This window comes from Pristis pectinata, chromosome 4 (assembly GCF_009764475.1).
Source record: "Pristis pectinata isolate sPriPec2 chromosome 4, sPriPec2.1.pri, whole genome shotgun sequence".
In the NCBI taxonomy this organism is placed as follows: domain Eukaryota; kingdom Metazoa; phylum Chordata; class Chondrichthyes; order Rhinopristiformes; family Pristidae; genus Pristis; species Pristis pectinata.
Window position 1 is genome coordinate 67,076,535 of NC_067408.1, and position 267,953 is coordinate 67,344,487.

Consider the following 267,953-nt stretch of genomic DNA (forward strand, 5'->3'; position numbering starts at 1 on the left):
CAGATAAGGAGTCCAAAACCGTATTTCAGTACGTTAGGTGTGTTTTCACTAAGGCCCTATTTATTTGCAACAATGACATTTATACTCCTGCACTTAAATCTTCTCATAGTAAACACCAGCATACCATTTGCCTTCCTAATCACTTGCTGCATTTGCATTTGGCTTTCAGTGACGTGTGTACCAGGACAACTGGGTCCTCTTGAACATCAGCATCACCCAATCTCTCACCATTAGAACAAAACTCTTCTCTGTTTTGTGCACCAAAGACAATAACGTCACATTGTTCCACATTATATTGCGTCTGCCATGTTCTTGCCTGTCCATTCAGCTTGCTCATATCCCCTTCCACCCTCCTCACCCTCCACAAGCCCCACCTAGTTGTGTATCTCACACTTCCAGCATTGCTTCTTTCGTTCCCATTTTTATTTTGTCACGAACCAGCAACAAAAGAAACACACTGAGCATGATTTAGTGTTAAAAACTATTTTATTAATCACTACTTATGATAATACGTAAAATAAAAGTAAAAATGTTAGTATGTTAGAATTCAAAATGTTAAACCTCGAACGTTAACCCCAAAACTAAACTTGTCGTGTGTGTGTGTGACAAAGTCCAAAACTCCCAGTTCCGGAGTTTTTAATGGTTCTTAAAGTTCAGTTCCGCAAGCCATAAGGTGAAACGTGAGCAAGGGCTTCTTCAACAACCACCGTTGTCTGAAGATAAGACGTAGACGTAGAGAAACATAGGGAGAGTAAATACGAAATCCAAATGTTCCAGGATGGAACCCAAACGACACTCCAGCATTTACTCGGTAGTGACTTCCTCACCCCGAAAGCATCCGAATCGTGGTTGTCCACACACAAATACCTGTTTCCTTCTACAGGTCAGCAACAAAGTGAACTCCACCGGATTACTTCCAACTTCCATACATGGATTTCAGTAGCAAACACAGTTATTGTTTCTCATCCATCGATAGAGAAAACAAGCAGGCTGGTGTCTCTCTCCCTTCTCTCTCTCTTTCTCTCTCCTTCTTTCTTCTTCTAACTTCTTCAACAACGTCATTATGTCCTTTATCTTCTATTGAACGTAAGCACGCCCCACACACACACACACACACACACACCACACACAACTCTCCATCTTAAAGGGACTTTCACTGAGTCCGTAACACCTCCCACCTAAAAAAAATTTTTCCCAAGAAAAATTTAACCGCGCATTACAGTTAGTAATGTTAATAATTATCATTCTACACAACTACAGACTATCAGATTAGTACAGATACATGTTTCCCATTTAACATCGGGAAAGACAATCAGCAATCACATTATCTTTGCCTTTAATGTGAGTTATCATGAGATCAAACTCTTGCAAAATTAAACTCCAGTTTAACAGCCTTCTGTTCTTGTTTTTGACTCGGCTCAGAAACACCAATGGGTTATGATCTGTATATACAGTCAATGGTTTCTGAGCGGTGCAAACATATACACTGAAATGTTGCAAGGCTAAAACAAGCGACAGTAATTCTTTCTCTATGGTGGAATAATTCTTTTGATGCTCATTAAATTTCTTTGAAAAGTAAGCTACAGGATGGTCAATATCATCAAGGTCACCCTTCTGCAACAACACAGCTCCTGCAGCTTCATCACTGGCATCTACTGCTAATGAAAATGGCTTTTCAAAGTCAGGTGTTTTGAGCACAGGATGGTAGCATAAAATGGCTTTCAGCTTCTCAAATGCTTCTTGACAAGAATCTGTCCAAACAAATTTTACTCCCTTCTTCAGAAGATTACTTAAGGGAAGAGCAATATCATCAAAATTTTTAGAATATTTTCGGTAATATCGAACCATTCCCAACAATCTTCTAACAGTCCTCGTACCTGTGGGAATAGAGAACTCCGATATTGCTTGAACTTTTGCCTGAACAGGAGCTTGCTTGCCTTGACCTACAACATAACCAAGATACGTCACAGTGGCATGGCCAAATTCACTTTTAGCCAAGTTAACTGTAAGGTTAGCCTTGGAAAGTCTTTCAAACAACCTTTCTAACGCAGAGATGTGATCTTCCCATGTATCATTCCCAGTCACTAAGTCGTCAATGTAGGCATCTGTGTGTTTTAACCCATGAATCACCGAATTAATCATTCTTTGAAATGTCGCCGGAGCATTTTTCATTCCAAATGGCAAAACATTGTATCCATACAATCCAGAAGGGGTTACAAAGGCTGAAATCTCCCTTCCTTTATCTGTTAATGGAACACACCAGTACCCTTTTAATAAGTCAATCTTTGTAAGAAATTTTGCCTTTCCCACTCTATCTATGCAATCATCCACCCTAGGAATAGGGTAAGCACCTGACCTTTGTTACAGCATTCACTTACCTGTAATCTGTGCAAAATCTAACAGTTCCATCCGGTTTCGGTACAGTAACACAGGGCGAACTCCAATTTGAAGTAGAATGTCTAATAATATCATTTTCCAACATGTATTTTATTTCCTGATCAACAAGTTTACTTTTTTCCACATTCATTCGATATGGGTGTTGTTTGATTGGTTTTGCATCCCCAACATCAACATCATGGGTAATTATCGATGTTCTATTTGGAACATCTGGGAACAGATTTTTAAATTTTAAAATTAATTCTCTCATCTGTTGTTTTTGTGAAACTTGTAAATGGTCCAACTTCGTTTCAAGGTTCTCCAGGATATTTTGGTTTTTTAGTTTCGATGGAACAATATTTGGTCTAAATTGGCCTTCCTCAACATAAACATCAGGCATTCTAGAAACAACCTTTACATCATCCACCAAGGCCACAACTGAATCCCTCTCATAATGTTTTAGCATGTTTACATGACAGAGTTGTGTTTTCTTGCGTCTATCTGATGTTTTGATTATATATGTTAAATCAGTCACTCGAGATTCAATAACATAGGGTCCAGAAAGACGAGATTGCAAGGGATTATTTTGGCTAGGGAAAAATACCAACACCTTTTGCCCCACTGCAAATGTCCTAGGCTGAGCACGTCTATCAAAATATGTCTTCATTCTTATCTGGCTGGTTTTCAAATTCTCTCTCGCTAGCTGGCAGACTCTCTCCAACCGAGTTTTAAATTTTTGGACATAGTCCCAACAGACTCAAGTGCACTTCCTCATTAACCCATTGCTCACTCAACAACTCCAAAGGTCCTCTCACCCTATGTCCAAATACAAGCTCAAACGGACTAAATCCTATTGACTCCTGGATTGATTCTCTAACGGCAAACAAAAGTAAATGAATACCTTCGTCCCAATCCTTTGTGTTTTAAAAGCAATAAGTCTTCAGCATATTTTTGAGAGTAGAATGAAATCTCTCCAGAGCTCCTTGAGATTCTGCGTGATATGCAGGTGATACAATCTGCTTTGCTCCCAGCTCATAGACTATTTGTTGAAAAAAAATTGACATAATATTACTACCTTGATCAGATTGGATTTCTTTTGGCAAACCAAACAAGGGAAAAATTTTAAAAGAGCCTTTGACACCGTCTTGGCCTTAATATTTCTAAGGGGTATTGCCTCTGGAAATCTAGAAGTGGCACACATGATGGTTAACAAATACTGATTTCCAGTCTTAGACTTTGGTAATGGGCCAACACAGTCCACAATCACCTTCAAAAAGGGCTCACCAAAAGCAGGAATTGGTTTCAACGGAGCCACAGGGGGTTTTTGATTTGGTTTACCTACCATCTGACATGTGTGACAGGTTCGACAAAACATCACCACATCTTTTCTCAAACCAGGCCAATAGAATTGTTTCAAGATCTTCCCTACAGTTTTATTCACACCAAAATGACCACCCAAAGGCATACTATGGGCCAGGTTTAAAATTTCCTCCCTATAAACTTTTGGAACAACAACCTGATGAATAACTTCCCATTCCTCAGTAACAGGGACATGAGGAGGTCTCCATTTCCTCATTAACACTCCATTTTTGACATAGTATCCACTTGGCACTTTCTCAGTCTCCTCACATGAGAGAGCTTTTTCCTTCAATTCTGTCAACTCAGGGTCCTTTGTCTGTTCCACCATAAAATCCTTCCTCGACAAAAACAAATCTTTAAATTCAGGCTCACTATAAGGATGTTGATCCTCCAGTGAAGACAGAAAAGTCTCAGATAAGGCATCATAATTTTCTTCCTGTTTAGGACTGTCACAAGGAACCACATCAGACTGCACCGGACTGTCTGTCTTGGCTAATTCTTTAGCTCTAGCTCGAGTCACTGCACGTGATGGGTAAACATCTGGATCATTCTCAGACTCATCAATCCTTGGTTTGGTCGTTAACCGTACCACAGGAACAATTTCTCCATCTGCAAGGTCATTTCCCAATAACAAAGAAACTCCTTCCACTGGCAACCTAGGTCTTATCCCTATCTCGACTGGTCCTTCTATGAACTTTGACTTTAAAATCACCTTGTGTAAAGGGACAGACATGGTGTCATCTGTAACGCTTCGTACTAGATTTACTTCACCAGTGTCGCTTTCTTCACCAAAATTTAAAACACTGTCCAGCAAGAGAGATTGACTAGCCCCAGTATCTCTAAGAATTTTCACTGGCACCTGGGGTGACTCATCATTCAGTGAAACAAAACCCTCTGATACATAAGAACGGAATTCCTTTCTCACCTCCTCCAACTTTTCCGCTTTTACCTCTTGCAAGGACTGATCTTTAACAGCATCTCCTAAACCTTTTTGATTTTTAATTGCCTGAAAGCAAGCATTGGGCACAGCTTCCTTCCTTTTCTTCAAAAGGGCACAATTAGATATCACATGGCCAGGTTTTCTTACAGTAATAACAAGTACGCTCAACAGGTTCCTCCAGCCCTGGCTTCTTTTCATCTTTTCCTTTTTGATTACCTCCCAATTTAATCTCCGGTTTACCTGGATTGTCTTTGTAACTCTTTTGAAAGGTTTTAGGTTGTCCCCATTTGGATTTATGGGTTAAAGCATAATCATCTGCCAACCAGAGCAGTTTCTTGTAAGTTTCCACTGCCTTTTCATTTAAATATGTTGTTAATTCAGCTGGAACACATTTTTTAAAGTCCTCCACTAATATCAATTCTTTCAATTTATCAAAATCCCCATCTACATTTTTTAGCCATGTACCATCGTTCAAAACATATTCTCTTTCCATTGGCAAATTCCATATAAGTCTGATCTGCAGATTTCCTCAAGTCTCTAAATTTTTGTCTATAAGCTTCAGGTACCAATTCATAGGCCTTCAATATAGCTTGTTTTACCTTGGTATAATCAGCTGCATCGTCAGCAGACAAAGCAGAATAAGCTTTTTGAGCTTTACCTTTAATCACACTCTGTACCATAAGAGCCCATCCTTTCCTTGGCCAGTTTGAACTCACAGCAACCTTTTCAAAATGTTGGAAATACTGATCAACCTGATCTTCCTCAAAAGGAGGGACTAATCGAACCTCCCTGCTGGCTGAAAAACCATCATCAGAATCAGATTCCGAACTCCTACGCTTCATTTGTAACTCATGCTGCCTCTGTTTCTCCTTCTCCTCACTATCCAGCTCCATCCTCTTCAATCCCATCTGCTTCATTGCTAGATCAGCCTCTATCTTCATCTGAGTTATCTTTTGTTCGGCCTCTAATTTCTCTCGTTCAGCCTCTATCTTTAACTGGGTTTGCTCTCGTTCAGCCTCTATCTTTGCCAGCTGCACCTGTGCCTCAGAAATTGCTATTTCACTGCCAGGAAACTGTTTTAACACTTCCTTCTCAAACACCTTCTTTTCTACATAATGGCCAGCTATCAGTCTCTGAATATCTGCCTTTCTCATAGACTGCTTTACTTCTGTAAGGTTTAGCCTTGTAGCAATCTTTATCAGATCATCCTTTTTCGCCACCTCCAATCCCGTTTGGGTTGGTGACTCCAAAAGTGCCTTAATATCCATTGCTGCTGGTTTCCACACACACAAGCCAATTTAAAAAGAATTTATCAGTCCTCCCTCAACAATCTTTGGATTGGATCCCGGACGAATCTCGTTAACCTTGGGAACTATCCCGGACGAGCCCCCAATTTTGTCACGAACCAGCCAACAAAAGAAAACACACTGAGCATGATTTAGTGTTAAAAACTATTTTATTAATCACTACTTATGATAATACGTAAAATAAAAGTAAAAATGTTGGTATGTTAGAATTCAAAAATGTTAAACCTTGAACGTTAACCCCAAAACTAAACTCGTCGTGTGTGTGTGTGACGAAGTCCAAAACTACAAGTTCCGGAATGGTTCTTAAAGTTCAGTTCCGCAAGCCATAAGGTGAAACGTGAGCAAGGGCTTCTTCAACAACCACCGTTGTCTGATGATAAGACGTAGACATAGAGAAACATAGGGAGAGTAAATATGAAATCCAAATGTTCCATGATGGAACCCAAACAACACTCCAGCGTTTACTCGGTAGTGACTTCCTCACCCCGAAAAGCATCCGAATCGTGGTCGTCCACACACAAATACCTGTTTCCTTCTACAGGTCAGCAACAAAGTGAACTCCACCGGATTACTTCCAACTTCCATACATGGATTTTAGTAGCAGACACAGTTATAGTTTCTCATCCATCGAGAGAGAAAACAAGCAGGCTGGTGTCTCTCTCCCTTCTCTCTCTCTCTCTCCTTTCTTCTTCTTCTAACTTCTTCAACAACGTCATTACGTCCTTTATCTTCTATTGACGTAAGCACGCCCCACACACACATACACACACACACTCTATCTTAAAGGGACTTTCACTGAGTCCGTAACACTTCCTTAATTTACATCACCTCCAGACAGACCAGCTATGACCAACAAGCCTTTATGACCTCTCTCAGCTAGCACCATCATTGTTTGTGTCACTTAGTCTCCCTTGGTCCCTACCCTATTACAGACATTCCCTTCGTTCTCTGCACCATTCCCCCATGCTTCCTAACTCCTCCTAGTTTCTGCTGAAAAATCCTTGACTTGAAACATTGCTTTTCCCTCCACAGATGCCAACTAATGTGTCGAGGATTTCCGGCACCTTCTGCTTTTGTCACTGAGACTTCACATTGGACACAGTTGTTGGACCTTTCAATTGGTATCTGAGGCAGCTGGAGAGGCTGCTTTCCCTTGTGGATGGGACATTTCCGTGTGGGGGTGTTGGATGTTCATGTTAGATCCTTGTGTCCCTTTTACAAAATGTTGACTTGTTCAACTGTGATACACTGTACTGATAAATTGAAAGGTAAAATAGGTTCCTTAAGCTTAAGTGTTGAGTTTAATATGGTAGTGTGTACAAAGGGCTGGAGCACTGTTATAAAAATTGCTGGGTTTTTTCAGAGCTGTGGCAGTAACATATGAAGTACCTCTGGCGTTATTGCTGTAGCCCAGAGTTTTTCAGTTTCTGTTCATAATCTAATGCTCTTTCTACACGTTGGTACTGAGGTTCTGTTAAAGGAAAAACATCTGTACTTCATGCAGTGCTCACTCACAGAAAGCAAACCCAGCAACAGGGAGTCACACAAAGATGTGTGAAAGTTGCATGTTGTGATCACACACACTGATTTGCCAAGCACTGATATGTTAATCACTTGAGGTTGAGAAAACACATGGTAAATAGCCTTACAGCTGGAGTCTGCGTTCTTTAAAGTTCCTTGATACACTGTCCAACTACAAGTTAACACCTCTGCTCAAACCTACTTCACTTCCAATATCATTTTCTTTCAAACCCAGAGCATTAACACCCTCTGCAGTTTATGCTTTTGTTATCTAAGTGCTTGCCTTCTGTAACCTTCTCCAAAACTGACTACCTCAACTTTCCCCAATTTACAACCCATACTAAATGCCATAGACTGGACCTTCACCAAAGCAAAGTCCCTTCACCTCCATTTCTTTCCATGATATCATTCCTCCCTTGTCCTCTGCACTGAGTAACTTGAGGAATTAAATTTTGACTTTTTATGCCTCTTCCCCCCTCCCCCCCAATTCACATAAACATTTCCCTCATCTTCACTACCTTTCATGCCCTTTTTCTCATTGTCTTCACCATTCCAGTCATCTTCGACCACTTCTTTGTATCCATCATTACCTACATCTCCCCATCCCTATCCAATGCCTCCTATGTTGCACATTCCTCTGGAAGTAGCTCTCCCCTGCGTCCACCGTAATGGCTCTCCTAGCTGTCTAGCCTGCATTTGTTACAATACCTCCTCAGAGCAGGTTAGAGGCTGGGGATCTTGCACTGAGTAACTCACCTCCTGACCCTCGAAAGTCTTTTCACCATCTACAAGGCACAAGACAGGAGCATGATGGAAAGTTCTTCACAGTGGCTACAGTGTGAACCATCTACAAAATCCACTGCAGTTACTCACCCAGGATATTCCAACAGCATCTCCCAAACCCCCCAACCTCTATCACCAAGAAGGACAAGGGTGGAAGGTGCATGGGAACACCACAGCCTGCAGGTTCCTCACAAAGTTGAACTCTATCTTGATTTGAAAGTATAGCACTGGTCTTTTTTGGTTGCTGGGTTCAAATCCTCCAATACTCTGCCCAATAACAAGTTTTGTGTTCAGTTTTGGTTGCCCTGCTATCGGAAAAGATGTTAGTAAACTGGAGAGAGTGCAGAAAAGATTTACAAGGATGTTGCCAGACTTGAGGGACTGAGTTATAGGGAGAGGTTGGACAGGCAAGGTCTTTATTCCTTGGAGTGTAGGAGACTGAGAGGTGATCTTATCGAGGTGTATAAAATCATGAGGAGTATAGATAGGATGCATGCACTCAGTCTTTAACCCAGAGTTGGGGAATCAAGAACTAGTGGGCAGAGGTTTAAGGTGAGAGGGGAAGGATTTAATAGGAATTTGAGGGGGAACATTTTGACATAAAGGGTGGTATCTATATGAAATGAGCTGCCGGAGGAAGTGGTTGAGGCAGGTACAATAACAACTTAAAAAAGACAGTTGGACAGGTACATGGATTGGAAAGGTTCAGAAGGTTATGGGCCAAACACTGGCAAATGGGACTAGCCTGGATGGGGCATCTTGGTCAGCATGGACCAGCTGGGCCAAAGGGCCTGTTTCTGTGCTGTTTTACTCTATGGCTCTTATAACATGCTGGGATTGCCTTCAACCAGTTCAAGAAGGCAGCTCACCATCACCTTCTCAAGGACAATTAGGGATGGACACTAAATGCCTGGTTAAGCCCAAGGGATGCAGTGGTCTGCCAGAACTGTTCACTATTCCATAGTTCTTCTGAAATTCAGTGGAATTATCCTCAGCTTCTTACCTGCAGTTGCAAACATTTTCTAAAACCCATCTTCCCTGTTCTATCCAGCAACCACTCTAACAGACTTCATCGACACTTAGATCAAGACCAAGCATTCAGTTTGCTTCCCCTTCCCTTCCTTGCCTGGTGTATCAACCCAATGCTGGCACACCTCCCCACCCTCAAAAGGAATGTTTAACCAGCGATGAGGACATGAGAAGCAGATCCAGAGGGAGTCCACTCGACCCTTGTGCCAACTCCACCATTCAGTAAAATTATGACTGAGCTTTTACTTCAACAGCACGTTCCTGCACTCTCATTCCCTTAATATCTAGAAATCTATCAATCTCTTTCTTGAATATAGTCAGTGACTGAGCTGCCACAGTCCTCTTGGGGAGAGAAAGAGAATTCCAAATACTCACTAACTCTGGGTGAAAGGAATGTCTCTGTTCTGAATAGCTATCCCAGATTTTGAGATTGGAATTGGCTTATTATTATCACTTGTACCGGCGTACAGTGAAAACCTTGTCTTGCATACCGTTCATACAGATCAATTCATTACATCGTGCATTGAGGTAGTACAAGGTAAAACAAAACAGAATGCAGAGTAAAGTGTCACAGCTACAGAGAATGTGCAGTGCAGGTAGACAATAAGGTGCAAGGTCCGAACAAGGTAGATTGTGTGGTCAAGATTCCATCTCATCGTAGTAGGGAACTGTTCAATAGTCTTTTAACAGTGGGATAGAAGCTGTCCTTGAGCCTGGTGGTACATGCTTTCAGGCTTTTGTATCTTCTGCTTGATGGGAGAGGAGAGAATGTTTCCAGGTGGGTGGGGTCATTGATTATGCTGGCTGCTCTACTGAGGCAGCGAGAGGTATAAACAAGTGATGTGCTGAGCTGCGTCCACAACTCCCTGCAGATCCTTGCAGTCACAGGCAGAGCAGTTGCCATACCAAGCCGTGATGCATCCAGATAGGATGCTTTCTATGGTGCATCAATAAAAGTTGGTGAGTGTCAAGGGGAACGTGCCAAATTTCTTTAACCTCCTAAGGAAGCAGAGACGCTGGTGTGCTTTCTTGGCCGTGGCATCTACGTGGTTGGACCAGGACAAGCTATTGGTGATGTTCGCTTCTATGAACTTGAAGCTCTCAACCCTCTTGACCTCATCACCGTCAATGTAGAGAGGTGTATGTGCACTGTTTCGCTTCCTGAAGTCAATGACCAGCTCTTTTGTTTTGCTGACATTGGGGGAAAGGTTGTTGTCATGACACCATGTCACTAAGCTCTCTATCTCCTTCCTGTACTCCGACTCACCGTTATTTGAGATACAGCCTACAACAGTGGTATCATTTGCAAACTTGTAGATGGAGTTAGAGCAGAATCTGGCCACGCAGTCATGAGTGTATAGAGAGTAGAGTAGGGGGCTGAGGTCCAGCCTTGTGGGGCACCAATGTTGAGAATAATAGTACTGGAGATGTTGCTGCCTATCCTTACTGATTCCAGTCTGTTGGTCAGGAAGTCAAGGATCCAGTTGCAAAGGGAGGTGTTGAGTCCCAGGTCTCGAAGTTTGGTGATGAGTTTGCTTGGAATTATAGTATTGAAAGCAGAGCTGTAGTCAATAAACAATAGTCTAACGTAGGTGTCTTTACTGTCCAGATGCTCCAGAGCTGAGTGTAGGGCCAGGGAGATGGCATCTGCTGTAGACCTGTTTTGGCGGTAGGTGAATTGCAGTGGGTTGAGGTTGTCTGGGAGGCTGGAGTTGATGTGTGCCATGACCAGCCTCTCAAAGCACTTCGTGATGGTGGATGTCAGAGCCACCGAGCAGTAGTCATTAAGGCATGTTACTACCTTGTTTTCCTTAGGTACTGGGATGATAGTGGTCCACTTAAAGCAGGTGGGAACCTCAGACTGAAGCAAGGAGAGGTTACAAATGTCTGCAAATACCCCTGCCAGCTGATCTGCACAGGATCTGAGGACACGGCCAGGGACACAATCTGGGCCAGATGCTTCCATGGGTTCACTGTCCAGAACACTGATCTTATGTCCTCAACGGTGATCACAGGTTCAGGTGCATTGGGTCCTGTTGGGGTGGATGGTGACACACCAATCCCCTTCTGTTCAAATTGTGCTAGATACCCCAGTGAGGGGAAGCATCAGCTCCACAACTACCCTATCATAGTCTCCCATATTGAAAGTGACCTGTTTATTCCTATGCTCTGTTTTCTGCCTGTTAACCAATCATTAACCCATCCTAGTATGTTACCCCAAAAGGCATCTACTCTAATAATCTCCTATGTGGCAATTTATCAAAGTCCTTCTGGAAGTTCAAATGCACCACATCCTCTAGTTGTCCTCACCTACTTTGCCATGTACAAGATAAAAAAAAATCCAATAGATTTGTCAAAACATTGTTTCCCTCTCATAAGTCCATGAATCAAAACCCATTTTTGACCCATGGATTCAACTTTCTCCTCTTGTCGTCAAATGCCATGGCTCTGGTAGTACTCACTTTGGTGATTCTGTTTTTAAATTTCAACTTAGCTGCCCATATTCCAAAGATTGCCAGTTCAAGTCCCAGTTTGAGTTTGTTAAGTGGCCAGACAAGACTGTACTCGTTGCTTGAAAGAGCAGAGGTGCTCAATCCCCCATCCCAACTTTAGTCTGTAGGCAGGCATGGTAGTGTAGCGGTTAGTGTAACGCTATTACAGCACCAGCGATCCAGGTTCATTCTGGCCACTGTCTGTAAGGAGTTTGTACGTTCTCCCCATGTCTGTGTGGATTTCCTCTGGGTGCTCTGGTTTCCTCCCACATTCTAAAGACGTACGGGTTAGGAAGTCGAGGACATTGGTGCTGGAAGTGTGGCGACACCTTGCGGGCTGCCCCCAGAATACTCTACCCAAAAGATGTATTTCTCTGTGTTTTGATGTACATGTGACTAATAAAGATATATTGTCCTTTAGCAAAGCCTCTTTCTTTGTCCTGTCAAGGTCCTTGGTTCCCACATGTACTTTGACAACTAGATCATTCCCCTCTGACGCCAAGCTTCTCTCAGCTCCTAGGAGTCTTTGCAGCTGTGGAGAACATTCCCCTACCCTACTGTCCCCTACTCGACTACTTTCTTCTTCACTCCCTCAGCTTGAAAGGTCTCCTGTACCACAGTGCTGGGGTCACTGTACTCATCCACTCTGCATCCTCTTCTCTCACCCACACAAGTGCAAGAACTTTGTACCTTGAGGAGATTTCTTCAATGTCGGCATGCCTTGAGGAGAAAGTCCTGATGCAGGGTTTCGACCCGAAATGCCGACAATTCCTTTCCTCCCACAGATGTTGCTCCACCTGCTGAGTTCCTCCAATAGATTGTGTTGTTGCTCCAGAACTTTGTACCTGTTGGCCAAGATTCCTGCAACTCCATCATTATGGCTCGCATCAACTCCAGCCTACCAGACAACCTGGACCCATTGCAATTCGCCTATCAGTGAAACAGGCCTACAGCGGATGCCATCTCCCTGGCCCTAACACTCAGCTCTGGAGCATCTGGACAGTAAAAGACACCTACGTTAGACTATTGTTTATTGACTACAGCTCTGCCTTCAATACAATAATTCCAAGCAAGCTTGTCACCAACTCCGAGACCCAGGACTCAACACCTCCCTCTGTAACTGGATCCTTGACTTTCTAACAAAGACCGCAATCAGGATAGGCATCAATACCTCTGGCACGATATTCTCAACACTGGTGCCCCACAAGGGCTGCGTCCTCAGCCCTCTACTCTACTCCTATACACTCATGACTATGTGGCCAGATTCTGCTCTAACTCAATCTACAAGTTTGCAGATGATACCACTGTTGTAAGCTGTATCTCAAACAGCGATGAGTCGGAGTACAGGAAGGAGATAGAGAGCTTAGTGGAATGGTGTCATGACAACATCCTTTCCCTCAATGTCAGCAAAACAAAAGAGCCGGTCATTGACTTCAGGAAAGGGGGTGGTGTACATGCACCTATCTACATCAGTGGTGCTGAGGTCGAGAGGGTTGAGAGCTTCAAGTTCCTGGGAGTGAACATCACCAACAGCCTGACCCGGTCAAATCACGTAGATGCCACAGCCAAGAAAACTCACCAGCGCCTCTACTTCCTCAGGAGGCTAAAGAAATTGGGTTTGTCCCCTTTGACTCTCACCGACTTTTACCGATGCACCATAGAAAGCATCCTATCTGGATGTATCACGGCTTGGTACGACAACTGCTCTGCCCAGGACCGCAAGAAACTGCAGAGAGTTGTGGACACAGCCCAGCGCATCACAGAAACCAGCCTCCGCTCCTTGGACTTTGTCTTTACCTCTTGTTGTCTTGGTGTAGCAGCCAGCATAATCAAAGACACCCACCCACCCAGGTCATTCTCTCTTCTCTCCTCTTCCATTGGGTAGAAGATAAAGGAGCCTGAGGGCACATACCACCAGACTTAAGGACAGCTTCTACCCCTCTGTGATAAGACTATTGAACGGTTTCTTTATACAATGAGATGGACTATGACCTCATGATCTACCTTGTTGTGACCTTGCACCTTATTGCACTGCACTTTCTCTGTAGATGTGACACTTTACTCTGTACTGTTACTGTTTTTACCTGTACTACATCAATGCACTCTGTACTAACTCAATGTAACTGCTCTGTGTAATGAATTGACCTGTACGATTGGTTTGTATGACAAGCTTTTCACTGTGCCTCAGTACAAGTGACAATAATAAACCAATACCAATACTCTACCTTCTTGGTCGCCATACTTGTCTCACCCTCCTGTCTCTCTTGACTGACCTCAAGCTGCCTCCTGGAAGAATATGTTCAGGTAATGTAACCCCTCTCTGATGCATTGGAATATCCGTCTCAGACTCTAGCTCATCAACTCTGAGCTGAAGTTCCTCATCGTAGGTGTGATCTCCAGCAATCCCAAAGGTTTCCATCAGCTCCCACAGATTACAGCTGCAATAGGTCAGGTGCGTGTCTCAGAATATTTATTTAATTTAAATAATTTATTTAATTCGGCTGCCATTGCTCTTACCACACAAGTCCCTGAGTCACCAAAGTCTGGACACAGGACATCAATCACAGGAGTAAAATTCCAAGGAAGAGTATTGGGCAATGGGCCCTGGACCCATCATGGATGGATTTAAAATCTTTATTGATATTGGTTTATTATTGTCACTTGTACCAAGGTACAGTGAAAAGCTTTTACAGACCAATTGCATTGTACAGGGTAATAACAATAACAGAATACAGAGTAAAGTGTCACAGCTACAGGGAAGTGCAGTGCAGGTAGACAATAAGGTGCAAGGTCATAAGTAGGTTGTGAGGTCAAGAGTCCATCTCATCATATAAGGGAACCGTTCAATAGTCTTATCACAGTGGGATAGAAGCTGTCCTTGAGCCTGGTGGTATGTGCCCTCAGACTCCTGTATCTTCTGCTTGATGGTAGAAGGGAGAAGAGAGAATGACCCAGGTGGATGGGGTCTTTGATTATTCTGGCTGCTTCACCAAGGCAGCAAGAGGTATAGATAGAGTCCATGGAGGGGAGGCTGGTTTCCGTTATGTGTTGGGCTGTGTCCACAACTCTCTGCAGTTTCTTGTGGTCCTGTGCAGAGCAGTTGCCATACCAAGCCGTGATGCATCCAGATAGGATGCTTTCTATGGTGCATCGATAAAAGTTGGTGAGTGTCAAAGGGGACATGCCAAATTTCTTTAGCCTCCTGAGGAAGTAGAGGCACTGGTGAGTTTTCTTGGCTGTGGTGTCTATGTGGTTGGACCAGGGCAGGCTGTTGGTGATTTTCACTCGAAGGAACTTGAAGCTCTCAACCCTCTTGACCTCAGCACCACTGATGTAGACAGGTGCATGTACACCGCCCCCTTTCCTGAAGTCAATGACCGGCTCTTTTGGTTTGCTGACATTGAGGGAAAGGTTGTTGTCATGACACCATTCCACTAAGCTCTCTATCTCTTTCCTGTACTCCAACTCATCGTTGTTTGATATACGGCCTACAACAGTGGTATCATCTGCAAACTTGTAGATGGAGTTAGAGCAGAATCTGGCCACGCAGTCATGAGTAGAGTAGGAGTAGGGTAGGGGGCTGAGGACGCAGCCTTGTGGGACACCAGTGTTGAGAATAATCGTGCTGTAGGTATTGCTGCCTATCCTCACTGATTGTGACCTGTTGGTCAGAAAGTCAAGGATCCAGTTGCAGAGGGAGGTGTTGAGTCCCAGGTCTTGGAGTTTGGTGATGAGTTTGCTTGGAATTATAGTATTGAAGGCGGAGCTGTAGTCAATAAACAATAGTCTAACATTGTGTCTTTACTGTCCAGATGCTCCAGAGATGAGTTAAGGGCCAGGGAGATGGAGTCCACTGTAGACTTGTTTCGGTGGTAGGCGAATTGCCATGGGTCGAGGTTGTCTGGGAGGCTGGAGTTAATGTGTGCCATGACCAGCCTCTCGAAGCACTTCATGATGGTGGATGTCAGAGCCACCGGTCGGTCGTCATTAAGGCATGTTACCTTGTTTTTCTTAGTTATTAGGATAATAGTGGCCTTCTTAAAATAGGTGGGAACCTCAGATTGAAGCAGGGAGAGGTTAAATATGTCTGCAATGTTTACCATTGAAGGTGAAGATTTTAAATCCACCCCTTCTCTGTCCAGCTCTCAACACAGGATTCACAGAGTCTGGGATCCAACATGTTAACTGCTTCTCTCTCCACAGATGCTGCCTGACAGACTGAGGGTTTCCGGCATTTTCTGTTTTTAGATTCAGATCTCAGATTAGTTTACTGTCATATACACCAGGTTGCAATGAATTTCTTTGCTCGGATGAAACTCACAGAGTAAACAGTATACATGATAATGATAAATATAACAAATATAGCAACGAATCGGAGAAAACACAAGAGTCTGTAGATGCTGGAATCTGGAGCAGCAAACAGTCTGCTGGAGGAACTCAGTGGGTCGAGCAGCATCTGTGGAAGGAAAGGAATTGTCAACGTTTCAGGTCGAAACCCTGCATCAGGCCTGAGAGTGGAGAGGGGAGATGGCCGGCATACAGAGGAGAAGGGGAGTGGCAAGAAAAGATTCTGAGGCAATCGGTGGACTGAGGAGGGGTGTAAGAAGACAGCCAGGTGGTGCCAGGTAGGGGAGGTGAGCAGGGGTGGAGTTGGAAGAGAGTGGCAGGTGAATGATTGACGGAGGCAGAAAGAGAGAGGAAAAAGGATGGGGGGGACAGCTGGAGCAAGGTGGCGGGAGGGGAGTGTGAAGATGGGAGACAGCTGCTGGAGGGAGATAAGCAGGAGCACAAAGCGATATCAGTGCTAGATTCTGATAAGTAAAGGAGGTGAGAATGGGAACCACTAGGAGAGAGGTGAACTGCAGTTAACGGCAGAGAAGTGAACGAGCGAAAACAATGGAATGGTGCAAATTAGGCAGTGCAATCTGAAGTAGAGCATAAAAAAACTGTAAAATGACTATAACGGAAGAGGTAGAATTAGGGTTCAAGGATGTGGCAGCACCACTGGGAAGGGGATGTGAAAGAGGTGATTGGTTCGGAAGTCTGATAGCAGTGTGGAAGGAGCTGTTCCTGAGTCTGGTTGTCTGGGCTTTCAAGCTCCTGTATCTTTTCCCAGAAGGTAGAAGAGAGGAAAGGGAATGGCCAGGGTGGCAGCCATCCTTGATGGTAATGTGAGCTTTCCTGATGAAAAACACGATGATGCTGGAGGAACTCAGCAGGCCAGGCAGCATCCGTGGAGAAAAGCAGGCGGTCAATGTTTCAGGTCAAGACCCTTCATCAGGACTGAAGATAGGAAAAGGGGAAGCCCAATATATAGGAGGGAAAAGCAGAGCAGTGATAGGTGGACAAAAAGAGGGGAGGCGGGGTGGGCACAGGGAGGTGATAGGTAGATGCAGGTAAGAGATAGTGATAGGTGTGGGGGAGGAGGGAGAGCAGATCCATCGGGGGATGGGTCAAAGGTAAGGAGGAAAAAAGGGTAGAAAAAAGAGAAAGGCTAGGAAAGGGAAGAAAAGAAGAGGCATGGTTGGGGGGGGGGGGGTGGTTTAGGGGATTACTTGAAGTGGGAGAATTCAATGTTCATGCCATTAGGCTGCAAGGTTCCAAGATAGAAAATGAGGTGCAGTTCCTCCAGTTTGCGCTTGGAATTCTCCTGGCAGTGGAGGAGGCCGAGGACTGACATATCAGTGATAGTGTGGGAGGGGGAGGTGAAGTGACTGGCGACAGGGAGATGCAGATCACAGTTACGGATAGAGTGCACGTGTTCTGTGAAATGGTCACCTAGTCTGCGTGTGGTCTCACCAATGTAGAGGAGGCCACACTTGGAGCACCGAATGCAGTAGATGATATTAAGGGAGGTGCAGGTGAATTTTTGTCTTACCTGAAAGGACTGTTTGGGTCCCTGGATGGAGGTGGTGCAGGTGTTGCACCTCAATGCACTCTGTACTAACTCAATGTAAGTGCACTGTGTAATGAATTGACCTGTACGATCGGTATGCAAGACACGTTTTTCACTGTACCTCGGTACAAGTGACAATAATAAACCAATACCAATAAACCAATACCAATATGGTGGGGGCAGTGGAAAGATCCCGGAGTGGGTGCAGGATGGGTGGGGAGGGAGGTGTGAACTAGGGAGTCTCAGAGAGAGCGGTCCCTGCAAAAGGCAGAAAGGGGTGAGGAGGAGCTGTAATTGTGGTAGCTGTGGGCGTTGGTGAGTTTGTAGAAGATGTCAGTGGATAAGGAGTCTCCTGAGATGGAGATGGAAAGATTGAGGAAGGAGAGAGAGGTGTCAGAGATATTCTAAGTGAATTGGAGAGCAGGGTGAAAATTAGTGGCGAAATTTATGAAACTGTCGAGTTCCACATGGGTTTTATAGATGTCGGTGGATAAGGAATTGCCTGAGATGGACATGGAAAGATCGAGAAAGGATAAGGAATCTCCTGAGATGGAGAAAATGAGATGAGATAGAGCCTACGTATCCAAAATATCATTCTCCGCCACTTCCGCCATCTCCAAAGGGACCCCACCACCAAGCATATCTTCCCCTCCCCATCCCTTTCTGCCTTTTGCAGAGACCACTTTCTCTGCAACTCCCTAGTTCACTCCATCCCTCCACCCCACCCATCCCGCTCCCACCCCGGGAACTTTCCACTGCCCCTGCCATAGGTGTAATACCTGTCCCTACACCACCTCCATCCAGGGACCCAAACAGTCCCTTCAGGTGAGACAGAGATTTACCTGCACCTCCCTTAATATCATCTACTGCATTCGGTGCTCCAAGTGTGGCTTCCTCTACATTGGCGAGACCAAACGCAGACTAGGTGACCATTTCGCAGAACCACCTGCGCTCTGTCTGTAACCGCAATCTGCATCTCCCCATTGCCAGTCACTTCAACTCCCCCTCCCACTCCATCACTGATATGACAGTCCTTCACCTCCTCCACTGTCAGAATTCCAAGCACAAACTGGAGGAACAGCACCTCATTTTCCATCTTGGAACCTTGCAACCTGATGGCATGAACATTGAATTCTCCCACTTGAAGTAATCCCCTCAACCCCACCCCCAACCATGCCTCTCCTTTTCCTCCCTTTCTTAGCCTATCTCTCTTTATTCTACCCTTTTTTTCTCTCCTTACCTTTGACCCATCCCCCAGGGGATCTGCTCTCCCCTCCTTCCCCGCACCTGCCTATCACTATCTCTTAACTGCATCTACCTATCACCTCCCTGTGCCCACCCCGTCTCCCCTCTTTTGTCCACCTATCACTGTTCGGATTTTCCCTCCTATATATTGGGCTTCCCCTTTTCCTATCTTCAGTCCTGAAGGAGGGTCCTGACCTGAAACGTTGACCACCTGTTTTTCTCCACAGATGCTGCCTGGCCTGCTGAGTTCCTCCAGCATCATCGTGTTTTTCATCTGGATTCCAGCATCTGCAGTCCTTTCTTTGCTTTCCTGAAACAACTCACAGTGAAGATAGTCTGGATGGAAGGAAGTGACCCAGCCTGTGATGGACTTCATTTCAAAACTCCAGCACCTGTGGATTGTTTTACTTTCAGAAACAAATAAACAGACTGAGACTGGAAGCTGGGATCATGGGTGAAAAGGCTCAGAAGGGTAGGTGGGGAAGGGGTTGGTAGGTGGAGGGGAGGTGTGGGCTGGGGAGCGGGGTGGTAGGTGGGGGAGGTGTGGGCTGGGGAGTGGGGTGGTAGGTGGGGGGAGGAGTGGGATGGGGAGTGGTGTGGTAGGTGGGGGAGGGGTGGGGAGTGGGGTGGTAGGTGGGGGGAGGGGTGGGGAGTGGAGTGGTAGGTCAGGGGAGGAGTGGGGTGGGGAGTGGGGTGGTAGGTGGGGGGAGGAGTGGGGTGGGGAGGAGTGGGGTGGGGAGGTAGGTGGGGGAGGGGTGGGGAGTGGGGTGGTAGGTGGGGGAGGAGTGGGGTGGTAGTGGGGGGAGGGGTGGGGAGTGGAGTGGTAGGTGGGGGGAGGAGTGGGGTGGGGAGTGGGGTGGTAGGTGGGGGGAGGGGTGGGAGTGGGGTGGTAGGTGGGGGGAGGAGTGGGGTGGTAGGTGGGGGGAGGGGTGGGGAGTGGAGTGGTAGGTGGGGGGAGGAGTGGGGTGGGGAGTGGGGTGGTAGGTGGGGGAGGAGTGGGATGGGGAGTGGTGTGGTAGGTGGGGGGAGGAGTGGGGAGTGGGGTGGTAGGTGGGGGGAGGGGTGGAGTGGGGTGGTAGGTGGGGGGAGGTGTGGGGAGGGGGTGGGAGGTGGGGAGGAGGTGTGGGGAGGGGTGGGAGGTGGGGAGGAGGCGTGGGCTGAGGAGGAGGTGGGGGGGGGGGGAAGGTGTGTGGTGGGTCAATGAGAACTTCTTCCTGTAGGGAAGTGAGTGGAAAGAGAACATGTGGAAACACTCAGCAGGTCGGGCAGCGTCTGTGGAGAGAGAAAGATTCAGATTCAGACGAGTTTGTCGCCAGAAACATTAGTCTGCAATAGAATTCCTCACTTGTGTGAAGCTCGCAGATTAAACAGTGGTGCTGAGGCACGGGTCGAAGTGGAGTCAATGAACTCTGAAGTAACTTGGCTGCGGGCGTAGCACGGAGAGAGGGGCCGAATGGTGGAGGAGGTGAGCGGGCTGCTGTGTGTGGCAGCGCCCAGCAGGGTGAGTGAGGATCCGCGGAGGGGCAGCTCGTCGGGGCGAGATGGGACGCCGCGCCGCAGGTGAAAGGTGCGCCGCCCGGCAAGGGCGGGGACTCGGGCTCGGAGCTCGCACTCAGCGAGGGGAGCGAGCGGCTCCGCCGGGCGAGCAGAGGCGCTCCCCTTCCTCCCCAGCCCACGGCCCCGAATGAGCGAGGGTCCTGCCGGAGCCAGAGCCAGTCCCCATGGCCGGGGAAGGGGTGCGCACAAAGGGAGCGGCGGCAGCCGACGAGCCGGGCGGCACGGAGCCGGGCATGGGCGAGCGGAGGGCGGCCGAGGGCAGCCGCTGGTCGAGGTGGCCCTGAGCGGGGGAGCGCCTTGGGGATTCACCTTGCGGGGAGGCCAGGAGCACCGGGAGCCTCTGCTAGTCACCAAGGTAAACCGGCTGCTCTTCCTTCTCCCCTTCCCCTTCCACCTTCCCTTCCCCCCTCCCCTCCCCCTCCCTTCCCTCTCCCTCCCCTCCCCCTCCCCTCCCCCTCCCCCCTCCCCCTCCCCTCCCCCTCCCCCTCCCCCTCCCCCTCACCCCCCTCCCCCTCCCCCTCCCCCTTCCCCTCCCCCTCCCCCTCCCCCTCCCCCTCCCTCCCCTCCCTTCCCCTTCCCTTCCCCCCCTTCCCCTTCCCCTTCCTCCCCCCTTCCCTTCCCCTTCCTCCCCCCTTCCCCTTCCCCTTCCTCCCCCCTTCCCCTTCCCCTTCCTCCCCCCTTCCCCTTCCCCTTCCTCCCCCCTTCCCCTTCCCCTTCCTCCCCCTTCCTCCTCCCCTTCTCCCTCCTCCCCTTCTCCCCTCCTCCCCTTCCCCTCCCCCCCTTCCCCCTCCCCTTCCCCCTCCTCCTCCCCTTCCCTCCCATTCACACCCCCTACCCTCACCTTGCCAGTGTTTTCTCTTTCAGGGAGTAAGCACTCAAGGAGAAACCTGTGTCCACAGTGGTTTCTTAATTCATTTACTGGATCTGGGTGTCACAGGCCTGGACCAGATCAGTTCCCCATCGCTGACTGAGTTATATGGACAGGCTGGGACTTTTAGAGACTAAGGGGTGTATAAAATCATGGGGGCATAGAATGCAGACAGTCTTTTTTCCCAGGGGTGGGGAATCAAAAAAACCTAAAGGGCACAGATTTAAGATGAGAGGGGAAAGATTTAAAAGGGACTTGAGGGGCAACTTCTTCGCAGAGAGGATGGTATGAAATGAGCTGCCAGAGGAAGTGGTTGAAGCAGGTACAATTATAACACTTAAAAGACACTTGGATACATGGATAGGAAAGGTTTAAAGGGATATGAGCCAAATGCGGGCACGAGACTAGCTCAGTTAGGCAACTTGGTCAGCATGGACCAGTTGGGCCAAAGGGCCTGTTTCTGCACTGTATTACTCTATGACTGCCCCATGAGAAGGTAGCAGTGAGCTGCCCTCTTGACTTGCTGCTCTCTAGAGTTTAGAAGACTGAGAGGCAACTCATTGAAACTTTAAAAATTCTTTGCAGAGTTAATGTGGAGAGATGTTTTCCCCCAGATGGGATGTCTGGAAGCAGGGCTCCCAGTCTCAGAATAAGAGGTCGGCCATTCAGGACAGAGAGGAGGAGATATTCAGAATTCTATGCCAGGATCAAGTCATTGATTTCTGGATATTACAAGAACCAGTGGGGCAGCAGGTAGTGCAGCTGCCTCACAGCTCCAGAGAACCAGGTTCAATTTTAACCTCTGGTGCTGTGTGTGTGGAGTTGGCATGTTCCTCCATGACTGTACAGGTTTTCCCCTGTGTGCCCTGGATAACTGGCTTTGGTAAATTACCCTCAGTGTAGGTGATGGTAGGAGAATCAGGGTGGAGTTAATGGGCATCTGAGAGGGAAATAGGTGGGGGAATGGGATTGTTGGGATTGGTCTGAGAGCCAGCATAGAATTGATGGGCCAAATAGTCTCCTATGCCAACCCAGTTGGGTGATGTTACGGGTGTCTAGGTAGATGTCGTGGATATGTGGTCCAAGCCAGTTTTAGACCCCTGATGCCAGAGTGAAGGATGTAGTTGGTGGCGAGGGAAACAAAACCATGGTTAAAACCATGCAGAGTATGGATTGAATCTTGTGTCTCTGGGGTGAGGATGCTGCCAACTAAATCCGTCTGCTACTGGATACATGTTGATACCCTGGGGAAAAAACTGATAATATTCATGGGCAAACAACAAACACCTCGATGTGATTTTAATAGGTGCATTGTCTTGCGTGTTGCCTTTTTTAAAATTGGTGATAATAATGAGAGAAAAAGAACATATTGAGCTTTTAATGTTTATTTGTAAGTTGCCACAAGTAACAATTATGTGATGTGTGAATTGTGTACGTCGTTGTGAAACAATACTTCCTACATCACTGGTTATGTGCCATCAGTGAGTTTACAGGGCCTTTTTCCACCTACTTGCTCGACATGATACTGTCTCTGAATATATGTGTACAGTGAAACAACTAGTGAAGTCTCTGTGAAGTCTTGAAAAGACTACCTGTTACTGGTAGTCTTCCTTCCTTTGCTACCATTAATAAATTAGAATGACTATCTTTTGCAGAATTTACTCTTTGCTACAGTTGGCCAACAGTGGAAAATCTACACTGTGAGCACATTCTTAACCTAAGATTGAATTCCAAAAATTAACTGATGTGGAGTCATTGTGATGACTACTGTGTCGTCTTCTGTTGGAATATGACTTTTATTACCAGTGTCTGATTCTTGTCTGAGACTAGTTGATGAGGTCATTGAAGGTGCAGAGGCTTTGGATGGACTCTTTGTTGGCTGAGGATCTGGGTGTGCCCACTGTGGGCGGTGTGTTCTGAAGGTGGTGTTTTGGAGGCCACTTTGTATTGTGTCATGTGAAGAACTGCACAAAGGATTCAGTGCTTATTGTCTGGGTTTCAGATCTAAGCCCTGAGTCTAAAACCACAGCCCATCAATGATTAATTATTAAAATGCATCACCTTGATCATGTGCCTGAAGTTGTGCCTTTCTTTGCCCCTTCAATGAGCGCCATTGGTTGGAGTATTGTGTGGGCTTCAGCATTTCAGCAGACGGAATATTGGACACTTGGAATTGTCCACACTGTGTTCATATTGAGCTGCAATTAGGGGATGGGATATTTGCTTCATTTTACAATTCATGTACATCATCGCAGCACAGGGCCAGGTTAAAGGAGGTTGCTTGGAAAGACGGTCCTGATGCAGGTCTCGATCAAAACGTCAACAGTTCTGATGCAGGGTCTCGACCCGAAATATTGATAATTCCTTTCCTCCCACAGATGATACTTGAGTTCCTCCAGCAGGTTGTATTTTGTAAAGGAAGTTGTTTGATAGTTGCCTTGTTCAAAACTGTGCTCCTTTCTGCTAAAAGCTTGTTCAGTGGAAGCCCAAATGTACATATTGGGATATTTTTATGGAGGTAGGAACTGGAATTCATAGTCCCTTTTCACACCATTGGGATCAACCAGGTTTAGTAGAATAGCCTTTTATTAACCCACTAGAAGTCTGGGCAGCTCTACACAAGTAAAAGCAGTTCCAAGGCCTCTTAGTGCAAAATCCTGTTTTAATGATGTTTGTTGACTGTTAAATATTGGCTAAGGGATAACTTTCTTGTTTTCCAAATAATGCTCTGGGGTTGTGGGATTCTAGGCACCACTTTAGAGCACAGGCAGGCCTTTGCTCTCATCTCAGACGGCGACAAGGAGACATACAGGAGTGAGATAGATTGCAACAACAACCTCTCACTCAAGGTCAGCAAGAATTGATTGCAGACTTCAGGAAGGGGAAGTCAGGAGAACCCACACCAGTCCTCATTGAGGGGTCAGTGGTGGAAAGGGTGAGCAGCTTCAAGTTCCTGGGAGTCAACGTCTTGGAGGATCTGCCCTGGTTCCAACACATTGATGCAATCACGAAGGAGGAATGCTAGCGGCTCTACTTCATTAGGAGTTTGAGGAAGAGGTTTGGTATATTACCAAACACTTGCAAATTTCTATAGATGTACAGTGGAGAGCATTCTGACTGGCTGCATCACAGCCTGGTATGGAGCCTCCAATGCACAGGATCGCAAGAGGCTGCAGAGGGTTGCAGACTCAGCCAGCTGCATCATGGGCACAACCCTCCCCACCATCAACGACATCTTCAAGAGATGGTGCTTTAAGAAGGCGACATCCATCACTAAGGACCCTCACCATCTGGAACATGCCCCATTCTTGTTACTACTATCGGGAAAGAGGTACAGGAGCCTGAAGACCAACACTCAACAATTTAGGAACAGCTTGTTCCCTTCTGCTATCAGATTTCTGAACAGTCCATGAACACTACCTCATTATTCCTTTGCTTTGCACTATTTATTTATTTTGTAATTTATAGTAATTTTTATATCTTTGCACTTTATTGCTGCTGCAAAGCAAATTTCACATCATATAAGTCAGTGATACTAAACCTGATTATGGTTTAATATTTCACCTGAAACTACCACTCCCTCTTCACTTCCAATAAGAACATGTCCTGAAGTGAGTTGAGAATTCAGTTATCTCCATGTCTGAGTTTGCAAGGGAGTGGAGATTTGGAAAGCACGAGGTACATTTTGGCTATTTATTTTACTGGGTTTATTTTCGTGATGAACATGTAGCCAAGAAATAAACCTACCTGGACTGAACCATTGGCTCGAAACAGATTTTACCTTTCAGAATTATGATACGTCTTCGAAGCACCTGTTACTTCTCAAAAGTCCCAGTCACAAGTGTGGCCCATTTCCCTAGAACCTGAGGCAGGAAAATGAAGTTGAGGTCAGTCAAGCTCTAATTAAATTGTAGAACTGCTGTTTATAATGTTCTCAGAAAATTTTGGGACCACTAATTTCTTAAACCTCTATCTTTTTCTTTCAAAGATACAATGCGAGAATTTGCCAAGAGTTTAGAGAAAGGTTAACATTTTAAAGATGGAAAATATTTCCTCTGATTTGTGCAAGTCATATTGCTTGTTTTCTCAAAAGTTGCTTTTCTGACCAATTTGCCTCATTTTTTTGATAGTTCAGTTTTCATGTTTGCTTTTTTTTCTTGAAAAAATTTTCAGGAATAAAACTAAAACTCGTGTTCTGCTTTGGTTTCAGTTTAGTTCCTGTGGCTGTCATTAGTTATAGAGAGCCTCAATTATACTGGGGACATTGGTGGTCTCTATCCACACACCCAGGCACTAGGTGCAGTCAGATTGGATGGAATCCTCGCCAGCCTGCTGCCTGGACCTGTGGATGGTCACCATGGTTGGGACAAGGATGTCTATTGGCTTATCCAACCTGCATCGTCACTGGGTGCCCAAAGGTCAGAGGTTGGGGCTGAAGCACAGCCCGAACGTCTGGAGAAGCTCCTTCAAAAAGGGGCTGCAACCTCTCGCATCCTGTGTAAATGGGGCACTTCCTCCTCTAAACCACAGAAAATATAGGTGTCCTATATTTCATCAAATCACTGGAGGATGCTCTCCTTGCAGACCCACCAGAAGGGGATGCTCTGCAGAGATGGGAATCTGTCAGGGACACTATCCACAGCACTGCACTCAAGGCCTTCAGGAAGAAACGGGGCAAAACACAGGACTGGTTCGAAGCGAGCTCAATTAAGCTCACCACTGTCATCGAGGCAAAGCGTGTTGCACTACTAGAACACAAATGCCACCCCAGGCAACAATGCAAGCGCTAAGGACAGCAAGAAGCAGGGCTCAGAAAACAGCCAGACACTGTGCAAATGACTACTGGCTACAATTCTGCGAAAGCATCCGGTTATCATTTGACACAGGCAACATCCGTGAAATGTACGAGGGGATCAAGAAAGCCATCAGTCCAACCCAGAGCAAGTCAGTACCACTGAAAACCAAAACAGGTGAGACCATCAAAGACCAAGGCAAGCAGATGGAGAGATGGGTGGAGCATTACTCCAAACTCTACTCCAGGGAAAACAGCATCTCGGACAGCACGCTAGATGCCGTGGAATGCCTGCCTATCATGGAGGAACTGGATGCATTGCTGAGTAAAGCCCCACCGACAGCCTGCCCACTGGGAAGGCACCTGGATTGGATGGCATTCCACCAGAGGCCATCAAGTGCGCAACAGGTGTCCTACTAAACCACCTGCACGAATTACTCTGCCAGTGCTGGAAAGAGGGAGCAGTGCCACAGGACATGAGAGACTGTAACCTTGTCACCCAATATAAGAACAAAGGGGACAGAAGCGACTGTAACAACTACAGGGGGATCTCTTTGCTGAGCATCGTCAGGAAAGTTTTCGCCTGTGTGGTTCTGAACAGACTGCAGAAAATCACCGAAAGGGTATATCCTGAATCTCAGTGTGGCTTCAGGTCAGAACGCTCTCCAATCGACATGATCTTTTCCCTTTGACAGCTACAAGAGAAATGCAGAGAGCAAAGACAACTGCTCTGCGTTGCTTTCATAGACCTCACGAAGGCCTTCGACCTTGTGAGCAGAGACGGCCTGTTGAGAATCCTCACCAGGATTGGTTGTCCCTCGAGGCTCCTCAGGATAGTTCAGTCATTCCACATAGACATGAAAGGCGTGGTTCAGTTTGACAGCTCTTCTTCAGAGGCCTTCAACATCCTCAGCGGTGTGAAGCAGGGTTGTGTGCTTGCCCCCCACGCTGTTCAGCATCTTCTTCGCAGTCATGCTGAAGCAGGCCTTTGGAACATCAACAGATGGTGTCTACCTCCACACCAGATCGGACAGGAGGCTGTTTAGTCTGTCCCGGCTAGGGGTGAAAACCAAGGTTCGTGAAGTACTCATCAGGGACATGTTGTTTGCAGACGACGCGGCACTGGCAACACACTCTGAAGAGCAACTGCAAAGCCTCATGGACAGCTTCTCAAGAGCCTGCCAGGACTTCAGGTTGACCATCAGCCTGAAGAAGATGAACGTTTTGGGTCAAAGTGTTGAGCACCGCCCCCCCCCCCCCCCCTTCCCCCGCCATTACCATCAACAACTACAGGCTGGAGGTAGTCCACGAGTTCACATACCTTGGTTCCACCATCACGGACAGTATCTCCCTAGACTCCGAGATCAACAGATGGATCGGATGAGCAGCCTCAACGTTTGCCAGGTTGGCAAAGCGAGTCTGGGAGAACAGAAAGCTGACAACACTTACCAAGGTTGCAGTCCACAGGGCCTGCGTCCTCAGCCCGCTGCTTTACGGCAGCGAGACCTGGAGCCTCTACTCCAGACAGGAGCGGCGTCTTAATGCCTTCCACTTTCTTAGCCTGAGACGCATCCTGGACATCAAGTGGACTGACAGAGTCACCAACAACGAGGTCCTGACCCGTGCTCAGATACCCACCCTCTTCACCCTGCTTCAACAATGTCGTCTCCGCTGGCTGGGCCTCATACATCGCATGCCAGACGGGAGGATCTCGAAAGACCTGCTGTACGGGGAGTTGGCCTCCGGCAAGAGAGCACAAGGACGGCCCCATCTTCCCTTCAAAGATGTCTATAAGAGAGATATGAAGTCACTGAACATTAACATCGAGAGGTGGGAAGAAATTGCAAGCAATTGCTCTCGCTGGAGGCTTGAACTACACAGAGGTCTGAAATGAGGAGAAGAGAAGCTGAGGCTAGCTGCTGAAGAAGAGCGCACTCGCTGGAAAAACAGCACCAAAACAACACAGGAGGACAGTGCCTTCAAGTGCAGTCACTGCAGCCGAGGACTGTCACTCCCGTGTAGGCCTCTACAGTCACAACAGACGCTGCTCTACTACTACTGACTGAAGCAAGACTCTCCATGCGCAGATCCATGGTCTTGCGAGACTAACGGATGCCACCACCAATAGGTGTCCTGGAAATGTGTAAAATTTAAAATTTTATTGCAAGGGGCAGGTCTGTGTAATGCTGTCAGCTCAGGTTGCCAAAGTAAAAAGGAAGGACTCCTGTCTAAAGAGCTGTTAAGGGGACACTCTGCACTACCTGATGTCAGAGTGGATTGCTGTGGTGTGTGTGGGTGCCAAGTAGTGCAGAGTGTGCAAGGGAAGGGTGGAATTGTGTGTAGGGGAATCCCAAGGAACCATTCAAATTGTAAATAAGAAAGGGTCCAATGAGTAGATCCACCAAGTGGGCATCGAGTCCTTTTAAGGATCACTTGGACACTTGGGTTCCCTCAGTGCCACGGGGTGATGCATGTCCAGAGGTGTAGGTCATGAGCTTGGATGTCATCCAGGGCTTGCTGCTCCTTCACCTGGGAAGTTGATTTTGTGTGGATTCCTTGGAGGGTGATATCTGCTGAACATAGGACATAACAGCACAGTACAGGCCCTTTGGCCTACAATGTTGTAAGAGGATTTGAGGAAAGTTGCCTTGGAAGGTGCTTGGTGAAGTATAAAGGCAGAATCACCTGTTTTTCTTTTTGTTCTTGAGGGTGGGGGGGGGGAGGTAGGGGAAAGGAGACAGGAGTGGTTATGAATTACTGTTGTTCTAATTGGTCTAAAAGTTTAATGATTGAACATGTTCGGTTTAATGAGCATGCTTTGATCCAAGCAGGAATTAATGGTGGTAACTCTGTGAGAGTTCATCATACTGAGCTATTAAACTGAGGTGTACCAGCGCATGTACAGCGCAGTAAATGGCCCCTTCATTCCACCTGGTCCATCTTGCTCTTGCTCCACATGAGCCTCCTTCGCCTTCCTCCTTTCAACTCATCAGTGGAACCTGGTAGCATTGCCTGCTGCCTTCTCAGTTGCATACGCCTTCATCTTGTGGTAGCCAGTTATGTGAGCAGGAGTAGGCCATTTGCCCCTTGGTCTGCTGCACTATTCAGTAAGATCAGTGCTGGCCTTTTACATGAGAATTACTTTCCTGCACTAACCTTGATTCCCTTAATATCAAAATTACAATTGAACTCCATCTTGAATGATTTGAGCTTGCACGAACCTCTTGTTGCAAATCTTTGCAGTTCTCTACACTCGAGAAACTGCTTCTCCACTCAGTCCTGACTCGCCGCTACCTTATTTTCAGATGGTGACCCCTGGTTCTAAACTCCAGAACCAGGGCACAAATACCATCCCTGCATCTAGCAACGGAGTCCATCTTTAGGGTCAGTGATACATCTAGTGACCCAGGTTCTGTCCCAACCTCTGCAGCTGTCTATTTGGAGTTTGTTTTCCCTGTGATGTGTGGGTTTCCCCTGGGTGCTCTGGTTTCCTCCCACATCTCAAAGATGTGTTAATTGGTGGGTGGGTTAATTAGCCACTTAAATTGCCTCTTGCGTGTAGAATCTGGGGGGAGTTGATGGGAATGTGGGCAGAATAAAATAGGATTCGTTTAGGATTAATGTAGATGGATGCTTGATGGTTGGTGTGGACTCAATGGCCAAAGGACCTATTTCTGTGCTGTATGACTCTAACTCTACTTACCAGTTTCCCATCCTTTAAAAAAAATACTTTTCTGCTTTTCCCACTCTCATTTTCTTCCCATCTTCTTCCATCTTCTTGCCCAAACACTTACCCTGCTTATATGCCTGTTGACAGCAGGAACTGCAGAAATGTAAACTTGACTGTTTTCGAGGTGCATTCTAAATGTGCCAGGTCACACACCCATGGGTGTACACACACTACCCAACAGGCTGAGCGATTGCAGGGATCTTGATCTCCTTGTTGGTACAAACCCTCAGTTAATACTCCTGCAATCAACTTTCCCACCTAGCTTTCTACCTTGAGCAAACTTGGATGAAAAAGCAGAATGTATTATCCAAGTCATTGATAGAGATTGTAACTAGCTGAAGACTACAGGTACCTGTTACACACTAACAGCAATAATCTGGTGCAGACATATGGATGTTTGCTTTGCATTGTAACTAATCCTGTTTCTGTGCTATTCTATTACCCTGACACATGAATGTAGTGAATCACTTCCAACAAGCCCAAAAACCTTGCCATCTTCTTCCACAGCTTTCCATGTGGATAAAACTGCATGATAAAGTATGTGTGTGATAAAGTAAGGTACTTCAAGCTGTCTGACACCAGCATTCAGTTGGTCATCTGCAAACCACCAAACCCACATGTTTCAGATAGCCAAGTGGGCACTAACATGTTCTCTTTGTGCCATAGAGTTGCACAGGAACAGGCCCTTCGGCCCAATGTGTATGCTGACCAAGATGTCCATTTATGTCTTAAATTTGATTAGTTAAGAGTTTTTTTGGAATGTAACACCTTTGTCCTATTATCCAATTGGAGTCACTGGCTGGCCACAGAAATGATCACTCTGCTTTTCATCTTGGCAGCTTACCAACAGGTGATGAAATTCCTGCTGGGACAATGCAGTTTGAGTCTGGGAACCTGTGGGGAGCCACTTACCCCAGGCGATGAAGTATGTCACACGCACTTCCTGATGTCACATCTTTCTGCAGGCTTTTGTTGAAGCAATCAAGTCAGAAAGCTTCCCCCTTGTTTTGTACACGCACCTTTTTAGAACCTGAACAAACCATTCATGTGTAAAGGTCAAAGGGAAGAATATTAGTGCCCTTTTGTCAAGTGCACATTTACTCTAGGGAACCTCGCATATTCCTGATTTAGGTCCTCCTGAACTTATGGCTGTTGTTGGTAGTAAATGACACCTATCTCCCATTACTGTATTGTGTTTATACAGTGACAGACCTGTCCCCACCAGTACTGTATCCCAGTGTTATATAGTGACAGACCAGTCCCCACCAGTACTGCACTCTGGTGTTACACAGTGAGAGACTTGTCCCCACCAATACTGTACATGCCACGACCAAGAAAGCTCACCAGTGCCTCCACTTCCTCAGGGGGCTAAAGAAATTTGCTTTGTCCCCTTTGACTCTCACCAAATTTTACCAATGCACCATAGAAAGCATCCTATCTGGATGTATCACGGCTTGGTACGGCAACTGCTCTGCCCAGGACCGCAAGAAGCTGCAGAGAGTTGTGGACACAGCCCAGTGCATCATGGACACCAGCCTCCCCTCCTTGGACTCTGTCTTTACCCCTCATTGTCTTGGTGAAGCAGCCAGCATAATCAAAGACCCCACCGACCCAGGTCATTCTCTCTTCTCTCCTCTTCCATCGCGTAGAAGATACAGGAGCCTGAGGGCACGTACCACCAGACTTAAGGACAGCTTCTACCCCATTGTGATAAGACTATTGAACGGTTCCCTTATACAATGAGATGGACTATGACCTCATGATCTACCTTGTTGTGACCTTGCACCTTATTGCACTGCATTTTCTCTGTAGCTGTGACACTTTACTCTGTACTGTTATTGTTTTTACCTGTACTACATCAATGCATTCTGTACTAACTCAATGTAACTGCACTGTGTAATGAATTGACCTGTATGATCGGTATGTATGACAAGCTTTTCACTGTACCTCGGTACAAGTGACAATAATAAACCAATAACAATAAACCCTGTTGTTATACAGTGACAGATTCATCCCCACCAGTACTGTATACCAGTGTCATACAGTGATAAATCTGTTCCCACCAGTACTGTACCCCAGGTTATACAGTGACAGACCCATCCCCACCAGTACTGTATCCCAGTGTTACACAATATCTATATCACTGGCACTATAGTATACCTGTCCTGCCCAGTACTGTACCCCTTGTACCATGCCAGACTTGTCCCCATCGGTACTATAAACCCGCACCTAGAGCTGGAAATGGACCTAATCTGGGCTAGAAGATTGGGCTAGGCATGCTGTGGTCCTGGGCCAGGGCCTACTCTGGGCTGGAGCATTTGGTGGTCCTTGGGGAGTGGGGGTGAGGTGGGTCTGGACAGATGGTGAAGGAATACATCAACCTCTAGTCTGCAAACCTTGGAGCTGTTGTTCCTGTGGTTGAGCAGGTAGAGTGGTGAATAGCCAGTGGGGTAGAAGTGGGTTCCCTGCAGACAACTGAACCTTCCCCCACCATCTGTGTAACCAGTTTCCCATTCGCTTTCCCAAGGAAAACATGGAGCGCTCCCCTTCACTGCTGATTCTGATCAGAGTCTGGGATTGGGTCCCTGAGGATGGAAATAGAATCCCACATTCTAGTATTTTTGGCGCATCAGCTGGTTAATGTTGTCTGTGACTCATTGCATTCATAAGTACAAGTGGTCATTTCTTTTCATAACCCTCTCTCTCTCTCTCTCTCTCTCTCTCTCTTTTTCTCTACAGTGAACATTTATATTGACTTTATAAGGCACAGTTGCAGGGCAGTCAATGTTCTTTCCAAGTGAAATTCACGGCATCCCCTTTCTGTACCACATTAACCCCTTCAATACTGAGGCTCTTCCAGCTTTTGAGCTGGAGCTGTGGATGTTTAGTCTGCCTTGCCAGGCCCATCTTTCTGCACATCTGAACATGCGTGGAGCATTTGCCAAGCCTGAGGCTTCAGCTACCCTCTGACAGAAGATTACCTCCATGTCTGCAGTCTCCCTCAGAGCTAAAACCCTTGTGCTGGTCTTGTTATGGGAAGACACCCAAGTTCCCCATAGGCAGTGACAGGAGTAGACCACCTCACAGACTGCACACCCACCCACTCTGTGGGAACCCACCTTGCCTCTAAGTCGCAGGGCTGTGAGTTTCATGATGTCCCAAAGTTCTGTGAGTGGTGACATCCCTCTTGGATGTAGTCACTGTACAGTATAGTCTGTTGTCCAGAGCAGAGTCCCATTCATGACATTGTGTTCACAAGCAGGTTTTAGTGATATTGGCCTCCTGGGGAATATCGGCCAAGGCTGGGCTTCTGAGTTCTTCAGAATAGTGGTGGGAGCATCTTCAGTTCCCACATTGGCCTTGTCAGCCATTTCCGACCCACAGGACCGGAGTGGGAGCAGGTCATCCTCCACCCCAAGGAGAAGTTTGGAATTGTTCTACGAGCCAGGCTTATGTGGAGTTGCTCAATATTCTATCGTGATCTCTTTTGGGTCCCAGGAGCTTGGAACTAACAACAACCATCGCTGGTGCTTGCATCACACGTTTGAATGCATTGTTGCACCACACCACACGTGACATGTTTACATATTTGCAAACAGGTTGTGCAGTTCCAGCAGTCTCTTCCCAGTCTGTCCCTCGCCCACCTGTATATCCAACCTCTCTGGAATGTTCTACAGTGACTCCCACCAGCTGATCACCTCCAACTTTCCAATGTGAGTTGGCTCAGTCCCACTCGATTGAATTTAAAAAGCTTGTAGTTTAAAAAAAAATCCTCTGTGGCTTCTCCTTGTGTTATAGTCAGCCCATTGAATCTGTACAAACCATCAAGCACCTTCCTACACTAATCCCGTTTTTTTTTCATATTTTGATCAATTCCCCCTCCCAAGGTTCAATCACTCACCTACACGCTCAGGACAATATACAGCAGCCAATTAACCATCCAACCCACATGTCATTGGACGTGGGAGGAGACCAGAGCATCTGGAGAAAACCTACATAGTCACAAGAAGAACATCCAAACGGGGACCTCCGCAGGTTAGGATTGAACACTGGTTGCTGGAGCTGTGAGGCAGCAGCTCCACTAGCTTGAACCACTGTGCCGTCACTGCCCTCTTCCACAGCCTCTTCCCCCTATTTTCATGCTCTCAAGCCACCTTCCAACTTCCTAGCACCCAACCTCAAATACTGTTATGGATCTTTCCTTCTCTTTGCACCAACGTTTTGGCAAAAGTTTCAGCTCTTGACTTATTACATTATAGAAGGAGGCCATTTGGCTCTTCAGCTTCTTAGTTGCATCAACAGATCAATCCTATCAGCCCCATTGCCCGTCCTTATTCCTTGGAGCCCTGTAACATAGTCTTTCTTTCCCATGCCAATCAATGTCCTGTTGATTCTTTTGCTATTAACCTACACTGGGGGCAATCATACAACCAGACCCAACACTAACACATGGCAATTACCTGTTGGATTCAGGTCAACCAGCAAGGCTCTGATTTGATTTCAAGCTGATTTGATGCATTAAGGCTCGTCACTTCCTTCCATCCATTCCATCTTCATGGTGCGTTGCTCCAGCAAGGATGGCTACCACCCTGGCCATTCCCTTCTCTCTCTTCTACCTTCTGGGAGAAGATACAGGAACTGAAAGCCTGAACGTCCAGACCTGAGAACAACTTCTTCCCCACTGCTATCAGACTTGTGAATCAATCATCTCTTTCACATCCCCTTCCCAGCGGTGCTTCCATGTTCTTGGACTCTTAATTCCACCTCTCTTGGTTTTCCATTATTACCACTTTAGCATTTCTTTATGCACTACTTCAGATTGCACTATGATCTTTGCACCATTCTGCTGTTTTGCACTCATTATTATATTTATTGTTGTGTTTATTATTACCATGTATATGGACTACTCTGAGCTTCATGCAAGCAAAACATTTCATTGCATCCTGATGTATATGACAATAAATTCATCTGAATTGGGCTAAAATTAAGAAACAAGGTGAATAACAATGATGCACTCCCTTTGTGGGTGGCAGCTTGTTGGCGTGGGTTGGGACATTTCTAGCCCACGTTCTCTTCTAGGTTTCCATGTATTGAATTTCCAGTTCTTCCAGTGGTGACATTAATTCCTAAACTTTTCTGGCAAAATAGCCCAAGAGGGGCGTGTGTGTGTTTATTTTTGTTTCCCTAAATCACACCGGCAGTTGCACATGGTGACAGTGCTGTAAATTATGTTCCAGTCACTGAGAACCCATTGTATTCTGCTTTGCGCAATGTCACACTGTGTGTGGGCTTTGCCTGGGCTGCCCTCTCCTAATATCTACAAACACTTTTCCCCCATATCTTGACGTCCTGGACAATACAGTCAATTTATATTGACTACTGGGATCGAGGTCCATGTTCCATGTACCCCTGTGGTTTGGTCTTCCTGTGGGTTTTGGTCTGTGCACCTTTGATTGAAAGGAGCAGTGCAGATCGTTGCCCCGATTTTCCCTCTTGCCCAGACCCCGGGCTGCTTTCACAAACATCCGGCTTCATTTAGTCCACTGCAGCTGCCCATGTGCAAGGTTTTCTTACTGGCTTTTACATACAAACTCGATCCTACTTTATCGGAAAGGGGGCGATTCAGGAACTATTTGTGAGCTGGTGATCTTTCTCGGAGAATCTGATGTCATCTGGTTTCCCTAGGAAGTAGTTTCCACAAATGCCGATGAAACCACAAGGGTGTCTGAATCGAGGTTGGTTGGGAGGTAACTATTGGCCAGGGCAGCAGTGTAAGAAGAACAGTGCTGCTGTCCTTTACATGCTTGATAAAGAAGTATCCCAATTGACATCTCACCTGAAACACGGTGGTTCCTAAAATGCTGAACTCCATCACTACATGTTTGGTGTGGCATTTGGGATTGTGGGCTCTGCAGGGCACTGAAACCCGGAATGGGCTCACTCACAGCAGGACGTGTTTGGTAGTCTGTGGACATTGCAGAATAATAAACCCAAAGTGTTAGGAATGGGATGGAGGAAAAGAAGTAGGAATGAAAGGGGTAAAAGCAGATAATGCTGGAAATACTCAGCGTGTTAAGCGGCATCTGTGGCGACAGAAGTAAACCTAATGTTCTGATGAAAGGTCCACAACCTGAAATGGAAACTCTGCTTCTTTCTCCTCAGGTGCTCCACTGACCTGCCGAGTGTTTCCAGCATTTCTGTTTTTATTTCATATTTCTAACAACTGCGGTCATTTGCTTTTCAAGGATTGAGTGGGAAATGTGAGCTGTTTTTGGGGAGAACAGGGGAAGTTATTTACCAGGAGAAGGAGCAGCTTAGAAGTAGAGTTTGTGGGTAAAGTTTCACCAGGAACCTGAAACGCAGATTGTTTGAGTTGTGAGTGACATCTGTTCACGTTTGTATACTGTCTTTTGGGCAACAAAGGAATTGTGCAGCTTTCAAAGTTTTATAAACTTGATAGAGTTTTCACTTATTGGAAACTTGCTGGAGCAAGAACTGACCAAGCAAATGCCTGGTACAGTTAACGAGTTCTGTTGTGAAGAATTACTTATTAACCAGGTAAGTAGTTTAGCAGACTCTCAAGTGTTTATTCACAATGCCTGACCTCCACCAACCTTCTCCAGTGACGCCTTAACTGGTTTAAGAACTGGAAGGTGAATCTCAACTACTGTTTTTTCTTTGCCTGCTTAATGTTTGTGGAGACACTACAGTATGGAAGTGAAACAAATATAAAAAAAACAGGCACCCATATCAGGGCTGCCCATACAGTTCCATGCATTCTGGAGATTCTGTTAGCTTCTGGGTTTTTCCCACACTCCCACTTTGAACACAGATATTCTGCGGCCTGGTTAATGCATCGACCTTGGCAGTGACTCCTCCCCCAGGTTCTCCACTACTTCAAGGACGTGGCTGCATTTAATGCTTCTCCTTCATTGCCCATAGAAGGTGATAGGACTTTTCTTGATCAGCTGACATCAAAGGGAGATAGAGCCTGAACCGTCGAGAGTGGGATCATGCAAGGATGACTAGGTTTCTTCTCCCAGGGAAAGAGGCTCGTTGTGTTTGTGCACTGTCTTTCCCAACCTCTGCTCATTCCAATGTTTTGCAGCCAGTGAAGTCATTTTCAAATGTGGTCATTGTTGAGAATTGCGGCAGCCAGTTTATAGATAACAAATCCCAATGTGGGAATAACCAAGTTACTGGTTTTCATGATGTGAGTGTTTTTCTTTCAGCTAACATCTTCATTCCACCCGCTCCCCCCCCAAGCCAAGACCATCCCAGTGCACTCCTGTCTGGCCTCCCTTGTTCAATCTTCCATGAATAAGATGTTCCTGTACCTCAACTTGCATTAGGTCCTACTAGCCCAGAAAACTCATGCTCACTGATCTGCCTCTATCCTCTTTAGCATCTTCATTTAAAAATCCTCATCCTGGTTCTCGTATCTATCCAAAGCCCCACTTTGTGATCTTCTCAAGTCCAGTAAGGGATTAATATTCCTCTAATTCTTGATTTTTGGTCATCCTGGACTTTAAATGCTCTGCCTCTATTGGCATGCCTTCAGTTACCAAAGCCTCTATAAACTCCTCTGCCTCTCTACTGCCTCATTCATGACACTTCTTAAAACTACCTCTGTCTAAGCATTTGGTCATCTGCCTCACTGTCTCCTTGTGTGACTTTGTCATCGATAAGATAAAAGGGCTTGATGTGTTAGATGCCGGGAGGATGTTTCCCTTAACTGAGACCAGGGCACAGTCTCAGAATAAGGAGTAGCCATCATGGGCATATCCCTCCCCACCATCCATAGTATCTGCCTCAAGAAGGCAACATCAATCATCAAAGATTCCCACCATCCGGGCCATGCCATCTTCTCGCAGCTACCATTAGGCAGGGGAAGTACAGAAGTCTGAAGTCCCACACCACCAAGTTCAAGAACAGCTACTTCCCTTCAACCATTTGGTTCTTGAACCAACCTGCACAACCCTAACCACTACCTCAGTATAGAAACACTATGTCCACTTTAACCACTTTGCACTACAATGGACTTTGTTTTTTTTTGTTCTAATTGTGTTCGTTCTTGTAAAAAAATGTGTATAATTTATGTTTTTCCTGTGAATGTTGTGTATGTGATGCTATGTGCCTGCGATGATGCTATGTGCCTGCGATGCTGCTGTAAGTAAGTTTTGCATTGCAGCTGCGCATACATGTACTTGTGCATAGGACAATAAACCTGACTTTGACTGAGGCCATGTAGGACTGAGATGTGGAGAAATTTCTTGACTCAGTGCATGGTGAATCTTTAGAATTCTCTATCCCGGAGGGCTGTGGAGGCTCACAACAATATCTCACCATTTTTTAAAAATTGACTTTCTATGTTTTCCACCAAAGTGGATGACCTCCGTTTTTTTCACATTAGATTCTACATTTCACATCCTTGCCCATTTACTTGGCTTGTCCGTAACCCCTGGAGGCGCTTTGCATCCTCTTCCCACTATGCCCAGCCTTGTAAGTTTGGATATGTTACACTTGGTCCGTGTATTCTAATCATTGAGAGAACAGTGAACAGCTCAGACTCTGGTACCAGTCCCGGTGACCCTGCACTAGTCATAGTCTCCAAACCCAAAAATGACCTGTTTATCTCTGCTCATTAGCCAATCATCAATCTGTGCCGGTAAAGGTCTTTCACTGGTTACGAATGCCTATTTATGCACAGCCTTTACATATAAACAAGAGTTTGGGAGACCAGTGGGGTGGACTTGCCAGCTGCCTTGGCGCTGCAGGCATCTTCTGCCATGTGAGAACTCGGTTCATGGCAATCTCTGAATGGTTGAGTTAAACGCCCTGGTTTAACTACATGTTGCCCTTGGTTGGCCTTTGTTTTTATTTAAATATGTCGTTAGGTGGCTGCATTTCCGATTTCAGGAAAGGAACCCTGTCGTAACCTGGGGAAGGACTTGTATATGGCTCCAAACCCTACATGTGCTAATTTTGTACACTAATCTCTTGTGTAATACCTTTCAAAGGCCTTCTGAATGTCCAAATGCACCTATTCTGCAAGGTGCAACCTCAAAATCTCTCAATAGTTTTGTCAACGAGGATTTCCCTTTCATATATTCAGTTTAACTCTGTGTAATCCTAATTTTTCTTTGTAAATGCCATATTACAAGTTCTTCAGTCATAAATTATGGCACTTCCCTGCAACTAACATCAGACAAATTGGTCTGTAGTTCTTTGGTTTCCCTCCATACTACTTTAAATAGGAGGGATACGTTTGCTATCTTATAAAGTGGAGGAGCCAATTGACAATTTATAGAAATTTTGGATGCTGTCAACCAGTGCATTTGCCATCTCCATAGCCAGCTCTGTCAAAACTTCTGGATGTAGGTCATCAGGTCCTGGGGATTATTGACTTTCAGTCCCATTAATAAGTCCAAAATTTGCTTTTATTTGCTAATGCTGATTTCTTTCAGCTCCTCTGTCATTTTTGATCTGTTGTTCTCCACTATTTCCTTCCATGAAGTGAGACACAAAATATTTGTTTAATTTCTCTGCATTTCCCGTTCCTCAATACAGTTTCTCCTGTCTCAACCTGTAAGGGACCCACACTAGGCAAATTAATGGCACAAATACAGACAAACAAAACAATCTAATCACCATTACAGAGTGTGGTTATGAAGTGAACAAAGTGAATCTTACTCTTTACATATCTATAGAAACTTTTGCAATCTGATTTTATGTTTCTCTCTAATATTCTGCTCTCCCTTTCCTTATCAATGTCTTGGTTCTTTGCTGAATTCTTTTTTTCCCCTAATCTTAAGCCTTGCTGCTTTTTTGGTGACATTATAAGCCCTTTCTTTTGATCTAATACTATATTTAACCTTATTGACTTTTTGATCTAAGTTCCCAATCTACCATTGTCAACCCATACCTTGTACCTCTGTAGTAGGCTTTGCTTAGATTTAAAAGCCTGGTTTCAGATTAAACTAAATCATCTTAAATCTATAAAATTTTATTATATTTTGACCACTTTTACCTGAACATTGCTTAATTACAAGATTATTAACTTTTTTTTCTCATCACACAATGCTGGATCTTGTTGGTTCTACAACATAATGATCCAGAAAACCCACTTTGTACACATGGCAAGAATTTGTCCTTAACTCTACTATTGCTAAGTTTGTTTGCCAAGTCTATTATAGGTTAAAGTCCTCTATGGTTATTGCATTAGCTCGATTACACGTGCCTTTGATTTTCTGACTTGCACTATCTCCAAACATTACCTCTACTGTTTGTGGGCCCGTCAATGTTTTCCACCTGAGTTGTTTCTTAGCTCCATCTATTTCTTCATTTTCCGAGCCAAGATCCTTTCTATCCACTCCTGCATTCTGTCCTATAACTCTCCTTTTCTAGCTTGCTCCATCTCCTCTAAAAATTAAGTTTGCTGAGGTATTTAATTCCCAACCTTGTTCACTTTGTGACGAGATTGTTTTTGTTTATCTGTATTTGTGCTATTAATTTGCCTATCTTGTTGTGACTGTTATTACACGTTCAGATAAAAGGCATACAATATTGTATTTTTAACCATTATTCTCCTGCTCTGACTCTACCTGGAGGTATACTGTCATCTTTGTGTACTCTGTTCTTTCCTCACACACTTGGTTATCACTATCCATTTCACTGCCCTGCACTATAGAGTTGTAGAGCACAGAAACAGGCCCTTCAGCCCACCAAGTCCATGCCAAACATTTTGCCCATCTATACTCATCCCATTTGCCCACATTAGGATGGTATTCTTCTATGCCTTGCCTATTTCTGTCTCAACGCTTCATATGCATAGTAATTGTATATGATTTCACCACCACCTCTAGCAGCACGTTCCAGTTGTCAACCATTGTTTGAGAGGCTCTTAGACACATGAATATGCAGGGAATGGAGGGATATGGATCATGTGCAGGCAGAAGAGATTTAGTTTATCTGGCATCATGTTCAGCACAGACATAGCGGGCTGAAGGATCTGTTCCTGTGCTGTACAGTTTTATGTTTAACTACTCCTCTCAAATCCACTTTAAAACTTCTTCCTCTCACCCTAAACCTATGCTCTCTTGTTTTGCGTATTATCACTTTGTCCTATTAACTTTCTCAATTTCCATTCATCAGACCTTTTTCACCCTCACCCAGTTTCCTTCTATTGAAGTTAAAGCTTTATCTATAGCCCTGGTATTTGATTGCATCAGTCCTGATGCAGGGTTTCAACCCAAAATGTTGACAACTCCTTTCCTCCCACAAATGCAGCTTGACTGACTGAGTTCCTCCAACAGATTGTTTGTTGCCCCATGAATTGTAATCCATTTCTCCCACACCAATCTATGAGCCATGCTTTCAGCTGTCTGATCTGATTGACTCTATGCCAATATGCTTGTGGCAGGAATCCAGAGATTATTACCTCAATAACTAAAGAGCTGTTTTCCATTTTCTATCACCCTGAGCTCAATGGTAACACACCGCTTCTGAATCAGGACACTGTAAGTTCAAGTCTGACTCTAGAGATGAGTAAACAATTTACTCTTGACACTCCCAGCAGTGTAGACTGTTGGCACATTCTCTCTGATGAATGGTAAGCCAAGAACCGTCGTCTTGGCTGTGTATAAAAGGTCCTGTGCCAATCTTTTGTCATCAAACAAATTTTGATATTGAGCCACATATTGGGACAGATAACCAGAGGTTAATCCTAAGGTTTTAAGTGACATTTTAAAGTGGAATGCTCTCCACTTTCCTGGATGAGTACAATGCCAACAACTCTCAAGAAGCTTGATGTTATCCAGGGCAAAGCAGCCCACTTGATCGGCACCCCATCCAACACACTACACATCCCTTCCGCACCGATGCACAATGACTGCAGTGTGTGCCATCTACAAAATGCACTACAGTCTCTCTACCAATAATATCTCCTAAACCTGTGACCTTCATCATCAAGAAAGATAAGAGTCAGCTGGCTTATGGGAGCTCCACTGTCTGAGGGTTCCTCTCCAAGTTACACAGAATCAGAACTTGGAAATATATTGCCACATTGTTGCTGGGTTTAAATCCTGGAATTCCATCCTTGCAGCACTGTGAGGGGACCTTCAAGTCAAGTCGAGTTTATTGTCATGTGCACAAGTGTGGTGAGGTACAGGTATGATGAAACTCTTGCTTGCAGCAGCATCACAGGCACTTGATACAGACAACACAGGATATAAATTATACCAGAATATAAATTCACCAGTAGGACTGCAGAAGTTCAAGAAAGGGTCTCTCCTCATCTTTGAAACTAGGGATGGACAATAAAGGCTGATGCCCAACCCCAAAAATGAACGTAAAAAATTCAGATGGTCAAGAGGCTAAAACTGAACCTGCATGTTTTTGGGGCTGGAGGAGTATATGGAGGGGTGTTAAAATGAATGGGAATTTAAAAATTGAGCTGTGGCTTAAGCCAGAAGTCAGTAAAGGAGACAGAACTTAAAGGAGCAGTTTAAACATTGCCAGCCTGCAAACTGGCTATTAGTGGTGATATGCTAGAGGGATCTCTGTCCCTCATGGAACCTTGATTTAAATCTGCCTGTGACTATTAAAATAGGCACGAAAAAAGCATCAGTCTCCATTCATTTTGCAGTTGTTGTAAGTCCACAGTGTTTTTAAATCCATGAGTGAGCACTGGTTAACTGGATGATTGGAAAGTCTGTGAGGGTTGTTTCTGGGAGTTTGCACTGCTTCAGAGCGACAATTTAGTATTTGTTTTGTGCTGCATTTAAGCATTTGGGAGAAATGGGGATATTCATCCTTTGAAAGAATACATTTATAATGTTGCTTTGGTGTTCAAATAACAAACAGCAGCATTGCATCCTCTTGTCGGGCTAAAGTGGGAAGAATTTTGCACAGGGAGCCCCTGGCTGGGGAGAAAGGAGTTGAAATTCTTGCTTTGATGTGGAAAAATAAATCATTAACTGCCAAAAGCTGTCCTTAAAATGACTGGAATTTATTTTACACAATTCTCTTGAATCTTTGCTCTAATCCCTCCCCCTCAACTCAGCAATTTTTTTTAGGAATACTTGACTTTGCCTTGACCTCAAACCGAGCCCGCAATGCATTGTCCCAGCTATTGCTAGTCTTAGGCACTCTGGAGCCATTTTATGTTCCACATTCTTGGAGTGTGGTTTGTGAGGAGAGGGGAAGGGTCAATGTTTGAAGTGTAATGCATTTTGACATTAAGCCAGAGTATGCCATTAGATTTGACTGATCAGTGATTAGTTCTGACCAAATTGGACTTGGTTTGATCACAAGTTTTCAAAAACAACTGGAAAAGTTGCATCAATTCTTTTTATATTGTGAGCTTGACGATTTGTGACACTGTATTTTGGCAGTTTTCTCTATGTGAGTTTGGAAAGAATAGGAATGGTGTTAAATTTTCACATTGAGATAATCTCTGCCTGAAAGCAACCTGGTCCCCTGTCGTTCCTGCCTAATTGTTATGTAAATTGCCTTTATTCAGCATTGGAAGACCTCTTGACATTCATGCGCATTAAAATATTACCATTCTTGCGTGCTGTACAGGGCACACACTGGCTTCTGAAGGAATGTGTTCGGGTTTGTTAGATGAGAAGGAGGGAGAATTGCTAGCTGAACTAGCCCAGGCTTTTCTGTTGAACTGTGCAGCAGTTGGCTACTGGACAATATCAACCAAGGCTGGAGAGCCAATCGTCAGCTCAGATCCTTGCACAGAGTGTAGCTGGGGCTTATTATTGTCACATGTACCAGCCCTATCTGGATGCATCATGGCTTGGTATGGCAACTGCTCTCCCTGTGACTGCAAGAAACTACAGAGAGTTGTGGACACAGCTCAGCACATCACCAAAACCAGCCTCCTCTCCATGGTCTCTGTCTGTACTTCTCACTGCCTTGGTAAAGCAGTCAGCATAATCAAAGACCCCACCCACCCAGCACATTCTCTCTTATCCCTTCTCCCATCAGGCAGAAGATATAAAAGCCTGAAAGCACGTACCACCAGGCTCAAGGACATCTGTAATGAATTGATCTGTATGAATGGTATGCAAGACAAGTTTTTCTCTGTACCTCGGTATGTGACAATAATAAACCAATTCAATTCAAAACTTTGTTCTGTGTGTCATCCATACAGATCATTCCAAAACATAAGTACATTGAGGTAGTACAAAGGGAAAACAATAACAGAATGCAGAATATAGTGTTAGTTACAGAGGAAGTGCAGTGCAGGTAGACAGTAAGGTTCAAGGGCCACAATGAGGTAGATTGAGAGATCAAGAGTTCATCTTCATCATACAAGAGGTCTGTTCAGGAGTCTTATCACAGCAGGATAGAAAATGTCAGTTAGCCTGGAGGGCCAGTAATGTAAATACGGCACAATTACTGTTGAGAGAATTTGCATTTACATACCTCCTTTCATGACCCCGGGCATTCTAAGTGTTTTTACAGTAAACAATTTTTTTCACCTACATCCCCAAAAAATGGCCTCCTGTAAATTACCCATTGGTCTAGGTTAATGGCAAAAAGATGAGTTCATGGCCATGTGTAGAGAGGATAAATTGCAGGGGTACAGGGAACTAAGGAGAGAGGGAATGGAAATAAGGGGAGCTGGCATGGATCCTTTGGGCTGAATGGTCTCCTTCTGTGCTGTTATAAGATGAACTGCTGGAAACACAGCAGCCAGTTTTGTGCAGAGCAAGTTCCCACTGACAACAAGAACATAAAGGCCAAATGGTTGGTGGTGTTGTTAGAGATACACACAAATGGTGGAGGAATTCAGCAGGTCAGGCAGCAGCTATGGACAGTCGACGTTTTGGGTCGAGACCCTTCATCTGGACTGAAGGGTAGAGGGGAGACAGCCAGTATGAAGGGGTGGAGCAAGTGTTGGCAGGTGATAGGTGGATCCAGGTTGGGGGAGGGGGGTAGGGGAGTAATGGGGGGAGTGGAAATGTGCCAGAAGCTGGCAGCTGATTAGCAGAAATGACTGAGCTGATGGAAGCTGATAGGAAGGCGGAGCATGGAACAAAGGGAGGGCAGGGGGAGGGAACCAGTGTGTGGGTGATGGGCAGATGGAGAGGGTGGAAGTGGGGAAAGAGACGTAGTGATGGGGGCCAGGTAAATCAGGCGGAGAGAGGAAAGGGACAGAGGGAGAGCATAGAGTATAGAACATTACAGCACAGTACAGGCCCTTCGGCCCACAATGCTGTGCCGACATTTTATCCTGCTCTAATAGCTATCTAACCCTTCCCTCCCACATAGACCTCCATTTCTCTATCATTCGTGTGGCTATCTAAGAGTCTCTTAAATGTCCTTAATGTGTCTGCCCCCACAACCTCTGCTGGCAGTGCGTTCCACGCACCCACCACTCTCTGTGTAAAAAGACTTACCTCTGACATCCCCCTTATACCTTCCTCCACTCACTTTAAAATTATGCCCCTCGTGTTAGCCATTTTCACACTGGGAACAAGTCTCTGACTGTCCACTTGATCTATGCCTCTTATCATCTTGTACACCTCTATCATGTCACCTCTCATCCTCCTCTCCAGAGAAAAGCCCTAGCTCACTCAACCTATCCTCATAAGATATGCTCTCCAATCCAGGCAGCATCCTGGTAAATCTCCTCTGCACCCTCTCTAAAGCTTCCATATCCTTCCTCTAATGTGGTGACCAGAACTGAACACAATACTCCAAGCGTGGTCTAACAAGAGTTCTATAGAGCTGCAATATTACCTCATGGCTCTTGAACTCAATACCCTGACTAATGAAGGCCAACACACCATACACCTTCTTAACAACCCTATCGACCTGCGCGGCAACCTTGAGGGATCTATAGATGTGGACCCCAAGATCCCTCTGTTCCTCCACACTGCAGTTATTGGAAATCAGAGAAATCAATGTTCATGCCACCAGGTTATAGGCTGCCCAGGGGGAATATGAGGCGCTGTTCCTCTAGTTTGCGTTTAGCCTCAACTTGGCAGTAGAGGAGACAGAGGACAGACATATTGGTGTGGGAATGGGAAGGAGAATTAAAGTGGTTGGCCACCGGGAGAGCCAGATGGTTGTTAGAGTTATTGCTTGAGGGATTAATGTTGGCCAGGGTGTTGGAGAGAGCACCCTGCTCTTCTCTGAATGGTGACAAACGATCTTTACCCAAGAGGGCAGACTAGACAATTTGGATTGATTTATTGGGATGTGAAAGTGGTGGATTGAACAGGAGAAACTAATCCATCCCCAATTTGCCCAGATGGCTGCAGGTTGTAATGAACCAGCAACAAAAGAAACACACCGAGTCATGTATAAGTGTTAAAAACTACTTTATTATTAACTACTTACGATAATAAGAAAAATAAAAGTAAAAATGTTAGAAGTAAAATGTTAAATCTTAAACATTAACCCCAAAATCTAAACTCGTAGTGTGTGTGTGGCAAACTCCCAGACTCCAAGTCCAGGAATAGTTTTCAAAGTTCAGTTCAGCAAGCCGTAAGGTGAAATGTGAGTAAAGGCTTCTTCAAAACCACTGTTGACTGAAGATTAGATGTAGAGAGAAAATAGAGAGTAATTATGAAATCCAACTGTTCCACGATGGAACCCATACAACACCTCAGTGACTACTCCACCGCATCTTCCTCCCTGAAAGGCTCTCGAATCGTGGCCGTCCACACAAATACCTGTTTCCTTCTACAGGTCAACAACAAAGTGAACTCCACTGCTTTGTTCCGAAGTATCTGCCACCCCGAAAGGCATCCGAGATGTGGCCGTCCACACAAATACCTGTTTCCCTCTACAGGCTAACGACAAAGTGGACTCCACCGGATTACTCCAAACATCCATTCGTGGATTGTAGTGACAGACACAGTTACTGTTATTCATCCATCGATAGAGACTAGCAGGCTGGTCCCTCTCCCCTCTCTCTTCCCCCCCCCCCCCCCCCCTGACTGATTCCGACTGTCTGCTCCAAAAACGTCATTACGTCCCTTCTGTTGTAACCACGCCACACACACACACCACTATGCTCTATCTTAAAGGGACATTCACCAATAGTAACCTAGTCAGTAACAAGGTATAAAGGGAGTGCTAGTTCCCTGAAGCATAGCCACAGCTCAGTCCTCACCAGCGGATGGTGAAACCTGATAGCTTTTCTCACCTGCCTGTGGATCAATACTGTGTTGTAGCTCCCAACACTTTAGTGAAATGCAGAGGACAATTTATTGGAGGGATCTATCTTAAGGTTGGCCTACTCAAATTGGAGTCCTGTTCTCCTGCTGCTTTTCATTGGAAGGCATGGGTTCATTTCAATCCTGGACACTTGTGCTCTAAACCTATGCTGACCGACTTTCAGGTGAGTTGTTAAAGTAGCGATCTTGTCTGACCTCTGTCATGATGTGAAAAGTACCGTGATACAACTCAGAACAGAACATAAAGTTCTCCTGGTGTTCTGGCTAATATTTATCATTCAACCGATATCACTCAAACAATAATCTGATCAGTTCTTCCAGGGTGGTTTATAGTTTTACCTTATACAAATTGGCTGCTCTGATTCCTATACAAGGACAAGATTTTACACAATATTCCACCGGTTGCTAAGTCACGCCCTCAGATTGTGAAGGGCAAAACACAAATGCAAGGATTTTTATGTGTGTGGTGTTACTGGCCAAGCTCACACAGACTTAAGTCTATTTTCTTCAGATTCTGGGGAAATTTGTGCAGGCTTGTAGAAATCAGTCCTTGCCTACAGATGGCTTAGGCACCAATAACCCTGTTGAAAGAATGATTTGCAGTGGGAGAGCTGTGAAAATCTTGGCTGCTGCAACATAATGGAATGTTGCCATGCTGGTTGCTGGTGAGACCGCCTATTCTGGTGTTAGCCTGAATCTTTCATCATCATGCATGCAATTAGGAAGTGAAAAAATTTCTAGATGTGGTTGCAAGAATGTGTCTCTAAACACTTCAGAAATTCTCAATCCCTCCAACTCTGGCCTTGTAAATCAACCACTTCCTTAACCCCAACACTGATGGCAGTCCATACCCCTAGCTCTGGAATTTCTTGCTTAAACTCTGTCTGCTTCCATGCCCTTTTTCAACTCTGTCCTATCATCCATTTTCTCGTGGGGTCACCTCTGGTGTGAAGCTGCACCTTTACCTGAGGCAGAGACATAAGAGACTGCAGATGCTGGAATCTGGAGCAACAAACAATCTGCTGGAAGAACTCAGTGGGTCAGGCAGCAGAGGGAAATGGACAGTTGACGTTTTGAGTTGAGACCCTTCATCTGACTGTTGGTTTTCCATTCCCCTCCCCCACAGATGCTGCCTGACCAGCTGAGTTCCTCCAGCATTTTGTTTTTTGCTGCTATATATAGATCAGCTTGGGATGTTTTGCAACATTGGTAAAAGTGCCAGGTGTTGGATCTTACTTTGAGCAAGAAGTGGATGACTCTGCCCTTGAGCTGTCTTCCACCCCTACCCTGACGGCTCTGTGTGTCCACAGTCCACAGGTTTTATCATCCACAACTGGATGAGTCAGAATTGCTTCCAGCTAACATCGAGAAGTTCAGACCACTGCCTTTGCCCTCCCGGTGTGGCGGGGCACAGTTTCCTGTCTGACAATTTCACGGGTCCCTCCCTGTTTGCTGCTTCAGTGTCCAGTCTCACCCTGACCCTAAGAGTCTTCAAGGCCACAGACAGATCAGTTGAGACCTAGCTGATCAATCAATGTCACTGAAATATGTTATCTGATCATGTTCACACTGGTGACTCACGGAGCTTGCTGACGGCAAAGCAGACTTGCTTTTCGCACAATGCAACAGTGACTCTCCTTAGGCAGTCCCTTGGGATTGAGGATGACTTGCTTTTACTCTGCTTTTGTGGGTTGTGAAGTGACCAAGAGGCCAGTGTTCGAACGGTGGACTCTTGCACCGATGGGGTTGGAGGTGGTTGAGGAAGTGGGCAGGTGCACAGCTTGTAAAATGTTGCATTCCTCCTGCCTGTTACGCAGTGGTACATGGACTTGAGGTTCTCGATGCCCTGCAGAACACTCCTCCCCCACTTAGAGCAGCCGTGAGCCAGGGCTTCTCGGGAGTCAGTGGGGACTTCAAGGAAGCTTTTCAGCATATTCCTATATCTTTCTCTCTGTCCACCAGGTAATCTTTTCCTGTAGCCGAGCTTGGAATAGAGTACCTACTTTGAGAATCTGGCATGTGAACATTGTCCTGTATTTACCACATTTCCTACAATGTAAACGATGCGTAGGAAACTAAGGGGTGACCTTATAGAGGTGCATAAAATCATGAGGGGCATAGAGTGAATGCACAGTCTTTTTCCTAGGGAAGGGGAATCAACAGCTAGAGGGCATAGGTTTAAGTTGGGAGGGAAGGATCCTAAAAGGGACCCGAGGGGCAATTTTTTCATGGAGAGGATGGTGGGCATGTGGAAACGAGCTGCGAGAGGAAGTGTTTGAGGCGGGTACAATTACAACGTTTAAAAGACGTTTGGACAAAGGTTTTGAGGGATATGGGCCAAATGCAGGCAAATGGGACTGGCTTAGATGGGCATCTTGGTTGGCATGTATGAACTGGGATAAAGGGGCCTGTTCTGTATATCTCAGTGTGGGGAAAATAAACAGATTCCCTTTGAAATTCCTTCCTCTCTTAAATCTTAAATCTATGCTCTTTTGTTTTTGGGTACCCCTACCATGTGAAGAAGATTCTGACTATCTACCTATCTATACCTCCTATAATTTCATACACTTCAATCAGGTCCACCCCTCAGCCTCCTTTGCTTCAAGGGAAACAAGCCCAGCCTATCCAATCTCTCCCTGTAATTGAAGCCCTCTGATCCAGGCAACATTCTGGTGAATCCCCCCTGCACTCTTTCCAGCACAGCCACGTCCCTTCCTATAGTGTGGCAACCAGAATTGCGCACAATACTCCCCAAGTGCGGTCTGACCAGTGTTTTGTAAAGTTGCGGCATAATGTCCCACTGAGGGAGGTGGTGGGGGTGTGGCCAATGTATACTGTAAAATTTGGCCCTCCTTTTAATCATTCACTTTGAACCCTCTGCAAAGGCCAATACCCTCATGAATGATCAGTGTGAAATTGAAAGAACTTTCATCTAAATTCTTTTTTTGGCTTAATTCCTCTAGTTCTGGTTAAAGGTAAGTGGCGTTCAACTGGGATGGCCACTTCTAGAGAGTGTTTTGGCAGAGTTTGCAGTGTAATTCCATCTCGTCACTTGTATCCGACTGTACAACTGACTGGCCCTGTCTGTGATGACGAATACTGCACTGCTTCTGCAGCTCTCAACGTGTGAGCTACCGGCTGAAGTCTTGCTGTGGGGCCGACACAGCGATCAGCAGCAAGCTGTAGCAGTGGAATGCAGCTGTTCTCGACAGAAGCTTGCATACATGAAGTGGGCCGGGAGTGGCTGCTGGTGACCTCTGTTTTTGGTTGGGAAGTAGCGGATAGACAGAGACGTTTGACGATGGGAGACTGATATCCCCACCGTCACCGTGATCCTGATGTACCGCCGGTGATCCTGATGTACCGCCGGTGATCCTGATGTACCGCCGGTGAATCCTGATGTACTGCCGGTGATCCCTGATGTAACCGCCGGTGATCCTGATGTACTGCCGGTGATCCTGATGTACTGCCGGTGATCCTGATGTACCGCCGGTGATCCTGATGTACCGCCGGTGATCCTGATGTACCGCCGGTGATCCTGATGTACCGCCGGTGAATCCTGTTCCCTTACCTGTCCTGTTACCAGTCTCTCACCTCCCATTGCCAAGTTGGAGAGCGAGCTCAAGGGTTGGACTCAGACCGAGAAGTGTTGGCTTTTAAGTAAATTTTGCCCCTCCTGTTTGTCATGTAATCTTCCCTGTCTTCCACCCTCTTAATTAAATTAATTTAATTAAATTTTAATTAAATTTTATTTACAGTGTGGTAACAGGCCCTCTCGGCCCAACGAGTCTGCACTGCCCATTTAAAACCCCAAATTAACCTACCCGTACGTCTTTAGAATGTGGGAGGAAACCGGAGCACCCGGAGGAAACCCACGCAGACACGGGAGAACGTACAAACTCCTTACAGACAGCGAGGGGAATCGAACCCCGAGCGCTGGCGCTGTAATAGCGTCGCGCTAACCGCTACGCTACCGTGCCGCCCCTATTGTTCTCTGCTCCCCCTCCATCTCCACTTTCTCTGCCTCTTATTTCAATGCTAGCTTTCCCCCAGTTCTGATGAAAGGTTATCACCGTGAAACCCAATCTCTCCTCCTCTTCTCCCAGATGCTTGCCACAGCTGCCGAGCATTTTGAGCATCCTATGTTTTTATTTATTGTGGGAGCTGCTGCTTCCACCGTGTTGCCTTGAGTTTTCTACGTATAACCCCAGCCTGGTGCTCATTTTATTCCGGGGCACCAGAGTGCAAAAGTTCAAATCCTCTTAAAGCCAACATCTGAGCTCACTCTCCAACCTGTTCATCGGTACAGCAGGTTAGGTGGAAGAATGCCTGTATTGAGCTAAGGTTAGGTTAGCAGACTGCTGGTGTATATTAAGTTACAGATGGGGCATCCAGACTCACCTGCTGCAGGCACCAAGGTAATTCAATGTTCCAGCATCAGTTCTAACTCCCTTTTGCTGGAGAGCTCTTTGTTATGGAAATTAACACACGGAATCTGGCCATTTGGCCCAGTCAGTCCATGCTATCAATTACCCACCAAGTTCAGTATCCCTTCAACCTTTCATCCATCTATTGAATCTAATGCCTCAACATGGGTATCGGTATTGATTTATTATTGTCACGTGTACCAAGATACAGTGGAAAAACTTGTTTGCGTGCCATCCAGACAGATTATGCAATACATAAGTACATTGAAGTAGTAAAAAGAAAACAGAATGTAGTGTTGCAGCTACAGAGAAAGTGCAGTGCAGGTAGACAAGCAAAGGACAAGGGCCACAACGAGGTACATAGGGAGATAAGAGTTCACCTTTAGCATATGAGAGGTCCATTCAACAGTCCTGATAACAGCGGGATGGAAGCTGTCCTTGAGTCTGGTGGTACCTGTTTTCAAGCTTTTGTATCTTGTGCCTGATGGGAGAAGGAAGAATGACCGGGGTTGGAGGGGTCCTTTGTGATGTTGGCTGCTTTCCCGAGGCAGTGGAAGTGTAGATGGAGTCAATGGAGGGGAGAGGGGGTAAGTTCAAAGAGGATGTGCGGGGCAAGTTTTTTTTACACAGAGAGTGGGTGGGTGCCTGGAATGTGTTGCCAGGGTGGTAGTGGAGGCAAATACGATAGAGGCATTTAAGAGGCTCTTAGATGGGCACATGAATGTGCAGAGAAAAGAGAGATATGGACATTGTGTAGGCAGAAGGGACTAGTTTAGTTAGACATTAGTTTACGAGTTTAATTAGTTCAGGCACAACATTGTGGCTGAAGGGCCTGTTCCTGTGCTGTACTGTTCTATGTTCTATCCACCCTGTCTGTCCTTATAATTTTGTATAACCTTATATTTGTCCTTTCACAGTCGAGATTTCACATCTGCATGCCAGTGCCCAAGGTGTTAGTTCTGTTGTTTGGAGATGGCACATTTGACATGAGGTGAAAACAGAGATTACCTCAGCAGACCGGGCAGCATCTGTAGAGAGAGAAACCAAGTCAGTTGTCTCAGGTCAATAACATTTCATTAGAGCTCGGAAAAGTTGGAAACAGGTGTGTTTTAAGTTGCAAGAAGGGGAAGAGATGGAGAGAACAAAGGGAGTGTCTGTGATCAGCTGGAGATCAAGAGACTGAATGACTGAATGGTGGCGGTGCTGGGTGAGAGTGTGTGGTGAAGGCTTGTTGATCACGGTTGATCTGTCTGCAGATAGAAGGGGATGAACCCAAGAAGGCTGCAGGGGCTGAAGAGAGCCCATGTATCTCTCCTGGGTGGGAATAGAGGGCCTAAGTACAGAATTGGCAAGAAATGAAACATGCAATTCAACACCTTGTTGTCTATGGTGGAGGCCAACCATGATGTTGGAGAAAGGGAATACGTCTTGCATGCACTGGTACAGAAGGTGTCATCATTGAGAGTAGATTCAGCGAGGCCAGAGGAACTGGGAGAACAGAATGGAATCTGTACAAGAGGTCGGACGGGAGGAAGTGTCAAGGTAGCAGTGGGAGTCTGAGGGCTTGTAATGGATATAGGCTGCTACTGTATTCCCAGAGATGGAGATAGTGGCTAGAGTATCTGGTCCACGTGCTAACCTTTGCTGGGGAGCTGCTGATGAGAGCGTTTTGGAATAGAAGGGGTCCATCCCTCTGCCAAACAATTCATTCACTTCGTTCATCTCTAACCCAGGTTCTCCAGAGACATTGTGGTCCTTCTGCCAGTTTTTATTAAAAGTGTTTAAAAGAACAGGTTTGAGGGGAGAGATTTAAAGGGACCTGAGGGGCAACTTCTTCATGCAGAGGGAGGAAACAAGCCTACCAGAGGAAGTGGTTGAGGCAGGTACAATAACAGCATTTAAAAGATATGTGGACAGGTGCTTGGATAGGAAAGGTTTAGAGGGATATGGGCTAAACACTGGCAAATAAGACGCATTCAGCTAGGCATTTTGGTCAACATGAACGAGTTGGGCTGCAGGACCTATTTTCTGTGCTGTATTACTCTGTTGCTCTATGAATTAGCTGGAAGAGCCATCTCCATAGGCCACCTCTAAAATGGGCACACTGTGACGACTCCCATGGGTGAATAGGTGCCTTTTTACCAGTACATGACTCGAATTGGACATGAAACGAAAGGTTTGCTTGTGACCAAAGTTCAGCAGCAGGCACCTGTGAGGGGAGGAGGTGCAAAATGGAAAGGAAGCAAAGAATTCCTACTAGAAGAAGTAAAAATAAATTCTGGGCCTGCAGTTTCACAGAGCAAGAATTCAAGGGCATTTTACGCCGGGCTCTTTCTCCTGTTTACTTACTGATGCTGCAATGGCATGTGGAATGCTGGAATCTTTGATTCTGTCGCGGGGGAGGGGGTGAGCAGATTCCCCAGGGAGTTGGAACTGTGGAAATGTTAACAAGCAGCATTTGAGGGGCTGGAGGGGTTAATGCAAAGTGGGTTGAATGTTCCAGGAATGTCCCAGCCCCCCTCTTTAGTGCCTGCCACTGGGTCCCTGTGCAGACCTCCCCTCCTGCTTTCAGGAGCACATTAACCGTTGCAGCAAGCCAGGCAGATAACCGGGTGGCCTTGGGCTGGGAGAGCTGGGTGATTATTAATCGTATTGACATATGTTGAGGGCTGCTTTCACTGGGCGGCCCTGCGTCAGGGGAGCTGGAAATCTGAATAACACAATGTGGTAGATGCTGAAGTGGTAGCTGTGGCCAGACAGGCACTGATACATCCATTGTAAAATGCCTCTTCCCGATGTTACAGTTACATTCCGATGATTTCTGCACACCTGAGACATTGGCAGATTTTCGGGATAGTTGGATGGGGTAGATCCTGAAGAAGTAGCAGTTGTCAGACAGATGAAAAACGCTCTGATGCTGGAGGAACACAGCAGGTCCAGGCAACATCCGCGGAGGAAAGCAGACAGTCAACATTTTGGGGCAAGACCCTTCTTCAGTCCTGAAACGATGGACGCCTGCTTTTCCTCCACGGATGCTGCCTGGCCTGCTGAGTTCCTCCAGCATCACCACGTGTTTCATCTAGATTCCAGCATCTGCAGTCCTTTGTTTCTCTAGTTGTCAGAAAGATGCTGATATACTGTATATGTCCTGGAAAAAGTCTTCCCATTATGCAGTTAAACTCCGATAAGTCAGCGCACTCAAGGCTTTGGCAGATTTTTGGGATAGTTGGATGTTGTTATTATACCCCAGAACTCTTTTATTCACTTCTTTAGATGTTACATGCTATTATAATAAACTTTCCAGTGAACGCAGTAAGTTACAGAACATGGGGTCCTGGTTAATTTAAAGAGAGTGCAGAGCTGTGGTCATGGTGAGTCGGAGGGGAGCATGGGAACTGGGCCCAGGGTGGGTCAGGGGGAACTGGGGCCAGGTGGGTCAGGGAGGAACTGGGCCCAGGGGTGGGTCGGGGGGAACTGGGGCCAGGGTGGGTCGGGGGAACTGGGGGCTAGGGTGGTCAGGGGAAACTGGGGCCAGAATGAGTCAGAGGAGAGATGGCATCAGGAATGGCGGAAGATTTGCATCTGAACCAAAGTACAAATGCGACAGCAGTTCCCTGCTGTGGAGCAGTAGTTCTAAAGCAGAATCTGAAGCCCATGGGTGACCAGCTGTTTACTGATATAGCAAGAAGCCATCTACTGCATGTAAGTCCATTCAAAATGCCGAATGTTTTCACTGCTAGAAAGGAGGGCTCACATCTTCAGTGGACTAGTCTGAGCCGAGAGAGAGTGTGAATCAAAGCAATTCTGGTCACGTGATTTCTTCAGAGGGGAAGTTTTCAAATCAAAAAGCCACAGAGAGGAAGGCCACAGGGTATTGAAGCCAGTGTGAACAATGGAGAAACAGGCTTTTATCACTCTCATACCAACAGTAGCAATGATGGAAAGCAGAATAATTTCTAGACAAATGTATAGTAAAATAACCAGTGCATCAGCAGATCGCTCAGTTATGGGCAAGGATGCATATCTGTTCAGTCAAGCTACAAATGGCCTCCTCTGTCATAAGAGAACACAAAGATGGCCACAAGTACCGAAGAGGAAAATCTTTGAAAAGCTAGAGCAAGCATTCAGATGGCTACACATTCACAGTGGAAAGCTCAAAGTGAGTAGTTGTTTATTGGGCTAAAACTAGATGAAAATGGATTGCGACCAGTCAAAGGAGAGGAATATTCTGGGATGACATGACTTAGTCACATTCATTTCTATTTGAGTGCTTTATGGAGCAAAGCATTATTGATTATGAACACATTTCATAGTATCACCAGTGTTAAATGGTGGAGGGAGGAATCGGTGACAAGTGTCAAAGAAGCAGTGAAGAAATGGGTAGCACAAGGGAGCTCCTGTTTAATAATGAGACATCAATTGGCACAACCTTTTGCTGAACTGCAGGACAGCGCAGGTTAATGCTACTGTGGAGTTGCTCGTGTGCAGGGACACAGAACAACAACAGTTCAGTTCAGCCAAATCAAGGGGCAGTTGAGACAGCAACAAAATCTTGATCCATGGGATTAGTTTTAAGCAACTTGATGGCAGTTCCTTATGTAAATACCACCTTGCAAATCTGATATTTGGAAATGGGGAGAAACAAAGTTTTTCACTGTACTTCAGTACATGCGATAATAATAAACCAACTACCAATCTAGCTTGTTTTCACTCTTTCCTAGTGCCGATGAAAGGTCTTCGATTGAAATGTTAACTCTGTTTCCCTTTCCACAGATGCTGTCTGACCTGCTGAGTGTTTTCAAGCATTTTCTGCTTTTATTTGGAAATGTGGTGTTGGAGTGAAAGTTCAAATATGTGGTCTATAGCAACATCCTGTTAAAATGGGGGATAAAATCAAGGCAGGTCGATAAGATGGTTAAGAGATATATGGGGTATGTGGCCAAGGTGTGGAAGAGCAGAGAGCTCATGCTGGAATTCTATAAAACGCTAGGGCCATACCCAGAGCATGATGTAGAGTCTCGGTCACTACATGACAGGAAGGACGTGAGAGTTCCAGAGAGGGAGCAGAGGAGGTTTCAGGAATGTTGTGAGTGCTGGAGACATGAAGGGACACTGTCTAGCCTGGGAGTTGTCTTTGGGCAACGGAGGCTGTGGAGAGGTTTAATTAAAGTGTGCAAAATAATGAGAAGTCCAGACAGAGCAAACAGCAAGGGACCTCATTCCCTTCACACAGAGGGAGTGAAAACTAGGGGAGATGGATTAATTAATGGGTGGGTGAATGAGGAAGATCTTCGCCCAAAGTGTGGTGGGGGCCTGGAACTTGTTGCCTGAAAGGGTGGTGAGGCAGAAATCCTTGACACCTATAAAAAGTACCTGAATAACGGTGTTAAGAGCTGTAGCCAACAAGGCTGGGACAGAGAGCTGGCAAGTGGAGATACCAAAAAATGGCTTAATTTTGGGTCGTCTGAATGCAGTCCGGCAAATGGCCTCCTTCAAACTCCATCATTGTGTTATTCTGTGGTGTGGACCATAAACATGTGGCTTATAGTCACCGAACCATTAGCATGGGAGTACCCTCACACGTAGACTGAGTGGCTATAGAGCCATGGTCATAGGGTTGTACAGCACAGAAACAGGCCTTCAGCCCAGCACATCCATGCCGACCTTTTGCCTGTCTGCACTAATCACATTTGCCCGCATTAGGACCATATCCTTCTGTGCCTTGCCTATTCAAGTACCTGTTTAAATGCCCCTTAAACATTAGTTCAAGAAGGTGTTATCTTCTGGATTAATTTGTGAAAGGCAGTGAATAGCTGGTCTTGCTAGTGTGTGCTGAGGGTTGGTGGAGGGCCAAGCTGAAGCAGCTGGGTCTCCTGCCAGGCCAGTTAGTTTTGGCTCCTCACAGTGCGAACCTTCTGCATCCGTGAAATGATAAGACAAGATATTTTTATTAGTCACATGTACATCGAAACACACAGTGAAATGCTTCTTTTGCGTAGAGTGTTCTGGGGGCAGCCCGCAAGTGTCGCCACGCTTCCAGCGCCAACATAGCATGCCCACAACTTCCTAACCTGTACGTCTTTTGGATGTGAGAGGAAACCAGAGCATCTGGAGGAAACCCACACAGACACAGGGAGAACGTACAAACTCCTTACAGACAGTGGCCGAATTTGAACCTGGGTGGCTGACGCTGTAATAGCGTTACGCTAACTGCTACACTACCGTGCCTGGTGGGCACAGCAGGTGTAGTTAGAAGTGGGAACTTGTGAAGTGGGAAACTTGGCTCATAACCTTGTGCAGAAGATTGATTGAGGGGCCAGCTTTGGCTCACTATTGGCTCACGATTGGCACTGTGACTTCAGAGTCAGATGGCCATGGGTTCAAGTCCCATTCCAGTGACTTAAGCACAAAATCTAGGCTGACAGGTCATTGCAGTACCGAGGTAGTGCTGGGATGTTGGAGATGCTGGTTTTTTTTGGAAAGATGTTCAACCAAAGCCTTTCTGCACTATCAAACCATCACGTTGCCTTATTTTGAAAGAAAATAACAGGAGTTCTTAAATGTTATCACTCAGTGAGTTCCCCAATTATTTGGCCATTAAAGATTAATGTTCGTAAGAACTTGCCCCGACTCCATTTCTTACTGTACAACAGGGAGGGTCAACAGTACTTAATTGACTCTGAAACACTTTAAAACATCTTCAGATTATGGTGTTATGTAAACACAAAAAGTAGTTAAGATGAGCTGTCTTGAGAAAATAGTTTCCAAGTGGAAATGTGTGAAGATGCACATTTTAAATGGTGGCAAAAAATAGTGTCAGATAAATGCCTGATTATCGTCAAACTGAGGGTAATGTTTCAGTGTGAGCAATATTAGATTCTGACAAAATTGACTTTTCATTGGATTATTTCACACTGAGCTCTGGCTAGTTGCACTGTGTGCCTGAGGGAATAAGGTGGGGTTGTGTGTACGTGTCTGTATGTGAATGGATACAGAGAATTTACTTTTGCCTTGCAAAGCTGTGGATTTAGGTGGAACAGGTGCTGGGATAAATGCCTTTCCTCCAGTAGGTGTGTGGGTACACCTGAGAGGGTAGTAGAAATCTGGAAGTCTTTCCACCAAACGGCTGTAGATGCTGGAATGATCGGAGCTTTCAAAATTTGGGTTGTTGGATGTTTGGAGAGGGGTGGTGGAGAGGAACTGAGGTGCACCTGATCTTGGTTAATACATAAGTCCCTGCAGGGATCATCGCAGTGTGATGCAAGTACTTTGTGTAGTGTGGCCATGTGCAAGCTCCTTCCCTATGGGTACAGAAGGGGTATCATGTCAACTGACCCAAAACCGATTCCTGCCACATATCAGGAGAAAACCTGGCACTGCTGTGCACTGCAATCTGTGGGAAGTACTGATCCTGAGAAAGTCATGGAGTCATACTGCATGGAAACTGGCCCTTCGGCCCACCATGTCTGCACTAACCATCAAGCACCCATCTACGCTAATCCTAATTTTCCTCCCGCATTCCCTTCAACTCTGCCCCCACCCCTCCAGTTCTCCTGCCATCCACCCACCTAGGGCAGTTTTACAGTGGCCAGTTAATTTACCAACCGCGTGGTCTTTGGGATATGGGAGGAAATCAGAGCACTTGGGGGAACCCACGGGGTCTCAGGGAGAGCATGCAAAACTCCACACGGACAGCACCTGAGGTCAGGATCGAACCCAGGTCACCGGAGCTGTGAAGCAGCGGCTCTACAAGCTGCGCCACTGTGGCACACACAGTGAAAAGCGGTCAGTAACATTTGAAGAAGTACGTGGGATTTCTCACCGGTATTGTGGCTATTGCTGTTTGCAGGAGTTTGCCCGGTGCAGAATGTTTGGCTGGGCTACCTTGCAATTAGACTAGAATCTGAATCACTTTGCAGTGCTCTGAGGTTGTGGCAGGTGCTCTGTAAATGCAGTTCCTCCCTGTTCTTTCAGCACACCACACCTGGCAGTGCTTCTAGTTAACCATCAGGAGAGGGAGAAACTTGCACATGGTGTAATTTCTTACCCTGTGCTTCCTTTTCACTGAAGTGTGCCGTTTCTAACCCAGGGTGTCAGGTTCACCATGAGCCAACACTATCGGAGGCTGAGGTGTGGTTGGCTTTAGTTTAACTGACCTTAGCACTGGCTCCTTGCAGCCCAGAACCAAACACTGCAAATAAAAGCAGAAAATGCTGGAGGTACTCAGCAGGTCGTGGCAGCAACTGAGTATTTGCAGCATTTTTGCTTTTATTTTTTGTGTCCCGGTCTTCAGCTGAGGAGGCTTCTGTTGCAGTTTGATCTGCTGCATTGTTTGCTCTGACAGATTGGATTTCTGTATGAGGGAGCCCAACATTGCTGTAATGAGTAGGCGTGATGTGTCATGTACAAAGTGTGGTCACAAGTCACAGTGAGGCTCTGGAACAGGGCTCTGTCTGTCCAACATTAGACGGCTCAGATGGTTACTAAGTCCTTCACGGAGCAATAATTTTTCTCGGCGCTATGTAATTGAGGTGGGTTTAATCCTGAGTAAGTTCATGCTCCCAAAAGTTCACTGACACTGGGAAGTTCCGTGGTGCATCTTTGGCTACGAGACCCCGAAGCAGCTTGAGGATGAACAGGACGATGCCTCTCCTTGCAGAAGGCAGGGATATTCATGTCAGCTGTTCTGGTGGTGCATCGTTGTCAGGTGCTGGGTCTTAATCCACAGCACTCGCCTGGAAGAGCCACTGGTAAATAAAGTACTTGCCTAGCTTGGACGGCACCTTGTTTCCACACACCCCTGCACTGAACAGACTGCCCCAGACCCCATTTCTCCATGCCACCTGATACCTGCTTGCCCACAAATTTTGAGGGGCCTGCTTTGATGTCACTGCCCAGCTTAATGCCAACCCACTCCCCTTGCATGCTCCAACTGCGCCCGACCCTAGACAGGGTCTGTAGCTGACCTCCTGAATCCAACCTCGGAGCCCAGGAGTGGTCTGATGGAGGTGTACAAAGTCAAGAGGGGTATAGATTGGGTGGACAATAGTAAACTTTTCCCCGTGGCAAAAGTATTATAACCAGAGGGCATGGGTGGAAGGTAAGCAGCAAGAGGTTTAGAGGAGATACGACGAAGAAGTCTTCTCACCTAGAAAGTGGTTGGAATGTCGAATGTGCTGCCTGAAAAGATGGTGGAGGCAGAGACTCTCACCAACGTTTAAGAAGTATCTTGGTGAGTCCTTGAATGACCAAGGCATAACAGGCTGATAAGTGGGATTAGTAAAGAAGGATGCTTGATGTTCGGCATGGACACAGTGGGCCAAAAGGCCTGATCTGTGACGTACGACTCTATGACTCTTGGAGTACCAGGCAGCTGGTCTTTGTCTGCGTGACAGCACTGTGGTTACTGGTGATTTTATGTGATAACAGAAGATCCAGGAGTAGGAGTCTAACCTTTCCCTCTGAGCCTGGTCTGCCATTACTCCAGGTCAGGGCTGATCTTCCACCTCGGCTCCATTTCCCTTTGTTCCATTAACATCCAGAAATCTATCAATGTCTGCTGTGGATGAACTTAGTGACTGAGGCCCTTCAGGGTAGAGAATTCCAAAGGTTGGCGGCACTCTGTGTGAAGAACTTTCTCCTCATTTCAATCCTAAATCGCCTCTTCCTTGTGCTGAGATTGTAATCCCTGGTTCTACACTCCTCATTGTCACAGGAAGGAAAGAGGACATTCATCCCCTCAGGCTCGTTCTGTCACTCAACCCACTCCATCATTCGGAGGAGGCGTTGCGAATGACGAAGGGCCATCTCATACATGCAAAAGTCTGAGGAAGCCAACCACAACAAAGGCACCAACGCACAAGTGTAAAAGTTAGAATCCTCGTCCTCCCTTCATTAACCCTGTGGAGCCTTGTAAGAATTAAGAAATGTGTGTGGTTTGGTGAGATTGCCTCTCATTCTCTTGAACTTGAAAGACCAAAGTCCCAAATCTACTCGATCTGTCCTTGTACAGGAAACCCTCTATCCTTGGAACCAGGCTGGTGACTCTTTGTTGCCCTGTGTTGAGGCAGTAACCAAGATATTAAAGCCATTCATGCACACATTTTAGGCTGCATTGGATGTGCTGAGAATGTAGTTCCCAAATCTATCAAGTTCCTAGGTGTAAATATCACCGACAATCTGTCCTGGTCCAGCTACGTGGACACTATGGCCAAAAAAGAACACCCAACACCTCCACTTCCTCAGAAGGCTAAGGAAATTCAGCATGTTCCTGGTGATTCTTACCAATTTTTATTGCTGCACCATAGAAAGCATCATATCCCAATGCATCACAGCTTGGTATGGAAACTGCTGTGCCCAAGACCACAGAGAGTTGTGAACGCAGCCCAGTCTATTATGAAAATCAGCCTCCCCTCCATTGACTCCGTCTACACTTCCTACTGCCTCAGAGAAACAGCTAACGTAATCAAGGACACCTCCCACCCCAGTCATTCTCTCTTCTCCCCTCTCCCGTCGGGCAGAAGATACAAAAGCTTGAGTGCACGAACCACTGGATACGAGGACAGCTTCTATCCCACTGTTATCAGACTCTTGAATGGACTTCTTATGCGCTAAAGGATGAAATTCCAATCCTCCCTTGATAAGAGTTATGGAATTTAATGCGGGCATGTGGGATTAGTATAGATTGGCGTGATGCTCGACGCAGACACTGTGGGCCGAAGGACCTGTTTCAATGCTGAACAATTCTGACTCGATAACTCTTTATCTCCCAATCTACCTCGTTGTAGCCCATGCTTTTTTTTAAAGAGTACCTGCACTGCCCTTTCTCTATAGCACCATATTCTGCATTCTGCTTTCTTTTTTACTACTTCAATGTAATTATATATGGCATGACAAAAAACTTTTCTCTATATCTCAGTACATGTGATGATAATAAACCAATACCAATATCTCATCTGTGTGGGTAAGTCAACCAGAGAGTTCTTGGAACAAATAAATAAATTAAGAACATCTCTCACATTCTTGGGGTGTGCTGAAATGTTTTACAGCTGGGGAAGAATTTGAGAATTTACTGCCTGGGTTCCACGTTCATCCCTGGAATGGGATGTGAACTCTATTGCTTCTCACTTAGGTGTTGGTGCCTTTGCTGAGGCTGGTGTCTGAGACATTCACGTGTACAAAATGGCCCTTAATTTCTGCAACGTTTCCTCCCATTCTTCCCCCTAAATGGTGAAGTAGGTTGAAAGATAGAACAAGCCTGAGGGGATGAATATCCTCTTCCCATTTCGATAACATTGAGACATCAGAACCTTACCTATTTGTTGGCCATGCATGGAGTGCCCAGCAATGGTCATTGAAAGCAGAGAATGCTGGAAAATACTCAGCAGGTCCGTCAGCATCTGGGGGGAGAGAAATGGTTTGAGACCTTTCACCGGAACTGTGAATGGATGGAAATTATGTGAAGTGCAGAGGAGAGGGGAAGACAACAAAAGGGCAGATGTTTGTTATGGCGGAAGCTGGGAGAGGGTTGATGATAAAAGAGGTTGATGGTGCTGCAGCCGAAATGTTCCGCGGGCTGGCTCTGTCACGTGTGTGCCTCCCGCACAGACTCCAAGTAGACGCTCTTGAACTTTGACTTTTTACACATTAGTTAAAACTATGATGAGAAGCACAATGAGCTTTTTGCTAGTCGTGAGTACTTGCAGTTTTTAGTTACCGGTGGTAGATTTTATATATGAAAAATAATTACTTGAGCTGTGTTAGGGGTGCACATTTTACTTAAATTATTGTGGTTAATCTGTGTGTTGCCACAGCAACCTCTGTCAAGTTGTCACTGCTGTTGGGTAATACTGGTGTAATGCTTCTCATGATTTATTATAAGGCTGTTAACTATTATACTGCCAGCCTCATGCAAAGTTGCAACTGTTCTATTCTCCATCAGTATCGTTCTTCTAACATATATGAAGGAATTGATTGTTATGAGAATTGAACTGAGTTGGTTTAAACTAAATATGTTTGGGCTGTTTTTGCATCATTGGATTGAGTTACTGTTATGTATATTTGAATTTCTGTTTATCAATGAGAAAAAAAGTTGTGCTGATTTTACAAACAGCTCAGAAGATGGATGCTACTGGTTAGAATGCAGAGAATGTCCACAGAGAGGGAATAATGAGCACATGACTCCATCCTTTTCCCGTAGCTTTAGGGAATTGTTTTTGACTGCCCTTGGTAGTGGTTTTGGTGTGACTGATGGAAACCTTTTGGGAGTGTTCCCTTGCTTTTGAGGTTGCACAATTGTTTTGGTGTGGAATTTGTCCAATTTATCTATTGCCTTTCAGAAAATGGATACAGTATATATTCCATTAGTTTAATTATGGGTAGTGTTAAGGTGATTATTCAATGAAATGAAACAATTATAGCAAGTGTATGTAGAGCGATACGATATGTGTTACTATAGAAAATGGACGTTTCTAACTTACGGACAGTTCTCAGGAACGGAACCCTTACGTAACTTGGAGACTGCTTGTATAGGTTGTCCCCTGATGGAGCTTACTCCCCAGATTTGCATTTTCTGCATTAGTTGCATTAAGAATTATAGTAAGTGTATGTAGAGTGATAAAATATTGGTAGCGATAGAAAATGGACATATATGACTTATGAGGAAATCAGCTCACAGACAGTTCTCAGGAATAGAACCCTGAACCTAACCTGGGGACTGCTTGTACATCAATCGATCAGCTGCAGCTCAAACCCTTGACCACCTTCCTGGAGCAACTGGGGATGGATACAATGCTGGCTTGTAGTTCAAGAATGTTGTTTATTAATGTAAGCCCAGTATGTTTGTAACTGGATTGAATCCACCATTCCTTCCTCACCATTCCTCCTCTTGTGCTGCCCAGCCAGGTCTAGAGCCAGATCCAATGACTTTGGTGTTCTTATGTGTGATGGAGTCACCTGCTGATGTCCAGTCTGCTGAAACTCCCGAGCTGGCTTTGTCTGCCTGCCTTCTGCTGTCCTGCCTTAGTGTTCTGTGTGGACTGAGTACATACAAAGAAAAACATTTGTGAATTCAAATGTAGTCAGAAGTGGGAGAATTTATAATGGGGAACAAAGAAATGATGGGGCAATTAAACAAATACTTTGGTTCCCATCTTTCTTGGAAGAAGATGCAAATAAATTCCAAGAACTGCTCAGAAACCAAGAACCTCACGAAAAGGAAGAAGGAAACTAGTATTGATTAAAATAAAACGTTGCTGGAGAAATTAATGGGAACTGAAAGCTGATAAATCCCAAGGGCCTGATAATCTGCATCCCAGAGTACTAAAAGGTTACCATGGAAATAGTGGTTGTCATTTTTCTAAGCCTGCCCACCATCTACAAGGTTCAAGTCAGGAGTGTCTGGGTGAGTGCTGCTTTAACAATGCTTAAGAAGCTCGACACCATACAGGACATAGCAGCCCACTTGCTAGGCACCCCATCCACAACCATTCACTCACTCCACCACCGACCCACAGTAGCAGCACCTTCCAAACCCATGACCTCTACCAGCTAGAACGACAAGGGCAGCAAAAAAACCACAGGAACACCACCACCTGGAAGATGCTCTCCAAGCCACATACCATCCTGACTTGGAAAGATGTCGCCGTTGCTTCACCTTCACTGGGTCAAAATCCTGGAAGCCTCTCCCCAACAGCATCGTGTGTATACCCACACTTCAAGGACTGTAGTGGTTCAAGAATGCAGTTCATCACGACCCTCTCAAGAGCAACCAGGGATGGGCAACTAAATGCTGGCTCAGCTTGTGAAGCCTACACCCCTTGAATGAATTAAACAAAATTACATTTTGGAGGGTAGCAAATGAATCTCCAGTCTTGTTAAACCAAGGAGGGAAAGAGAAAAAAGGGAACAACAGCCTAACTTCAGTTGTGGGGAAAATGCTGTTTTTTTATATAAACATTGGGGTAACATGACACTCAGAGAACATCAGTGGGATTAGACAAAGTCAAAGTTTTTTAAGGATGTAACTGGTAGAATAAACAAGTGAGAACAATGGGTGTGGTGTACTTGATACGGACTTTGATAAACTCTCATGTAAGAGGTTAGGGATTGAGGGTAATATACTGGATTGAAAATTAGTTGACACAGAGGAGGAATAAATTAGTCTTTTTCAGATTAGCAGCCAAAGACTAGTGGAGTATCAGAGGGATCAGTGCTGGGCCCAGCTATTCACAATACACATCGGTGATTTGGGTGAAGGAATTGAACATAATATTCCTGAGGTGGCTGATAACATGAAACTGGGTGGAATCTTGAGTTGTGAGGAAAAACAGAAAGTCAGAGAATAACTTAAATGGTGATAGATTGGGAAATGTCCTTGTACAGCAGACCCTGAAAGTAAACATGCAGATGAGTCAAATAGTTAAGAAGGCAGATGGTATGTTGGCCTTCATTCCAGGAAGTTCTGAACACAGGAGCAAGGGTGTCCTTCTGCAGTTATACAGGGCCCTGGTGAGATTACACCTGTGCAGTTATGGACTCCTTACCTAAAGAAGAATATACTTGCCACAGAAGGTATGAAGCAAAGGTTCACCTGATCCCTGGGATAATGGGACTGCTGTATGAGGAGAGGTAGACTCTGCATTCAGGAGAGTGTGAAGAATGAGAGGAGGTCTCAATGAAATGCATAAGTTCTGAGAGGTCCTGATAGGCTGGGTACAGGAAGGTGATTTTCTCTGGCTTGCAGCATTTAGAACCGAGGTCACAGTCTGAGGATACAGGGGAAGACAGTTAGGACTGAGCTGAGGGATTTCATCACTCAGTGGGTGGTGAACTTGTGGAATTCTCCACAGCAGAAGGTTGTCGAGGCCAAATCATTGGGTATTTTTAAATTGGGTATTTTAAGAAGGGTGGCACGGTAGCGTAGCGGTTAGCGCGACGCTATTACAGCGCCAGCGATTGGGGTTTGATTCCCGTTGCTGTCTGTAAGGAGTTTGTACGTTCTCCTGTGTCTGCGTGGGTTTCCGCCAGGTGCTCTGGTTTCCTCCCACTTTCTAAAGACGTACGGGTAGGTTAATTTGGGTTTAAAATGGGCAGCGCGGACTTGTTGGGCCGGAAGGGCCTGTTACCACACTGTAAATAAAATTTTAAAAAATTTTTTAAGAAAGACGTATATTTCTGGACACAAAAGGTATCAGAGGTTTGGGGAAAGTGTGGGAATGTGGTACTGAGATAGAGGATCAGCTTTGATTGTATTGAAGGGTGTTTTACTTGCACTGGATTCCTGATGTGCAGACATCCTCATGCTGCAGACTGTAGAAGTTGGCAGCAGTGGTTAACGTGGACCTTAGTGTGGGGAGATGCAGTGATGAGCTTGTGATGGAGGTCAGAGAGCCCTCCCCCCTTCCCCCTCCTCTCTCCCCCCCTCTCTCCCCCCCCCCCCTCCCTCCCCCCCCATGGGGGGGGAGTTGGGCGGGTCACTGAACTTCCTCGTGGATAAAGAACATATCTGTGAGGGCATGGGAACTGTGCCAGCCTGGCCAGTACATAATCAGTGCAAACAGGATGGGAAAGGAAACATTTTGGGTGGAAAATTTAACCCAACAAACCTAATGCATGTTTATGTATACTTCCTGACTGCCAAAACTTACTGCATGTTAACCTGTTTTGTCATTGCTTGTGCATCACACATTTTCCATTATAACTCCCTGTGTACACATTATACAGTGTCCCAGCTCCCTGCTTTATACTGCATGGAAAAACTTTGAACCACTGGATATATGGCACGGAAAAATCACATTCGTCCCACCCATTACATGCCAACGTTTATCCTCCATTTGAGCCCCCTCCAATTTTCCTCATTTAAGTCTATCAGCATAATGCTCCGTCCCTTTCTCCCTCATGAGTTTGTCCAGCCTCCCCTTGAATTAATCAATTCAGTTCAGTTCTACAAACTGACTACTCTCTGGGTGGAGAAGTTTCTTTTGCATTCCCTCTTGGACTTACAGACATGCAAGCACAAGAACGACTTGTGGACTGCTCATCCTCAAGCTGTCTCAACATTTAATCTAATGGTGGCTGCTCTGATTCTAACCTCAACCGTGCTTTTTTGTCTACCCCTGGTAACCTTTCACCCCCTTGATTATCGAGAATCTATCTACTTCTCAGAAATATTCAACAACTCTGCTGTTACCAGGACTCGAGGGCCTGAGTTATAGGGAGAGGTTGGTCAGGCTAGGACTTTATTCCTTGGAGTGTAGGAGACTGAGGAATAGTTTATAGAGGTGTATAAAATCAGGAGGGGCATAGATAGGGTGAATGTACATGGTCTTTTCCCCATGGAAAAGGAATTAAAAACTAGTGGGTGTTGGTTTAAGGTGAGAAGAGAAAATTTAAAAAGGACCTGAGGGGCAATTTCTTCACAGGAGGTGTTTGTTGGGGTGGGTGGCCGGGTAGTCTGAGAGTTGGTGCGCTCTTGCTGCCACCTTTGCTGGACTTCTGTATCTTCCTGACCCTTACTGTCCAGGGGAAGTTGTGCATCAGGGCCAGGTTAGTAGTGGACCTTTGCTTTGTGGATGTGTAGAAAGCATTGCCCAGCAGATGGGGGATAATGTGAACTGACAACCCATACTGATGGTGGACGCTCTGCTGTGCAGGGCATTGAATGCCAGCATCTCCATCACATTGCCACCAAAGCATTCAACAGCAGATATGATGCCACCCATGGTTGAATATCTTCAGGGTAGTTTGCCCAGAGTGGCATCTCTTATGGGTGTTTACGGACAAGCTACCACAGGAACTGGTGGAGCAAGAGTTGGATTTAAATAAGGTGAGGTTCATCAACTGAAGGAATAGAAGAGCCTTTGCTTAACTCTTCTCTGATATTTTCTTTCATCTGTGGCTCAGTGGTAAGGTTGTTGCCTTTCTGCCAGAAGGATGTGGGTTAAGAATTCAGTTTAGAGCAGGCTTGCTCTTTTCCTTGTAGACCTTTGCAAGTAAAGACTCATCGGAGAGCTGTGGAAAGTCCACATTCAGTCTGCAGTTCCACCTTCTGCAGCACAAATAAACCAGCAATCTTAGCTTTATAGCGGATGTATGATCAAATTTAATGTTTAATTTATTGCAATCCCACCAATATCTGTTAAAAGGCCACCTGCAAGATATCCCGACCTCAGCCCATACTGCTGGTGATTCCCGTGTTTGGATCAAGGGGACCTGAGTAGAATGTAATCCACATGTTGCTGTCATTCTCTAAGTGGAGACATTGTGTGTCACTTTGGTTGGGCCTATGCTTTGGAACCAGGACATTAAAACCACCCAAGCACACGCTGGCACTTGAATTATACCTCAACACTATTAATCATCTGCAGCTTCCTGTGGATGCCCTCCTGAAACAGAAGTCTATCATTCTCAACCTTGAAGGTGCTAATATATCACTGGCTTCTGCAGCTTTATACAAAAGAGGGAAGGGGATTGAGAGCAAGAGAAAAGTGTTCCAGATTTCTCCTGCTCTCGTGTCAGGAAGTGCTTCCTGATTTTTGCACCTGGCTCCTTTTGCTCTGGATTCCATAATCAGAAAGATGAGTTTCTTTGCATTTACACTGTTGAATCTCTTCATTGCATTATTGACAATTTTTGTGGAGTGATTTGCCCTGTACGCTCTGGCCAGAGTTTGACGTTATTGGTTTAATTCTTACCTGACAAACTTTACCACAAAGACCTGGGCTGAGACAAACTTGCAGTGCTGAGGGGATGATGCACTTCTGTAGAGGGCATTAAACCAAGGCCCTATCAGTCCTTGTGAATGCAAAAGATTCCATGAAGAGCAGCAGAGTTATCCCTGCAATATTGTCCTGGGCAATAGTAGTTCCTTGGGGCATATGACTGAATCATTGTCACTTTGTAGCTTGTTGTGCATAGATTGGCTGCCATGTTTGCAGTGTGCTACCACGCGCTTTGGGAAATCTGGTAGTGGGGAAGAAAGGTGCTCTGTAAATGAAGATCTTTGTTGCTAGAGTGATGACTGAATGAATTAGATTGGTGGCAAATTATTAAACCCAACTGTTTGCAGCAAGCTTTGGACTCTTATCTGAGCAAAATGATCAAAAGCAAGTTTACACTGGCGACTGTGAATGTGGATTTACTTTCCCTGGATTTTAACTTTTTCCTGTACTTTGATCCATGCAAGTGGTGATTGTTAACTGGCTGAACAGTTAATTGACAACCCTCATGCAAGCGCCAAAGTATGCAGCAAAGGGAATGATCATTGCTAAGAAGGCGTTTCAGTGACAGCCTCCCGTGGAGCCTGCTGTGCCATGAACAACATCCAACCCTTGATGTATGACTTATTAGTGGTTTTACCTCCAGCTTTCAGTCCTCTTTGGACTCTGTACTCCTCATTGTTTCATTATTTTTCAACGTGACTCTGTCGATAGTTGCCCACTCATGCCTGCTGTGCTGGTCTGGATCACTTGGTTGGACTCTTGCCTCAGTGACGTGCTTTCCAAGTGAAGGTAGGTGTCGCCTGTACTCCGTAAAGCTCAGCTTCTGTGGAGTTGAGGTTCCAGTTGAAAGCTCATGGATCACATAATGGGGGAAGAAGGCTCAAGGTGTCATAGGATTATCATGAGAGTCATACAGTGCAGAAACAGACCCTTTGACCCAGCATGTCCATGTCGACCATCAGTAACCCATCTACAGTAAGCCCATTTACCAGCACTTGATCCATAGCCTTCTGTATCTTGACAATTCAAGTGCTTATCTGGAGACTGAAATATCGTGAGAGTACCTGCCTCTACTTCCCACCCAGGCAATGCGTTCCAGATTCCAGCTACCCAATGGGTGAAGAAATTTCTTTTTCAGATTCCCTCTAAACTTCTTCCCCCATCCCCCACTTACCCCGAACCTATGACTTTAGATTATAGACACCTCTGTGTGGGGAGAGGTTTCCTACACTCTACCCTTGTTGTTATAGACCTGAGAGTCATCAGTGCAGGCTGTCAAGGGGTATAAACCCAGTGCTTGAAACCATCTGTCCACATCTATATTGCGTTCAGAAGGTTTAGTGAATGTATGACACACCGTTGGTCCTGGATAGATGTGGGATGTTGTGGCTGTGGATTGGACTTGTGTCGAGTTTCCTTCTCTTTCTTGGTTTCGTGATGGCGGAGGGGGAGGTGTGGTTGACATTGGTGGTGCTGTCCGAGACTGCTGTGGGTGTATATCCAGGGCTCTCCTGTGAGTTTACACATCGTTTCCTTGTGTGTTAACATTGCTATTTGGGGATGTGGTGAGGTTTCCTCCAGTGTTTCAGTGGGATGGGTGCCTGCCAGAGTTGTTTGCATGCAGGGCTGGTTTGCCAGCACACCCAGTGATGGGCTGAAGGGCCTTGCCTCCCCAGTTCCACTGCCACCTGGTGGCCGCCGTTTGTTGCAGCTCAGGGTGCAGGAGCTGAATTCTCCCTCTACTCCACTAAAGACAGAGAATGGTGGAAACACTCAGCAGGTTGGGTAGCCTCTGTGGAGAGAGAAACAGGGTTAATGATTCTGGTCTGGGACCCTTCTTCGGAAGTGGGAAATAGAGAAAACAAAGTTAGTTTTCAGTAGCAGAGAAGATGAGGGGAAGGATGGGAAGAATAAAGAGATGAGATGAGATCTCTTTATTAGTCACATGTACATCGGAACACACAGTGAAATGCATCTTTTTGTGTAGAGTGTTCTGGGGGCAGCCCACAAGTGTCGCCACGCTTCCGACACCAACCCACAACTTCCTAACCCGTACGTCTTTGGAATGTGGGAGGAAACCAGAGCACCCAGAGGAAACCCATGCAGTCACGGGACAGAACATACAAACTCATTACAGACAGCGGCTGGAATTGAACCCAAGTTGCTGGTGCTGTAATAGCGTTACGCTAACAATACTGTGCCTGCACTACGCTACCGTGTGGTTTACATGGACTTGAGTAAGGCCTTTGACAAGATCCCACATAGGTTTAAAGGGTTGGGGCCCTTGTGATCCAGGACAAGTTGTCAAACTGGATCCAAAATTGGCATGGCAATAGGAGACGGTGATGGTAGAGGGTTGTTTCTGTGATTGGATTGTGACTGGAGGTGTCCCACAAGGGACAGTGCTGGGACCCTTGCTGCTTCTAACGACCATGAATGATTTGAATGTGGATATAGACTGCATGATCAGTAAGTTTGTGGATGTCACAAAGATTGGCAGAGTTGTTGATAGTGTGAAGGGGAGTCCTAGGCTCCAGAGAGATATCAATGTGTTGTTGAAGTGGGCTGAAAAATAGTAGATGGGAGTTTATTCTGGACAAATGTGAGACGATGCATTTGGGAGTACTAATGAAGCTATGACATACACCGTGAATAGTAAGGTCCATGGGAGTATTAGCGAACGGAGGGACATTGATGTACAAGTCCAAAGATCCTTGAAGGTGGCAGTGCAGGTCAATAATGCAATTAAGTCGGCATTTGGGATACTGGCCTTTATTAGTCGGCATTGAATACAAGAGCAGGGAGGTTATGCTCCAACTTTATAAAACATTGGTCAGACCTCAGCTGGAGTTCTGGTCATCGTGCAGAAGGATGTGATGATGCTTGAGAGGGTGCAGAGGAGATTCACCAAGGTGTTGCCTGGGATGGAACAGTTCAGTTATGAGGAGAGACTGGGTCTGTCCTTCCTAGAGCAGAGGAGGTTAAGAGGGGACATGATTGAGGTGTTTAGAATAGCTAGGTGGCACTGATGGTGTCACAGGTTGTGAAAGGTGGTCACATACCTGTGATCTTACTCAGCATTTGCTGTGTGAAGGGAACTTCTGTTGCTTGGTGTGGTGCAAAGTCGAGTTTATTGTCATATGCACAAGTACACATATGCACAGGTGCAATGAAAAATTTACTTGCAGCAGCGTCACAGGCACATAGCATCAGATACACAACATTCATAATAAAACATAAATTAAACATAAATTGAACATAAATTGGACAAAATTATACAAGAAAGAACACAATTAGAACAAAAAAAAGTCCATTGTAGTGCAAAATGGTCATGGTGTTGGTGTACTGAGGTAGTGATTAGGGTTGGTCAGGTATTTTCAAGAACTGCATGGTTGAAGGGAAGTAGCTGTTCTTGAACCTGGCAGTGTGGGAGTTCAGGCTTCTTTACCTCCTGCCCGATGGTACTTGTGAAAAGATGGTGGGGATCTTTGATGATAGATGTTGCCTTCTTGAGGCAGCGCCTCATGTAGATGCTACTGGGGAGGGATGTGCCTGTGATGTATTGGGCCGAGTCCATTACTCTGTTGTCTTGCTCTGAGGGCAGTGAATAGGGTAGGGTGTCGTCTCAGGGTAGTGAGAACGGACATTACCATCCCCAAGATCCCCCATCATCAATCCCCTGGGCATCCTGATTGACCAGAAACTGAACTGGACCAGCCACATCAACAACGTGGCTACAACAGCAGGTCAGAGGCTGTGTATCCTACAGTGCGTGGCTCATCTCCTGACTCCCCAAAGCCTTTCCACCATCTATAAGGCACAAGACATGGAGCATGATGGAACCATCTACAAAATACACCACAGTTACTCACCCAGGCTACTCCCACAGCACCTCCCAAACCCATCACCTCTACCACCAAGAAACACAAGGGTAGCAGGTACATAGAAACACTACCGTCTGCAGGTTCCCCTTAAAGTTACGCAGCTTCCTGACTTGGAAATACATCGCCGGTCCTTTGTTGTCACTAGGGTCTAAAGCCTGGAACTCCCTCCCCAACAGTGGTTCAAGAAGGCATCTCTCAGGGGCAAATGGGGATGGGAAATAAATGCTGGCTTTCCCAATGATGCCAAATCCCAAAAATTAATTTAAAGAAAGAATTCTGTGGACAGTGAGGAGGGGGAGAGTGCCTGATTCAGGAAGAGTGGGGAGATGAGACTGCCTAGCCCGGGGGTGGGGGGGGGGGTGTGGGCAGGAAGGTTCTAGCATTTTAAACGTGAAAGACGTGCATGTGGGTGTGCCCTTTTCTTTGTGAACATGCCTGCCAGTGCATTGACAGCAGATCGATGGATCATTCTGTCAGCTGAAGGGCGGGCCGCAAAGACAAATTGAGATACAGACCAGTGCTGATCCAACTGAATGACCAAACCCCAGCAGTTTTGTTGCACTGTAGAGGTGTCAACCAACCAGTTTTAGAGATCTGAGCTTCCTCACAGGGTGGGAGGGGGACGATGAATGGGTAGGGGTGTCTAGCCAAGCTAGCTGCCACGTACTTCACCGTTCTAACAGTCCTGCAACCTTTTGTATCCAAGCAATTTCATCTGCTTTCAATAAAGACTGATCCTGTAATTGTGGAGAATTTTAATCATGACTGCAGCCAGCCCCTTAATTACAAGCAGTAAAAGGTGCCCACAGAGCCTGTGTTTGAACCCTTGTGTGGGAGGAATGTTTACATTCCGCAGATGCCTTTGGAAATACTTGAGCGGCGGAGATGGAGTGGATGACCCCTGCAGTGGGCCACAGGTTTAGGGGCTCAGGAGTCTGCTCCGCTTTGTGCGGGATCGTCTGCAAGGATCGAGGAACTTCAGAGAGAGGAGGAAGGCTTTGCAGCCCCTCACGGCTGCTCCACCATTCAGCGTGTCCATGGTTCACCCTGTGTCTCCAATCCCCTTCCTGTCTAACTCCCATGGCTTCTGGTTCCCTGCTCCAGGAATTTATCCATCTTCACCTTGGCTACACTCGAGGGCCAAGCATCCACAGCCCTTGTCTTAATTCTAAATGGGCAACCTCCCCTGTTAGAGTGGGCACCCTTCCTCCCCCTGCATAGTGGGCACCCTTCCCTCTCCTCCTTCCCTACACAGTGGGCACCCTCCCCTCCTCACTCCCCCCAGAATTGGCACACCTCATCCTCACCCCCACACAGTGGGCACCCTCCTTCCTCTCTGCCCCCGGTTCAGAGTACTCTGCCCAATCTCTCAGCACTTCTTCCTGTCATTCCCTCTGAGAACCTTGTCTCAATGAGATCACTGCATCTCCTCCTAAACTCCAGCAGTTGTAGGCCCATCTCCCTCAACCTCTTCTCATACTCAATCCCTTCTCATACTCAACCCTTTCTTCCCAGGAATCAGACCAGTGAATCTACACTGCATCGGCTCTGTGCCAAGTAAATCTTCCTTTAGCTTGATGCACCATAATCGAGGTGTGTTCTCTGGACAGCTTACCTGGCAGGGGAGAGACTGAGATCAAAAAAAGGCAGTTCTCCCAGGACGAGGCGATCTCATTGCACTTTGGGTGCTCTGATGCCAAAAGCAGGTCTTCGACTGCAGAATTTGTGGTGGTGCGGGACTGCGTTCACGCTATCTTATGTAAAAGAGTTACTCTCGATCTCTGACCCTCTTGCAATAAAAGCTAGCCCACCACTTGTTGTCAGATTGCTCCTTATATTTTAGTGTTTAACTTTCTTCATTGCATGAGTGTGGACACCAAGTCGTCTCAGCACTGGTTTCTCACCATTTTAGAAGAAACATTCCACCTTCCTCCTATTCCTGTTGAAGTGAGCAATATTTTCCCAGATGACGGAATATCTGCCACCTTCTCAGACATTTCCAGATTCTGTACTTCCTTTGCATAGCTTCCTTTCCCATCTGACTTTGCACCTTGAATAAGTTACACTCGGAACAGAAGGGAGAAATTAAAATTGTTCTGTGACTTGGTCACCCTCTATGAATTATGAGGAGCCCTTACTTTGCACATGGTGCAGTGCTATTGACAATTGTAGGTCTGTATACTGCCTGATAGGGTGTGCACTTCACAGAAGCACTCCGCTGAGATGGAAATGTGACAGGATTTGGTGGTAAATTCGGCACATTTCATGAAACGGTTGTGTGGCAGTTACTGAATTTCAGATGTCAGGTGGTCTTGTGCTACACAAGCAGGTCTCCAGGGGTGTGTGCAACCAGAGGATGCGGGTGGGCTGAGAGGCAGTGGGACTCGCTGAGTGGGATTGGGATATGGGTGGCAGTTTGAATACAATAGTATTTGTGACTGTGGATTGAAAGGATTGAAGTAAATGCCTGATAGAGTCATAGAGTGAGGGCACGTACCACCAGACTTAAGGACAGCTTCTACCCCACAGTGATAAGACTATTGAACAGTTCCCTTATACAATGAGATGGACTATGACCTATGACCTCATGATCTACCTTGTTGTGACTTTGCACCTTATTGTACTGCACTTTCTCTGTACCTGTGACACTTTAGTCTGTACTGTTATTGTTTTTACCTGTACTACATCAATGCACCCTGTACTATCTTAATGTAACTGCACTGTGTAATGAATTGACCTGTACGATCAGTTTGTAAGACAAGTTTTTCACTGTACCTTGGTATGTGACAATAATAAACCAATACCAATAGAGTGATACTGCCCTTTGGCCCAATTCATCCATGCTGACCAAGAAAACCATCTAAGCTAGCCCCATTTGCCCGTGTTTGGCCCATATCCCTGTAAACCTTTCCTATTCATGTACCTTTTCAATGTTGTTATTATACCTGCCTCAATCACTTCCTCTGGCAGTGATGGTGATGAGGAAGGCTATGAACTTGCATCAATATTGGGTCCACTGCATTCTGAGGATGTTGTAGAGTGCTTTCCTATCAATGAGCAGCCTTTGGAGTGTAGTCATTCTGTGTAACATGGGAACAGGTTTGTCCACAAGTAGATGACTAGAGTGACCAGCCAAGCTGTTTCTGCCGGTGAATAAATAAGAAGGAAGCTCTAGTGACATTGACGCTTTGTAAGGGAATGTATGGAATTGATGGTACAATGAATGGAGAGAAGGATATGTCCTGATTATATCCACTGTATATATTATGAATGATGTATACTTCTGGAAAACAAAGTTGACCTGGTCTCTGGAAGTAACTTTGTCAAAATAGTGTCAAGAGATGTGGAGAGAGAAACAGTGAAGGTTTGAGGTTAATGACTTTTAGTGAAACTATTTTGCTTTCCACCGAGCTGCCTCACCTGATTGGGTATTTCCATTATTTTCTGTTTTATACCATGTCCTTCACCACTGGTTTCATCTTTTGACCAAATGATGTGGGTGAAGCCCTCCCCTGAAGCAGTGGATTACTGATAGACAGCTGCACCGCCTTTACATGGGATGTTAAACTGAGGTTCGGCTCGACCCTGAACCTGCACAATTCCGGCAGCTCCTGTTGTAGCCAGACTTGGATGCATGGCATTGATCTGTTCCTCCCTCACTCTCTGGGAGCTTGAAACTTTAGCGCCATTGCAATCTTGGAGCATATGCCTGCAGATTGCAAGTAATGCAGGGAATGCAAATCTGGGGAGAAAACTCCATCAGGAGCAACCTTATACAGGCAGTCCCTGGGTTGTGTATGGGCTCCGTTCCTGAGAACTGTCCATAAGTCGGAAACGTCCATTTTCTAAAGTAACCCATATTATATCGCTCTACGTACACTTGCTAATTCTTTCATTTCATTGAATGTTCACCCTAACATTACTTATAATTAAACTAATGGAATATATACTGTATCCAGTGATGAATACCATGAAACGTTTTATTATCATTTCTAGCTTGAAAAATGCTTAAAAAATTTATGGAAGAATTTGAGTAAATTTGGAAGTCAAGTCATTTGTAACCTGGGGTGTCCCTGTACTAGGGACTGAGCAGTGATTCTTTAAGACTTCCAATGGGATTGCACTCCATACTGAGTGTATGCATGAGGAAAGGGGAGTTGTTTACTTAATCCTCTTGTGTACAGCTCTCTGCATTGGAAGGCTACCTGTTTAGTGTTATTTTAGTTGCTGGCTTTCTTGAATAGAGTGAGACAGAAACTGATCATGTTCCATCGGCTTGGAATGCCTTTGGAGATTTACCACTTGGAATATCTTCTGCATTCTGGATCTTCCTGGCTAATCTTTGGACAACCTTAATAACTTGTATCGCTGGAGGTTTCATCACATGACCTCTCGCCTTGAACCATCATATCCCCACAATACTTCTATGGGCTATCCTACAGGCCCCTCCTCCCTCCCTTCCCCCACCCTAACTCAACCAGTTGGAATAGGAGCAGATTTTTCTGATGCCCGGATTAATTTTGACTCTTGTTGAAACAGCTTTTTATCACTCCTTTATAAGAAATTAAAATTAAAATAGCATGATCCTGCCCAATGGCAGTTTAATTTTCCTCTCAGGTTTGCCTGAAGCACTGTACAGGACGATAATCGAATTCCTGGGGTGGTTGGAACGTCAGTCTGTGATGTTATATTAAAGAAAGCTGCACAATGCTGCCAAGCTGCTTGAAATGCCTGAACATCTCCGGCAAGTATCAACTTACTCCCAGTTTTGCAATAATTTTGCTGCCCCAATGTCTATTCGTTATCTTTACCTTTTTTAATCCTCGTAGTTTTAATTAGGAAGTTGCCGCAGCAAGGAGAGGCACCTTCCTGGAACAGTGCCTTTACCTCTCTGTGACAGGATCACTCAGTAAGATTGTGCTGATCTTTTATCCCAGCTCCATATTCATGCACTAACTCCAGAAAATTTGATCCCTTAATATTCAAAAACTCCCTCCCGTTGAATATTCTCAGTGACTGAACCTCCATAGTCGTCTTAGGTGGAGATTTCCAAAGATTATCTTCCCTCTGGTTTAAGAAATGTCTTCCCGACTCTGGGCTGAATGACCAACCCCTTATTTTGGGACTGTGAGCCCTTGTTCTAGACATTTCAGTCAGGGAAAAGAAGTCAACTCCACTTTGTGCATTGAGCATGTTGTCAATGTGATCGCCTCTAATTCTTTTAAACTCAAGAGAGCACAGGGTCAGGCTGCTTAATCTCTTCTCGTAGGGCAAAACCACCACCTCATTATTATCTACAACCTACATTAAAAGTGCCACACTCACTGATCTTTTTTCTGATGTAATAAGGAGAATCAATCAAAGTAGTCGGGTGCAACCTTTCCTGAACAAATCCACACTGACTCTCCTTCATTCTGCTACTTTCTAAATTACCACACATTTACTGTTCTGTCTCCCTGTGACTGGAAGGAGGTGGTGGTGGGTGTGGGGGTCTGATAGTGTGATTATACTGTCTTTAATTTTTACGTCAAACCATATGGCCCTGTGTATCGATTCCTCTTACACATCTGCCCTCCTTCTTAGTTGTAACCATTTCTGTAATGAATATTGACATCACCCCCACATCCCCATCTCGTCTATAAAGCCTGTCAACAAGAACATTGAGTTGACATCCTGACCACCTTTAATCCATGTGTCAGTAACATGAAGGAAACATCTGTTACCCCTAGAGGAAACAGAACGTGACTTCTTCCGAGGGACTGCAGTCCGATCTGCTGTTGAGTCAGGTCAGGCCCTACCTGAGTCTGCTCTCCAAAGTTCAGTGCTGATGTGAAGTGGTCACATCAGAGTGTGTCGCGGCTCCTGTGGAAAAGCAACATTAAGACTAAATTACACATAAGATTAAGAACAGTGAGCAGTCTGGCAAAGTGAGTACATTGAATCCAACTTCTATAAACTGTCATCAACTCCTGGTTAGTTGCTTTTGAGTTTGGAAAATTCCAAATGGGGTTTTGTTCTTTCAAACTGTCTGACGGCTATATTTCTTTTCGTAATCTTTGCGACTCTGAAGATAATTAGCAGTTGCTTGGCTGTGATGTGTACTTGTGTTTGTTGAAGGTTCAGGTGCAGCTGCTTTTGTTTCCTGTTGAACAGTGGACCTTGTGTTGCTGAGGTCTGAGTGTAGTAAGGGTAGAACAGGCACCATCTTCTGTGTTATAAACCGCAAGGAAATTAAATTCGGGAACATTAGAGCTGCCAAATGGAAAATAAGACATCTTTCAGGCAAGCAGAGTAGTGTAGCGGTTAGCATAACGCTATTACAATGCCAGCGACCAGGGTTCAATTCCAGCCACTGTCTGTAAGGAGTTTCTCCCCGTGTCTGTGTGGGTTTCCTCTGGGTGTTCCGGTTTCCTCCCACATTCCAAAGACGTATGGGTTAGGAAGTTATGGGCATGCTATGTTGGCGCCAGAAGCATGGCGACACTTGCGGGCTGCCCCCAGAACAGACTCTATGCAAAAGATGCATTTCACTGTGTATTTCCATGTGCATTGGACTAATAAAGAACTCCCTGTCTCTCTCTGTCTCTCTCTCCTCTTCCTACATCACTTTTTAAAGAGGGATTTTCCCAGATTTCTGCAGGATGCTTCCAGATTTCATTCCTCAATTCTGCAGCTCTGATTTTATGGTCCTTTGAAGGTGGCTCCCTGTCTTGGAAATAGTTTCCCTCAATCAACAGTAGTCAGAAAGACCCCAAGGATCGACATGTATAGAAGAAAACTGACTGTTGACTTCAAAGCCACTTCCCTCGGTCATTCCTCTAATTACCTCAAACACAAGGACATTTAAAAGACTCTTAGGTAGGCACATGGAAGTAAGTAAAATGGAGGGTTTGGGGCTGTGTAGGAGGGGAGGGTTAGATTGATCAGGGAGCAGGTGTTTATACAGGTCTGCACAACATCATGGGCCGAAGGGCCCGTCCTGTGCTGCATTGTTCTATTATCAGGTCAGTCACATCCTAAGATTCTGTTCCACAGGGAAAATGACCAGTCAATACAAACTCTCCTCGTAACTTAATCCATCCCACTATGGTATCACTCTGGTCCATCTTCCACCCTTCCTTTGGTGTCCTGATTGGGTACAGCGCTCCAAATGGAGTCCAACTTGATATTTTTACATGCCAAACACAGCTTGCACCAACATTTCATTACCCGTTTTATGTCTGTCCACAAGCTTTGAGTTCTCCTAAAGAAAAGATTTTAAATAAATGGATTCCTTTTTACAGTGAAAGCCTTGGTATTTAATGGGTTGGGGAAAGTTTATCTTCCCTCACCCCATCCATTGGCTCCTTCACACTGTGAAGTAACTCCATGTGATTCCCTTTCTTTTCTGGACCCCTGGACTTCAGTGAATTAGTTGTTTAATTTACTCTCCCTGCTTCGCAGCGTGGAGCAGCAGAGATTGGCGACTTACCCATTAAAAGAAAAATTATTGGTATGTGTCCATGTCCTAACTCTCGAGGATCCAAGATTTAAACTTTAGCTTTTCTTTTCAAGAAAGATCCCAAGAATCAATCATATCCAGAGGAAAGCTGACTGTTGACCTCAAAGCCACTTCCTTTGGTCATTGGTTGATTTCACTGAATGCAAGTGCAGTCTAAATCTCCTGAGCCTTTCTAACTTCTTTTCCTGCTCAGCTGAATTAGTTTTCCAGTTCAGACATATGAATGCTTAGACATTTCCTGATGCATCATGCAAATCCCTGTCTCCAAGTGTCCTGTTCCAAGTATCCTGTTTCCATGCTCTCCATTGGTTGTCAGCCATGTCCATCATTAGGATCCTCTGCCTTCCCATGCCTATTGGATAGTTGAACATTCTCTTCATTGCTATTGGCAAATATGTGACTGGCCAAAGAGCCATTTTTCCACCCCCTTGCTTTTTACAGCTAGTAAATAAAACTGTGGAAATGTTTTTTTAATCATGCTTTTAATGCCCCTTTGATTTTTCCCCCTTTGATGTCGCTTCTAGTCTCAGAGATTAGGGTCACATTTTAGGAGATTCCTGGAGTAGTTGGTAACTTTATCCAAGACCACACTGGATACGGCAAGGTCTGTTATGGGTGTTTACACCTCACAGGGTCTCCTCCTGTGAAAATCACAGACACTTGGGTAGAGCAAGCTTTCAACTGTGATAAGATACTGTTGCAAGAAACTAGCTCCTTGCTAACTGCAGTGGAGTGCTGACTTTGACAAAACCTTGTTTGTGTTTGGATGAAGGAACAGCCTTGCCCCTCAGGACTCATATCACTGGCAGAATTAAGAAACCACAGGAATAAACTCAGCTGGGCGGAGCCTTAGGAGTTGGAAAAAAGTCGTTGGGAGTTTCTCTCTTCCCCCCCCCCCCCCCCCACCCCCCCAAACTGACACAAGTGTTCTGATCTTTTAAAAATACAATCGGGTCCTCTTAGGAGAAATTGGAATGCTGCACAAATATGTAGTTATTATTAAAGGTATCTTTTCACCTTGCATGTCACTTTGTTTGTGGTGCATGTCACTTTGTTTATGGTAAATATGATGGCGTGAGAGACGTGAGAAGGAGGAATGAGGAACAGTGAGCAGGAACAACCGTTCTTCTCTGATCGGCTGACTAATGGATCAATGTAACTGTAAGGATCAAAGCTTGGCCCTTGACATTGACTGAAGAATCAACTCAAAGTGACGAGCATTCTTCTCCTGTTGCTGTCTTCTTATGTTACTTGTATTTTGTCTCTCCGTTCTTCCAGTTCTTGCTACTAGTGGCTGTGCATTTGAATGTCTGGGTGCTGAACTACACCATTCCCTCTTGAAATTTCTCTTCCTTTTAAGACCTTTTAAACCCTTTGGCTAGGTCTTTGATTCTTTGCCCAAATATCTCCTTGCATGCTCCATGTCAAAATTTAATGAAGCATCTTTGTTGCTTTGAGTCTGTACGTTGTTGAGCTTGCTTTTGCATTGATTGAAATCATGGCCAAACCAGATCTCGCTGTCATTTACCCGGCTTTAGTTTGTGTTCCTTGACAGGGAAGCCCTGAAACAGTTGGGAGGGTGTGGGATTGATGTCTGTCAGTCACTTGGATGTAATCCCTTTTATCAGACCAATCTGGATTTAGTTGGCAAGCAAATCTGGTTCATGAAGTCACCATGCATGTCATTCTCTGGAGCAGAAAGCAAAAGCTGCATTGGTTTAGATGCCAGCAGCAGTTCCAGGCAGAATGTCTATTTGATTTGCATTAAAAATGTTCCCTGTGAGGCTGATGGGCTGTAGCAGGAGAGTTTGCAGTGTTGTTGTGTGGTTGCGTACACAGAAATGGTGACCTGATGCTTCCTCCCTGTGATCAGTGAGTCAACGTTAAATGTGAGATGATCCTACTTGTGAATTGAGCCTTGTTCAAGGACAGTGTATTCTTTGAATGTTTGTTTATTTGTGCTCATGGAGGAATGAAAGGTGCAAGGCCAGCCAGGAGACCGTTGGGTTAGTTGAGTCAATACAGGAGATTTGGATGAAAATAAGAGTGCTGAGTCTGAACGTGTTAATCGGAAGGGACGATGATCAGAATCCCAGAACTGAAACCTGAAACCAATAGACGGCGTGCTTTAAATAGTGTATTCCCTCCATCTGAAGCCACACTAAGGACAAGTCAGCCTGCTGGGACATGATCGACTGGTCCGTGCATTACAAATGTTGCATTGCATAATTCATGTGATGTAGCTTTTAAATGTAACGTTGATACACACAGCGTTGATCATTAGGTTCAATGGGCGTATGTTACTATATCATCTTGGCCCCAGGGCAGGCCAAGAGCAGTAATGTGATCAGTAAGTCAGGGCATTAGTCATCATGACATCGTTCACAGAGTTTGGTTTTACAGCAATCATGCTCTTGGATTATTAAAGCTGCTTGGCAGTTTTAAATCTGAGAACAACTGCAAAATAAAGAACCCTTCATATTGTTATGGAGTACAAGGACGGGACGTATGTAAACATTACCAGTGCTAGTCACGTCAATGTTCATGTTCCAAATCGCTGCATCAGTTTGTTAGGACTACTAGAATGTATGTTATGAGGAGGAGAGATTGTGGCACTGCTATCAGTACTATCCACATTGCTGGATGTGGAAGAATATGATCCAATCAATTCCGGATTTCTGGACATGGCTAAAGTACATGGGAATGTGACCTTACCAATTGGTTGCTTGTTACTGCACTAAGTTGTTCGGTGGGCAGGTGATGGATTGTTTGCAGTTGTCCTATTGCTAATTCTACTCCATTCTCTGTTACCAGGGTACTCTTGCCCTAATCTTGCTCTGTAACCATATCCATGAAGATAATCTAGATAACACCTGACCCCACAGCTTCTATTTCTCTTTTTGTCCTCTTCTTTTCTCCTTGCACCACTCTTGTTGCCATTTCTTCTTCAGTCTCTGCTCTTGTGGGTGTTCTCCCCAAACCTGCACCTTAAATCCACACACAAAGTGCTGGAGGAACTCGGCAGGTCAGGCAGCATTTATGGAGGGAAATAAGCAATCGATGTTTCGGGTTGAGACCCTTCATCAGGAAGAGGGCAGAAGCCAGAACAAGAAGGTCAGTGGAGGGGGAGGAGCACAGGCTGGCAGGTGACAGGTGAGTCCAGGTGAGGGGGGAAGGTAGGTGGGTCGGGGAGGGGGGATGAAAGGGAGTGGTGTGAGAAGCTGAGAGGTGATAGGTGAAAGAGGCAAAGGGCTGAAGAAGGAGTTGGTAGGAGAGGGCAGTAGACCATGGAATAAAGGGAAGGAAGTGGGGAATAGATGGGCAGGTCATGAGGACAGGGGAGGGGAAAAGGTTGAGGGGACCACAGGAATGAGGGAAAACGGGGGGGAGGGGGAAGAGGGGGATAAAAGAGGGAAGAGGGGAGGGGTTACCGGAAGTCCCCACCTACCTTTCCCCTCTCACTTGGACTCACCTATCACCTGCCAGCCTGTACTCCTCCCCCTCCCCTGACCTCCCCTGGCTTCTGCCCTCTTCCTTTCCAGTCCTGATGAAGGGTCTCGGCCTGCAACATTGACTGTTTATTTTCTTCCCTAGATGCTGCCTGACCTCCTGAGTTCCTCCAGCATTTTGTGTGTGTTGCTCCAGATTCCAGCATCTGCAGAGTCTCTTGTGTCTCCTTAAATCCGCTCCTTCTCTCCTCCTCTGTCATCTCCCTTTGTGCTGCTCGGTATCTTATCTTATTTTACAGCCCTCCTGTGAAGAATCTTGGGACATTTTCTTCTATTAGGATGCTATATAAATGCATGTCTTGGGACTTGAACCCACAAATCTCTTTAGACGAGATACAACCAGACAAGGCACAACTTGCATATGACATGGATTTAAATTTTAAATTTTATTTACAGCGTGGTAACAGGCCCTTCCAGCCCAATGAGTCCGCGCCGCCCATTTTAAACCCAAATTAACCTACCCGTATGTCTTTGCAATGTGGGAGGAAACCGGAGCACCTGGAGGAAACCCACACAGACACGGGAGAACGTACAAATTCCTTACAGACAGCAATGGGAATCGAACCCCGATTGCTGGCGCTGTAATAGCGTCGCGCTAACCGCTACGCTACCGTGCTGCCTCTGAAGTGCATGTCTTCCTGAAGTACTCCCTACATGCCATTCTTGAGCAAAATAAAGAAAATAACTTTTTTTTGAAACTGAATGCTTATTAGAAAACAGTTGGCCAAATGATGGGTGGTGATGAGTGAGATAGAACACCTGGTTGAGAGGTGCTGCAACAACGACCTCTCGCTCAGCATCAACAAAATGAAGGAACTAATTGTTCACTTCAGAAAGGGGAAGTCGGGAGACCACATGCCAGTCTTCATTGGTGGGTTGACAGTGGAGAAAATCAGCAGCTTCAAATTCCTGGGTGTTAACATCTCGGACTACCTGTCCTGGGCCCAGCGCATGGAGGCAATCACGAAGAGGGCTCGCCAGCACCTCTACTTTCTTTGAAGCCCAGGGAGATTTGGCATGTCACCAAATACATTATCAACCTACAACAGATGCACTGTTGAAGTGATTGCATCATGGCCCAGTACAGCAATTCGAACCCACATTCTCCATCTCTGTGTTCAAAAATAAGATGAGTGTGTTTTTATTGTGAGAAGGCCATCAATGCATAGGGAACTACTGCAAGTGAATGGAATTAACGTATGGATTAGCTGTAATCCAATTGAAGGGCAGAAGTTTCTTGAGAGACCAAATGGCCTAGGGTTGTCCCTGTGCTCTGTATGAAGGTTTGGACTCAACCTCTGGACTGCCTACCTTTGTCAACTGCACCTGGAGGTCATGGCACTTCTCAGCATGCTACAAAATTCAGTAACTAATGAAATACTTTTTTTTTACGAAGTGTGGTCCCTGAAGTAATGTGACAAGTGAACAGCATCCACCAAGGTCCTTCAAGCAACAACTGGATGATCTAATTTAGTGATGCCGTCTGAGGGATGAAAGTGGCCGGGAGGCCCGAGAAAACTCCCCTGCTCCACCAAAAGATGTCATGGGATCTTTTACCTCCAGGGGAAAACGGGGCCTCAATTTAACTTGCAGAGCTTTGCCTGACACTAGTTGTATAGTGTAATGTTTCAGGTGCTCTTCAAGCAGACAGTAGATGCAGAATCAGACAGACGGAAGTATAAGAGGTTGCCCAGAATGAAGAGAAATATTGCAGAATTGTAGTGCTCTGCCAGAGGACAGGCTGGTGGGTAGATTGGTAGTGGGTTGTTTCATCATTTTAGGTCTCAATATTTCTTTAAAATTAATGCAATACACTCCAACTTAGAGTTGGAAGTTCACTTTCCTTGACTGATTGTGCCTTCACCCCTATTAGTGAGCATGTTCCTGATTTCTTCTGCTCCTCCTTAATCCTACTTTACCTTCCTGTTTAAATTCCACAACTGTACATTTGTTCAAACACTGTAAACCCCCACCCCACCACTTTCTCTGCCCCCGAGGGGCTGCGATTTGAATTCAGTTCAGGCAACAGTTCAGAGGTCTTGAATCCCAAACAATCCAGGCTTTGACAATACACTATAAACTTACATTTGCTCCCCAAATGAAAGTTATGTTTTCTAGAGCTGTTAGTGCAGTGCAGAACTAGGTAGAAGAAGAGGAGGTTTACAAAGGTGCTGCTGTTGGAGACTTTTGTGGAGCAACATGAATGTAGAAGCTGTAAATAAAGTGCTCCAAAGGCAGATTTACAGGTGCAAATAAGATTAGAATGGAAACAATAACTCTGGAAAAGAAGTGATTGAACTGATATGTTTGCACTGAATTTTTTTCCAGGAATATTAAAACAGGTGCTCTGTATTTCCAGTCGTACATTCTGCAGTCCTGATCCTAATCTTGTGCAATCCTTTCGTTTAGCATCTTGGTTAAGTGGGTTGCAGTGCCAGGCAGCAATGTGATTTCTGATCAGGAAGTATGGAGGTTTTTTTTACAATCCTGCATTTACAATTTGCAAGACAAAATGGCCTTTAACTGTTGTAATGCAAGCACTTGGAACACCTGGTGGTGGATGGCCTGAGAATGGAATCTTTTGCTCTCAGCTCCAGTGGAGATTGCTTTTATTAGCACACTTGCTGCTGTGTTGTATTCTGTGAGCACCCCTGGTGTTGGATCCTAATGTTAATCCAGACAATAGGATTGGAGCTGCTTTTGTATGCTTTTGCATCAGGAAAGAGTTGGGTATAAACTGAGTAACTTGGTGCTCAAATCGCCATCGTCACATTCTCAGGGTAATGGCCAGAGGCAGAGCCGACAGAGGGATATTGGTGGCACAGTGGTGTAGCTAGTTGAGCTGCTGCCTCACAGCTCTGGCATCTGGAGTTCGATCCTGATATCGGGTGTTGTTTGAGTGGAGTTTGCACATTCTCTCTGACTGCATGGGCTTCCTCTGGGTCCCTCCCACATCTCAAATGACATGTGGGTTGGTAGGTTAGTTGGCCGCTGTAAATTGCCCCTAGTGGTAAAACCTGGGGGAAGTTGGATGGGAATGTGGAGAGAATAAAATGGGATTAGTGTAAATGGGTGTTCGATGGTTGGCACAGACTCGGTGGGAACGGGTCTAGGGTTTCCATTAGTTGGTGAGGGCGTTACATTTTTCTGGGAGACTTTGACAACATCCTTGAAGTGTTTTCTCTGTCCTCCTGGAAAGCTTTTGATGTGACAGAGCTGAAGGTTGAGTGTCCATCTCCAGAGTCTGGTGCCTGACGTGATCTGTTCACCAGAGCAGGTTGAGCACAGTTAGAGTCTCGGTGTCGGGGTGATGCCTGGAAAACACACTGATCCTCGCTGCAGTATTTTGGAGGATCTTGTGTTTGCAGCATTAGTGGTTCCTTTCCAGTGCCTCGAGGTGGCTCCTGAGGGAGGTCCAGGTCTCTGAAGCGTACCGAAAGTCAGGGATCCCTGCTGCTCAGTCGACCCTGAGTGTGGTGGAGGGTTTGAGAGCCTGGTCTTTGAATGCTCTGTTCTTCGGTCAGTCAATGGCTGTGCCAGAGCACTGGAGAAGGTGATGGATTCTGTCATTTGATGTGTGCCTTCACTGAGAAGTCTATCATTTAAAACACAAAAGGAGGATCTCTCTTCAGTTCCCTGTGGCCCTGCAACTTATTCTCTCTCTCACACTTCCATCATGTTGCTTTGATTCTTTCACCACTTAACCACACTATGGGTAATTTACAGAAGTACATTAACCAACCAGTATGTCTGTAGGATGTGGGAGGAAACCAGAGCACCCGGAGGAAACCACACAGTCATAAGGAGAATGTGCAAACTCTGCACAGACAACACCGGAGGTCAGGAGCAAACCCAGGTCTCTGGAGCTGTGAGGAAGCGGCTCTTCTAGATGACCACTGTGTGGCCCCCTGCATTCTGGATAGTAATTCTCTTTTCATCAATGCAAACCTGATCTTTGCTGTTTCCCGTTACATAATGTTCAGAGAGGATGGACCCCTCTCCTCCAGAACCAACTGGGAGCAGCCTGGCTGGGGCAACCAACTGATAACAGCCAGAGGATCCATCCTGGGACTTGGTGCTCAAATCACATCGTCACCTTCTCAAGGATGTGGCCAGAGGCAAAACCTACAGAGGGATATTGGTGGCACCCCCTTATTCTGTAAATACTTCAACAGGGAGAGTTGTGTCTCATTTGTTGGAAATCTCCACTTTTAAATAAAAGTGTACTTGAAAAAAAAACTTTTAAGAAACCTCATCTTAATAACACAACAGAGAAGACAAAGAACATGTTGGGGGGAAATAAGGCTTCACTTCAAGATCTGGACTCTGTAATTTAAATTGATTCCACATTTGCATTCCTTTCATATCGATCATGAAACAAGGAGCAACAAATCCCGTCAGGATGCAGAACCATGCTGCTTCCATTCAGTGTAAAGCTGATTTTAGACGATAAATATTGATCTGATTGAGACGATAAATAATGAGACAACCCAATTGTGTAGAGTAAAGGCTCTTCTCCCTGTTCCCAAGTGCCTAATGAAGCACATTGTATTTGTTCTCGCCCTCGTTTTAAACTGCCAGCCTTGACCCAGTTGGGTGCACACTCACCTCCAAGTCAGGAGGTTATAGGTTCAAGGACCATTCCAGAGGTTTGAGCCCGAAACTCCAGGTTGACATTTCAGTGTAATAGTCAGGGCATTCTGCACAGTCATTCCCTGTAAACCTTCTGTACTTTCTCCATTGCCTTTTTACAACAGGATGACTACTTCTTTCATACAACCTTAGGAGGAGAATTTTAATACTGGGTCCTCCAATTGGTGCATTGGCCTGCTGGCAAGCAAATGTATCTCCAAGGTGTGCCCCTAACGACATTTATGCTGGGAGCAGGATGTTATGTGCCCCACAGTGTGATCAGTGTTTCCACAGTTGCACTGGGTGAAGTCTCTCGTGGCATGTGGTGGCCACATCAGCCCTGACCAGTACTCACCGTGTCGAGTTGAAGCCCAGTGGCCGAGTTGTGAGAAGGATACTTGGTGTCTTTTGGGAACAGTGTTGTCTTCTGAAGCTTTCCTTGTGGATTCCTCAACGTTGTGGATTGGGAGGTGCTGGGTTTGAGTCCAAAAGGGGTTTCAAGAGGTCATGTGTTGAGTTGGGAGACATTGAAGGTCACTTTGAATGGGAAAGATCAGATTGCAATTTATACAAGTTGTTCCTCTGTAAGTTGCTGCATCCAGATCTGTCTCAGTGCTCGGTGTGGACTGACAAAGGTTTGGTACAAATTTGGCACAACTTCCTTGCATTTCAATTGTTCTTCTTTTCCTTTTGGCAGGTAGGCATGCCCTCGGGATCAAGGGCGACTTGTTCTGTGGTCCTGAGGGGGCCAATGTGGCAGACCATGACACAGGTGGGGCAGGAGGTGCTGGACGGGGCAGGTGGGTCGTTCAGGAGGCTGTGCCTTCTGCTGCTGGTTTTACTGGGCTGCCGACTGTTCTCAATCCCACCTGAATGCTCCTTCTCCATTTTGAGTGGTTGCAGGCCACAAATTAGTGGCAATGATACCATTTCTGAAAGAGAATATGTTATATAACATATATAATAATATCTAACATATTAATAATATACAATATATTGTATAAAATATAGAAAATATCATTTAATATATTTTAAATTATTTCTTCTGTTCACCTGGTAATCTCTTGCTATGATGGAGCTCAGAGCAGGGTGTCCAGTCAAGTATCAGGATGATGTGGCCTGCCCATCATTGTGGCTGAAGATAACCATTGATGGTGACCTGGGAAAGGCCCTGGTGTTGGTACCCTGCTAGTGGGCATGGGTTTTGCTGAGATGGCAATGGAGGCACCTCTGGGGTGTTTTGAGTTGCCTGCTGTAGGTTGCCCACGTCTCAGAGGTATACAGGCAGGCAGACTTGTCTGAATCAGGTGCAGCATTGTGCCTGTTGTGGACTCATTGGATAAGATCACAGCTTCGATGCCATCAGGTAGCAAACACAAGGGGGAGGTGAATTTCTATGGCACCCAAAATTAAGAAGGGTGCTCCATTATCCCTCGTACAGAATCAAAGGTGGCACAGCTTGTAGGTATGCTGCCGCACCACTCCAGTGACCCAGGTTCAATCCTTGAATGTGGAGTTTGCACCTGTGATCCCATAGGTTTCCTCCTGCATCCCAACGATGTGCAGGTGGGTAGTTTAACTGGCCACTGTAAATTGCCCCTAGTGTATAGGTAAGTGGTAGAATCTGGGGTAGTTGATGAGAAAGTGGAGAGACTAAAGTGGGATTAATGTAGGATGAGTGAAATCAATGGGTTGAAGAGCCTTTTTCCATGCTATATGATTATATGACTTCAGTGAGATTAAAACAGTCCATGCATAACGGTCGAGGCTCAGCCTCAGAATAAAGGGATGTCCCTTTAAAACTGAGATGAGGAGGAATTTCTTCAGCCAGAAGGTGGTGAATCTGTGGAACTCATTGGCACATAGGGCTGTGGAGGCCAAGTCACTGGGTGTATTTAAGGCAGAGATTCATAGGTTCTCGATTGGTAAGGGGTATCAGCTATGATTGAATGGTGGAGCAGGCTTGATGGGCTGAATGGCCTAATTCTGCTCCTATGTCTTACGCCACTCCCTGCATTTCTCATGAAGTTGTCGCTTGGTGAAGATCATGTGCATTGTGGCTGTAGGTGGACAGGATCCACACTGTGATTCAGGCACTGAGGTGGGTGGGGTTGGGGGTGGCGGTGGTTGAGGACAACCCCTGTGCTGGTTTCCTTGTGGCAGACAGCAGGGAGACCCCTCTGCAGATACATTGCCAGATTTGTCTCCCTTTGTTTGGATGGTCAGGGTTCTACCAACTCTGAGGACCCCTGACATATCCTTTTCTTCCCGGAGGTAGGAAGTGAAGTGGTGTACCTGTAACGGAAGTTCTTTTCTGCCAAGTTTTAGATCTGTCTGCTCCTGAGACCTTGTTCTTTCTCAGTTGGCATCTGGTCTTTCCAACCTCTTGGGTTGGTGGTGAGGTGGGCTCTTGGGCTTGACTGTGGTGATGAATCCATGTGTGTCATGGTTGTCAGTGCGATGGTAGACTTTGTACGCTCCTTCCACATATCATCTCTTCTTTGGTTACGTTGCTCCTAGCCTCACCAAGACAGCCTCCGACAGGTCCAGGCAAGAGATTCACTCAGCACAACTCCCTGTTCAATTGTGTAAGGTACAGAAGTCACAGAGTGATCTTTTGTTACAGGTGAAAGTGCCCATAACCAGCAATTACATGGTTCAGATGATAGCAGGTTGACGTCATTCTTGCTCAACCATTAGGAATGCTCTTGTTGTGGAGGGAAGCCATTAGAAATGGGCAGGTTTTTAAAATTAATGGGTATAGGAGCTTCCATTTGTGTTATAAACACTGAAAAGTCTTCTGTAGTTTCTTCATTACAGGTCAGAGGTATAAGCTTAAACCATGGCAATTGTCCCCATGAAGATTCAATCACTAAGTCCAGGGAGGGAGTCCTTTCCTTTAGCCTTTACTCACAGTCAACCCCAGCCTCATTTGTGCTGGTTTAGCTGTTCACCAGGTGAGCCCTCCTCCTCTCAAGTGGCTTTTCATCGACTGTCATCAATCAGTGCTCCCTACTGACACTGGTTGAGGTTACTTATTAGGTTCTTTAGTGACTTGTTGGAGCCCCAGGACTGATCAGCTGAAAACTGGGTAAGTGCCTTGCTTCAGTGTTCTTCCATTTTAATCCAGTGATCAGTGGTGTTAGATCTGGAGATGATGTTGTCTAGAAGGTCCTTTGGAAGTCAAGAATGAAGCACAAATCTTATGGTTTCAGCCATTTTATTAGATGTTCATCATAGTACAGGTCAGACAGGGTCAGCCTGTACCAGCAGGCAAGGCAAGTAAAGAAGTAACAAAGAACCTGACCACATGCTCTCCCTTTATACTGAAAACCGGTCTAAACCAGTTTCGATAAGGAAACGTGTGAACAGGTACTGTCTGATTCACACTTCAGTTTTGCAGATAAAGAAAACTACAGAAGTATAGAACCAAATATCCTACAAGTTACTAAAAGTTTACAGGCAAACAGGTGATTATACAAACATATAAGCAAGCACAAAGAAAAGTAAAACTACAAGGGAAAACGCAACAGAAACAACAATCTGGACCCTAATCCCAACAGTGGTTTTGTATTACAGCAGAAAAAAGTAGAAGCAGGAAGAGGAGGCCATTCAGCCCTTCAGTGAGATCATGGCTGACCTTCTACTTCAATGCAAAAGACCCCATCTTCCTTAAGACCAAAGTCGAGTTTGTTGTCATGTGCACAAGTACTTGTATGCACAGGTGCAATGAGAAGCTTACTTGTAGCAGAATCACAGGCACAAAACATCATAATAGCAGCATTCATGAGAAACACATAAATATAAATTATGCACAATTTTTACAAGAAAGAACACAATTAGAACTAAAAAAACAAGTCCATTTAAGTGCAGACTTAAATATGGACATAAATATAAGTGCAGACTTAAATATGGAGGGATATGGACATTGTGCCGGCAGAAGGGATTAGTTAGCCATTTGATTTGGCACAACGTCGTGGGCTGAAGCTTCTTTCTCTGCTGTACTGTTCCATGTTCAATAAAGGTCATCTTACCAGTTGCCTTCCTAATTACACGTTGTACCTCCCTATTAACGTTCAGTGATATATGTATAAGGACACCCAAGTCCCTCTGGAAACGAAAACCGTGCAGTTTCTGTTGTGTCCAAAAATTACTCTGCATCCAACTATAGATGTAGATAACTGCCTAGAATAATATGAACCCATCAGATGATTCATAAGTTGCTTATCTAAAGCACCAGTGTGGTTTGCTTTGTGCACACTGTGTAGGATCAGAACTCATTCCTTTGCTAAAACATCTGTCGAATATCAAACAGCAAGTGGCAACAAACCTCTCTCTGTGGGAGAGCAGAGTCAGGAAGCTTCAGAGGCAGCATAAAGGAATTTTCAATTGACCTCTGCTGCTCAGTACTCCCGAGTTCTAAACCTGCAAGCCATAGAAGCAGACTGCACTGAATCTGGAACTAGATCTACCCCCGGGCTGCTTTACTGCCCCTTCATTCTGAATTAATGGGATCGAATGTTACTTGGGCTACCAGCTCTAATTGGACATATTCAGTCACATGACCTGCCTTTAACTCTCCTGCCAGTTAACAGCCTCTTTGCCTCATCAGCATTATAATTGATGAACGTATGCGTTCACAGAAATTGAGGGGAAGAGGAACTTCTCACTTAGTCATCCACCCTGAGGATTATTCTCCCAGAATACTTGCAGCATTGTTGAAGAGATTATTTCCAATCCCTCATGGGTTGGGAACTGTATGTGTTAAATCAGAAAACATCTCCCGGGTTCATCAAATTAAAAGGCATAATCCAGAGGGTGGGATGGTTCATCAGGAATGCAGAGGGACAGGCTGCAGTCCTGAGGAATTGGACTGTGGAATCAGACAGCTGCCTTGAGAGGGTGCGTGGTGGACAACAATCAGGAAAGGTTCTCCTGCAATGGGAAAACACAAATTGAATTAAACTGGAGTAATATGAAGCAATTTTACATAGTTATGACATCATTAAAATCTGGTGGAATGTTGAATGAATTTTCCTGCAGCAGTCTTTGTTGAATATACAAGGGTGCAAGTTTATCCAACTCCTAACCTTGCTCAGTTGCTGATTAGTGAGATTGCATGTTGTATCACAGGAATGGAAACCAGCTGGATATTTGACTAACGTTTGCATTATCATCTATTTGAACAGAATTCAGTCTCTGGCAAGTCATCAGTGCAATGTGTATGTCCATCCAGCCTATTGTAGAATGAGACGGGAACCTCGTGTGGGTTGTGGTGATGTGTTGTAGACAGTGCGTCCAGTGTTAACTAGTGATTCTGCCTCTGCTTCGTTACATGGATTGTTTTGTTAGCCCAGTGTTGTCTAATACATTAGGACTAGCTGATCAAATGAGCTCCAGACATGGCTATTTGCAATTCTAATGGTTAAATAAATAATGAATAAAATTTATGTTGTTAATTTATGTCAGATGCTATGTGCCTGCAATGATGCTGCAAGTAAGCTTTTCATTGCACCTGTGCATACATGTACTTGTGCATATGACAATAAACTCGATTTGACTTTCATTTTGTGTTATCATAAGGTCTTAAGATGCATATTCACACATTTTGTGCATATGAACTTCAGCCTTTTCTGTTGGTAAATGGTCAGGTGAAACTCAATGTATTTTAATCATTATGTGCACCTTACGTCCTTGGTAACTCAGTGGTGGAAGATGTTTGCTAAATAATTAAACACTTATGAAGAGTACATTTCTCTGCATTGCATGTGCATTGGTAAATTGGTTTATAATTGTCACATGTACATAGGTACAGTGAATAGCTTTGTTTTGCATGCCATTATTACCGATCGTTTATTACATCAGTGCATTCAGGTAGTACAAGGGAAAACAATAACAGAATGCAGAATAAAGCGTTACCGTTACAGAGGAAGTGCAGTGCAGGTAGACAATAGGGTGCAAGGCCATAATGAGGTAGATTGTGAGGTCAAGAGTCCATCTTATAGTAGGGGACTATTCAATAGTCTTATAACAGTGGGATAGAAGCTGTCCTTGAGCCTGGTGGTACGTGCTTTCAGGCTTTTGTATCTCCTGCCCAACAGGAGAGGGAAGAGAGGATGTTCGGGGTGGGTAGGATCTTTGATTATGTTGGCTGCTTTATCGAGGCAGCAAGAAGTGTAGACAGAATCCATGGAAGGGAGGCTGGTATCCAGGATGTGCTTAGCTGTGTCCACAACTCTCTGCAGTTTCTTGTGGTCTTGGGCAGAGCAGCTGCCACACCAAGCCATAATGCATCTGGATAGGTTGCTTTCTATGGTGCATCGATAATAATTAGTGAGGGTCAAAGGGGACATACCAAATTTCTATAGCCTCCTGAGAAAGTAGAGGTGCTGGTGAGCTTTCTTGACAGTGGCATCTATGTGGTTGGACCAGGACAAGCTATAAGTGATGTTCACTCCTAGGAACTTAAAGCTGTCAACCCTCTCGACCTCAGCACCTTTGATGTAAACAGGAGCGTGTGCACAGCCCCCCCTTCCTGAAGTCAATGACCAGCTCTTTTGTTTTACTGACATTGAGTGAAAGGTTGTTGTCAAGGCACCATGTCACTAAGCTCTCTATCTCCTTCCTGTACTCTGACTCATCATTATTTGAGATTCGGCCCATTACGAAGGCATCATCTGCAAACTTGTGGATGGAGTTAGAACAGAATCTGGCCATGCAGTTGTGAGTGTATAGGGAGTAGAGGAGGGAGATGAGGATGCAGCCTTGTGGGGCACCAGTGTTGAGGATAATTGTGGCAGAGATATTGCTCTAGATCCTTACTGATTGTGGTCTGTTGGTCAGGAAGTCAAGGGTCCAGTTGCAAAGGGAGGTGTTGAGTCCTAGGTCTATGTAAAATGTTTTCTCCTGAAGTTAGAATACATGGTTAAAATGGAGTCATCATATCCATTCCTGTAGGTATTCCGTGTTTAGTTTTGGACAACATTACACCATTGGGAGCCTTGTGTTAGTCTGTGGTTGATGAGGCTGAATATGTTCTAGAGGACAAGAGTGCAAAGGGGCTACAGGTTATATTAAAGGTATGCAAAGCCCCGTCTAGTCCACACCTAGTGAATGAACTACGAACAGATCAGGGCACCAGACCTAGAAAGGAAACATTGACCTAGGGATTGTTGTCTAAAAGTTGGAACCAGATCTTTCAGAAATGAATACTTCTTCATGGAAAGGCTGGTAAAAGTGTGTAACTCTCTTCCTCAAATGGCAAATAACGTTACGTTACTTAGCTTTAAATTGGAATTATAGCAGTTTACTTACCTCAGATACTGAGGAATATGAGACTTCATGAGTGCTGAACAGCAAAAACAACATGCATTAGAGAGCTAAGTGATCTCACAGTCAACAGATCAGCTGACAGCTCCGCAGGTCTGTTCGTGAATGGTGATGGACAACCAAATGGGAGGACGAGGCTCCCTGAACATCCGCCAGCCTCAATGATGGCAAGGTGCTGCCTGTGAGTGCAGAAAAAAATACTGAAGCATTCACAGCCACGTTCAACAATAGGTGTGAAATAAATGACCCATCTCGGTTTCCTCCCGAGATCCCCACCATCACCGGTGCCACTCTTCAGCCGACTTGATTCATGCCATAAGAGTTCAAGGAATGGCTGATGGCACTCAGTGTAGCAAAGGCTATGGGACCATGCACCATCCCAGCTGTCGAACTGGAGATCTGTGCTCCAGAGTTAGCAGTTCCTCCAGCCAAGTTGTTTCAGTATAGTTACAATAGTGGCTTCTACCAGACAACATGGAAAGTTGCCCAGGTATGTCCTGTTTATAACAAGCGAGACAACTCTAATATGGCAAATTACCACCCAGTTTACTTTCAAACATCAGCCAAGTGATGGAAACTGTCATCACTAGTGTCATCAAGCTGCACTTTCTCAGCAATAACCTACTCACTGATGCCAAGGTTGGCTTTCCAGGACCACTTGGCACTAGTTGTCACCATAGTCTTGGTCCAAATGTAGATGAAAAAAAGGGCGGCACAGTTGCACAGCTGGGAGAGCTGCTGCCACATGGCTCCAGCTTGGTCTTTCCTTTATGGTACGATAAGATGCACTCTTGACCTCACAATCTACCTTGTTATGGTCTTGCACCTTATTGTCTACCTGCACTGCACTTTCTCTGTAACTAACTTTATTCTGCACCCTGTTGTTGTTTTCCCTTGCACTACCTCAATGCACCATTGTAATGAAATGATCTTTATGAATGGCATGCAAAACAAGGTTTTTCACTGTACTTCAATACATGTGACAATAATAAACCAATTTACCAAGTTTATTTTACTTTTGCACTTGTGTGCTGGGCCTCACTGGAGAACCAGGTTCAATCCTGACCTCTGGTGCTGTCTGTGTGGAGTTTGCACGTTCTTCCTGTGACCGTGTGAGTTTCCCCAGGAGCTCTGCATCCCAAAAACCTGGGGGTCAGTCGGTTAATTGACCACTGTAAATTGCCCCAAGTGTGTAGATGAGTGCTAGAGTCTGGGGTGGATGATGGTTAAAGTGGGCTCAGTGGAGCAAAGGTGTGTCATGAGTGACTGCCCCTGACATCAAGGCAGCATTTGATGAGAGTGTGTCCTCAAGGCACCAAGGGTGAAGTCAATAGGCATTAAAAGGAAAACACTCCAGTGAAGGAAGACGTACCTTGCACAAAGGAAGATGGCCATGGTTGTCAGAGGTCAATTATCCCAGCCCCAGATCATCACTGCAGGATTTCTTAGGGGCAGTGTCGTAGGCCCAACCATCTCCAGCTGCTTTATCGCAAGGTCAGAAGTGGGCATGTTTTCAATGATTGCACATTGGTCAATTCCATTCACAATTCCTAGGCAAACGAAACAGTCCATACCTGCATACAGCAAGACCCAGACAACAAGCAGGCACGGGCTGATAAGCGGCAAGTAACGTTCTCGCTACAGAAGTGTCAGGTACAGACCAGCTCCAACAGGAGAGTCCAGCTATGTTCAGTGGAATCACCACTGCCATGTCCCCCACAATCAATGCCATCTCAGTTACCACTAAACATAGTCTCAACTGGATCAACAACATAGACACTGTGGCTGCAAGAGCAGGTCAGAAACTGAGTAACCTACTGTGAGTAATGCATTACCAGCCTCTGTGCAATGAGTCTTGGGAAGGTGTTGCAATGTTAGGAGAGGAAGAAACTTGCATTTGTGGACTCTATAGTGGACTCCCTCCTTGATGTTCCTATGCACTACTGTGGGAGTACAGCAGTGTCAGAAAGGGCATCTTTTGAAAGCAGTGCTTCAGACAGTTTTTGAGACAAAGTGGGCTTGTCATAAATTCCACCATCTTCCCCCTCTCTTTCGGTATTCCTTCGTGAGTTCCTGATCCACTCTTCCTTCTCCACCAACCACTCCCCTTCTGAGAAAGCTTTCCCGCACAACCGCAGGAGGTGCAACACTTGCCCTTTCAACCTGTTCCCTTCCCACCATCCAGGGACCCCAAACCATCCTTCCAGCTGACGCAGTGATTCTCTTGAGCCTCAAAGAGGTTTGATTATAAGGTAGGCCTCCACGATTCGGGTTGGACCCCACTTTGTACAGGGAATTAGTTGCTATCCCACAGGAAAAGTTTGTTAGTAATGGAAGTAGCCTTTTGAGGAGACTGGTTATAATTAGTCACAATGAACAGGCTGTGAAACAAAACCATTAGCAGTCAATAGCACTTCTGTTTAAAACTTCATTTCCTCCTTTCAGCTTTTGTGAAACGTGAGGGTAGCTGAAGTTTTTTTCTTCCTCATATCTTAGCTAATTCAATTTGAACATACAATGTTGAATCAAATTCCCCAGATTCCAATTTAACCAAATCTTTCCTGTTTTCTTCTTCTCTGAGCCTGTTAGTAGGCGTCCAATTCATGGATGTGAGGGGCCACTCTGGTTCTTTGCCCATGTCCATTAGGAATGCGGATTCTTCCAATCACCCCACCTCCTCAAAGCCATCTTTCCACTGCTGTCCTCAGATCGGCACATAGCCTCAACCTCGCATGATATATTTTGCTCGTATTTCTCACAACATTGAAGGAGGCCTGGAATAAAAAACAGAAAGTCCTGGAAACACTCTGTGGGTCAGGCAGCATCTATGGAGAGAGAAGGAGTTAATGTTTCAGGTCCGGGACCCTTCATCAGATCCGAGAAACAAGTTAGTTGAGGTAGCAAAGAGAAGCAAGGTGGTCAAGGTCAACGTGAACTAGACTAATTTGTTTTTCTCTTTCAGTTCTGATAAAGGGTCAAAAATAAAAGTGGTGAGGTTAAAATAATTGGTAGAGGATTACAGGGCAGATAAGGAAATCTTTCGTACTGATGGTGGTGGAAGTCTGGAACTGTCGGCCTGAAGGCTGGTATTGGCAGAAACCCTCACCACATTTGAAGGGTGCCTGGATTTCTCCTTGAAGAGCCATGACCTGCACAGCTACTGGCCTAATGCTGAGATTAGGCTCCATCTGTCGTCTATGACTAGCACAGACAAGATGGGCCAAATGGCCTTCCTCTGTTGTAAAATTCCTTTGATTCTATGAACATTATTAACAAGTTGGTTGCTGTGTTTTTCCACAATGTTTAAACGATTCATGGGCCCTAAGGTACTTCGAGATATTTTTCTAAGGTTGCGAAAGGTGCTGTAGAAATCCAGCACTTCCTGTGTCTGTCTCGGACCTTGTGCTTCCAGAGAAACTGAAGAGCTGAAGTAGTTGAAAGGATGAGAGGATGGCCTTTTTAAAACAATTAATTCGGAGAGGGTGGATGTGAGACGCTCCAACTGGTTGGAGTGGCTGGAACTTGGATAAGGGGGCAGTCTTATTCTCTGAAAAAAGAATGTACTTGCCAGAGAAGGTGTACAGCAAAGATTCATAGACTGGTTCCAGGGGTGGTGGTTTGCTGTTTGAGGAAGAACTGAGTACACTAAACTTATATTGAGAGCAGCACAGTAATACAGCTTGTAGAGCTGCTATCTCACAGTTCCAGGCACCCTGTGTGCCATCTTCAGTCATCCTGAAGTCACCCTGTCATCTTCAGTGCTGTCTGTGTGGAGTTTGTATGTTCTCCCTGTGACTGAGTGGGTTTCCTCCAGGTGCTTCAGTTTCCTCCCACAACCCAAAGATGTGCTGGTCGGTGGGTTACTAAGCCACTGTAAATTGACCCTAGTGTAGGTGAGTGGTAGGATTTTATGGGAATGTGGGCAGAACAAGAAAAATGGGATTAATATAGGATTAGTGAAAATAGGGTGGTTGATTGTCGGCATAGACTTGACGGGCCGAATGACCTGTCTTGGTGCTGTATCTCTCAATGACTTTATGATCGGGAAGGTGCAGATCCCACCTGAGCCAAAAGTACTTCCATCTCTCCATTTGCTTCATGATGTTGGACTTGGGAAAATAAAGTAAATCCGGGTATAAACATCCTTTCATACGTCCTGCTTTCTCCTGATGTTTATCACCATATTAACGGAGTGAAATGATAGAGTGTGTGTTTGAATAATCCCCTTTCATGACATGAGGGAGTCACTAAGCACTTTACAGCCAATGAAACATACTTTGAAGAGCTGTCAGTCATGTGGTAAGTGCAGTAACCTTCTGCGCGCTGCAAATCTCTACAGTAGTAATACAACAATGAGCAAACCATCTGTTTTAATAACGTTGGTTTAGAGGCAAATAATGGCTTTCTCTTCACAATAGGACCTTGTGATCTTCCCTGATGTTTCCGTGCAGTAATGAGGAATGCTGTGCTGTGTCACCATTACACCTTCCATCGTATGGCATTTTTCATTGCTGTACTATCTGCTCTCCCATTGAATTATTTCAAAGAAGAGCTGGGGAGTTGTCCTGGTTTCCTGAATGATATCTCACAGCCACCATTGGCAAAAACAGATTATGCGGTTCCGTTTCTCATGGCTGTTTGTGGGAGCTTGCTGTGCTTAAATTATTTGCCATGTTTCCGACATAATGGCTAGACTTTAAATTTACTGCATTAAACCATAAGTGAACTGTAGTGAGAGAGAGATAGACAGACAGACACCACAGCAAGAGACGTTCCCAGTGAGGCAGCCTGCTCATTCAGTAACGGCACCTCAGTAAGGGCACCTGTTGTGCTGCCTTATGGTTTTTATCCAATTCCATTTTGAAAATTGCTTATAAATTGTTTACCAATCCCCTTTCAGGAAATAGATTTCCAGTTCGGGACAAGTAAACTGGTTTGAGGAGAGGTGAAATTCTTTGCTTGCTCATTCTCCCTCTTTAATTTCATCACAGATTGAGGAAGGAAGCAAAGCGGCAGCAGTGGGAAAGCTTCAGATCGGAGATGAGTTGGTTAGCATCAACGACGTGGTCCTGACTGGCTTCAGGCAAGAGGCAATCTGCCTTGTGAAAGGATCGCACAGGTCGCTGAAGATGGTGGTGAGGAGGTGAGGCATGAAACAAAGCCCAGGGGGATGACATGCACACTGGCACTGCTCACTTTAAACAGTCCTTGGTGCAGAGGTGGAAGATAAGTTAAAAGTGGAAACTCCTGGAACCAGTCACCAGGTGGAATGGCAATTTTATGGTTCTAAAACTCCGGGGAATCTTCAAGTTTTCAACTTTAGTTACTGAATTTGGGACTGATGGTTTAAGCTCTGTCACAACTGTAGTAGTTCTAAAACAAACATAATTCCTTTCTGGTGAGAAATGGATATTGTGGAAAATGAAACTTGGAAATCCATTCCACAAAATGGTGTGGAATGTTTGTGGAGGATAGGAGTAGCCTTCCTTAGAACAAGGAAGGAGAGGGGGATTTTTTTAGAGCTGTAATTATCATAAATGTTTTGAATAAGGAGAAACTTCTTCTCAACTACTTATTTTTTGGGTCAGCGACCAAGCAAAAATTTAAGATTGTTGGCTAAAGAACTAGAGGGGAGAGGAAGGGAACGATTTTTTTACGCAACATGTTGCTGAGGCAAAAGGCCTTATGTTTATAATGTATTTTTCATGTCTGTTTCTGGACGTTCCAAGCATCTTACAGCTAATGCAGTACTTTTGAAATATGGAGAGCATTATAATGTGGGAAACACAGTAACCCACTGGTGCCCACTAAGCTCCCACGAACAGAAATGTGTTGGAATCCAGGTAATCTCTTTTAGTAAAGGGGACTGAGAGGTTAACATTGGCTGGGGTATTGACAATGACATCCAGTGCTGCTTCAAAATAGCCTCATGGGATATTTAAGCTCCTCCTGAGAGAGAAGAGATCATTGGTTCAAGTCTGACTCCAGAGACTTGAGGGCATAGTTTAGACTGACAGTTCCTGGACATTTCTGAGGGACTACTGTATTGATAGAGGTGCCACCTTTTAGATGCAGTGTTAGTAATAAACCATCCCGTGACACTATTTTGAAGGAGAGCAGGGTGTTCCCTTTGATTCAAGGGCACAACTTATTTCTTACTCAACATCATTGAATGAATGACCCAGCTATTGCCATGTTGTTTGTGGACTGATCATTACTATTGTTCCAACATCACACCAGTGACTACCCTTAAAGACCCGCATTGGCTGTACATTGCCTAGAGATGTCTGAGGTTGAGGCAGGTGCTACATTAATGCAAGTACATGCCTTAGTTGTGGCTTGATAATGAACCCAGTCTGTGCATATTTAGTGCACAGGCTCACTGAAGGGTTGAGGTGTTGGTTTCGAGTCTTCCTTTCTTTCTGTTGATTACTTTTTGAAAGGCCCTGCTTTGTTTTGGGCCTTCTCGTAAATCATTCATGGACAATGTGCTGAGTCGCTATTATTAACGTGGAATAGATCCTAAGTGAAGTGCTCAATATTGTATTACCTGAAGGAACAGTTCTCAACTTGGGTTTCACATTGTGAACTATGCAGTGAAGCTATTTGGAAACAGCATTGCAGATCTGTAGAAAGTGGGAACATTAGGTTCACTCCCATCCCTTGTTCCAAGATTGTGACTGGATTAGAATGTGATTTCTAGTAGTACTGTGAGAGCATCTTCAATGGACTTCACATATTCGAGAAGACAGCCTACCACCACTGAAGGATAACCAGGCATGGCCAATAAACATCAACCTTACCACCAGTACCTTCGTCCCAAAAGTATACTATTACCAAAAAATATTCTTCCACCCATTGTTCCTTAGGGGTACATTTGATGAATAACAACATTTTGACACAGTCATTTTGAATCTGTTACTTTCCAGGCTATTTAAGTACCCAGTGTTATGATAGCCTCCGGTACAGTAGTTTGCACTGGATTTGTGTGTAATCTTTCGAACTGATCTCTAATCTTTTCTGTGGAGAAAGGACATTTGCCAATAATTCATTGCATTTGACGATGCCTGAAACGTCCACAATCGTTTGTGGACAAATGTGTTTCAAAACACTAGTTGAGGATCAACTAATGATCTCTGAGCGTATAACTCAATGAGCTGTATTCTAGTGAGGGCTGAACATCTTATGGAGAGCAGAGGGAAAAAGAGAGACTTGTACCTTTCACAACCTCACAAGCCCCAAGTATTTGACAGCCAACAATGGACTATTGTAATGTGATCACTGTTGGAATGTAGGAAGTATCTAATTTGCAAACAGGAAACCCCTACCAGTAGCAATTCAATAATGATCGGATAACCTACTTTGGTTGTCACTGGAGGGTTTTAACACAAAAGGCGTTGGAGGAACTTGAAGGAAGAGATCGTTGGATAAGATTGAATTCGAAGGCAGAATACAAGGTTAATGGCAGGACTCTTAGCAGTGTGGAGGAACAGAGGGATCTTGGGATCCACGTCCATAGATCCCTCAAGGTTGCCATGCAGGTCGATAGGGTTGTTAAGAAGGCGTATGTAATGTTGGCCTTCATTAGTCGGGATATTGAGTTCAAGAGCCACGAGGTGATGTTGCAGCTCTATAGAACTCTGGTCAGACCACACTTGGAGTATTGTGTTCAGTTCTGGTCGCCTCATTATAGAAAGGATGTGGAAGCTTTAGAGATGGTGTAGAGGAGAGTTACCAGGATGTTGCCTGGATTGGAGAGCATGTCTTATGAGGATAGGTTGAGCGAGCTAGGGCTTTCCTCTTTGGAGAGAAGGAGGATGAGAGGGGACTTGATGGAGGTGTACAAGATGATAAGAGGCATAGATCGAGTGGATAGTCAGACACTGTTTCCCAGTGCGACAATGGCTAACACGAGGGGGCGTAATTTTAAGGTGATTGGAGGAAGATATAAGAGGGATGTCAGGGGTAAGTTTTTTTACACAGAGAGTGGTGGGTGCATGGAACACACTGCCAGCAGAGGTTGTGGGGGCAGATACATTAGGGACATTTAAGAGACTCATAGATAGACACATGAATGATAGAAAAATAGGGGGCTATGTGGGAGGGAAGGGTTAGATAGATCTTAGAGTAGGATAAAATGTCGGCACGACATCATGGGCTGAAGGGCCTGTACTGTGCTGTAGTGTTCTCTGTTCTATGTAACTCAGCGGGTTAGGCAGCATCTATGGAGGGGAATGGACAGTCGATGTTTCAGGTTGAGACCGTTTATCGGGAGGGTCAAATGTTGTCCAAGAGAGTGCAGTAGGATCTTTTATGTCAAAGAGCTGGCGGGGTTATGATTACAATACCTCACCTGAAAGACAGCACCCCCAGGGGTACAGGAGGCAGATGCTGAAAATTAAGCCAACCTTGCTCTAGGTGAAGTCGGGAAGCAATTTGTTGTAAATAGATCTGTTACTCCCCCACCTCTGGGAGCTGTTGAGACTGGGTTGAGTTGAACATTTCAGTATGGAAATTGATTTCTATGAAAGAGAGGAATTGAGGGACTGTGGGACCAAGGTGAGATTGTCTCGAGGGGCTCCTGTCACTAAACTGGATGGAGATGCTATTGGACAGTACGGTGCTGTCCCCCAGCCAAATTACACTGACCTTCACTGTCAAGAACAACCACTGGAAAGGGTGAGGAACATCCATGGGAAACAGGGAGTTTGAGCCATGTGAAGGTGTTGGGAAATAAATTCACAAAGGCAATATTCTTTTGAAAATAGGTTCTCACTGATTAAAACAGGCATAATGCTACGGCAATATCCCCGTGGCATGTGGTACATTGTGTAAAGTGAAGCAGCAGGGGAGATGGCTGTGCTGGGAGAGCAAGTGTTTGAGTGCGGGCAAAGCTCACGGTTTTCATTCAAGGTCAGGTGCCTGAACTTCACAGTGGGAGCGCTGCACTGAGGCGGTGGTGACCTTGTGGTTCCTGGCCTCCCACTGCTGTCAGTTCAGAAGGAACGCTGGCACTTGGAACACATGGGAGGAGCCTTGAGGGGAGGGGGGAAGGGAGAGTCTTTGGGAGAACTGAGCAGCCCCCCAGAAGTACCAAAGCCCCAACTGATTTGGGAGGGTGGAGGAGTTGTGCCAGTTGAATGACTTGGAGTAGGACGAAAGGTCAGAGACTTGAGTGATTGAACAACAACTGGGCCAACTCATCCAAGAACATTTTTACTAATCTATTAAAGCCAACATTTTATCAGCGTGTGGTGTTTGTTCAAGAAAGTACTTTCCTGAATCAAGGGCCGATCAAGCACAGTAGGGCAGCAGGTGGTGCTGCTGCTGCCTCACAGCACCAGTAACCCGGGTTTGATCCTGACCTCCGGCGCTGTGTGTGTGTGTGTGTGTGTGTGTGGAGTTTGCCTGTTTTCCCTGTGACTGTGTGGGTTTATTCTGGGTGCTCCGGTTTCCTCCCATATCCCAAAGATGTGCTGATAGGTTAATTGGCTGTTGTAAATTACCCTGGGTGAGAGGGAGGTGAATCAGACTGGAGTTAAAAAGAGAGAATGTGTTGAACAGGGACAAATGGGGGAAGGGGACTGATGGGTTCCTCTGAGAGCCAGCATCAACTCAATGGGCTGAATGGTCTTCAGTTCATAAGGAAACATGAGAAACATCCCGTTTTTAAATTGAGGGGATTGTATGTCACAGTTTGCATTTATTTGCATTTTGTTTTAAGCTTCTCAGTGTTACATGCAAAGCCGCACATCTCTGTAAGAACCAGCTCTCAGTCACGACACGTTGTGCAGGGAAGTTGTGTTCTGTGGTGTCCTGGGCAAATGTGTCAGATGTCCAGATGTGAAGGGCCATTATAATGACCTCCCCTGGAGACTGCAGCGTCCAATCCTGTTCCTGTCTCTGAGCTGCTAGCTCTCCCTCCTACTGTGTCCCTGAGCCGTCTGTACCCCCACCCTGTCTCTGAGCCGTCTGCCCCACCCCCTGCCCTGTCTCTGTGCCGTCTGCCTCCCACCCCGTCTCTGTGCCATCTGCCTCCCTGCCTGTCTCTGTACCCCACCCCCTACCCTGTGTCCGTGCCGTCTGCCCCCCCCACCCTTCCTCTGTACTGTCTGCCCCCGCCCTGTCTTTGTACCCTGTACCCCTGCCCCGTCTCCATGCCGTCTGCCCCCTGCCCTGTCTCTGTGCTGTCTGCCCCCCGCCCTGCCCTATCTGAGCCGCCTGCCTCTCATCCAGATCCTGTCCCTGAGCTGCCTGCCTCTCAGCCTGTCCATGGCCCTGAGCAGTGATTTTCCCCCCTCATGCTCTGCAGTGCAGTTATCCCTCAGTGCACCAGATTATCCTGTCACCATCAGATGGCTGTCTGCTGTGCTTTCTAAATGAGCACAGAGACTGCACTGTGAAAAGGTGTTCATTGGCTGTCATTTGTCTCCGGACTTCCTGAAGTCGTGAAGTGGGGGGCTATATAAATTCACATTCTTTTCCCTGGCATGTGTCCTTTGCCCTTCAGGAAGAGGAAGGACTGAGGTAGCTGAGTTCAGCGTTTGTAGATGAATACTTGGCATTCCTTTGCTGCTATTCCTTTTGCACAGAACAAAGCAATGTCAAGTCAAGGATGTAATTAGCCAGGCGTTTTAAGAAGTGGCTGTACTCCGATCTCCAGCAAGGCAGGCAGGCAAGTCAGCATTTTAGGAGACGAAACTGGAAGGGAGTCCGAGACTGGTCCCAAGACACCAACCCTGAACACGGCTTCTGGGTTAGTTCTTTCTGCCCTGTGACGGCAGTGCCCGTTGATAGGTCATCAGCAGATAGTGGAGGTTGCATCATGGTCTGGTACAGCAGTTGGAATGCGCAGCAATGTAAGAAGCTGCAGAGAGTAGTGGACTCTGCCCAGTACATCACGGGCATATTCCTCCCCACTATTAGTAGTATTTACAGGAGTGCTGCCTCAAGGAGGCAACATCTGTCATCAAAGATCCCTACCATCCGGGCCATGCCATCTTCTCGCAGCCACCATCGGGCAGTAGGTACAGAAGCCCCCTGAAGTCCCACACCACCAGGTTCAAGAGCAGCTACTTCCTTCAACCATTCCATTCTTGAACCAACCTGCACAACCCTAATCACTACCTCAGGATATTGGTATTGGTTTATTATTGTCACTTGTACCGAAGTACAGTGGAAAAACTTGTCTTGCATACCGTTCGTACAGATCAATTCATTATACAGTGCATTGAGATAGTACAGGGTAAAAACAATGCTATGGTAGCAATGCTATGATCACTTTGCACTACAATGGACTTTGTTTTTTTGTTCTGTTCTTTCTTGTAAAAATTGTGTGTAATATATGTTAAGTGATGTTTTTCTTGTGAATGCTGCTTATCTGATGCTATGTGCCTGTGACGCTGCTGCAAGTAAGTTTTTCTTTTCTTTCTTTTTCAATCTTTTTATTAGTTTCCAAATTAATACAGATTAATATATAACATCGATGATTGTATATGTACTACAAAGAGATCAAGAGAACAATCATGGCATAGGTAATCATAAAGAATAGTAAAATATAAAAAAAAATCTTTAGATCTCATGATCTCTTAGTAGATGAATATAATATAAAAGAAAGAAAAAGATTTATTGTGTATATAAAAGAAAAGAAAAAAGATCCCCAAATCAATTAAAAATTGTAAATAATATAACAAACCAACTAAAAAGAAAATTTCAAAAAAAAAGACAAAAAAACTGGACTGAAATTTCTCAATAGAAACAGAGCAATATTATGTCGTCAACTCTGTTCCTCTAAATTGAAAAGTTATTGAAAAGGGATCTATATCATTTGAAAGTATGGAATAAATGGACTTCAAATATCTTCAAATTTAAGCGAAGGAGCAACAGTACCACTCCTAATTTTTTCCAAGTTTAAACATGATATAGTTTGAGAGAACCATTGAAAAGTAGTAGGGGTATTGGATCCTTCCATTTAAGCAAAATGGATCATTTGGCCATTAATGTGACAATCATACGGTAAGCGGAAGCAGATAAATGGCCAGACTCTATCTTTGGTAATCTAAAAATTGCAGTGATAGGGTGAGGTTGTAAATCAGTATTCAATACAGTTGAGATAATGTTAGAAATGTCTTTCCAATATTTTTCCAAAAGAGGACAGGACCAAAACATACGTGTCAGAGAAGCCACATTCGATTTACATCTGTCACATATAGGATTTATATGGTGATTAAAAACGGGCTAGCTTATCTTTTGACGTATGGGTCCTGTGAACTACCTTAAACTGTATCAAAAGGTGTCTGGCACACATTGAAGGTGTATTAACTAAATGAAGAATTTTCTTCCATGTCTCTGTGGGTAAAGATGTCTGGAGTTCTCTTTCCCATTCATTCTTAATTTTGTCCAGTGATTCTGGACGTATTTTCATAATTAAATCATCGATTATTGCTATCAAGCCCTTCTGTTAAGGATTAAGACCTAAAATTTTTTCCGTAATTTCAGTTTTATATGGTGTCGGAAGAGAGGATAAGTTTTTCATTGCACCTGTGTATACATGTTCTTGTGCATATGACAATAAACTTGACTTTGACTTTGAGGTGGGGCTTCTCTGCATCATTGTTGCCCCAATCCTGACTTGCATCAAGTCCCATTCACCCTTCCTGCTTCCGGCATACCTCAAGTCTTTAAATTCCCCTCCTACTTACATCTCCCTCTCTACTGCAGAAGGTACAGTGTATCTGGATTGATAAGGAATGACACAAAAATTAAGAGGTGAAAGTAGGGGAGAACAGAGTATTGATCTATAGGAATGAGCATGTTGTTTTCAAGTTTATGAACTATTGTTGGTGAGCTGTCAGTGCTGGTCACTGAACTACGTACAATTTATATTTATTACTTGAATGAAAGGATACTGCATCGATTCCATATCTTTCCCATGTGGCATGGAAGGAAGCCATTTCAGTCCATCGTCTGTGCCAGCTCACAGAGCTTTACCATTCAACCACTAATTTTCCCTGTATCCTATCCTCCCCACATTCCCATTGACTCCTGCCAGATTCTACCACTTCTCTACACACTGGGGCCAATTAACCTACCAACCTGCACGTCATTGGGATGTGGGAGGGAACTGGATCACCCTGGGGAAACCCACAGAGTCACAGGAAGAACGTACAAACTCCACACACAATAGCACCCGAGGTCAGGATTGAACCCGAACCAAACGGCTCTACTTGCTGCACCACTGTGCCGTTCTTGTATCCAGATTAACCAATAGTCACGTAGCTGGGAAAGGCAGGTCTTGTTAGAAGGTGAGAGGTGGCTGATGAAGTAATAATGGGAGGAAAAATTTATATGCTTTGTCATAAAGAGTGGAAAAAAGGCATGTTTCTTTAAATGGTGAGAAACTATTACTTGTTGATATATCAAAGGATCTGGGTATGCTGGATCATGAGAGACAGAATGTAAACATGCAGGTAGACAAGCAAATGGTATGTCGGCCTTTAAGAGATTGCAAGGTGAAAGCAAGAAGATCTTGCAGAGATTGTGCTTAGATTTGAGCTGAGTTAATTATTTGTACTGTGTGCAGATTTAGTCTCTGTACCCAAAGGATATGCTTGCCCAGGGGAGTGTATTTGCTAGATGAGATATTATACAATGAAGGGAGAACATGCTTGGCCTATATTCTTAAGAGTTTAGAAGGAGAGGTGATCTCATTGAGACAGTTAAGCTTCCAAGAGGGATTGATAGAGTAGGACTTTAAGCTAAAATATAAACACAAAATTCTGGAAATACTCAGCAGGTCAGGCTGCATCTGTGGGGAGAAAAACAGAATTATTGTTTCGTTTCTAGTTGACGACCTTCCATTTGAAGTGTTAACTCTGTTTCTCTCTCAGATGCTGCCTGATTTGCTGAGTATATTCAGCATTCTCTGGACTTTATTTCAGATTTCCAACACCTGCAGTATTTTGCTTTTGGATGTTATGAAATAGCATCAGTGTGTTGTGCTCTGCCTCTTAAATTCGATCCACTGGCAGATACATGAACAACATTTAAAAGGTACTTGGACAGGTACATGGATAGGAAAGGTTTAGGGGGCTATGAGCCAATTGCGGGCAAATGGGACTGGCTTAGGTGGGAATCTTGGTCAGCATGGACCAGTTGGGCCGAAGGGCCCGTTTTCAAGCTGTATGATTCTATGACACTGATGTTAATGGAATGAACTTCAGAGTCACAGTACAATGTGCTGACACTGCTATATAGCACGTGTAGTGCTACCAACTGGGATGAAATTACTAGGCATAAAATTCTTGTTCTCATTCATTTGTGTGTCTGCCAAGTTGCTGATATGAACATACTTTGTTCTTCAGGGTAAAATCTTTCAGCCCTACCAAACAAAATTATGTTACTGGACTTGAGTGACCCTTTGTACTGTACAATTTATAGGAACAACTTCTGTGTTGCACAAATAGTTACTATGTAAGAGTATCAGAGTAAAGCGTTGGAAGATCTCTCTGTCAGTTTCAAAGCCAGGGTAAAATTGGAGAAGTTATCTTGGGAGAGATATCTGTTTTATTTCTCTTTGGAAATTAACAACTTTTCCAATAAATGGGAGACCACATGTAGTCACACTGTTGAACTGAGGGTTTTAGCCAGACATAGGGTTTTAGTACGATACCCATTATCTACTACAAGCTTGCAGACTTCCACAGCTACCTCGACTACACCTCCCTCCCGCCTCTGTTCTCCCAGTTTCTATGTATCCATTGTATCTATTCTGATGATGAGCCTTTCCACATCAGTGCCTCTGAGATGACCTCCTTTTCTCCTTACCATGGCTTCTTCTCCAGCATAGTTATTGGCTCTCAGCTGTGTCCCTTCCATTTCCTGTACTTCTGCTCTCAATTCCTATCCTCCCTGGGAGAGCGAGGATATGATACTTCTTGTCCTCACCTTACACTCCCCCCCCCCCCCCACCTGCTTCCACATTCGATGGATCATACTCTGTAATTTCCACCACCTCCGGTATGCTTCCACTACCAGATTAGTATTGAGGTAGATCGGAATTGAAACTTCGATGGCTAAGTCCAGACTTACAAACACTGATCGCCCCCTGTTTTGAAGTTCTGATTGGGTAGGCTTGACCGATGTTTGAGATCGTTCTTGGGACGTGGGTGTTGCTGGTTAGGTTGACGCCCATCCCTAGTTGACCTTGAGGTGGTGATGGGCCTTCCTGAAGCCTGCAGTCAAGGACCCTTGAGAGCCATTTATGAGCAACCGCACGAGGATGAAGGAATGTTGATTTTATTTTGGTTTGCTGGAGGTCGAGTCCCTGTGGACCCACTTCCCCTGCCCTTTGAGGTAATTGATGTTACAGGATTGGAAGGTGCCAGCCATTGGGATAGTTAGTGGCCTTGTTTTCACATCTCTTTAATCATGATTATTTGAGTGAGTGTATGGGAGCGGGTCTACAGAATGGCCATTTCCCAGTCCATGTTTGTTCATGTGTCACAGGCACCACACTGCCATCTGCTGGTCAGGAAGACCGGGTACAAGTAGACAGGAGAAAATATAAATGTGGGTAATTTTGCATTTGTTTCAACCTTTTCCAGAATGGAAAATTAAGAACAACAGCTTAGTCTTCACTGATGGCTCGGCTAGAAAGCAAAGCATGGATTTAAGCTGCTTACAAAAAACTAGGTCAACCTTGAAACCTAGTTGGTGCAGCTGTGGTAATTACCTTGTCAAAGTACCTGTGGTTCTGAGGTACCAGCTGTGTCATTGTACCCACTGAGCTGTGGAACCCACCACACTGTGGCACTTGCTGTGCTGCAGAAACCCCCCATAAGACCATGCCCTTGAGTAATTCTTGAATGGACTTCCTGTACAATACAGACGAAATCTTGATCTTGCAATCTACCTTGTTGTGGCCCTTGCACCATATCGTCCTCCTGCACTGCACTTTCTCTGTAACTGACACTATATTCTGCATTCTGTTATTGCTTTTCCCTTTGTACTACCTCAGTGTACTTGTGTTTTGAAATGATCTGTATGGATGGCATGCAAAACAAAGTTTTTCACTGTATCTTGGTACATGTGACAATAATAAACCAATTCCAATTACTGGTTCCTTGGATAATGATCCAGTCTACCATATGCCAATAATTGGATGGGCAGTTTAGCCATGAGGCTTTGTACTTTTTTTCTCTGGCAAACCAGGAGCTGATCGTGGCAGGACCATAATCCAAGCATTTCAGCATTGGAGCAACAAACAATCTGCTGGAGGAACTCGTAGGTCGAGCAGCATCTGTGGGGGGAAAGGAGTTGTTGACATTTTGGGTTGAAACCCTGTACCATGATGCAGGGGTTCAACCCGAAACGTCGACAATTTCTCCCCCCCCACCCCCCACAGATGCTGCTCGACCTACTGATAGTTCCTCCAGCAGACTGTTTGTTGTTCTAGATTCCAGCATCTGCAGTCTCTTGTGTCTCTATTTCAATGTTGGAGTTAGGTTTCTCCACTTCCTCCCTTGCTCAGAGGTGTATGTCCTTTCCGTCTCTGACATAAAGCATCAGGACTCAACTCTGTCCCTCCCACAGAACACCAATAACCTGCTTCATCAGATAAAAGTGCAACCCCTCATGGCCACACAATGGATGTGATTTTTGCCCTGTGATAAATCCAGGAAAACATAGCGAGCAGTACCTGTACAGGGCCTTTCTAAACCCTTCAAATCCATCAGCTAAGAGGGATAATGGAGAATCCTTCTCACATGTGGCTGACTTCAGTTTTTTTTGCCAGTATTCATCTGCTACACGATGATGTGATCTTAACTAACAGGTCCACTACAGACTTGATCCCAGTTTGGGGTCAAGCAAGGCTGCTTCATTTGCAGCAGCCCTTTTCTCGATCTTCCTCACCACACCGCCCCTTTGACAGCTTCCTCCAGGTTGAAGGGGAAACAGCCTCGATCATTAGTGCGCATTCGGAGTTCATTGTTGACTGCTCCAATACAGCTCCTTCAGGAAGGAATCAGGAGAGGTCAAGACATCCACCGAACTTCTGTGAAACAAAAGTTCCCTCCAACGTGCCCCCAGCACTCCACACTGCCCCTTTCCCCCACCCACCAGACAATAAATGTCCAAGATGAGTCCCTGAAAAATCTGTGTGTATGTTGGGTGGGGGGTGACTTTTCATACCTTAGGAACAATGTCTCATGAAGGCAGGCATAGATGTTGCCTGCCAGTACTCCCCTTCTCCTCTTTATACAGGCCATCTCACCTCTCCATTCTCAGTTCTGATGCAGGGTTTCAACCCAAAACATCGACAGTTCTTTTCCTCCCACAGATGATGCTTGACCCGTTGAGTTCCTCTAGCAGATTGTTTGTTGCTGTACCCTGAGCTCTGTGAGATCACCAGGAGGACAAAAGAAATGATACAAGGATGTTTCTGAGGAAAGGATGTGACATGCTTCCCCACAGGTCTGGCTGGATTGTTAGAAGTATTTGAGGTGGTGTGGGGGGTAGACAAATCTTTGAAAGGTTGGAGAGTAGAGGGATGAAGAGCAGTCAGCACAGAAGTGAAGTGGAGGCCTGGGAGAGATGATCACATTGAAGGGTGGGGCAGGCTTGAGGGGCCGAGTGGCCTAAACTTGCTCCTGTGAGACCACTCAAAATGGCAAAGGCACAGTCGGGAAGGTACTGAGTTCCGAGTCTCTGCGACAGGAACATACGGTGTCCCAGTGCCAACAGCGGACAAGCACGTGTTGTCGGTGGATCATCTGCCAAACTCCTCCGCCACCTCCCAACCCACAGAAACTGGGACGGAGCAAGTCTTCCTCCATCCTCGGGGACAGCCTCGGGAAGAGGTGAATTCAGCCACAATAAAAACAGAAAATGCTGGTCAGGCAGCGTCTGTGGAAAGAGAAACAGAGTTAATGGAAAGAGAAACAGAGATAATGACCAAGGGAGCAACACACAAAGGCTCTGGGGGCACTCAGTGGGTCAGGCAGCATGGATGGAGGGAAATGGATAGTTGACATTTCGGGTTGAGACCCTTGGACAGTCCTGATGAAGGGTCTCGACCCAAAACGTCGACTGTCCATTTACCTCCATAGATGCTGCCTGACCAGCTGAGTTCCTCCGGCTTTTTGTGTCTTGCTCCAGATTCCAGCATCTGCAGTCTTGTGCCCCCTTATTGACTGCGGAACCCAGACCTGAAACATTAACTGTTTTTCTCTCTCTGACCTGTTGAGATTTTTTTCCAAGCAATTCTCTGATATTTATTTCAGATTTCCAGCATCTGCAGTTATCTTTTGATGTTTCAAAAATTCAGCGAGTTCTGATCAGTCTCTGGCACTGCCTCCCGCCAGTGTCCGGAGCAGTGTGAGGGGGAATGAGCCATGCGGATGAACGTCAGCTGCCGGTCAGCAGTGAATCGGCTGCAGCTGAAGAAAGCGGCAATGAAGCCCCAGTAGGTGTCAGTGGGAGTCCCATTGTTACACCGGGGACCTCTGTCCTTCCTCGTATCGTTTAAGTTCTGCTCTTGTTATGTCTGCTGTCTCGTTTCATTTGCAAATCCCAAGGCAAGAACAGCTCACCGGGGTCAGGGATTAACTGGACGGCATCTCGGAAAGGGAGGAGAGCGTAGAGATGGACCGAGTGATGAAGAGGGTGGGGGTGGGAAGTTGAACCCCCCCCCACCTTTTCTTGGTGGTACAGATGTGAGCAGGAGCCAAGATATTGGACTGAGGAGGAGAGAGAGCCGGTGATGGTTGTTTACAGATCAGCATAGTCTGAACCTCATGGCCCAGAGCTCCTGGTTCTCCTTAACCCCTGAGTATTACCTCTAACGGGATCTGTGCCTGTTGCAGAGATGTTTAGCAGCACAAGTGTATCGCTCGCCAGCTTTATGATTGAAACTGCTGCCCGTTAAACAGCTTCAAGCCCTCTGCTAATAACCACCTCATCGATTGGATTGTTCTTTATTTTTGCTGTACCTTTCATTAGCTCTCATGGCTTAGAGAACGCACTTGTATTTTGTTTTATGTGGGTGTTGCTTCTTATCACTTTGTGTCATCCGAAAGCAGTTTTGGTCGTGAAGTTATCCTGGTCTCTGTTGTAATCGGGGCAGCTCCTTCGCACACAACAGCTCCTGTAAATAGCAACAAGCTTGGAAATAGGAACAGAATGTGCTGGAAACACCCATGGAGGGTCTGGGATGCGAAACATTTTAAGTGTTCCACGCATTGGTCAGGCATGTAGCCACAGATGTTGCCTTAACAGCTGAGCATTTACAGCATTTTTATTTCAGATTTCCAGCATCTCAAGTTTTTAAAAAAAATTTCTCGATAAGAAACTTTGGATTAGGGTGCAGGACACAGCCAGAACTGCGCTCATCCTTGGACAGAGTGCCTAATATCAACTTAAGAGATAGAGACATGGAACAGTACAACACAGAAACAGGTCCTTCGGCCCACAATGTCTGCGCTGAACACAATCGAATTAAGCTAAATCCCTTCTGCCTGTGCATGATCCATATCCCTCCATTCTCTGCATACTCATGTGTCCATCTAATAGCCTCTTAAATGCCTGTATGGTATCTGCTTCCACCACTCTCCCTGGGCACCACGTTCCAGGCACCCTCAACTGTGGAGTGAAAATAAACTTGCCCCGCACAGCTTCTTTAAACTTTCCCCCTCTCACCCTAGATGCATGTCCTCTTGTACTTGACACTTCTATCATGGGGAAAAAGAGTCTGAGAGGGTGAAATATGCACCACAGTGCTTCCAAAAGATGACAGTGTGGCATTCTTGCAGTAGTGCAAAGATTATCTTAATATTTTGCCTAGATTTGCCCTATCATGGACCATTATCTAAAATTTTCTCTTTTAAAATGAACAATGACATCTTCTTACCTTAGTCTTCCCTTCCTGAGCATTGCCTATAGTCGTGTATTCCCACCAGGGTTCGGTGCAGTGCTTCCCCAGTGGGAGCAGGTGGTGTTGGGCTCCTGAACAGAAAGACCCAGATCCCCAGCTCACTCCTCCTATTGATGACGTGGGTTTCCATGGCAGTGATGACATCAGCCAGAGTGAGGGGCACCCCCTATTGGGTGTTGCTGCAGTGAAGGGAGGAAGCCAAGGTAAATAGTTTTGGGAACCCACACACACACACACAGTCAGAGATTCCTGTATCTGCAGGCCCAGTGAGATGTATAAAACAAGGGGCGGAGGGAATTAGTGGAGGGATTGGTAATTGGTTTATTATTGTCACATAGAACAGTGCAGCACAGGAACAGGCCCTTTGGCCCATGATGTTGTGCCAAATTAATTGAATGCCTAACTAAACTAATCCCTTCTCCCTACACAATGTCCATTTCCCTCCATTCTCCACACATTCATGTGCTTATCTAAGAGCCTCTTAAATGCTTCTATCGTATCTGCTTACACTACCACCCCCGGCAGCGCATTCCAGGCACCCACCACTCTGTGTAAAAAAAAATACTTTCCCTGCACATCTCCTTTGAACCTACCCCCTCTCACCTTAAATGCACACCCTCTGGTATTTAGACATTTCAACCATGGGAAAAAGATACTGGCTGACTATCTATGCCTCTCATTATTTTATAAACTTCTATCTGGTCTCCCTTCAGCCTCTGCCACTCGAGAGAAAACAACCCAAGTTTGTACCAAGATACAGTGAAATGCTTTTGTTTGCAACCATCCAAACAGATCATGCCATACATGAATACATCGAGGTAGTAAAAAGAAAACAATGCAGAATACAGTGTACGTTTTACAGTTACAGAGAAATTGCAGTGCAGGTAGACAAATAAAGTGCAAGGGCCATGACGAAGTAGACTGAGAGATCAAGAGTTCTGTTCAGATACAAGAGATCCATTCAAGAGTCTTATAACAGCAGGGTTACAACAGCAAGCTGTCCTTGAGCCTGTGGTGCATGTTTTCAAGCTTTTGTATCTTCAGCCCAATGGAAGGAGGGAGAAGAGAGAATGGTTGGGGTGGGAGGGGTCCTTGATTATGTTGGCTGCTTTCCCGAGGCAGTGGGAAGTGTAGACAGAGTCAATGGAGGGGAGGTTGGTTTGCGTGATGGACTGGGCTGTGTTCACAACTCTCTGCAGTTTCTTGCAGTCTTTGGCAGATCAGTTGCCATACCAAGCTGTGATGCATCCGGATAGGACACTTTCTATGGTGCATCTATAAAAATTGGTAAGGGTTGTCGAGGACGTGCTGAATTTCCTTAGTGTTCTGAAGAAGTAGAGGCACTAGTGTGCTTTAGGGAGAGAAGGGGAAAGATTTTTACTCCAAAAGGTGCTTATTGCCCTGGAAGTGTTGGAGCCAGGAACAGTGTAGAAGTAAATCTCGGATAATCCAGCACCCTCAGGACTTTGGTGGTGCTGGACTTTTCAGGCACAACTCAGGTAGATTTTTCAGGCTCTCCAAGTAATACACAAACACACTTCTAATTCACCCTTTTCTTAAGGTGTTACATATTTGTGAAATGCATTTTCCAATGAACCCAGGAGCATTGGAAGCAGGGCTCTGGTGAGTTTAAAAGGAGTGTGGGAAACGAGGCCCCAGTGAGTGAAACATAAGAGCATGGAACAGTACAGCACAGGAACGGGCCCTTCGGCCCATGATGTCTGTGCTGAACACGATGCCAAATTAAACTAAATCTCTTCTGCCTGTGCATGATCCATATCCCCCCCCATTCACTGCATATTCATGTGTCTATCTAAAAGCCTCTTAAATGCCACTAATATATCTGCTTCCACCACTACCCCTGTCAGCCCATTTCATACCCCTACCACTCTCTGTGTAAAACAAAACTTGCCCCACTCCTGTCCTTTAAGCTTTCCCCCCTCACCTCAGGAAACATTGGAAATGGGGTCACGAGACTGCAGATGTTGGAATCTGGAGCAAAAAAAATGAGCTGTTGGAGGAAGTCGGGTCGGGCAGCATCTGTGGAGGGAAATGGACCGTCAACGTTCCTCCAGCTCGATTTTAGCATTGGAAATAGGGCTCTTGTTAGTGTGGGTAACAGATCCAGGTGCATTTAAAGGGAGGGTGTAGGAAACGGGACACCTGTGAGCCAGATATTGAACTGTCAGGATTCCAGAATAATAGGATGGTGGATGATCGGGTTTTATTGCACTTGGAAGGATGTATGAAGAGCCAGGACCTGTAGTGCTGCGAACCATTTGCTGGACGGTGGGATTAGGCTGTTAGCTGTCCTTCAACTGGCATGGTGGGCTGAAGGGCTTCCTTCTCTGTGGTAAGTCTTCTGTGATTCTATAGACTCCAGTTGCAAAGTATGTGTGAAGAATTGCAGGATTATGTCATCAAATTAAAGACACAATCTTGTTCTTCAGATCCAGGTCCCGTGGGCATGGGAGTCAGTCGGCGTCTGAGTGTGTGGCCAGAGTCTTGTGCCAGCTTCATGTGTGGCATTTTACTTCTTATGTTGGGCATGAATGAACTGATTTAGCAGTTCATTGTATATTTGGCAGCTTGCAGCCATAACTCAGTGAGTTTCTTAGTTTAATCCCCATTCCAGAGCTTAAAGCACCTGGACTTTGTGGCAAGTACTGTTGGGGCTCCCATCTTCTCGAGGGAACATACTAGGCCCAAGACAGTTTTTCTCCCTTGGTGGATGGGGAAGGTTCCGTGGCACTCTTTGTTAGAGTCCAACCCAATGGCAATCCTTCATCCAACATCACGAAGTGGGATTGTCTGGTCATTCTCAATTGCTGTTTACAAAGTGACTGCTGTATTTCCAAACAGTGATTACACTTCAAAAGAGTAAAAAAAAATCTGCTTTGGGATGTCTTGAAGTTGTACAAGACAATGGAAGTGCAAGTTCTTCATTTGCAGTGATTTATTTCCTTGAATTCAATAATTCCGGTGTATTGAATTTAATATATAGGTTAAGTTCCACCACCATGCTGGCATTGACAGGGTAAACTAAATGGCTGTTGTTGCTTTTGCTGCATTTAATTCAGTTTTACTGTGTTTTGGGTGGAGTGGGATAGCTATGTTTGTCAAGGTGACCTGAGCGAGTGCACTCTTGGCAGGAGTTGCCTTTGTTTGTGGTGGGAATCAACGTCATGGCAAGGGTGCAGCTCTCCATCGAAGGCTGGCAGAGCTCAAAGACAGAAGTACTGCAGCTGTTAGAGCTGTAGACTCACAGCTCCAGAGACCCAGGTTCAATCCAGACCTCCAATGCTGCCAGTACGGAGTTTGCACGTTCTTACTCCGACTGGTTTCCTCCCACATCCGAAAGACTTGCTGGTAGGTTAATTAGCCAATGTAAATTACCAATTAGTATAGGTTAATGGCAAAAAGAGTCAAAAGGGGGAGTTGGGTGGGCAGGTGAGGAGGATGTGCGGGATGCAAGAGAATAAGGCAAGGGGAATGGGACTGGTGGCTTTGCTCTGCTGGGAACCAGCATGGACTTGATGGGCCAAATAGCCTCCTATGCCATAATAAGTATGTTATTAATTTAATTGGTCACTTTAAGTTACCTCAAGTGTAGGTGGATGGTGGAGCTGATGTGTGTGAAAAAGAATAAGTTACTGGGAAATAAGAGGGGGGATGGGTCCGATGGGGTTGCTGTAGGAGACAGCATAGACTCGGTGGGTTGAATGGCTGCCTTCTATCTCATAAGAAAGTGTATGTGAACTCCAGGAGGAGTGTAGAAAACCCATAAGAAATGGAAGAAGTGGAGGCAGAGAACAATTAAACTGAGCAAAAAGAACCTATCCCAATGAATTTTCTCCTGGGTTCTTTGTAAAATGCATCTCCGTGGCAACATGAGAAGCAGGAGCCGTTCAGCCCCTCATACCTGCTGCACCATCCACCAAGGCCATGGCTGATCTCTTACCTCAGCACCACTCTCCTGCACTATCCTCATATCACTTGAATCCCTTAATGTCGAAAGCTTTCTTCATTTCTGTCTTGAATATACTTAGTGACAGGGGCTCCACGGGTTCTTGGTTAGAGAATTCTAAAGATTCAACACATTCTGGGTGAAGAAACTTCTCGTCTCAGTCCTGGCCTAAGTCAGTGGCAATAATTCTGATTCTGATTCCTTTCCCAGCCGGGGGAACATTCTCCTGTTATCTGTACTGTCAAGAGTTGTCAGAAATTTGAATGTTTTGATTAGATCCCCTCTCATTCTTCTAAAGTCTTGAGAGTATTCGCATGGTCTGCTTAATCTCCCCTCTCTGGAGAAATCTCCCATCCCAGGAATTAATCTGGTGAACGTTCACTGCACTCCCTGAATCAGAAGTATATCCTGCCATAGGTAGTGATCATCAAGGTATTATTGCCAGCCTCTTAACCTCAATGTCAAATAACTACAATTAGTGAACCAATCCAGAAGCTCAATTTCCTTTTGGATTCTCACTGAAAGGCCGTGGTATCAAGTATAAACCCCCAAGGTTTTGCTGCAATTCCTCCCTGGCCTTAGATGAGGTAGAAAGATTAGGAGGGAGGGCTATTCCTTAAATGGCAAGACATTGTAATGTGGTGTTCAGAGGGACCTGGATGTCCATGTACACACATCTCTGAAAGTTAACGTGCAGGTACAAAATCATGGAAGGCAAACAGTACATTGGATTTTTATTGCAAGAGGACTTGAGTACAAGAAACTCATTGCTGAAATTATATTGTTCATGGGATTGAGTTTAGGGGAAGGGTTCAGTTGGAGTGTCTGAAGCACTGATTGGCAAACTCCAGTCACTGGCATGATGCTTAGACAGAGGCTGGTTGGTGATAGGTAGAATCAGATGGGGAGGGGACATCTGGTGCCACCTATCACCTACCAGCCTCTACGCTACACCCCTTTGCATTGCTATATACTGGCAATCGTGTCTGTTCCCTCTCAGTCCTGATGCAGGGTCATGGCCCGAAATGTCAACTTCTACCTTTTGCCTCCATAGATGCCTCTTGACCTGCTGAGTTCTTCTCGCATTCTGTTTATTGTTCTAGATTCCTGCATCTGCAGGCTCTTTTGTCTTTATATTGGTTCACCATGGGCTATGTTAGATCTGGGCCAATCACCATAGAATTTCAAGACATTGACATGGCCAAGCTTGGAGAATTAAGATCGTTAGTAACCGCAGAGATCTGGCACTGGAAATCTGGAACTGCAAATCCACATCCACACTGAGTTTGTAACTTGTTTTCAATCAATAGGCCGCTTGAACTTTTCCACATAGCAATCCAGTGGTCCCAAGCTCTGGCTGATTCCCGTAGTGCAGGAGGAAACCCCGAGAACATGCACCTGGCATATATTCTCACACCCCTCACCCCCTGCATTTCTCCACTCCCTGCTCACCATTGAATTTGATCATCATTATTCCCACAAGATACGAGGGCTCTAAAAACCAAACAGTAGCAAGTATCTCCCTGAAAGACAAACATTTTTCCTGCAGCCCCATGAACATTCGCTCCATCCCCAGCTTGTGATGATCTTTACTTTCAATGAACACTGCCAAATCCGTAGGTTTCTCAGAAAATTTGCTGTCTATGAACAGCTGGTGTTTGTGCTCCCATCTGAGCCAAGCCTCATCTCCTCAGCACCACCCCTCTCCTTGTGTGTATATAGTTACTTATCTTTAAATACATTAATGCTAAAGCTTCTCAACTACTTCATTGCACATTCTGTGGTAACAACTTTCTCCTGGATTCCACATTGGCTCAGATATCTCAAACAGTGGGATGGACTGGTTCGACCCAGTGGCCTCTTGTGTGCTCTATATCTCGGGGATTCTTTACAATTTATTAGTGACAATCTTATCTGCATGGCCTTTAATTCTCCTCTCCCTCCCAATCAAGTAGAATAATTTCTGCATCCGCCATTTCAAAGCCTTCCACAGTTTTAAAAAGTTTATTTTATTTACCCTTTGATCCTCCCCAGCTGGAGAACTGTTCAGTGGTTCTCCAAGTGGGAGAAGCCTGGTGGGATTCTGGTTCCATCTTGCCGCCTTGTTCACTGTCCAAGGTCAAGGGGACAACAAAAACCCATCACTTAATTGCTCATAGATCTATGGGTGTCTTTAGGCACTTTTTCTCTCTTTAACTGGAGCACACGGTGTTCATGTTGTATGTTCAGGCTGAACGGCACTTGATGATGGTCACTGCAGGGGATGGAGCCTCAATCAATGCTGAGGTTTACTCCTTGTGATTGTGTCATCAGTGCCCTGTAACTTTCTGTTGAATGTTCAATGCCTGGCCTGAACCACACTCTTGAGATTGTGATTTTGTTACAACGCTCAAAGCTTCTGCATTCAAGTCCCATCCCTGACATTGAACATTCAACATACGTGGGGCATCCTTTGCAGTGCTGTGAGAGTGCTGCACTATCAGAAGTGACATTTTTTTCACAAGTTGTTAAATCAAGCTCCTGCTTACTTTCTCAGATGTAAATGGTCAAATGCACAAATTCTGTGAAGAGCAAGGAAATATCCTTGGTGTATTGGTCAATGTTTATTCTTCACTCAGGGGCAGCTCTAAACCATCAACTGGTCAACAATCTTATTGTTGTTTCTGGATGCTTCTACTTGGCTGCTGTTTTTCCTACATTATACTGGTGATTGAAAGAATTGAATTGACTGTGAAATATTCTGGGATGTGTTGAAGTTGTGAAAGCTGCTGTGTAAATTCAGGGTATCCTTGATATACAAATTTTCAGCATTGACTGGGTGTATGTCTTCAAATTACAAAGCTAATTTTTGCTGTAACAAATAGCGCACCAGTCTCTTGTGGTGATTGTGCAGAACCAAATGTATTCCACCCCAACCTTTTCATTGTATGAAACTTCACCTAACGAAACATTCATGTGGAAAACATCTCTTTCATAAATCGGGGAATGGCTGCATTAGATTGTTTCTCATTGTCTGGCAGCCACAGTACCTATTGCAATACTTTAATCAAAACACAAAATCTCAAATTTGGTGTACCTTGGGGGTAAACCTGAGAGTGTACAAGTATACCCAGGATGTTTGTGTAGATCTGCACCTAACTCTCAAAATTCTACTGCTGTTGTTGTGCCAGTTTGACACTTGAGGGGTCAGTGTTTATGAAGACATGTATCCTGAAGGAATTGCAGGTATTTGAAGTAATCAGGATAGGCTCTTTTAAAATCAAAAATGAAAGAAAATACAACCAAGCAATAGTTGAAAGGGTTGGAACAGTCTCTGGGGTAGATATATTTATTTTAAAATAGCGGTTCCTTCCTTTTCACGCTTCAGAGCCAGCTTTCCGTAGTTTATAGCTCAGGTACATTTAGTAAGTACAAATGCCATCTTTTGCATGGAGTGTTTCCGATTCTCGGAAGATAACTGGAATACTGGAGGTCTCTGAACATAGGTACCTGAACCAGGAGAAGTGTGAGTGTTTATGAATGAATGTGAGTACTGGGTATACAAAGAAGATTTGCCTTCAGGTTATTTAGTTTTTGATTGTTCTCAAAGTTCAGCTCCATCACATCCTTATTAGCAAAGTGACCCTGGTACATACAGGTCCTCCCCAAGCTATGAACACCCGACTTAATGTACAGCTCGTACACAAGAATGTGCGTTTCGGAGACTGGTGGGATGGATTTGCCAACTGCTGTGGTACTGCAGGCATCTTCTGCTGTGTGGAAACTTGGTTCATGGCAATATCTGAATGGTTGAGTTAAATGCCCTGGTTGCCCTATGTTTTTACTTAAACATATTGCTGGGCAGCCACATTTCCGATGTGAACTGTTCAGGTTGTGAACTGTTCAGGTTATGAACAGTTCTCGGGAACAGAACCTATGGTAACCTGGGGAGGATCTGTACGTGGGAACTTTTCCAGTGAGCTGGCCACTGGACTTTTCAGTCCCTGGCTTCACACGATGTTGGGGGTAGATGCACCAATTGGAGCCCACAGCTTGTGGACAGAATGACCCTGGTTTGGATGAGTGTGCACAGGCCTGAGATAAGGTGAGCTGAGGCCAAACTCGTGAGACTTGGTTGTCTGGGCCAATCCCAGAGGGTTCCCAGGAAGGCTGGTATACGGTAATCCTTGTTCTTGGTCTCTACAGTAATCTTTGTCCATGGTAACCAAGGGCAGGAACAGAAATTTAAAAATGACTGTTCTTGGAGAAGCATGTTAAATAGTAGCATATGTGGTAATGAGTGTGTGTTTATATGTTGAACAATTATTGGTTGGGGCTCTTCCCTGCCCACTGTCCTCCTCTAGACATCCCTGTGTGTGCATGGCAACTATGGTAGTCCAACTAGATACCATGGTAACCCTGGGACCCAGTACCCCAGAGACAGGTGTCCAGCTGCCTTTTGGACCCTCATTACTCCCTGGTGTTTCCAGGAGATGACTTCCTACCTCCAGTCCGTGCAGCTTTTGCACTGTCTCATAGAGTGATACAGGCCCTTCGGCCCAAGAAGTCCATGCCAACCACATTGTACACCTAGCTAGTCCCAACTTCCTGCATTCGGCCCATATCCCTCCAAGCCCTGCCCCTCCATGTACCTATCCAAGTGCTTCTTAAATGATACTATTGTACCTGCTTCAACCACTTCCTCTGGTAGCTCATATCATATACTCTCCACCCTCTACGTGAAAAAGTTACCCCTTGGGTCCCTCACGGTAGTGTAGTGCTTAGCGTCACGCTTTACAGAGCCAGCTACCCGTGTTCAATTCCCGCCGCTGTCTGTAAGGAGTTTGTACATTCTCCCCATGACTGCGTGGGTTTCCTCCGGGTGCTCTGGTTTCCTCCCACATTCCAAAGACGTACAGGTTAGGAAGTTGTGGGCATGCTATGTTGGCACCGGAAGCTTGGTGACACTTGTGGATTGCCCCCAGAACACCCTACGCAAAAGATGCAATTCACTGTGTTTCGATGTACATGTGACTAATAAAGATATCTTATCTTATCTAAACCTATGCCCCCGAGTTTTGGACTCCCCTACCTTGGGGAAAAGACTGTTACCATCCACCTTATCTATGCCTCTCATAATTTTAAACACTTCTATAAGGTCACTCCTCATTCTCCTACCTGGCCTGGCCAAACTCAGGCCCTCTGGTCCTGGCAACGTCCCCCTAAATCTTTTCTGTACTCTTTCCAGTTTAACCATGTCTTTCCTGCAACAGGGTGACCAAAACTGTACACACTACTCCAAGTGTGGCCTCACCAATGACTTCTTAACCCTACTTCTTAACCCTACTTCTTAACCCTACTTCTTAACCCTACTTCTTAACCCTACTTCTTAACCCTACTTCTTAACCCTACTTCTTAACCCTACTTCTTAACCCTACTTCTTAACCCTACTTCTTAACCCTACTTCTTAACCCTACTTCTTAACCCTGCAACATAATGTCCCATTCAGTGCCCTGGCTGATGAAGGCCAGTGTGCTGAGTGCCTTTTTCACCATCCTGTCTACCTGTAATGCCGCTCTTTCAACAAACTATTCATTTGTACTCCTAGGTCCCTCAGTTCCATTACACTCCCTAGTTCTACTCTGATTTGACTTTCCAAAATGCATCACCTCACACTTATCTATATTGAAATCCATTTGTCACTCCTCGGCCCACATCCCTAACTGATCAAGATCCCCCTGTAATCTACGATAACCTTCTTCGTTATCAACAACACTTCCTAATTTTGTGTCACCTGCAAACTTGCTGATCAAGCCTTGTGCATTCGCATCCAAATCATTGATATAAGTAATGAATAACAAGGGTCCCAACACCGACCCCTGCGGCACACCACTAGTCACCGGCCTCCGTTCCAAGAAGCAACCTTCAACCACCACCCTCTGCTTCCTACCCCCAAGCCAATTTCGAATCCACCTAACTAGCTCTCCCTGGATTCCATGGGACCTAACCTTGCAGACCAGCCTGTCATGTGGGATCTTGTCAAAGGCCTTGCTAAAGTCCAAAAAGACAACATTCATTGCCTTACCCTCATCTACCTTTTTGGTTACCTCTTAAAAGATTAGTCAAACATGACTTCCTATGCACAAAGCCATGCTGACTCCTCTTGATCAGACACTGTCTATCCAAATGCTGGTAGATCCTGTCCCTCAGAATACCCTCCAGTAACCTACCCACTACTGATATCAGGCTGACCAGCCTGTAGTTTCCAGGCTTCTCCTTGCTACCCTTCTTAAACAACAGAACAACATTAGCCACCTTCCAGTCTTCAGGAACCTCACCAGTGGCTAACAATGAAGTAAATATTGGATGGGCCTCTGCAGTTTCTTCTCTAGCCTCCCACAAAGTCCGAGTATGTTCTCAGTCAGGCCCTGGGGATTGATCCACCTTAATGCACTGTAAAGCTGCAAATACTTCCTCCCTGGTAATATGAACGTTCTCCAAAACATCTTCGCTTGTTTCCTTTATCTCTTGAGCAACCATGATTTTCTCCTCAGTAAATACAGAAGAGAAATATTCCTTAAAAATCCCACCCGTCTCCTGTGGCTCCAGACATATGTGGCCCTGCTGATCGCTAAGGGGACCTACTCTCTCCCTAGCCACCCTTTTACTCTTTATATAGCTATAGAACCTCTTGGGATTTTCCTTAACCTTATCTGCCAGATCCATCTCATACTCTCTCTTTGCCCTCCTGGTTTCCCTCTTAAGTATATTCATAATCTTTTTATAATCCTCAAGGGATTCACTCATCCCCGATATCCTAAACCCAATGTATGCTTCCATTTTCTTGACCAGAACCTCAATATCTCTCGTCAGTCAAGGTTTCCTAAACTTGTCAGGTTTACCCTTCACCCCAACAGGAACATGCTGCCCGTGGACTCTTGATATCTCACTCTTAAAAGCCTCCCACTTGCCATTTGTTCCATTTCCTTCAAACAGGTTCTCCCAGTCTAGCTCTGCTAGATCCTGCCTAATTCCCTCAAAATTAGCCCCACTCGAGTTAGGACCCTAACCTGTGAACTTGTCCTATCTTTTTCTATCACAAGTGTATCTTGTACTTAGAGGTCTCCTAAATAAAAGTGCCAGGGAAAATGGAGCAACGGTAATGAGTGCAGTACAATGGCACAGCAGTTAGCTCTGCTGCCTCACAGTTCTAGGTTCGATCCTGACTTCCGGTTCTTTCTGTGTGGAATTTGCACATTCTGCCTGTCACTGTGTGGGTTTCCTCTGGATGCTCTGGTTTCCTCCCACATCCCAAGTATGTGTTGTTAATTTATTTGGTTACTGTAAGAGCTAATTGACAGCGTACAGAAGTGAGCAACGAATCAAATGGGAGTTGATGGGCGTGTGAGGGAGAAAATAAGCTGTAGGGTTGCAGGGAAATATGGAGAAGGGGAATGGGACTGATGGGATTGTTGTGCTGGGAGCCAGCATGGACCTGATGGGCCAAATGGCCTCATTTTGTCTGTGGTAAGTTAGTTAATGCCTGTACATTTCTTCTAAATTCCTCACAGCAGTTGACTAATCTTTCACTCTGGCGAACTGCAGGACAGTTCTGAAGAACCGGCAGCCCCTAACTGTCCGATACTGTCCAGCACCATAACTGGACACCATTTTAAGGGAGATAGTCTCCAGGTGTATCTTGTACTGAGAGGCACTTTTAAGCCCATTCTTTCCCTACTGCCATGGTTATTTAAATGTGGTACTCCCTTGAGAACATTGGAAATGAACAGTACTATTAGGGCTCACTCATTAATGGGCAGTAACATAATCTGAAGGTTTAAGGTAACACATTAATCGCTCAAGGATCACTACAGTTTACATGTCCCTGGAGCCCCTGAATTCTGCTTTACTATGTTGCACCTCCCCCACCCTCCACCCTATGGAGTGACCCAGTCTTTATGACCTCTGACTGTAGAGCCTCATGAGATAAAATGCTCATAAACTTAAAGGCTGTGTTACAAAAATGGGTTGTGGCTTCTCATGAACACCTTTGTCTTCCAAAGGAAAGAACTTGCTTTTGTGTTGTTCCTTGTTGTGACCTTGAAGGCTACAGTCGATTGCAGAGGCTCAGAATGCCTTCCTGTGTTGATTTCCATTGTATAATTATCAGACAAAAGCAGCAGTAAAGTTTCTTTTTCTGTTTCACTGTTTAAAGAAACCAAGGATTGCATTTATGGAGTATATTTGGCATCTCAGGATTTAGCAAAGGTGTTGAAATATTTTTGAATTACTTCTGTTGCAATGTACAAAGGAGCCAATTTGCACGTAGCGAGCTTCCACAGCTATGGAACTGACCAGAAAATCTAAATGTTGGCTGGAACACCAGGGATAAGTCCTGTTCTTCTTTGAATAGTACTGTGGGATCTTTTAAATCTTGGTTTAACATCTCGGCTGAAGGACAGTATCTGCAAACCACAGTGCTCTTCCATTGGCTTGCCATAATGTCAGCCTGAATTATGTGCTCACTTCTCTGGAATGGGACTTGAGCCTACAGCTCTCCAACCCAGGAGGTAAGGGTGTTGAGTTTTGCTGCCTGAGACCTCCATAGCTAAAACACAGAGGCAGCCATACGTAAGGGTGGATGTGAGGGAGTTGGCTATGTGGACGGTTTTGAAACTGGCTGTGAGTTCTGTGTAACTCATGCCTTGGTGAGTTTCCCACTGCTTTACCAAGACATGACACTGCTTTACACTTGACATGACACTTGCAGGTTGAGTCAGTAGTAAAGATGGCAAATTCAATGTTAGCATTCATTTTGAGAGGACTGGAATATAAAAGCAAGGATGCTGAGTCTTTATAAACCATTGGTCAGACCGCATTTTGGAATAATGTGAGCAATTTTAATTTTATTTATTTAAATTTATTCAATTTTATTTAACCCATCACTTTCCAGTGACCCATGTGACTAACTGATAGGAATGTTCTGATGACTCCACAGCCAAATAGCTGGCTGGCATGTGTTGCCTGGACCCACATGTGAATCTCGTTTGAGATCCTGGACTCCCACCCAGTCAGTGAGTTGACACTTTGAACAGCACTCCTGCACCTGGCTCAGGTTGTTTTTCACGAGTGCTCAGGGAAGGAAGTGTTGTAGCCAAACATCAGATGGGCCTTCACTACTTGAAAGATGGAGCAGGCTCGAGCAGACATCAGAATCAGGTTTATTATCACAGACATATGTTGTGAAATTTGTTGTTTTGTGGCAGCAGAATAGTGCAAGACATAAAAATTACTATAAGTTACAAAAATAAATAGTGCAAAAGAGGAATAATGAGGTAGTGTTTATGGGTTCATTCAGAAATCTGATAGCAGAGGGGAAGAAGCTGTTCCTGAAATGTTGAGTGTGGGTCTTCAAGCTCCTGTACCTCCTCCCTGATGGTAGTAATGTGAAGAGGGCATGTGGTGAGGGTCCTTAATGTTGAATACCGCCGCCTTCTTGAGATGTGTGGTCTACACTTAGACTGAGTAGCTGCCCACTGCTGACCTTGCTCAGTGTGGGGTGAAGAATTCATAGCCAGCACCTGATCATTCAGTGTCCCTGTCTCATGTGAGATCCTCTGAGTGGAGGAGGGCAGAGGAGGTGGTTTCCTGCTTGCAATGCTCTTGTAGTTGGGCCACAACCACGATTAAAGGGAGCCTCAATGGGACAGTGGCTGTGTTACTGGGCCTGGATTACTGGATCAAATCCCATCACTGCCAAGTGAGAAATTGAATCTGATGTAAACATCTGTGAAAGTGACCTCTGTAATAAACAAAAATACCCCAGATGTTTCACTGATGTCAGTTTGTGATAAAACATTCTGCCTTTACATTTGGGCCTTCAGGAAACTACAGCATCACCAATCCTAATCAACAACTGAGACTTCTCAAGCCTTAGGCAACTGAGAACGAGCAGTAAATATTGAGAGTGAATAACAAAAGCCTGAAACATTGAAGGAAATTGTAAATTTGTCAGGGCATCGTGTTTTATTTTTCCACAGCTACACTGGTGCCGGTTCAATCCCGACCTCCGGTGTCGTCTTTATGAAGTTTGCAAGTTCTCCCTGTGACTGGATGTTTTCCCTGGGATGCTCTGGTTTCCTTCCAAAGCCCTAAAACGTGCAGGGCCACTGTAAATTGCCTAGGGCATAGGGAGGTGGCCAAAAGAATCAGTGGGGCGGGGGATTTTGGGGGGGGGGGGGGGTGTTGTGGGAGAGAGAATAAGTTACAGGGGTCCAGGGACATTCAGAGAGGTGGTATGGGCTAATTTTTTTCTGCTGTGAGCCAGTGCTGAACGGCCTCCTTCTGTGTCCTTATTTCCAGAAGATTCTCATATTCAAACATGGAACATTACAGCACAACAACAGGCCCTTCGGCCCACAATGTTGTGCCAGACTAATTCAACCTAATCCCTTATGCTTCCACGTGGTCCATATCCCTCCATTCTCTGCACATTCATGTGTCTGCCTAAGAGCCTCTTAAATGCTTTCATCGTAGCTGATCCCTTCTGCTGGACTGGTGATTCCTTGCCCAGTGGTATTAGTCAGCGCGATGAAGCGAGTTGGTTGAGAGACTGTGGCAGAGAGGAACAACTGCTCAATGTTAGGGGTAAGGAGAAAAAATAGCCCCACGTCTGACTATCTCCCCACACCCCTCCCAGATACTGTTTGATGCAATGCCGGTCATTAAGGTCTAACTGCTAATTTTGTGGGCCACGCGTGTTGCTATGGTTTTGGAGGGAGGAGGTGATGACGGGCTGCCTGACAGCATCTGTACACTGGGAGCTGCTGGCAGACTGAGCCTTTAATGCTCTGCTTAGCTGTGGCCATAGCAACCAATGGGAAGGGGAGGGTCAACCGGAATTACCTGCGGAGGGGAGGGGGGAGGGGCGGATGTGAGCCGGCAGACTATGCCAGGAATGTTGCATTTGTGTGGCTGACCTTCTGAAAAGCCTGAGGCTGCATCAGCCTGGATCCCACCCCGACCTCATCGGCTCCATTGTCCCTGAAGCAGTCCCGGGGAAGTTCCCAAGCTGGACTGGGAGTGTGACAGAGCCAACAGCTTGCAGTTCATTCACGCTTGGGCGCCTGCCAGTGACATGGTGTCTCTCAGCCTGCCTCTGCCTGTAAGTGGGGATGGTAAGCTCTTCTAATCAGTGCCTGCCTGACTTGGTAAGGCTGATTCCACTGACAAATGCTGGCGAGTGTAGGTTCGACTTGGCCGCAGTCTTTGTGCCCTCTCTCTCGTTTGTTTACTGAAGTGAAGTAGAAGATTGGCTGACTGGAGAGTGGGCATAAAGGGGTTGTTTTCAGGATGGCTGTTGGTGCCTAGTGGAGTTCTGCAGGGGTCAGTCTTGGGACTTCATCTTTTCACTTTATACATTAATGATCTGGATGAAGGAACTGATGGCATTGTGGCCAAGTTTGCAGACGATACCAAGGTAGGTGGAGGAAAAAGGTAGTGTCACAGAGGCAGGGAGGCTGCAGAAGGACTCGGACAGGTTGGGAGCGTAGGCAAAGAAGTGGCTGATGGAATACAGCGTAGGGAAGTGTGAGGTTATGCACTTTAGTAGGAAGAATAAAGCTGTAGACTATTTTCTAAATGGGGAGGAATTTCAGAAATCAGAGGTGCAAAGGGACTTGGGAGTCCTATTTCAGGATTCCCTCAAGGTTAACTTGCAGGTTGAGTCAGTAGTAAAGAAGGCAAGTGCAATGTTAGCATTTTGAGAGGACTAGAATATAACTGCAAGGAAATACTGCTGAGGCATTGGTCAGATCGCATTTGGAATATTGTGAGCAATTTTGGGCCCTGTACCTAAGGAAGGATGTGGTGGCCCTGGAGAGGGTCCAGAGGAGGTTCACAAGAATGATCCCAGGAACGAAAGGCTTAACACATGAGGAGCGTTTGATGTCTCTGGGCCGGTACTTGATGGGAGTTCAGAAGGATGAAGGGGGATCGCATTGAAACCTACAGGACGCTGAAAGTCCTGGACAGAGTGGACGTGGAGAGGATGTCCCCATTGGTAGGGGGTTCCAGGATCCGAGGGCACAGCCTCAGAATAAAGGACGTCTCTTTAAAACTGAGATGAGGAGGAACTTCTTCAGCCAGAAGGTGGAGAATCTGTGGAATTCGTTGCCACAGAGGGCTGCGGAGGCCAAGTCATTAGGTATGTTTAAGGAAGAGATTGATAGGTTCTTGATTGGTAAGGGGGTTAAGGATTGTGGGGAGAAGGCGGGAGAATGGGGTTGAAAAATCAGTCATGATTGAATGGCGGAACAGACTTGATGGGCTGAATGGTCTAATTCTGCTCCTATATCTTATAGTCTTGTGGATTGTCAATTGCAATGGTTAGTTTTAAATACCAGTTTTTAATGTTCTGGTGCTGGTTGTCTGGAATTTAACCTTAAAATAAATGTATATAATTATATATACATATAGAGAGGGCGTTAGTAGTTGCCTCTCAGCAACAGTTCTCTGCTTTAAGTACAGTTTCCTTGTTCAACCATTAAGTGCGACTTCCCCTATCCCCATTCCATAGATGTGACGTTCCCAATCTTGTTCTATTTCTCATGTTATTGGGTTTCCCACAGTGCCTCCAGTACACTGTGACCGCCACATTATATCACTGTTTGCTCTGTGTAACAGGAGCTTCATCCTCGGCAGCTGAAAGAATGATCTTGCATTTGCATAGTGCTTTTCAGAATTATGAACTTCATTATCAAAAGGGCGTTTAAAAAGATGCTTTTGTGAGTGTGGACACAGTTGTAGGATGCAAGGCAGTCAGTATGTGCACAGCAAAATCCCATAACAGTAATGACATTCTAACACATTGAGCTGTTTGAAGCTACAAGGGTAAATATTGAATTTAAGTAGAACCACCAGATGGAGGAAGATGGAGACTGAGGAACAGGATCTGAGAAAGGGCTTGGACAAGTCGGTAGATGTTTAAGGAAGTGAGGGGGAAAGAGAGAGAGATAAGAGGTGGAATTTTAAGAAAGGGAAACCTGAGTATGGGGTCATAAGGCTTATCAGCTATGCTTCTGGCCAATGGAAGAAAAGATATCAAAGGGTGAGATTTAGAGATGAGGCCAAGGGCTGGAGGTGGTGGTGGCTGTGGATTGCAAGATTATGGAGGGAGTTGAACAAGGATGAGAATTCTAAGTTTGAGGGAGTGAGGGATCTGATGTCACCAGAGAATAACAAAAGGTCAATGGGTGAGCTGGTCTTGGCGCATCTGATATCTACTTGTTGAAAGTTGTGGTCATGTTGATGGTGGGTAGTCTATACATGGTGCTTTTCTGGCCTTGCACCTCCAACATCCAAGAGTCTCAGTGGTTCCTGCATCCAGCTGTTCACAAGGGACACTGGCACACAGCCATTTGATTCACAATAACATTTTTGTTTTGGTTTTCCCTTCCTCAGGAAAGGCCTGACTCCTGCCAGATGCATCCTTAATGCGGAGGGGCTGCTTCACCTTTGAAACGCTCTTTGCATATTCACTCTTTGACCAGGCCCTTAATTCTTTGTCCTCATCTTCCACCCTTGGCTCTGTGTCAGTTGTTGTGGTCCTGTGAAACAGTGGAGAAGTAGACTAGCTTGCTCCTCAAAGAGCTGTCACGGACTCTAAAGGAGGAATGGACTCCTCCCCTATACTATAATTCCACAAGTGTTTTACTTTATCAAGGCACTGGATAAGAGCAAGTTGTCATGGGTTGATTCTGTATGGTTGACGCTCTCTGTTGTTTGGTAGAGTAGTGGTTAGCTGCATCACCCCGTTTCATTGTGTGAGAGTGAGGGGTTATCCAGGGGTGCATGTTGTTAGCTTTGGGAAGTGTGAGGATCTCTGAGTGGGCTCTTGTCTTGGGTCATTGTCCCCCAGCACAAATTCCTCTTGTTATTTGCACATGTATGCGGTACCCATTGGATTTTATTTGTTGAATAGTGTTTGTTTTTCATTTTAGATTTGCAGAAAAGTGAGTTATTGTGATATTTGTGGAAAATACATCCTGGCTGGTGATATTGTCTGTTAATTTATTTTCAACACAATATCTCCTCCACATTGCAGAGAGCTGTAAGAGCTCTGAAGATCTTATTACAATTCTGGTGCTCCCCCACAATTACCAGGGCAACAGTGACAAGTCTGTAACCTTCCCTTTCTAATCTTGGAGCATTCCTAAAACAGAATTAAAATCCGACTCCTAAAGTGACATTGCAATGGTTTGTTTTTAAATACAAGTTTTTATTAATCCAATGGGGGTGGACCTCTTGGCCTTCCTTGAGGTTGTCCATCTGAGTGGCTTGTGTCAGTTAGCCTAGGTGTGGCCCTGGATGTAGGGGTCTGAACATGTTGTTGTGTAATAATGCACCAGCACAACTGCATATTGTTGTGGGGGGGGGAGGTGGGGTGGGGTGGGGTGGGGAGCGATCTACTGACTCCCTGCTTCCATAACAACTCCTTATATGGCAGGTGCCTGAACTTGTACAGTGCCTTCTCTGTAGAGCATTGTGAAGTATTTTATCATCAATGGGTTGCAATTATAAAAAGTGTAGCAATTCACATCTAGCAAGTTCCCGCAAATGATAAACAGGGTAAGTGACCAGGCCGTTCAATTTTAGTGATTTTGGTTGATGGGGGAATTATACAATATTATTGTCATTGCAATAGTGTTGTGAGACCTTCTACATCCCCCTGAGAGGGTAGACTGGGGATTTGAGTGACATCCCATGGAAAGGCAGTACCCCTGACAGTGCAGCAGGGGGTGTGGCAACTTCTTATTCTGGTTGCTGCTATTGGTCCACATTGGCACACCCATGGAGCATGCTGGATTATTTACTGAGCTCCACTGCTTTTATTGGAAACTATTTTCATTGGAGCAGTGGAATTAGCTGCATGGGTGGTACGGTAGTGTAGTGGTTAGCGTAACGCTATTACAGCGCCAGCGACCCAGGTTCAATTCCCGCCACTGCCTGTAAGGAGTTTGTATGTTCTCCCTGTGTCTGCGTGGGTTTCCTCCGGGTGCTCTGGTTTCCTCCTACATTCCAAAGGCATACAATTTAGGAGCTGTGGGCATGCTATGTTGGTGCCGGAAGAATTCCGACATTTGCGAGCTGCCCCCCCCGCCCCCCCAGCACATTCTCAGTAACGCAGAAAGATGCATTTCACTGTGTGTTTCGATGTGCATGTGACTAATAAATATCTTATCAGAAAATGTGCTCCATCACTCACTGTTCTTCTGGATCCTTTTGCAATGGCTAGTATTTTAGAGGGGCTTTAGTGTTGGAACCAATTCTAGGGCAGTTTACAAATGCAAGAAGTGAATCTGACAAAGGCACGGACATTACAAGGGGTAACCATAAACTCTGCCAAAGTGATGGCATTTCAGGAGGGCCAAAGAGAGAAGCAGGTGGGGACTTTAAGGAGGGGCAATATAGGCAGCTGGAGTGAAACATTTGGGATTGGGGTCAGAGCAATTGGAGTTTGGGCATCGTGGAGGAGGTTGTAGAGAGAAGGAAGAGGTGAGCGATTAAATTGAGGTTGGGGGAATTATGAGCCAATGAAGGTTGGCAAGAATAGTGGCATGAATGATGGATGAGCTCAGTAATGCAAGGTAAATGCATTTCTCTGAGTATTTGACAGTCTTAGGGTGTCCCAACTGCTTTGTATCCAGCGAAGTTCTCTTAAGCCATAATTGCTCTTGTAATGTAAGAACATAGCAAGATGCCACTGACAGGAATGAATTGGATCCTCTGGTCTTAGAATAGAAACAGAAAATGCTGGAAGTACTCAGCAGGTCAGGCCACATCTGAGTCAACGTTTCGGATTGAAGACCCTTCGTCTGTTTTTAGGACTTATCTGAAGGGTGAGTATTGGCAAGGACACTGGAAGAACCCTCCTGTTTCCTTGGGAATAGTGCTGCAGATTTTTTTCACCGACTTGAAGGGGCACGTGGAACTTCATTTTAATATCTTGGGCACAGGTGTCAGAACTTGGAATGACTGACTAATGGGAGGCCAGTGTTGGAGTCCGAGGGAGGATTGTGTGTGTGTCAGCAATGGGTGGGCTGAGGTGGGGACAGCAACTGACAACATCACAGGTAGTGTTTGGGTTGGAAAGGATATTGGTTCAGTCATCACTTGCCTCGGGTAAGAACAAGGATATGCACAGACATGTCATGAAGACGTATATTGAAAGCTTGGTGGAAGATGCAACAACATTCCTATCACTTGCGACCCACCTTAGTTAATGATCATGTGTAGCTTCATGCACCTACCTACAATGGAGTGAAGCTTTGGTCTCATTGCCCTTCCAGTGAGAGAATGGAGACAAGCACCCCGAGGAGATGAGCAATCCCACTGTCCACGCAGTAGGCACCAATTTGCAAGCTCCTGTCCAGCTAATAGTGTGATGTTGAGCAGTCCCTCCCTGTTTTTTGCCCACAAACATCAGGGGGCCTTGATCAGTCATGCTTTGCCACCCAGTTGTTTTGAGAAAGGTGAGTGCACAGTGGGGATGCACATGGAGCATAAGGTCCCTCGCTGGAGCCATCAAACTTACCCACTTTTTGAATGGCCACATAACATTGGGGGAGGCCACTGTGAGTGAAGAGCTTTGAAGGGGGATGCTCACAGTCTGGAAGCTTGTTGACTGCAATTGTCAGGGAAAGTAATTTCCAGTGACACCTTGAAAGAGTGTCTGATCTATCACCATCTCAATCTGCAGCCTAGAACATCTCCAAGGGTTGCCAATTGGGAAGGTTACCCCTCAGGTCCCCTTTAAATCTTTCCCCTCTCACCTTAAACCAATGCCCTCTAGTTTTAGACTCCTCTACTCTGGGGGAAAGAATGTGACCATCCCCCTTCAAAGCTCTTCACTCACAGTGGCCCTTCCCCAATGTTATGAGCCCAGGAAACATTTTGAAGCCAGCCTTTGAATTGTCTATGAATGTTTAACCATTGAAAGAGAAGTAAACTTGGGCTCATTGGAGCAAAAATGCAGGCTCTGGTTCTAGCTTGTTCACTAATCAGTCCTCCAACCATCCTCCCTCACTCACTCTCCCTCACACCCCTCTCTCTCACACCCCTCCACACTGCTGTTTGTCCTCTTACTTCCCTTCCTGCACCAGCCTCTTCTCCCTCTCTCTCTTTCCCCCTCGCCAACCTCCACAACTTTTCTCCTGTCTCCTCACCACCTGCTCCTCCAGCTCACTTCATCCCTTGTCTTCCGGCTCTGTGAAAAGCCCCCACTGTTGCTGAGCATCGTAATTTCCTCTGGACAGGCCCAAGGTGCTGGGTAGCTGGTGGTGACAGCACTGGATGTGGAGGAACTCCTGCTCGCACTCCAACCCCCCATTCCTGGCCCTACACCTGCCCCATAACCACCTCCAAGAAAATTTCAGACTCCTGAAACAAAGACATTATTCCGGGCTCAGTCACGGGAACCGATTACCAGCGGAGCAATGGAATCTCTGACCCATGGCCACTCGGCATAGAGGAGGAGTATTTGGGATGCACTGAGAACCATGAATCCATGTGTTGGAAGCCTGCAAATAGCAAGAAGTAGCACAACACCTTCCAAACTACTCACCTCCCACATGGTCCTGTGGTAAAATCTGTGGGTCACACATGAGCTTCACCAGTCACCTTAGGACCCAGGACGGCACTAGGAACCTCAACCATGCGCTGGAAGCCACGGAACTTGTCATGGGGCCAAATCCTACTTGATCCCGATGAACTGCCTGCAAGGAAGTACTGCATGTTGTACAAACCAAACCCAGCAGGCCGCACAGTACATCCAGAGCCAGATTTCAAGAGTGGGATAAGAGTATTAAATACCGTGATGACGGTGTTTGTAGAATGATTTCCAAGCAGAAATGAATCTCCTGTGTGGCTGACTTTGGTCCTTATCAGGATCAGCCTTGGGCAAAGCCCGGCACTTTAAGAGAACTGGAATTGTCTGTACAAAGGGGTTATCTGAGACAATCCCTGGATTTGATTAGCGACATAAGAGACTGCAGATGCTGGAATCTGGAGCAGCAAGCAATCTGCTGGAGGAACTCAGTCAAGCAGCATCTGTGGAGGGGAAAGGAATTGCCAATGTTTCGAGTCAGAACCTGATGCAGGGTTTTAACACGAAATGTCGACGATTCCTTTTATTCCACAGATGCTGCTCGACCTGCTGAGTTCTTCCAGCAGATTGTTTGTTGCCCTGGATTTGATTCCCTGCCCCATTTTTCACCCTGCTGTCTGCTTGCCCCTTAGAGAGTGCCTGAACGACAGATGCAGCTCTCCTCCATGCTCCCTGTTATTAATCCAGCTGCTCTAAAAATTTGGAGGTCCTGCTGATTGGTTTATATGGTGTTTTGCACCGGAAGCAGCACCTTGGGAAGGCTTATTATTGCATCTGTGGCACTTTGACGACTGCCTTTTGCTGAAGCAGCCTCAATCGACAGCTTTGAGTTCACAGCAACGAACAATCTGCTGAAGGAACTCAGTGGGTCGAGCAGCGTCTGAAGGAGGGAAGGAATTATAAACATTTTGGGTCAAAACCCTGCATCAAGACTTCAATTCTTTCCCCTACCCCCACCCCACCCCCACAGATGCTGCTCAACCTGCTGAGTTCCTCCAGCAGGTTGTTCATTACTCCAGATTCCAGTATCTGCAGTCTCCTGTGTCTCCAGTTTTGAGTTCATTCTTGACTTTGTATGGTTGTAGCTCAGCTGTGGTCACCAAATCAGAAGGTTGTGTGTTTGTCCCATGCTGGAATCTTGAGGAGGTATTTGAGGCCAACAGTCTGAGAGGATACTGTCCTGTTGGAGAAGACCCTGCATTGAGGCCCGTCTTCCCTACAAGATCTCATGGACTTTCATATGAGAGTAGGGCAGGTTTTTCTGGTGCCTTGGTCAATAGTTATTCCTCAACCAAGTGAAGAGCAGATTATCTGATTGCTGCTGTTTGTGGGGGATATCTTTGTTTAAAAAATACCCAGGAGGCCCAAGCCCACTCCTTGCCCAGGCTTTCTCATGAGCACCTCACACGTACCCTCGTGGTTTTCCAGAATTCTTACTTCGGTTGGCTGTTTTGCCTCTTCCCTTTCCTTCTCCTGTGGAAATAATTGAGGCTGGCTGTGCTCTCTGATCGCCCTGCCTGCAACTCTCTCCACCTTCTGTCGACATGTGGTGTCGAGGTGAGAATCCTCCTCATGAAGCCATTTTGTTTCCCCAGTCTCTGTGCCCACCACCCTCTGGCTCAGCGGGACGTGCGAGAAGTTGTTGAAGAACCCACTACTCACATGTTCAATCCCACATGGAGTATGTTACAGGCTGGAGCACCAGTTCTGAATGAAATTCCTCTGCATTTAGTAGAGCCTGTTGCTCAGTGGTTTGGTCAGGTGCTAGGATTGAACCATAGCTCACACATCTCCAGTGAGGCAGGACGGGAGCTTTGTCTGTGAGATCAAATGGGACCCTGGTGGGTAAAGAGGCTTCCCTTCCTATTGCCAGAGATTTGAATTGGTTGAGAGCATCAAGGGTTTTTGAGCAAAGGTAGTTAATAGGAATTAAGTTGCAGACTAGCTTGACAGAATGAAGTGATGGAAGAGGCTATAGAAGCCCAATGGGCCTGTTATGGTCCTGTGTCATTGAAGTCCCTCTCAAGGGGCCAGCTCTCAGTCTGTGCTTCCTCTTGGTGTCTGTAAAACACTGAGGGACTTGCAAAGTTCCTTCTGCAGAGCTGCACCTCCTTAAGGCAGCAGCAGTCTCCAGTATATCTGCAGTAGGAAGTGAGCATCCCATCCCCAGCTCTGAGATACAACTAAGGTTCAGTCCTGTGAGCTGATGGTCTTGGAAGGTTGGAAATAGTTGCAGTGCCAGGTCACATTCTTCCAGACAGGTAGGTGAGGCCAACAAGGACTAACTTTGGCCAGTGAATGTTGCATTTGAATCTTCAATTGGTTGGATGGAATTTTAAAGCTTTATGGGCCTAACCAGTTGATCCTCCAGGCGAGCCTGTTCTGTCGTGATCTATTGACCATGGTCTGGTTCTCTCTTCTAACCCCTCCCCCAACCCCCCCCTCTCTAGGCATCAGCCTACTTGAAGCCAAGCAGCTTAGCCAATTTGTAGTTAACCCAAAGAGTTTAGAAGACTGAGCATTGACTTGACTGAAACATTTAAGATGTAATGAGTGTAGGAGAATCTTGTAGAGGTGAATGCACACAGTCTTTTTCCCAGGGTTGGGAAGTTGAGAACTAGAGGGCATAGGTTTAAGGTGAGAGGGGAGAGATTTAATAGGAACTTGAGGGGCAACGTTTTCACCCAGAGAGTGGTCATTATGTGGATTAAGCTGCCAGAGGAAGTGCTTGAGGCAGGTACAATAGCAACATTTGAAAGGTACGTGGACAGGTACATGGATATGAAAGGTTTAGAGGGATATGGGCCAAACGCAGGCAAATGGGACTAGCTTAGATGGGCACCATGGTTGGAGTGGACCAGTTGGGCAGAAGGGCCTGTTTCCGTGCTGTATGACTCTAAGCCTTGATAGGTTAGATGGGGAGAGGATGTTTCCTCTTGTGGGAGAATCTAGAACTAGGGGTCACTGTTTAACAATAATGGTTTGCCCATTTACGGATGTAATAAACACCTTGGAAGGAATAATAATATTGAGCAGACTCAGAACAGAACAGTAGAGCACAGGAACAGGCCCTTTGGCCCATGATGATGTCTGTGCCAACCCTGATGCCAATTTAAACTGCATGTTTGCCTGCATGTGGTCTAATAGAACATAGAACAAAGCATGAATGAGATGTCATGTTTGCCTAATCTACTGGAGTTCTTTGAGGATGTGACTAACAGTATAGGTAATGAGAAACTGGTGAGCAAAGTGCATTTGGATTTTTGGAAGACTATTAAAAACATACGCAGGATCTTGGTCAACAAGATTAGAACACATGGAGTTGGGACTGGTATACTGACGTGGATTGACAGTCGGTTATCAGACAGAAAGCAAAAAGTGGGTACTGAACAGATCTTTCTCAGGTTGGCAGTCTGCACCGAGATCATTGTCTGTGCCCCAACCAAATGTCATATTTCCATTTCTGTTGATACAAAACTGAGTTAGATTGTAATTGGGGAGGAGGATTTAAAGAGGCTTCAAGGGAACATAGCAAGCTGAGTGAATTGGTGAGAAAATGGTAGCAAGATAATGAGGGAAAATGGGAAGTTAGCTACTTTAGTACACAAAATAGGAAAGCAAAGTACTTTTTAAGTGAACGTCAACATTCCCAATCTCTCAAGGGACTGAAGTGCGCTGAAAGCCAACATGTGGGTGTAGCAAGAGATGAGGAAGGTTTATGGAGGATTTGAGTACAGGAGTAAAGATGCCTTACTGCAATTATGTGAGAGCACATCTGGAGTATTGTGTGCAGATTTGGTGTCCTTACCTAAAAATGAATCTGCTTGCATTTGATTCACTAGGCTGGTTCCAAGGACGGCAGGTTTGCTATATAAGGAGAGATTTAGTAGACTGGGACTACATTTTCTAGATGTTAGAAAACAAGAGATATAATTGAAACCTGCAAAATTCTGACAGAGTTTGACAGGCTGAATGCAGGGAGGATGTTTCCCTGACTGAGGAGTCTGGAAATGGGGGCACAGTCTCGGAATAAGAGATAGACTACTTAACATTGAAATGAAGAGAAATTTCTTCACTCAGAGGATGGTGAATCTTTGGAATTTTCTACTGTGGATGGCATTGAGTTGATTCAAAACAGAGACTGATAGATTTCTGGATATTAAGGGAATTGAGAGCTGTGGAGAAAATGCAGGAAATGATGATGAGGTAAAAGGTCAGTCTTGATCTTGAGGAATGGCAGACTAGGTTCAAAGGGCCGAATGGCCTGCCCCTGCTGTTACTTAAGTTCTTAAGACGAGAATGAGGTGAAATGTTTTTGCTGAGGGTTGAGTCTTTGGAACTCTCTTCCTCAAAGCACAGTGGAAGCAGAGCCTTTTAAGGCAGAGGTAGAGAGATTTCTGATCAGCAGTGGGGTACAAATTACTGGGCGGTTAGAGAGGAATTGAGGGGTTGACATTACAGTCAGATCAGCCATGATCTTATTCAATGGTGGGGCAGGTTGAGGGACTGTATAGCCTACTCCTGCTCCTAACGCATACATTCATGTGTATTTTCATAACCAAACTGAGCCAGTCAAATGATTTGCTTGCAAAACAATACCCAAGCCTCGGATGTTTTAAACAGGTTGCAATGCTTGGGTTTCATGGAAGGCAAGATCCATGGAAGAGAGGGGTAAGGAACCAGGCAAGGTGAGGGTATTACACCTGGGATGCAGCAGAAAGAAGGATATAGACCCATGTCAGTCTGCACACTTGCCTGAGGAGAGGCAGGGTTTGTGCTGTCTCATGTTGACATCATTCACTGAGCACATCCAATGTGACTAAAAACCTTCTGCGCTTGTGCTTGCTAGCTGAAACATCTGTTTTCCGAGCAGTGATACGACTGACCCTGGCGTGCCCACGTGGTCTTAGTTCTAGGCGATGACTGAGTCTGCCTAACTGGACCCCAACAGAGAACAGGACAAGAGCACTGATGTATTGAACTCCTGATCCCCAAGGTATTGGCCAGTTATTATATCGAATGTATAGCAGAGAAACAGGCCATTCAGCCCAACCAATCCATGCTGGCCTTTGTACTCCACTCAAGCTTCCTCTGTCTTTTATCATTCAAATTTATCAGCACTGCCCCTTATTCCCCTCCCTCGTATGTGCTTGTCCAGTCATCCCTTAACTGCATCTCTGCCAATCACTTCAACCACTTCCTGTGAGAGCCAGTTCCACATCCTCACCACTCTTTGGTAAAGAAGTTTCTCCTTAATTCCCCAGTAGGTATCTTGGTGATTACATTGTAGTGGTGCCCTCTGCTCTGCTCTTCCCCATGCGGAGACTCTCTCTGCATCCAATCTAGCAAAACTGTGTGAGGGACCCAGGTCCAAACTTGACCTCAGATGCAGTCTTTATGGAGCTTGTACATTCTCCATGTGACCATGTGGGTTTCCCTTGGATGCTTCAGTTTCCTCCCACATCTCAAAGATATGCAGGTAAGTTAATTGTCTGCTGTAAGCTACCCCAGGTGTAAATTCATGGCAAAAAAGAATCAAAACTTATTGAGGCATGTGAGACAGAAAAAGTTACAGGGCTACAGGGAATAAAAGAAGGAGGAATGGGACTCTGCCGGAAACTAGCACAAACCCAATGGGCCAAATGCTGCCTCCTATGTCACAATAAATGTGTTAAGTTTGATGTGATATATGTTATATTTCCAAAAGGCATTTGATGAAGTGCAATGTAATAGAGGTGCCAACAAGGTTGAAGCCCATGAAATAAAAGGTGTTGAGGCATCATGGGAAGTAAATTGTCTAAGTAATAGAAAACAGAGTGGTAGTGAGAGGATGTTTCTCCAACTAGAGGGAACTGTACGGTGGAGTTCGCCAGGTGTCAAGACTGTGATCACTGCTTTTCTTAATGTATATTAATGATTCAGACTTGTGGTAATGGTTCAGCTTCCAAATTTGCAGATGACACAAAACCTATTGAGCTGAAGGAGGATACAAACGGATTTCAGGGAGATATGGGCATACTAGCAGAATGGGCAGAGAGGTAGCAAATGAAAGTTAATGCTAAAAAATACAGTGTTGCATTTTGATCTGAAGAATGAGAAGAGATGATATAAATTACAGGGTACAATCCTAAAAGATCTGGGGATGTATGGTGTTGTTGAAAGTGCCAGGGCAGGTTGAGAAAGTAGTTAGAAATGCACATGGGATCCAAGGCTTTCTAAGCGGAGGAAGAGGGTACTAGAGCAAGGAAGTCATGATGAACCTTTATCATTGGTTCACCACAACTGGAGTACTCTGTCCACTTCTGGGCACCACACTTTAGGAAAGGTGTGAAGGCTTTGAGGAGGGTGTGGAAGAGATTTACTGAATGATAAGTGCTTAATGCGTGCCTGAAGTTGGAATAACGTCTTTGGATTCCAGGGGTGAGGGACTTCAGTTATGGGATGAACTGAAAAGGCTGGGGTGGTTCTCCTTAAACATGAAGGGATCTGATAGAGGTATTTAAAATCATGAAATCATGAAAACAATGAAGGGTGTAGACAGAGTAGATGGAGAGAAACTGTTCCCTTCGGCTGCGAATCAGCAATGGTAGGACATAGCGTGAAGGTGATTGCTAAGAAACAAAAATGACATGAAGCAAGTCTTACATAGTGAGTGGTGATGATCTGAAATGTATTGTTGGGGGGGGGGCAGTAATGGAGGAGGCATCAATTGTAGCATTTGAAAGAGAGCTAAATAAGTATCTGAAGGGAAGAAATGTGCAGGGCTGTGGGGAGTGTTGGGGCAGGAGCTGGCACAGATTTGTTGGGACAAATGGCCTCACTCATGTGGTCTAAACATTCCATGATTCTGTGATTATGAACAAGTTCCATGAGATTAATCAAGCAAGATTTTCCCTTTTGTAATCCATGTGGAATATTCATTATTACAACTTTAGTTTCAAGATGGTTTTCTGCTCCCTCCTTTTACAGAGATTCCATTGTATTGGTAATTGGTTTATTATTGTCACATGTACCAAGATATAGTGAAAAGCTTCGTTTTGCATGCCATCCCTACAGATCATTTCAAGACACAAGTACATCAAGGTAGTACAAAGGGAAAAGCAATAACAATGCAAACTATAGTGTTATAGTTGCAGAGAAAGTGCAGCGCGGATGGACAATAAAGTTCAACTTTCCTATTACCAACGTGAAGTCAACAATTCCCTGGACATGCTCTATTACTCTCCTTGTACACTGTTGTCTTGTGAGAAATGCATGTGTTTTGCATAACATGATCCCGCAGTCAGCAGTGTAATAACTGGTTGTTTGTCCTGAGTGAACATTGAATATTGGTCAGGGCATCGAGGAAGGCTCCCCTCTAGTGTATGCCGTGGGATTTTTTTCCCCATCCACCTAAGGAGTTCCGCCGTCTCAGTTTAACATGTAACCTAGAGGATTGTGCCTCCGAGAGTGCCTGCACTGACAGCTGAGATTCTGTGCTCAAGTCTCAGAAAAGGGGACTGAATCCTGAACGTACTAAGTAGGATAGTCATGGAGGACAATTTGGAAGAGAATTAAATACTCCAGGAAAAAATAAACTTCAGCCAACTTTTCCTGGATGGATTTTTCAGGAACTGAAGGCAGGTGGGAATGATATCCCAGAGGATGGATATTGGCTGTCATTTTGTTTCCCTTGTGAAAATTGATTCCTTCCAGGGCCTATTCCACTGGCACTCCTGTTTAAAATGCACCAGAATCCAAAAATTGGAAGAATTATGATGGATGAAAGCACACCACGGGTGGTGGGTGGTGTTTGAGAATGATCTGGTGCTAACTTGGTGGAATGCTCTTGAAAGTAGCCAGAGATAATAGGGCCATTCTACATCTGTTATTCTAAGTCTAGCAGTGAGATATTTGCCATTAGAGGCGCCTCCCTTTGCACAGAATGAGAAGTGCTTACTGCACGTCTGAAGTGTGTAGCCGTGTCGGTTGGAATGATTCCTTTGCCAATCAACATTCAGAAAAAGTATTAAGTCAATTAGGGTCAAGTTCAATCCAAAACAGTTTTCCTTTCATTGAACAGCAGCCCAACGCCTTGACTTCAATGTGTGACTTTGTGCGTTTTCCAACACCTCCTGTCTCCAGCTCTCCACTTGGCTGAATTTCTTCCTTTCATTGTTTGGCTCACTCAGGAAGGGCAAAATGGTGGATATTGTAGCACAGAAAATTCCTTCTGAGGCTGATGTGGCGAGGAGCTTTCTGACGAAGATCTTGAGAAATTCCATGAGGTAACAGCACGCCTACCTATTAGTCCTCCCCTTCCCTAATCCTGCAAGCCCCCTTCCAACATCAAAGTATCTCCTCACCAACTGTCTGACCAATAGCAGGCTGGTATCCCACCGTCTTTGGTTACCTTGATGTTAGTCCTTCATTTTCATCTGTGGTGCTGTCATGTGAGTGTCTGTGGTGTAAATGATCTTGATTGTCTTCTGTTGTTCCTGCCTAACATCATCAGTGTGAAACAACCTTTGTTATGGGCTCGTGCAGTAGTACAGCATGTCTGAGAATGGCCCACTAAGGGAAAATTAAAGGTAACGTGTGCTTATCAGTAAAGAGAAGAATTTCTCAACATAGGAAAGGGACTAGAATACATTTCTGTTTGCATTTTATTAAAACCCTTATTTCATGATGTAGGTGACATTGACAAGGTGGTATTGCTGTCATTAATTTCATTGAACCCAATAGTTACCAACCATCCAAGCCAGACCAGATACCGAGGTGGTATCTTTCCTTTCTCCACTAGATGTTGTGCTTTTAACATCAGCAACCTTGCAGGCATTGTATATGTTGGCAAACCAGAGTTGCTCAAAGAGTCCAAGGTACTTCTAGTTAGCTTCTCTGATGCTGGTGTTGCATGGTACAACTGTATAATAAAGCATAATAATTGGCCTTTATCGACTAGTCTGCAACAGGGATAGAAGAGAGGCAGGAAACCCCCAGTGGTGGAGTGCTTTGGGGACCACAGGTGTAAAGTCACTTGTCCCCCCAACGAACATAAAACTTCCTTTTACTTTAAAGTGTGGGATTTGAACTCTGGACCTGTGGGATTCCCAGTTCATGACGACAAAACCATCTGACACGCAGCACATATTGCACTGGGTCCTAAGCAATGTTAGCAACAATAAGCAAACCTTGGCAGTCTGACCCTCCAATCTCGACTTGCATGTAAATGCTGCTTTTGGGAGGTATCTCTGCTCTGGGGAGCTCCATGCCCACTAAAGAAAAACAAAAGGCCACAAGAGTTTGCTCTGTGAAACTATAAATAGAAGCAAATCAGCAAATCAAGCAGCACTTTATAAGAGTCACTATAAAAGGGTTTTTGCTGCTGCCAAAGCAGGGGGTTTATTAATTTTGTTTATTGCCATTAGTAAGGCAGTGGTGAGAGATACAGTTGTTACCAGCTGCCTGACATTGGAGTGAAAGTTCCATAAGATGCTGGAGGTTGGTTAGAGGCTCGTCAGTCTGTCTGCCAAAACTCATATCTTTAGAAACATGGAAATTGCCCTTCCACCTGCAGTTCCCACTTCAAAACAATCTTGCTGTCATTTTACATACTTTGGCCCCCCTTTTTGTTAAGGAATTTCCTATTCATCTCCTTCCAGCCAGCAGTACCCCAGACAATTGTCCCTGTCTCCCAGCACAGTGGGTTACGGAACTGACAACCATCTCTCCTTTTATATCGATGCTCCTCCCTTCAAGATCCCTGTGGGGAGATCCATTTAAAATCCCTGTTGGATCTCGTCTCAATGAATCACCTTTTGAACTTTCTGTATAAGGTCACCGAGCACAGAAACAGGTCCTATGGCCCACCACATCCATGCCAACCATCAACCATCAACTGTATTAATCGCACTTACCAGCACTTGGTCCATAGCCTTCAATGCCTTAGTGATTTAAGTGCTCGTCCAAATACTACTAAAATGTTGTGAGAATATTTGCTTCTACCACCCACTTAGGTAGTGCATACCAGATTTCAGCCACACCCTGGACGATAAAGGTGTCCCTCAGATCCCCTCTAAGCCTCTTACCCCTTACCCTAAACCTGTGGCCTCAGTTTTAGATAGCTCTGCTATGAAGAAAACTTTCCTGCCATCTCTGCCCCACGTAATTTTTTTATACCTCCATCAGGTCCCTGTTAGCTTAAGGAAACAAACTCATCCTATCCTGCCTCTGACTACTCAGTATCCCATCTGCTTTGGATCCTTCTGCTCTCCTTATTTCGTTTTGATCCAGAAGCCCTGCCTTAAGACAATCCATACCCTTCAAATACCCCAAGGACCAGCTGGGCTGTTTTACCAATAATAAGGGAAGTCATTGAGTATAGGACCTAGTTCTTGTCACAATTTCTACATCACACCTTTTCAGTTGTACTTGGCTATTAGCACCCTTTCATTTATTAAAGCCTGCTGTGGTAAACTGGAGGGCCATGAAAGTGATACCAGGGTGAAAGGGTTAAATAGTGAGGATAGGTTGCCTAGTCAAGCCTTGTATTCTCCAAAGTACAGCACATTGGGAGGGATCAAATCAAGATGTTTGGGATGATAATTGGTCAATAGAATTGAGAGAGATTGAGTATCCATAACCTTAATATTGTTTGGCCAAGGTTACTGAGAAGTTCAGAACCAAACAAAGTAAATGATGATAAGATACAGATCAGCCATGGTCTAATTGATGAAGATACAAGTTTGAGGGGCTGAATGGCTGGCCCCAGTTCCTACCATCCTGTGACTGGTGCAAGGAGATTAGTAGTTTATTCCTGTTGCTATATTTTGCTACAGAATAAGATGAACTATCCAAGAACTTGCTGTGGATGTGCTGTTGTGAAGCAAGGGATTTCCCAAGGGGGGAACTGTAGGTTCCCACTGAGGGCAGGTGTTTGGGGTACATCCAGGCTCCAGTGAAACCCTCCAAAGGTCAAACGAGCACAGGCCATGAATGGAGTTCCATGGTCTTTCAAAGCCTTATCTCCTGGGAGATCTTTTTCCCAATTCATCCAGACCTGGGCTCATTAGATGTAAAGGATCAAAGAGACTGGAGAACGGTCCAGCACCTACTTCTCCGCCTCCCCTGCCTGATGTCAAGCTACTTATCTTGACACGTGCATGTCGAACATTACAATTACTGTTGAAATTCAACTCTCTGAGCGTAACATGAGTCCTTTTAAGTGCAGATGTTAAGAGAGTGACCAGTAACCTGATAGCCGTTTAATCAAATGAAAAACATCACAGAGAGCCTTCATCGCCACTGGAACATAAGCCCGTTAGTTGAGTTAGCCTTTGATGGTGAGAGTTACAAATAAAAAGGCTAATCTGAGAAAGAGAATGCTGGCTACTTCCTGTTTACCATAACCATTTTTGCCCATTTTATAAGGTGCCATCTGTACAGAATTGGGCAACTATTTCTCATTATCCTTCTCTGACCAAAAGCACCCAGTCAGTTTAGTCCTCGTATGTGACCAATCATTGCTAGTGTTAGACGTGTCAGGTGAAAATGATTCTTTATGCTAATGTGACGTACATCACAAGTGTGTAAAGCAACAAGTCAGGCAGGACTGTCGAGGTAAGCTGGCCTCCCTTTGTATTTACAGAGTCCCAGTGTGGAGCTGAGCACTTCAAAGAGTTTGTAGCATCCTGAATTAAAGTGAGTGTAGATGAAGTTGACAAAATCCTGCATAACAAATAGTAGGAAAAGCTTCCTACAGTGAATGGTGCCACCAGTTTCCGCAGGTTTGATCTAAAGTCAGAGTCAAATTTATTGTCATGTATGCAAAAGTGCAATGAAAAACTTACTTGCAGCAGCATCGCAGGCACAAATACAAGCAGCATTCACAAGAAAACCATAAAAATTTTGTATAATTTATCCTTAATTTACAAGAAAGAACACAATTAGAACAAAAAAAATCAGTCTCATTAAAATAGAACACAGGTCATCCTTTGAAATGTGGCTGGCTGTGTATTGATGGGCAGCTTTTGTCTTTAACAGATTGAAGTGCTGGGTTTGTATATAGCAGAGGATTTTAATGAAAGCAACAGAGCTTTTAATCAAAGCAACAGGGTTAAGTTCTCTATGCTTCATGTCCAATTTTTCTTGCCTTTTTTTGTTTCCTTTTAGGCGGAATGAACCAGTTGGTCGGCCCCACTCTTGGCATTCAACCAAGTTCACCGACAGTCCTCAGGAACCGGCCACAATGCAGCTATCTTCCAGCGGAGTATGTTCCTCCTGGCACTCGAGGTACCACACCACGTGAGTGCCATACTCTGCCCTGTTTCTTTTCTTGGTTCAGGCTCGCAAACTCTGGGTGGAATGCTTTTCTGTTGATCTTTGGGAGAAGTTTTTTGTTCAAGCGGTGATCAGTAGAACTGAAAGGCAGGAGAGACGGAGAACAAGTAGCATTTATTGTCCATCCCGAAATGCTCCCTGAACTGAGTGGCTTGCTGGACCAGTTCAGAGGGCAGTTAAGAGGCAAACTCAATGCTGTGGGTCTGAAGTCACATACAAGCTAAACCAAGTAAGGATGGCAAGTTTCCTCACCTGAAGGATATTAGTGACCATATGTTTTTTTCTGCCACGAACCAGTAGATTTTTTGATAACTATTATTGGTGCAAGCATTTTATTCCAATTTATCTAAAGCTTGAATTTTAATTCCCTGGCTGCCCTGGATCCATTGCAATTCGTGTGGCCAGATCATTAGATCACAGGCCTTGACAGTAGTCACTGAACTTGCCCATAATGGTACTGTACCACGTTTTATATTTTCTTTGTTTTAGCTCCAAGAATCCTTCACTTGGCCTTACTTTGCTCCCATCTTCTTAGACATTCCCTCAGGTCGAGGATGACTTCCTGCCTGATTTTGTGGGTTCTGAGGTAGCTGATGAGGCCAATGTGGGAATCATAGACTCTTCTACAGATGGGGCAGGAGGTGGCTGATGAGGGGGGTAAGAGTAGTTTGTGAGGTGGTGAGCACCCTCTTCCGCTAATATAGAGCGTATGTGTGCTCTCATTGCTTGTCCTTGTGATTCACAATCCAATCCTGAAATCTCCTCCTCTTCTTTAAGTGGTCATGGGCCAGAGGTTCCCAAGTGTCAGTGGGAATATTGTACTTCAAGGAAGCAGAAGCATGTCCTTGAATCTTTTTTGCTGTTTATCCAGTAATCTCCCAGGACAGAGCTTGGAGACTGGTGCCACACATGCAAACAACTTGGCCTGCCCAATGGAGATGACAGAGAGTGACTCAGGCCTCAGTGCTGGGAGTGTTGGCCTGGAAGAGGATGTTGACATTGATTCCCTTATCTTTCCAGTGAATTTGGAGGATTTTGCAAAGTCGGTATTGGTGGTATTTTCCAATGCCTTGAGTTGCTTGCTGTAGGTAGTCCAGGTTTCTGAAGCACATCGGAGGGCTGTGAGTTTTGTGCCAGATCTGAGGTCTTGATCTTCAAGTACCATTTATCTCAATCTACCAATGGCTGTGTTGGTGCATTGAAGGCAGTGGTGAATTTTATCATCGATGACTGCCTTTGCCAGGGAGGTGACTCCTGAGATCTGGGAAGTGGTTCAAACTGTCCAGGGTTTTGCCATGAACCTTTGTTGTCAAGGGCAGTGTGATACCATGGGGGCTGGTTGGTGGAGGATGTCTGTCTTGTTGATGTTGAGTGTGAAGTCCATGCTCTCATGAGCTTCAGTGAACGAGTGGATGATGTCTTGGAGCTCGGTCTCTGAGTGTGCGCAAATATGTACCACAGCTCTTGAGTTCGGGTGACCTTGCCTCTGGAGCATAAATGCAGTCGGTTAAAGAACTTCCCATTAATTCTGAAAGGACATTTGTTGGACGTGAGGCGTAAGATTGAGAAGAGTTTTGGGGCAAAGACTCTGCCTTATTTGACACCAGTCTTCACTGAGATTGGCTGTTGGTTAGTATCAAGGCTATCATTGCCATTGTGGAGCAAAGGTAAGGAGAAGAATTTCTGTCTCTCCCAATTCATGAAGTCAAAGGGTTTACTAAGGAGAAGGAAGGCCAAGTATTGTGGCTGTTGCTGCCCCTCCACTTTCCTTGGAGCTTGTTGCATGATGAAGGTCATGAAGGATCTGTTCTAGATGGACGGATTCTGCACTGTGATTTAGGCAGCAGCTCTATGGCCACCAGCACGAGATGGTTGAGGAAGACTCAGGCAATGGCTTTCCCTGTGCCAGACAGCAAGGTGACCTCTCTGCCATTACCACAGTCGGACTTGTCTCCTTTCTTGAAGATGGTCACGATTATTGCATCTCTGGTTTATCCTCCTCTTCCCAAATACGGACAGTGAGTTGTGGATTTGTGATTATATCTTTTCACTGGTGAGGTTTAGGACTTAAGTGGCTTCTGCTCCCAAAGCCTTGTTATTTTAAGGGTGGGGTATGGCCCTCTCAACTTCTTATTGGTCAGTAATAGCAGCGAGCTTGGCCCAGTTGGGCTGCTGTGGGATAGAGTTCAGGGTGCTTATGTCAAGGACCAATTTGCGGTTGAGAAGGTCTTAATGTTTCTCCCCACAGGCGATGACTGCCACTCTATCCCCAGCTCTGGCTTTGGTGGGGCCTTGGGCCATAGGTGGCTTTTATAGCACTGAAGAACCCACACATGTCATGGATGTTGGCGAGATCTTTGTACTTTCTCCGTCCACTATCTGTTCTTGAGGCCCTTGGCTTTCTGTTGGACCTTTGTCTTCAGGTGCCTGTACAACTGTTTATGTTCCATTGAATACAGCTGGAACTTCCAATCCAGGAAGTCATGTAGATCTTGGTCCACTGATGACTTTCCAGTACCTTGGCTGACTGTTGGCTTTGCTTTGCTTTAGATGCTTGTTTACTCTCTACTCCTTTGGGTTTGAGTGGTGACAGCCAAGCAAGGCTCTGAAACCATTCTACATCATAAACTTCATTGACGTGAACATTCATCAACTTCACCATTAGAGACTACCTACAACATTGCCTTGAGAACCTTTCCCTGCATGAGAGGACAAGAGAGTTATTTCTTCCCTGATGTTGTTTTTGATCTGCTCCAGTTTGCCTCCTGGAAATTAATGCTAAATAACTGCTACTTTAGGTTTCTAACCGTTGAAGAGCAGCCTGCTCACGTACAAACGTTACAGGTCCATCCAGAAAGCTGCCTTATTTCAAAACATTGTTATTATCTTCTTGGCCATACATAGTCTCAGCATCCTTGCCCCATTGGGCACCTCTTCATCAACAGTCTGAAGCACCTCTAGTTCACCTGATTGCTCAAGCCAGGTCAACCTTCCCAGCATGCCTTCTGATTTTGGTCACATTTTAACAAATTTGGGGTTTTGCGGCCATCCTTCCAGTGTGTTTAAAAAAACTGTTATATATTGAAAAGTCCAAAATCCTCTAATATATTGTTTTTCAACAGAATCAAGGTAAAATTCTCCTTGAAGCTTTGAGAGTTGCCTGTCCTGTTTTAATGAAAAACTCTCACAGTTTAGATCAGACCAATGAGAAGAGGAAATGGAATAAAGTTAAATAGGAATAGATGCCTTGAGCTCACCAAGCTCATTGAGTAACTCATGCTAATGGATTTACTTCATCCTGTCTGAGGGTGGTGAATCATTATGGGGTAGGGGTGGTTGATGGGGGTATAAGCATTGGATGGAGCTGCAGCTACTGGACGATGCCTTGAGGTGGTACAGGTGCCTGACATGCCAGGGACTGGCCTAGGTTTGGGTGCCTGACAGGGTTGCCCTGCAGGTGCCTGAAGGCGGTCCCAGATGGGGTACAGGTGCTTGTGATGATATCAGACTTGGGTGTTGGTGCCCAATAGAGGTGTCTCATGGGGCTACGCTGCTGGATTAGGATATGGGTGCCTGCCTGGGTCGTTGGACGGGGTACAAATACCTGATGGGGACATATACTTGCCATGGGGATTGGATATGAATGCTGGAGTACAGGTTGTGGGCCTGACAGGGTTCCTGATGGGGGTAACATGGTACATTGGTGGCACAGAGGACTATAACCCAGAGACCAGAGTTCAAGTCCCACCACGGCACCTGTGGAATTTGAATTCAGTTAATATTCTGGAATTTATGAAATAAAAAGCAGCTGGTTATGGGTAATGATGAAACAATAGATGTGTAACAACCCACCCAATCCAGTCATGTCCTTCAAGAGAGGGCCCAACCATCCTTACCCCTGGTCTTTTGGTGACGCCAGTACCAACAATGTGGTTAACTTTTTAACGCACTCTGAAGTGGCCCAGGTCTGTGAAGTCTGGGCAATAGATACTGTCCTTGCTGGTGATGCACTTGCCCCAGAATGTGGGTAAATAGAACGTGTTCCTGAGAGGCAGATGCCAGGTGGGGTTACCGGGGGTACGGGCAGTGTCGTAGGTGCTTGAAGCTGGACTGGGTGCCAGACAGCGGACGTTGTCTGATCGGGGCCCAGGTGATTGGTGACTCAAGAGTGCCAATGCTGGAGGAACAATGTGCTAGAGGAACTCAGCGGGTCGAGCAGCACCTGTGGGAGGAAAGAAACAGGTGGATGTGCGGGTGCCTCACTGGGTGTTCAGATGCTGCTCTAGGGTGTGGGTGGAGGGCTAGGTTATGTGCATTGGGCATCACACTGGGTATGGGCACCAGTCTGGGGCATGTGTACAGGTGCCCAGTGGAGGGTAAAGGGGCATGGGGTAAGTGTATAGGGGCCAGCCTGGTGGGTGAGGGGAGTGAGTGTGTGGAGGGGGGCAGGTGGGAGTAGGGAGCACTGTGGGGAAAGTCGGGGAGAGTGAGGGGGAGTTGGGAGCACCAGTGGATTTAGGTATATTTATGGGGGTGGGGGGGTGTGGTGTGCAGAGGATCAGGCGCGAGACAAGGCTACAGGAGTTCTGGTGGTGATGCAGCTGCTGGGTGGGATTACAAGAAGCCCCTGTGTCTGGAATTGTGTCCCCATATCTGGTACTGTTTGACCCCCCCCCCCCCCCCCCCAACATCCAGTGTCTGGGACCATCTCCCCCCCCATGTCTGAGATCGCTTCCACCCACCCCCATGTCTGGGATCATTCTGCTCTGCCTCACTGACCTTCCTCCCTTTTCTTCCCCACCCCCCCACCCCCCCTCCCCCCTCCCCCCCAGTTCTTCATCAAACAGCCTCTCGGACCCCTGGGACCAGCCCAACCTGCACCGCATCTCCCACCAGTTCAGCTCCCTGGGCAGCATGGACAGCTTGGACCAGCCGCCAGCCCTCTCCCTCTCCCCCGCCAAGTCCAACACCAGTGTGGAGCAGGCCGCCCAGCCCAGCAGGAGGGACTCGGCCTACAGCTCCTTCTCCACCAACTGCAGTACGCCGGACTACTCGCTCTCCTCGTCCCGCAGCGACAACGGCTCCTCCACCGAGAACGTGCTGAGCCGGGTGGGTTACTGGGAGGCGGGCTGGCAGGCGAGCAGCCGGCAGGGGCAGGCTCTCCCGGACCAAACCGGCCTGGAGGAGAGGCAGTGCCACCCGTCCCCGGTGGAGAGGCACAGCCCCCGTCCGGACGAGCAGGCCAGCTTCAGGCCACCCCGTGCCAGCCTTGGGCCTGTGTGGCATGTGCCGGAGAAGAGGGTCCCTGCCGACAGCCGCGGCCCCAAGAGGGCCTCCCCTCCCTCTCCCCCTCCCCCTCCCATCCGCAGCGATAGCTACGCAGCCACCAAAGTCCACGAGGGGGGCGGGCAGGCTCGCAGCAAGCCTCATCTCCGCGGAGACCGGGAGGCGATGGAGGGTGGCGGTGGGTGGAGGAACCAGGCCTGCTCCCCCCGCCTGACGGACGTCCCCTCCCCAGCCTCGCTGGACGGTGGTGCCTCACTCCTCCCTCCCCACCACCACCTCCACCGGCGCCAGCGCAGTGACGAGCTCACCCCTCAGCGGGCCGACAGGGCCCCGAGGGGGGTGGAGGTCACCTGGCGACAGGACCAGGCCCTGACCAGGGCCTCGCCAGCACCCCCTACCTGTCCAGAGGACTCGCCAGCCCCCGACGGCCCCGGGCAGAGCAGGTACTTCTGCCTCACCTCCAGGCCACCCCACCAACCGGCTGCGGTGGGACAGTCCCGGCTCAGGGTAGAGTCTTGGGATGGACAGAAGGGAGCGGCCTACCCCCCAGCTCCAGCCTCCAGGCCTCCCAGGCACCTCCCCGAGGGGGGCAGGGGCAGGGCCGGCGCCCCAGAGGAAGCGGGGCAGAAGCCTGACTGGGTAGGCCAAAGGGGGGGAAGTGGTGGAATAGATAACTGGGCCTCGGGCCCGCGGGCCGGGGAGCCCGGCTGGCCGGGCCCCGGAGCGATCTATCCCGAGCAGACACCCATCCTCCACTCACTGGCCCAGGACAGCCATAAGCTGCAGGCCGAGCCGGGGCAGGCAGCCCGCCAGCTGCGGCGCAGTGACCGCTTCGCCACCGCTCTGCGCAACGAGATCCAGATGAAGCGGGCCCAGCTGCAGAAGAGCAGGAGCGCTGCGGCCTTGACTGGGACACCGGAGGCGGAGGAAACCATAGGCCGCTGCCGGGACGGGGAGCCGGTGGCCGAATCTGCCCCCTGGCCCGACGGCGGCAATTCCCCCTCCTCCTCCTACACGGATGGCCTGAAGGAGGCCCAGGCCCGTGTCCTAAGGGCTACCTCCTTCCAGAGGAGGGATCTGGGACCCCCGGCTGCCCCCCTCCGCCCCCCTGCGCCACCTCCCTGCCCCGGCCCGACTCCCAGGGACGGGCCTCAGCCCCAGTTTCCAGGCAACCCCCCAGCGATAGGGCGAGCAGCCGGCAACCAGCCTGCCCGGGTGGGAGGGAGGAAGCGGCTCACACAGGAGCAGAGGCTGCGGTCCTACTCTGAGCCCGGCAAGATGAATGAGGTGGGAGCCCCCGAGGGGGGCATGCCGCCTCCCCAGCCGGGTCCTGCTCCCCTAGCCTCCTTTGCTGACAGGCGGCTGTTCTTCGAGGGCGGCATTAAGGCTGCCCGACCCTCGGCGGCCCACAGTAGACCTGCCCCCAGGCCGAGCCCCCAGCTGGCCCCTGGCGAGGTGGCCCAGTGGAAAGGCCGGGCCAGCGGCCCCGAGATGGAGGACCGGCACCCGGAGTCCGAAGGGCGCAGCCGAGCAGCTTCGCTAGGCCTGGACGGCTGGCTGGATGGTCTGCGGGCAGGGCCCCACCAGGCCAGTGGCTGGTCACAAGCAAGTGCCAGGGCCCACCCCAGCGAAGTCCCGGAGAGGACGGGGCCAGGCGGAGACCCAGATACCAGGGAGCGCGAGGCGGAGCCGCAGCGGCTGGGAACGTTCGCGGAATACCAGGCCACGTGGAGGGAGCAGAGGAAGCCGTCGGAGGCCAGGAGCTCTGGCAGGTACCACTCTGCGGACAACATCCTGGACCAGAGCTTCCAACAGCCTGCGAAGCCGCAGTACGTGCACGAGAGGTCACGGTCGTCGCCTACCACTGATTTCTACCTGCAGGTAATCCCTGTTCCCTCTCCGCTTCCGGGTGTGCGGCTATTTGTTGCTGAACTTAACATGTTTCTGTTGAATGGCCAGGGTAGCCAAGGCTGGGGTGGGTGGGTCGCTTTTATGAAAGCAGACAGCGAAACTGGCCAGTGCTTGTGGTACAGAGTCACCTCTTGTGATCGCGCACCTGACCTTCCATTCCCAGAGACCTGTGACCGAGTGATGAGGGTGGAAGTGCGTGACAACCGGGCGGCCGTTTTGGAGGCTGAGGGTCTCGGCCAGTTCAGTGCAAGGGTTACAAAGAATAGCGAACCTTGCCCTCGCCAGTGTTTGTACATGAGCGTCCCAGCATAGCAATCAGAAGTGAGCTGCCTCACCACTTAATGAGACTAGTCCCACCTGCGAGGGTAGCCATTCACGCCCTTGCTTATCAAGAATCTACCTCTGCTTCCACTGCCTTTTGGGAGAGTTTCAAAGGCTCGACCCTCCAACAGAGAGAGGTGACCCTTTATTTTTGATCAGTGACCCCTTGTTCCAGATCCTCCCATGGGAGGAAATGTCCTCTCCACATCCACTCTGTGAACATCTTTCAGCATCATCTATGTTTCAGTGAAGTCCTCTTCACTCTTCTGAACTCTAGTGGACACAAACCTAGCCTGGGCCACCTTTCCTCATAACGCTACCCACCCTTTCCAGGTATTAGTCTAGTAATCCTTCTCTGAACTGCTTAAAAACATCCTTCCTTAAATAAGGAGACCTGTACTGTACACAGTACTCTGGATGTGGTCTCACCAATGCCCTATATAACTGAAGCATAACCTCTCTACTTTTGTATTCAGTTCCCTGAGCAATAAGCACTTTCTGCTAACTTCTCTCATTACTTGCTGCACCTACATATTATCCTTTTGCAAATCATGCACTGGGACACCCAGATCGCTCTGCATCTCAGCTCTGCAATCCCTCACCACTTAAATAACGTGCTTCTTTACTTTTCCTGGCAAAATGGACATTTTTACAATAACATTCTTTTAGGTTTCCTAACACAAGTCTGTTTCTGTCCACCTTCCCCATAATGCATGGAAGCCTGTCATTTCGGCTGCTCTGTTTTATCTAGCTCCTCACCTGAATTGCCTACATGATTTATTTCTGGGCACGGCAGTGCAGCGGTTAGTGTAATGCTATTACAGTGCCAGCGACCTGGGTTCAATTCTGGCCACTGTCTGTAAGGAGTTTGTACGTCCTCCCTGTGTCTGCGTGGGTTTCCTCTGGTTTCCTCTCACATTCCAAAGACGTATGGGTTACGGAGTTGTGGGCATGCTATGTTGGCGCCGGAAGCGTGGCGACACTTGCGGGCTGCCCTCAGAACACTCTGCGCAAAAGATGTATTTCACTGTGTGTTTCCATGTACGTGACTAATAAAGATATCTTATCTTATCTCTTATATTTTCCCTCCCACGCTATCTACTTTTCACCGACTGTGTTAAACCCTATCGTTATTTCTAAGACTTAACTCAGGTCAGTCTTGATGTTTTCCAGAGAAAAGTACTCAGACCTTTCCAACCTTTCCTGTTACAGTTGCTGTCATTGTCACAGGAAGCTACCGGCCAAGTGATGGAAAGTGAGATTAACATAGATGGTTGACATGGATGCGGTAGGCCAAAGGGTCTGTTTCTGTGATGTTTGGACGAGATGGTCTCTATGGTGGCTCCACGTCCAGAGCTATTGGCTATGGTGGAGAGGACGTCAAGACTCCCCATGGGCATTCACAGCAAAGCGTGTCAACTAGGTTGTGTGCTCTTGGTGCTGAACTAACAACCCAGGGGTTGCGAGTTCAAACCCCACCAGCCCAAGTATTGAACTCCCAGCTGAGTTCCGTGATAGGGATGAAAAGTGACCCTTGCAGATCATTGCTTCCTAAAAAGAAGCCAGCCCATCAGCTTTACCAGTTCCCCTGCTTGTGACTCCAGTCCTGGACTCCGGTTGGGTATAAAGGCATTCCAAGCCTGCCACTGGGTGTGATGCTGACAGTGAAATGCAAACGGCCAAACTCTTTCCCCATAGCAGTGATGTGATAAGTGCAGCATAGGTGAATTGGTCACTGTAAGTTACCCCTGGTGCAGGTGGATGAGGGGAGAATCGAGAAGGAGTAAATGGACATGTGAAATGTGTGATGGGGAAATGGGATCAGGAATGAATATCAAAAATACTGTGCCAGAAATCTGAAATAGAAACACAAAATGCTGGAAACACTCAGGTCAGGCCAAGGAAAAAAAAGAGAAAATTAGAGAAAACAGAAAACAACTGGTTTCTTTTCTCTCTTGCCCAGTTCTGACGAAGGGGAATGGATTGCTCTGGGAACCAGCATAGAATCAATGGGCAGAATTGCCTCCTCCTTGATCCTGAGGACATACAAGAATACGTGCCCAGAGTTGTATGATGGTATTTTCCAAATTACTGCTACAACGTGAAACCTTGATCATGCATATCTCTTATAGAGAATGTCCAACTTTTTTTATTATGGAATCATTCTGCATCAGGTGCTGTTGCTGAAAGACCAACCCAAGATTTCTCTGGGTTATTTTGTAAGTGCCATAGGAAATCTTTGACTAATCAGAAAACTGCATCAGCAAGATCATTTGTTTTGTCATTACCTGCATAATCTTTTGGCACAACCCAGGGGTTAATAGGGTTAAACCATGCAAGCAAATTATACAGGGGAGGCTTATGCTGATTTGATTAGGGAAGACTAAGGGTAATCTAATGTGTGGTTTTTCAAAATGATGAAAGGAATTGAGGGGTAGGTAGAAACACAATTACCACTGGTTGGGGTTTCCGGATTGAGCTCAAAACCGGAGCATGTCTGTTCACTGCAATGAGGGGAAATGTTCTTTACCCAAAGAATGGTAGAAATTTTGAACTCTGCACTGAGACTGGGGATCAAAGAAAAACTCCAAAACCGGGCTCAGTAGATTCTTGTTAAGTGAGGCGATGATGTAAAACAAGGACATGATGGTGAGGTAGATCAGCCTTGGTCCAGTCGGACAGCAGAAGAGTTTGAAGGGCTGAATGGCTTTCCTTTGCTCCTGTGTAATTTACATGAATGCTGCAACAGTGCCGTGCTTCAGGCCTTTTGCTGTGTTGATGTGCAGGTGTGGCATGTAAATAAGTAACAGAGTTGATTGGTCATATTTACATATCCTGAGGTTTCTTTGGCGTGATTGCTCGCTTGTGCAATTGTTACAGCAGCGTCACACAACCAAGTCTCTGTGTGGCAGACTGACCTGTCTCAGATTCACATAAACTGTTGCCAACTGACCCAGGGTGCAGAGCCTAGCTCTACCCTGCCATTGCCACCGCTACTTCAAACCGTGCCCAGTCACGTTTACTCATTCTCGGGATTTTGTCATCACTGGCAAGATCCAGCCCTTTGTTACCCATCTCCTCCTGTTCACTGTGGGGAAAGTGACGATTAGTCACTTCAGCTGCTGCTGGTGCAATGCAACTGAATCAAGGACAGTCTGGAATTACTGGTAGAACAGCCTGACTACGGGTGGCTGCTCTGTGTCCCCGCAAGTGAACTGGTTGGAGTTATTAGAATTTTCAATCTGCCGTAATGAGATTGATTACCCCTTGGGAAGGTTATTCAGCCAGTAAACTACCAAAATTGTTGCACTCAGAGGTCATGTCTTGCACTGGGGCAGGATCTCACTGAGTGTGGTCCCCTACCCTTCCCTGACCCCCTCACAATCGCTCACTCTTCCCTCTGCCCTGCCCACCCCATCCCTACCCATTTTTCCAGCTCCTGTCCTTCCCCTCCCTTCACACAACTGATGATCCAGATGTTACACACTTCCTGCTTCATTGCTCATATGCAGTTAGTCACTTTCTTCGCAAGAAAGAAATGATGTCACACCGCAGTTAGGAACACACTCATTATAACTCCCATCACTGCAGGCAACTTTAGTTTCCACTGCTGTGCAAGGGAGAAACATTGAATGCGTTTACTGTGGAAGGTAAATTGTGGCTTTCATTGATGCTATTTACGTTGATGTTCTCGCATGAGTGCAAGGGGTTTGGTTTCCCAGCTCTTTCGAAGAAGGGAATCATTCTTGTCCAAGGACATGTCGTTCTTATTTTATAAGAATCTCCAGTGGGTCAGACTTGGGACATTAACTTGGCTTAGTAGGGTCATCTGTTCAATCACATTTACTTGGAGCTGTAGGAATTACAGATTAACCCCCAGTGCACTACTTTAAACAATAGTGAGAAATTATTTAAAGAACATTGTATTTTCCTTCTATTGTATTTTATATTTTTTGATGGTTATAAAGATATTGGACTTTGGGTTGTTGGGTTGGAAGGCTGTTTGACTGACTGTTCCTGTGGGAAGGCGGAGTATCGTGAGATTGGACCAATGACAGGAGTTTGGAGGTGGGGCAGTTGGAGGAAAGAGGTCATGTGATGAAACCTTTAGGGATACTGAGCTTCATTTGGGAAGCTCGTTGAGGAGAGATGGAAATAACTCGAAGGAAGCTCTTTGGGTCAAGGTATTTCCCAATAGTTGCTGCTCAGTTCTCAGCACTGGCTGTTTGGGAGCCAAGACATCCATCCCCAGAGACTGACAGAGGCACTGTGTGGTCCTAGTGAAACCCTGGGGAGAGCCACATGTCCCCCAGACTGAGAACTTCATCACGCTGCTACTTTCCCCACTTTTACAACAAATAAATCCCACTCCAGACGGTACGGGCTTGGCTATGGTTAACCTCCAGATTCTGGTCCACTCCAGAAACACTGATCGAAGCAGCAGTCCCTGTGTTTACTATTCGTTCATGTTATATTGAGCAGTGTTTTCAGGGATAGAGGCAATCTGTCTCCCAGGTATAATGAAAAGGGCCCCACTTACATTCATACCACAAAGCAGAATTCAGTTTGTCGAATAACCTATGTTCCAACATGAAATAACAAAAGGCTCCTTGGCTGCAGGTGGGCTGTTTCACTAATGTTCTTCAGTGAAGGGAATCTACCACCTCTGACCCAGCTAGTTTAAACCTGACCTCATCCCTTGCTGTGTGGATGGCACCTAATTCACTTCTTTAGCCCTGGGAAATACCTCCCAGGAGTGGGCAATGAAAGTGGCCTTGGTAGGTGGGTTAATGGCCACCGTAAAGTGCCCCTGGTGTAACTAGGTGGTAGAATTGATGGGAATTTGGGGAGAACAGGTGACAGGGAAAATTAGTAAAATCATGGGATTGTTCTGTGAGCCAGCATAGACTCAATGGGCCAAGTGGCCTCCTATATTATAAGCAAGAATGCAAACAACAGCTGAGTGAGCAGGACATTCCATTGGACTCAGTCCCCAGCAGACCCTAAGGCTGCCGTGTTTGTTATAAATGTGCCCGGTCCATTGATAAGGTAGCGAAAGGACAAAAGGACAGTACAGTGACTCCAACTGGAAACATTTACAGGGGATAATAGGTGGGGAAGAAGGAGTAAGGGGGGAGAGTACAGGAGTTGGCTGTGTGGCTGTGATGGCCCTTGTAATGAACAGCTTGTTGGCAGTCACTCTGCAGTTTCACAGGAGGAGGTCTCTGGAGGGGTGTAAAGCTGGGATAAAATAAGATCTCTTATTAGTCATGTGTACATTGAAACACACAGTGAAATGCATCTTTTGCATAGAGTGTTCTGCAGGCAGCCTGCAAATGTTGCCACATTTCCAACGCCAACATAGCATGCCCACAACTTCCTAACCCATACGTCTTTGGAATGTGGGAGGAAACTGGAGCACCCGGAGGAACCCACGTAGACGCGGGGAGATGTATAAACTTCTTACAGACAGTGGCCGGAATTGAACCTGTGTCGCTGGCACTGTAATAGTGTTATGCTAACCGCTACACTACTGTGCTTGCCTTCCCTCCTTCAAGATATTCACCTCCCTCAAATGTACTCTCTTCCTCCCACCCTGGATGCAACTTGAGTTGTGCCTCCATTAGGATGGGGGTCGGGTTCTGAAATCGGAGTGCGGGGTAACAGTCCGGTAACTCCAGCGTCACAGTGCTGAGCTGATGCGTACTTTCCCCAGTTTCTGTTGTTCTTACCCTGGGTTGGGGCAACTCCCTGACCAGCTGACAGAGTATCCAGGCATCTGCCAGCTGTCACCCATTCATTCCACCTTTGTTTGACCAGAGTAGTCAGCATCTTCGTCATGTCTACTCGTTGAGGTGAATGGTGGAGAAGTTGGCCTTGGTGGAGAAAAATATATCAGTTGGGTTGTTGCCCTGGCATCTAAAGTCAACTCCACCCTTGAGGTACCAGCTATCCCCTGCTGACATCTGTAGCAAGGTTTACGTGAGAGAGAGCTCAAGTCTGCTGTCATCTGGTTGAGATGTTTTGGGGAAATCGAACAGCATTAAGCTGGAATAAGTACCGGACAAATTTCACCAGGGAGCTGAGGTTGCAGAGATTGTGACCCCTTTTCCTAATGCCACCAGGATGAGGAGGGAACAGTGGTGTAGGTAACAGAGCTACTGCTTCAGCTCCGGGGTCCTGGGTTCAATCTTGACCTCAGGTGTTGTATGTGAGGAGCTTGCACCTTCTCCCTGTGGCCATGTGGGTTTCTTCCAGGTTTCCTCCCACATCCCAAAGGTGTGCAGGTTGGTAGGTCAATTGGCATCTAGTGCGTAGGCAAGTGGTAGAATCTGGGGGGAATTGAGGGGAATGTGGGAGAATTAAATTGGGATGAGTGTAAATGGATGTGCAATAGCACGGACTCAGTGGGCTGAAGGGTCTATTTCCATGCTGTATCTCTCTGTGAACGGATCCCCCTAGGTCTTCAACTCGAGGCGTTACCTTCTTTTCTCTTTCCACAGATGCTGCTCAACCTGCTGAGGGTTTCCAGCATTTTCTTCTTTTATTTCAGATTTCCAACATCTGCAGTTTGTTGATTTCCTTGAACTTTATAAGGAGTTGGTTCCAGAATTAGCAGTGTTGTATCACGTGAAGTGCAGACACCAAGTGATAGGTTATCTACAGATCCTTCCTTTTTTAACCATCCTGCAGGATATTCCCATTGAGGTGAGGCGGTGTCCAGAAGGTTTCCAGAAGAAGATGACTCATCTAGCTACCGAAGCTGGTGCAAGTGCTCCCAGACGGTGAGTACTGGAGGTGGTGGGGGTGCGGGTTTTCCCGGCAGAGCCAGACGCACTTCACTCTGGTTCTGTCAATTGTTAGTGGAGTAACTGGTTTTTGGTCGTGTTTAATGAGCGCAGAAGCCCGAATTTTCATTCCATAAAGAATGGTTTGTAGTGATAATTAGGATGTTTAACAGGACCTGCGTTGAAATTACAAACCCCAGCTAAAAGTTGGATTGACACCTTCAGTGAGGGCACCTTTATTAGATTCAATCCAAAAGCAGTTCCATAATTTGTTGCAAACTCTGCTTGAGGTCTGTTACCTGACCGATCCATCCAGAATGTCAGCCCTTGCTTTAAAACAAAATTCGAAGCAACCCTCTTTGTAAGGGTTCCACTCTCCTTTCTCCACACAACAGAAGTGGAAATATGGAACTTCCTCCCCCAGAATTATAGATTTTTAGATTTTATTTGCAGCATGGTAACAGGCCCTTCCGGCCCAACGAGTCCGTGCCGCCCATTTTAAACCCAAATTAAGCTACCCATACGTCTTTGCAATGTGGGAGGAAACCAGAGCACCCGGAGGAAACCCATGCAGACACGGGAGAACGTACAAACTCCTTACAGACAGCGACGGGAATCGAACCCCAATCGCTGGCGCTGTAGTAGCATCGTGCTAACCGCTATGCTACTGTGCCGCTCCCAGTTGCTGTGGCCGTTGGCAGTTGGTTGATTTCAGGACTCTGAGCATATTCTAACTGTGAGTTTGAAGGGATGTGGACGACGGTAGGAAAGTGGAGCTGAGGTTCAGGTCAGATATGATCTCATTGAATTGGTGGAGTGGACCTGAGGAACTGAATGAGTATCTCCCGTTCTCAATAAAGATCCTCTCTCATTGTCCCCAGGATATTCAAGAAAGACGGAAACTTCCCAAGTGCCGTGGAATAGCTGGGAACATTATTTTCCATCCAGAAATAAAGAGGGCAAACAATGAAGACCAGAGCAGGATTTTCCTGGTTTCTGTCCCAAATTGTCCCAGGGTTTTATTTTTGTGTTTTTATTTATTCATTTCTTGGGATCTGGGCCTCATTTAGTGGGGCCAGCATCTATTGCTCACACTAATTGCCCTTGAGCTGGTGATGTTGAGCTGCCGCCTTAATCCACTGCAGTCCTCCTGATGAAAGTGTACCAGGGTTTAGACCCAGTGACAATGAAGGAGCAGTGATACATTTCTGAATGATGGGTTGTGACTCAGAGGGAAATCTACAAGTGCTGATGTTCCCCTGCACTTGCACTTTCTTTTTTAACCTCTCGGGAAAACCACTGGTTATGGTTTGGGCTGGGAGTGTGTTTTTTATTGTGATAAGGGATAGCTGACTGGATCTTTGGTTCATTTCTTGTAAGTTCGTGTCCAGTCTCCCTGACCCAGGGAGTACAGAAACAGTCTACCCTCTTCCTCTCCTCCCTCTCTCTCTCTGTGTTGGCCCTCAGCTATTTCGATTCTGCTGCATGACTTCATCTTATAAAATAAAGGAGAAATATTTCTTGGGAGTTTCAAGCTTTTCAAAGCAATGAAATGCTTGCCAAGGGTTAAACATAGTTGGTGCTGTTGAAGGAACTACAGCTGTCAGTCAGTTGTTGACGCTGGGTGTTTTTCTTGGCATGGAGTCATCTCCCTGCAATTGGTATTGAAGTGTTGTGGTTGTGTGTACTCCTATCCATGAGAAGCCAGTTTGACTGTTGGCAGGCAACAGTAGTCACTTCACCATAATGTTTTATGCGGCTCTCTCTGTGAAGATGCAGGACCTGCCTCTTCCTAGCCTGGTCATCGTGGGTGCTGACTGAGTGTCATTGGTCCTGATCACTCGTGCGAAAGGGACGGAGGGGAGTTGGATGTCAGTGGACAATTGGTGCAAGGCAGGTGGCTGACTTACCATCCCACACTTCTGTGCAGTGCACAAGGCCAGTCCAACTTCCCCTGTTTCACTGCTCCCCCTCTCCTCTTTATACTGGCCATGTCCCCTCTCCACTCTCAGTCCTGATGCAGGGTTTTGACCTGAAATGTCAACAATCCTTTCCTCTCACAGGTGCTGCGTGACCCGCTGAGTTCCTCAGGAGATTGTTTGTTGCTCCATTCCCTACCACTCGGGAAAGTGAGGGGATGTTTAGACTTTGTTTGATCCAGTGATTCAGGTGAATCTTTCAGACTGAATAAGGGCAGCACAGTACAGAGCTACTGCCACACACTGCTTCAGCGACCTGGGTTCAATCCTGACCTTGGGTACTGTCTGAGTGGAGTTCGCATATTCTCCCTGTGACTGTGTTTGTTTCCTACTGGTGCTCTGGTTTCCCCCCACATCCCAAAGACGTGCGGGTTGGTAGGTTAATTGGTCACTGTAACTTTCCCTTGGTATGGGTGGGTGGTAGGAGAATCATGAGGAAGTTGATGGAAATGTGAGAAAGAAGGGGGTACAGGCAAATGAGTGGAGGGATGGGACTGATGGGGTTGCCGTGGGCTGAATGGCCTCCTGCTATATCATAAGGAAACATGAGACACCACTAACATACGGCCACCAAGTTACTGCTGTGGCTTGCATTCAGTTAGAAGTCTGTGGGTTCGAGTCTCAGTCCTGAGAGTTAAGCACAGTGACTAGGCTGACCCTCCGGTGCACTGTTGGGTGACCCACTGCTGAAGATGCCACTTGCAGATGAGGCATTACATCCCGGCACAACTCACGTGGATGTCAATAATCCCGTTGGGTTATTTGTGGGAATCAGGGGTGTTCTCCATGGCATCCTGTCTAACCTTTATCCAGCATTACAACAGATTATATGGTCAGCGTTGCATTGTGCTTGGTAGGAGTTGCTGTGTGCAATTTAACTGTCGCATTTCCTGCAATACCGCAGTGTCCACACTTCTAAAATGTTTCATTAGCAGTAGGCCACTTTGGAGTGAGAAAGGTCATGGAAAATCTTTTTTAAATACAAGCTTGCTCTTATTTTTGTTTGCTCTCTCACTACCCCTCTCTCTTCTCCTTGAGGTAATTGGTGATCAGGACTACTCATTTAAAAAAGGTGACCTTTATTAATGTTGTATCTTTAGCATAGTGAAGTATCTCAAGCTTCATGTGGACATCAACCAATCAAAACCAGTTGACTGCCACGCCGAAGGAGGAGCCAGCTGGTCATGTGACAAAAGCCAGTGGGAGGGAGTTTGGGCAGGAATTCCAGAGTTTGGGATCGATATGGTGGAAGTCAAAGATGAGATGAAAAAAATCAGGGCATGTGTAAGAGAAAAGGAACAAAACGGACTCTGTGACGACACAAGAGTCTGTAGATGCTGGAATATTGAGCAACAAACAGTCTGCTGGAGGAACTCAGTGAGGTCGAGCAACATCTGTAGGAGGAAAGGAATTGTCGATGTTTCGAGTTGAAACCCTGATGCAGGGTTTTGACCCGAATTGTTGACAATTCCTTTCCTCCAGCAGATGCTGCTCGACCCATTGAGTTCTTCTAGCAGACTGTTTGTGACTCTGTCTCCTTGCCTCAAATGACTGAGGGGGGGCATACATGTACTACTGTCACCCAACCCATGCTGACTTTAGCCATGACTGTGAGCAGACAACTGGGGGGCAGGGGAGGTTAGAACCAGCCAACGGATCAGAGCGACCCATTAACAGCGGACGCCCACCGAGAAGAATAAACCTACAACAGCAATTTTCTTGCTGGTGTTGCACAATCATTTCTTTGTGGCTGTGGAATCTGTGTAAACCACAGTGCTGAGTAGCAGCTGTAACAACAAAAAGCCCAGTGTCTGTATGGGCTAAGCCATCCTATAGTGTAGCTGTAACCCGGTGGAAATCCAGCCTCGTTGCAGTAGAAAATCATGATTATTGAATGGCCGATGTTTAGCCTTCACTCCCTTTCCATGTGCCTGGTGGTGTAGCAGCCAGAGTGATGTCAAGTATCTCGTCAGGCTTTGAGAGGATACAAGCTAAGAGTTAACGAATCTCGTTTGAAACTACGTAGTGAATCTTTGAGAGACACAAGAGGCTGCAGACGCTGGAATCTGAGCAACAAACAATCTGCTGGAGGAACTCAGTGGGTCGAGCAGCATCGGTGAGGGATTCGGGTTGAAACCTTGGATCGACCAGATTCTTACTCCCTCTGCGGTTTCAACTGTTCTCTGGCTCTTTGACCGCATTCTTACCAAGAAGAATGCAGGGTTTCGACCCAAAATGTCGACCATTCCTTTCCTCCCACAGAAGCTGCTCGACCTGCTGAGTTCCTGCAGCAGATTGTTTATTGCTACTAGTGAATCATTGAGTTGTTTGAATCAATAGTGCTTAATAAAGAAGTATAGCTGTTAGCAAAGGCATTGTCTGGTGTGCTTTATCACATGCTGCATTGAATTGGCGACAGTGGCCTTGCAAGGTGGCTGCTGCACCTCGATGTTTTAAGTCAGATGATAGAGAAGCTCCTTTGTTTTGATGCAACGTGTTTCATACTTGTTTGAACCTCTTGCTTGCACCAGGAAGAAAATAATTGGTCTCCCACTGCTGGGGCTTCCTGGGGTGGGAGCAGAGACCCTGCTCCAGTGAGGAGTTCATGCTGTCAGCAAAGAAGAGAGACTCAATGAAGGTGAATGGTTTGAATGCTGAACAATGCTATCACGACTTAGTCAGGTGAGCAGGAGTGTATGAATTGTGTACACCCGAGATCACGTGAGGTATGGGGTGAAATGGAACCCTCAGTGCTGTGTCCTGATGCTCCACACTGGGGCCACCTCACACGGTTGGCTTCTTCAGATGCTAGGATGGTCCCCTGGCCCATTATGTGTTGGGAGGGCCATGAGAATTGGTGCTGGCTACTACAGGTCACCTGAATCATTGGATCCTCTTCATGGATTGGGAGTTGTGGGCCAATGAGAAGCAGCGGAGGTATTTCCAGCTTAAGGCATGGGTCCAACCTATATGTAGATGTTTTCCTGTAGCAGGCATATAACTGAGATCAGTAGAGGGGCAGTACACTGGCAGCATTGGGTGCATCCTGTTGGTATGGTTGTGTGTCCCAGGGAACTGAGCAAAGTTCATACCCTAGACCAGTTTAGAATAAGGGGGCCACTTGCGTAAGGTGGGCTATTGGCATTCAGATTTAGGACCCACCAACGAGTGACTGACTGACAAACTTTTACCAAATGGTCAGAGCTCATAGAGGAACCCAATGTGCTGGGTTGTCAGCCTGGTTTTGTGGGCACCTACTCCCGGCACAGCTCCTACAGTGGCGGGATGAGGTAGAAAGGACAGGCATGTAGGCCTGAGGTAGGAACTCTCCTGCAAGCTGCTGTAAGTGGCTCTAGGTAAGGTGACAACACTGCGGTGATGAGATGCCCACTGGAGTTAATCTTATTTGGTTGGATTTCCACCTTCCCTATCACTGAGTGTTATAACATGGACTGGACACAGGAGATCAGTGTGGAAACCCACAGGACAGATATAGATATTTATTTATTAGTCACACGTACATCGAAACACATTGTGAAATGCATCGTTTTTGCGTTACTGAGACCGTGCTGGGGGCAGCCCGCAAGTGTCGCCGCACTTCTGCTGCCAACATAGCATGCCCACAGCTCCTAACCTGTACCTCTTTGGAATGTGGGAGGAGACTGGAGCAGCCGGAGGAAACCCACGCAGACACATGGGGAGAACATAACAAACTCCTTGCAGGGAGGGGGAAGGAGTTGTCCTTGAAATGAGGAATGCATACAATAGGTTCAGCTGCAGTGGTTCCACTGTCAATAGCTGGCATCCTACGTATTCTGTCTCCCTTCACAAACAAAGAATTTTCTTCACGTATAGAGCACAGAAATGGGCCCTTTGGTCCGTGCCGACCATTAAGCACACACCTACATTCATCCCATTGTATTCTCCCCACATTCTCATCAACTCCCCCCCGCCCCCCCCCCCCCCCCACCACAGTTTCTACCATTCACCTACACACCATATATACCCACCAGCCTGCAAGTCTTTGGGATGTGGAGGAAACCAGAGCACCTGGAGGGAAACCCATGCAGTCACAAGGAGAACATGCAAACTCCACACAAACAGCACCCGAGGGCAGGATTGAACCAGGTCTCTGGAGTTGTGTGACAGCAGCTCCACCAGCTGCGCCACTGTGCTGGCCCAAGATGGCTACTTGAATGCAGTACAGTAGAGCAGGTCAGGTTCAACAGAGTAAATAGTGTGACTGGGGCAGCAGCAGAGCTTCCAGTGGGTCTGCAGCTAATCAAGTGCCCACACATGAACAAGCTCAGCTCGATCCACAGATGGTGTGGTATATGGTTGCCCAGTGGCTCCTTTGAGGTAGAATTGCGGCTTCTCGCTGTATGGGGACTGGTGTATGTGAGAACCAATCTGCCTTGTGTATGAGTGTGCAAGGAGCAGAGTGACATCTGTGCCCATAGCTCCTATAGATTTGCCGATAACACCACTGTTGTCGGCAGACTCTCGGATGGTGATGAGGAGGCGTACAGGAGTGAGATAGATCGGCTGGTTGTGTGGTGTCACAACAACAACCTCGCACTCAACATCAGCTAGACCAAGGAATTGATTGTGGACTTCAGGAGGGGGAAGTCAGGAGAACACACACCAGTCTTCATTGAGGGGTCAGTGGTGGAAAGGGTGAGCAGCTTCAAGTTCCTGGGTATCAACATCTTGGAGGATCTATTTTGGGCCCAACACATTGATGCAATCATGAAGAAGGCACGTCAGCGGCTCTACTTCATTAGGAGTTTGAGGAGATTTGGTATGTCACCAGAGACTCTTGCAAATTTCTGCAGATGTACAGTGGAGAGCATTCTGACTGGTTGTATCACTGCCTGGTATGGAGGCTCCAATGTACAGGATCAAAAGAGGCTGCAGGGTTGTAGACTCAGCCAGCTCCATCACAGGCACAGCCTCTCTGCCATTGAAGACATCTTCAAGAGGCAGTGCCTCGAGAAGGCAGCATCCATCATTAAGGATCCTCACCACCCGGTACATGCCCTCTTCATGTTACTACCATCGGGGAGGAGGTACAGGAGCCTGAAGACCCACACTCAACATTTCAGGAACAGCTTTTTCCCCTCTGCCATCAGATTTCTGAATGGTCCGTGAACCCATGTACACTACTTCATTATTCCTCTTTTGCCCTACTTATTTATTTTTGTAACTTTCAGTAATTTATATGTCTTGCACTGTATTGCTGCCGCAAAACAACAAATTTCATGACATACGTCAATGATAGTAAACCTGATTCTGATTCCTACTCTCATCGGCTTCACTTGTCCTCTATTCAGTCTCCAGCCTGACCATTGCTTACCTGTGACCTCCCAACACTCTACGTAATCTATGCAGGCTTCCTTGGCTGGAGCTTGGGTCGAATGTACTCCTGAGGTACCCTCTCTATCTACCCCAGCCAGACAAACCAGCCACCTCCAATACCTTTAAATTAATAAACTGATGTATGGAGGGAAAAAACTAGAGGCCATAGGTTTAGGCTAAAGGGGAAAGAGGTTGGGACCTGGAACTCACTGCCTGAGGGGATGGTGGAGGCAGGTACTCTCACAACATTGAGGTATCCTGATGAGCACTTGAGTCGCCTATGCATACACCTAGTGGTAGTAAATGGGGTGAGTGTAGATTGGTACTTGATGGTCAGCATGGGCATCATGGGCCAAGTGGCCTGTTTCTGTGCTCTATGACTCTAAAACAGCTCCAACACCTGCAGTTTTCCTGGAGGCAGGAAATGGCAGTGACTGAGAGGATTACTTTGGGTAACTATAGTGATATAACCTGAGGGAACAGTGTTCAGGGCAAACGTTCAGACAAATGAACCGAATTAGCTTGGCTCTGTAACTGGACAGATCTGCCTGCCTTGAGAAACCTCCATCTTCCTGAGTCAAGGTGACAGACAATTCTATCAATACCACTCATTCTCTGAGTCTTGGGGTTAAAATTCAGGACCAATGTTCATGTTTGCAAAATACTGAGGAGTTCTTGGCATGGGTGTGTTGGTTATCGCAACACCAGACAACCTGGGAAGTAATAAAAGAGCTGTGGTAAATGAGTAACTGATAGCCATCAAATGGATGCAATATCCTACAGCTTCTATGTGGTCCACTTTGCTTTCACTTTATTCTTTTTTTGTCTGTAACTATTTATAAAATTTGTAATTCATTTTCTAAGTATCATCTTGGAAAATCACAAGTAGCAAAGCAAAAGTCAGCCTAAATATTCCCAGAATCTCTCAACACAGGAGCCCATCTGTGCCTATGAGAACTTTACGAAAGGAGCGCATGACTTGTCCCTATATCCTCACTCTCGCCTCATTACTTTTCATCTGTGATCACTTTGTAGTTTCCTGCTATGTTCAAATCGGCTAATGTGTTAATACGGCACCCACAAACCAAAACTACCTCATTTCCTTTAAGGAATGTGGAAGTTGCTATATGAACACAAGTCTTTTCCTTTCACAACCCTCCAGATTTTTCCTTTCCACATGCTTATCCAATTCCATTTTCAAAGTTGCCCACGAAGCAGCTGCTTCCACCCTTTCAGGCAGTGCTCACGACATCGTGACAACTTGCTGCATAAAACATTCCTCCTCATTGTTCTCCTAATTCTTTTCCTAATTATCTTAAATCTCTGTGTGCTGGTTACTAACCTATTGGCCAGTGCACACTGTTCCTTGTTTATTTAGGGCTGTCGTGCCAGTTTATCGCTGGTTGATTGCCAGGTTCTGTTGCATTATTAGACCATAAGAGAGTGCCAATATTTTTGAATGGACCAATGGTAAATGTATTTCCTTTATCATCTTTAATGATGCAATTTAGAATTCCCAGTCTGTTCCACTTTCCGTGGGCTTGTCTCTCCCCACCTCTGGAAGCATCTTCAGTCTGGTCTGTGAGACCCTCTCTCACTGTGATCAACGGGAGTTCAGTCTGGTCACTATGCTTCTTCGATTGCCCCTGATATTTATTTTCACCCCATCACTGGTGGGTGACCATTATCAATAGCTTCCTTAACTTGCACAAAAGCAGAATTTTTTGGGGGATAATATACTTCAAGGAGGCGGTGGTCCCAGGTTGGTGGCTTGGGTTGAGCCTGTGGTTCACTGCCCCCTTGGTCTCTTCTCACTCCGCACACCGCCAACAGCCTGAGGCAGGTGAACTGGGGCTGAGTTTCAGGGCACTGTGAGGAGTAGGAGAGTTTCCCAACTTCAGCAGAGCTGCCGATTCCGAGTGCACATGGTTTCCTTGGATCCTGTCATCCTGTCATGGGGGGGGGGGGGGGTGGAGTTGCCCCGTTTTTGCCTCCAGCCAGTGGCCAGTGAGCAGCCTGGAATGGGCAGGTGGTCTTGTGAGGGAAAGTCGGACAGGCCAGGCTTGTAGCTGCTAGAGTTTAAAAGAGTGAGAAGGGACTTGATTGAAACATAAGAACCTGAGATGTCTTGACACGGTGGATGTTTCTCCTTGTGGGAGAATCAAGAACTGGGGGTCACTTATTTAAGAATAAAAAAAAATTGCCCATTTACAACTTAAATGAGGCATCTTTTTTCCTTCTCAGAGGGTTGTGAGTCTTTTGAACTCTCTTCCTCTAAGGGTGGCAGAAACAGAATCTTTACACGTTTTTAAGAGGTAGATTGATTGTTGATGAGTGAGTGGGTGATAGGTTATCAGGGATAGACGGGAACGCAGTGCTGAGTTTGTAGTTACATCAGCCATGATCTTAGCAAATGACAGAACAGGCTTAAGGGGCCAAGTGGTCTACATTTGTTCCCATTTTTTATGTTTGTATGAAGCACGGGGCTGCTCCCTCAGACCAAGATTTCATTCCGTGGTCGAGCTCATTCTAAGGCTGCAAGCAATAGCAACAAACTGGCTCAAGTGAACTGCACCCACCAGTTGCACATGTGATAGGAACCTTGAGGCATCACCTCACAGGCTCTGGGAGGCAACACATTTGGGCATCAATGCCACCATGGAGGGAATAGGTAAAGCATTGGATTTTAAAAACTACATTGAAGGTGTCGTATGCAATAGAGGGCAAGTGGTCATCTCGCTACGCACTCAATAGAACGTTTCCTTCAGGCAACGTGGAGGCAGTTCAAAGAGTTTTTTTTCTAATCTTAATATTTATAAGCAGTATATGTGCACCTGCTTAACTTGTTAGTTGTTCTAATGTGTTAATATGCACTCACTTTAAGCATAGGTTAGTTGGTAGTGCTGATCAAAAACCACTCTAATTTTGAACAGCATGCTAAACAACCTCCCTTAACCATCCATGGCGTAGTTGATCTTAGCTGTTTTGATTACAAAATATTGTCAGCAAGCTCAATGTAAAGGGTGGATGTGGAATGAGCAGTTCTGAGAATATAAATGACAAACTCACGCCAACTATTAAAAGCTCTAATGTGCACATTTTCTTTCATCCTTCTCAGTGTGTTTTTGGAACTTTTTGAGGGGAAAGTCTTTCCGCAGCCAAGTTGAAGTTTAGGATTATCTCAGCCCTTTGACAGGATGAGGTCAGAGCAGTCAGTGTTGTGATGTAGAGCGATAGCCAATCAGCTGCGTGGGATGGGTGGGGCAGTCAGCGATGGAGGGAGGGAGGGGAAGGTTGTGGGTGGAATAGCTGTGGGATTGTCACTTGAGTGAATCATTCCGGCAATGCCAGCCCGCTGTAGAAAGCATGCAGTTTGAGCTCGCTGGTCTGAAGCGAGAGTTGAGGTTAAGTGTGTTTGTGAAGAGACTTCTCTGATTTTAAACTTCAGAGGGGAAATTGGGGGAATCTCCTGCTGAGGGTGGACTTTGCCCAACAGATTAGGGTAAGTTCCCTGTGGTAGTATTGAAGGAACTTTTTTTTCTGCATGCTTTTCATTTCCAAGTTGCTATTTTAAAGTTGTATTTAGTTGTATTTTGGAGTGCTCGGTCCTAGAGTGATGTGTAACTGGCTGGCCTAGCTGTGTGCATAGTTAGTGGCCTGCAGTTGGCTTGTCTCTTCAGTCGTGCCTGCCTCTCACAGTCACTTCTCAGTGGGAGGCAGGAGGGGCAGACAGGCACCTTGTCTCCCCAGTCCCAGCTGAAGCTTTGAAATGTAATTTGGCAGTGAGTGGAGAGGCCAGGAGTGCTGTAATACTGCCAGGGTTGTGGTGACTCCAGGTGTGAAGGCAGGAGCTGTGCCGTGGTCGGGTAATGTTTCAGGTAATACCCAGCTCCTGGGGAAAACTCGTCAGTCGTGAAATTCTCCTTTTATTTTGAAATTCTCCTTTGAAATGTCCCATTGAATGGGAAATAGGACTAATGTGTGATTTGTTTGGAAATAAAGTTCCAACCAGAGGACTTGAACTCCTTGTCACTTCTTCCATGAATATGGAGGAAAATGGATCACATGGCAGGCAGAAGGGCTGAGTTTAATTAGGCATCACGCTTGGCACAGACCTTGTGGCCCGCATGGCCTATTCCTGTGCTGTGCTGTTCTATGTTCTTTCTGAAGGAGTGCCACTCTACACGAAAGGGCGGTGTCTTGTGCCAATCACTTCGCCATTGGCAAGCTTACCCTCCGCTCTCTGCAGCCCCAAGCTCTGGCATTCCCCTTTAAATCTCATTGTTGCTTCTCCCTCTATCTTAAGTGTCCTTTTCAAACCTATCGCACTGAGCATGCTCCTTGTTCCGACCAGGGTCAGGTTTTGTTCAATGACATTCTGCTACAGAAATGTATGATTAAATCCAAGCTGTTTGGTGTTTGGTGTTTGTGAAGTGTTAGAAATTGCTGCTGATGTTTGCCAAGTGCCTTTTAAAAGTGGGTCAGTACTGTCTTGCTGCAACACTCAATCATTACAAGGCCCCAGTCCAAAAAAAAAATTGTGTGTGAGGAACATTCATCACAGAATGTGTAAATCTCTGCGATGTTAACTGAACAGACAAATTAGGAGCAAGAATTGGCTGCTCGACCGCTTAGGCTAGCCGCCATTGAGTAAAATCCAGGCTCCGATTGACTTGTGCAACACACAAAAAGCTGGAGGAAACTCAGCAGGTCAGGCAGCATCTATGGAGAGAAATGGACAGTTGACATTTCGAGTCAAGACCCAGAGTCTTGACCCAAAACGTCAACTGTCCATTTCTCTCCATAGATGCTGCCTGATCTGCTGAGTTCCTTCTGCTTTTTGTGTGTTGCTCCAGATTCCAGCATCTGCTGTCTCTTGTGTCTCCGATTGACGTGTCCAAGCCCTCTGACCTTACAGTACACCCTAGCTGCCAATGAAGCCTGAGTCTGCTCTCAAATCTCAAGTTCAAGTTTATTGTCATGGGCATACATACCCAGGTATAAATGCTATGAAAATTAGCCTTTTGCAGCAGCAGCACAGTACATTACAAAGATGACAAACATAATGATAGAGATCTATCATTATGATAGAATGATAAAGACTATGAATGATAGATAAATGGGAGCTATGTGGGAGGGAAGGGTTAGATAGATCTTAAAGCAAAATAAAAATGTTGGCACTACATTGTGGGCCGAAGGGCCTGTACTGTGGTGTAGTGTTCCTATGTTCTATAAATTGCATAAAATTAACTTAGTATAAGTTATACATAACTTGCATGAAACAATGAACAAACAATAACGTAATGGCATTAGAGCGGTTGAGGGAAGTATAGTAGTAGAGGTAGAGGTCTGGGTGTAGGATTAAGAAATCCAGAGTTTTCTCCCAGGTCCCTGGTGACCCAGAACTTTTCATAAATTACTGGCTCCCTCGGCCAAGTCTGGAGAGTTGACTGACATATAGTGGAAAAGCCACACCACAAGGCTGTGTGGTGGTTATATTACTGGACTAGTAAATGCAGAGAATGCGAGTTCAAATCCCATCTTGGCTGTTGGAAAATTTGAATGCAGTCTTAAAGTTACTTGAAAGTAAAAACCTGATCCGAGTAATATTGGGCAGGGAGGCTATTGGATTGTTGTAAAAGCTCGACTAATGTCTGTTGGGGAAGGGAACTACTAACTTCGCACTTTATTTGTTTCACTATATCTCAGTACATATGAGAATAATAAACCAAGGACCAATACCCTAACCCAGTCTGGATTTTAAGTGACTCCATTTCCACACAGCAGGGTTGATTTTTAAATGCACTGCAAAGTGGCAGAGAAAGTTACAGCAAGGAGGTCTACCCCCAACCTCTCAGGCTGACCAGAGAATGGCAAGGATTGGCAGTGCTGACAGGTCAACAATGAACGAGCAGACAAGGTTGCTGCTGAAAACTGTGTCAGCCAGTGAGTCAGACGTGGGGGCAGGACGTTTGTCAGGAGTCACACCACTTGATTGTGCACTTGAAGACAGCATCTGTTAACTCAGTCTATTTCAGGAGAGCAGGAAACGTAATTAGTGACAGAAAACCATGGCAATGTTTCCCCATCCAAGCTGGGTATTTTCACCAGAGCTGATGGGAGTGGAGGACAGCCACACGCAAATGATCCATTTCAGTTCAATCTCGGTGACCTACAGCGATGTGGCCAGTGGACTGACCCAAATCATACCTACTCTGACTTGGAGAACATTGTCAATGCTTGCACAGTGTAGTGAATGCTTAAGAGTGAGGTTGTAAAATGTGGTAAGGGTGAGAAGATGGTGAGCAGCTGAAGTGGCCCAGTGGGGTGAAGGAGGGGAGTGGAAAGGTGGCACTGAGCTTGGAGCCATAAGGGGATGATGTGGGGGATAAACAGGGAGACAGCATAGTGCAGAGGCAATAAACTTGCAAAATAGAAGAAGGAAACACTAAGTGTCAAAAGAACAAAAGGGAAAACTTGGCAAAAGTGAGGGTGGTGGGAGGAAGAAGGTGTGAGGAAGAATGTGTCAGTTATTAGCTGGGGAATTAAGGCCAATGCAGAAGGAATTGAAAGCAACAAATCACAAGGCAACTTTACCAGAGAGAGAAGCAAAGGTTTCAAGTGGGGCCGAGAAGGAGTAAGTTGCTGAGTTTGAAATCTATGTGAAAGCACATAGTAACAACAGTTTGTATTTACATAATGCCTTTAACCTTCAAAAACTGACACCAGTCGCATATGGAAATACAGGGGCAGGTGAGCAGGAGCTGATCAGGGATGGAGGTCAGAGGACAGGTTCAGGAGCTGATAGCAGTGGAGAGATTCGAAACCAGAGATGTTGGAACTTAAGGATTGTGGGTGTGGCTGGAGGAGGTTATGGAAGAGGGGAAGTTATGGAAGGGAGAAGCGGGAGGACATAGATTGATTTGAACCTAAGGCCAAGAATTTTAATTTTGAAGCCTAAATGAGTGGGAGAAGAATGGAGGCGGGGGCATGGGTGATCCGGGAAAGGACTGGGGTAAGGATGGAGGTGATGAGTGAATGGGGGCGGGGATGGAGGGGTGTTGGGTAAGGTAGAGCACACACAGTGTGGGCTGCCGCTCCATCAGGACCTGTACACCCTTGTACAGGCAGAGTCTCTCTCCGACCTGGGGAACACGACCCCATGGGATAAAAGCAAGGTTCTTTTTCAACTATTGCCAGGAAACATTTCTATGGGAACACACAGGTGTTTAACCATGTCTTTGTTAGGCAGTTGCCTGAGTGAAACCGTGTGCCCAAGTTATTAACAAAGTATGCCTTTAGTGACTCACTGTGCCAAGTTGTGTAGGTAGGGCCAGAGGTACCAGGGCTGCATTAAGTGTCCGAGCCTCTGGATTAAGGAGGGGAAAGGGGTTAGAATCCTTCCACTAATCCCACTGGTGGAATGAAGTGTGCTCAAGCAGAAACCCTAAGCTTATTCCCTGTGGTGATGCTTCTGTGTTCGAATAGCTGAGAATTATTGGCTGTTTACAGGGGAATATAGAGAGCAGCTTCAGTTCATGAAGTGAAACCCTCCCCCTAGGGCAGGGCTTATGCATGTTGGCAGTGGATATAGATTGCATCATAACATAAAGGAGCAGAATTAGGCCATTCAGCCCATCGAGTCTGCTCCGCCATTCAATCATGGCTGATGTTGTTTTTCACCACATTCTCGTGCCTTCTCCCTGTAACCCTCAACCCCCTTTACCAATCAAGAACCTATCAATCTCTGCCTTAAGTACACCCAATGACTTGGCCTCCACCGCCCTCTGTGGCAACGAATTGCACAGATTCACTACCCTCCTGGCTGAAGAAATTCCTCCTCATCTCAGTTTCAAAGGGACGTCCCTTTATTCTGAAGCTGTGCCCTCGAATCCCAGACTCTCCTACTAACAAAAAACATCCTCTCCATGTCCACTCTGTCCAGGCCTTTCAGTATCTGGAGAGGTGAGGGTTTGCTTCCAAGTATGTCTTCGGCTAGCCTGCACTGTGCTGCAAGCTGCAGCTGCGTTTGCACTGTTTCAGAATATGTGTGGTGTGTGTACACACCTGCTTGCTGTAAATCCATAAACGCCTCCCCGCATAGTGAACGTGATAATGTAAAAGTTAATGTTAAGTTGTTAGGTCAGAGGTGTGCATGGGAGAATAATAATGTTACAGAGCCTTGTTTCCACAGTCACCTTCCAGCATGAAGGGACTGAGTCACTCAGTAACTAACTGTTGTCTCAGCACCTCTGCTGAAGTCCATTTGAATCTAAGAAAAACACGAGGGATCAATGCTTCATCTGTCCATCTCCTTCTGCCTCTCCGCTGCTGTGTAAAATGTAAATGAAATACTGATGGGATTGAAACTGCCACTAAAACTGGCCTCGGAACCACATTATCCTATTTACTGTGAGGAGCCTCCCTAAACTAGACTGCCAAGGGCAATCTCATAACCATAATTGCCACATATAGTGCAGTGAGGGCTGAGAAGGGGATGGTGCTTTGGGCACACTGTGTGCTTGCCAACAATCAGATGCCGTGTCTGTTTTGACTTAGTTGATAACGTACTTTTCCTTGAGCCTGCCGCTTGCTCCGATACACAGCTCCCTCAGTAGAGGTGGGTGTTGCATGGATACTGAGACCCTGGCTATGCTGTAAGCAGAAGGTAAAAGATGTGGCACTCTTCGAAGGGTTGTGGGCGGTGCCCAGCATTTGCTCCTCAACGAACATCAGAGACTCATTACTTCATGACTGCTGTGGGAGTTAGCTCTGCTCCCCAGAGCCGTGACCGCACTTTACTGTTTTGGGTTTGTCAGGATTGGCACAGCTAGTCGAGCTGTTGCCTCACGGCTCCAGTCACTCGAGTTCAATCCCAACCTTGGTTGCTGTCTGTATGGACTTTGCACATTCTCCCTGTGACTGCGTGGGTTTCCTCTAGGTGCTCTGGTTTCCCCCACATCCCGCAGATGTGGGTTGGTAGGTTAATTGGTGACTGTAAATTGCCCCTGATATGTAGGTTAGCAGTAGAATCTGAGGGGGAGTCGATGGGAATCTAGGGAGAATAAAATGGGATTAGTGTAGATGGGTGCTTGATGGTCAACATGGGCTTGGTGGGTTGAAGGACCTGCTTCCGTGATGCATGTCTCTATAAAAGCTTTGGATGTCTTGCAGCCTTAAAGAAATATATGCATCCCTTTCTCTTCATCTCAATTCAATTAAAAAAAATATAATTGAAAAATATAGAGGAAGATCTTTTGCATGGTGCATGTGAGGCAAATGTCATCTGTACATTTTGTGTCTCTAAAACTTGTATGTTTGTTTGACATGAAAGGAAAGTTGACAATCTCCCACAATGCTTGTCTGTCTGCCTTCCTTCTCTCTGGCCATCTTCCAGATCAGGCATAGTTGACATAAGAGTAAGATCTCTTATTAGTCGCATGTACATCGAAACACACATGAAATGCATCTTTTGCGTAGAGTGTTCTGGGGGCAGCCTGCAAATGTCACCACGCTTCCAGCACCAATGTAACATGCCCACAACTTCCTAACCAGTACGTCTTTGGAATGTGGGAGGAAACCAGAGCACCCGGAGGAAACCCACACAGACATGGGGAGAACGTACAAACTCCTTGCAGGCAGCGGCTGGAATCGAACCCGGGTCGTTGGCACTGTAAAGCGTTATGCTAACCACTACACTACTATGCCTGTCATACAAAAGATTGTTGGTGTGGAATGGTGGGGACACTGGACTGATTTCCTTTTCCCCTGACCTAGAGTTATCAGGCTTTGTTACTGTGAGGACCTTAGGAAAAACTGGGGGATCTCTCCTCCCCTCAGTGTTGTTGGGCTGTTCTTTGGAGTCAGAGTATTCAATAGTTGTGAGGCTTTCTCCTCTCAGTCTCTGATGGCACATGAGGAAAATGTTGCTGGTCTGGTCAGCTGGACAGAAAAGTGGAGTTTAATCCAGAGATGTGTAAACTAATATTTGTGGAGGTGCACCAAGGCAAAGGAATGTAGAATAAATGGGAGGATATTGAGGAACAAAGGTGGGATTATTAACTCTGGTGTGTACGTCTATAGATCTTCAAGGACATGTCAAAAGGTAGTTAAGAATCATCTTTTCCCTCATTCCAAAGCCCAGGTGTATGAACAGAGTGGTTATGCTAGAACTGTATATTTCCATTGAAGCCACAGCTTGAGTACTGTGCACAGTTCTCGTCACCACCTTATAGTTTGACACCCTCACCCTCTCTCACTGGTTCCGAGGGGGCTCCACCCAAACGTCTACTGTTCATTTCCCACTACAGATGCTGCCTGACCTGCTGGGTTCCTCCAGTAGCTCATTTTCTGCTACAGGGAAGACGTGAGTGCACTGAAGAAAGTCCAGAAGAGATTTATGAGGATGTTGCTGGGACTGGAAAATTGTAGCTGTGAGGAAAGATTGGATATGTTAGGATGTTTCCTTTGGGGCAGAGAAGGCTGAGGGAGGACTTGCCTGAGGTGCATAAAGGGCCTATTCCTCAAAGCATGGGGTCAGAAGTGAGGGGGAATAATAATTGTTGTAATTGGTTGCAGGATTAGAGAGAAGAGGAAACAGTTTCTTCACTGCAAGGGTGGTGGTGCTCTGGAACATTGCTTGGAAGGTGGTAAAGGAAGCATATGGCATGCCAGCCTTTATTAGTCAAGGCATTGAGTTCAAGAGTCAGGAAGTTATGTTGCAGCTTTATAAAACTCTGATTAGGCCATACCTGGAGTATTGCATTCAATTCTGGTTGCCCCATTATAGGAAGGATGTGGAAGTTATAGGATGCAGAAGTGGTTTACCAGGATGCTGCCTGGATTAGAGGGCATGTGCTATAAGGAGAGGTTGGACAAGCTTGGGTTGTTTTCTCTGGAGCAGCGGAGGCTGCTGGGAGACCTGATAGAAGTTTATAAGATTATGAGAGACATAGATAGGGTAGGCAGCCAGTATCTTTCTCCAAGGGTAAAAACGTCTAATACTAGAGGCCGTGCATTTAAGGTGAGAGGGGGTAAGTTCAAAGGAGATATAGGGGACAAGTTTTCTTATACAGAGAGTGGTGGGTGCCTGGAATGCGCCTGCCAGGGGTAATGGTGGAGGCAGATACAATAGAGAAGTTTGAGGTTCTTCGAAAGGCACATGGATATGCAGAGAATGAAGAGGTATAGACCATGTGCAGGCAGAAAGGATTAGGTGTCATTAGCTTAATTAGTTTGGCACAACATCGTGGGCTATACTAGTCTATGAAGGGTGGTAGAGGCAGAAACCCTCATCACATCAAACAGCATCTATGAACGTGAAGAATCGCACAGTGACCTAGTGCTGGCAGGTAGATCGGGAAGATCTCCACTGGCTGATTGACCACCTTCTGTCTTGTAGGTTAGGAGTCTATGACTGATTAGGTTCTGTTTGGTGTCAGCCTCAGCCCTGATAGCACACCCAACCTTGAGGCTGTATATTTAAGCCTTCCTCCAGAGACTTCAGCACATTATCTAGGCTGGCTCCTCAGTGCTGTGCTGAGGGAGTGCTGCACTGTCGCAAACGCCAGCTTTTGGATGAAGTATTAAGTCAAGTTTATTGTCCTGCGCACAAATACGGTGAGGTACAGGTACAGTGAAAAACTTGCTTGCAGCAGCATCACAGGCACGTAGCTACAGACAACACTCAGAATATAAATTGTACATAAATTATTACAAGACAGTGAAGAGAGAGAGGAAAAAACTCTGCAAAAACAAGACCTTAGTGCAAAAAAAAGACAATCAGAGACAAGTTCATGGTCGTGCAGGAGGTGGTCCGTCGTGTTCCATTGTTGAGGTAGGGTGAGGGTTCTGCAGGTCATTTCCAATAACCTGATGGTTGTAGGGAAGTAGCTGTTCAATTAAACCAGGGGCCCAGTCCATTCCTTCAGCTGGATGTACAAATCTCATGGCATTGTTTGAAGAGCAGAGTGGTTCCTCCAGGTGCCCTGGTCAACATTTATTCCTCAGTTTCAAGGAGTTGGTTAACATCAAAGGATGGTTACATTGTCCATTGGCTATATCTGAATTACCAACTGCTTTTCCTACAGGAGTGGCTGTAAACCATTATAGGACTTGCTGAGGTTCTGAAAGCTGCTATGTAAATACAAAATTCTTCTCTTTGCATTTATCTGACCAGGTTTAGTCGGTTGTGCTTGTTGTTGCATTTCCTCTGAAGAGGCACAGGATTGTTGAGAAGCTTGGAAATCTGACAGCTTCGTAAATGAACCTCACTTTTTCTGGTTATTTCACACTTTACAGGTCCTTCCCGTTGGGTGTGACTGGTTCTTGGAAGTATCCTTTCTCTCTCTGCTCCTTCTGAATTGTAAGATGTGCTCAGCATGTTGCATGAGATTGAATGCAGCCCTGTGTCAGTCAGAATGCTGGGTTCGTCCCCTTTTACCCCATTTGCATGCGCTTTGTGACACTTGACTGAAATGCTGTCACCTTTTGTGCTCTGTGTACAGGAGTTCCTCAGTGCTCTGACTGCTTTAACTGACACCATACCCAAACCTTGTTTGGACCAGGCAAAAAGAAAGTACTGATTATTGAGCCCTCCACTCCACCCCAGCGTCAAGTGGAGAAGATAGTAAAAGTGTTCTGTGTTGCATGGAAAAGTAAACAGGAATACAACATTAAAACTTTCCCAACTGCACGCAGTGCAACCTCTTTAGACACAGTGGATGGAGCAATTTTACAGCTTCTGTTTGTTGTCAGCACACAGGCTACCAGTCAGAGCAGAATGGGGGATTGCAAGTCTGAGCTACTCACTGATGAAGGCAATCATTCTCTGCTATGTTATCAGCGCCGCCCCCATCACCCACCCACCCCTTTCCCCCAACAGCCCTCCCATCAACCGTGAGAGAGTTGGTTGGCTTGAGTTTGATGTTCTTAGGATGCAGCGGGGAGCATGTAATCCAGGCTGGTGCTTCAGGGAGGCCCTGAGGAAGTGCTGCACTGTAGGAGGGGCTGTGTTTTGAGTGCGGTGTCCTGTGTGCCTGTGAAAGGATTTGTGCCACTGTTCAAGGAACCTCCCAGCCGACCTTGTCCTTCAGTCAACATCATTAAAGCAGATTCTCTCTGGTGCACTCAGCAAACTAATTGCCTTTCAGTCAAGTCCGATTTTTCTCAGCGACTTACCAGAACGCATGTGTGTGTGTGGTTAGCGAAGGAGAGCGAGCACCATTCAGTTCAGTGCCTGAACACTGGCGTTATGAACTGAGCCCAGTGTGGCAAGTTTTCGGAAAAAGATTGATTACTCTCCTACTTTCAAAAGATCAGGGGTCTGGGTAACTGTACAGAGTCCTTTTGAACATAGGTGGGTGTGAACAGTGCAGCTGTGATTTAGAAACTGATATGGTCTGGGCCCTGGCAAACTGAGCAAGTTTTAAATAGACGAGGAGAGTCAAATACAAAGACTTGCCGTTGTACTTCACCCTTTGTTTGTGTCAGTTAATGGCTAGCAGAAGGCAGCAGAGACCATGCCAAGTGACAGACGGCCCAGGTATTTGTAAAACTGAGCACAAGAGTGGAGGCATTTAGCTGCATCTTGTTTCCGCTAGTGGGAGAATCATGAACTAGGGGACATGGATACAAAATAAGGGGCCAGTCATTTTAAACTGAGGTGCAGAGAAATTTCTCTTCTGAGAGTGTAGTGGATCTCTGGAATTCTCTGAGGTAGGTGGGAGGTCCCTGAGGGCGATGAAAACCAGATCATTAGATATATGTAAGGGGGACGTAGATAATTATTTTAAAGATCGAGGAATTGAGGGCTATGGGGGACTGGCACAGAAGAGGATCTGAGGCCAGCATAGATCAGCCATGATCATACTGAATAGTTGTGCAGGTTGGAGTAGCTTGGTGGCCTTCTCCTGCTCCTATTTCCTTGTGTTCTTGTGCAACTGGACAAGGTCTTGGTGAGAGTAGGATGTGCCATTTTGGTCTTTTGAAAGGGAGGACATACGTGGGGTTAGTGAGCAGAGATTCACTGAATTAACTCCTGGGGTGGTGGAGTTCCTGTATGACCATGGGACTGTACTCTCTAGATTTCATTGGGCATGGCAGGTGAATGCTGGGTGAGTGGTTCTCCAGGTTGGGGGGCATCGGAATAAGGGGTTACTCGTGGAAGAAAGTGATGACGAGAAATTTGCGAAGGGCTGTGACTTCAGTTCTCTACCCCAGGGAGCTGTGTGGCCTGAATCATTGAATATATTCAAGGCCGAGACGATCTTAATCGATAGCAGAGTCAAGGATTACAGGAACAGTGGAGTTGAGGTCAAGGTCAGGTCAGACATGATCTCATTAAACATAGGAGCAGGCTGGAGGGGCTGAGTGGCCAGCTCCCATGATTTCTTGCACACTTTTGTTCGTGGGAGTCTCAGTGCATCATTTTAGAGGGGAGGGGGAGAATTATCCCTTGGAGATCCAATATCTAATGAGCCCGACTGAAATACAAACATACAGATTAGTGGCCTGCTCTGCCATTCAACAAGATGGTGGGGCTGATCTGACTGGAACTTCAATTCCGCATTCCCACCTATCTCTGGTAACCTTTCACCCCCTCCCCTAGCTAATCAAGTGTTGACCTACCTCTGCCTTATAAACATTCAAAGACTCTGCTTCTACAGTGTACTAAATATAAACAGAAGGTGCTGAAAATACCCAGCAGGCCAGGCAGCATTTGTGGAGAGAGAAACAGTGTTCACGTTTCGTGTCAATGACCCTTGTCTTTCAATTACTGAAGTAGATTATCTGGTTATTGCTGTTTGTGGCAGCTTCCTGTGCGTGCATTTGCTGCCATTTTTCTTATCTTGGTGACTACACTTAGTATGCGGTTACTGGCTGTAAAATGCTTTATAGAGGTTGTGTGGGATGCTATAGAAATTTGCCTTCATACTTCCTTTCCCTCATGAGATGTGCTTGAGCAATGAACCAGCCACTGGGCATAGAGCTGTCCCTGGGACACAAGCTGGACTTCGCATTGCAAGCTCACCTCAGTGTTTCCAAATCCAGGCGGTGTTAGTGCCACTGATCTGTGTTCCAAGATCTCAGACAGGGTGTGTGACCCACCACGCAAGTCCCTCTATCCAAAATGCCAACCATGCCCCGCTCTCCACAGATGCCCTCTGATCTGTGGAGCATTCCCAGTATTCCATGCTCTGGCACCAGTTCTGACACAAACTGGAAAGGCTGGTTATCTGACATTGTTGAATCAGCGCTGAGCCCCGAGGGCTGTAGTGTGCCTGGTTGCCAGATATGATGGCATCCTCGAGCTTACAGTGAGCTTCGTGGAACACTGTAGGACTAAGATAGGGAGGTTGGAGTGAGAGTCGGGTGGAGAATTAAAATTACAGGCAACAAGAAGCTAAGGGTTACCCACACGGACGGATTTGGAGGTGTTCTGCATCATCTTATCCTGTTTGGTTTCTGCGATATAGATGAAACCAGATTGTGAGCAGTGAAACCCTTACAAAGATCACTTCAACACCTTTTTCATGATTAAGTTGAAGAAGGGTTATTGCTTTATTTGAATGTAATTGTTCTGGAGATACAGTGGTGCTCATAGTGATTAACACTGTGATCCGAACTTTCATTAGCCACGTATAATCAATAGGGGTGGTGCTAAACCCTTTGATGCATTCTACTATTCCCACCGTTCAAGACCTGATCTTCACCCTCAATCTCATTGGTGTGCAATTCTGGTCACCCCATTGCAGGAAGGATGTGGAAGCTTTGGAAAGGGTACAGAAGAAGTTTACCAGAATGCTGCCTGGATTGGAGGGTTGAGCTATAAGGAGAGATTGGACTAGGTTGGGTTGTTTTCTCTGGAGCGTCGGAGGCTGAGAGGCAACCTGATAGAAGTATGTAAATTTATGAGAGGCGTTGATAGTGTCTTTTCCCCAGGGTAGAAATGTCAAATACTAGAGGACATGCATTAAAGGTGAGAGGGAGAAAGTTCAAGGGAAATGTGTGGAGCAATTTTTTTGCACAAAGAGTGGTAGGTGTCTGGAACGGCCTGCCAGGGGTAATGATGGAAGTAGACACAATAGTGGTGATTAAGGGGCTTTTAGACAAACACATGAATATTCAGGGATTGGAGGGATATGGATCATGTGCAGGCAGAAGAGACTTAATTTACTTTGGCATCATGTTCAGCACAGACATTGTGGGCTGAAGGGCCTGTTCCTGTGCTGTACTGTTCTATGTTCTATGCACACGAACTCCATCTGTGATAAGCATGCAACAGTGGGGCATTTGGCTGGCTTTTCCTAAGAGCTGATATGGACACGATGGGCCGAATGGCCTCCTTTTGCACTCCCGAGATTCAATTGTTGAATCTTTGAGTGAAGATTTTAATTAATTTTAACAATTTGTTTCTCAACTAGCAGACACCTGGGTTCTGGGAGCTCGGAGAATAACTCCGAGGGGCGGCAGTTCCAGACGGAGACGGAGTTGGAACAGACCTGGCCGGAGAGGAATGCTCAAGCCCATGAGCAGCTGCCACGGGAAAGGCATGGCCGTCCAGTCAGCATGCTGAGCGGGCGCCATTATCCCGAGGAGGCCGAGCTCCAAGCGGGACGGAGAGCTGAGGGGGACGTCCCGGATCCCTGCCCCCAAGATTGGGAGCTGAGCCAACCCTGGGCCACGGTCGTGGAGCTGGAGAATCCAGCGGAGGGCGCCATCCAAGCACCGACCAGTGGCACCGGTCTGATGCCAGGCTCTGAAGCCAGCGCAGGGAGTGACCCACAGGAAGCCCGGCTGGGCGGGTACCCTGGGGACGGGGCTGCCCTCTCGGGGAACACACAAGGTGACGTGGACAGTGCAGAAAGCTCAGCGTTTCACTGCCTCCCGAAGCCAGTGACGGACGCTTCTCGGTCTCCCTCCCCACAGTTTGCACCACAGAGACTAACTGATAAGCCACCGCTAACCCTGGAGGATGACGGCCTGGCCAGGTGAGTGTTTATTAACCTTTATTGGTTAAAGTTTATGTCCGGGGGGGGTGGGGGAGGTTCACAGGCACCACTGACAGGGTCAGTACTGACATCCCCTCCTGCTCCCCCTTCAGGGGCTGGTGGCAGCCACCCTCGTGATCTTGTGGTGAGGGTCATAGAGTAATGCAGGACAGAAAAAGACTCTTCAGCCCAACTTGACCAAGTTGCCCATCTAAGCTAGTCCCATTTGCCTGTGTTTGGCCTGTATCCCTCTGAACTTTTCCTATATATATGTACCTGTCCAAGTGTCTTTTAAATGTTATTACACCTGCCTCAACCACTTCCTCTGCAGCTCGTTCCACGTACGCACCACCCTCTGTGTGAAGAAGTTGCCCCTCAGGTCCCTTTAAAGTCTCTTCCCTCTCACCTTAAACCTGTGCCCTCTAGTTTTTGATTCCCCAACCCAGGGACAAAGACTGTGTGCCTTCACCCTATCTATGCCCCTCAAGGTTTCATACACCTCTATAAGGTCACCCCTCAGTCTCCTACACTCTAGTGACTGCCCAAACTCTGCCTGGAACTCAGGCCCTCGAATTCTGGCAACATTCTCATAAATCTCCTCTGTACTCTTTCCAGCTTAATGATACCTTTCCTATAACAGGGTAACCAAAACTGTACATAATTCTCCCGGTGCGGCCTCACCAACGTCTTACACAATTGCAACACAGTGTGTTCTAGACTTTGACTCGGCGATGAAGCTGTGGTGATTTGTTTCCAGTTTGGGAAGGGCTGAGTGTGCGATGTGAGGAGGGGTAGCCGGGTGGCTTTCCTGTACACCTACTGCCCTTTCTCCAGAGCACACGGGTCAGGAGGTGCTGTCCAAGAAACCTTGACAAATTCTGGAGTTCCATCCTGGAGGCCATTAAAGATGCTCTGTGATTCTCTGCCCCTTTTAGTTTGTTAATGATCTTGTGAAACACCTTGGGAAATTTTGCTCCTTTATACCACAAGTTGGTGTTTAGAGGATCATGACGAGACTTGATAGAGGTATTTGGAAATAGAAACAGTTTATGCAGAGTAAATAAAGAGATGGCACAGGCATGCAGCGGGTAGTGCTGCTACCTCCCAGCTCCAGCAAGCCAGCTTCAATCCTGACCTCTGGTGCTGTGTGCATGGAAATTGCATGTTCTCCCTATGACCAAGTGGGTTTCTTCCGGGTGCTCCAGTTTCCCAAGGACATGCAGGTTGGTAGGTTAATTGGCTACTATAAGTGCCCCCAGTGTGTAGGTGAGTGGTAGAATTTGGAGGGAGTTGATGGGAATGTGGGGAGAATGAAATGGGATTGGTGTAAGTAGCTGCTGGATGGCCAGCATGGACTCAGTGGGCTGAAAGGCCTGTTTCTGAGCTATCTGACTCCATGACTCTGAGTCCACTGGCTCGAGGGGGGAAAGCATAAAGGTTGAAGGGGGTAAAGTGTGGGATGATGCTGAGTTGTCATGATCTGGAACATACTTCCTAAAAAGGTGGTGGAAGCACTTTGAAGTAAAGGGCAAAGGGCTTTGGACAGTGGCCTGAGAAGGGCAGTGAGACAAATTGGTTCAGTCTTCCATGGAATGCACAGGTTGAATGGCCTCTGGTGCTGTACCATGCCTGGCTGAATGCTCCTGACTTCCTTCAGAGGCTGGAGATGTGATGCCTGGTCTTGCACCTCAAGGCTCCAGGTTTGCACAAGAAGCCAAACTGGGACGGTAGTTGTGGGATACAAAACAGGTGCTCCCGAAACATTGACTGTCTCTCTTTCCACAGATGCTACCTGACCTGCTGAGTTTTTCCATAGTTTTTTAGAGACCAGCTGAATCTTCTATTTAAAAACAGTTGAACTCCATTTAAGTAAAAGGAACTCTCAACTAGTGTCTCTCCCCCCTTCCCCATGCACACTTCCTCCAGGTGCTGTATAAAGAACACCTTCCAGGCTGCATAACCAGACAAATGTTGCCACCTGAGAGGGTATTAGGGGTAACACAAAAAATGCTGGAGGAACTCAGCAGGTCAGGCAGCAATTATGGAGGGAAATGAACAGTCGAGGTTTCAGGTTGAGACCCTTCATCTGGACTCAGCGGAGCTGGAGGCCACTTGGGAAAAGATGGCAGCAGAGACAAGCACCCAGGAAGGACATGTGGTAGTGACTCTGGGTGAACACGTGCCTGAAGAGCAGGACAGAAGCAGAGATCACAGAAGGGAAGTAGTGCAAGAGGGTCTCACAGAACTCCCATCGAAGAGAGGAGGAAAGCTTCTTCAAAGTGGGCACACCTTGAAGAGACTTCACAGTGGAGTAGCGAAATGGAGACAGAAGAGACTGCCGATGCTGGAATCTGGAACCACACACACAACATGCTGGAGGAACTCAGCGGTTCAGGCAGCATCTATGAAGGGAAATGGACAATCAAAGTTTCGGGTCAAGACCCTTCATCTGGACTGAGAGGGTATTAGGACAGGTTAGAGTAGGTACTAAGAACACATGGCCTATTAGAGTGGCACTGGCTGTTTGCTTCTGATCTTAGAGCATCCCAAAGCTCAGCCAATGAAGTAATAGAGTGGTCACTGTTGTACAGTCCCAAACACAGCAGCAGGTTTCCCATGGGAAGCTGCCGCCAGTGTTCATCAAGTTGATGGCCAGATCAGCTTTTTCCAGCGATGCTGTTTGAGGATAAACATTGTGTTGGTAACGTAGAGAGCTCCCACTCAGGCTTCAGTGTTCCTGTGAAGGACAGATCCTCTGGCACTGCTGTAGTCCTTGACCACAGTGAAATGTGCAGCTTTCTGGAGCAGGGCTTGAGGACCAGAGGCAGGAGTCGCACCTGAACTGAGGGAAGAGAGAGAGAGGGACCTGTAATCAACAGGCTCTTCAATAATAACAGTAGGGAGTCTGTGGAATTTCACAGTATTTTTAGAGGCCTGAATGCTGAGGTAATTGGTTTATTATTGTCACATGTATGAAGATACAGTGGAAAAACTTCGTTTTTGCATGCCATCCATACAGATCATTTCAAAATATCAGGATATTAAGGCAGTACAAGGGAAAAGCAACAACACAATGCAGAATATAGTGTTACAGTTATAGAGAAAATGCAGTGCAGGTAGACAAAGTGCAAGGGCCATGACAAGGTAGATTGAGAGATCAAGAGTTCATCTTTAACATTATTCCTTGTTTTGTACTATTTATTTTGTAATTTATAGTAATTTTATGTCTTTGCACTGTACTGCTTTTGCAGAACAGCAAATTTCACATCATATAAGTCAGTGATAATAAATCTAATTCTGATTCTGACATACAAGAGGTCCTTTCAAAAGTCTTATAACAGCAGGATAGAAGCTGTCCTTGAGCCTGGTGGTGTGTGTTCTCAAGCTTTTGTATCTTCTACCCGATAGAAAGGGGGAGAAGAGAGGGTGACTGGGGTGGGAGGGGTATCTACGCTGGACACATTTTCTAAGAGTTTGACGGTGAGCTCTCGAGGTGGCGGTGGGCGAGGTCACACAATGAGAAAATGAGTGCCTTTAGTTCTTTCACCTTGCAACTGGCTTCCTTTTTATTCAGCGACCTTCCCGTAAGCTCTCAACAAGGTGGGCTTGTCCAACTGTCATTCATGAATTCTTGCACATTTCCACTTATCCCATTCTTTCTGCTCACCACCAAGCATATAAGGATTTTATCAGGCAGCCCTTCCCACGATGATTATCCATGTTTAATGGTTAGGACTTAGCAGCTAATCACAGCGAGGAACTAGGACTCTCAGCTATCTTGAGTGGCCAGTCAGTATGTACGTTGATCTGCATGGTGAGAAAGGTTCGTGTGGTTTGCTGTGGAGTGAGTCAGTTGGATGTATTTTTCCAGCTCGATGTTTCTGACTCTTTGTGCTCCCTCTTTGTGCTTGTGATGAGTGGTGCTTACCTTTTCCTCCTTGATAGGATCGAGAAAGTGACAGAGAACAACACAACTGTGAAGAAGGTGCCGATAAAGATCGTGCGGTCAGAAAGCCAGACGGAGAAGGAGAACCGGCACAACCTCCTGAACAACGTGGACCTCATCGGCATCCCCAACAAAGAGCAGCCCAAGTCCATCGGGAGCCGCGAGCATCCTTACTCCCTTTTTGCCGCCTATTCCCGGCAGGAGCAGGAGCGGCTGGCTGACGCGGATCAGAAGGCCACCCAGAGCACAGAGGCGGCAGGTGACTTGAGGGCCGGTGAGGGAGCCTCTCCCGCGTCCGACTGCCCAAAGACGAGGGAGAAGAGCGTGGAGGACATCAAGTCGGAGGAGCTGGTGAGGGAGATCGTCGTCAAAGACCGATCCCTGGCTGACATTTTGAACCCTAACTCTAAAATGAAGACCACCATGGATCTGATGGAAGGGATATTCCCCAAAGATGAGACCTTCTTGGAAGAAGCCCAGCAACGCAGGAAGCTGCTTCCTCGACCACACTCGCCCAAAGTCACTGAGGAAAGGTAAGCGCGCCAGTTCACAGTGAACAGTGGGGAAAAGACCGCTGGAGGTGTCTGCGGGAGTTCCTCAGATCACTGAAATATGCACAGAACAACAAGAGGCCATTTGGCCCATTGTGTTTGTGCGTGTTGAAGAGAAGCTCGCGGGTCTAATCCCACTTGGTCCTGTGGCCTGTGTCGTTTCCAGCAATAATTGGAGTTATTCGTTTAGTATTTGTAGTCCTTTCCCCTTTACTGTGGGTATTGTTGGCAAGGCTACTATTTATTGCCTGTCCTTAATGGCTCTAAAATGGTGAGATTTGTAGAGGTGGGTTCAATTATGAAATTTAAAAGACACTTGGACGGGTACGTGGATAGGAAAGGTTTAGAGGGATGGGGTCAAGTGCAGGCAAATGGGACTGGGTCAGGAAGGCACCTTGGTCAGAATGGACGGGTTGGGCCAAAGGGCCTATTTCTGTGCTTTTCAAATCTAGTCTATTGGTTTATTCTTGTCACTTGTACTGAGGTACAGTGAAAAACTTGTCTTGCATACCATTCGTACAGATCAATTCATTACACGGTGCAATGAGGTAGTACGGGGTAAAAACAATAAAAGAATGCGGAGTAAAGTGTCACAGCTACAGGGAAGTGCATTACAGGTAGACAATAAGGTGCAAGGTCATAACAAGGTAGATTGTTATGACCCCCGTGTCCCGACCTGTCCGGAGGCCCAAGCAGCGAAGGCCGAGGCCCGACCTGATGCAAGGCCTAATGACTTTATACGGTGGGGTTAGATAACAAGAGAGTGATTATCTAGTTAGTGCTGCTACTTCACTGCTCCAGCGATCCGGGTTTAATCCCGGCCGTGCTGTCTGTGTGGAGTTTGCACGCTCTCCCTGTGGGCTTGAGTGGGTTTCCTCCCACACCTCAATGACCTGCAGGTTAGTTAGCTGACTAGTGTAAGTTGCCCCTTAGGTAGAAGGCAAAAAGAATCATAGGAGGGGTTTATGTGCACATGAGAGAGAATAAGTTGTAGGGGTAATGAAAATCAGGAGAAGGGAGATGGAAATGATGGAATTGCTCCAGTGGGAGCCAAATATTTAGGCAGATCTCCCGGTGAAGTGTTTTTGGGTTGGTCAAGGGGCTCCACTGGCACTGAGATCTAATGTGTGGTCACCTCCAAACCAGCACATGGTCACACCAGGCACACAGACTGGCCCATCTCCACCCTCCTCTGCCACAGTTCACTGGAGGCATGGGGTTCCCACTTTACTGCGGAGTGGGATCTCTCTGCCCTGAGCAGCCTGAGCGACCGGCGAACTCTTGTCATCAGTGAGTGGTCAGTGAAGGATGCAGGGATTGCAGCAATAGCCCTTTAAAAGCATCCTTGCCTGGACCACCCCTGGTACTGACCCGGGCAGGGGTTGGAGTGGGAGGAGGGGCTGGGAAGTTCTTCCTCTGCTTTAAGCCTCTGATTAAAATGGGAGGTCAGGGGGAGCAGGATGATTGGAGCTAAATTTGCTGATTTGAAGTTGCGCATTCCGTTACACAATGTGTGCTGGCTCTCTATGGCTTACAAAACCCTCAGCCATTAACCAATAGTGATTCTTTCAGGTAGTTATGATGGGGGAGAAACCTAGCAGCACACAATGACTGCATTTTATTTCAATTGACTGCTGCTTTTGAGCCAAGGACATATTGATTACCAAGTGCTAAATTGGTAATTAAAACAATTGATGAGGGTAAGGGAGTGGATATTGTCTGCATGGACTTTAGTAAGACAATTGACAAGATCCCTCATGGCAGGCTGATCCAGAAGGTTGAGATACATAGTATCCACGGTGACTTGGTAGTTTGGATTCAGAATTGGTTTGCCCGTACAAGGCGGAGGGTAGTGGTGGAAGGGTGTAATTCTGACTGGAGGTCTGTGACCAGTGATGTTCAGCAGGGATCAGTGCTGGGATCTCTGTAGTTTGGGATATATATATATAAATGACTTGGGTGAATGTGTGGATGGGTGGGTTAGTAAGTTTGCAGATGACACAAAGATTGGTAGAGTTGTGGACAGTGAAGAAAGTTGTCAAAGGATACAGCAGGATATAGATCATTTACAGGTATGGGCGGACAAATTGCAGGAGGAGTTTAATCTGAGCAAGCGTGAGGTGTTGCACTTTGTGGGGTCAAATGTAAGGGTAAAGTTTGCAGATAATGGCAGGATCCTTAACATCATTGATATACAGAGGGATCTTGGGGTTCTAGTCCATAGCTCCCTGAAAGTGGCCACGTGAGTAGATAGCGTGGTAAAGAAGGCGTATGGCATGCTTGCCTTCATTGGTCTGGCCATTGAGTATAAGAGTGAGGAAGTCATGTTGCAGCTATATAAAGCCATTCTGGTCGTCCCATTACAGAAAGGATGTGGAGGCTTTGGAATGGGTACAGAAGAGATTTAGCAGGATGTTGCTTGGATTAAAGGGTATGAGCTAAAAAGGAGAGGTTGGACAAACTTGGGTTATTTTCTCTGGAGTGTTGGAAGCTGAAGGGAGACCTGAAAGAAGTTCATAAAATTATGAGAGGCATAGATAGGGTAGAATATCGGAATCTTTTTCCCAGGGTAGATATGTCAAATTCTAGAGGACATGCATTTAAGGTGAGAGGGGGAAAGTTTAAAGGGGATGTGTGGGGCAGGTGTTTTTTTTTACACAGAGAGTGGTAGGTGTCCGGAATGGGCTGTTTTGGGGGGGGGGGGGGGGGGGGGGGAGGTGCAGGGTGTGGTGAAAGCAGATACAATAGTGGCATTTAAGATGCTGTTAGATAATCACATGAGTATGCAGGGAATGGGGGGATACGGACCATGTGCAGGTTCATATCCCAAAGAGATTTGGTCTAATTCGGCATCGTGTTCGGTGCAGACATCGTGGGCCGAAGGGCCTGTCCCTGTGCTGTACTGTTTTATGTTCTAAGCTGGTTTGTCTTGTGGTGTCCAAGTGCTAATCCTGCTGCATGTTTCACCAGGGAAGAGGAGACCGCGCCGATTGGAGTGTCCCTGACCACAAGCTCAACGTACTACAGCACTTCTGCCCCAAAGGCTGAGTTGCTGAATAAACTGAAGGACATGCAGCAGCAGATGGAGGGAGAGGAGGACTCTGAAGATGAGCTGAATAATGACCTGACGGAAAAGAAGGTAATTCATCCAGCTGACTCCAGGTAACCTGAGAAATTAAGCTGGTGAGGGACTTGTTCCTGTGGCGCAGCTAGCAGAGCTGCTGCCTCACAGCGCTGGCAACCTGGGTTCAATCCTGACCTCCGGTGCTATCCGTGTGGAGCTTGCACGTTCTCCCTTGTGACTGTGTGGGTTTCCCCTGAGTTCTCTGGTTCCCTCTCACATCCCAAAGATGCGGGCAGGTAGGTTTGCAGGTAATTGGCTGCCTTGAATTGCCTCTAGTGTGTAGATTAGAGGTAGAATCTGGCGGGGGGGGGGGGGGGGGGGTGGAGTTAATGAGAATGTGGGGTGACTAAAAAATGGGATCTGTGTAGAATTAGTGCAAATTGGTATTGGTTTATTATTGTCACTTGTACCGAGGTACAGTGAAAAACTTGTCTTGCATACTGATTGTACAGGTCAATTCATTACACAGTGCAGTTACATTGAGTTAGTACAGAGTGCATTGATGTAGTACAGGTAAAAACAGTAACAGTACAGAGTAAAGTCTCACAGCTAGAGAGAGTGCAGTGCAATAAGGCACAGGGTCACAACAAGGTAGATCGTGAGGTCATAGTCCATCTCATTGTATAAAGGAACCGTTCAATAGTCCTATCACAGTGGGGTAGAAGCTGTCCTTAAGTCTGGTGGTACGTGGCCCCAGGCTCCTGAATCTTCTACCCGATGGAAGAGAAGAGAAGAAAGAATGTCCCGGGTGGGTGGGGTCTTTGATTATGCTGGCTGCTTCACCAAGACAACAAGAGCTAAAGACAGAGTCCATAACTCTCTGTGGGTAATTGATGGTGTGGACTTGCTGGGCCGAAGGGCCTGTTTTTGTGTTGTATCTCTCTATGACTCTTTGACCTCTGTTTTGCATGGACTGCAGCTTCTAAACTGCTTTAGATATAGTGGGTCAGTGTGACTAACCAGAATAATTGTAGCTGTTAATCCCCTTTTACATGGATTGTAATGTTCATCTATCATGGCGCAGACTGATGTGTGGAGAAACAGCTGTTTAAAAGGAGTGGTGTTAGAACAAAGTCATTACTAGTGCAGGTGTTGTATCTCTCTGAAGCTACATTCCTGAGCTATGGCCCAGAACTGGACACAATCCTCCAGTTGTAGCCAAATCAGTGTATTATAGAAGTTCTTGATGACACCTTAGCCCTTGTACTCTGTGCCTCTATCCTGCCCAGGATCCTCTCTGCTTTCTTAACCACTTTTTTAACCGGCATCCTGTTGCTTTCAACCAACTGTGCACATATGCGCCCTGAGTTCTTGTACCCTTTTAGAATTGCACCCTCTGGTTTTTATTGCCTCTTCTTAGTCTTCCTACAGGAATGTGACATATCTCAGCATTAAATTTCATCTGCCCCCTATCCACCCAATCCACCAGCCAGCCTATATCTCCCTAAATATTACTTTCCTCCTCACAGTTCACATGACTTTGTGTCATTTGCAAATTTACAAATGCTGCCCTATACATCCAAGTCCAAATTATAAATATATTGAAAAGTACAGTGATCCTAGTATCGATCCCTGGGGAAATCCATTGTCTGTTTCTCTTCTAAATTTAAATTTTATTTACAGCGTGGTAACAGGCCCTTCCGGCCCAACAAGTCCGCGCCACCCATTTTAAACCCCATATTAACCTACCCGTACGTCTTTAGAATGTGGGAGGAAACCGGAGCACCCGGAGGAAACCCACGCAGACAAGGGAGAATGTACAAACTCCTTACAGACAGCAATGGGAATTGAACCCTGATCGCTGGCGCTGTAATAGCGTCACGCTAACTGCTACGCTACCGTGCCGCCCCAATTAAACAGAAAATCTATTACTACTGATATTTCCCATTATTGCAACCAATTTTCTATCTGTGTTGCAACAGTCCCCTTTATTCCACAACATTCAATCTTGATGGCAAGACTCTCTATGTGGCACTTCATCAAATGCCTTTCACAACTCGCTGTATGCCGCATCAACCACATTTCCCTCATCATCCCTCTCTGGGATTTCACCAAACAATTCATCCAAGACGTGATTTACCTTTGAAGCTGTTGTAAAATGTTAAATGTGGTGGAATTCATGGAGGTGCGTGGAGACTAGGTTACAGAGATAACTACTGGGGAATGGGAATGCCTGTGAGCCGGATTAAGTGGGCTGAAATGTCCTCCTCCTATGTGGTAAAGAAGTATGTTGTCAGTCATACTCAGTAGCCTGGTGTGATCCAAAGGTGGTCACTGACCAGTCACAGCTGTGGCCAAGGCTACAGTGTTTTAGCCACGTACACTAATTTCAATGTCATCTCCCTTTCACAACTACATAAGAAAGTTGAGCTTCACAAACTTTGAGGTCGCAAACTTTGGTGCCCATTGAGGTCACCAACTTTGGTGTCCATTACTTACTGCTTATTTACGGGTCAGAACTTCCAATTCATAACATCTGGATTCCCAGTGAATCATTGGTGGCTATTGGTTAATGTATTGGTCTGGTGTGGGACACAAGTCTGATCTGAAACGCATTAAACCATCTGATAAAACTGGGTTTGATGCATTGATATCAAATGTCAAACTATTTCCAGACTGCCTTTTCCCCTTGTAACCACAGGCAGTTTTATTTGGGGTCTGTAATGTGGTGTTCTGAAAACCCCAGGATCTCTAACAACTTTGGTTGGTCCTGTTTGGTTCCTGCAGCAAGAGCTGATTGACAGTATAAGCAAGAAGCTGCAGGTGCTGCGAGAGGCAAGGGAGAGCCTGCAGGACGACATCCAGGCCAACAACCTGCTGGGCGACGAGGTGGAGGCCGTGGTGAAGAAAGTGTGCAAGCCCAACGAGTTTGACAAGTTCAGAATGTTCATCGGCGATCTGGACAAGGTGGTCAACCTGCTGTTGTCGCTTTCCGGTCGGCTGGCCAGGGTGGAGAACGCCCTCAACACCTTGGAGGAGAGCGCCTCTCCAGAGGAGAGGGTACGTGGCTTCGTGTTCTTCCTGCTCTGCATATCCTGTAAATGCCACGTACTTTGACGCAGTGGTTGTGATCCTGGGCTGATGACCCAGGCGTTGACTAATAATCAAGGGCCTACTCGCATTGCATCCTATTGCTTTATCAGATATTACTCAAATTTAGCTTTAAGTACCTTGGGTGAGGGAGATCTAAATCAGTGGGACTCTGGTGGCTTTGGTGTGTGGTGATGTAAACTGAGCATTGGCCCCTCAAACCCTCACCTTAACAAAGGGCAGGGGATGTCTTGTTTGGACCAAGGATACAAAGATGTATTTACTACTTTTCTCATTAACTTCAGTCGGCATAGTTCCTTCAGCTTGTGTGCTTGACGACACAGCAGGCAGTACTGCTGCCTCACAGCTGGAGGGACCCAGGTTCAATACTGACCTCCAGTGCCGTCTGTGTGGAGTTTGCACTTTCTCCTTGTGACTGCGCAGGATTTTCCCCGGCTGCTCTGGTTTCCTCCCTCATAATATGTTGATGGGTTATTTAGTCACTGTAAATTATCTGTGGTGTAGGTAAATGACAAAATAACTAAAAGGGGAGTTGATAGGTGTGTGAGAGAGAGACTAGGCTTTAGGGGAATAAGACAAAGGGAAATAGGACTGATGGCATTGCTCTGTTGGGAGCTGGCATAGATCTGATGGGCCAACTGGCCTGTGTGGCGATCAGAACGTACATAAGCAGATGGGCAGCACAGTTGGCAGCTAGCAGTGCCAGTGATGCCGGTTCAATCCTGAACCCCGGTGCTGCCTGTGTGGAGTTTGCACGTTCTCCCTGTAACCACATGGGTTTCCTCCTGATGCCCTGGTGTCCTCCCATGTCCCAAAGGTGTGCGGGTTGATAGGTTAATTGACCACTGTAAATTGCCCCTAGTGTGTAGCTGCGTGGTAAAATGTGTTGGGGAGATGATGGGACTGCGGGGTAGATAATAAAGGTAGAATGTATATGGTGTTAGTGTAGATGGATGGGTTTCGATGAGGCAAAGGGTTTGTTTCTGTGACGTATCTCTGTCTGACTCTAGATGGTGAGGTTGGCACAGGTGAGCTTGTGCAACATGTTCAGACGGAGGAGACTTACCTTGCGCTTATTTTTCTCAGCGGACCCTCACTCAAAAGCAGAAGCTCCTCACAAGGCAGCACGAGGACGCCAAGGAGCTGAAAGAGAACCTGGACAGGCGGGAGCGGCTGGTCTTCGACATCCTGTCCAGCTACCTGACGGACGAGCTCCTCCAGGACTATGAACATTTTGTGAAAATGAAGTCGGCCCTCACCATTGAGCAGAGGGAGCTGGAGGACAAGATCAAGCTGGGAGAGGAGCAGCTGAAGTGCCTGCTGGAGAGCCTACCCCTTGATTGTAAACCAAAGTAGAATCCAAAGGGTCAACCCTAATCGAACATTGAGGTGCTATCAATGTGTGTGTTCCCCTTTTCCTGCCGGTGTGTGTGGTATAGCTGGATCTGTCCACCAGGGGAGCTGAGCGTGGGAGTAATCATCTGAAGGACTGAGATTCTGAGTTGGAGCTTCAATGTTCTCCACAACATCCCATCATTGAACTTGTAATGTTTATAAGCTTCTGGGTGTTTAGTTACAAACACTTAACATTTCTGTTTCCACCTTTGCCCCCAAAATTTGCTCAAATTTTGACCTGAAAAGAATGAAAAGAACATCTTCAGTACTGCTGTTGACCAAGAATCTGGAACTTTATCCCCCTGTATTCTAATAGGTACAGGTTGCTTCCTTGGCGTAAATATTACACATTCATAAAATGATGTGATGACTGAATTGTGTTTTTAAACAATGTGCATTAAATTAATTTATTGTAGCCTAATTAAAATAAATAGGTGGTTACAGGAGCCAGCAGTGTTATTTTAGGGTGTAGTCATTGGAACAGAGCAGTTTTATTTTATATTTTTCTTGGTTTACAAATTCTTATGCTCAGATCAGGCAGACAGTGTGGGTCAGGTTATTGATTTTTATGTGTTTGTCTATACTGTCTCTCCATGAAATCTGTGCTTGGCTTTCAGACTACATTTTAACTCCTGAAAGTAAAAGCTCAGCTCTTGAAGGAGCTGGATTTGTGTTGCGTCTCAAAGTGGTTCAGCTTTCATCTCTAAAATCTGTTTGATATTGTAAAGAGCAAAAGAACTAATCAACTATGTTATCAGGCGAGTACTGATGGGGATCTGCTTACACCCAGTAGTTGAGGAGAAGGTTTTGCTTTCAGTTACTCAAAATATACTGCCAGGAGCTCTGCAAAGTCCTCTAGGAATTTTGAGTGGATAGACAACGTGGCTTTATATAAAAAAAACAAAATGATTGATGGCTGAAGCTGGTCCATTAAAGTTGTGAATTCTGTTGACTCCACGTAATGAGACGTTTTGTTTTAGTGCTTGGTTTGAACGTGTGTTCATTTGTGAAGAAGTAAAACCAGGGATAGCTAGAATTAGCAAAGCCCTGGTTTTAATTCTGGTAAGGAGAATTGAGAGAAGCACAGTTATCTGATAGAAGGGTTAAAGGAAGGGCTTTCATTTCTATTGAGCTTCTCCCAATTTTGGGGTTCCCCCAAGGTACTTTGCGTGTGAACAAGGACCTTGTCAGCTGCTTGGCACTAGTGAACTCCCTCAAACACCAGTGACCATACATTCGATTTCACTGGGGTTAGCTGAGTGATGTGGCATCCATTGTCAGTTAGAGAAAACAGAAAAATGCAGCAACTAATTTGCCCACAAAACATTGCCACAGATGTGGTATTGGTAATTGGTTTATTATTGTCACATGTACTGAAATACAGTGAAAAACTTTGTTTTGCAAGCATCCGTACAGATCACTTAAATATCAGTACATCGAGGTAGTACAAGGGAAAAGCAATAACAGAATGCAGAATATAGTGTTACAGTTAGAGAAAGTGCAGGCAGACAATAAGGTGCAAGGCCACAATGAGGTGGATTGTGAAGAGTTCATCATTAATGTACAAGAGGTCCATTCAATATAACAGTGGGATAGAAGCTGTCCTTGAGCCTGGTGGTGGTACGTGTTCTCCAGCTTTTGTATCTTCTGTCTGATGGGGGGGTGGCATGGGGGGAGTGCGGAAGAAGAGAGAATGACCAGGTTAAGCTTTGGCCATAATCTTCAAAATAGTGTCATGGAATCTATGGCCAGTTCAAAGGGCAGGTGGTAGGGTTGAATGTCTTTTGGGAAAGATGTACAGGGTGGTGAGTTAATTGACAACAAAATTGCCCTCCAGCATGTAGATGAGTGGTAGAATCTGGGGGGAAGGGTTGATGGGAATGGGGGAGAACAAAATAGGATTAGTGTAGGGTTAGTGTTAAATGAGTGCTTGATGATTGGAGCACACTCATTGGGACGAGGTCTTTATCTGTGCTGTATTTCAAGCAGGATTGAAAAGTAACCCAACAGCGTGACCTTGTGGCTGCAGTAAAATCTGCATGCATCTGCCAATGTTACTGGAGCCACCTCCACATTAGATTTCATTGAGGTTAGTAGCTATACAGCAGTGAACAGTGGTATCTTAAAGCAGCTGACTTGTCACTCCTTCTCCCCCCCAAGGTTGCCATTAAAAGCCACTATTGCTCGGCCACACTAGCTACAGAGCCAACTCCACAAAGAAATTGGAAGTAAAATATGTTAGATTAAATGAAATTTCATTGAGATTTGGAGAAACTCATCATTAAAAATTGGTATGGTTCCAACAAACTAATCAGTTTCATTGTGAGTTAAGATTATAGTCTTAAAGTGGGACTAGAGGGAGAAGATGTTGCCCTTATTAGGAAATGAGATGGAAATCTCACCTCCACCATTACCACCACAGTGCCACTGAGCACAATGGACTTTCACACAATGTGTCTGCACTCATAAAACCTCCCTCCCTCTCTTGAACCAGTAGTCAATCTGACTTAATAGTGAGAGAAGTATCTGGCTTTTGAATGCACTGAAGATGCTAAACTAGGAGATTCTGAAGCATTGCTTTTCAAAGGCATAGTGGCGCAGCTGGTAGAGCCGCTGTCTCAGAGAGCCAGAGACCAGGGTTCGATCCTGGCCACCACCCACTGCCTGTGTGGAGTTTGCATGCTCTCCCTGTGACTGCTTGGGTTTGTGAGTTCAGGCGTGTGGGTCGGGAGGTTAATTGGTTATTATAAGTTGCCCCTAGTGTGTAGGTGTGTGGTAGAATCTGGGGAATTGAGAATGTGGAGAAAATAATAACAAAAAGGATTAACGTAGGATTAGTGATCATGGTCAGCAGGAACTCGGTGGACCGAAGGGCCTGTTTCTGTGCTGTATCTGAAAGCTATCACTACACCTACTTCAGGATAGAGGGGACATAGTTACCAACTGAGGTACAGGCTGTCTCTGGGTAGTGAATGGGCTTTGGTTTTACAAACATCCATAAGTCAATTTTGTCCATAAGTTGGAAAATACACAAAAATCACTCAATACGGTAACTGTACCTCCACAGTATTATAATGAATGGCATCAAATGCACATAAGACTGATGAGAAAGGACAATCACTGCAAGTGGATAGAGAGGGGAAACTAGTTCTACTGTTCATAGGAACAAACATATGAACCTATGTCAGAGTTGTGAATTTAATAATGTTGTGGGAGCTTGTTTGTATGTAGTGGTGTCCATAAGTCAGAGGTTCATAACCCCGGGAAAGTCTGTATGTAGCAACTCCTGGCAGAGGGTAGTGATCCTCTGGAACTCTCCACCCGAGAGGGTTGTGAAGACCAAATCATTGCAGTTTTTAAGGAGGAAGCAGATTCAATTTTGGGTGATCGGAGAATTTGAGGGCACTGGGGAACTGACACAGAAGAGGAGATGAGGCCCGGGGCAGTTGAGCGATGATCGTATAGAATGGTATGATAGGCTTGAGGGTCCGGGTGGCCTACTCTGTTTCCTTGTGCTCTTGTGAAATGTGGCGGAGTCTGACTTGGAATTTCCCATTGGGTGGTCAGTGGAGACGTGAGCGCTTCATCCAGGCTGGCTCTTGGCGGGGTTTGGGCAGTACTGAGGGAGAGCTGGACCACCCAGGGTGCCGTCCTTCAGACAAAATGTTAGCCCGAGGCCACGTCCTCCCTCGCAAGTGGGTGGGCATGATCTTGGGACACCTGTTTTGTAGACAGGCAGGTGAGTTCTGTCTAGTGTCCTGACCGACGTTGTCCCTTAACCAACACCACTAAAAACAGTGGTGAGGGTCATCCACTTTATACGCAGCAGTTCCACCAATAACAACTGGTGTTTGCCCACATAACTGGCCAGGAGATAGCTGGTGGGGGGGGTCTCCTGAGTGAAGGGGGAAGTCCCAAGAATCCTCTCGCCTAGGGATCAAAGAGAGTTCATGGAAAAAACCTTCCAGAAGAGGAAAATGGAGAGTGAGGGAGCTGGAGTGAGATTAAAGCAGCGAGGAAGCAAGGTAGTGGTGGAAGATTAGAGTAGAAAGACGTTGAGAAAGCAGGACGGAGGGACAAGATTTTACAGCATCAGAGCAAGAGTCTGCTGAGGGCTTAAAGAGGTGGATGGGTGGTGAGTTTTGCAGTTTTTTCTCTCTTGGATAAATATTTAAAGTAATGAAGTAAAGATTTAAAAATTACAACAAATGTGAGTATTGTACATTAATAAAGCCATAAATAGCCTCCTTAAGGATGACATTTCAAAACTGAATAAAGATCCAATTAAAGAAATGAAGTCAGGGTAAATGAGCTCCCAGCCAATCACAAAGCCAATAGTGTCGGCAGCTTGGGAGCCTCAGCTGAGGGTCTGAAATGAGGAAACTTTGAGGGAGGGGGGTATTGCTCAGGTGGCTGCTTTCTTCCTGGGATGCCACACTAGTCCGGACTGATCTCTTATCTCTCACCAGGGGCCCTAATTTTAGAATAAGGGGTTGCTCGTTTAAGAAAGAGATAAGGAGGACTTTTTTTTCTCTCTGAGGGTCATGAAACTTTGGAATACCCTACCCCAGAGAGCAGGAGGCTGCATCGTTAAGTATACTCGTATTAGAGGTAAACAGATCTGTGGACCTTTGGGAGATCAAGGGTTATGGGGTGGGGAACAAACTTGTGGGGATCATGTGACCAACTCCGGCTCCAACTTCTGTTGTCATTATTGCTTAAGTTGCCCCAGCAAGCCCAGAACATTGATAGGAATAAGATGCTGAAGCCAAATTGAGCTGGTTCTGACCCCATTCAGGAGGCCTGAGATACTGGAGAGAAGGGCCAGGTAGGTGTCAGATATTTCAGTTTATTTTAATAATTTTAATTGTTTGACTCTTAAATACATTTACAGAACCATCAAATTGTACAGCATGGGAACAGGCCATTCGACCCAGCTTGTCCATGCTGACCAGTGGGCACCCACCCTTTCATTGTTAGTGCCATTGTCCAGCATTTGGTCCATGGCCTCTTTACATAGTTGTTTGAATTTTTATATTTTTTAATTATTTATACCTTTTTGATGTTTCAATCAGGGACATTAAAAAGCAGTTCAAGATCGTTTGACAGAGGTGAGCTGTCAAAGACCATCAGAATGTCCCGGGACGAGGTCTCAGGGTACACTGCCTGAGGTCCACTCGCCTCCCAGATCCACTCCGGCTTGTGGGGGTGTCTCAGGTGCGAAGGGTCAGCCCTCTCGGCCCCACTCCCTGGAGAGGGCAGTGCATACGGACGGGCACTGCGAGAGTAGATCGGCAGTGGATCGAATCCAGCATTGTCCGGCAAAAATGTAAGGGAACCAGAGGCTGAGAGTATCTTCTATAGATCTTTGAGGCTGTAAATAACAGGGCAGATGGGGGGGTTAGTGACAGATACAGAGTATTGAGTTTTTAAAAAGGTATTCATTGAGGTGCCATGTTTCAGGTTCCTGCACTAGATAAGGGCAAGGAGAGTTGAAGAGAACATAGCAGCAGGGTAAAGGATTGCTGGAGAGATTGACATGGTGACTCAAATGAGCTGTGACCAGAGGGCTGTGTGATGGGCCTCAGCTATCAGTCATCTAACCGAGTGACAGGTGAAGGGCTTTGAGAGGGTCAGTGTGGGGGAGGCACCAGTGCTGCCCGGGATGGTCTTGGGGTGTGGAGGTGGATCTGGACGTGCCTGTGAGAGAAGGGGGCGAGGGACAGGGTCTGGAGAAGCAAGGAGGGTCGAGAGGGGAGGAGAGACTAGAGGGGCAAGTAGGGTCAGGAGGGGTCAGGGAGAGGGGCTGTGGTCATCCAGATTTGCTGATAGCATTCAAATGAGAACTGGCTAAGACTTTTGGACTCTTAAGTACCTCTGACAGAAATCTTTTTTAAGGAATTGTATAGAAATTATTGTTTGAAATGGTGAAAAATCATTAAACAGCAATGGGCAGAGTGGAAGTGGGAATAACTGGATGAGTCTGTCCAAGTGGCAACAACAGCCCACCATGCTGAGTTATTCTTTAATGTACCTAAAACCAGCAGGGAGAGCCCCAGGAGAGTCCCCTCTTAACCTAGGAGGAGGAGAGCCCCCTTATGTCGAAAACAGAACCTCTACAGTCTCCACACTGAGGACTGGGCTCCCAGGTCCTGTGTGGGTGTTTGGAGGAGTTGATAACATCACATCAGTCCATCCCTGGGTAACGGATGGGTCTTACAGATGTCCATAAGTGGATTTTGTCCGTAAGTTGGAAAAGACACAAAATTCACTCGATATGGTAACCATACCGCCACAGTTTTGTAATGATGGCATCAAGAGCACACAAGACTAATAAGAATGAACAATTGTTAAAAGTAGAGAGAGGAAACTAGTTCTTCCACTTGTAGGAATGAAGATATGTACGTACATCGGACTTCTGAATTTAATAATGTTATGGAAGCTCGTTTGTAGGGGTGTCCATGAGTTGGGCATCCGTAACCCACGTATGGCCTGTACTTAGACAAAGCCCTGCTTATTTGTCAGTTCACATGCCCGTGTCAATGTACTGCAGCAGTTTGTTACTGCAGAAAAAGAGTCTCCAACATCCCTTAAGGAAGATTCACAAGGTGGATGACTGGGATGCTGTAAACAAATAACTTTATTCTACTGTGAGTTATACCTTCTACAAATACTATTACCGTTATTATAGATAATTTAAACTGCTCTACTCACAGATCCTAACCTCACTGATACTGCTGTGTAAGACCATTCCTCATGAGTCTGAATGATTAGGTTGATCACTTTTCCAAATGGAGTATTGACATGTCCCACTCCTTGTCCTGTCGTACACTGGTGCAAGTATGTGATCAGCTGCACAATCTGCTCCTGATTGGCTACCTTGGTCATGCTGTCCTTACTGACTGGTCATCCATGCCATATTCCTTTGTGGTTTCATGAACATGGAACATTACAGCACAGCACGGGCCCTTCGGCCCACAATGTTGTGCCAACATTTTATCCTGCTCTAAGATCTATCTAACCCTTCCCTCCCACATTGCCCCCCCCATTTCTCTATCATTCATGTGCATATCTAAGAGTCTCTTAAATGTTCCTAATGTATCTGCCTCCACCACCTCTGCTGGCAGTGTGTTCCATGCATCCACCACTCTCTGTGTAAAAAAAAAACTTACCTCTGACATCCCCCTTATACCTTCCTCCAATCACATTAAAATTATGCCCTCTTGTGTGAGCCATTTTCACCCTGGGAAAAGGTTTCTGACTGTCCACTCGATCTATGCCTCTTATCATCTCGTACACCCCTATCAAGTCACCTCTCATCCTCTTTTGCTCCAAAGAGAAAAGCCCTAGCTTGCTCAACCTATCATCATAAGACATGCTTCCAATCCAGGCAGCATCCTGATAAATCTCCTCTGCACCCTCTCTAAAGCTTCCACATCCTTCCTATAATGGAGGCAACCAGAACTGAACACAACCAGAGTTTTAGAGAGCTGCAACATTACCTCACAGCTCTTGAACTTAATACCCTGACTAATGAAGGCCAACACACCATACGCCGCCTTAACAACCCTATCAACCTGCACAGCAATCTTGAGGGATCTGTGGACATGGACCCCAAGATCCCTTTGTTCCTCCACACTACTAAGAGTCCTGCCATTAACCTTTTAATTTTGCCTTCAAATTCAATCTTCCAAAGTGCATCACTTCACACTTTTCTGGGTTGAACTTCATCTGCCACTTCTCAGCCCACCTCTGCATCCTATTAATGTCCTGCTGTAACTTACAGCAACCCTGTACCCTATCCACAACACCACCAATCTTTGTGTCATCTGCAAACTTATTAACCCACCCTTCCACATACTCATCCAAGTCGTTTATAAAAAATCACAAAGAGCAGGGGTTCCAGAACAGATCCCTGCAGAACACCACTGGTCACCGACCTCCAGTCGGAATATGCTCCATCTACCACCACCCTCTGTCTTCTATGGGCGAGCCAATTCTGAATCCACACAGCCAAGTTTCCCTGGATCTCATGCCTCCTGACTTTCTGAATGAGCCTTCCATGAGGAACCTTATCAAATGCCTTACTAAAATCCATGTACACCACGTCCACTGCTCTCCCTTCATCAATGTGCTTTGTCATATCCACGACCTGCCCCTCAAAGCCATGTTGACTGTCCCTAATCAGCCTATGCTTCTCCAAATGCCCATAAATCCTGTCTCTAAGAATCTTCTCCAGTAATTTGCCCACCACTGAAGTAAGACTCATTGGCCTGTAATTCCCAGGGTTATCCCCACTCCCTTTCTTGAACAAAGGAACAATATTTGCCACCCTCCAATCATCTGGCACTACTCCTGTGGCCAGTGAGGACACAAAGATCATGGCTATAGGCACAGCAATCTCTTCCCTCGCTTCCCGCGATAACCTTGGTTATATCCCATCCGGCCCCAGTGACCTATCTATCCTAATGTATTACAGAAGTCCCAGCACATCCTCTTTCCTCGCGTCGACATGTCCTCGCGTCGACGTGCCCTGGCATATCAGCCTGTCGTCCTCCATGCTCACAAACGTCAAGGTCTCTCTCACTGGTGAATACTGAAGCAAAGTATTCATTAAGGACTTCCCCTACCTCTTCAGACCCCAGGCATATGTTTCCTTATTTTATCCCTGATCAGTCCTACCCTCACTCTAGTCATCCTCCTATTCTTCACATATATGTAGAATGCCTTGGGGTTTTCCTTAATCCTACTCGCCAAGGCCTTCTCATGATCCCTTCTAGCTCTCCTAAGTCCATTCTTAAGCTCTCTCCTGGCTACCTTGTAATTCTCCAGAGCCCTGTCTGATTCTTGCTTTCTAAACTTTGGGTAAGCTTCTTTCTTCCTCTTGACAAGACATTCTACGTTTCTTATCAACCATGGTTCCTTCTCTCTACCATCCTTACCCTACCTCAGTGGGACAAACCTATTCAGAGCCCCATGCAAGTACTCCCTAAACAACCTCCAGATTTTCACTATGCACTTCCCCAAGAACATCTGTTCCCAATTTACACTCCCAAGTGCCTGCCTAATAGTATCATAATTCCCCCTCCCCCAATTAAATACTTTCCAATATTGTTTGCTCCTATCCCTCTCCAAGGCTATGGTAAAGGTCAGGGAGTTATGGTCACTGCCTCCAAAATGCTCTCCCACCAAGAGATCTGAAACCTGATCAGGCTCATTGCCTAGTACCAGGTCCAGGATGGCCTCTCCTCCAGTCAGCCTGTCCACATACTGTGTCAAGAATCCTTCCTGGACACTCCTAACAAACTCTGCCCCATCTATCCCCTTTACACTAAGGAGGTGCCAATCAATATTCGGGAAGTTGAAATCACCCATGACAACAACCCTGTTATTTTTGCACCTCTCCAAAGTCTGCCTCCTGATCTGCTCCTCATTGTCTCTGCTGCTAATGGGGGGTAGGGTCTGTAGAATACTCCCAATAGAGTGATCGCTCCCTTCCTGTTTCTGACTTCCACCCACACTGACTCAGTAGACGATCCCCCAGGACATCCTCCCTTTCTACAGCTGTGACACTGTCTCTGATCAGCAAAGCCACTCCCCCACCTCTTTTACCTCCATCCCTGTCCCTTTTGAAACATCTAAACCCCCGAATATCCAGCAGCCATTCCTGCCCTTGTGACAGCCAAGTCTGTGTAATGGCCACAACGTTGTAGTTCCACATCCTGGTCACTGTGGCTTTCCCCTGGTAGGTCGTCCCCCACAACAGTATACAAAGCGGTATAGCTGTTATTAAGGGGAACGGCCACAGGTGAACTCTGCACTACCTGCCTGTTCTCCTTCTCCTGACAGTCACCCAGCTACCTGCATCCTACAGCTTAGGAGTGACTGCTTCCCCATAGCTTATCTATAAACTCCTCATTCTCCCATAGGAGCCAGGGGTCATCCAGCTGTAGCTCCAGTTCCCTAACACGGTCTGTAAGGAGCTGCAGCTGGATGCACTTTGTGCAGATGTACTGTAGCTATCAGGGAGACTGGTAGTCTCCCAGAAATCCCACATCTCACAAGATGAACACACCACTGACCCTGGAGCCATCTAACTACTCTAGCCTGCCTCTAAAAGAAAAATCAAAAAAACTTTTCAGAGACTTGCCTTAGCCTCTGCCTCATCTCGCCAAAATTTCTTGAGCCAAAGCCTCAAGCACTCCACTCTAATCCTGGCCCACTCCAACAGTGGCCATTCTGCTTATATACCTACCTTCCTTTTATTTGCTGCTGTTAATTAGCCAAACAACTAGTAACAGTTTGCAAATGTGCCTCTTTTAGACTCTTGCAAGGTGAAACTCACAAGCACACGCACACAGACTCATCTCTTTTCAAAGCTCCCAGTCCAAATCTCGCTCCAATTCCCGGCTCTGCAAGGTGAAACTCACCTTGGCATTTAGGCTTTGGCTGCTGGGCTATAATGTTAGATAAGTTGGCCTTGACATGGGTTATCCATCGACTGTTCCCTTGTGAACTGTAAGTAGTTCTTCAACTGCAAGGAGTTTCCACCCGGACAGATTCCATGGTCTTTTTGATATATAAGTGAAAACAGTTCAGTCAAAAGTCCTTGTCTGGTTGTTTTCCACAAGTGTGCTCTTTACTTTGAGATGTTTTTGCTGAAAGCTATGTGAAGATTAGAAGGATAATCTCACAATTCCTCCTCAAATTTCAATGTCGTTTACAAGTTAAGGCTTAAGATCTTTCCTGGTACACAGCTCCTGTCGGCCAGTGGTGGTTCTGCTCACAGCTCAATTATGTCAAATAAATAATATCCTTCATAAGATTTACAAGTTCACGGATTCTGCTTTTCGAGGATCTTTGTATCACAGAGTGTAAAAAGCACACAAGAATTAAAACCAGAGAGATTGATCCATTCAGTAATAACTGCAATCATAGGCATTGACCAATGTTATAGACAGGGTTGTCCTAAACTTTGAATTCCTTGCTCTGTGTCCTTATTTCGTTGGCCTTTTTTGGGGGTTTTCTACTTCCATCTAGGATTGATTGAAGATTGAGAGTGAGTAGCTGAATCACATAAAGGCTTTGATGGCTTCATCCTCTGTGAGGACAATATATGGTGTTATGGGTCAGTGTGGGGCTTCCTTCCACTGTTATTTTAATGGGCTTACAGTAGAAAGTAAGAACATGAAATCTCTGCAAGTCTCTGGGTTCTATATTTTGTTATTCGTTCTCCATCACCAGCACACATCGCTCTTGTGTGTACCATCTAAAAAATTATCTAGGCTACTCCAACTGCACCTCCCAAACTCACAACCTCTATCCCTAAGAAGGACAAGGGCTTCAGGCACATGGCAACACCACCACCTTCAGTTTCCCCTCCAAGTTGCACACTATCCTGACCTGGGAATATATCCCTGTTCCTTCATCAACACCAGGCCTAAATCCTGGAAGTTCCTAGCCAAGAAGTTCCTACCTTCACCAGAAGAACTCCAGCAGTTCAGGAAGGCAGCTCACCACCTTCACCTCAAGAGCATGTAGGGATGGACAATAAAGGCTGGCCTTGTGGGTGACACCCAGATTCTGAAACATGAATAAATAATTCTTGTCCAACATGGACACATTATGTTAAATGACCTCCTTCAATGATTCTACAGCAAACCAGGGACAAGGAGGTCAGGTAGTGAGATGGATGTGTTATTTTACAGACAGTGCTGTGGATTACTTGGGTTCTATAATCATTTGTGCCTGTCATTTGGTGTTGTCTCTGCTGCTCTCTCTTGGCCATTGACTGACATAACCAAAGAGTGAGGAACAGTGATGCCTTCGTTGCCGAGAAGAAACTTCTCCTCGAGGTCCAGTTTGTCCAAGATCAGTTTGGATCAATTACCAAGTTGGAGCCAAGTGCCTGTGTCAGTATGTGTGAAGGAACCCAGCAGACAACATAAAATTGCCCAAATCCTGACTAATATACAGAGTAAAGACTAGACTCCAGTTCATGGATGCCAAGTGTAGAGACTTAGCTGAGGGAAAGGACACTCACCACCACCCCCCACCCCCATCCACAGACGATGAGTGTGCAACTCGAGCTCAACTTGAGATGCCAGATTGGGTCACTGCATTTCTATATCACCTTTTATCACCACAAGAAGGAAAATGGGCTGAAGGAACACATGAGCGAGGTTGAATACACGATGACATATAATGCTAATCCCACAATTGTCAACCCGATTAATGCCTTACACCTGGCACAGACCCTCCACCAAGCAGTCTCACCACCCCCACCCCACCCCCCAGGGGCGATGCCTTCCTGCTGTGCCATAGTGACGATGAGAAAGAGCTTGCAGCTGGCCTGTAGTCCGTTCTCTGGATCCTTTGTATCTGATGTAAATAAGTGATATGGTCAGATGTGGTGACATCATTGCATACATGAATGTGTACGATGTAAGCACCGTCTGCAGTGCTGTTGGAATAGCTTCAGGTCAGGAGTGTGCTGGAAAACTCTCCATAAACGCTCTGGAAGCTCGACATCATCTAAGACAAAGCAGCCCACTTGACTGGCACCCAGCCAACCCCCTAAACATTCATTCTCTCTGCCCCTGGTACACTGTGGCTGGAGTGTGTACCATTGACAAAATGCACTGCAGTTACTCGCCCAGACTACTCTGACAGCACCTCCCAGGGGAGTAATCTACAGATATACTATAAGTGACCTCTACCACTGAGAAGGAAGGGGGCACCAGGTAAATGGGAATACCGGCGCCTGCAGATTCCCCTCCAATCGCCCACCATCCTGAGCTGTAAATATATCATCATTCCTCCATCAGCCTGGAGTCCAAATCCTGCAACTCCATACCCAGCAGCACTGTGGGGGCATCTTCACCAGGAAAACGGCAGTTGTTCAAGAAGGCAGCTCACCACCACCTTCTCAGCTGTGCTTGGGGATGGGCAACAAGTGCTGGTCTTGCTGCTGACATCCAGATCTCCATAAGTGAATCAAGAGAAGAAACAGTTGGAACTGTTGGAAGCTCCTGTATTCGGTGACTGTTACCGACCGTGGAACTTTGCTGCACTCCAGTAAGTATAAAAGGACTCAGTGTGGAACACACGGTTGCCCAAAAACTATTTTGTAAAGAAGGAGAGTAGTAGGTTAAAGTCAGGTCTGGTTTAGTTCATGGATGGTAGTGTGCAGGAACTGAGCTGACCGAAGACCCCCACCCTTCCTCACTGACCATGGGCACGTAGGATTGTTTATAGAACCCGAGGCTTGATTTGAGACCGCTGCATTTCCAAAGCATGGGAGTGTAGGAGATTGAGGGGTGACCTTATAGACGTATCTTAATCATGAGGGGCTTAGATAGGGTGAATGCGCACAGTCTTTTACTCAGGGAAGGGGAATCAAAAACTAGAGGGCACAGGTTTAAGGTGAGAGGGGAAAGATTTAAAAGGGACCTGAGGGGGAAATTCACACACGGGGCGGTGAGTGTATGGAACGAGCTGCCAGAGGAAGTGGTTGAGGCAGGTACAATAACAATTTGAAAAGATACATGGATAGGAAAGGTTTAGAGGATTATGGGCTAAACACGGTCAAATGGGAGTAGCTTGGTGGGCACCATGGTTGGTATGGACGAGTTGGGCCGAAGGCCTGTTTTTGTGCTGTATGACTCTATGACTCCATGATAGGTTACACTGACAACCCTCCTGGAGCTCCAGAGCCGCTCCAGAGCCACTCCCCAGCCCTCACCCAGCCAGCGTTGATCTTTAGCCTGCCAGTCCTCACCGTAGGGGAAGCCCCTCCATTAGCGCTGAGACACAGACTTCCTTCCCTTTCAACCCACCACCACTTGGCTCCAAAACTGGACTTCCCTTGGCCCACCCATCCCTCTGCCAGAACAAGTGACCTCCTGCCTTTGCACACAGGCTCCATTTAGTGACAGGAATTGCCAGAACGTTACAGTTGTGATCCTCTGCAGTGGGGCTGCCAACTCTCTTGGATTATCCCAGAGGAGTGGTGCTCCATTTCCCACACTCTCCTGGGAATGAGCACTGGAAAACCACTGGAAAACCCTTCTCACAACAGAGGTCAGGAACACCGCCACTGAGGCCCAGGAGCACGTGATTCCCGAGGCACCAATCGGCACAACAGTTGACCAATGGCAGGAGCGTGGAGTGTCAGGTGACCAGCATCCTGGCACATACCCCAAGATGGCTGGGCGGCACCAGCCTGACATGAGGAGAACATTAATGGATGTGCTACAAGTTGTGAACAGAGCCGAGCACCCCTCCCAGTCCCCACTGGACACTGAGGGGCTGGGTCATGTGCAACAGCCTCACCAACACTTCCCAAGTGCACTAAGGGGGAGCTCGAGTGGCATTGACGCATTGTAAGAGAGTGTGATTTGATGGTATACTGAATGTAGAGAAGGAGGTGTATGTGTCGTATTTGATGTATATATTATGAATCAAGTTTATTTTTGAAATAAGTCTGTGTATACACACTGACACATGCACTCATTCACAGATGCACGGCATTGCTCACAAGGAAGGCACGCCAGCATCGTTACTTCCTTAGAAATTTAAGGAGGTTCGGCAAGTTACCGAACACTCTAACAAGCTTCTACAGATGTACTGTTGAAAGTATCCTGACTGGTTGCATCATAGTCCAGTACGGCAATTCGAATGCACAGGAATGTAAAAAGTTGCAGAGAGTAGTGGACTCTGCCTAATGTGCCACGGGCACATCCCTCCCCACCATTGGTAGTATCTACAGGAGGCATTGCCTCAAGAAGGCAATGTCCGTCATCAAAGATCCCAACCATCCGCGCCACGCCATGTCATTGCAGCTACCATTGGGCAGGAGGTACAGAAGACTGAAGTCCCACACCACCAGGTTCAAGAACAGCTACTTCCTTTCAACCATTTGGTTCTTGAACTAAGTGGCCCAACCTTAATTACTGCAGTACTATGACCACTTTGATCACTTTGTACTAAAATGGACTTTTTTTTGTTCCAATTGTTGTGTATAATTTATGCTTAATTTATGTTTTTCTTGTGAATGCTGCTTATCTAATGCTATGTGCCTGTGATGATGTTTCTGCAAGTAAGTTTTTCATTGCACCTGTGCATACATGTACTTGTGCACATGACAAGAAATCCAACTTTGACTTTGCTTGTGTGCACACACATGTGGGTCTTCCCATTCTTTGACACCATATTGGTGTGTGGCCCTGAAGTCACTTATTGACCAGATCAGCTGAGGACATCGGGTGACTTTCCCCAAGCTGACACTTTCTCCGGTGGTCCGTGGTCGAGTTCATATTCCCAAACTGCCGCAGCAGGAATGATTAGACCAGGAACGCAATGGCTGCACCTTCCTACTCCTCGTCTGTCCTCGTCCACCCATGGAGGGCAAGGAAAGCAACAGCCTCAGACTTATTACCTGTGCCTGCCTGCGGGGCTTGCAGCCAGCACCGAGCACAGTGTTGTGTCAACCTTCCTGGTTAAGGACGAGGCTGCTCTTCACAGCTGACGGGAACTCCCACTTTCACCGGCAGAGCAGGTCCCCTGGGCTGTTTGAAGTTGACCGCACAAGTTGGTGTAAAAGGGCTGGCCGTGGTGGGGCACAGGAAGAGCCCATTGTCCTCACTGAGGGAGCTGTCCAGTGGAGTTCCTCCACTTCTCAATGGTTCCTTCTTAACTTCTCGATGGAGTCATACAACACGGAAACAGGCCCTTCGGCCCAACTCATCCATACCAGCCATGGTGCCCACCAAGCTAGTCCCATTTGCCCATGTTTGGCCCATATCCTTCTAAACCTTCCCTATCCATGTACCTGTCCTAGTGTCTTTTGAATGTTGTTATTGTACCTGTCTCAACCACGTCCTCTGGCAGCTCGTTCCATATAAGCACCACCCTCTGTGTGAAGAAGTTGCCCCTCAGGTCCCTTTTAAATCCTTCCCCTCTCACCTTAAACCTACGCCCTCTAGTTTTTGATTCCCCTTCCCTGGGAAAAAGACTGTGCGTTCACCCTATCTATGCCCCTCATACACCTCCATAAGGCCACCCCTCAATCCCCTAAGCTCCCATGATGATAAAATATGCTTTGGAAATGCAGCGGTCTCAAATCAAGCCTAGGGCTTTAAGAACAATCCTATGTGCCCGTGGTCAGTGAGGAAGGATGGGTGTCTTCACTCAGCTCAATCCTTGCACACTGCCATCCGTGTCCCTTCCGAAGCTCAGGACTGAACCTGCTTCCAGCGCCCCTTTGGTCTGGGCTACTGCTGGATGCTGGGAAAAGCCCTTAATTGCCATCAGCTTGTTGTCTTGGGTGTCAATGGAGCAACAATAGCAGCTGTAGAAGGCGGAGGCAGCATTTAACAAAGCTCTTGAGCGATGGGCGGAATTTGTTTGCAGCGTTTCCAGGCAACCCGCAGCACAGGAGCTTAGCACCCGGGCGAGGAACACCTCCAGTTCCTCACCAGCAGCAAGCAGATAGCTCCCCTCTCTCTCCTTGTGAATTCGGGAGACTTTTCCAGCCTGAGCAACCCCCTACCCCCCTACCTGTTGATCTTGGGGTCATGGGTCAGCAGGCAAGTGGCGCCCCCTGGCAGCTGGTGGGGTTTGTGTTGGGTGCTGTGGGTTGGATTGGAGCTTCCATTGCCATGGGGCTGATTCAGTGGAGAGTATGGCACGTGAATCCGGCAGAGATCGACTCGGGCGTGGCCTGGGTTGGCATCTGGAGGGCCTGTTTCTACGGCAACCGGCTGGCATCCCCGCCGCTCCGCCGAATGTTCTGCCAGGCAATGGGCAGCGGCGAGACCTTCGTGCCGCGGGAGATTGCTGCCGCACAGGTGCTGATGGTAGCAGCCGTGCTCACCGGCGCAGTTGGCAAGGCAGCCGCTGCCTCTGGGCTGAAGGGTGTCTACGTAGGTGGAGGGCAGGTGAGGCTGGCTTTGGGGGCCGGAGGGTGCTTCCACCTGCTGGCCAGCATCTGCACTGCCATCCCCGCCGGCTGGAACCTGAGCTCCGTGGCTGGCAACCGGACCATCGCCTTCCCGCCTCACTTCCACCTGCCCCAGTCGCCGTGGGCACAGGAGGCAGGAGCTGCCATCTACGTGGCCCTTTTCTCGTCTGGCCTGCTCCTCCTCGCGGCTCTGCTGCTGTTCAGTTACAGGAATCCTCCACTCCTCCCCAGCGGCAAGGTCCACCCTTCCTCCCTGGACCTCTCGGACGGCACCAGCCTCATCTCTGGGGCCAGCATTGCATTGGGGAGCAGCTTGCGTGCAGACAGCTTCTCGCAGTACTCCTGGTCCAGCTGTGGAGTGGACAACCAAGCATTCAGGTCTGAGGATTACTGAGGAGGTTTGGAGAGCTCGAACTAAAAGCAGCAAGACTTTGCGGATTCCTGGACGTTGTGGGGTACCTGCACCAGCCAAGCGACCCGAGGGAGAGGACGTTGTCTGTCCAGTAGCTCCAGATTTTTGCTCACTTTGTCTTTGCTTTGTGCTCCAGCCTAGACTTTAACCAATTTTACTGTAGGATTTTACAGTGCTGATAAAATGAGTTTGATCATCTTCTGGCTCCCTAACAGAGTTCTTCAAACTTAAGAAGGGGTAGGGGTGGAAAAGATATTTGCACTTGTGGTGGAAAGAGTAGAGAGGAAAAGCAGGAGCCACAGGTATCAGGTAGTCACCAACAAACCTAACAAGGAGTTCAACAGAAACCTCAGAGGCGGAATGGGGGGCGGGGGGGTGGGGCGGTGAGGAAAGTGGAAGTGATCACCGCATCTCATGTTTGTGGAGAAGCTGGATAAACCTTTGTAGGAAGAAGGCAGCAGGGGGACATTACAACGGAAACTTGCTGAAAACACTCAGCGGGTCAGGCAGCATCTATGGAGAGAGGAAGCAGACCCAGTAGTCGGGCATTAACCAACTCAGCTGCATCAGATAATGTCTTAAAAGAAAATCTGCTCTGACATTTTACAGAAGAAAACCAAAGGTTTTTATTTAAAGATGTTTCTTTGACTGGGTTTGCTTACTAGCTTTAGAAATATTTTGAATGGCCATTTAATTGGCCAGGCAGCTTGGAGATGGAGGTCATGTGATAGGACCATCTGGGAGATGTCCAACCAGAGCTGGCGACTAACGTGAAGTCTCTACTGCAGACACCAAGGCAGCCAATGAGCGGGCTACTGGTTTCCTGTCCCCTATGTTTTTCTACCCTTGACCACTAGAGGAAGCCCCAGAGCAGGATGAGCACAGATTCCTGGTGCACTGCTGTCCATGTCTGGGCATGGTGTGGATGACAAACCAGACCAATTTCGCAGTGGGGTCAAACCAACTGATAAATTTATGTTTTTTTTGGCTATCTCAGACTCCCAAAAATATGGATTAAAAGTCAGGAAACTTTCCAAAATCTGGAGAAAATGAGTGGAAATGAGGCTGGGATTGTTCAGTTCAAATTTCACAGGCTAAATCCCAAAGAGGCCACTATGCATCCCCCTATAGTTACTCCAGTCCCTTGCTCCTAGGACTTACTAGGCAGCTGGTGCTGATATAGATCAGCTGCCCTGCAGATGTGTGACCTGAATTAATCAATGAAACCAAGGTATGGTTTCCATTGCCCCCTGGGTCCCTCATTTTGGGCACAATCATCAGGCAGTGGTCCAAGCACAGGCCAGCACCTGCGAACCGTGCTGTGGTTTGAGCCGAGACTTATAATCAGTGCTGCCCTGATCTCTCAACGTGTTAATCCTTTGTTGCAGCCAGCTGATGATTTGCATAACTTAATTAATAGCAAATATTCTGGCTGGGTGCAGAGAGTGATTCGTATTTCTTCCCCCATTTGCCAGCAGTTCCTAGGCTCCACAGAGAACATTCTAACCTTTGTAGTCCCATCAAGTAAATCACCAGTTCTGCTCACTCACAACCTGACCTCTGCTGACTCACTCATTCTCTCAGTTGCTCTGGCAGAGAGCAGCTGAGGTATGCATAGAAAGATGCCATCTATGATGGCTGGCCTGCAGAGGGAGGAGAATTTTATTAGAGTTCTTGCTGCTGCCCTTCCCATCTCCACCCAAAAATCTGCTCCAAAATTTTACAGAAGAAAACCAAAGGTTTTTACTTAAAGATGTTTCTTTGACCGGGTTTGCTTATTAGCTTTAAAAATATTTTGGATGGCCATTTAATTGGCCATTTAATTTAATTTTTATTTAAAGATGTTTCTTTGACCGGGTTTACTTATTAGCTTTAGAAATATTTAGAGGGGATTACGCAGGTCATTGGGAACTGAGGGAGGGAAGTTGTAAGAAAATGGTTGGATAAAGGGAAAAAGGATCAGTGTGGGTGGAGCTGAAAATTTAAAGGCTAAAAAACACTAGTAGGAGTAGTTTATGGGCCTCCTGACAGTACTTGTAATGTTGGTCAGTATGTTCATTAGGAAACTAGAGGAGCATATAATCAGGGTAATACAGTAATCACAGGGAACTTTAATCTTCATGGAGGCCAAACAAGCCAAATTTGCAAAAATGGTGAGGAGAATGTTTATGGAAGGTGTTCAAAATTGGTAGGTCTGGAATTTAATGTGGAATAGGTAATTTTGAATCAAGTAATGTGTATGAAACAGGGTTAATTAATAACATTGTCATGAGCTTCTGGGAAGAGTGATCATAATGTCATAGAATTTTATATAATCTAGTTGTTCAAAACCAGAACTTTAAACTGGAACAATGTAGTCATTCTGGGTGAATTCTGAAATCCTCCCTATCCTCAGGATTACTATTCTTTTTAAAAACATTATTGGCTTCCTCATTTGATATAATAATATGTCAACTTACTATTTTGCTAACCACATTTGTATCTCCTTTCCCACAGGATTTTTATTCCTTAAGAGAATGTATATTCATTGAAAACTAAGATTTTTAAAATAGTTAGATATTCCTTATTTGCCGTTATATCTTCTAATCTGACTCTAACACTAACCCAATCTGTATGTGTGCCTCTGGATAAGAAAGAAATCCATAATCTTCAGTGAGTATACATTCCCCCAAGGAGTAAAAAATCCCATGGGAAAATAATGTAGCTGTGGCAAGCAAAGTGTCAGATTGGTCGTAGTACTAGACTAAAGGAAAGTGATAATAATGTTATTAAAGAGTATGGTCACCTGAGCATTGGAAGGATTATGGAATTCAACAAAGTATGATCAAGTGATTGATTAAAGAAGAAGAAAGTGGACTATGAGAATAAACGTGTAAGAGTCATAAAATAATTGTAAACATTTTGTTATTTAAATCGGAAGAGATTAATAAAACTGTGGACAAATCTCTGTATGCCTATATGTGTCAATGGTGCTGAGGTGGAGATGGTTGAGAGCTTCAAGTTCTTCGGTGTAAATATCACCAACAGCTCATCCTGATCTAGCCACATAGATGCTACTTCCTCAGAAGGCTAAGGAAACTTGGCATGTCCTGGATGACCCCCAGCAATTGTTATAGATGCACTATAGAGAGCATCCTATCTGGATACATCACAGCTTGGTATGGCAACTGCTCTGCCCAAGTCTGCAAGAAATTGCAGAGGGTTGTGAACACAGCCCAGTCCATCACAAAAAACAGCCTCTGCTCCATTGACTCTGTTTACACTTACCACTGCCTTGGGAAAGCAGCCAACTTAATAAAAGATCCCTCCCACCCCGGTCATTCTCTCTTCTCCCCTCTTCTATCGGGCAGAAGAAACTAAAACTTGAGAACACATACCACCAGTCTCATTGATAGCTTCTATCCTGCTGTTATAAGACTCTTGAACAGACCTCTTATGCAATAAAGATGAACTGTTGATCTCTCAATCTACCTCGTCATGGCCCTTGCACTTTATTTGTCCACTAGCACTGCACTTCCTCTGTACTGTAATACTATATTCTGCATTTTGGTATTGCTTTTCCCTTTGTACTACCTCAATGTACTTATGTTTGGAATGATCTGTCTGGATGGCATGCAAAACAAAGTTTTTCACTGTATCTTGGTACTTGTGACAAGAATAAACAAATTAGCTATTACCAATTAATTACCAATATTTCTGGTGTCTCATTCACCAAAGTTGTGGGCTGGCTAACTGGTCAGGATCGGAACCATGCCTGTCTCCTCCTCAAGCAGTGGGAATACCCCAGCTGTTGCACGGTCTGGCCTTCACCACAGTTGCAGGTCTTGGGTATTGTAGCACAGCCCCATTTCACCATGACTGGCCATCTCGAGAATGGGGGTGGAGGTGACTGGGGTCTTCTATGTGTCCATTTGCCTTCTCCCCATGCAGGAAACTGTTAACTTGATTGAATGCCCATGCAAGTCACACCTACCACAGCTGGTTGGAGCAGAAGTGCCGGCTCCCTGTCTGGTCCTGAGCAACTGTGGGTACTTTCCAGCAGTGGTGTGACTGTGCAGAAGGTGTCTGGTGTCTCTTCCTCTCTCCCTGACTGACCAGTTCTCTATGGATGTCTGCTGGTGATACACCCATGAGGATGTAGACATTGTCGGCTTAAGGCACCCATTGATGGTTCTGCAGCTTCATTCAACATTGGGTGAACTTCAATGAGAAATTGCAATGACAAATAAGAAAATAGCAGAGATAATTGGCAAATACTTTGTGTCTATCTTGGCAGGAGAAAGCACGGAAGTCATTCAGAAAAGAACAAGTGACCAGGAGTGTAGTGAGGCTGAGGAACCAAAAAAAAATTAACTATCAGTGGAAAAGTAGTACTGGAGACTACAGATTCCCTGCACTTGACGAGGTGTGAAAGACGAGCTGCATTTGTTTTGATCTTCCAGAATTCCTTAGATTTTTGACTAGCCCACAGGTATGGAAAGTAACAAATCTAACAGCACCACATTTTCAGTAAAGTTGGGAGAGAGAAAGCAAGTAACTAAGGGAGAGTTAACTTGACATCAGTAATAGAGGAGATGCTTGGATGTATTATGAGGATAATGATGATAAGTTATGTAGAGAGTATAACATGATTGGTGCATCCTTTCATTCTTCTGTCGATGCTCCAGAATTGTCCAACAATGACAAAAGCCCAACCCTTATCTCTCTGTGTGATCACACTTATGCATGATGAGAATGTTGTTTGGTTATTTCCTGGCTTTAGAGCTACAGTCTCAATGAGGAGCAAGGGTGTATTGGAGAGACTTCATAAGCGTTGGTCAGAACACACTTGGAATATTGTGAGCAAACTTGGGCCTGTATCTAAGGAAGGATGAACTGGCCCTGGACAGGGTCCAGAGGAGGTTCACAAGAATGATCTCATGAATGAAAGGCCTACCATACGAGGAGCATTTGATGACTCTGGGTGGGCTTGTACTCAGTGGGAGTTCAGGAGGAGGGGAGATCTCATTGAAACCTACCGGATACTGAAAGGCCTGGATAGTGGATGTAGAGGGGATGTTTCCATTAGTAGGAAAGCCTAGGATCAGAGGGCACAGCCTCAGAATAAAGGGATGTCCCTTTAAAACTGAGATAAGTCGGCATTTCTTCAGCCAGAGGACAGTGAATCTGTGGAATTTGTTGCCATGGAGGGCTGTGGAGGTAAAGGTCATTGGGTGCATTTAAGGCAGAGATTGATACGTTCTTGATTGGTAAGGGGGTTAAGGGTTACGGGGAGAAGGTGGGAGAATGGGGCTGAAAACAAATCAGCCATTCTTGAATGGCGGAGTGGACTCGATGGGCCGAATGGCCTAAATAGTGAGTGAGGCAGGTAGGGGGATCCAAGAGGTAGTGCTGGAGGAGTCTCAGTCCTTGAGCTTGTCCAACAGGTCTGAGATTCTTGCTCCCTGTGCAGATGAGAGTGGGGCTGGAGGGAGGATGAGCAGCTTAACCGTAGCACCATTCAAGAGGGGGGAGAGAAGAGAAATATAGTTGTAATTGGGGATAGCATAGCCAGGGGAATAGACACAATTCTCTGTCACAAGGATCGAGAGTCCCAAAGGCTGTGTTGCCTGCCTGGTGCCCGGGTTCGGGGCATCTTATCTGACTGGCAGAGGAATTTGGAATGGGAGGGAAACAATCCCGTTGTCATGGTCCATGTGGGTACCAACGATGTAGGTAGAACAAGGAAAGAAGTTCTGCTGAGGGAATTTGAGCAGCTAGGGACCAAATTAAAAAACAGAACCAAGAAGATAATAGCCTCTGGATTGCTACCTGAGCCACGTGCAAATTGGCACAGGGTCAATAAGATCAGAGAGTGAAATGCATGGGTCAAAGATTGGTGTGGGAGAAGTGGGTTTGAATTCATGAGAGATTGGCACCAGTACTGGGGAAGGAGGGAGTTGTTCCGATGGGATGGGCTTCTCCTGAACCATGCTAGGACCAGGGTGCTGACGAATTGCATAACTAGGGCTGTGGATAAGGCTTTAAACTAAGTAGTAGGGGGGTGGGTTCAACAGATTGGAAAAGTATGGATGAAGTAAAAGGGAAGGAGAGTGCAGGAGAGGTTACTGAAGTCTCTGAATAACAAATAAGACAGAAAATTTAGAAAGGGATAAGAATTTAACTTCAGGCAAATTTGAGAAGAAGGGTGGTGAATACAGGACTGAAGGTGTTATATTTGAATGCATGCAGTATACGAAACAAGGTGATGAGCTCACAGCACGGTTAGAAATTGGCAGGTACGACGCTGTGGGTATCACAGAGTCGTGGCTGAAAGATCACAGCTGGGAGCTAAACATCCAAGGATACACATCCTATCGAAAAGACAGGCAGGTGGGCAGAGGGGGTTGGTAGAAAATGAAATTAAATCCCTAGCAAGAAGTGACATAGAATCAGAAGACGTAGAATCCTTGTGGGTAGAGTTAAGAAACTGCAAGGGTAAAAAGACCCTGATGGGAATTATATACAGGCCTCCGAACTGTAGCCAGGATGTAGGGTACAAATTACAATATGAGATAGAAAAGGCATGTAAGAAAGGAAATGTCATGGTGGTCATGGGGATTTCAATATGCAGGTAGACTGGGAAAACTAGGTTGGTACTGGATCCCGAGCGAAGGAATTTGTAGAATGCCTACGAGATGTGGGAAGAGAAACAGAGTTAATGTTTCAGGTCAAAGACCCTTTTTGTAATTGTAATCGTGACCTTTTCAATTAGTTTCAGCTGATTGGACCAGAGCTGTTTGAGTGTATAAAAAGGGAGACCAGGGCATGGTTTTTCAGTGTGGGCTTTGGTGAGTGCATAATTTTTCATTGCATTTATCCTAAGAGTCAAAGCTAGTAATTTTTACACTTAAATCCTTGCAAACTGGTTTTTAGCTAAACCTTGCTGTTTTGGGTCAACAGGTAAACAAGGGACCTTGAATGGGGACCACTCCACCTCCTTTGTGAACCTTTCACTTGAGGTGAATTCATTCCAGCTGATTGGACCAGAGCCGAGTGAGAAGATAAAAAAGAAGGCAGAGAAACCACAGTGTTCACAGTGCATCTCAGTGCGTGAGGTTTCAGCGAGGAGACTGTGGGGCATCTTCGCAACACTGGCTGTTGTTGGACAGTGTGATGTTGGTGCCAGGCAGGTAGGTGGCTGGTAAGTATTTTCACTTTGTTATTGTTCATGTAAAATGTGGGAACAGATTAGACTACATTTGAAGGTGCTCTTTCTAAATTAGAAGTATGACAGGTGAGCTATGTGTTGTGTGTGAGCTCTAGGACACTCCTTGTGATCTGGATGACCGTATCTGGGGTTGGGGCCTCCACTTTGGCCAGCTTGAGTGTTGGGTTCTGAGCTTGAGTGCTGACTGGAGGAACTGTAGTACATTCAGGAGGCTGAAAGTTACATGGATTGCATGTTTTTAGAAGTGGTTACCTTGCAGCTTCAGGTAGTCAGAGGAGGAATGGGTGACCACCTGACAGGAAAGGAAGCAGGGTGGTCAGGGAAACCTCCGAATGCATCTCGCTCCAAAACCATTTCTCTGCATTGGAAAATGGCGGGGGTGGATTGTGTCTCTAAGGAGGCTGGCCAGAGCCAAGAACACAGCACTGCCAGTGGCTCAGCTGCACAAGGGGGGAGGAGCAAGTCTCCAAGGGCCATATTGCTTGGACACTCAGTAGTGAGGGGAACAGATGTGCTTCTGCGGCAGTAGATGTGAATCCATGACGGTGTGTTGCCACCCTGGTGCTAGGGTCAAGAATGGTGGCAGGGCATTTTCAACGGGAAGGGTAAACAGAGGTTGTGGTCTGCATTGATACTAACGACGTGGTAAGAAGAGGGATGAGATCCTGCAATGTGAATTTAGGGAGCTAGGTTGCAGATTAAGGAGCAGGTTGTAATGCCTGGATTACTTCTAGTATCACGTGCTAATGAGTATAGGAACAGGATGACTGGGTAAGGTGAATGTGTGGCTGAAAGGATGGTGTAGGAGGGAAGGCTTCAGATTTCTGGATCATTGGGAACAATTCTGGGAAGGTGGGACCTAAACAAGTGAGATGGGTTGCACCTGAACTGGAATTGGTCCAGCATCCTTGTTGGTGCTGTTGGGAAGGGTTTAAACTAATCTGACAAGGGAATGGGACATGGAGTTGGTGTCAATTGGATTGGAGGTACACTCAAATTTGGAAGCAAAACTAAGTCAATTCCATGTCAGAGCAGACATGAGCATGTAAAGGTGCATGGAACGCTAAACTGCATTTATTTTAATGCAAGGAGTCTGCCTAGTAAGGAAGATGAACTTAGTGTTGATCAGCACGTGGAAGTATGATATTGTCGCTATCACAGAGACATGGTTGAAAGAAGGGCAAGGACTGACAACTCAAAGTAGCAGGGTATAGAATCTTTGGGCATGACAGAGGCAAGTGAAAAAGGAGCTGGCATTGTAATATTGATTAAGGAATCCATTACTGTGGTCATGAGAGAGGATATGCTGGAAGGCTATTTAATTTAAAGCTTAAGAACAAAAAAAGGTGATCACGTTGCTAGGGCTCCCAGCGGGATCAGATAGTGGATCGGATATGTAAACAAATCTGAGATGTAAGAGTAACAGGGTTATAATAGCAGGGGATTTCAACCTCCCCAATATTAACTAGGATGGTTTTGGTGTGAAAGGCATGGAGGGGGTGGAATTTTTAAAGTGTGCCCAGCGGGCATTACCAGACCTAATATTGGGGAATATAGCTGGGCAAGTGGTTGAAGTGTCAGTGGGAGAGCAGTTTGGAGATCATGACCACGACTCTGTAATTTTCAAGGTAGTTATGGAAATTAATGTCCTGAATTGGGCAAAGGCTAATTTCAGAATCCCAAAACAGGACCTGGAAAAAGTAGACCAGGGAGCAGCTACTTGCAGGCTGGTCTACAACAGACAAGAGGGAGTCATTCAGAAGTGAAATAATGAGAGTTCAGGACCAATATGTTTCCATTAGAGTGGAAGGTGCAGACAGCATGTCCAAGGAACCCTGGATGTCAGGGGATTTTAAGGGCAGGATAAAGAAGAGAAAGGAAACGTATGGCAGCTATGGAGAAATGAACACAGGAGAGACCCTTCAGGAGTTTAGAGTGTTGGGGATACTAAAAAAATTAGGAGCGGGGAACAAAATATCACTGGCAGATAGATTAAAGTAAAATCCAACGCACTTAAGCATATTAGGGGTAAAATGGTAATTAGGGAAAGGGTAGGACACATTAGGGACTAAAATTGTAATCTGTGTATGGAGCCAAGGACATGGGTGAGGTTTTAAATGAATACTTCTCATTTGTATTCACTAAGGAGAAGGACATTGTAGTTGGAGAACTCAGAAAGTGGACAGTGAAACTCCTGAACACACCATCATCAAAAAGGAGGAGATATTGGATATCTTGGCTGGCTTAAAGATAAATCCTCAGGGTCTAATGAGATATATCCCAGGCTGCTTTGGGAGGCAATGGAAGAGATTGCTGGGTACTCGACAAGTGCCTTCACTAGACATGGGTGAAATGCCAAGTGACTGAAAGACAGCAAATGTGGGACCTTTGTTCAAGAAGGGCAGCAGGGATAAGTCGGGCCAGTGAGTCTGATGTCACTGGTAGGGAAATCATTGGAAAAGTTCTGAGGGACAGGATTAATCTACACTTGGAGAGGTAGGGATTAATCAAAGGCTACGTTGTTTGTTAGTGGGAGATCCTGTCTGACCAATTTTTCAAAGAGACAACAAATGTACTGATGAGGGCAGTGCAGTTGATGCAGTCTACGTGGGCTTCAGTAAGTAATGTAGCAGTTGGTGTAACACTTTACAGCGCCAGCGACCTGGGTTCAATTCTGGCCACTGTCTGTAAGGAGTTTGTATGTTCTTTACGTGTCTGTGTAGGTTTCCTCCAGGTGCTCTGGTTTCCTCCCACATTCTAAAAAGACGTACAGGTTATGAAGTTTTGGGCATGCTATATTGGCACCGGAAGCATCACGACACTTGCGGGCTGCCCGCAGAACACTACGCAAAAAAAAGATGCATTTCACTGTGTGTTTTGATGTACATGTGACTAATAAAGATATCTTGCATGGAAGACTAAATAGGATCTAAAAGTGGCTTGGTAATAGAAGGCAGAGGATGATGTTGGAGGGTTGCTTTTGTGATTGGAAGCCTATGACCAGTGGTGTACCACAAGAATTGGTGCTGGGACATTTAGTTTGTTATACACAGTAATGATTTGGATATGACTGTAGAAAATATGATTAGTAACTTTGCCAATGACATGAAAATTGGAGTGTTGTTTATAATGAGAGGGATTGTTGTAGGCTACAGGATGATATTGTTGGGTTGGTAAGATGGATAGAATAATGCAGATGGAGTTTAATCCTGATAACTGAGGTGAAACATGTTGGGAGGACTAACAAGGGTAGGACACACACTGAATAGTGAGGTGTATTGAGGAACAGATCTTGGTGTACAAGCCCAAGGATCCCAGAAGTTGGCAGCACAAGTTGATAAAGTGGCGAAGAAGGTGTAAAGGATATTTGCCTTCATTACCAGGGGTTAGTATAGATATATATCTTTTTTGGTCCATACAGACGTGGTCATAGAGTAAAGAGCAGGATGGCCTTGGTCCAACCTTATGAAACATTGGTTAGGCCACAGCTGGAATACTTTGTACAGTTCTGGTCAGGCCACTATAGGAAGGATGTAATTGCACCACAGAGAGTGCAGTGGAGATTCACTGGGATGTTGCCTGAGACTGAGCCCTTCAATTACAAGGATAGACTGGGTTTGTTTCCCTTGGAGCTGAGGGGGCATCTGATAGAGAGTACAAAATAATGAGAGGGTAAAAAGTAATATACATTTCCCCATGGAAGAGATATCTAAAACTAGAGGGCATAGGATTACAGTAAGAGGTTTAGAGGGGATCTGAGGAAGAACTCTTTACCCAGAGGGTGGCCTGAATCTGGAACACCACCTGAGAGGGTGGTGGAGGCAGGGACTCTCTCAACGTTTAAGAAATATCCAGATGGGCACTTGAGTTGCCAATGCACAGAAGACTCTGGACCACATGCTGGTAAATGGGATTAGCATAGCTAGATATTCTGGTCAGCATGGACATGGTGGGCTGAAGGTCCAGTTTCTCTGCTGGATGATAATTGGGGAAGGGCAGGAAAGGCTGTACTTGGCAGGAATGCCCAGATTCCGGAAAAGGAATAAACACAAATAAAATCCCTTTGCTCTGTTTGACAAGATGCATCTACCCAGCCAATGGCAACCTCACTTCAGCAAGGTTCAATGGACTCTCGGCACAGAGGCTGTCTGGACTGGAGAGTCCCACACTTCTGCTACCTCTGGGATAATGTTTCCTGTTTTTTTTATTCTCTCTCCTCTTTTTATCCTTCCTCATTTAATATTGTGCCAACTCATCAGTACTTCTGCAATGGAGGAAGCAGTTCCTCTGTCTCTACATTTACCTTTAGAATCATTTTTGTTTTTGAACCATCTGGATGAGATGATCACCCAGCCTTCTATAGGTAGCGTTCATATGATGCATATGATACTGCATTTTAAAGCACTCTTTTAGGATAAATATTTGCTTCCATTTTCGCCATTGCCTCACTGGAGGGAAGTGATAGCAGAGAATGAGCATTTGGGATGTTGAGCACCTCAAGTCTATGCATCATGAGCATCCAGGAGCCCCATGTAAGCAGCAGAGGCAGTGCATCACTTCCTATTGAAATCAAGGCTACAGCTCCTGTTGCAGTACAGGAGGAGTACTGCAGTGCTGCTTTTGAATGAGCTGTTAAACCAAGGCCCAGTGGGTGGATGTGAAAGATTTTGTGGCAATATTTCAGAGAAGAGGATGATGTTGTTCCTGTGGTCCTGGTCAATGAATTGTTAAAGAAACCACTTATTGTCACACTTGCAGTTTGTAGGAGATTGCTCTACTCAAATTGAGAGTACAAAGTAACTACACTTCAAAAACAATTATCTGGCAGTGAATTGTTTGGGTTTCCCCCAGGTTATGCAAAGTTCCATATAAACACAGGGTTTTCTTTGCTTCACTAAGTAAAGGCTGCAGCCATCTCACCAGTTGGAAACTTGCCCGCTTGTTGTGTGAGCATAAATGCCAAACTTTCTGTACCGCAAATTTATAGCTAGGAAACTAATCCTGGTGCTTTGTAGATGCAGACACTGTGGAAATGCTTCATCAATAGTCTATTCACCACCTCCAATCACAGAACTCTTTTTGGATGCATAAGGCAAAAATAGATTCTGGTTGTGTTAACTTTCCTCGAAGGATCTCCTGCAGGGCTAGAGTGACAGAATGGTTTGGGGAAGAGCTTAGGGCCTTGGCAGATAAAAGGCACAGCCACCAGTGGTGGAGTGATTAAAACTGGGGATGGTCAAGAGATTCACCACAACACCATAGGGGATGAAGCACCACTTCAAAAATGGCCTGTATCCCTATTAGGGAGGAAATAAGTTGGTGTGGAAGTTTGACCTGGAACAACCAGTTGCACTTACATGGTAGTTGTGATGTAGAAACCATCACAGGATAGTTTGCAGGACCGTTATAAGACAAAGTTGGGAGATATTAGGCCTGATAACCAAAGGAAAGAGGGGGAGAGGCAAACTATTTGGGGAAGGAGTTCCAGATTTAAAGAGGAGACACAAGAGACTGCAGATGCTGCTGGAATCTGGAGCAACAAATGATCTGCTGGAGGTACTCAGTGGATTGAGCAGCATCTGTGGGGGGGGGGGGGGGGGGGGGGGCGGGTGGTGGGGAAGGAATTGTCAACATTTCTGTTGAAGCTCTGCATCAGGACTGATGCTGCTTGACCCGCTAAGTTCCTCCAGCAGATTGTTTGTTGCTCCAGATTCAAAGAACTTGGCAGTGAAGGTTCAGTTACCAGTGGTGGAGTGATTAAAACTGGGGGTGCTCAGAACTGGAGAAATACAGATCTAATTGTGGTTTTTAAACTGATAACAGGATTTAATAAGGGGAGATAGAGAATAATTATTGCCTCCTGATGGGGGGCAAAATCCCCCTGTAAAGAGCCAGGTCATTTAAAATGAATTCAGCAAGCACTCCTTCACAAAAAGGTTAGTGGACATCTGGAATGCTTCTGATAGTCTGTAGTGCTGGACATCAATTGTAATGTTAAAGACAGAGCTCAATCAATCTACTTTATTGGAGACTCAGGACTTACAGAGGATGAGTAGCTTTTTCATACACATACCTGATCTTAATTTCTTCCATCTCTTCCACAGTAACAAACCCATGTGACACCAAAATCTGAAGTGGTTGCAGCAGTTTGTACTTGTTCATGTGGCACAAATAGTTAATGATGCTAATATGGGCATAAGTTAACACAAAACACCCTTGGGTAGCAACTGTGTCAGCTTAATAGCATTGCTGCTGCTTCTGGGTCAGAAAGGAAAAGGTTCAACTCCCACTCAAGACTGTCCTGGTGAGTGTAGAGTGAAATGTAACAAATGGCTTTAGTTTGTGGCTGTGCTGTACCTGTCTGAATGCTGTTGGGATCGATTAACCAACAGTCTGGTGCAGGACTGGTTTATGGTGCAGAAGAGAGGAAAAAAAATGGGGTCCTTTTTTTCAAAACACTGCATACCACTTGAAGCAAAGATCAAACCAAAACAGGGCAGTTCTATCAAGTGTGTTTGCCCTAGAAATGAAATCACATCATATTGTTCTGCACAGCACAATTTTTCTGTGAAAATAAAGACAACAATGAAATCAAGAACGAACAGCATGGATTGGTCAGTCTGACAGCTCTGTTCTGGATTTCACCATGTGGCTAATGTGTAATGCACAGAGGATCCCGGATGGATTAGCATCCAACGGTGCGGAACACTTGTTTGGATGGAGCTTTTGGGATCTGCAGGAACGATGGAATGGCACTTGTGGTCCTGCAGAAACATGCTTCTGTAGTGCTTGAGACCGGCTTCTGAGAGACTTGCAGTGGACCTCCCTGAGCATATCCTGGGCTCACTCTCAGAACGTGACTCAGGCAGGTCCTCTTTAGGTTAATCGGTGGCTCACCTTCAGGCCTTCCACCCAACACGCCCCCAGTGGTACTGACCCCTTCACAGTGCCTCCCCCTACCCTTGCCCATCCCAAACACCCACCCACCAATCAACCAACCAGGAGTGCAGGCACTGGTCACCCACACCCACTCATCGCCCAACCCATCGCACCCCATCCCCCCCCCACCACACGTGCTGATTACATGACCACCAACCCCACCCCCAACCCTCCGAGCAGTGACTGTAGCCCCTTGACCTGCCGACTCACACCTCCAAACAGCAGAGGCAGGCTCCCCCCGCAGCCCCCCTTATCCCAGGGACTGCTGTCAACCCGCCACCCCTCCCCACTGCCCCCCCCGCACTCCACTTCAGATCCTTGATGCTCATTATCACCCCCCACCCCTGGATCACTCCCCACCTCCCTCCATGAATGCCTGGGGCCCGGCCACAATTCCCAACAAATGCTGATGCAACACACAGAGGAAAGACTTTACCCTGGGCAGGACCGATTCAGTAGCACCCAATGGGTGCTATTGAATGTCCAAGTGGTGGACCCACAACCAAAGTGGTGGTTGGCCCATTGTGCAGTGACAGGTTACCATGCCAGTACAAACTATGGGGAAGTTGAGGCTAACTGCATCGTAAAGGAGACCACATTTACACTTAAACATACTCCACTTTATACCACAGTTGTTTCCTCACGGTGTTAAGTGGCGGCTTCAGCTCAATGTTGCTCTTGGGTTTTCTGAAGCAGCACTGGCCAATGATGAGCAGAACACCACCAGACAACAGAAGGAAGCCACCAGCCCAACCAACAAACAAAGCCTGACCAAACTCCCAACGTGGGACAAATTCGGGAACATCAGCAGCCCAGAACTTCACCACCGTCAAGTGGGCTATATAGGACACCGGAATGAGGGTCGTAGCTCCAGCCAGAATAGAGAGCACTCCACCACTGATCATTAACCTCCCCTTTTTGGCATTGTCATCACCACAGCAGGTGACGGATGTCGATCCAGACAGGGAGAGCACCAAGCTCAGCAAGCCGAAGGCAATGGACGTGCACATGAAGCTTCGAGCCAGCTGAATGTCCTCTGGCAGACTTAAAAGACTATCGTACGCCTTGCATTGGACTGCCCCTTCATCCTGGGCAACACATGTCTCCCAGATTCCAATGGAGAACTGCTCAGTCAATATTAAGTCAGCGTTCATGGTCATCCACTCACGCAGTACTGTGGTTGCAAAAGAGCACATCCAACCGACAAATGACAGGCAAAACCCTACACATTGATACACACAGCCTCTTGACTTCATCCTGTTGTCCTTGTGTTTAAAGACGGGCTCAGTAGCACCTGAGACACTGGCTCCTGCAAGGCATGGTTCAATGATTGTGTGCATCCGCTCCTTATCAGAGGACAGCTCTTCTGAAACTTGAACCAGAGGAGCTGGACTGAGGTCACTGTGAGCTCTTGACATTTCCCCTTTACTACTTCTACTGTGTGTACACATGGAGTTACTTCCAAGGGAACTTGGAGTGGAAGATCTGCAATCAACAGAAGACATTGGTTTTTAAACAATGCATTTTCTTGAAGTAACTTTGTAAGATTAATCAGGAGTGCTAAATAAGAGATAACTCAAGTTCTGTGCAGTTGAGAAGATTTCAAAGTCCACTTTATTGTCATATGCACAAGTACATGTATGCACAGGTGCAATGAATACTTACTTGCAGCAGCATCACAGGAACACAGCATCAGATACACAATATTCACAAGAAAAACAAATTAAACATAAATTATACACAATTTTTACAAGAGAGAACACAATTAGAACAGAAGTCTATTGTAGTGCAAAGTGGTTGAAGTGGTCATAGCGTTTCTATTCTGAGCTAGTGATAGGGTTGTGCAGGGTGGTTCAAAAAGTGAATGGTTGAAGGGAAGTAGCTATTCCTGAACCCAGTGGTGTGGGACTTCAGGCTTCTGTACCTCCTGCCCGATGGTAGCTGCAAGAAGATGGCATGGCCCGGATGGTGGGGATCTTTGAGATTTCCAAATTGGGAACTGTGTTGGAAAATTTTAATTGACTTGCAAAGTTTTGTTTCATTTGTACTTCCTTAATTTGATGTATTAACTTATCTTGCAGGTTCTCTGCTGCAAAATCTGAAAATTCAAATTGGATTAATGTTATAAAATGGAGAACTGTTCAGTCAGTAAATCAGTTAGCATCCACTCATGTAGTACCATGGCCGCCAGACAGCACATCCAACCAAGGGATGACAAGCAAAACCCTACACTTTGATGCACGCAACTTCTTGCTTTCATCCTCTTGTCCCTGTGCTCATTGAAAAATCCATCAGTGTCAATGGCAGCATGAGATGGCATTGCCCATCATGGAACTGCTGAGACAGCAGTCCTATGGTTAATTAAATAGAAGCAGGGCTGGGAGAATTAACCTGAGCAGCTCTGTGGTACAGAGAACAATTATTTCCCTTCAGTAGCCCTGACCTGGGAGTATAGTAGGATATCGGTCATGTTATTACATTAGGAATCCAGTGAACATGAGTTTAAATCCAAGAAGAATTTGAATTTGTTTTTCTTTTATCTGTAAAGGTGACCACAAAACTGGTACAAAGTTGGTTAAAAAAAATCTCAGCCATTTTACTTTAATAAATGTATGCTCTCACCTCTGAGTCACAAGGTTATGGGTCCAAGTGCACCCCAGAAATCTGAGCACAGCACGCAACCTTGCACTCTAATGTGGTACCGATGGAATGCTGCACTGCCGGAGCTGTTACCTTTCACATCCGGTGCCATACTGGGATCTTGACTGCTCCCTCAAATCAACATAACATCTCGAAGAAGAGCAGAGGATTTCTCCTGTTTATCAATGTTTATCCTTCAACTCAATGCTCAATGTTTATCCTTCAGCTAACATTCCTAGAACAGATTATCCAGCTATTTATCACACTGCTATTTGCGGGAACTTGTCCTGCACAAACTAGTTGCTGTGTTTTTCCTCACGACTACTCTGACAAGATTTCACATGTGCCACAAAGGATGTCCTGGAGTCGGGAACGTCGCTATAGAAAAGGAAGCCTTTATCTGCAGCCATTTTTCAAAGTAAAATGGAACCGTTTAGAGTGATGGCAGCTGTGTTGATGAGTGGGAGCCCTGGCACCACGAAAGGGCAGCTCCAGTCACCCAGATTCAACCCTGATCTCCTGTGGGGAGTTTGCACGTTCTCCCTGTGACCACATGGGTTTTTCCCTGAGTGCTCTGGTTTCCACTCACATCCCAAACACGTGCGGATTGGGAGATTAATTGGCCACTGTAAATTGTCCCTCGTGCGTAGCTGAGTGGTAGAATTTGTGAGGAGCTGACAGGAATGTGGGGAAAATAAAATGGGATTGGATTAGTGTAAGTGTACGCTTGGTGGGTGCAGATGTGGTGGACCACAGGGCCTGTTTCCGTGCTATATTACTCTAAGTAACATAGAGACTCTGGTTGTAAAAAGTTTTAACTGGTTTGGAGTTTAGGGGCAGGCTGAGAAGTGCCGATTTTATTGAAGACTGATAAAATATGGATGTTAACTGATAGATGAGCAGGACTTGGCTATTGTCAGTCACTTTGTCCCAACTCTCAGCAGCAGTCAATTAGCAAACCAAAGTAATGGAGAAAAACTGAATCAAAACAAGAAGCACAGGATCTCCAGGGACATGACTGTATTCAATATATATGCAGAGTATAGATACCAACATTTGTTTTTGTATAGTTTATATAATTTCTGCAATTTGTATGTTAGTATATACAGTATAAAGCATTTTAAAAACCCTTGTTTATTGCAGCTACAGTACAGGAATCCATCAGTGCATGGAAAACAGTGACAACGTTTGGAAATGATCTGGTCACAGACCTCCAGTCTTGCCTGGATATCGATTAGTTAGAAAGTTGGGCAGAGCATTGGCAGATGGAATTTAATTCCAACAAGTATGAAGTGCTGCATTTTGGGAAGTCAACTAGGGGGAGGACATATAGAGTTAATGTTGACAAGTAAAGAGATCAAGGGGTTCAAGTCCACAGTTCCCTGCAAGTGGCAACACAGTTCAATAGAATGGTATAGAAGGCATATGTCATTCTTGTCTTCATAGTTCAGAATATAGGAGTTGGGACATAATGTTGCAATTTTACAAAACACTGGTCAGACCTCACTTGGAGTATTGTGTGCAGTTCTGATTGCCACACTATAGGAAGGATGTGATTGTGCTTGAGAGAATGCAGAGGAGATTCACCAGAACGTCAAATGTATTGGACAACTTTAGTTACGGGGAGAGATTGGATAGGCTGGGTTTGTCTTCCCTGGAGTGAAGGAGACTGAGGGGTGTCTTGAAAGAAGTATATAAGATTGAGAGGTAAAGATAAGGTGGATGGTCAGAATCTATTCCCTGTGCAGGTGTATCATAAACAAGAGGCATAGGTTTAAGGTGAGAGGAAGAAGTTTTAAAGGGGATCTGAGGAGAGTTTTTGTTTTGCAGAGTGGTTGATATTGGAATGTGCTGCCGAGGAGATGGTGGAATCAGATACAATTACTAGTTTAAGAGGCATTTAGACAGACACTTAAATAAGCAAAGCATAGAAGGATACAGTCCTAATGCAGGCAAGTGGAATTAACATAGATAGGCAAAAAGGTCAGTGTGGATGTGATGGGCCGAAGGGCCTGTTTCTGTTGTGTACAGCCCATGTCCTGATTTTCACCATCTCGTTCCTCTTTTACTGATCATTTTTAATATTCTAATTCCCTGTTTTTAAATACCTCCATAGTCTCACCCTTCCCCCTCTATGAATTAGACTCTAAACTACAAACCCTCCAAGATAGATGGCTCTTCCATTCTGCCCTCTGGGTCATCCCTAAACTTAAACCAGTCCAACACTGACACCTGTGCCTTCAGTGGCCAGGGGCCTAAGCTCTGGAATTCCCTTCACAAACCTCTTCAGCTCCTACTTCTCCATCCTTCTTTAGGATTGCCCTCTTTGGCCAAGGGTTCTGGTCACCCACTATTTCCTTGGTGGAGCTCACTGTTGTGTTGTTTGATGAAGCTCCTTTGAATTGCCATTGGACTTAGTTGCTTCACATTTAGAAATAGTGCAAATATATTCATTGATATTGCATGTAAATATATCCCTGTGGGGGGGGGGGGGGGGGCTTCAGAGCAAGCTCCTGATCTTGAGTCGGATGGTTTCATACTCGGGTAGGTGAGGTGAATTTACAGGAAGGTGAGGTTCTAAGCAGGAGATAATTGTGTTTTATCCATGAGATGAACTCTGAGGAAGAGAAGTCTGGACCAGAGAGAGTGCAGAAAGTTGTCCATGTACTATTTTTCCCTGAGGATAGGATGGTCCTCCTGCTTCCACGAGGTTTGTTATTTGCCTGCACCAACCCCAACAATAAGCCAGAGCTAAGATCCAGACTTGTATGTCAGAGACACTGGGAATATAAAGGAATGGAAAACCTTAGGGAGAATTATGTAATTAGAAGAATGTGGACTCATTGGCGCTGCCCCTGCCTCTGACTCAGAGGTTTGGGTTTTCATATTTTCATTCATGGACTAAACTTCACTGACAAGGCCAACAATTGATGGAAATCCTCAGCTGCCCTTGAACTGAGCATCTTGCTGGTCCATTTCCAACAGAAGTTGAGTCAATCACATTGCTATGGTTCTGGAGCTGAAGAGTAGGGCAGCATATGCCCATCCCTACAGTAAGTGAGTGAATGGGATGGGTTTCATGACAATCCAGTTCACCTTCTCCAATGCTAGTCTTTTACTCATTTTAAGTTCCCCAACTGCTGTGGTTTGAACTCGTGCCCTTGGATTACAAACCCAACAGCATAACCACTTTGATACCACACCCTCTCAAGGTCAAGGCCTATACTGGGATTTGCTGACATGCTAGCACCGTGGAAGTGCTGCAGTGTTTGAGGTGTCCAGGACTGAGGCTGCTTGGGTCCTTAGCCAAGCGGGGCAATGAAGCCAAATGGGTGAGGTGGGAGGTGAGCTGAGGGTCAAGGCCAGAGTCTGCTGAAGGACTGAGTGGACCCGGTGCAGAGGAATGCATCTCCATAGATATTCAAGTCAGGCCTTTGATACCTTCTCTCCAACCCCAGCAAAAGCACCAAAGGGAGGACTTTAAAGAGAAGGATGATGTGTGAAATGTTTCTCTTAATAACGTACACATTCAGAGCAGGGGGAGGCCACTTGGCCTGTCAACCATACTGTTGTCATTTAACTAAATCACACCTGATCTGCTTCTAACCTCAACTGTGCATTCCCATCTATCCCTAATAACCTTTTTATTATGTAGAAATCTTTCTACCTCTGCCTTAAGAATATTCAAAGGACTCTGCTTCCACTACCCCTTCAGGATGAAAAATCCAAATACAATCCTTTGAGAGAAAAGGTTTCAGCTTTTTTCACCCGAAATGGGCAAACTCATTTTTAAACAGTGACTACTAGTTATAGATTCTCCCTCAAGTGGAAACATCTTCTCCACATCCACCCTCTCAAGACCACTCAGATATTGTATCATTCAACCAAATCACCTCGCACTTTTCTATACTCCAGCAAATACAAGCCAAGCCAGTCCAACCAGTCTGTATAAGACAACTAACTCATTCCAGGTGTTAATCTAGTAAATATCCATTCCACATCCACCCTCTCAATACCCCTCAGGATCTTGTATCTTTCAACCAATACCCTCTCCTCTTTCTGCTGCCATCTCCCCTCTCCACTCAGTCCTGATGCAGGGTTTTGATCCAAAATGTCAATTCCTTCCCACCCACAGATGCAGCTCATCCTACTGAGTTCCTCCAGCCGATTGTGGCTCCAGTAGATACAAGCCTAGCCTGTCCAACCTTTCCTCATAAGGCAACCAACCCTTCAAGTATTAGTTAAGTGAGGGATTTCAATTCAACACACATAGATAGGAGATACTCAAATAGACCAGAGCCAGAAATTAGTAATAGGATGCCTGACTGTTTCACAACACAGATCCCATAGGAAGTTGTGGTTCAAGCTTTTGTAATTGTCTCTCTATCTTGTAATTGCCCCTTCTAGATTAAAGAAGATAGAAGCAGAGACACCTTAAGGTATTTGCAACCATAATGTAGACCTCCTGATATAATGTCAATTCCATCCTTGCTTGGGCCAAGACCTGGGTATATGATTTGTGAAGTTCAATCATAAAAAAAGATAGCAGGAAGAGATAAAGCAGATCAAAGGGGGAAAGTCGTTTGGCTAAACCTCAATTGAGAGCAAATGGAACAATTTCCAAAGCCTTTTTTTGTAAGTGAGGGAACAATTTATGACACATGGCTTTCAATGGAGATGTTCAGCATCATGAATGTTTTTGATAGAATAATTAAGGCGAAATTGATTCCAGTGGCAGAGGAATTGGTAACCAAAGAACATAGATCTAGAATGAGTGGAAATAGAATCAGGGACAACATGAGGAAACACTTCTTCTACAGATAGTTGTTGTGGAGCATGCTGCCTGGAAGGGCTGTGGAAGCAGATTCAATGGTAGCTTTCAAGATGGAACTGAATAAATGCTTGACAGAAGAAAAAAGCATAGAGCAGGGGAGTGAGATTCATTGGACAGTTTGTGCCAACAGGGATGATGGGATGGGATGAACGGCCTCCTCTGTTTTTAGCCTATGGTTCAGAATCTGAGGTGGGTACTAAAATTCAACTTTGGTGATGGTGCCCATTTAAGTGTCCAATTTTCAGATGGGGTGTATAATGTCCAGCCCAATCCAAATCTCGTGGTCTTATCTTCAGAGGACTGAATTTCCAGCATAGGGATGCCTGGCTTCAGGTGACCTTGGGGTAGTGAGGTCCTCTGACACAGCGGACAAAAACACAGGGTCGGTCACCTAGACAAGAGATGTGGAGCAAGGGCAGAGACCAAGATATCCAGCTGAAGCACCAGCAATGCATTCCTGATTAGATTATTGTCATATACACCAGGGTGCAATGAAATTCCTTCATTACATGAGGCTCACAGAGTAATACATGAGTTCAATACTGGTGAGTGATAACTTAGACCTAGTGATAATGAAGGATCTTCACATCAGAAGTGAACGTGCAGCTCGTGACATACTCCATGAGCCTACTGCCCTTGCCCTAACAAAGAGTATTCTTTCACAATCCTGACCTGATACCATTGTTAATGGTGGAATGGCCTTGGGGTAAATAAGAAGCAAGTCACTTAAGATACAATACCCAGCCTCTGATCTGCTTTGTGGCCACAGTGTTGGCCAAACTTCTGGTTAATGGTAATCCTTAGGGTGTTGATGATGAGGCATTTGGTAATGTCAACTGGAAGTGTTCCCACTCTTGTTTACTGGAGAAGGTAATTCGCTAGGTCTTGTATTGTGTGAATGTTATTTGCCACTTATCAGCCCATGCCTGAACATTGTCCAGGTCCTATTGCATGGAATGCCTTATCACCTGAGGAAGTGAACATTGTACAGCCACCACTGAAAATCCTCATATCTGGTAATATAATAGAGTGAATATCACTGATGAAGCAACTGCAGGTAGTCCAGGTAAGGACATGGGCTTTGGGGATCTCCTGCAGTGATGTTCTGGGGCCTCCAATAGGGATGATCATATTTCTTCATGGTACAGAATGACTCCAACAACAGGGTTCACCCTGATCCACATTGTCCAGTTGTATTCAGGGCGCCCTCAATGTCAATCTGGGTCAAATGCTTTTTACGGTGAAAACGTTTGTTTTGCTTTATGAATAAATAGACATTTTAACTAGCAGCTTGCTCCTTGAAAATAGTTCTTAGAGTTGGTGTTCTTTGTTCTTTCAGAGTAGCAGCCACTGCCAAATCCCTGATTGCATGAAACTTTGTGGATTATAACGAAAAATCCCTTGTTAGCCTTTAGATGGTGAATGTGCCATTCCCATCATAAATCTTCCCCACCACTGGGCTTTCCTCACCTCCTGTCTGGGTCTGTGGGTTAATTGATTGAGGTGGATTACTGTATTTAGGCAACAACATTATGGTATCAAATGACTGCTGGAAGGTAGAAGGTAAACCGAGTGAACCCTGGCCTTTTCTTCTTTAACAATTCATACACTGCTCAGAAGAAAACCTTGTGTTATAGTGACAAGGTGACTACTATAGCCAGGACATGGAGAATAGATGCAGTATCACATGCAAAGTGTCCAGAGTTGTACAGGGAACAAGTAGAAGGATTCGCTAGGGCTTCCCCCACAACGATTGGACATCCTGTCAATGGGGTCTCTGGCTGAACCTCCATTAAACCTCATTCCTACTGGGTCTAATTGAGTTTTTTAATGTGACCATCAATCAAATACAAACCGCTGTGCTGGAAATGACCCAACCCCTCACCATAGCTCCAGTGGCTAAGTGGCCATCTGCACCATTTCTCTGACATTTCTATCCAGGTTATGGTGGGAGCAGCAATTACTGCTGTCTGAAAATCAACACAGGGGAAACCCTGAGCCTGGGCTAGAGTTACAGGATCTGTGATTTGGCTCCTGGCTCTCAAGTCTTGGTGGGAGGAGTGGGCTCTGAGTTCCAATCAAAGTAGCTCCTCTCAGGGACTTCAAATGAACGGACCCAAAATTGAAAGCACCATCAATTGGGAATATTTGCACCTAATGCTCCGACCCACTGTTCCACTGAGTGAGAGTCTTCTCTACAAGTGGAATCGGTGACAATGTCCCGGTTTTAGATCTGCTCTCTAATGGAAACGGTTTGCAATACTGAAATTTCAGGATTCAGACCCAAAGAACGTCAGGATGTAGGAATGCCTTTCAGTTCATCTGTTCTACCCTGCATAATGCATTTCTCTCAGTCCCTGTACCACAGTTTCTGCTGCACAGAAATCATTGAAGGCTAACATGCAGATGCTTAAGGCAAATGGTACATTTCCTATATTGCAAAAGGATTGAGTACAAGAGTAAATCTTCTTACCGTATTAAACAGGGCCCTGGTCAGACTGCACCTGAGATATCATGTCCAGGTCTGGTTTCCCTAAGGAAGGATATACCTGTGACAGAGTGAATGCAATGAAGGTTCACCAGGTTGATTCCTGTGAAGGGGCAGAAATTGCTCTACAAGGAGAGATGAGGTACACTCAGCCTATAAACACCAGAGTTTAGAAGAATGAGAACTGGATTCATTGAAATTTACAAATTCTTATGGGGTTGTAGACATGATGTTATGCCTGGTTGAGGGTGGGTTAAATCAGGGATTACAGTCTCAAAGTAACGAGCTGGCCATTCAGAACTGGTATGTGAAGAAATGTCTTCATTTGGAGTGCAGTGAAGCTTTGGAATTCTCTACCCAAGAGTACCATGGACTCTGTCAGTGAGCATATTCAAGACAAGAGATCAGTAGATTTTTGGGTATTGAATCAAGAGAAACGGGGTCAGTACAGGAAAGTATTGAATGGTGAAGTAGGTGTGAGGGGCCAAATGGTCTCCTCCTGCATCTGTTTCTTATGTTCTTATGATATGGCTCTATCAGCAACTCGCCATTGCCTTCTCCCCCACGGGCATCACCCAGCAGTTGTCCTGCAAGAACCCTCTGCCAAGATTTGTTCATTGCACCTACATCTTCCTAGGCAATGATATACTATCGATCCGATCCTATTCCTAATCCATATCAGAATGAGTATGAAAAGTATTGCTATTTGTGTTTTTCCCTCAACAATATAAGTAATTAAAGAATTGATGAATATGTTTAGAAGAGTCAGGGTTGACTTTAAGAGGATTTTGGAAGTTTCCAAAGTGAACTGAGAGGGCACATTGAAAAAAATTGGCTTAATTCTTTCCCACAGGGATGAAAGAGTTTTCTTCCTATTGTCACAAATGTTGAAGATGTATGCTGAAATTTACATGAGAAGAAAGACACATTAAAATTGTTTATGATAGACACAAGAGTGCTAGGGAGAGATGTACATAGACTGGCAGAAAGAAAAGGGAACTGTGAAGATCACACAGCTCTGCACATTTGAAAATGTCAACTCTTCCATGATGAAATTTACAAACATTTCTGAGTTTTGAAGAGGTGAGGGGAATGTAAATCTTATTCTCTCTCCACATGTGTTTACAATTGTGCGAGGTGTTGAGTTTTGCAAAACAAATGGGTCTGGAACATGAGCTATCTCCTTACCCGGAGAATCTTTCATCTGACCCAATTCATCAAGCAGTGTGTAATTCATTTTCTGAAGTAGAATTTGTCTGGACAGTTGCAGAAACAAGTACAAGGAGTCACAGGTGTGATTATAAACAAAATAATACAGGAAAGTTGGTCAGTGTAACTCCTTGAATTCCCCTGTGTACATTTTGAGTCTCCATCACTCTTAACATTGCACCAGGCTCTATCCTGCCATCATATTGTCATGTGGAGATTACGACCTATGCTCCATCTCTCAATTCTATATTAGATACAATACCAACATTCTACAGTTAATCTACTATTGAATCTCCCAGCACACCGTAACTGATCCACTCAATCTCCCAACATTCTACAGTAGATGCATTACCAATGTTTCATGTTGCAAACAGTGAAAGTATTTGCATTTTGATTAACCAGTCTGGTAGGTGCAATGTGAATGCTCTTTTCACAGGCCTGTTTCCATCTCTGTACCAGGTGGTATTATGGGGGGCTTTGGATTTTTGTTTCTAACAACCCTCAGGACTGGGAGTGGGCATACCCACACCCACCAAAACTTGAGTTACTGTCACCTGTCACTCAGAGCTGGAGATCTGACATCCACTTGATAGAACTGTCTGGAGCAGGGCTCGAACCCTGTCCATCCTGTCACTGAACCACTGGCCAGCTCATAGTGAAGCTGTGCCAGTAATAGTGAGTCTGGTGCAAACAATGGGAGACCTAGCTATCCCACTTCTGTAAATCAACAAGTCGTGGGTTAATGCCTTGTCATACTTGCAAAACCTAAGCATACTCAAATCTTCAGAGCAGATTTACTGTTTAAATTTCCTCAATTACAAGCTGCAACCACTTTTATACTGGGTAACAGATTAGCCTGACAGTGTGGAATTCAAATCTGAGTCAGCCAATCAATATCATCCACTAATTGTGTTGCAGAGTTTGTTTTCCACTTGACCTTTACATATACTTTTATTTGAAATTGCTCTTTTAATTTTCACGTATTAATTCTCATAAGGTGGGTGTAGGCTAATGTTTATGGCCCATCCCACAATTATCTTTGAGAAACTGGTATGATCTTGGACCCATTTCAGGGGCCAGTCAAGACCAACCATGTTGCTGTGAGACTGGAGTAACATAGAAGCCAGAGGGACAGTACATTTCTTTCCCTACAGAATGTAAGTGAAGCATTTGGGATTTTATGACTAATCGACAGTTTCTGTTAATGGATACCAGATTGGGATTTCTAAATTTTTAAAAAAACTAAATTTAAATTCCCAAACTGTTGCAGTGGGAAATTGGACTCAGAGTTTCTGGATTATTAATAAACAATTTCCAAGACGGACATGTAATGATTGGAAGGAGATCAGAGAATATGGGTGGAGATCAGGCAGGAAAGTGGACAAGAAACAGGATCAGCCATGAAACACAGAAGAGGCTCAAGAGGACATGTGGCCTCCAGCTGCTTCTCCTCCTTATATTCATGTAACTGCACATTATGTATGAAAAGATCTGGAAAGGGGCAAGTAGAGTGGAAGGATTTTGCGGTACAGGTTGAAAGGAAATGGTCTTTATCCAAGTGCTTTGGTATGGACAAAAGAACCATCACATCTTTTGTACTGCACATAAGGCCAGATTGCCCCTTCATCCTTCTAGGCCAGACCACTGTGGAATGTATGGACTCAAAGTTCAAACTTTATATTGGGTTCTACCTGCTGTTGAATATGATGGTGAGACATGCAAATCTAAGCCCGCTATCAAGGCATTGTTACACCAGATGCCTGGGGATAAGACGGATACCAAAGATATGAGAATGGATGAACAGAATCAGAAATAATGAGAGTTAATTCTGACAGGAGGAACAGTAAAAGGCTGGAAGTGTAAAGAATTAGTGGCTGTTATTGCTGCTGTCACTAATAATATAAGACAGGTTGCACTCTGAACCACATGGTTGATATCAAGATGATCATATGTCATCAACCAACTCTCAATGTCTCACCATTGTGTAAACAGGAGTTTCTTTCTGTTTAGGATCTTTACTTCTCTCTAAGTTTACATAGACCTTTGAAACTCTTCAATCAGCCCGTGGATGAGTACAGAACAAACCATAAATATAACACAGTTACTATTTAAATATTTAGGAGGAATTCCTTTGCACAGGGAAAATATGCCACATGAACTTATTAAGCAGATAGCAATGATGCATTGATGGGGAGGTTTAAGGAGAAACAAGGACATAGAGGTGCGGGGTGGGGACAGAGTAGTTGGAGACTCATTCAGAAGATATACACTGCATGGTGCAGTTGGGCTGAATGGCCTGTTTTTCCTCTGGATTCAATGTTTACACCACATCATATTAATCCTGATCTTCTTAAATATGCATTTGCATTGACCATCATTTGCCTAAAATATATTCATTGGGGGAACCGACCAATTCTTAATGATTTGAAACACTTGCACCCACCTCTTAAAAATTACATAAAATTAACAAAGAGCTTCGGGAACTTTTTTTTTACTTTTTTAAGCAAAACAGAGATTGGTACAGATTCAAATAAAAAAAATGCCTGAATAGTAAACATTTAAAAAAAAACCTCATGTTTACTTTTATCATTTCAAATGCTTCAGGAAAAATCAGAATAATCCTTCATGAACAGTAGTGAAGAAGATTGAAAAGTTCCAGTTGAAACAGGTAGGAAGCATTTCATTTCATTTTGACTGATTATCCTTGGCATGCACCATGGTGTGAAGACTGAGTCCTCTAGTTGTGTATATGTGAAGCAGTGGAGTGGGAATGATTGGCCATTTACTATAAAGAGTCAGCTTAGATACGACGGGCCAAATGGTAGGCTCATTCTGTGTTGTGTGATCCTGCTTTGAAACAATACACAATGTAGGCTTGTGCATCACCTAATAAGCTTATTGAATGTAGTGTTTCTAGTTCATAAATCAAAATAAAATTCCATCCACATATCCTTCCACAATGAATGCTAGCCCTTCCAGCGATGTGCATATCGTGTAATCAAATAAAACATATTAAGAAAAGCTACAAAATGACAAATCAATTATCAGTCCTGTTTTTGACCCAAACCTATATATAAAATCGAGTCATCTCATTTCTTTCATGCATCTGAAGGACTTTGTTCCATCAAACAGAAATTATTTCTTTCATTGTTTAACTGGAAGTGAATAACTACAATGTTAAAGATAACCAGAGACAATAAAACCCTTAGTCTCTTCACTCCAGATAGATGCTTTCCCATCACCCATGAATGGATTATTCCTGCTTTATTTTTGTCACTTTAATTTTTTACTTTGAAATGAACAATCCTACACTGTTATTGGCAGAATGCGTCCTTTCAATGTATTATGTAAGGGTGCATTGGCCAAGTCCTCGCACATAGGAGGGTACCTTGTGAGCAGCAAGCTCCCATTGGAAAATCGGGCTTCCTCTCCTTGAGATCTGTGTGTGAAAAATCACACATAGTTGTCCCATGATCCTTTAATGCATGCTTACAGTGTGTCAGTAATAAACGACAGACTTGTATTCGCCTTTCATAACCTCAGGGGGTTCCACAGGACCTTACAACCAATGAAGTGCTTGTGAAGAGTGGTCACCATTGACTGCATGATACATGGTGGCTAATTTGTACAGAGCAAGCTCCCACAATAACTGAAATGATCATCTATTTTCAGGGTTAGGTTGAGGAATAAATGCAGGGGGTATGTTTTTTGCTGTTTGTGGAATGGTGCCAAGACAGAGCCCCAAATTAATGTCCCATGCAGACAATGGTACCTCTGACCACACATCGTTGCCTGAACCCTGCATTGGAGGATCAGCTAGGGTTATGTAACATAGTCCCTTAAGAGGTGATTGAGCAGAACCTTCTGGTTCAGAGGCACAAGTGATACCACTCAACTACAGGAGGCAGCTTCCCTGGGTGGAAACACTTGAGTCCAGATTTTTGATGCAAAGTTTACAATGTGTTTAGCACGGGTGACAAAAGACAACTTTCTAACCCTAACGTCAGGGGTAAAGTCCAGACAAATGCCTCTGTGAGATTGTAAGGCACTGTTGTCTCACTGCTGTACAGAGGCTTTGAGAGTCCAGGTGCAAATGGGGCGGCACATTGGCGCAGCTAGTAGAGCCACTGCCTCACTGGTCCAGAGACCCAGGTTCAATCCTGACCTCGGGTGCTGTCTGTGTGGAGTTTGCACGTTCCCCCTGTGACTGCATGGGGTTTCCTCAGGGCGCTCTGATTTCCTCACACATCTCAAAACATGTGGGTTGGTAGGATAAATGACCATTGTAAATTCCACTAGTGTGTCAGTGAGTGGTAGTATCTGGGGGAGTAGACGGCAATGTTGAGATATTAGGTTACAGAGAAAATTCATGGGGAAAGGGATTGCACTGTGAGACAGCACAGACTGCTTGGGTTGAAATGGCCTCCTTCTAAGAAAAATTAGTGTCTTGAAATATGGAAATGAAATGTGGATGTGTGAATTATAGAAAATCATTTCCCTTTATTTCCTTTCATTTCACCCCTTCATTTTCTACTAGTTTATGCAATCTCCTCTAACCATCTAACCCTCTTCTTTTTGTGCTTTAGTCATTTACAGGATATGGGTATCCAAGATTTAGACCCAGTGATGATGTATTGAAACAAATAAGATCCTGAGGGGTCTTGATAGCGTAGACATGGAGAGATGTTTCCTCCTGTGGGGGAATCTAGAACAAGGGTTCACTGTTTAAAAATAAGTGTTCTCCCATTTAAGCCAGAGAAGAGGCATTGTTTTTTTCTCTCAAGAGGGATGCAAGTCTTTGGAACTCTTTTCCTGAAAAGGCAGTGGATGCAGAATCTTTGAGCATTTTTAGTGTGGAAGTAGATAGATTCTTGATAAACAAATGACGGAAAGGTTACTGGGATAGGTGGGAACGTGGAGCGAGGAGATAATCAGATCTGCCACAATCTCAAAACGGTGGAGCAGACTTGAGGGGCCGAGTGGCCTACTCCTGCTCCTAGTTCACTTATTTGTATTTACACGTCAGGGTGGTGTGTAATATGGATGGGAATTCCTGCAAGGATGTCCTGGTGTCGAGTTTTATTCAATATTTATTCATTCACAGGATGTGATCATTGCTGGCTGGCCAACAGTTTTAATCTATCCCCAATTTCCCCTGAACTAAGCTGCTTGCTGGGCCATTAAAAGTCAATTGCATTGCTGTAGGTCTGGACTCAAATATAGACTAGACTGAGTAAGGGTGTCAGATTTCAATCCCTGAAGAACATTAGTAAACCAGATGGGTTTTTAAAACAATCCAGTAGTTTCATAGACACCACTGATACTAGGTTTTTATTGCAGATATATTTAATTACTGGAATTTAAACTCCCCAGCTGCTGTGTGGGACTTGAAACCATGTTACTTATCAATAGTCCACACCTCTTTACAATAGTCTGCTGATTTAACCACAATTACTTGCCAGCATCTCGCAAACTCGCAATCTTTTCTACCAAGGGCAAGGACATCAGGCGGATTGGAACACCATCCCCTGCAGGTTCCCCTCTAAGGTGAAAAAAGGCAGCTCACTATCACTTTCTCAAAGGCAATGTGCCAACGATATCCACAATGCAATCCAAGGAGTTGATTTGTTCTCCCCATTGTTCTGTTCAATAGTTTTCTCTCAACCAACACTTCCCAAAAAAGTTCATCATCCCATTTATCTTGTCACCAAAGCAGAGGTTCCTCATCCTCAAAGACTGAGAACTTTGTTTGAAACTCCATCATTCAGAGGACGATATAGACTATCAGTCCGCTGGTCATCAGGATAAAGGGAACACATTAGCAGGCTCTGTAATTTGAGTGTCCCTGCAATGGATATTGTGATGAACTTTGTCAGGTCTGCTAATCAATGCATTTTTGTCAAGTAATATGGCACTCTCACTGTCAAGCAAATGCTGGAAAATCTAAAGCATTAGGGAAAGACAGGTGCTGAATGTTCTCGGTCAGCATTCCTATTGGGTGAATGGGAGGGAATTCTGTATGTATGCAGCTGGTGCAGAAGTCATAGTCATAGAGTAATACAGCATGGAAACAGGCCCTTCGGCCCAACTGATCCATGCTAACCACAGCATTCCTCCCACTAGTCCCAGTTTGGCCCATAACCCTTCAAGACCCTCCCCTCCATGTACCTATCCAAATGCCTATTAAATGTTGCAATTGTACCTGCCTCGACTACTTCCTCTGGCAGCTCCTTCCAGGTACGAACTACCCTCTGTGTAAAGAAGTTACCTTTCAGGTGTCTTTTAAATCTCTCTCCTCTTATCTTATATCTGTGCCTCTAGTCAAGGACTCCTCAACCCTGGGGAAAAGATTATGACCGTCCACCTTATCCATACCTATCATGACTTCATAAACTTCTACGAGGTCACCCCTTATTCTCCAACACTCTAAGGAATAAAGAATAAAGGAATAAAGAGGTGGCCAACTTCTCCCTATAATTCAGGCCCTCTAGTCCAGGCAGCATCCTCATAAATCTCTTCTGCACCCTCTCCAGCTTGACAATGTCTTTCCTATAACAGGGTGACTAAAACTGTACAAAATACTCCAAGTGCTGCCTCACCATTGACTAAAATAACTGCAACATAATGTCCCTACTCCAAAACTTGATGCCCTGACTGATGAAGGCCAGCATGCTAAGTGCCTTCTTCACCACTGTCTACTTGTGTGGCCGCTTTCAGTGGACTGTGCACTTCTACTCCCAGGTCCCTCTGTTCCACAACACTCGACAGTGCCCTGCCATTCACTGTATAAGTCCTACCCTGGTTTGACTGTCCAAAATGCATCACCTCACACTTATCTAAGTTGAAATCCATTTGCCATTCCTCAGCCCATCTCCCTAAATGATCAAGATCTCTTTGCAATTCGTTGTAACCTGCATCACTATCAACAAGACCCCCTAATTTAGTATCATCAGCAAACTTGCTAATTGTGTCATATACATTCATATCTGAGTCATTTACATAATGAATAACAAAGGTCCCAACACTGACCCCTGGGGCACCCCACTAGTCACAGGCCTCCAGTTGGCAAATCGACCTTCAACCTTCATCCTCTGCTTCCTGTCATCGAGCCAATTCTAAATCCACCTCACCAGCTCCCCCTGAATCCCATGTGACATAAACTTCCAGATCAGCCTGCCATGCGGGACCTTGTCAAAGGCCTTACTAAAGTCCACATAGACAACATCCACTGCCCTACCTTTATCTATCCCATCAGTTACCTCTTTGGAAAAACTCCAAAAGGTTCGTCAGACATGATCTCCCACGCACAAAACCGTGTTGACTATTCCTGATCAGTCCTCGACTATCCAAGTGATGGTAGATCTTGTCCCGCAGAATTCCCTCTAGTAACTTCCCTGCAAATGAATATCATGGGACGTGACTGCAGGTGACAGGTGACCTCAATGCACTGTGTAATGAATTGATCTGTACGACCGGTATGCGAGACAATTTTTTCACTGTACCTCGGTACAAGTGACAATAATAAACCAATATCAATACCACTGTCTAGAACAAAATGAAAACAAAAGGTCCAGCAAACGTAGGAAAAACGAATCTAATAGACGTTGATAATCCCATTAAATAGGTTTGCACTGAATGACAGAGCTTGGTAACTTTTGATTCTCTGATGGGCAAGATTAAAAAAACAGTTAAAACTGACTTAAGTGAAAGAAAGACTGTTTCCATCATTTCTCTCACGTTATAATATCATGAAGAAACGTTGTCCCAATACAGTGGGATCTTCAGCTTTCTTAATAGAATTCAGTTTCCAGAATTGAGTGGCCAATACTGGCCTCTACATTTTGTTCCCACATTGTCCTCATTTCTTGAGGATCAAGAACTTAAAAAAAATTGCCTCGTAGGTTGTGCAGAGTGAATTGAGTTTGCAAGATACATGTGAGTAAATGTTCCATTAAGTGTGGCGAAACTGTTACACACTAATATCCAATACCATATTTCACAAATGTAATAAATAAAATTATATATTGAATATTTTTCACCAGGCATTAAATAATGTATATATTTACACAGAGCTTTTAAAAATTTTGGAATCATTAAACCAAGAGTGTGATTTATAGACTAGATTTTATAGTACTTATTACAATTGGTGAATAATTAATGACACCTGGAGTATTTTGCAATCTGATTTCCCACTGAGAGCAATTTATGGGTCTGTAAGGCTCATGAGTACAAATGTGTGTTGGCACACATCCAAATTACTGTCAAAGTATGTAGCTTAAGTCCTGCAGCCTGGATACATTCCCTCAGACCCCTGGTTATTGAATAACTGGATTTGCTTACATATAGGAATAAAGAGGTACTAATGTACAATTGGAAAAAGTAAACCAAGGTCACAGAATTCTGGCAGAGTGGGGAGGCGGAAACAGAAAAGATCGGTCACAGTGGGGGAAAAGAGAGTGAAACATGGATGTAGAAAGTCACTGCCATAGTTGTTCTCTTACCCAAATTCTCAAGGGTGGTCTTTCATTTGCTCCTCCTTACTCAAAGCCAGACTAGGAAGATATATTGGGGAATGGGGGAGGAATGATACGATGGGGGTAGGAATTGAGACTTTTTCATTTCTGCTAAGCCTGTTATCCAGATTTGAGTTTTCTTTGGTTATGGGTCAGGTTCCAGGTGCTGACCCTGACCTTGGATCACCTCCCAGTGGAGACCCAACTCTGCTCTGTATTGTTTCATGAGATTGGATGGCTTTTGTACAACTGGGTGCTACAGAACACTGAAAGTTTTCCTCGCAAGGTTCTAATACTCCTGGGCAATTCTGCTTGCACTGTTGTTTTGTGAAGTACCTAGCAGTGATGTTGTACGTAAGCCGTGCAGTACAGAGAAACACCAGGCCAGATCTTGCCAGCCCACTTCCTCCACCTGAAACCGTTGCCCATGGCCTCCCCATGCCTGGACTCACCTGGTCTGGATGGGGATGACCAATCTCACTGGCCTGAAGTATCTGGGACTCCAGCTGCAGTGTCTGAGTGGAGGCTGGACCCCCAGCAGTGAAATAACAAAGCCCTGCTCCCAAAATACTTCAAAAATGTTGATAGCCATTAAAACAATTTGCTGGCTGTAAAAGCTACAAATGATTTTTAAACATGGGCAGATGGGACGAGCTCGCTGGGCAACACAGTTGGCATGGACGAGTTGGGCTGAAGGGCTTTTTCCACGCTGTATGACTATGACTAATTGTATTGAATGTCTCTGAATTCTAGAGACAGTAAAAACAATTAAAAATTGAAGGAGGTATTTAAAAGAAATAAAAGATTTAAAAACAAAATTAAAGTAACTAAAATACCTAAAACTACAAACAATTAAAATCATTAAACTAAAGTAAAATAATTTAAGTAATTTACCTTCCCCTTTGCATCTTTGTCCAGTTCTACAACCTCGATTAAAATCAAAGGGGTCTCACTAGGTTCCTAACTAGTTGTTCCCCTACTGCCTTCCCTCCTTCTGCTGATTGTTATAAGCCTCCATAATCACAGGACAAAGAACAGCCTGAACTGTTCCTACAAGTGAAGTTGTTCTTCATTAATTTAATTTGTTCAATGTCATTAAGAGGATACTCACTGGCAGACACTGCAGAACCAGCAATTGTAAACAATTATATCTGAGTACATATTTCCTCCCAGAAGTCTGAATAAATTGGTATAGAAATAATGAAGATCAATACACTTCAAATAGCATTTCACCCATATGTCCATGAAAAAAATCAGAAATAAATTAGATTTGCCAAGAGAAATGATTTCTTTGCTGTTTTAACAGAAATTGCTCCATGTTAAAAGTCTGACTAGTACACAGGTACAATAAAAATTTCTTTCCCCCATTGCAAATAAATTATAGGGCTTAGGGGGGAGAGCAGGAATGTGGAAATGGAATAGCCTTTTTAAAGAGCCAATAGCCATCCTCTGTGTTATGAGATTGGATGAGACGAGGGTAAATGACAGTATCTCATATGGATGTATATCTTTCCACTTTGACACCGTCACACACACACATTGTGGAGTTAAAGCAAATATTGACTCTGGGTTTCCTGTTATAATTGGAAAATAATATTGCAGCTATTACTTCAGAGAGTGTGCAAGTATAATATACTAACTACAATTAACCTGAGATATTACAATCCATTAGAGGATACTTCTTGGGATGGTTACAACTGAAGAAAGAAATAAGGCAACCATAGTTCATTCATTCAGGAGATCCTCACATTCCACCCCTCCAAATTGTTCTTGTATCTAGCTTGTCTTTAAACTACATGACTATCAGCAAGGCTCTAAGCAAACATTGTCACTGTTTTTATCTAGCGATTCCTATATTTCTATGTTCTCAGCTTCCTTAGTGATTCCAGAGTTTACCTCCAGCAGTTTACAAGAAATTTATCCCACGTTGTCTTGATTTTCCTCACACCAATCCTAAAATCAGCTTTTACTGTTTTGAATCTGTTGCCCTCAGTTCCATTTCCACAGCTTGTTGGAAAAAATATATTTCAGGTTTGCTTTTCCTGAACACTTACTTCATACACTTCTATAAAAAGATCAATCAGGCAGCTTTGTCCAAAGTCACAAGATCTCTGAGTCTCAATCTTTCTCCATGGCCTATATCCAGTGTCAGGAGTCAAGCTGATGTACCCACTCACCAACCCCACCCCCCACCCCACCACCCCTGCTTTACCTCAAATGTTGGTATGTCTTTATTCTTGCTGAGAAGCATAACTGGGCATAATATTCAGGGTGTGTCTTGACCAGAGCATTTTGCATGGAACTGCTGGCTTGTGGGGAAGGTTGTGAAAGGATACAACAGCAGAATATAGATCAGTTGGAAATGTGGGCAGAGAAATTGCAGATGGTTTTTATTCAAGAAAGGTGTATGGTGATGCATTTTGGGAGCTCAAATGCTAGATGAAACTACAGGAGGTCCCCAGGTTACGACAGGGTTCCGTTCCTGAGAACTGTCCATAACCCGAACTGTTCATAAGTTGGAAATGAACAGAAACAGTGTGTGGGAGAGGATCACAGGAACAGCTGTGACAGGAGAGTGAGCAGGCGCGGGAAGAGGCTGCCAGCCGGCCTCGCTGACTTGGTGAGTGAGCAAGTGAGTTAGCTCAGCACTCTCAGCTCTGCTTGGCTCGACTCAGCCCCCGATTGTTGCGTCTTGGCGGGGGCAAGGGGTGTGGTGGAGAGAGAAAGTATGTAGAAATGCTCTCCTCCCACTCGGCAGAAGTTGCTGCAGCCCCAGAGTAGTCGGCAAAACCATCCCCATCCAACCTGCCAGTCTTCCAAACGCTTGTTCGGATGTACAGGGTGTCCATAATTGGGCCGTTCGTCTCCTGGGGAGAAGCTGTATACAGTAAATGGCAGGACCCTTAGAAGCATTGATGTACAGAGGGATTTTGGGGCACAAGTCCATAGCTCCCTGAAAATGGCAACACAAGTGGATAGGGTGGTAAAGAAGGCACACAACATGCTTGCCCTCATCGGCTGGGGCATTGAGTATAAAAGTTGGCAAGTCATGTTGCAACTGTATAAAACTTTGGTTAGGCCACATTTTGAGTAGTATTTGCAATTCTGGTTGCCACACCATAGGAAGGATGTGGAGGCTTTGGAGAGCGTGCAGAAGAGGTTCATTGGGATGTTGCCTGTATTGGAGTGATCTGGAGATCACTCCAATACAGGTTGGCCAAACTTGTCTTGTGTTCCCTGAAGCATCGGAGGCTGAGTGCCGACCTGATGAAAGCATATAAAATTATGAGAGGCATAGATGGGGTAGATAGTCAGGGTCTTTTTCCCAGGGTGGAAATGTCAAATGCTAGAGGGCATAGGTTTAAGGTGGAAATGGATAAGTTTTAAGGAGATGTGCGAGGCAAGTTTTTTTTTTTACACAGAGAGTGGTAGGTGTCTGGAATATGCTGCTGGGGGAGGTGGTAGAAGCAGGTATGATAGCAATGTTTAAGGGGCACTTGGACAGGCAGGGAATGGAGGGATACGGACCATGTGCAGCTGGATGGGATTACTTAGATTGGCATCATGGTCAGCACAGACGTGGTGGGCTGAAGGGCCTGCTCCTGTGCTGTACTGTTCCATGTTATATTTAACACTATAAATATGGGGGGGTGTCCAAGATGTTCATGTGAACATATTGAAGTGTGATAGTTCTTAACTTCCAGACAATGGATGACCAGCTTCATCCCTACGGCACTCCCACACTGGAGCCCAGGGATGGAGTATTGGATTTTGCAGTTTCCCAGCACCTACATTGGGAAATCTGCCTCCTGAGTCTGTGTTCAGCTAAACTTGGAGCAGGTTCAGTTACTCCATTCATTTCAACGGAGAGGAAAAACTAGGAGGGAGAAAGGTAACTTTAAGAAAATTTACACTTCTTTCATTACTTGAGTTAATTTAAATGCACTTAATTGATTTTAAGTATTTTTTAAATATTTCAATTTTAACAAAGTTTTTTTTAAAAACTCCTCTTGAGGTATTCAAATACTAATAGTTTGACTGGTAATTCAAGCTGTGGCATCGTTTAATTGGTGGTCATAGCCAATTGCCGTTCAGTGAGGCCCTGACCAATGCAGCTCCAGCTGTTCAGATTGGAGCCTGCTTCCTTGTGGAAATTTGTACCACGATAACTGCTCCAGGTAAGCACAGATTTAGCAGTAGACAACTGCTGACCAAGGGCAGCAACCCCCTAGTGAAAATTCTGGGCCTGCATTTTCTTCTGTTTCTGGCTATGCACTTTACCCCTTAATGGTTTTTTTGATTACTGCTGTGCAGTGGTTAGATATAGTTTGCATTGAATCCACTAAACTTGGCCTTTTCCATTGCTATGGAAAGGTCAAACACAAATTCGAAGAACAACATCTTGTATTCCACTTAGGTAGCATACAACCCAATGGTATGAACATTGAATTTTCCAATTTCAGGTAACCCACATCCCTGCTTTTCTATTCCCACCATGCTCACCTATCCACCTTGGTCTCTTCTCCCTTTGTTCACCTTTCCCATCTCCTCTCCCTTCTTCCACCTTGCATCCATGTCCTCATTTGATTCCATCTACCAGCTTCTGTCCCACCCCTCCCTTGTACTGCTATATATTGGCAATCTTTCCTCTCAGCACTGATGCAGGATCTCCACCCAAAACGTTGACATACATACAGCTTTTGCCTCCACGAATTCTGGTTGACCTGCTGAGTTCTTCCAACACTATGCTTTTTGTTCCAGATTCCAGTGTCTGCAGTCTCCTTTGTCTTCAAACTCCTAGATTCCTTTTTACTACTTTTTTGTAGCTGTTTGGGCTAATTATGAAACATGCCTATTGTTTATTTTTCCTTCTAATGTGTTGGACGTACATGTAAATTCCACCTGCCATTGTCCTGTCCCATATGTTCTTGTTCACCACATTTTGTAATTATTTTAAACCACCTCCTCTTACTTACAGAACATAGAACATTACAGCACAGTGCAGGGCCTTCAGCCCACAATGTTGTGCCAACATTTTATCCTGCTCTAAGATCTACCTAACCCTTCCCTCCAACATAGCCCCCATTTCTCTATCATTCATGAGTCTATCTAAGAGTCTCTTAAATGTCCCTAATGTATCTGCCCCCACAACCTCTGCTGGCAGTGCATTCCATGCACCCACAACTCTCTGTGTAAAAAGACTTACCCCTGATATTCCCCTTATACCTTCCTCCAATCACCTTAAAATTATGTCCCCTCGTGTTAGCCATTGTCACCCTGGTAAAAAGTCTCTGACTGTCCACTCAATCTATGCCTCTTATCATCTTGTACACCTTCATAGCCTCTATCCCTGCAAATATAACCACTTTGCAATGAGTTTCCAAATGTAGTGGTGGAGGTTTTGTTAACCCCACTAGCTCTGGTGGAAAACTAGCATGTGGCCATTTATAACAATGAATGGCTCTTTCAATGAAAACCTTTCATGAAAGAGGTTGTGTGAAATTCTCTCTCAATGAAACAAAAATTAAAACCTCTTTCACTAAAGTCCTTAACTACACACCTCCTAATCATTTTTAATTTCAACCTGCTAGGTTTTGCAGACAGATGAGGTGACTACCTAAACTGAGTCAGTGCCTTATTAATTTATGCGAATGTGCGTCTAAGTATGTCAGGTGGTCTTTAATGAGACCCTGTCAGGTGAGTCTAAAACATTCTCTCATGGGGACCAGGCCCCACTAGGAATGTTGTTGTCTCTTCTGCCTCTGACCCCTTTTGTCAATCTGTTGAAGCCCCCTTTCTGGCAGATGGGCCATTAAAGGCTTCCTGACCTTCGCCAGCCTACAAATGGTCTGTACCCTTTTCAGGACCATTCTGGGTAGGAAGTGTACCAAAGGCAATTAAATAAGGCACAATAGGCTTCTGGCTTTGAAAATCCCTGAGCCTGAAAGTCAGGTTGGTGAGTGCACTTGTCCTTCCCCCTCACCCATGTGACACCTGTTTCAGGTTAAAGTTAACTCTAATATAAATTAGAACAAGTTTGAGACTACTCTCCACTCTGAGGTAGCATGGCCTGTGGTTGACCTGACACTAAGAACATCTTTAACAGTCATTCACTGTTTCCTGCTGCTCAGCTGAGTTAATGTGGTTCCCCTGAATTCCCAAAGGTTTGGTTCTCACCCATAGCCCTTTACTTAGCATTTTGTCGACAGCCATCTGGAAATCAAGGTACACCACATCACAATGCTTCCCAAGTCTATGAGGGTTTGTGCTTCCTCAAAAAAATTGGGGAGATTGACCAGGCAGTACCCACTCCTTCTGAATCCTTGTTGGCTGCTGTTAACTTGGTTTATTATAATACAGCTTGTCCACTGGTTTAACCTGGACCACTAATTCCATGGATCATAAATAAAAGTCCCTTACTGCCCTCGTCTCCTGCCATACTTTATGAAAATGGGCACTGCATTAATCTATTTTCAACCTACTGGTGCCCACCCCCCAATTCTCCAGTGACAGCCTCAAAACTAGACCTGTGCCCCAGATCTGCTCCCTAGTCTCTTTCGACTATCTAGAACGTTACTTGAGTAGATTAGGTTATATATCTTCAGAATGCAGCAGAATAACACATTAATAGTTGAAAAGGTTCATAAACAGCAAAACAAAAGTAGGAGAGAGGAAGAACTTGTACATATAAAGTACCATCTGCCCACCTGCTCTTTACAGTCTCTGTTGCGGGGTAAGAGAAGCAGCAGCCAATTTTGGGCAGATGAAATGGGTGATGTTTTAACATTGATGTTTGAAAGATAAATATTGGCCAGGATACCAGAACGTACTGCTCTTTATTTGAATAAGGCAGTGGGATCTTTTGTATCCTCTTGGGGGGGGGGGGGGGGGGGGAGATATGCCCCAGTTTAAAGTGTTATTTTTTCAGAAAAGATGGCATCTCCAAAAATGCAGCAGGGACCGAACCATCAACTCAGGTTATGTGCTCAGACCACAGATTTAAGGCAGACACTATTTCCGTGGTTGTTAAGCCCAATTAGATCCTCATAGAGAAAGCAATGCCAGGAAGGTAGATTTTAGCTGAAGTACTGTTTGATGCGCAGTAACTGTTATCAAGCAGGAAACACAACAGCCACAAACACCATTGAGATGGATTACCATGTAGTACATTTTAGTGATTAGTTAAGAGCCAGACACACAAAATGCTGCTCCTGCTTTTATCTGAATAAAGCTCTGGCATCCTTTGTCTCCACCTGAGTAGCCAGATGGAGCCTTGGATTAACATCCCAACCAGTCAGAGATTCGGTTCCTGCCTCTGTTGGTTATCAGCTGACCAGACTGTGTTCAGAACAATTCCCTGCAAAGTGGTAACATAGAACATTTACAAGATAGTCGGCAATGTCACCTTTCTGGCATGGAGTTTCATTTCGGGAGAGCATATTTAAGTGCATAACTGCAAGCACTGCCACCAGCAGTTTACCCCTTAAGTCCATTTTGCATCCTTCAGGTTGGGTTGATAACTCAGTGATTATTTCATGAGGAGTTGCATAGCCAACAGGTTCCTGCCCTAGAAATTCTTTATCATCACAAAAAGACACAGCAAGGGCACCCCACATCCACGGTTGTGCCCGGCCACCTGCCAGCCATTCCATCGCGGGCAAGGCCCAGGGCTTGTTCCTTGCAGAGCAAGCAGTGGAACACTGTCAGGTCATGGATTGCAGGCAGGGAGGTTGGGAGCTGTTGGGGGCGATGGAGGATGGAAAGGTGTTGAGAGAGGCCCTTGGGATGGAATAGGGTGAGTCACACCTGTTGGGACTAAGTAGGTTGGAACATCAAGGGTTGGATCAAGACTTCAAGGGTCATGGACATGACTGGGTGGGGAAGAGCACAGTGGTGCAGCAGGTAGTGCTTCTGCCTCACAGCTAGAGCAGCATGGGTTCGATTCCGACCTCTGGGGCTACGTGCGTGGAGTTTGCACATTCTCCCTGTGACCATTTTTTGTTTCCTCCTACATCCCAAAGACATTTAGGTTGGTAGGTAAATTACCCCTCATGTAGTTGGGTGGTAGGAGAATCAGGGTAGTGATAATAGTGACGACAGAATAGATTACAGGAAAATAAATGGGGAATGTGGTTGAGGGGATTGCTCTGAGAACCAGCATGGACTTGAGGATCTAAGTAGCCACCTCCTATGTTGTAAGAAAAATGCAATATAATGTAAACATAAGAAATGTATGGTTTAAGCTTCTTTAATTATTGAATTCTTAATGTCATGTGAGGTGTATGTGATGCACATGTGTGTATATGGAGTGATGCAGTGCATGACTGTTTAGAACCTATGCTCAAAGACCTCACCAAGTACAAGTAACAACAAGCCTCTGCAAATATGCTCCATTTCACTGAAGCGTACTGAGATATAAATTAAGTGTAGCATATATTGGCATTATGGAGGTTGTGTGCATGGTCTTTAGGGGTCCATTTCCTTTGTCCTGGTGCTAACGGTGATTTAATGGATCAGGAAGTGGGGTGCTGGTGGTGGTCAGAAGTGGGGAAATGAGATGAAAGGATTAAAGGGGCAAAAATGTTCTAGGATGATTGGGGCCCAAGAATTCATCATCTGGGCAAGAGCATCACTTTAAATTTGTCACTGTACTCTTGAGTCTTTAATGACTATACAGTATATTATTTTAAAGTTCCAATACAGGGCATGGACCCTCATTTTCCTCCCTATCTGATCGGCATGATATTTCCTTGCAGTGAGGCAGACAAGCAGTTTGCTTCCACCATTCCAACAATGCTGCTTTGGTTGGCTGCCAGGAAATGCATAATAAAGATTAGGTGAGAATCCTCATCCAGAATCCTTTCCCCTATGCAGCTTCAAGGGTTTGAAGGTGAGTGTAGAACAGAGTGTAGACTTTGAAGGTGGTCTACTGCTGGATGGGGTTGCTAGCAAAAGTGGGTACTGACTCATGCAATAATTGACTACATGATAGTGGCTAGAGGTGCCAGTCTGTGCTCACATGATGAGATGGATAATGGATTTATGACATCTGGATGGATTTTCTAAGGTATGAGCATACACTTTGCTTATTTGTCAAACTCCTGAAGCTGGGTCAAAAGGCTGAGCTTTCAAGACCCATACTTGGATTTGAATTCCTAATCCACACTGACGCTCATACTGTACTGAGGGAGTGCAGTACTGTAGGAAAACCTCCCCACCTTGCTTTTCTCCTTTGAGATGCTTCTTAAAAACTCTGGCACCAAAGTCTTGATCACGTGTCCAAATCTCTCTTTGGTGTCAAATTTTATTTGTTAATGATCTGATGAAGTCCATTGGGAAGTTTTACACTGTTAAAATCACTCTAAAGATCTTGAGACACAAGAAATTCTCCAGATGCTGGGATCTGCAGCAACACACACAAAATGCTGGAGGAACTCAGCAGATCAGGAAGCATCTATGCAGGGAAACAAACAGTCGATGTTTTGGGTCGAGACCCTTCATCAGGACTGGAAAGGAAGAGGGCAGAAGCCAGAATAAGGTTGAGGGAGGGGGCGGAGTACATATAGGCAGGTGAAAGGTGAGTCCAGTTGAGAGAGGGAAAGTAGGAGGGTGGGGGTGACGGAGGGGGCAGAAGTAAGAAGCTGAGAGGTGATAGGTAGAAGAGGTAAAGGGCTGAAGAAGGAGGAATCCGGTAGGAGAGGGGTAGTGGACCATGGAATAAAGGGAAGGAGGTGGGGAATAGATAGGCAGGTCAGGAGGGAAGGGAAGTGATGGGCAGGTCATGAGGATGGGGGTAGGGGAAAGAGAAGCGGTAAGGGGGTCACAGGAATGAGGGAAGACAGAGGAGAAAAAAAGAAATAAAAGAGAGAAGGGGGGGGGGATGGGGAGAAGAGGGGAGGGGTTACCAGAAGTTAGAGAAATCATTGTTGGCAACTGTAGGTTACACCTTTGTGTAGGAATGTGGCAAAAAATCAAAGGGGAGTTGGTGAGTATGTAGGAAAAAAATAAATTGAAGGGGTAAGGGGAAATGATGAGAGGGGGAATGGGAGCATTAGGAGCCAACATGGCGTAAGTAGGATTGGAGATGGTGGAACTCCCATGTGTTGCGTGTTGCCTGCTGCCTTAGATTTTCTCAGGAGTAGGGAAGACAGAACTAGGTGCGACATGTCCACTGTTGCCCGGGGAAATGTCGCCATGCCTCTGAATCAGAAAGTTGCAGGTTCAAGTCCTGCACCTGGAGACTCGAGCATAAAAACCTGAGAGTGCTGTGCAATCTTCTCGGTGAAAGTTAAACTGACCACCTAACTACTCTCTCAGGAGGATGTAAAGATTCCAAGGTAGTAATTTCGAAAAGAGTGAACGGTCACCCCTGATGTTCTGGATAATATTTATTCTTCTCTCAATGTGTAAGCAGATTATTTGGATATTAGTGCATTGCTGATAGTGAGAATTTGCTATCCACAAATTGACTCTTTCATTTCCAACTTTATAACAATGACTACAGTGCAAATATTCTTTACTAACTGTACACACAGGAACATTAGAAGCAGGAGTAGGTCATTTGGCCCTTCTTACCTACTCTGCCATTCAATAAGATCGTGGCTGATATTTTATCTCAATAAAACACAGACATTAAATCCTTGAAAAAAAATCAATCTCTTTCTTGAATGCACTCAGAGCCTGTGTCTCCACAAGTCTCTTCGGCAGAGAACTCTATAGACATCACCTGCTGTGTGAAGAAATTTCGTCTCATCTCCATCCTGAAGGGCCAACTCTTATTTTGAAATTGTGCCCCCTGGTTCTAGACACCATAGTCAGGGGAAACATCATTCTTGCATGTTCTCTGTCAAGCCCCATTAGAATTTTGCATGCTTCAATCAGATCACCTCTCATTCTTCTAACTCAAGAGAGGAAGAACACTGTCAGCCTAACCTCTTACATGACAAACTCACTATCCCAGGGATCAATCTAGTGAACATTTGCTGCACTCCCTCTATCACAAGTATCTCCTTCCCCAGGTAGGGAGACCAGACATGTTCACAATGGTGGGCTGAAGGGTGTGTTTCTGTGTTGTACGACTCAATGACTCTACAGGTATTTTTTTTGCTTTATAGATGTTTGATTTACAAATTTTCACTATAATGCCATTGATTCTTTGGCACAAGTTTCTCCAAGCTACAGATCTACTTTCTGCTGAAATGAACAGTGCATTACTCTCCACCCACTGGAATACAAAATTCCCAAAATGCATTCTGCATGGCCTTTATAAAGTACAAAGTTTCCCTAACGAAACATTTTCCAGGAAAGCATACCTTTTGTAAATTGAGCAATAGCTGTATATTGGAGCAAGGTGCCTTTATTTTTGTACTTCGATCCATTTGCAATAAAGGTCCACACTCCATTTGCATTCCTGTTAATAGCTACATGTTACCTTTCAGTGTCTTTTGTACAAGGACACCCAGGTCCCTTTGAACACCAACACATTTCAGTCTCTCACTATTTAAAAAACACTGTGTTTCTGTTTTGTCCAGCATAGTGGATGCCCTTACATTTTCCCATGTTATACTCCATTTGCCATGCCCTTGCCATTCACTTAACCTGAAAATACAGATCCCCTTGAAGCCTCTCTGCACCCTTCTCACAGCCTATGCTGTCAGTCAGCTTTACATCATCAGCAAACCAAAGCACTGATGTGGATTGAACAGCCCAGGTCCCAGCCCAGTCCCTGTGGCACTCCACAGGTCACTGTCTTCCAAATGACCTGTTTATTCCTATTGCTTGTTTTCTGTCCATTAAGCAAATCTCAATCCATGCCAGTACTATTTACTGACTTCCTTTAATAAACATCTGGTCCAACCTTATCTATCCTGCCAGTTGAAACCTCAAAAAACTCTTGTCAAACATTACTTGCCTTTCAGAAATCCATTCTGATTCTCCCTGAGTGCCCTAGCATTTAGCAACAGATTACACCATTTTCCTTACCACTGATGTTCACGGCCTCAGTTGCGGGAGACAGAGTTCGGGAACAACTGGGGACAGGAAACCGGGCAGGGTGTGCTGGAGACTGGGGTGGAGTTGGAGACTGGACAGGAAGATGGGTGAGAAGCGAGGACAGATGCATTGGGGAAAGACACCTGTGTGTGTGTGTGTATCTGTGTCTGCGAGTGTCTATGTGTGTGTGTGAGAGAGAGAGACCAAGTGTAAATCTGCTGGGTGGCAGCTATCTGTGTCCAACATTGTGTGTGATCAGTCCTATCCATGCAGATCTGTGGTTGTCTTGCACCTCCAATCACTGGATCAAGACCTCACTCTGTCCCATTTGTGTGGAAGCTAGTGTGCTACAGCCACTCCACGTTAAAAGAAACCACACATGGGCAACTTCCACTCCACAACATAATGTTTGGAACGTAAAATATCAGGATCCTCAAGGATAATCCCAACAGTGACAGACTGCAATCATCGCAGGAACTCAGACACTCTGACATTACATAAGAACATAAGAAATAGGAGCAGGAATAGCCCATCTGACCCATTGAACCTGCTCCGCCATTCAATAAGATCATGGCTGATCTGGCCACGGACTCAGTTCCACCTACCTGCTTTTTCCCCCATAAGTATTAATTATGTTGTCGACCTGAGTGAGACAGGACAGGCAGGAGATGGCCAGTTTAGAGAGCAAGGTGGAGGGTACACCCCCCTCTGGAGGGGCCAACTGGAAGAGGAATATCATCTTCATGGAGTGAGCTTCACCATCAAGAATGAGCTAGTCTGGCGAATTTGTGAATGCCTTATGACCGCACTCCACTGCGGAACCATACAATGTTCAATGGTGCATACACCCCAACGCTAAAATCCAAGAGGCCAAGGAGGACTTCTACTCTGACCTTGAGAAAACCCTGATTTACATCCTGGAAGAGACAAGCTGATCCTCCCGGGAGACTTCAAGGCTACAGTGAGTAGAGGCACAACCCTCCAGCAAGGAAGGAGTGGGGACGGCTAACTCCAGTGGGGTCCTTCTCCTGACAAAATACTTGGAGCACCATCTTGTCTTAACCAACATCCTGTTTCATCAGGTGGACTAGCACAAGATCTCATGCCAACAGCTCCAGTCCTGGAACAGGTACCTGCTCGATTATGTAATCATCTGAGTGGGGGATTGAAAGACTCTACATCACTCGAACTGTGACAGGTACTAATAACAGCCAGAGAGACCTTCACCCAGTCTGGTCTGTTATCTCCATCAGCCTGGCCCCAAACATCAGAGGCCATGGAAGTGTTGCCACAAGAAAATCAATGTTGAAGGTCTCAAGGACCCCACAAAGGTAGCTCTGCTCAGACAGTATCCCAAAAACAACCTGATAATCCCAAATAAACGAGAACTGCTGAGCATCCACACAGTCTGATGGCCACCATACTTAGCACCCATGAAGAGACTGTTGGCTTCGGCACCAGAAAACACTGGCATTGATTTAATGAGAATGATCAGGAGATCTAAGAGCTGATTAACTCTACTGTACCTCAATGGATAAGAACGAGTCTATCTAAGTGCAGGTGTCCAGCAGAAAGCTGGGACCTGAAGTGTTGCTGGTGGATGGAAAGAATGGAGGAGACCAGGCAACACACTGACACCCCCGATGTGCATAGCTCATCACTGTTGGCAAGTTCATCTACAGCCTGAGCACCTGGAGTCACAAAGTAATACAGCATGGAAACAGGCTCTCCAGCCCAACTCATCCATGCTGACCAAGATGCCCATCCAAGCTAGTCCCATTTGCCCACATTTGGCCCATATCCCTCAAAACCTTTCCTATCCATGTTGCTATCCAGGTGTTTCTTTAATGTTGTTATTGAATCTACCTCTACTACTTCCCCTGTGAGAAGAACTTGCTCCTCTGGTCCCTTTTAAATCTTTCCTCTCTCGTCTTAAACCTATGCCCTCTAGTTTTAGACTCTCTAACCCTGGGAAAAAGAGTGACCATTCACCCTAACCTGCTCTAGCGTACAACCCCAGCCTCTGACAAGAAAAGTTAATGGCAAGACCCCAGAAACACAGACCACCACTCATTTCTCAGGAGTCACCTTTTGCTGAAGGTAGATGTTAATGAAGAAATTCATCGTTGCCTTTAATGGGCCAGCACAACCTTTAGATGATTGAGGAGAAGCCTATTTGAAGATCAAATCCTCAGACATGGCACAAATTCATGTTCCATCAGATAGCAGTGATCCTTGCCCTCTCACTGGCTTCTGAGACCTGGATTACCTACAGTAGACATCTCAAGGCACTGGAAAAATACCACCAACAATCCTGCACATCCACGGGAAGGACAAACAAATGAATGTCTGTGTCCTCTCCCAGGCCAATATTGCCAACATTGAGGCCTTAATTACACTCAGTTGGGTAGTCCATGTTGCTTGTTAAAAAAAGTTATTCTATTCCTTAAACTTAATTCCTTAATAAATTGGATGGTTTCAGGATAGGAGCAGATTACAGAGCCAGGGAGGGCTGAGGCCATGGAGGAATTTTAAAACAGAGGTTCTGCTTAATTTGTAATTCAGAAAGCTGATGTAGGTCAGAAAGCCCAGGGATGCAGGATGAATGGGTGTAGTGCACATTCGGATATGTACAGAAGTTTTAGATGATAAGTTGACAAAGCATAGAATAAACAAAGCCAGCTGGGAGTTGGCTGGACCAGTCAAGCACAGAGGTAACAAAGATACGAGAGATTCAGCAAAAGATGAACTGAGGTAGGATTGAAATGATGGAGCTGGAAATAGGTGGACCTAGCCTGATACATAGTCTGAATCTCAAATTGAGATCAAGTATGAGGTCATGATTATGAACAGTCTGGTACAGTTTCTGGCATGTAGCAGGGAGCAGAACCAATTTGTATGTTGGACAAGTGATGTGACAATTTAGAGACGTGTAGGGGTTCATCGGCACTGGTGACTTAGAGCTGGGCGTTAATCACATGAAAACTGGCAATGGACAGCAAGTGTGTGATGGACAGGAGTAAGTCAATAATAGATCTACAGAGACAGGAGGTGATCTACAGGCCATTGCAGGTGATTTCCTGGCCAAGGCAGGATAGGTAAGCATGGAACTACTACTCACCTGGTTAACAGTGAAAAGGCAAAGAGTCATAGCACAACACAGCATGGAAACAGGCCCTTTGGCCCAACTTGTCCATGCTGACCAAGTTTCCCAGCTGAGCTAGTCCCATTTGCCTGCATTGGCCCATATCCCTCTTAAACCCTTCCTATCCATGTACCTGTCCAAATGTCTTTTAAATGTTGTAATTATACCCTCCTCTATTACTTCCTCATTCCATATACAGACAACCCTCTGTGTGGAAAAAGTTCCCCCTCAGGTTCCCTTTAAATCTTTCCCCTCTCACTTTAAAGCAATGCCCTCTAGTTTTGGACTCCCCTACCCTGGGGAAAAGACAGTGGCTACTCACCTTATCTATGCCCCTCGTGCATTGGAGGAGGAGGTTCTATTCAGAGGTTATAAGCAGGTGAAGGAGGGAATGCTTACCTTTGTCACAAGCAAGGCAGAATATCTTTAGTGACTAAAATCAGGAGCTGTTTGTGGAAGACTGGAAACCTGATTGAGAGTTCATACAATGTGCTTTGGAAGAGGGTACTGTTGGCAGTGTCCACTGACACAGTGGCCAGGATGGGGAATCGGGTGCTCAGCTGCTGTAGGGTAATAGGATTAGAATGGGCAGACTGGACAGATTTACTAGGGTCAAGGGCATCAAAACAGGAGATAGAGATGTGATTGACTGGTTAATATTTGCATGGCAGGCTTTCAGAATCTTCAAAGGACATCAATGTGTTCAGTGGTGTCAACTGAGGGGTCAATATTGGGCCAGAACTTTGGGAATATCTTCTCCGTTCTTGCCATGAGACCTTTCTGGGCCAGCTCAGGGGGAGGCTGTTGAAAGGTGGCACAAGGCTGCTGCCCCTCAGCGCTGCACTAAAATGTCTGCCAGGATTATACAACTCAGTAGCCACAGCACTTCCAGTTGCTATAAATCAAGTGACCAGCCACAATAAAGCAGCAAATCTTCTCTGT

The 267,953-nt window shown here is 45.7% G+C and overlaps 3 protein-coding genes and 1 pseudogene across 9 annotated transcripts; 3 read left to right on the plus strand and 1 right to left on the minus strand.

Moving 5' to 3' along the window:
• Positions 1-20,492: 20,492 nt before the first annotated feature.
• Positions 20,493-201,113, plus strand: LOC127569144 (protein Shroom2-like). 7 transcript variants are annotated; one of them, XM_052013527.1, is made up of 11 exons: positions 20,493-20,860; positions 101,096-101,247; positions 145,820-145,915; positions 149,799-149,930; positions 154,799-157,133; positions 164,178-164,269; positions 188,034-188,600; positions 192,546-193,079; positions 196,068-196,236; positions 198,949-199,221; positions 200,359-201,113. In XM_052013527.1, the coding sequence occupies exons 1-11, from the start codon at positions 20,633-20,635 to the stop codon at positions 200,626-200,628; spliced, it is 4,848 nt and encodes a 1,615-aa protein (XP_051869487.1). In that variant the 5' UTR covers positions 20,493-20,632; the 3' UTR covers positions 200,629-201,113. The 7 variants fall into 7 exon arrangements, with proteins under 7 accessions (XP_051869487.1, XP_051869482.1, XP_051869483.1 ...); XM_052013522.1 differs by lacking the exon at positions 145,820-145,915 and having other exon boundaries at positions 188,037-188,600; XM_052013523.1 differs by lacking the exon at positions 145,820-145,915 and having other exon boundaries at positions 149,799-149,918.
• Positions 74,741-74,893, plus strand: LOC127570104 (uncharacterized; annotated as a pseudogene).
• A 16,131-nt stretch (positions 201,114-217,244) lies between the features above and the next one.
• cldn34a (claudin 34a) lies at positions 217,245-218,024 on the plus strand. Its single transcript, XM_052014446.1, has one exon. The coding sequence runs from the start codon at positions 217,245-217,247 to the stop codon at positions 218,022-218,024; it is 780 nt and encodes a 259-aa protein (XP_051870406.1).
• A 14,772-nt stretch (positions 218,025-232,796) lies between these two features.
• On the minus strand, positions 232,797-233,609 carry LOC127569647 (putative claudin-24). The gene has a single exon (XM_052014447.1). The coding sequence runs from the start codon at positions 233,607-233,609 to the stop codon at positions 232,797-232,799; it is 813 nt and encodes a 270-aa protein (XP_051870407.1).
• Between the last annotated feature and the right edge of the window lie 34,344 nt (positions 233,610-267,953).

Coding starts and splice junctions, on each gene's coding strand:
- LOC127569144 (XM_052013527.1), top strand. CDS start 20,633: ATGAGCGAGGGTCCTGCCGGAGCCAGAGCCAGTCCCCATGGCCGGGGA. Junction 157,134..164,177: donor CCACTGATTTCTACCTGCAG/GTAATCCCTGTT, acceptor ACCATCCTGCAG/GATATTCCCATTGAGGTGAG. Junction 199,222..200,358: donor GCGCCTCTCCAGAGGAGAGG/GTACGTGGCTTC, acceptor TATTTTTCTCAG/CGGACCCTCACTCAAAAGCA.
- cldn34a (XM_052014446.1), top strand. CDS start 217,245: ATGGGTCAGCAGGCAAGTGGCGCCCCCTGGCAGCTGGTGGGGTTTGTG.
- LOC127569647 (XM_052014447.1), bottom strand. CDS start 233,609: ATGTCAAGAGCTCACAGTGACCTCAGTCCAGCTCCTCTGGTTCAAGTT.